Source organism: Calypte anna, chromosome 3 (assembly GCF_003957555.1).
Source record: "Calypte anna isolate BGI_N300 chromosome 3, bCalAnn1_v1.p, whole genome shotgun sequence".
Classification (NCBI taxonomy): domain Eukaryota; kingdom Metazoa; phylum Chordata; class Aves; order Apodiformes; family Trochilidae; genus Calypte; species Calypte anna.
The window spans coordinates 65,551,416-65,839,773 of NC_044246.1; the positions used below are offsets into that span (position 1 = coordinate 65,551,416).

Below are 288,358 nucleotides of genomic sequence, written 5' to 3' on the forward strand. Positions count from 1 at the left end.
CTTTTATGCTGAAATATGATGTTCTATGATTAAAAGATTTCCCAACAGCCCAAGTTTCCTTTTTTTTTTCTTTTGGCAAGAGAAGAATGAATGCCAAACAGTAATAGCAGTATGGCACTATAGCACTTTATAAACAGTTTTTAAAAAATAAAATCAACTGATTTTATTCACAATTTATGCAACTTAGAGAGGGATTTTGAAACAAAAAAGACAACAGTTTAGAAGAGCATGGGAATCCACACAAGGAATCAAAAGATATTGGCATAACTCTTTGGTAAAAAATAGTTCTGATGAGAAGGTGGGAGGAATTATAGAGCAACTTAAAGGAGATGAATAACAGTTTATCACATTTGCACTCATTTTCTAAGCTAGCTTTAAGCTCTCAAAGACTAAAACTCCTAGGGGATGTCTCAAGAGGCTCCTTCATTAGGGGTAATCTATACCCTCAAGGGATGCAGTTTTATACACAGTCTTTTACAGCACTTTGACTAAAAGATCTAGATGGTGTCCCCAAAATGTTATTGCTGGGTGAGAAAATAGACTTGCAAGTCTTCATTTTCTCAGGTTTGAGTGGCATGTGAATTAATTTTCCACACTTTCATAGTTTAAAAATGCAAAAGGAATCTGCTGTCCCATTTAACAAAGGCTGCATTACTTAGAAATACCTTCACTACTTGCTTATTCCTTCTTTACCACAGAAGGCAATATCACTGAGATAGCAAAAAACTTTTACTTGTTACAATTACAGCTGAATTAGATCAGGATCCAGTGTTAAGTTTTCCAGTCACTTACTACATAGTCTTTGGTTTTGGTAGAGAATGCCTGCATTTTTCCTTATATTTTCATCTAAAAAGAACCAAAATCCACGTAACTATTAAAAAAGCTGTTTCAAAACCAGTATTTGTAAATCCATAACACTCAGATATGCATGCAGTAAATAATATGTATTCCTTACACAAGAAAGAACAAAATCAATCTTCACAACAGTTTTCCTCTTAAATAAAATAGAGTTCATATAAAAAAAATATACATAGACACACCACAATAAATTACTAGTGTAACCAGACTACTGTTTCCACTATTGATCTGAGTGTTTCCAGGAGGAAAAAATTAAACGACAAAAAAATTAGACTAATTATGTATCAGTATGTCTGTGAATTATGAGATTTGCTAGAATCCATAACTCTGCTCTGAAATATTATTTTATGAACAAAAATGGGATAAGAAATACTGCACTTAAAAGAAACATTATCTTAAAAGTATTTGTTCAAGGGCTCTAGGCAAACATGATACTAAACCATCTTGAAACACAACAGCATAAACTAATTCTCAAATACTTAAAGTAGCTACAGTAATTTTATTTCTAGACTAAAGAAAACAACAAAACAAAACAAAAAACACAAGGAGGAGAAATCATATGTTACAGAGAAACAAAGAATATTTATATCTATGGAAGCAGTACCAAGACCACTAGCACTATGTTTAAATGGCACTGCAGGAGAACAGCACTTCTTTTCCCCAGTGTATCTCTGAAAAGTGTCACTTCACATATTTGATTAGATAAATTGACTGCAATTGTACTCTTTTGGATGATCTTTTACATCTAATTGCAGTCCTAACAGGCCTATGTCACCATAGCCTTTGCTGCTATAAATCTTACTAATGACAACATCTCTACAGCTTTTTTGTTTCGTACCCCAAGCACAGCAAAATTGTCAGATCAGTTCATGAGGAAGTGACAGGCTATTGTTCTTCCTTGCATTCATGAACACCTCATTAGCACAAATTTAATGCCCATAACATTTTCGCAGCTTCAATTAGGTACAGAAACCTCAGTACACTGCATAAGGGACAAAAGTGTGCCATCACTTCAGTGAATGCAACTAAACGTTCACAAAAATTCAATTATTTTTTTAAATAGAAACTAGAGGGAAGCCAGGAGCTTCATTAAAAGTAATCCTTTCCAGTCTGTCTTTAAGGATAAATATTATTGTTTTGAAGCAGAATAAGTAAATTATTTATGTCAGTCAAAACAGAGTGGTACATTAATCCAGGTTCTGTAGCTTCTGCCCAGATTCAACTGACTGCAGGCTATAAAAATACCCAAGGGAAGTTAGTTTCATTTGGATTAGCACACATATTTAGAGTATAATAACTCACAATATGGAAGGTTCTCACACTGGGACTGAAAGAATGCCTTTTAATAAAAGAGATCTGGATTGCAATGAAGCTATGAGAATTTCTAGTCAATGGTGTATGAAATACAATTTAAAAATTGGTTATTCCATAACCTATGTTTCAATATCAGCTTAGGAAAAAAATAGACTTAATTTTCTCTCAGTGCACATTCCCTGTGAGCAACAAGAAAAGGGTTACTGGAACAGCAGGACTCCTCTATTGGGCCAGAAGCAGGGAAACAGTGCATTTGTAGTTGAAAGCATGTTTTTTAAATGGGGCTTAAGCAGAAATTTACAGTTAAATTTTTGCTGAAGTGTTTCCTCAGGTCTCTAATCAGTCAGCAGCACTAATAACTTTCTGGTAACCACTTCATCTTTGAGGCACACTGCTATTTATCCTTCTCAAAAATGCTGAGGTAGGACCCATGACCAAGGTTCTTTCGTATGAAGATGCTTCAGGGATTATAAGACTGCCAAGTTCTACAACAAGTGTGAGGACTATAGTGTTGCTAATGGCACAGAAGAAAAAAAAAAAAAAAAAAAAGAAAAAAAAAAAGTGAGAAGAGAGGATAAAGAACTTTGCCAGAGTTTTGGTATTTGGAATTTATTCTCACCTTCCAACCTATTCATCCTTAACCTTTGCCTGTTTGCTCCATCTCCTTCCCTACCCACCCTCCTGGCATACCATCAACTGAGAAAGTGCAGTTTTCAGAATGAGGATGTCACTTCAGTGCTCAAAGTGAGTTACAGATTACTAAATATATAGCTATTCAGTACGGTCAGCTCATAACACACCACCCATGTATGCCTTCAACCTGTACTTGTTCCATGTTTCAGTTTATAAAACATTTTTCTCACAAGCTTCTCGAGCTGAGAAGGCATTCATCAGTGTTCTGCAGACAGACTCTGTGGCTGTAAGGTTGAATATATTTTTAGGTCCTGAATTGCTGTTCCAATACATGTAGGTAGTACTCCATGCCCACACTGATTTCCTGTGCCTCCAACAGGGCTGCTACAAGTGGCTGTAGGAATATGTCTTCACTTATCAAAATGCCAAGGCAGCCTCTCAGTATTTCCTCCTAAATCAAATCCAGAAGGAGAGCCTGCAGGGTTTCCAAGGCACAACTGAAGCCTCTTCTCTAAAAGGCTCTGGAGGAGGCAACATTTACAGCATCTTGTTTGCATGAATAATGAAAACCATGAGGGTGATGTTTGTGCTCAGCAAAAAGTAACTGCATCATGCTATTGTGTATTCCAAGTGTCCAGAGGGCTTTCAGATAAGACTTTTTACAGTTTACAAGCACAAATTTATTTTTTTTTTCTAGCTGCTGGCTCTGAAAACTCTAGCTGAAAGGTGATCTGAAAGTCAGGCAAGGCTCCCACTTCTTCCACATGGCAAAGATTTTGTGAGCCAAACTGCACTCCAAATTACAGGTATGAAACTGTGTTTGTCTTCCAGGTCTTCATTTTTGCCTTGGCAACTTGTCTTTATAACTGAAGTTCTGTTAACAATTGTTGATAATATATGAGCCAGGTGGAATCCATTTTGCTTTCCTATAACTACAGGTTTTGTGATTTGAGCAGAAGTAAAGCTGTAATAAAACCCTTTTATCTGTGAGAGTGATATCCATCACTGCTGAGTCAGAAAATGTCATATCTATTCTTATTTCTCAGTACAGCTGCAGCTCCAGGTACCACCATGAATTAATTGCATAATGAAGGCCTTCCCAAGTGATTTCAAATAAACTATTTTTGGAAATACAGTAAAATGATCAAGTTAGAAAAATACTGCCATTCACCTTTGGCCTCCGGTACTAATTTCTCACTAAAAATAAGCAGAAAAGCCCTGGTGTTAACTTCATCATGATCATTTGAGGGGACACCCCACACGTGGCAGCTGTGAGACAAGACATTTCAGGTGGGCAGAGAAGCACGGGGCAGCCGATGGGAGCAAAGCCACATCTGTGACAATCCACTGGAAGTCACTGCTAAGGGGACTGAAGTGCTTCTTACAGAACATTCCTGGAGGCTGCTGTAAATCTATACACCTCATGAAAATCTGTTGTCATTTTGAGTAAATCTCTAGCACTCTTTAGCCTACGAGACCCTTCTAATACAAAGACGTGTAAAGCTATAGGTAGGTTATTTTTATTTCCTTTCCATCGGTGATTACAATATTCCTTTGGTGTTACACTCTATTAGGCAACACAAGCAGAGATCAATATTTGGATCTTTATCTGTTTCAGCTTTATTTGCTCTTTCCCCATTGTGCTTTCTGTGGGGGAATGACATCTGGTACTTTCTGGTTTATGGGATTTTGAACAGCACCAAGATAATATGGTTCAGAAGAAGTGTTCACTTTAATAATAAACTCATGCATGTAAGGCTGAAATTAAGATAAAAATTTGTTTTATTGGTAGAGAAATAAAGGAAACTCTGAGCCTTTCCTTTTCCTCAGCTTTATCTTATTTATGTACCATTTTCTGCTTGGTTTCTATGAGGTAAGAGATCTCATCCCTTGCTGTAAAGACTCTTTTAGAGCTTCTGTGGTAAGCATTTTACAACAGCCTTTGAGCTTTCAGGCAAGGGATGAGGGAGGTGGGAAGCAGCCTGTGGTGACTGCCCAAATTGCTGTGCCTGCTGTGGACACAGCCCCTTGCCCTGCCCTCCTCTCCTCCCGAGCCTCTAAGCTCCTGTCCCTCCCCTGGAGGATATTGTTCTTAGTGATATCCAGGAGGAGGGGTAGCACAGTAGCTTCAGGCACAGTCAGTAAGTTTCAGCTGCAGATAGTGCCTTGTCTCCTCTGTGAGCAGACTCATGAAAGCAGGGCCACAACTCCAATGGCTGCTGATGAGAAGCATGAGGCAGCAGCATTTCCCCTAAGCTCCATTCTGCACCACCTGAGCACATGAGAGAGGAATAGCATTTAGGTATTTCTTCAGACTTTCAAGTCTCCACAGACATGTGAGGAGAGCCCTGAACTCTGTTGTCTATGACCAAAACCAGGAGTCTCTGCTAGTACCTGCCTGAGCTCATGGGCTGCAGAAGGACACTAGAGCCCAGGCTAATGAAGCACTGAGCATGGCCCCCTCTGCACACATCCGTGTAATTACGACCTCAATGCTTTCAGATTCTGTTTGGATTTTTCAGAAGAACAGAAATTTGTATTTACGGCAAAAGCACCATAAGGAAAATAACAAGTGCTGATGTTCTCAGTACTTCTACTCCTTCCTGTGTGTTCTAGGACCTTATAATAAGGTTCTTTGCCTTGTTCTTCTGTCTTCCTGTGAGCAAGAAGTGCTCTATTCTCCTCAGACTTGTAACAAGCCTTAGTTGATTTGAAGGGCAAATATTCAGAGAATCTCCACTGGAGTACCTACACTAGGATTCACTCCTCCAACACGCCTACCTCGTCTTGCAGAACTGCGTAACACACCCCCACACTTCAGAAGGGTATTCATGCTTTAGAAACAATCACACATTCCAAAGCTTTTCTGTACCAGGATCAAAGTATTCACCACCAGATGGCACCCACAGGTGGCCAGTTTTATTCACTTTTTAAAATACTTTGATTTTTCTTGTGCAGTAGTGACTAGGCACAAGAGTATTAGCACTGTCCTGGCGGCTGTGATCATTTCTCTTTTGCCAGTAAAGGCAAGCTAACATTTTAAAGCCAAATTATTTGCCATTTTCATCTGAATAGTCATGTGAAAGCAGGCCATCAGCAGCACCACACACATCAGAACGTATGCTCCAACACCACATTCCCCGTGTTCAGTCTCACTAGTCTCCTGCCTGTTCTTGTGCTTGAAGATCCACCAGAGCTCTGCAGATTTTGTTCCACCTGCATGCAGCTCCCAAACCACAGCATCACAGACTGCAAATAGAAGACCACACAGTATCAGAAGCACCAAGGCGAGATGCCATAACTGTTGCAAGACAAACCTCTCTTAGGGCACGGTGCTCCGAGGTCCAACAGGTGTTCCAGCAGAAGGGCACAAACAGTGCTCTGAGTCTGTTGCCCTCAGGACTGGTTAGCCTGGCTCGGTGCTGCTGCTCCAGATTCAACTGACCTCTCTGCAGGCTTGCTCAGGACTGAGTTGAGCCTGTGCTTCAAGCCTCACCTTTTATTGGCCCCCTAATCCTGCTCATGCGCAGTGGGGCCCTGCCCTAATCAGGCACAGGTGGGCTTAACACAAGCTCATGCCCACTGCCTGGTAATTAGTGGCACCTGGTTGCCTCATTTCACTACACATAACTCCTTACTCTGTATCCTGTCAACGGGAGACACAGGTCAACAAGCAGGTCTGAGCACAATATCTGCAGCAGCTCCTTCTGAGGACTCACCAACAAGTCATGTCAGTCTATATATTGCCAGGCTCCTACCGTGTCAGTAATACAAACTCCATTTGATTGTGCACATTTCCAAGAATAAAAGCCACTCTGCTGTGATCAGAGATTTTCTAAGGTGTAGAGAAAAGCTGAGCCACATAGACACAGTTTTTAACATCTTAACATTTATAGGAGTCCAATGAAGTAGGAGGCCACTGATCCCTCTGGTGTGTATGCTTCTAGAGAGTTTGCTTGGCTTAACCAGCAGAACCTGGAAAGGTGTCTGCACTGCATCCAGGTGTGCTAGTCACAAAACCTCAACACTCCATTGCCAATGCTCTCTATCTCCAGGTAATAAGCCACCCTCACATTTACATTGAGTCATAGAATGAAGGAGTATGAACAGGCAGGATTTAATAAGAGGAAAAAAACCACTACACCACAAAACCAGTGCTATGCTTTCTTCTAAAAGGTAGAAGGCATCCAGAAAACTGCATGGTCACATACTCTGTACTCATATGGTATGTTCATATTCCTAGCATCCTGTGGTGGCTTTTGTACCTATATCCTTTTTCTCCAGAGTTTCTCCCATCTTAATTCCTCATGTAGGCCACTGTTATAATTATGCAACTCAGAAAAATTAATCTAAATATGCTCCTTTTTTCAGGTAGATTATTCAGTCTGATATTAAGTAGGTTCCACCATGAAAGATGGGTTCTGATATGGAAAGGTGCACACACATGCAGGTTTAATGGTTAACAGCTGTTCATCTTGTTCTAACACACCTTCTAGTAAACACTGACTATGGAATTCAATATAGATAAATGTAGAGTGATGCAATTAGGGAAAACCAATCTAAGATTTCCATCTGCAGTTGAGGGCTCAGAGCTGACTCCCAACCAGATTGAGATCTTCAGCACATAAAACATAATTTAAAGAAAACATCAGCATGACACAGCAGGAAACAAACAAATCAATTGGTCAGAATCATGTAAAAAGTAATAGACAAATGTACTAGTTTTGTCTGGAGTATAGTAAGTTTTCTTCAGATTAGCTTGTATCATCCTATGTTTTGTATTTCTGATGAAAATGCTGTTGATAACACTGTGGTTTTAGCTACTGCTGTACAATTCTTACATAGCTTCAAGGCCTTTTCTGCTTCTCACCAGCAAGTAGGCAGTGGGTGGGCAAGAGGTTGGAAGAGAATGCAAATGGGACAGCTGACCCCAACTGACCAGAGGGATATCCCGTAGCCATAGGACATATGACAATAAAAGCCTGAGGAGAAAGTGGGGCCGTTCAGAGTGACAGCATTTGTCTCCCCAAGTACATGTTACATGTGATGGAGCCCTGCTCTCCTGGAGATGCCTGAACACCTGCCTGCCCATGGGAAGCAGAGGATTAATTCCTTGTTTTGCTTTGCTTGCACATGCAGCTTTTGATTTACCTATTAGATTGTCTTCATCTCAACCGCAGAGTTTTCTCGCTTTTACTCTTCCAATTCTCTTCTCCATCCCACTGGGGGAAATGTGAATGTGTAGGTGTGTGGGGCTGAGGTGTGTACCAGGGTTAACCCTGTTGTTCTTGTCCCCTTCCCCATATTCAAAAGAAGGTGAGAAAAGCTGGCAGAGAAGCAAAACAAGAAGGAAATCAATTACACAATAATTTGCCTGAAGCTAGTTTCAGAACAGTTCCCATTACATGGAACAGCTGAAATTACTAGTCCTATATTCAGAGTCCAGCTGAAGGTATAGAGCTACGAAGCTGTGAAGAAGTGAAAAAGGAGCAAATGCCCAGAGTTCACCAGCTCTAACAGGCTAAAAAGTAAGAAAATAAGGTGGCTGGTTAAAAGCATGGCAGAAACACTTTGGAAGAGGAGAAGAGTTAGGGGATTCCTTGCTGCAGAATTCACAAAGCTAGTAAATTCATGTGGTTTTAGAGAAGGATTGGACAAAGAAGAAAATACCAAAGACTGATTTGGTTCAGGAAGTCTGTGAACTGGAATATGTTGGATCAGAAGCTAGGGAACTATCACATTGTGCTTACTTTTCCCTTACACATTTCCCTTCACCTTGCTGCTCAAATTAAGGCAGTTCTTGCATCCATTTCCACTTTCAAGGCTTACAGAAAGAAGTTTCTTGGTTTGTCACCCATGTAGTAACATCAGAGTTATTTCCAATGAAACAGGCGTTTGCAGGATGCTCAGAATACCATACTACCATTCTACTTTATGCAAGAATCTCAAGAAATCAAATGTATTAGTTAGGTTGCTACTGCTCATGAGGAAACATTGGTGAGCACTTTGCACACTTTGAATCATGCAGATCTTCAAAACAGAATGTAGTCAAGGAAGACAGTTCATTTGAAGCAGAATAACCTTGTTACTTCCCAGAACACTTTTGTTGTATATCTGTAAACTATGAATATAAACAGAGTGAACACCATGGAGGAATTTATAACAAAAATGGGAAAAGTGTTAAAAGGTTAAGCAAGAAGAATATGCAAGGCATCCCAAGAAAGTTAACAAAAAGTTCCAGGGAAGAATTAGAAGGAGGAATTGTTAGCAACAGGGCTGAGTCAAGGAAACCTAACTGTTAATGGAAACACAGCTTTCATTTGGGGAGATGAGAGAAGACTGAAATGGAACTTTAGCTCCTAGTTCTTAAAAAAATACCTGAAAAAAAAGCACAGCTAAACAGGTGCAAATAAAACATGTGTCTGGAGGCCTCTCAGTTCAATAGCTCTTGAGCAACTGAACTGGTCTATCTAATTTATTAGGTTATTAACCCCAAGATACTTTTATGGAGCCCTAGTAACCAGCAACCACTGAGAAGGTCTCTGCTCACATACTGCTTTTGTGCCCAGGGCCTTCAAGATTCTTAAGGCAGGTTTACATCAGATGCACTTCCAGCAATAAACTACCTTCCTCTTGCCAAACCATAGCTACAAAAAGCACAGAGAAGAGCACCCCTATGCAACAGAGAGGCTCTTAGCTGAAGGAGGACTCCTGGAGACAAATGAGAGAAGCAAACTGTGACTGTTGCTTGATGAACAGGCACCACCCTAAGTCCCATTAATTAGTTTAATTTAGAGTCTCACAGAATGCTACACAGCCCCAGGAATGCAGTACTGCAGTGCACAGTAAATGGGAAACTGCAGCTAGTTGCTAGTGGGCATTTTTTCATTCCTGTTTGTCATAGATCTAAGTGGATGGAAAGTGTTGGTATTTCCCTGACAATAATGGACTACCAAGGTTAATACCTAAAAAAAAAAAAAAAAAAAAAAAAAAAAAAAAAAAAAAAATTAGAAGCCACAGCACAGGAGAGAGTATGAATGGAGAAAATGTAAAATAGTATTGAGGAAAATGCTCGATTGGCTTAAACAAAAAGGACTAGGACCCTGTTGCTTCCAACAAGCCTGGAGACTGACAATAAGTTAGAGCAAACTAGAACTTCAGATGGCTATAGAAGTTTGGGGACTTATTTATTTATTCATTGTTCTGATATTGATTCGAACTGTATTTCATACAGACCTTCTAAAGACATAACAATATAAACACTTGAACAGTGGATTTTATTTGTCCTGTCTTTCATCTGATTAACCTGAAAGACTGTCCAGGATGGAAGCTAGAGTGAAATAAGTTTGTATTTGAATTACAGGCACAACAGCATCTCTAGGCTACTTCTACACTTTTCCTGCATCAAGAGTGTTGGGGGAGTTACAGCTTAGACTTCTCTAAAACCCCACAAATGGCCTCTCAGTGTGGGATGAAGCATCCCTTTGGAGAGCTAATTGAAAGAAGTGCTTCCACCATAGCTGTTCAAGGCCAGATCTCTACTGGAGACTGTTTGGCTGAAACCACTCTTGACAAAGCAGCCAATATCCCAATCAGCTTCTTCAGACAGCCTCTGGCATACTCTGTTCTCTGCCTTGCTCTGGCAGGAAGAGAGAAATCCCAGGATCCTATTTGGTGCAGTGAATCCCTGTGCTGCATCCCTATGCTCCTGGCACACAAACCAGCTGATTCTGGAAATATAACTGGCTGAGTGTATTGGAAAGTCCTACAGTTCAAACCTGTAATTCTTACATATAAGTTGACACTGGAATTTTTTTGAGAGATAATATCTACCATTAGATCAAGCTGCATAGCTGGAAATTGTTTAAAAAAGGTGTAAATCTACACATTTAGAGATTTAGTTGAGCAGTGGGGGTGCTTACAAAGCTTGCAAATTGTATATTGTTTGTACTGATTTAAACTTCTTTTATCACGTTAGAACCAGCTCTCTGTGGGAGAATTAATGTCCTCTTCCTTTCAAGGTGGCCAACACAGTTAGCTTAGTCAAAGCAAAATGATCAGGCCATTTTGTCTGCAAAATTAAAGGGTATTGATGAATAGGTAAAAATAATACTGTGGGAAAGGAAGAATATTCTTTTTTTTCCAGGCTCAGAATTCAGGTCCTTCAATTTATAGTGATGTGTAATGCCATGTTCATATAAAAATAAATTATATAAATTTACGCCAGATTAAGTGGACTTTAAATTTTCTATGTACATTGGATAGGATTTCATCTAGAATTTACTGACACAAGCAGTGAACTCTAAAATGCTCTTTTCATATAGTCATAATTCAAAGAAGAACTGCACTCAAATTATTTTTACTATTTGGGCCAACATAAATGTCAAAAGAGGGAAGATGCAAAAGAACACAGGTCATACAATTTTTTTCATTCTGATAATTTAAGATGCTAATGACCTGGGTAGCAGCTATTTTAAGAATGGAATATACATGGAATATTTCTATCTATGCCTTTCCAAAACTTTTTTTTTTTTTTTTTTCTTTTCTTTTCTGCACCTGGCAGTCTTTGCAGTGCTTTCCACAAACTATAAACTTAATTAATTGATTGTGGACAGTATTAAACTACTCCAGGAGGGGACATCAAATGTGCAGCTCTCAGCTGAAAAACTCAGTTCTGTCCCTCAGAGTTTTGTCTTCCACATTTACATTATGCTGCACCTGAAAGACATTTTTCACCATTACCAGACGCATACAAACAGTAGCTTGAAAGCAGAAATAAACATACAGAGGAGCTACTCATTAAGACTCAAGCATCAATTACAGACAGTCCTCAGCATCAGACAGCAGCAGACGTAGAGCAAAAGACAACATTCTCTGACATCGAATTAAGCCTCCTTCAGTTTGCAAGTTTCCTGCCTGAGATCAGTTAAGTCTCACATTTTTGCTTCTAGAATTCATTCAGTTACAACCAAATGATGACTGGACCTATTCCTCATAAGAAAGTGATGATCATTTAGTGTATCATGCACAGGTACATTGCTTTGCATTGTGGAGTACACAAGCACCATTTCCATATGGAAGTTAGCACAGCAGAGTGTCAAAGTTTTCCCATTTATGCAGCAGCTGAAATCCTACTGCAGCCACTAAGTCAGATTCTGCCTGCTGCCAGCAACAGATGACAGTGAATGAATGGGTGGCAATGGATGACATGATTTTCTTTTTCTTGCATCTTGTGATGATCATCAAAATTAAAATGATAAGTTTTAGTTATTTTGGAACTTAAAAAATTCTGCAGAAACCTGTTTTAAGTGAGTGCTTAAGAGAGAAGGAGTAACCAGCTGTCTATGGACTCCTGCCTAATAACAGGAAGCTAAAACTGGGGATAAATAAGCAAGAGAAAAAATGTTTTAAACAAATAATAATTTTTAAAAATCTAAGAAAAGTGGAAGATTCTAGATTTAAGCTTTATGCTATCCTGTTTAGCTAGTGCATTTTGGCACTTATTTATAACCCCATCTCCCCAGTCAGCACTAATATTTAAACTAATAGAATTCATTAAACTACAGGTAAAAGCTGAGGATTGCTCATTGTTTAGACAAGAAGACTGGTTCAAATATTTTTCATACAGAGATTGTTTTGTCCCCTGACATAACCTAACTTGAACCTTGTCTTCATTTAGTCAGCTGTTCTATCACCCACTGACTCCTCCCCACCCAAGAAGGGACACTGGGGGAGAAGAACAAAAGGCCTGTACGTTGAAATGGAAACAGAGTTAACAAAATAATACTAAAAACTCATTCTAATACAAAATACAAAAAGTTATAATCAGCACATTCAGTGACCACAAGCAGTGGATGCCAGATATCAAACACGCAACCAGCAGAGCTCCAGCAAGAGCCTGACAGTCACAGCAAAGGGAGGGGAGGCCTCAGGAGCAGAAGGATGAGTGAGACTCTCCAGGGATGGTGACCATGGAGGAAAGAGCACTGTCTCCAGCAACCTTCCCAATTGACAGTGAGAGTGACATTGATGGTGTGAAATACCATAAAACCATGGTTGGCCAGCGTGGCTCAGCTGCCCTGGCTTTATCTCCTCCCACCCATAGCACCTGGATAACACAAAACTGTAAAGACCTTGATCTCTACAGAAACCTGCATTCCATGGCTGGCCACAAACTAGAGCAGTGTCTTATCAGCTTCATTCCCACCAAATCAGGTGTTTTAGTCTTATAAAAAACACACCTTTCCAGAATAGAAAATCAATTCTATGTGAAGCGGGAAGAGCCCTTCTTGCTCCTAGGGCTGATCCTGAGGCCTCGGGGCTTAGCCCATTCCTGGACGATGTCCTAGGGCTGTTCCTGGGGCTCCAGGATCTACCCCTTCTTGCCTGCTCCTGGGGCTCCTTGAGCTGTGGGCTTCTCAATCCTCACTGAAGAGTGAGAGCTCTCTCTGTGGGTGTCAGCTGGGTTTTCTGCAGGCTGCCCGCATTCTCCACCAGATGTAGCGGGAGGAGAGCGAGGTTAGCCTGCTGCTAAGAACACAACCAGCCAGACCCAAGCTCACTCTAGAGCTAGCTTGGAGAGTGGCTGGTTGTGTTCTTAGCAGCAGGCTAACCTCGCTCTCCTCCCGCTACATCTATGAGCCTATCCCAGCAAAACCACAACAAATCTGAAAACTGGTTTTTCATCGGTTTTGTTCCAAATTTGCAGTGGCTTCCTCTCTTTAACTGTAGCTACTTTTAATCTGGAAATGTGTTACTTCTTATTTAATTTTCTTTTAAAATAGTTTTTATTTTAAAAACAGAGATATTATTTAAAGGTGGTTATATATCAAGTTTTCATATCTTAATCCAATCTACTGGCTTCAAAAATTGTCATGTTCAGCACAACACCTATCTCAAATTTTTCAAAGTGCTTCAAACACTATGAGAAATTTTAAGTATGCCATGCTTACTAAAATAGGCACATTTTTTTACATAATTCCTAACCTTTTAATTTATCCTATGCCATCTTGCCATCCAGAAGTCATGCTTGAACTTAAACATACATATATACACCCCTGCATTCAGTATAGTAAGAAGCCTTTTTGCAGTTAATCTCAACTCAATTTTTAAAACAACTCAGCACTGTTATTCCCCTTTTATAGGCAGAGAAACGTGGTCAGAGGATGCAGTGTCATAACCAGTTAAGCCACAGTAATTTCATGCCATCTATGAATGGAGGGCTCTTTCACTTCTTTTTTTCACTCCAGTTTGTGTATTCCTGGGCTCAGAGGGTCAGAGTAGGATAGAATTGCTAACTTATCTGACTGGAAAGGTAACCAAGAAAAGAATTCTGAGTAAACAAAAACTGAGTCAGGATGGGTCTGTTTAGTATATATTAGTGCTGTACACAATGAAACCTCTAGCAGATACAGATCCCCCTAGGGCTGACAGCAGACAAACCAGATCCCATGATACACACCCCATCCACACTGCTGCTGCTCCTGGGCTTGAATATCGTCTGTACTATGCAAACATTACCACAGTATAAATGTTTAATAATGGAGTGAGACAATGTGATTGATATAACTAGAAAGCAAATCCAGTCATGTATTGACTGTGTATTCCACTTCCCCTGCAACCTAACTCTGGGACTTAATGAAAAAAAAAAAATGTACATTAAATTCATGCTGACAACAAAAAAACAAAGTGGATATCTTCTAGCAATTCTAGGAACCATCTGTAAAGGTTAGTTGGCTTTGAGCAGCAGTAAGCCAAAATCTTTATGGGGAAAATATGTGATGATGTAATGTGGTCATCCCAAATGCATGGTTATAAAAACTTTATAGCACACCACACTTTGCAAGGCACTATAAAGGTTTTATGGCCATGTATTTGAGCTAAGTGCTTTGTTCACGAGTGATGGAGCCACCAGTGAACTATGCAAGCCGTTGCCAGAGGAGTGGCATGGAACATAATCATTTTTATAGCACTCCACACCATCTCATATAGTAATTTGGGGATGGACTCTAGGTTTCCATTTTACTTTTTTTTTTTAATCCCTGTTGGAAAAGCAGTGAGTAGAAGCAGTGTTATATAAGGAGTGGCAGAACTTATTTCCATCAACAATACCCTTCAGTGGCCTTTTAGAGAATTAAGTTCTGCCAGTTTAGTTTGAACAGTTGAAATGTGACTTACAAATGTCTGGCTATTGGCGTCATCACAAATGTGATGAGCATGTGCCAAGGAGCAGCAAGGAAAACACCAGTGGCCACTGTCCTGGAAGACTTAACATCCTCTTTTCCTGTGTCCTTAGGTACAGACGGTTTGGCAAGGAACTAGGCAGCACACATTAGTCCAGCTGGCCATCCCAAATGGGTATAGTCAGAAGACAGAAAGAGGTCTACTGTACCCTGTTTTAAAAAACAAGAGCGGAGGGGGAGAATCACCTCCCTGGACCTGCTGGCCACGCTTCTCTTGATGCATCCCAGGATCTGGTTGGCTTTCTGGGCTGCAAGTGTACACTGATGGCTCATGTTGAACTTCTCATCCACCAGCACCCCCAAGTCCTTTTCCTCAGGGCTGCTCTCAAGCCAGTCACTGCCCAGCCCATATCAGCGTTTGGGATTGCCTTGACCCAGATGCAGGACCTTGCACTTGGTCTTGTTGAGCTCCAGGAGCTTGGCATGGGTCCACATCTCCAGCCTGTCAAGGTCCCTCTGGATGGCATCCCTTCCCTTCAGGGTGCCAGCCACACCACACAGCTTGGGGTCACCAGTGCTGAGGGTTCACTCAGTGCCACTGTCCATGTCTCCAGCAAAGATGTTAAACAGGATTGGTCCCAGCACTGACCCTTGAGGGACTCCATTTGTCACTGGCCTCTACCTGGACACAGACCCATTGACAGCCACTCTTTGGGTGCAGCCATCAAGCCAGTTCTTAATCCACCAAGTGGTCCATCCATCAAACCCATGTTTTACCAGCTTTTTTTACCAAGTTGTTGTGCAGGATAATGTATGCATAGCTGTCTGTATATATGTATAAAACTTATTTTAATACTTCAAGCAAGGAAATAAAGCGCAGAACAGTTTGAACAGCAAATGTTCTTCAACCTACAGAGAGATAAGAGGGTGTATTCATCAAATGGCATGTATATTCTGTGGCAAGATTAGAGGGAACTACAAAAGAGTACAGGAAGAGTGCAAAAGAATAACAGGAAAAACAAGACAAAGTAGTTCATACTGAAAAAGAATGACATGCAAAATATGAAAAAAAAAAAAAAAAAGCAAAGAAAGTTAGTTAAGGCTGTGCAATGTGGGAAGTATTCTCTTATTCTGCAGAGTATAATTTTGATCTGAAAAATGCTACACAAAAGTTTATGGCATTTTCCACCACAGACGTGGACCCTATGCATTCTGCTTTAGAGAAGAGAAGGAAAATATCTCTGCTTTCCACTACTGTTCACTTACCAAATTCAGAAAAGACACAGGAAGATGATCTGTATTTGATCATGTATCAATTAAACAACTGTTTAATAAGTTCTGGCCATCTGAGCAAAACTGCAGAAAACATGGGGCTTTACAAATGGCAGTGAGGTTCAGTTCAAAGACTTGTTGTGCTATAACTAAAGACTTAACTTGGCCCACTGAGTGCTCCATTACTGGCAATTACATGTGAGGATGAAAGAATCCAGTGTGGAATCCAGTGGAAGAATCCAGAACTTTAAGTCCAGGTTATGGTAACAGCGGCTGACAGGCAGGAACAAAATTAAGTGTCTTTTTCACTGCTAGCAAAAGACATTTGATGTGGAAATAATTTAAAGATGATAAGCATGGAACCCCGCAGTGCCATTTTTAGACTAATTTTTCATCATAGAGCTGCATTTTAAACTGCTGCCAGATATTCAAAGGATTTGGGAGTATCAGATGATACTACTGTACCTGATGCTATTACCTTTCTGCCAAAGACTATCAGTTTATGTCACTGAAGAGGCAAAAAACCAAACAAACAGAAAAACAGATGAAAAGATTAACAGATTGCTCTCTCTTTTCTCCCTCTACCATGATCTAAGGAACTTTCAGAATCTAGCTTCACAAAATAAGGTCAGTGGAGCCCAGAGCTGCCTGCACTGGCAATGTACAGCTCACCCAACACTTTGGGAGCTGTTTCTGAAAATTGTATGTATGTCTCATGCAACACTGAAACCAGTGCTTCATACCTTACCTTGGACAATTTCCTAAATATCTAAGCTCCCTCCATAACAACCTGAAAGTTTCAGCACTGAGAAACAACTCATTCATAGAAGAAAAAATAAAGCCCATTCAAAGTTGCCTATGAGCTGTGCATGGGTCCCCCATAACAGAGCCTGGAATAAAAAGGGGGGATCCTCTTTCACACAGTTCTTATGGCCTTAGCAGCACCTAAGTCAATTCAACAAGGGAAGACAGCACACGGGTAAACTGAGCAAGACAAAAATTAGAAACATAGTTGGAAGATAAAGGGTGGAAGGACAGAATTTTCTAAGAGAATCTGGAAAGTCAGTCAAGCTCTCATACCATACATACACACATTCTCAGCAGCTGGCACCAGTTTCTGCTCTGCTGCTTTGAGGGAAGCTTATCTGGCTTTGCTCTCAGTCAGGCATGAGATTAGATGAGACAAAATATTCACATGGTTCTCTCAAAACCTTTTCGCTTCTGCTTTTCTCTATTGCTAAATGACAATGGCTCCGTATGAAGAAGGACGATGGTCAAAGATCACAGTGTTTCAGAACTGAGGAGTTGCCTGAAACCTAGTTGGGAATATAGGCTGTGAGGAACTCACCGTGGAACAGCAGTAACCTTACATGCTTATCTTGGGGATTAAAGCAAGGGGCCTGGTTTGAGTTGGATTTTTATTTTAGGATGGCCTGAGTGAATTAGTTCCTTTACAGTTAAAAAAAAAAAACAAACCACAAACAGACATCTTTTCAGCTCTGCAGACAAGCCTTCTGCCACAGACCAATTTCCACAAACTTTCCACAGCAATGAGGAAAGTATATCAGTCACCTCCAGGTACCCAAGCATATTGTGAGAGGTGAGAGCATCACGTATGCCAACATCCAGAGACGTGGTGCCCACTGACAATTTTTTTTTTAAATGGACAAGTAACATTTAACACAAACTACTTTTCAAGACCTCCAGGGTATTAAAAAAACAAACCAGATACCCACAGCTCATTACCACACTTTCATCAGTACAAGGCTTAACATGGAGAACTCCAAATACTGTAAAATAGATCAAGCAAATTAAGCACGACACTTGAAGAGATTGAATATTTGTCAAAAAAGAAATGTTAAGTGCTTTGTTTTTTCAGTCTCTATCTTCTGCTATCATAATGCTGGTAAAAATTAAAACTCTGAGCTCTACAATGGGACTGGCAGTGGTCAGTGAAAACCTTCCTAGATGATCAAGGTGAAGACTTGCTCTCCCTTTCCGTTATCCTTGCATGTGAGTTTAAACTGATCATTACTCTGATAACATCCTTATTACCTTGCCAACTGAGGAGAGGTTTGTCTATCATTATCTTTGCCATTCAAAAATATGCACTTAAAGGAAGAAAGAAGACTGTCAGAATGAAAGGGAGAATTTTCGGAATCCAAGTTTGAAAACTTCTGTAAATATTCCCATTCATCTCATGATGGAAACAAATGTTTTTTCTCCCACCATAAACAAAGTCAAATTAAAATACTGCTCAACTTGCTTGAGCAGGTCTAACACCCTCTGTATTCTATCTTCTTGTTGTACATGATAGGAAACTGAAAAAGATAAGGATGATGGCATAGAATTAACTGTCACCAAGCTGAGTGATGACACAGTTAGGACACAACTGCTTCTCAGCACCTCAAACTAGCCTGAGAAAACCAGATCTTATACTGAGCCCAGATTTAATATATGGCTGGTTTGGGATCCATTGTCTCCTTTGTGAATGGCATGAGGTAGGAAGGGGGTAAATAGGAAAAGAAAGATAATTTTTTTTTTAATAAAATGAAAGTTACTATGAAGTTTTTCTGAGAATGGAAAAATCTCCCAAAGGGAAGAGGTAAAAGCCCTTTTATTTGAGCCAGTTAATCTGCTCAAGGCTGATGTTCAAGAGATATAACCTTGTATTGACAGAGTCATGGGATACATATGCTTTTCTGTTTGCCAGTGGGCCAGTATTTCCCTCTGCTGGCTAGTATAAATGTTCTGAAATTTCAGATTGACATTATTGTAACCAAGGAGAAATGAACTCTGTAATCTCTCCAGATGAGATTCTCCTGGATAGGAGCAGTACATTGGGCTCACATCAGTTTGTAAAGCTTTCCCTTCACTGTGGAATGAGCCAAAGCATCACGTCCCTCATCAGTGCCTCCAGGCAGATGGTCCTGAGTGCCCTGCAAGTCTCCAGGATTCATATAACTTTCAAAATATCCACATGATATCACATAAAATAACCCAAATTTGCAGTAGTATAGCAAAAGGTGAATTTCAATTTGCCTGCCCCACTTCCTCATCATAAATACTGAAAGTTTCTGCTCTGCCCTGTGATCCTTCAAAGGTACAAATACAGATATCTCTGCCATTGTTTCAATAGTACCTCTTTATGAGAGAAAAACTGTCTTTACCTTTTCCTTAACATCAGTAGCTATTGAGCATTACAGTTCTTTCACAAGGCCATTCAAAAAAATAGTTATGTTCACTTTGGAGTTAAATATTCTATGAAAATAGCAAATAGTGGGCACAGAACTGAACAAAAGAGAATCACATATAGCTTTTAATTGGCCTACCTTGCTTCTAATATGACAAGTCCCCCCTGAAATATAGAGAACCAAACAGTAACAGCATTATGATTAAAGAAAAGTAGTTTGAATTTCAAATACTACCAACTGAGACAGAAAATATAACCTAGGACATGTGGGCTCTTCCTGGTTTTCTACTGAAAAGTATCATGAGAGCTTTAACTTTTACCCAGTTTCAAGCCACAGATGAGCAGATAAAGTGCTGATCTTTCTGTCTTATCCAATGGAAAACATTTCCTAACAAATCACACACCCAAAAATGAAAACCCTGAGGCTACTTATGTATCTAGACTAGTGGAGGAAATGTGCCAGGGCCTGTTTTCTGGCTCTGAGATCAGCTGGAACAACACAGCCATGTCTCTTCTACTAAGTTCTCTTAGCCTCCAAAACACAATCATCCAAACTGCCACAGCAAGTATTGTCCCCAGCGTGTGCTAAGCCCTACACTGTAGCTGGAAACCATTTGAGAAAGTGCTATTATTCTGGGTGAAAAGAGTGACAGGGACTATTCCAGCAAGTGCCTGGGAAAATTGTGACGTTGTTTAATTCAGCATAGGTGTAGCCTACATCTCAGTTATTAGAGCTGGATTTACATCTGCAGAAGTAATACAAAGGCAGGGAGTTAGATCCGGGAATTTTATATACAGGAGTAGCTTTAAAATGAGTGTCTGACTCATTGTGAGAAGGAGACTCACTGTGAAAGCCACAGTAGGATTAAAAATCATGACGTTTGAGAAATGTTCATATCCAGGTTATCTGGGTCTGGGATTATGGTTAAAGTACATCTCAAACTGAAACACTCTGCTGACATCAGTCTTGAGTAATAAGTATAAAGTATTTTGCCCTGTAACCACAACTGTAAATATTAATGCTAAGGAACTATTTTTACAGTGTTGCTTCACTACAATGAACCAATGCAGAATTAATTGTACCTGGAGAACTGCCCCTGAAAATTTTGAAAGAAGCTTGAAGCTGACCTTAAATAGCCTCTTGATTATGAATGATAACACCACCAAGTCCTTGTATGCTGGTCTGCAAGTTTACAGTGGTAGATGAAAACACACAGCACCAATACAGAAATATTGTACACTGCCTCTGATTAGGTAGTCTGGTGTACATCCAACTGCTGAGAAAAAGATCAAAGGCAATAAGAGATTATTAGCTCCAAAAGGAAGACCCAGATTCCTTTCCTTCTTGCCTCCTGTGATCCCTAACATTTTTTAAACCTGTAGGAGTTCCAGAAGACTCTTGCCAGCAACAAGGGACAGTTACATCTGTGCTCCTGAGCTTCAAAAAGAAGCTGCTCTCCAAGTTCAAAATCTACACAGTCCCTAGAAATCCCAAAAATTCACCGTGTTCCTAAAGTCAAACTTACTCAATGAGCAAAGTACTTCACTCTGCTGCTCAAGAGAAAAGCAACTCACAGAGGTTAAGTAACCAGGACCAAAGTGAACAGTGGAGGATGGCAACTGCTAAGAACAGTCCTGGTCAGGATGCAAGATTGGTTTTGTCCCTCCCAAGCCCTGTGGCTTTCCTGAATTCCAGGGACACAGCTACAGCTCATATTGCTCCCACAGCTGTTGCTCTGCATCATCCCTGCAACTCCTGCTTCTGCTGCAAAAGACTATGCATGAGCAAAGGGCTGCAAGGCCATCTGTTTGTCCCTTGGGAAGAATGCAATTTCACCTCTCCTTAATGCAACAGCATTCACATTATCTTTTAGAGAGGATAAGGATATAAACAAGTGCTCTGGCCAAGCCAATATTATTTGATAAAAGTAGTGTCCACATGATAAAAAAACCAGAGGCAGGCCACCAGTTCATGGACAGATCAAAGTCTGAAGAGCACAGTAGCTGGAAAGCATAGAAGTTTCCTAAAGGTTCTTCTTTAATAATTAAGGACACATTGCTTGCCTTGTTTTTTTCCTCTCTGCCTGTTTGTACTATAAATTCAAGCTCTGAAATTTAAATGGCTATTTGACATGTCTATTTTAAGCAATTTCACCTCAATAGACTTCCTTTGGCTTTGGTTGTTTACCAAAGCTATGACCCTTGAACTTTATTTCCTTACTAATCTTATCTTTTATAGAATTCTAGGAGGCTGACATATGGATCAGTGTCACCAGAGTGACTGAACAAGGTAAACTTAATAATCCAGTCTGTGTTTTTACATATTTACATAGAGGGATGAAGCAAATGCAGGAGACTAATCTATGTTTGATCTTAAAGGACAGGAGAACACGCTGTCCTGATTTTGCCAGATGGAGTCCTTCTACTTTTTCTAACAGAGCTTTTATTGCAAAATCCTAGAAGTGATGTAATAAACATTATTTGAAATATAAATGAATAGTTCATTTCAAGACAATAGCTGTATCCTGTACTAAATACAAATTTAATAACAAAAGGTAACAAAAGAAATTATTTACTCAAATAAATTTTACTGACATATTACAGTAAATATCCTTAAGCTTCTTTTTCTTTATTCTGAAATATTTCTGCCTCTAAATATGTCTTCTGCTTCATTAACACTGAAATGATCTTGTTTCTGCTCCCAATCACAGCTGATATAAGCAGCAGAAAGAGAAAATATTAGAACTGGTAGTACAGAGGAATAAGGCAACATTATGTCCCCTCCCTGTCCCTGTTCCCACTGGCCAAACTTCTTTTCTCATTTACTGAAGGTTAAAATGAGAAAAATCAACATCCATCACCAAAAATAAAGTGTCAAGATAACAGTGGAAGCTCCTTCTGTATTTGTAAGAAATCCAGATTACGAAGTCAAGGCAGAAGAGCAAGGGCAGGTTTTCCTCCAAGGCAAAACTTAAATGTCAGTATAGATCATCAGTTAAAACTGTGTTATTTTGTGTTCATTTCTACGCCAAAAAAATCCAAGCACAAGCTTAATTATAGTAAGAAAAACACGATTAGACGATAGGTTGCCAGTGTTATTTTCTTCAGAGAATTGGTATAAGCAGCATAAGCAACCTCCCTTTGCTGATAATTCTGCACCTACCTTAGCCCATTTCATTGATATAGTTGCAACAACAAACTTTTCCCAGTGTTGGGTAAGACCTTGTTTGGAAATCAGTGGACGGAAAAATCCTTACTTCTTTGCCAAAGAAAGGGGAGAGAAAATTTTTATGTTGATTCCTCAAATATTTAGCCCTTATGCCATGTATATGAGCTAGATCTGCAGTCATTATTTACATATATTAACACACAGCTTCTGCCTTTTTTCCTGCAGCCATATTATCTAAATTCAAGAACAGTCTTGTAATCAGGCCAGCAGGAAGGGCCAGGTTGTGCAGCTCAGAGCTTTATTTGCTCTACTGTAGGCCTATACTGGAGAAGAATGCAGTAATTTTGTGAGTGCCCCTAAACTGCAATGGGCAAAAGCAAGGCTAAAACTTACTAATGGTCAGACAACGCCAAGGAAACTGAAATTGCCCTGTTGGTGTCCATCTACTGTGGCCATGATGGTACAGGTACAGGGGACTTCTGTGAAATACTGTCTATGCCACGAAATTACAGGGAGGAAAGTCCTTGTGCTTCATGTCCACCAAGTCCTCTAGTGACTGACATTCCCTGAAATGAGCAGCAGGGAAGGACTCGATATCATGTCTAAATCACAAATGGGCCTTTATTGTTCTGAATAACATCTTTCCCTTCTCTGTCACTGAGGAGGATTATCAAAACAGAAATAAAGGACTTGCATAATCACTACCCGCTTAATCACTTCCCAATAAGCATATAATGATTATGCAAATCATTACCATATGTTGGTTTTTATAATTTCTTCCCTAAAGAATTTCCCCACATGCACTAATATCTCTAGTTGCTACTCATAACAGTGCTTCCACTGTCCACCTCCTCAGTTCTCCATTCTTCTAACCATGTGAGAAAGTGTCTCTCAGCCCCAAGTTCCAGACTACTTCCTTGTCCTGGTTTGGGCCAGGATAGAGCTAATTTTCTGTCTTGTGATTTTGCTTTCAGCTAAGCCTCTCACAAGTCGCTGCACTTGCTGAAAATATCAGCAAGTTTCTCAATCAGTGTCTGCTTCTAGGACTGGTAATGCTCAATGTTCATAGTTACAGCAAGAGAAAGGGAGTACAGGGGTCACACCTGCAACGCTCCTTAGGGAAGAGCAGACAAGACAAATGACCAAAATTGACCAGAGTATTCCATCCCATACACATCATACTTTATATTAATTTGAGGGATCATGGGGTCAAATCCCTTTGCCTTCACTCTTCACCTTTCCCTTCAGCTCTTGTTCACCTGTCCCTGTTTGCTTCTGCATCCTGGGAGGATTCTATCCGTTCATCTGCCTGTGGTCCTAATCCGTGCCAGCCTGAATCTGTGTGTTCGTGCCTCCAGCTCCCGACTGCTGCTGGCTCCAGGAGTCCAGCCTGGACTTTCCCAGGGCTGCCCTGCAGCCTCAGTGGTGACGTGAGCGTTACTGGAGGAAAGGAGGAAGGAACGTGGTATTGTTTTGTTTTGGGGGTTTTTTTTATATATATATTTTTTTTTATCATTACTGTTTCATTGAGGATGTGTAGTTTAGGTTCCAACCCATAAGTCTCCCTTATTCTCTCTCCTTTCTTTATCAGGGACAGGAGAGGGATTAATAGAGAGCATCTGTCATTAGGCTAATTGTCATCCCAGCTTTAAACCATGACAGATTTATGGTGCTCAACGTAGCCTAAGCTAATTAGCTCAAGCTCAGGTTCTAATTTTGACTTATTTGTCTGAATAGTTTGAATTCCAACTTCAGTGGGAGGATATTGAGATGGCTCTGCTGAGCAGGAATCAAATTTTTCCTCTAGAAATTTCACCAGGCTGGAAATAAAACTGACCATGCCATACCTGTGGCATTTAGGTTATGTGACATGCTGCTTTACAGCTGGGATTAGTGTTAATATGTGGTTTATCTTTGATAAGCACTGCTTAAGAAGAGTAGTTGTGATATGTTCTTCAGTGCTAATACACAGTGAGGTACGTGGTGCAGTGGTGTTTCATACAGGGATAAAAAACTTTGTTGATTATTATATTTTCAGTTTAAATCTGAGGAATTATACCACTCCATTTTGTCTCGGGCTGAGTGGCAGGACAAAATGGCATCATGCTTGTTATAGTTTTGATCTTCCTTAATTTCACAGCAAGACCAATACAGTGTGACAGCATAGGAAAGGGACCTTGAAACTGAAGGCATGCAAAATGACAAGTCTAAGTCTTCATCTAAAATTTAAAGAGTTTTTGATTTGGGTTCTATTTTTCAAAAAGTTCCCACCTTCAGTTTTTAGTTTCTGTTTGATTTCCAGTATTATCTGAGGCAAGAAGAATACCCAAGATCAGAGCCAAAATAAAGCAAGGGTTGGTCTTAATGGTACGCTCAGCACTTTAGGAAACAGAAATTTGGGTTTGCAAGTGGTTTAGGTGATTTTCCCAAACTGGACTCCCAATGCTTTTAATCTGTAGGCTTTACCACAATAGCTATCTTCATGTTTAACTGCAACCCTAATCAACTCATATGCAGCTTTTTTCATCATTACACAGTATTGTGGTATTCACACTACTTTTGCCTTTGGAAACACACAGCCCCCCTAACTCTTCCATAGCAAATTAATGTAAGTGTAAATGCTTAGGCCTACCAATTTGACACACATTCTACACAATAAACTGTTTGGCTTCAATTCCACAAGCTTTTACACACCTAAGAAATACATTTCCCTTTAATTACATGGAGAAATGAGGTACTTAAAAACTTCCTCCTTCATGTTTATAGTATCAGGTTGCTAGCCACACACTAGCAGGTGCTCATTATAGACTGTATAGGTAAGGAGGTGGCCATTTATCACTGAATTTTGCAGTGACAGGATGTCATTTGTACTATTTCCTTTGCAGGAATATCTTCTGCCATAATCTGCACTCCTCAGGAGGGTTTGTTTTGAATCTCTCATTAGTTTGAAACTAAAGCTCACATTTTAAGCAAAAGAACATCAAGTACTGTGCTTCATGCCCTTCCTTGGCATGTCCCTGACCATCTTGGGGCATGAAAGAGACCAACACCTTTCCTCCTGGCTGCAGATGTGCCTGATGTGCCAGTAGAAACTTGTCCCTCCTGGGATGATGAAAAAAAACGGCCTGGTGCCATCAGGTATCCATTGCCTGGTCACTGCTGAGGTCAGGACGTGGAGACAGCCAGAACATTAACTGGATACCATGCAAGCACTTTTAGCTGTGTTTAATGCCCCTAGACCTCAGAGAGGCAAGAACAGCTCACAGAGTAGTGGAGGGTTTGGTAACAGTGATGTCCTAAAGAATTGCAACTACCTCTGCCCCAGGCTATCTGTCACAGCACTGAGCTCCTTGTTGGACAGAGTATCACTGTTACGGAGAATAAAATAAAAGAAAGCTACACAAATGAAGAAATCAGAGGTAAACTTTTCAAGTCTTTGTGAATCTCAAAGCAGTATCTATCAAGGTTTATTAGTGACAGAGTAAAGAGCTACAGATCTTACTGCCTGGATTTCTCTGTCACTATTGTCCTACTTCCTTCTGTTCATTGCCCTGTCCTAATACTTTAGTTTTGTAATTATAAAGCCTTGCCTCATTAACCACATAACCTATCAAATCATTTTACTTTCCTAGTATAGTATTTCATAATCTTAATTCTATTGTCCTGTTATTCAGCTTGCCATCTCTTACCAGATTTGATGTTTTTTATCCTAGTTGCCTGTCTTTCATTTCTATTATGTCACACTATTTATGCACTGTGCATGTGTTTGCATTGTCCTCTATAGACCATCTTGCAAACACAGAATATTTAAATGAGAAAAAAATTCAAGGGCAAGTAAGGTTTACACAAAGTTACTCTACAGATTCTGTCATTTTTGCTGAGCTAACTGAACAGCTTTTAATAGTTTACAGCATCAATACAATTCCCATACAAAATAGAAAGGATGACTTGTCTCTTGCCCTGGAAGATTTTCTTTTAAATTATTCATCAACAATGTAGGTAGGATAGACTAAGGATATATTATAATTACAAAAAATTTTTAAAATTTCACTTCAATCAGGTGGTTGCTTCAGAGCCTCTTACCCAGTTGCACCACTCACCTTTCATTCTTGTTTTTCTTTTATATATAATTTTTTATGATCAGTAAGAGAATGATACTTCCTGGAAACACCTAAAATGTTTCCATACCACAACAAAATCACCTGGTTTTAAATTACCTAAACTAGGTTGCTGATGTTGTGATGCAGCCCACCTGATCACAAAGAAGTAGTAGATAAGCTCTCCTTCAGTCTGCTGGAAGAAGTCTCTCACTCCAAGGCCCTTGTGCTCACAGGGAACTTGAACCAACCCGATGTCTGCCAGAGGTACAGTACAGTACCTCAATACCATACAAGCAATCCAATAACTTCTGGACACAAAAGAGGGGCTTTGCTGGACCCTGTGCATCACTACATGCTGGGCACCAATTGGCTGGAAAGCAGCTTTGCAGGGAAGAACCTTAGGGTCCTGGTGGACAGCAAGCTGAGCATAAGATTAAAAAATGCCCTTACAGCAAAGAAGGTGAACATCCTCCTGGGCTGCATGAGGAAGAGCATCCTTGCATTGCAAGGAAGGAGATCCTTGCTCTCTATTCAGCACTGGTGAGACACACCATATGTGCTTGGTCCAGTTCTGGACTCTCCGGTACAAGAAAGACATGAACACACGAGCGCAAGTACAGTGAAGGACAACAAAGATGACATGACTATCTGTCATACCAGGAGAAGCTGAGAGAGCTGGGACTGTTTAGACTGAAGAAGAGAAGGCTCTATCAGGGTTACCTTGTGAATGAAGTGTATAAATACCTTATGAGAAGGAGTTAAAAAAAATGAGCCAGACTCTTCTCAGTAATGTCCAGTAAAAGGACATGAGGCAATGGGCACACACTGAATACAAGAAAGCCTATTTTAAAAATAAGAAAAATCTTAATTGTAAGAGTGATTGAATACTGGTGCAGGTTACCCGAGAGGTTGTAGAGTCATCATCCTTGGAGATACTGAAAACCTGACTGAACACAGCCCTGGGTTCTAAGTGACTCTACCCTGAGCAATTAAGCAATCTCCAGAGGAGAATTCCATCCTGAGCCTTTTTCTGTTTCTGTGAGCTACCTTTATTTGAGTGGTCAGTAGGTACAACCCAGGCACCCAATTTGCACTTCCTTCAGTGGTACAAAGGTAAAGGTCAAAGTTCCTTTTCTAATCAATGAAAAGGGGCTAATTTCTGCAGTGGCAAATTTTATCTAAGCATAAGGGCCATCTGAGGTAAAGCACAAGGTTGATAGATTATGTAGACTGGAATTCATCCATTGATTTTTCTGCTGACTGAAGGCTACAACTCCAAATAACCTACTGAACAAGGAAATCTGATCAAAGTTCATGTGTTGTGTTTATCCAAGAGTTATTATTCAAATAACTGGAGCTAGTACAAAGGTCTCATCCACAAACTGAGTTTATTGTATCTTACTGTCATTCAGCTGATGCACCCTTAAGCAAATTGTGTGTCCAAGTCAGTTCTGATGATGAGATTACACAATGCAGATGGGCCCATATAATATTTACTGTCATCAAAAACAAAGTCTACTCCCCTGTAAACACATATTCCTGCCTATATTATCTTTCTTACCCCCACCATGCTATCTCTAGAGCACATCTGAACAAGCAATAACCAATTCACTAATGCACACCAAAAAAACAAAACAAAAACAAAAAAAAAAAGGTTTCCCCTGCTAGATTGATTTTCTACTAGTTGTGCAAGTTTGCATTGGGTTGGAGCAAGAGGAGTCAGGATTGCAGCATAAACACATGACAAAAATAAGATTTTGAATCTCAGATGAAGGAGAATATGGCACTGGAAAAATGAAAGCACAATGTACAGATAGATATTCACACCCAGGGGGACGGAAGAGAGCAGGTGAGTAAGGATGATCTCTAATAGATCAAGGCAGGGGCCCATGTCATGTTGACAGGAGAAAAAGGTTGAGAAGCACCAAACAGGAGAACTTTTTTGGTGTAAACAAATGATATATATGACTTAATATATTACAGGAGAAAGAACCAAAGCAGGGAAAGAAGTTGTTCGAACAGCTGGAGCTTCATTTCAGGCTTGCACCCATTTCTACCAATATTGTTAAGCTGTATACTAAGTCCCACATAATAAAGAAATTGCTGAGAGCAAAATTCTGCACCAGGCAATACATAGTTTTGATATGTATATGTATTTCCCAGGTGCTTCTGCAACAAAAATTTGTCTTTCTCAGTGGTATCATGGCAATAGTAAAGATTTGTTCAAGCTAAAAATATGAAATGTAAAATTTTTTTTTAAAAAAAGGACCCAGAAAAACACAAAATCTGTTCATACAATTCTACACATAAACTCTTATAATCCAAATCTGATAGTCAAATTGCTCAGGTTAAAGATATAGATATCTAGTAAGCAATTTTTATTTCACTGCCCTGCATAAACAGAACAGTTTTTAGTTTTTAAAACATGGTCTATGAAGAAGCTGACAGCTCTCTCCATTTTTCTGCTGATCTTCAGATACTTATTTGTCCACTGTGATGAAATACACAGTTGTTGCGACTGAATTTTACTTTTTAAATAGCAACCTGTCATTGAATTTTTCACTCTTGTAGGAAAATCATTGTCTTCTGATTACCTGCTAAGTAAAACTTTTGGAAAAAACAGCTGTAAAAATTGTTAAAAATTAAGTTTCCTTTGTAACAATGAAAGCAGCTTTCCCATTCACCAAGAATGCCACTGAACAACTAACAGCATCTTAATGAGATACAATTTCTGGGATTTTTACATGCAGAAAAGCAGCAGGGACAGAAAAACTTTCCTAGTCCATGTACCTGTTTTGTTCAATCATTTGAGTGCTCCTGGCATGACTGTGTCACTTGCCAGCCAGAGTTTTCTTAGGTAATGCACTGACATGGTCTGGAGGATGGTACATGCTTGGGACTAGTCCACAGAGGTGCTTTGAAAGCAACCAACCCATCCTGGGGTAGAATTGAGGTTAGACATGGTGAGAGGACCCACCCTATGAAGCACAGAGAATAGTCCTTGGCCTGTTTCATTAAATACCTTAGAAGTGGCCATCATGTCCCTGGAAAGCATTTTTAAAAACGACCAGCCTGCCTAGTGATATCTGTTTGAAATCTAAATAAAAGAAGTAAATTCACTGCAGGGCCTCTTGCAGATCAGTCAGCGCAGACATGAACTGAAAGATGATCTCCAGCTAAAAATGCTGGGGTTTTTTGTCCTGATCTTCCTGTTATGATTTAGATGTTTTAAGGAATTAGACTAGCATCTGTTGGGGACAAGGGGATCCAGCCAAAGTTCATTTTGCTGAATTTATAATTAGCAAACAAGAAAACAATGAAGGTAAAGACAGATAAGACAACTGCAAGTAAGAGAACACCAGATAACAGTAATTATATTCGTTTGCTTGATTAGATTGCAAATAGGTGTTTTTCTCTCAGCCAGTAATTCTGTGGAGTGAATCAATAAAAAAAAATAAATGATGATATGGTAGAAAGGCATTATCTGCAGCAGGAGCACAAGAGGGCTGAAATGAACTTATTTAGATAGATCATATCAAACAAGTGTTAATATTAACCTTACTAAGAAAACTTCTAATACCTCTCCTGCCTCTTTAACTATTAGTAACTATGTGCTGGTAGACAACAGAATCTCAGGATTTTAAAGGGATGCTCCAAATTTTTAGGATTTTTTGGCAACCTATGTTTTATTTTTATATATTTGTAAACCTAAATACTTTCATATTAGCCTCAGAGTGCCACCGAGATCCATGAGTTCAATGCAGTTCTTACTAGGGTAGTAGTTTCATTAAAGCCTTGGTCACATTACTTCACGGAAATCTCACCTTTCATTAAGGTAATGCAAATTTTAGAAGGCAAATTTTAAAAAATCCTTAGAACTGATAGCCAATAAATATAAAGTTCCTTAAAGAAAAGGAAAAGATCTCAGTGCAGAAACCAGGGGGAAATTAGGTAGGTAAACGATCAGTCCTTCAGTGATCTTAAAATCAAATCCCATGGAAACTGCATATGAGGTAGAACGAATACAGATAAGTTAGTAAGAAGAGCAGACACAGATAAAAGGAAAATAGTGTAAAGACTAAAGTCTAAAATGGGATATCACTAGCAAGGGAAACCAAGTATATTGAAATGAAAGCCCAGGAAAGCCCTGCTCTACGTTAAGTAGACAGCTACAGTCTCTTCTTGATAAGAAAGGAAAAAATGACATTCTCATGTCAGGCAGTTCCTACAGCTGGCACCAGTGAGAAAGGAGTAAGAACTCAGATGTAGCACAGTACAAACAGAAAGGAAAATACTGTGATAAATTAACTCTTTTCACACCAGTTGGGCCTAATGAATTTCACACTCATGTGAAAGCGAAGTATTTGAACAACTTCAGAAGCTTCAGCAGTTGTCACTGAGAGCTCATAAGAGTCTGGAGAGAAATTGCAGGAAATAAGGCAAATGCAGTGGTGACATCCTTCTTTCTTAGTAAAAAAAAACTTGAAGGGAATAATCAGTGTGTAGGCCCCTAGAATATAACAAGAAGATAAACAGGAGTCAAGAGCAAATAAGTTCAAGATAATCTGCTCCCTTCATTTGGCAAAGTAAAGGTTCTCACAGACAGGGGAGAAGTGCTACCTTTGAAATACTTTGATCTCAGCACAGCTTTTGCCACTGCCTCATATGACTCTTGTAAGTAAGTATGGATTAGAAAGGTAAGCTACCACACTGAAACAGTGCATCTAATGGACTCCCCAGGGGTCTGCCCTGGATCTTATGCTCACACAGTTTAGTGCTGGCACCAGTGGTTTGGATGAGGGAATACATACTAGATGTGCCATAGGGAGGGTTGCAAACATGCCAGTGGATGGCATGTGGATCCCAGCCTCTTATCAAATATGAAAAATGGCTGGGAAGAAAAAAGATGCGCTGCAGTCAGGACAAACAAATAAAGGTCTGTGCTTAAGTGGGAATAATCCACTACATAAATACAGAATGTACAATAACCACTTCAGCAGTCACCATGGAGAAAAGGATTGGGTTTTATGAATTACTACCTGAACTTGAGTCAACAACACCACAAATTTGCAAAAACCAGCAAATAGCATGTATAAAGTTAGGCAAAAAATATCTATAAGCATGAGTACCAACTATCAGCATAGAGAGATGCTTCTGTTAAGCCACAGTAATATAGTAAACCACAAGTACAGCACAGGGAGGACCTTGTCATATCTTCCTTGTCACTGGAGGCCTTAAGCACCTGTTGGGAACTGTATATCTATGGCTGATCCTGCCTTTGGGTAGATGATGGCACTCCATGGCCTTTCAAGACCTCTCAGTCTTGCCACTTACCAGTTCTGTCCTCAGTGAAACTCTCAAAAACAGCTTAAAATTGCAGTGGCAACACTGCCTTCACCAGTTTTTTCCTGGCATTAGGAGGGCAGCAGTGAGCTCTGAGAGTTGTTTTCCCAATGGCACAGACAGTAAAATTACTTGTAGGCTGTCTGGACAAACATAACTTCCATCCCCAAAAGAAATGAGAAAATAAATTTAAGATTCAATTCAACAATAATGGAAGAATGAGGTGGGTGGGTAAGAGACGTTAGAGAATCTGGACAAAAGAGGTCATGGGGGTTGTAGAAAGCCCCAGGGTCTTGCAGGTGAGCAGTTCTCTTTCTCTGCCTACCCAGCTTCCCACCCCAGCAGTCCCCCCTCTTCCTTCCTTCCCCAGGAGAGACTGAACTCAGCATTTCACCCACCCTCCAAAATCCAGTCCTGCCCAAATAACTCATCATCTTCCTTCTACCCCAGAAACTTCCACCCTGCTATCACTGTGCAACTCTACTACCTCTACCCCCAGCTTGTTTGGATGGGTCCCCCCTTCACCTCCTCTGCACCATCCCAGCAGCAGCAGCACCACCAAAGAGATCAGCAACAGAGGTCTTTTCAGGTGAGGAAAAAAATGAAGAAATAAGCTGCTACTCTCACCACTCTGCTTCTGCAAGCAGCAACCTATGTTGAAATATGTAGAAAGCCCATTCTGGCTTGTACATGGGGTGATGTACAGCAGTGCCTGCTGCCTAAATAATCAGCTTTGCACCTTTCCCTTTTTTATCCGGGAACCAGCTCAACCCTTTCATCCCCAAACCTCTTCTTTGGGGTTTTTCAGGTTTTGGGGGTTTTTTTTGTCAGTAGCAAAGCCTCTATAAGAGACCACCTGATGCTGCATACATCCCCATTGTACAATGCAAAACAAAAAGAAAGCATTTGAGTGAAATCACCAAGAAGAATATGGTGCTTCTTTGAAATTGTTGCAGAAGAAAATCTCAAGGAAAACAAGTGTAAACTTCCCAAACTCCTATTTGGTGAAATTATATCAATAATACCTGAAGCAACAGGTACTGGAACAGAGCTGTTGCAGCTAAAATAAACAGCTTACATGTGCTTTATATATATATATATATAAAAATAGAAATTCTTTTCATCATCTTGCGTCTTACACACTAATTTTGCTACAATGCAGCAGAGCTCAAGCTGCAGTAATAGAATATTGATTGTACAATGCTCAGAGCCAAAGAACTCATGTTACTGAACTTTATACACATGCATGTTGTTGCAGCAAGAAATTCACATCAATATTCCTTGCCAAATATATCCAACCAGCACTATGCCTGCTGGTGATTTAATTACAAAATATAGAATTTATGGTGGGACACAGTCAATTTTGCATTAAACTAAAAAGTCAGTAATGGAAATGACCTTGGACAAAAAAGCCCAGGAAAGTATGATTTTCATTTAGTTCTGTTTCTTCAGTAGTTTATTAATATATTTCAGAGCTGCCAGAAACTTCTGTATAGATAAGTAATATCCCTGTAGTGTAGATTTCACATCCTAATTTAAGATAGCTTGCATTTTTTTATGTCTTCATTGGTTTGAAGCCCACTGTTAAATGAGGGATAATGAACCAGTGGTCACTATGCATGCATTACTCCTCAGGACAGCTTCCCGATACAGTTCTTCAAAACAAATCAGTCTTAATGTAGAAGTATTTTGAGAGTAATGCAGGCTGCTTGCCTCACACTCCTCGCTCCTACCTCTCCTAAAGGCCACACATTCTACTCCAAAGCTGGGGGTGGCATCTCCAGAATCCTGCACTGCTCATCCCCTTGCTTCTGTTTCACCACTGAGTTGAACCATCCTCCAAAAGATCCTCTCTTAACTCATACATGGGATTCCCTGGCAGTGCCATGAATATAATGCCAATATTATACGTATTTTAAGGCAATCTCTATGTGAAAATAATTATACAAAAATGTATGCATAGTCGAGTTTTTCTCTGAGGTTTTGTTTCATTGTTGTTGATGGAGAGAGGATTAGGCATTCAGTCAGCTAGCACTGACTACTCCTAGACAAAATACTGACAGTCTGATCCCCTAAGGCAATTTCCATATTTCTCTTTCCTCATTTGGAGGAGAATAACATTATTCTATTTTGCCCACTGAGCAACATCCTACCAATGATGTATTATGAACATACATATCCACTGAGCATACTCAGGGGTTGTAAGCTCCGTTAAAAAGTCTTTATGCTTTTAAAATCACCAGAGATAACTTCAAGAATAACTCAGAATACTTATAGTAATTTTTCACCTGTGCAATGCACAGAACTTTATAAGCATACAACTCGCTTAATCCTGCATTTTTTCACTCCATATGTATTTCAGGATGCCACGGAATAGTGTCTACTGGTAACATAATAGCATAGAAATAGAGCAAGATCCTGCCCTTATCCATTTGCTTCTCCTCTCCTGTGATGCTTGTAATGCCCTTTCATCCTGCAGAGACAAATGTTGACCCCTAGGTCATGTGTATTGCTCCCCACCAATTACCATTTCCCACTACAATGTACAGCAGGGGAGCAGAAAATATTACATCCTACATGTCTGTAGTCCCTGTGTTCCCATTTACTGTTAACTACGTAATTGACTTCAGATTATTTTTAATCCTTTAGAGAAGAACAGCTCAGTACCATTAGCTGTTCAACCTTCCAGCAATAAAAAATATTTCCTTTAATATGCTTATAGTTATTTAGAACCTGAATGTGTCTTAATCTCACCTAAGAGGAAAAACATAGTATCTGTCTTTTTGATTGCTATTCATTATGGACCACTATGTAATTACCTTAAAAATGTTCACAGAAGATACTGCTTGCAAACAATCCGTTTGTATTTTCCCTTCAAGGCATTAGTTTCATATACTATAAAGCACAAGAAAGATGTCTTTATTACCACAATTCATTAGAAAGTGCTAAAGAATGCCAAAAGAAGCAGCATTTTTTCACAGACAATTATTGTTATTACCTAGTGCAATTTACATTTTGCTGAATAGAAAAAAAGGAAAGTTATCTTTTAAAACTAAGCTATTGTGAAAAATAAGTTTGATTCTAAACCATAGTGCAGAAAAAGCCTGAAGGCTCTTTAGATTTACTACCTTGTGTTTGAAATCCATTAACCTGCACCAGGACCAGCTTAACTAATCTTCAACATTTTTCAAGAAAAGCCTGCCAGTCTTATTTCATTTAAGACACCTGCATACAAAAAAATAAAAGGACTTCTGTGGAGGAGCTGATTTCCAAAAAAGCAATCTTCCCACAATTTGAATATATTTTTAATGGAAGGACAAAGTATGCTAACAGAGTTTTCCTTTTTGCACCCCACATTTTTAATACCTGTCCAGACTCAAAAGATAAATGGAAGGACTCCCTCCTAAATTGCTTTTAAGCTGCTTCTGTGGGAAGAAAAAGCTGCAGAAGGGCCTGTGCAGAGTGGTCCCTTCAGGATTTTGGCTGGCAGAAGAGGAACTCCTGCTGCATAGAGAGCCAAAGAGGCTTTCACACTGGACAGTGTTGAACACACTGGACTGGATTCCCCACCTTTTAGTTGTGTGAGGGGATACCTCCTTTCACCAGTCTCAGTGCTTATGCCTGAGGAAAATCACTTCTGATAAGCAGCAGGCTATCTCCTTTCATATCTCTCCTTTCATATGTATCTGCAGGGAGCACAGAAGGAAGAAGTTGTAGGACAAGAGATTTACTTGCAGCTACCCAACATGGCCAACTTTTTGAGCCATTTCACCCACGTGCACACCATCTGCTGAGCCCAGCATTTGCTGCCAGGCCTCTTCTCCAGCACAGAGAAGAGGTCCGTCTGAAAGACTCTGTGTTTGCACTGGCAGAGTTTAGGGTTGAGAGATGAGCATCATAAAACTTCAGTAAAAGGAAGAGAGTAATTCACCAGCCTTGCATATTGCATGTAAAATCAATAAACTTTGTCACAGTGAGAATGACAAAAGCTGGAGAAGGGTCTGAGGAGGCTCCAAGTAAAGAAGTTCAGTAAAAATAGAAAATAAATTATGCAAATAGCTTTCTGTGTCTCTAAAGCAATGGTTACAATACCAGTGATGGAAGCACCAGAGAGATCAAATTTCAATACTCCTTAGGTTCAGTGAATGACAGCAATTCAGAAATAAAAATAGCACATATCCAAGGAGCTGAGATGCTGTGATATGATGCTTCTTGATGACTTCCAAAACAGAGAGCTGTTATTTACCTTGGGAAACAATCACTAGCTTTTAGCTACATCTCGAACTAAACAAACAAAAATTATATGAATCTGCAGTGTTAAATATCAACAGGCAGGCATGATGGCATCATCAGAACTGAAAGTCCAGTGAACTGTACCACTGACAATGTTCTTCAGCATATGCTCAGCTGTAAGGGATTTTTATGGGAAGTCTGAAACCAAAACTATTGGGGCATGGAAATTATTGTGCTTAGAGAGTGCTGGCTCATCCATGGAAATGCTCTTCCTGCACTATGGTATCTGAGAAGCTGCTTACATTTTCCAGTGTGGTTTCCCCCAGAGTCCCATTGATTCCTTTATGTATTGGATGGACATCTGTGTCATCTCCTGAAGGTCAGAGAAATTATGGTATTGGAGGAGACCAAAATTTACATGTGAATACAGAAAAAGAAGACCAAAGAAACATTGTTTAAGAGATGCCTGAGTCTAGTGAGGTATTACTCTCTTTTAGTGACAAACAAAGCCTCCTGCAGTTAGTTCAAAAACAGAGCAAAGGAAGAAATTGAGGCAAACCTTAGAGAAGAGTAGGCTAGGTTTAGACCCAAAAGATCATGTGACAGTCTCATTTTTGCTCCAAAAAGAAATACAGCAGGGAATGTCCAATAACAAAAACCACATGCCACAGATAACAAAGATTTTTTAAAAAAATTTTTGGTAGCCTGTGCTGTGATTGACCCTGGACCATCTTAAAGTAAAATAGCATGACAATAAAAACAACTGCCATCATCAGGAGTTTATGTGCAGGTGCAGTTTGTGCAGTCAAAAATAATGCAGACTTGACAATTTTTTTAAAGGGTGTCAAATGAGGATGTGTTCCAGTGTGGCACTGATGCCACCTGTGCTGTTAGAACAAGTACATACACAAGGTAGGCAGGTACAAGACTGGCACTGCCTAACTTAAGCGTACATGAGAGGAATTAGGTTTTAAATAAAAACATTGCTGTTCCCAGAGGGGCTGATTTGCAAGATCTATTTAAGAAAAAATAAAAAAATAAAAAAAGGGTTAAAGTTTCAACAGAATTTAATTCAAAGGTCCACAAAAAAATCAGAACACATTTTGCCCTCTCTTAGTGAGGGGACATTTTGCCAGGCCCCAAATAGTTTAACTCTCTGGCTCTCCAAAGTCCCCTCACATGGAAGGGGGGCCCTAGTCCTTGGTTTCCAGCACCGACATCCTCTTCCAACATAAAGTGCTCCATTCAAACAAACCCACAGAACAGAAGAAATCTGATTACACACCTGGAGAGTGGCAGGATTTTTTTTCCCAGAAGGCAAACCTATTACTAATTGGTAAGGCCAAACTGCAGGCCCTCAATCCTACTTCCAATTTAATATACTGATGGGAAGCCTGGAAATCTACCCATGCAGCAGAAGGCATCAAAATGCCTTCAAAAGCACATAAATCAGGAAAATACCAGGCAAGTAGGAAATTAATTTTTAATGAATGTTGTAGCTGGCCACAGAGTTCAACAGCAGTCTATTTCTAAAGGTATCCAGAAGGAGAACACCTGTGACATGTTAAAAATGAATGCAGAGTCTGTCAATGTCAGTGTATCACTGGGCTGGTAAAGGGATGCTGAGGAGGCTGATGGACAGCTGTCTGTTAAAGAGTGCGTTAAGAGGAAACACAGCTACTCAAATATCAGGTAACAGCAAAAGGAACCAAAGGAGTAAACCAGCCTATACAATGCAGGCAGGGCTCCAGATGTGCTTAAAGCAATGTTTGACCATGCAGGAAAGATTGAAAGCTGCCTGTTGCATTTAGGATAAATGAAGATTTAATTCATCATATTGCAGTAAATGATGCAATATGCTGACTTGTAGTAAATTCTAGGAAGCTTCTGGGTGTAGTTTGTGATGAAACCACAGAAAAATGGAATTCAGAAGTGGTCAAAGGGAGAATACTTGAGCAGAGATTGGAGCAGGCAAATTCCAGCCTCATGAGAGGTAATATAAATTCCATTAATTTTTAAAACATCCAATTGTCTTACAGTTGCAAGGAGGTCCCTTGGTAACAGAAACAGTAGTAGGACACTGAAAACCATCCCAAGATCATTTTTCTTTATTTTCAGTCACCAACTCCCTAAGTCATGCAGAAATACCACTTGCAACTTAGCACATTTCCTTACGAAGGAAAGAAGTTCTTCCTCTCCAACTATTTTTAAAACATAGCATTCTAAAATAATTAATTCTCATGCAAATCTGTGAAATATTTGATATATTCAAACATTAAGTTAATGATATTGCAGTTCTAATTTATTTGGAAGAGTTTTAGAAAAAATATTTGTTGTGATGCTATACATCTTACATTCGTGTGTTGGTTTTTTTCTCTAGGTCTGAATAAACAAAAACTGTAGATAGAATACTGAGCTGGCATCTTTACTAAACAATTCTTTCCATAATTTCTTGAGAATGCTGTAGATGTATATTTTTCTTACAGATTTCAGTAACCTTTTATCTCTTTTTATTAGCAACTTATCTTAATGGCACATTCATTTAAAAAGTGGGGTTTTCTTGGTTTTGCAAATTTTGTAAATTTAAAGGTAATGTGCTCAGCTTCCCAATAAGATAAAACATATAATGACATTATACAGTAATTTGGGTATTTTACTGACTTTATATTCTGGCTGTATGTTTCATGCCTCATTTGGTAGAAAACTCATTAGACTAGTGCAAACCATATTTTAATGCAGTAGGTTGAGACTTCTTTCCAACTAACTTGAACTCCTTCCTATTTTCTGCACTTTCATGCTTGAGTTAATAAATAGCAAACTTTTAACTCTTTGATTTACTCTGCTCTCCTTTACATCCATTTATTGGTAGATCTGTATTTTGAGAAAGAAGGAAGATATGAAAAGCAAACTGTCCCCTCGGGCTCATGAAATTTTGCCTTCATATACTCTGTATTCTTATGGGGCATTACATTTTATTGAGCTCTCAATTTGTGATAAGAGCATCCACTGAAACACTGAAATATCTACAGGGAAGAACACCGAGGAGCATGCAGCTGAGATGTTTCAAATCCAAAGAGGATTTTATCCACTATTTCAGATTTTATAGCTGAAATCAATTGGAAGATCTGCTGTTAGGATATAGAGTATTCTAACATCAGATATAAGTAGACCGTTGAAGTACCTGAAAGTGTAAAATAACATTACCACTGATTAATTTTAAGTGGTGTGTATGCATGCGTATGGGTATTGATGTGCAGTGATTTGTGCCCTTCGTTAGGTTTCTTGGTTAATCAAGTGACTATTCAGCTGGGGGGAACTCAGGAGTGGGTCCTCCACCAATGCTCTGTTTGCAAGCTCCAAGACAGCTAACTGTGCCATTGCCCTAGCTCCAATGCTCAGAGAACTTACTGAATCTAGACATGAAAGTACATACATTAACTAGCAGAATGGTGCTGAAATCTTATTTAGGCCATCCAACAAGAGTGTGGTCAGCAGAAGATTATTTATGATCACAAAGCAAGAGCTGACAGCACTTTAGTTGCATCATGCCCATAATAAGAAGTAGAAAATGTTAGTTCTAATCTTGCAATGTCACTACTTAGGAGCAAATTTGGAATTTTTGGAAGAGGGTAAGTTTAAAGTCTCAAGGATCTGGCTATCTTAGAAGCTCTAGAACACACAGAATGAAAGCCTTTCTAAAATTACATTTTTACCTAAAATTACTTCACTAAATAGGATCATAGGATCAGAGATTCACAGGACAGTTGAGATTGGAAGGGATTTATGGAGGTCATCTAGTCCAAACTGCTGTTGAAGCAGGGTTACCTGGAGCAGGCTGCCCAGACAGCTTTTGAATGGAGGAAGTTGGAGAATGGAGGCTCCACAATTTCTCTGGACAACCTGTGCCAGCGTTTATCATGGGACAGCTCAGGCTGGATGGGAGAGCTGCCCTGTAAGCTCAATGGGGAAAAACCTTTTCCTCATATTCCTTCTGAATCTCACTTGCTTGTTTCAGCCAATGTCCCTTGCTTGTGTAACTCCTTCTTCTCAATAGCCTTCCCCTAAGTACCAGGGAGCTGCTGTTAGTCCTCCCAGAACTGCCTCTCCTGAGGCCAAGCCAGGCCCAGTCTTTCAGGCTCTCCTCTCAGGACAACCCATTTCCAAGGCTTATTGTCTACTCAGTCATCCTCAGCGAGTTTCATAAACCTTCTATTTATGAAGGTTTCATAAACCTGCCTGTTCCTCCAGCCTCTCTCTGTGAATGGCAGCCCTGCTCTCAAGCTCATCAACTCATATTTACTGTCACCTACATACTTGATAAGAGTGCAGTCCATCATCTCCATCATAATATGAAGATACTACATAGGACAAGTCCCTGTCCTGCAGTACCCATTTGTTGCCAACCTTCAGGCAAAGTACAGTCCATTTGAACCACCTCCCTCCAGTTTTGCAAATTGTACCACCATATCTCAGTTGTTGCAACAACATTATAGGTTTGTGACAGCACAAGATGCTCAAGATTCTCCTATTTTTTATCCTTACTGTGTGCATTTGCATTAATATAATTAATGAGGTGTCATAAATTCTACATAAATTCTGGAGCAGGTACTGGATCCCCACATCCATCAGAATCTTTCTTATGGCAAGTCTTTTGTCAAGGGTGAAGCAAGCAATCCACATTTCAGTCTATCACAGAGAAGTACTGAGACCACTTTATGAGGAAAAATATGAGTAATTATCTCCTGATTTCAGCAGGATTAGATATGTCAGCACTTCTGATGCAAGGCATACTGTGGCCTCGGGTTCACATGTATACAGTACACATTACTGTCAGCTTATTAGTAAGATTATTGTAATCAAAAGGTGCTATCACAACAACAAACCTGGAGAAACAAAAATACAGGAGTAATTTATAGGTCAATAAATATCACACTTGAAGGAAAAGGAAAATGAGCTGGTAGTTACTCAGAATTGTCTACAAAAATTAAGAGTTTGAACAATAATGCAAGCATCCATAGAAGTGATAGCCAGGAGATAATTTCATTTTGTGCCTGTGATACCACCTGCACTGTTTCTGTTTCAGAACAAAAGCACACAGCTATATTAAAAAATAATTTTTAAATTATCTGGCAATTATCTGACAATTAAATACTTCCTTCATCTTCCCTCAAAGAATAAAATGTGTCCCAGGACAGAATCATTCAGTTCTGGATCAGTTGCAAATTTCTGAGATATACACGTATCTAATGATCAAGAAATCTAGTGAGTCCAATAGGCACTGTCTTTCCACCTCACTACCAGTGAATATGTCTGGCTCCTTTGGCTTTGAATTCCAATATTCTGTTTCTACCACATCATGGAATATGGTTTGTTTGGATATACATAATGGCTTATGTGGATCAAAAAATAATTGCAGATCGCACCTAGAGATAAGCCTTAATGTATATAAAATATCAGCTTTTATGTACCAGTAGAAAGAAATTCTCAGTGGTGAATATAAACAAAAATTTGGTATCACAAAACAAAGAACAGTCTCTGCATAAGGTTTGTTTGGTATTTGTCAGGATGACCAACATAACTTAGCTTTAGTTTTTGCTTCTCTTGAGTAATGCAGGCATCTCATACTCATGCTGATAAATTCTTTATACTACACCACCATGCCTTCCCGTTACATAATTCATCATGTGTGGTTTGGGTTTTTTTGTCATTCTGTCTTATACACAGTCCCACGCACTTCTGGTTTCCTGAGGGAGAGAGGCTGAAGAAACTACTCAAACAGAAAAGAGAAAGGTTTGGCACAGCATAACACTTACTTATGCAGGCACACACACAGCACATGTTCTCTTTAACTTAAGTTGTGCAACAGTTGAATAATTCTCACCCAGCACATCTGGTTTAAAACTCTGGGACCACTTTACAAGTTACACATGAAGAAGGAGTTGGAGAAACGAAAATAATATTTACTCCAGGGTCTGTGGAAACAGCACCTTATTTTTTTTTTTCCAAAATATCTGTTCAGCCAACCTGATTCTCCTTAACTTTCTTATTCAAATGCAAAAATTAGAGGTGAAGGTCACATCCTTTCAGGCTTCTAAGTTGCTCCCCCAGAATACAACAGTGTGAAGAGCCAAGTTTATTTGCTCTCCTCAGTGTCCCTCCTGTATACACACTCACGACCCCACTGAATTGTTTTTCAAGAGCCTTTGAGCTACTGAGACCAAGCTGCAGTATTCTGAAACTAATTAATCTGTGATGCATTTGTAAGAAGCCACTGCAACTCATTATAGATATATATTGCTATAGAGAAAGAGCAGCTTAATCTTTCTAGTATCTTATCTTACAGGGTTTATTACACAGCTTCTGGCATGCTAATTTTCCTTTTTTTTTTACTATTTCTCTAATGACTGATAAACATTTTTACGAAGATGCTCAGGTGAGATCATTACTCAGTTTTAAGCTATTTAAACTGTAATTATTAATACCCATGAAGTATAACTAAAACTGACATGCAGTTGGGAGGCCTGGGTCAGAATCAGAGGATGTGGCACTACCTGGTGTCCTGACATGGTGCTCCACTGCTTACAAAGTGCTCACCAGCTACACTGATACATTGCAGGTAGTAAGCACACCAAAACACAATAAAAAAGGGAGCGATAGGGCTGTGGTAATAAACATTACGTGACTGCAATAAATATTGAAACGGCATCACAAATAACTCTGATTTAAGGTAAGACAACCAGCCATTTGTGACTGTTGCACAGGTCAGGTGTTAAAATCTGGGGTTACAGAACAATAAAACAGTACTGAGTTGTACTCCATTAATCTCACTGAAGATAATTTCTTCTTCTTTCCATATCCTCTCTTCCATTCACTAGTATTTTTCCAGTGGTACACATTAGTAGCTACAGATTAGAGTTCTTTGCAGATGAAGTGGAAATCTTAACTTAAAAAATAGGAGTCTACTGTTGGGTTCTGAAATATCTCTTCTTTTTTCCTTTTTTTTTTTTTTTTTTTTTTCCTAAGTGTTAACCTTTCAGTATTGGTGTGAAGACCCAAAGATTTAATTCTTCAATGTAAGCACCACCTGAATAATTTAGATTTTATATTTGTGTTTATTGCTTCATGTTTTAAACAGTTCTTGTCAGTGACTCATGCTACCTATGGTAACATTTCCACAAAAAAAGACTCTGAAGATAATTCTCACTAGATCTGAATGTTTGGAAAGTGGCTGGTTTACACACAAATACCTACAGCTATCTGAACTCGTGACTATCAGTGTGTGAACAGTATTTGGTTTGCATTTATAATCTTGTCTGGGTTTTGTTGGGGTTTTAACCCTCTTGCTTTGTTTCAGTTACGCTATTAAGGACTGGAACCATGGTAGAAAATTTTGCACATCATAAATATTCACTGAGAAACTGCAAACAACTGTTGTACCTATTCAACCAATTTGGCAAACACTTGTAATTAAAAAATGGTTTCACAGAAATGAATGCACAGACCGTAAACAGAAAAGATCAATTTTAGCCACAACATATTTCAAGGAGTACAATACCAAGCTCCAATGCCTACATAAATATTGCCCCAAATATAGTTCCCCCAAAAGCTTATTATTGTTATTTTTGGGTTTCTATCAGAAATAGCAGTATTCACAGTGCATAGCAGAAAACAGCTAATTTAGGAGAACAAATCACTGAACTGTTTCACAGCCTGTCAATATAACATCAATGCTTATAATTGCTATTGTTTATGTCATTAGCAACCCATTCAGATAAAGCTGCTTAGCAAAGATAAGTTATCTGGAGTGGTTGTTGCCATGACTCATTCTGGATTCCAGGAGAGATACAGACTTCAGAAGGAAGTCTCTCCTTACTCACTCATCAACTGAGCTGTTGAAACCTTGACACTTCCAATTTGCAGAGATCTATGCAAACCTTTCCGTGCCTTTCCTTTGGCACAGCTACAAGTCTCCTGAATTTCACTGGGAGCTTTAGGTTGGAATTAGTCTAAACCCCACAGTAACACTCAGCCAAAATTGTTAATTTCTGCCAAATTCACAGTGCTTTGAATTGTTTCCATTTCTTGTTAAATCAGTGCTGTACAGGTGGCTTAAAAAGCGCTCAAGCTTGGCCTTAAACCCACAAATTAAATCTGTCACAGTTCTGTACCCACACTAAATCTTGCCATGTACATGCAGACATCCATGGGGAGTGATCCCACTGCAGGGAAGCTCTGGGAGGGGCAGCCCAGGCGCAGATGTGAAGAGCACACAGTTCTTTGGGCTGCAACAAGCATCCCCTTGCAAGCTGCTCTCTACTGATGACTTACTAAATGCTACTAAAAGGCACTCATCAGGGCATGCATACCCTGATTTCTGCCATGGAGCTTCCTTCTCCCCAGGCACTGTCACAGTTTCCTTCCTTACATTTCATGTAGCTGTTCTGTCCTCATTATAGTATCTCTATCATCTATCAATGACTAAATTTTGAGGACAAAACCCTCCAGACTCTATTTTTCTGCCTGAGGCAGATCCATAGCTGTGCCAACAAAAGGAGATTCTGAATTCAGGTGGATAAGTGAGGACTGTTACCATGGGGTGGCAAAAGTGGTTTCCACTTCCAGTTCTCTGCTCCCCCTCCTCTTCCTCCACTATTCAGGTGACAGGAATGTTCACATTGAGGCGATGTACCACGTACCAAGGTACTCATTTCACATTGCCCCAGTACAAAAGACCACACAGGTTATGGTAGGCAATTAAGCAGTGGAGCCACCCAACAGGAGGGATGAGAAGCTCAGAAGAAGAGTGGGAGGTGTAGACTGAGTCAAGGGTGACTTTGACTTTCCCCCGGTGTAAATCTGCATCATTTCTGAAGGCAGTAAGTCAAGCACCAAGGGGTTCTTCCACAAAACCTAAGATGGGATTTGCTAAAAAGTCAGATGCTATTTTGAAAAATGAAGATTCTAATCTGCCAATAGATTTTCAAATTATTTTCTCCAGTATAAAATAAACTACAGACAACTAACAAATTTAGTTTTCTGGTCACAAATAAAGCCTTTGTCTTTTTCTCAATGAGCTGAAATTGATACATGTTTCAACACCATGAAGAAAATGTATACAATCACTGCTTATAAAGATGAGACTGGAGTCCTGACAATTTCAAAAGCAGCCTAGATCAAATTTCTTCAGTGTTTTGTTGTTTTTTTGGTTTTTTTACAAAACATTGCAGAAAATATCTCTCCTATTTGAACAAACTTAATTTGTAAAACAATTCATTAACAATTAAAAAAAGCTTATTTATCTGTATCATAAAGTTGACTTTCAGAAAATTCCATCTGAGGCTTAGATCAAAGCTAGTGTCATTGGAAACCAACTTGAACACTGTTTGCAGCTGAATTTAGGCTGCAAAATCATTTGACTGAAGACAACAGCAAAGTAATACAAAAGAAAAATAAACATTAGAAAAACTCATCTTTGTGTTTCCTTTGCAGGATTGCCTGGGCAAAGCACACAGCCCCCTGGTCCCAAAGCTGGACACCTGCTCTTTGTGTCAGAGTGGTGCAACACAGATGAACATCAGCAACTGGTCTGAAAACTGAGGTTCTTCATTTATTTTGTATCATCTTTGATAAAAAGAAATCCATTTTTTTTCTTCACAAACCAGTGAGGCAACAGCCCTAGAAGGGCTCTCAGGGCAGGCTTTGCCTCTGAGAGCAGATGCCCAAAGCAGAGCACCTGAGGGACTCTTCTTCTGTGGCCTCCACATGGTGGTAGTTTCTGAGCTGCTCAAGCACCTGCCTCCCTCACAGCATAAAACTCAGAAATGATCACACTTGGAGAACAGAATTAGCTTGGCAAAACATAAGGCACCTGGTGTATTTATCTCCTCTGACCACATTAGTTGTCTTTCTGCTTTCCTCACCCTCTTCCTACCACTCCCACCCCTCCTCCACACCTCCTCAGTGGCCTTTCTGCCTCAGGCAGGGGTCTGAGGACAGCTTTTATTGCAGGAGGCCCCAGGCTGTGTATGGCTGCTAAGTGTAACCTTAGTCAAAAAGTGTGTTGCTGATAATGCTAATAGTGGCGAGGACAATAAGTTTACAAGTAAAAAAATAGACTATGTTTAGGAAATGGGCAGGGAGGGAAGAAAAGCCACCTCTGTGGCAGGGAGCTGATGGAAGATGAGGGATCCCTTTTCACAGAGGGGATCATCCCCACTCTTTTGGCATGAAAATCCAGAGCAGCCAAGCTCCTCAATTCCCATGTTTCTTTGCTTTATGTTTATTCTCCCCCCTTTGCCATTTATGTCTTAACAGTCCTCTCCCCTTCCTTCCCCTCACATCTGCTCTGCTATTTCACACTCAGTCCTTATTCTCGTATCTTATAGTTTCCTTTTTTCCTTCCCACATTCCACGTGCTGCAAACTTAACATTCCTCAGAGTGGAAAAGCCTGTCTTCCTCTCCGGTCTGAGGATGGATGCAATTTCCTTACTTGAGCTGCCCCATTTCTCCCCCAAACTCACCTCCACAACTCCTGAAGGACCAAACTCCCGGCAAGCAGAGGAGCGTCATGCCCTGGCAGAAAGGCTCCATTAGAGACTCCACTGCAGGCTCTGGCAGCAGCTGCCTCTTGCACAAAGTTTTAGTCAAAAGGTGGGCAAGACCCCACATAGATTCCCAGACTTGCAGTTCTGTGTCACTGTCATGGAAGCTGATGGAGACACAGTGATGGGCCCTGAAAACAGAGCTCATTTCCAGTCACAAGGGGTACGTACGTGTTCTCCTCTGCAGTGTCACCGTGCACAACCCCTTGGGATGGTACCAGAGGAAATCTACAGAGAAAGCCCAGCAAGGCAGCATGGATCACATGAGAAAAAGCACCGATGTAGTGAAATGAGGCAACCAGGTGCCACTAATTACCAGGTAGCAGGCATGAGCTTGTGTTAAGCCCACCTGTGCCTGATTAGGGCGGGCCCTCAACTGTGCATGAGCTTTTTATTGGCCCCCTAATTCTGCTCATGCCCCCTACCTGGTAATTAGTGGCACCTGGTTGCCTCATTTCACTACACACCGAGGATGAAAAGTGTGATGGTTTTCAAAGGGACACTCTGTACTTTATCCTGCTGCTTACAAGTTAATACTCCTTAATCAATGTTTGTATCAAACAGATCCAAATTATTCTAATGGAAGAGGAGGGTGTTTAACATGTTGTTGGCATGCTAGGATGGTTTCCATTAATCCTTCACATAGTGTAAAGATTTCAGCCAACAGTCATCCATTCTATTAACACATCTTGAATTTTCCAGTCATTATTTCCTACTGTTTAACTTGCCACCAAGCATTTTCCAGTTCTGTCTTAGGATCTGTTCCCTGCTTCATGCTAAACTTAAACCTTTTTCACATTCATTTTATAAATTATTATTTCTTTTATAGAATCATTATGCTAATTCCAAGTCAATTTAAGATAATTTAAGAATGCAGTTGTGATAGTATAATAAAATGTTATTGTTTTCACTGAGTTGTAGCATTTACCAGACAACTATTTTTATGAGAGATTAAGCACCTCCAAATGTATGAAGGCTATTATGCCTTTAACAACAAAATTAAATTATAGTGAGAAGAGATAGAAATCAATATATACACACTACAAGCAGAAAAAATCTGAAATAATTGGAAAGAACATTTTGACAGAGAGAAACAGGGAACTCATGTTCTACAGTGTTGCACAGGCTTTACATCACCATAAGCAATGGACATGATCAGACAGAGACACTTCTGGATTTATCTGTCATTAAACTGGAAACAACACACAGAGGCAGGGCCAAGCAGTGAGATGCACCCCGGGGCCTTCTGCCACAAGCCCTGAGGCTTCACCCATTAAAGAGAGAAGAGCACAGAGGATACACTACACCCTGAGAGAGCTCATGGGGGCAGCTGTAGGAGTGTTTCCTTTCTTCCAAGTGGGGAAGTGAGACCATCTTACAGAAACCAGAGGAATAATTATTTTTTCATATCTCAACAAGAGATAGTGTGTTTTGCTTTTCCTCTGGCATTAGGTGCATGAGCTACCCTGATAGAAATGCCCTTGCATCTCTTCCCTTTTTTTCCAGCTATTTTTCTTAATCTGGTCACACACAGGTAAATTTGTATGCATTGTAGAAGGCAGAGGAGAATGAGGCAGTCATAGCAGATTTGTAAGAGAAGACTTTGGCATCTAGGAGAACTTGATGCAAACAAGAAGCCTGAAGCACAGGAAGAAACTAGTAATGCACCCTGCCCAAGAAGAGATACAAGTCAAAGGGGAAAATTATTTTCCTCACCACCAACCAAAGGCAGAGATAAGGAAAAAAAGTCTTATATTTTCTTGCAGATGGTACTATGAGTGTACAGTTGAGAATCATCAGCATTAAACCATAAGATATGAAGGTCACTTATCTAAACTTCCATCCAGTCCTAAGCAATGTAGATGTTAATATACACTCATTACTTTGGAAGCTCAGATGACTCATAAAATGGGAGCTAAAATCTTCCACTTCCCAGCATTATTGTAGTGTTTTATTAGTTAAGACTATAATATGGAGCAAATTCTCCCCATCATCTATAAACTTTTTTCACGCCATTTAAGAAACGAGGAGGTAGCAACAAAAGATCCATTTCATTATTGTTAATTTTTTTTATTAGCTGCCATGTTTTTAAGATGCCCCATCATCCTCCCTCTCAATTTCCATAAATTTATTCATAAAGAGCCATGCAACTACAGCTACTTTCTAAAATACCACAGCTGTTATGTGGAACTTCTCAGTAACACTGAGGATTAAGTTTTCATCGTTTTTTCTCAGAGCTGAAAGGACAGGACTTCTCTCCAGGCTAAGACACCTAATTGTAGTTATTATATACACCAAGTTCACATGTTGACATCTTCAGTATGGTATTTTACTCTGAAGATTAATCCAACTCAAAACACTCAGTAGTGGGATTACATATGGCTCTGCTAATATTTAAACAGTATGCGCAGCAATTTTAGCACTTCTTATTTTTTCTAGCAAAAGACAATTGTACACAAGTGCATATGACAGTCCACATGTTAATTGTGCAAGAGTACATATAGAGTACCCTAGAGGGTAGCCATTCTTTTCCCTGTAATGGTAAAAGTAATTGAGCTTCTACAAGTGTTTTTCTTATTTCCAACCATAAGAGCAAATGCTATTTGCTATGGCATTATAGCTTCTTCTCTTTGATTGTCACATTCTATCTGTACTCTTTTATCCTTGTTATGGATGACTGTTGCCACCTCTCTTTCAGAAAGCCACTGGCACCGCTAGGAGCAAGGTTGCAACAAGTCGATTTATGACTGTCAGAGGCCCTCTATTTTATTCGTTCTATCTAAAATTACTATTATTATTATTATAGCACTTTTCTGATTACAAACTATTTACATGTTTATTATTTGACACTACGGAAATAATTTCTGGTTTTGCAAGAGAAAATTACCAAGGCCACATCTTATTTTGTATTGCTGGGTAACCGCAGCCTGTAAAAGGGAACATTTGCTGCTCCCACTGTAAAGGCCATGGTTTTCGTATTGATTTATCATTTTCTATGGGTAAATTACCTCAGTGATTATTAACGCATGATCCTTTTAATATGAGCCAACAAAGCAGGCAACCTTCCTCCTCAAGGTGGCTCAACAATGCATCCACGTCTCCTGACACTGAACACTTTGTACTCACACAGGAGATATCAGTCGAATCACTCTGGATTGCACTGGCAGATTAATCACAAGCTTTTGTACCCTCAGGATCTTCCTACAGTTCCACCTACATAGAACAACCCCTTACGTGCACACAACATCTTAATGGAACTCCTTTAATGTCTCACTTCATAATCAAATAAATGAAGTAGAGACATGTGAAGTATACTCCAGTTCTCCACAGAGACTGTTTTAAAGACATAATCAAATGAAATAATTCAGCACCACTGTGAGAACACATCTTACCTGAACATCCAATGCAATTCATGTCCAAATGATGTTTGTCTGGCTTTCAATACAAAGTCCTTTGCCCGGAGAGGGTCTTTGTGAGTAAGTCGGACTATGCCTTGGCAGCAAAGGGAGAAAGACATTTCTAACTATCAATCAAAACAGAAGAAACCAAAGACCCAGCCCTGCTAGCAAGCAAACTAATTAGCAGTCCTTATTCCCTAGGGCTTTCCACCAAACAAACTTACTCTTGATGTGGTAGGTTCCCTCAACACACTCTCTTCTTAGACCCCCCTGTGCAAGGTGAAAGTGATAGGGGCACAAACACTATCACAGCAAAAAATGAAATAATCAAAGCTCACAACCTCCTCCACTCCCCTCCATGCCCAGGCAGATGATCACCAAAGTCCATGAATTTATTCTGGTCCTGACAGGTTTTTTGGATCTGTACCACAGTGCTTAGTACCCCACTGGGTTCAGATGCAAGCCTGGCTGATCTCTATAGCTTGGCTCTCACCCTGAGCAGGGATGCCTCCGGGAAGTTTCAGCTCTAGTTCACACTCATCCTAAGGAAATAGGCTGAATGTCCAAACTGGATTATTTTTGTCTCCAACAACTACCTTCTGACTACAGTGTTGCTTTGGTAATGCTTTGCTTTTTTCTGATTTGGCCCTTCATTTCTAAAGTAGCCTTCTGCTCTCATATAATCTTGTGCCTGCTGATAACACAGCAACAACTAAAGCTGGCTAGGTATTGTCATTAAACTACCATCTAAGCACAGCCAAATTTGAGGATACACTTTGTATCTAAAATACATAAGTTTATCTTTACCTACCAGAGGTTCCTCATAACACTTCAACCTCTATGTCAAGCCTCAGGTGATAATCCCCCTGCCCCCACCTTCCAGTGTGGGAGCTCACTGCAAAACCCATGTGACATCGTGTATTATAACAGGGGTTCTGAATTTCCTGGTGATTTTTACATTTTTTTGTTAATCAAAGCTTAACCAGGCCTATCACAAATAACTCACAGCCTAATAAAAAATAAGCAATATTAGAATTCTGATGGAGGAGACCTGCAAGTCAAAGTATTTCTTTGAGCCATATCTGTCTACTCTGCAGGTGATGGGAACATTGTACTTACTTGGCACAGGTATGAATAGCAACTGAGTCAGACTTGCGGTGCAGAGGAGGTCTGTCAAGCCCAGAAACTGTGGAACACTATTTACACCAGCAAAAATAAATAGCATTGAGGTGATGAGTAAAGGCAACAAAAAGGAAAGCATTGTGCTCTCTATTCCTTGATGTCTTCTGGCTGTTATGCCTTAATCAGAGATCTGAGCCTGGCTAAAGAACAGGAAGAAACTCATAACTTGAGTTTCATAAGAGGTAAAACTAAACAAATTACTGGTTTTCTTCTGGTTTTGAGATTGAAGGCTATCTGTCCTAAGCCACGTGTAAGACTGAATTAATATTGAAAGCTTTTTGTATATGAAGATGCAAAAAAGAAGGAAAGTCCTTAACCTGACCTTGTGGTCTCAAAGAGCAGCAGAGACCAGTTTGATGCCTCCCAGTAACTCATTGGCTCAGTCTGCAAATAAAAGTGAAAGCACAGAGCAGACAGGTTGCCTGCCTGCTAGCCCAGCACAATTTTGTCCTTTCCATCACACACAGCAGTAGCAATGCAAAGGTTAGCAGGCCAAAGCGTGCACATGCAGGAAAAAACAGGATCAGGTCCTTTTGCCAGGTGTCTTGTCACAGCAGGGGAAACAGATGGGCAAATCAGAAAAATTTGGATGCACAAAGAAACTGCTCCATCAGGCAGCATGCTACCTATTTGAAAATATGACCTTCCAGAAGAGACCTTCCCACTAAAATTACTAGTTTAACATTGTTTTTCACCAAAAGTCAATGTCACTAAAAATTTTTTATATATTTAACAAGTCTGATACTTCTCAGTTTGTTCTTGAAAAGACAAATTTACAACTGAAATCATTAGAAAGTCAATTTGCAGCTGCGACAAATAAGCTAAGAGCTATTCAAGTCACAGGTGTCACCAATAATATCAGTGAACTTGGTAATGAAAAGCTGATGACTTTTAACAAGTGTTATCTGACACACAAAATAAATATTAAATATGAAAAGTCTCTTATTACATATGGAGTTTAGAGACTTGTAAAAACCCAAGTAAGCTGTGATGCTGTTGTCTCCTTTACCTGTCCCTGAGCAAAGTCATGCTGCCACTCAACCATTGCCAGAACCGATTCCGGAGCCTTGGCTTCCCAAGACACATGGAGGCACAGACTTCTGTTCGTGGTCCTCCCATCAGCAAAACATAGGTTCAAGGCAATTGCAAAACCAGTGCTGAGTAGTTCTGTTAGTAGAGGTGAGAGAGGTTTCCAGATAACAAAGATATCAGCACATTTAAATGGTTTTAACTGTGTATTTGTTTTTCCTGAGCAAGAACCCTGCAGAGATGCCTATGGAGTTTTTTCCCTGGGAACCTGACAGTCATGAAGGCATATTCCATCTCTTGAAGGAGAGTTAAAAAGGCACAGTCAGTCAATTCCTGACCAGGTTTGTAGTTTAGAATTTAGCAGGCTTTCATTTCACTGTCCATGATAAACACTCTGCTTTAATGCTTTCAAATTCTAGTCCTGCTTTCACTAAGACGGCAAAAGCCTGCTTAAGAAAAAAACATCCTTTCCAACTTTCACCCTTCCTTACACCTGCATTTTTGTACCAGAATTTAAAATAGCAAATAAAAGATGAGTCTCTTTTGGTTTAACAGGTAATATGATTTCTTAATATTTCCAGTGATCTTATTAAGTTCTTTTGGTGAATAAAGATTAACCTGCCCTTGTGAATAACAAAGCCACTCCTAAGACTTCTACTCTATAGCAGAAGTACAGGAGAGAAATGTAATTTTATAAAATTGCACCTCAGACTACAAGTTTAACTCTGTCCCATCAACAGACCCATGTACAGGGTCTCATCTTTGGCTTAAAAAAATCTATCATGTTCACACCAGTTTGGAGGGTGGGCCTCCACAGGGAATGGGAAGAATCCTTTAGATACAAAAAGACTACAATTTCAAATGACTGATTTCCTGGGCAGTGTTTTCTTAAATAAATCAGATTTCATTTTTTATTAAATTGGACTCTTAATCCATTTATGTCTAAAAGGCATGTAAAACAATGGAATTTGTAAAAAATATTACATATATAAATTAAATTTCAATAGTATATACACAGTTATAATTGATATATTAAGAAAGTAACAGTTTCACTTAGCAGAGAACTAAAGTAAAAATACTCCTAAGGTGAGGTATCCTGACATGCTAGCTAACCTTTTTCTGTTTTTTATGGAAAAAGAAATTAGTTCCTAGAACATATGTATGTAAGATGCATAAACAAAAATTTGGGGTGAGTCTGTATGTGTATCCTCCCAGACTTCCTGGATTCCTCAAATAGGAAATAATATTTTCTATTTGATTTTAATTTTTTTTTTACAATTAAAAGATTAGTTCATACTTGATTGAAAGCAAATTATGCGATGAATTTGTGAAGTATCTTCATTCACCAGTTTTTTGAAAGCAGAAGTAAGACCCACTTCTCCTCCCTGGTTTCCTGAATAGCCCTTTAGATGTATTTCCTGTCCTGCTCATTTCCACTTCCCTAGCACTAGCATTGGAATGATTTTGTAGGGATCATTTGGCAGTGCTCTCAGTAGCAATTTGGGTGTCCTACCCATTAAGCATCTGACAAGCATGAACTGCAAACTCCAGTAGGAAGTGAGACTCTGTTGTATCTCACAGGATTGATGTTTTACATTTGGTGCTGCCGCTTGCTGTGGACTTACATCTGGTCACTTTTAATAGCATTATGCAGTACCACACAACAAACTCCACTCCTAATTGGCAAAAGTTGAAAGAGTTGGCCCTGCAAAATGCAGCATTTTTCCTTTGAGATGTTCCTCTCTATTGCTGTTGGGAGCTGAGGACCCTCAGTCCTTCCAGGAGTTGTTCAGTTCCCTGCAGAATCCAGTCTGTTTGAGCCCATTGCCATTCCCTGTCTATTAATTATCATCACCATAGAAACAGACATAAAGTTCATTTGATTTAAGGAGGAAACATTAATATTTTGTAGTTCCAATTAAAAAAGTTATTAACCTCTCATAATCAGAACCAGAAACTCTCAAATTTTGAAATAATACAGTATTTTATTAAGTTTTGATACATTAAATTCACTGGAGGTGTTAAAGACATGCCTTTGACTTTCAATGGGAAGGAGGTAAACTCCTAAGTACCTGAAGTAACCACAGAGACTTTTTTATGAATTATGTGGTAAGTTGCTCTCATGAGAATATGGAAAGGGTTCCACATCTTTACAATACCAGCAAGCCTTGCCATATGTATTACTTTCTCCTGCCCTAAGCATCTGAGAAGACAAAAGGGCATGCTGAAAGGAGGTGGGTCAGTAAAGAAAAAGCACAGTATGAAAACGGTGCGGAGACAGAAAGTTTAACATATTTAATTATGGATTTTTTATGGCATTTGTAATCCAAACCACTGACCACCTTTATTTTGCCAAACAGAGCTGAATGCTGCAATACACTATACCTCTGGGACCAATCACACTGCAGCAACTTGTTAAAAACATAGCACGTAACAATGCACCCAAACTGGCCAGCTGTATGCTCAAACCTGCCTGCCAATACCCACCTGGCTAAACAAGACCAGAGGAAGCAGTTCACTGCATTACCAGAATGGTCTTTGCACAATGCTGCTGCATGGATTAAACTTTTCCTAATCAGTGGGCAGTTTATGGGCAGCTCAGAAGCACTGTGGGAAGGAGATAAGCCACCAAACGCCATTATGGGCAGCTACAGCTACGGTACCTTTAGCATCTCCTTCTGAACTATCTTCCTTGGGGAAAATCCCAGCCTGGAGGCAGTATGCTCTGTGGTTCATTCCTGTGTACCAAATCTTTGGGTGCCTTCAGCTGCCTGCCAGCTTAATTCACCAACATGAATCTATGTACATATGGGGTACACAACATGTTCTGAGACCTCCACAGTAGCTCAGCTGACACACACGATGAAGTTGAGCCAGAGAAAACATGTAAAGCTATGCCCCAAGGATTTAGGAGGCTCTTTGCCCAGAAGGCACATTCAGAGGAGCAGTGGAGCATATAGTGTCTGCTTACTGCAGCCTCCTTGGCTACATTTCTTCAGAGGAAAAAATTCCAACAGTGCCATACCAGAGGAAAGGAGTCTGAGAGGTGACCTCATTGCAGTATATGGCTCTCTCACAAGAGGAAGAGATGGACTGGCACTAATTTCTTCACTCTTGTGACCAAAAGACAGGACTCAGGGAAATGGTAGGGAGCTGAATCAGGTTTAGGCTAGGTATCAGGAAAAGGTTTTTCACCCCGAGGGCAGTTGAGCAATCGAACAAGGTCCCCAGGGAAGTGGCCACAGCACCAAGCCTGCCTGAGTTCAAATAGCATTTGGATAATGCTCTCAGGCACATGGTATGATTCTGGGTGTGCCCTACACAGGGACTGGAGTCAGACTTGATGATCCTGATGGGCTCCCTTCCAACCCAGCATATTCTGTTCTATTCTATGATTCAATATCATCTGGCCATCCTTGTTAGGTGTAACAGCACAGATAATGCCTAGGCTCCTGAAATAAAAACATTTTCTCTCTCAGGAAATGGAACTGTAAAAATAAACTATTAATGGTTCATCTGATAAAAGCTTCAGTGCGTTTGATCACTCAACAGTCAGAAACTCCCTTAACTTTCTCTTTGCTTTTACTGCACAGTACAACATAAAGCCTCCAAATGCAACAAAACCCCACAAATGCCTTTCTCTGTGCCTGCATACTTTTATACAGATGGATTGTAATTTGCAGACTTGGTTATGTTTTGCTTTTTTGCAATCTCAGAAATCTTCTGTCTCACTGAAAATGAGGTGCTCCTGACAGTTTCACATTTTAGAACTGTTTAGCCTAAGGGTCTACACAGAATAGGAGTCAATAATGCCAAGGGAAGCAAAGCAAATTATGAAGTCAATGGAAAAACTCTCACTGAGTCTCGTTCCCTATGAACCACAGATAAGGCTATGGGAATGCATTCCTTCCACAAAAGGAATCGTGAGAGAAAAATCTATTTAAGAAAAAATGTTTGTACATTTCTCAATGTGATGAGCTATGCAAGGAACTCAGCCATTTGGAATTACAATGTCCCTCATGATGATGCAACAACCAACCTCACCAAGGGTCCAGACACTGCTGAGGCTAGCAGGAACATGCTTGTGTAAGAAAGCAATTTGTTACTAGGGAAAGAAGCTATATTCCCTGATTGTTGTATATATTGACAGAAAACTCATATTTTATGTCAATTAAGATTTTAAAATTTATTTTTCAAGGTAAAAGGAAAATAAAACACATTCCACATAAGAAATACAGTAGAGGAGCAAATAGTTCTGTAAATACGAAGAGGTCAGACCTTTCATTCAACTTGCCGATTTCTTCTCAAAGGTATCATTAGAACAATGTCTAAAAGAGATAAGCAATTTGTGAAATCTGTTTAAAAAGCAAATTGGAAGAATTTGAGAAAAATTGGATTATATGTGACCACAGAAAAAGGAAAGAAATGTGCTAGGAATGTAGAAGTATTTTGGCCTGTCATTTTAAAAATGCATCTGATTGATTACCTCCTTATTTATCATCTGACTTTTCCTGTTTTCCAGCTTAGCAGAATTAAAGGAGCTTAGTTGTTCCCTTCAGCTCCATCACTATCTGTTTGGCCACAGTGTTTAGAAGATCCAGAATTGCCAGGTGTTTTTCTAGACATGACCTACAAGGTGGGGACTGCTTACCAGCAAGGTTTCTTAGACAAAGAAGTAAAGCACAGAGTGATTAAATTACCTGCACAAGGCAATACAAGAAATCTGAAGCAAAACTGAGTAGGAAACCCAGCCAAGCTTCAACACTGTCATACCTAGACCGTACTTTTGACACTACCTCAGTGTTATCACAAAAGCAGTACAAGAATTAAATTCTGACAAATAATCAATGATGTAAGGAAGGCAATGTGTCCAGGAGAAGGCATGTTTTAATCACCAGTTTCACTCTGTCTTCAGCTAAAGGCTATGGTATTAAAAATCAAGAGCTCGTATCTGGTAGGATAATTCAGGAAGAGCTGCTTTAGTGTTCTGATTTACCTGCACTTCATGGAGGGTAAAAAATAATTTTCCTCTGTGTGACTGTGTGACTGAAAGACTAAGGGTCATTGGAAATTCAAGGGATGATTTCTAACTGCTTGTTGTTTCCATTTCCTGGAATCCTGTTAAAGACAGAAGACATACTGCTGGCTGGTCACTCTTTTGAAATTATAATGAAAAAGTTAATTCTCTTGGAACTAATCAGATGCTACATGCTGTTCTACAATTATTCTATTGAACAAAGGTCTGTCTAAAGCAAAATTAGTCTAACACTTCCAAATGATGCAGTCACATGCATTTTGAGTTGCTACAAATAAGACCTAGTCACTCTCCTAGCATCAATTTTGCTGTATGGTTTAGTGGAAATAGTTATCTTCAAAACTCATAAGATCTCTGTGTTCATTTAATTTCACCCTTTCTGAAGAAAGATATTAATACTCTGGCAAAGATACGGAGCTCACAGTTTGTTATAATGATTGCCCAATAGCTGGATAATTCAAAGGACCTCTGCCTTTTTAAATTCAAGACTGAATAGCATTATATCTTCTTTTGAATGCTGGGCTATAAAACCATCTGTCCATGCAGTTGTTCTAGATTTCTCATTATTTTCAGACTTCATACTATGTGTTTGTTATTTTAAATTACAGTGCTGTAACTCACACCCACAGGCAGAAGGGATGGAAACTGGAAAATTATAATGCCTGCTAAAGGCCGATGTGCTCAGGGGAGGGAAGGAAGGATAAACAAGTTGGCATTTATGCCCTTGTCAGTGATTTTTCACAGCAGGTAGATTGGAACTTGTGTTTGCTGATGATAGATGTATTAAATCATGGCATCTAGAAACCTTGACTCAATACATCCCAGTTGTAAGGCTCTGCTGGCCCATCCTGTGGCTCTGGCAGGGTGTGCAGAGTACTTGTGCTATGTTGCAATGCACCCAAAGATGAAGGAGCTGCTACTAGGCAATCTCTGGTGATGAACGCAGGGGCTTTGTGAATCAAGCCCCCCAAATCTTCCAGAGTGACAATAGTGGAACAACTGATGTATATACAAAAAAAGCTGTCATCCTGTGATGTTCCTGTCCGTATCTCTTTAAGAAACTCCTGCCACATTCATGAACTAGTGTGAAACAGCCCAGGAAGGAAAGGAAACATATTAGAAGACAAGCCAACTCCTTATGTGAAAGGTCCAGATATGGTATAGCAATTTCCTCTCAGATTTTCAGCACAGGTGAAGGGCCACTGATTTTCCTTTCTCATGTGCATACCACAAAAATGTCTACCTACAAACATGCCACATGTCGCTATGAATTTTCCAGAAATCTAATGAATTAAGACATCTGATGGCCTGCTCCAACTGTATATTTTCCCTTACTACAAATTATGTTAAATGTCCACACGGGAAATCTAGCTAAAAATGTATTAGCTCTTTTTAGTGGTGTAGCCTAAATTGTTCTTCATGTATTACCTTGTGTGGGCAAGCCTCTAATTCAAGAACATTTATACAGACTCCCTAAATAATTGTCTCCCTGAATAACTTAAAAATTACACTCTTGACAAATGGCTTATAAGCCACTAGGGTTAGTATAAACTTTTTCCTAACAAAAATAAACTAAGTGTGACAGAGATATGGAAATTGGTTTAATTAAATCATAGAATACCAGCTTTATTTAAACAAAGTTAATGCTGTCTGTAAAAAGTGTACTTTGTTTAAAAGCTGACAAAATTGGTGAGGAGTTCAGTAAACTACATACAGCATCTGTTACTGGACTCTCAAGGGAGAAACCTAAGAAAAAACCACCACATCTATGCAACATACCCCTACTCAATCAGCAGTATGTTTTGTTTTAAAGATGATATGGAAGGACTAAGCTGGAAATTGAGTGCCAGTGTTCTCCTGCATTGACCACAAAATCATATTTGTCTTAGTGCTCTGACACTTGAACAAGCAGACATGCATGAATGATGCTTAAGGATGGCTCGTGTGTATGTAATGCTTCCCAAAACCTGTTCAAGGACATGCCATCCTTGAAACACACAATTCCTAATTCTGTCAGGTTTGGTGCCTCCGCAGTTTATCTGCCAAATAATTGTCAGTTCTTTGACCTAAAAATGTTTGGAGACAACTTCAGAGATCAATGGGAACACAGGTATTTTGCCTTTCTCCTCTATATGCTCCCACCTCCCTGCAGCTGCAGGTTTTGCCCACGTCACACCCTGCTTTCACACATCTGTATCCTCATCAAATGGTGATCCAGCTGTAACTTGGAGCAACATAGGGCAGCCCTCAGCTATCTTACACTGAGCACTGCACAGACAAGGTGACCATGGTGCAAGGCCTGTTACAAGCAAATGCTTGTGATTGCTCCCAGCCATCACCCTAGTCACCTCTGCACTCCTGCCTCCACAACATCACACTTCTGCTACTGCTCTCACCTCTAGCTGCAAATCATCCCCCTGCACACATCCCTGCCCAGCCTTCTCCACCCCACTTTGCTTGGAGGGTTCCTGGTTTCACTCTTACATTGTGTGCAAAGCCAAGCTGCAGCTCCCAGCAGCCCATCCTATGGCCATCTCAGCAAGGAGACTTCTCACTCCAACTTTGGAAGAGGCATGCAAAAAGCACCAATTACATCCTCAGAGTACATCAGTTTACCTCCCTGACTTCTGCCTCATCACAGGACCAGACAGACTAGAAAAATACCTACCATGCGCATTGAGGACATGGGAGACCAAAGGCAAAAAATGGGGACCCAAAACTGTCCTGACATCCATAAACTGACCCAGCTTCTGAGCAATGCCCTGAGCATGCATGCATCAATTCATCAGTGGGGTCAGGAGCACATGTGCAGACACCTGGGGTGAGAAGATGTGCTCCATCCCCTGTTTAGTTCAGAGAGGGTTGACACTTCTCCTAGAAGGACACATGGTCCTGCATCACCACCATTCCTCCTTGGACTGACTCAGGGTATAGCAGGCTGAGAGTGATGTGCATGGGGAAAAAAGAGAAATCTAAGTGTATCATCAGCAGGGCAAGGTGAATCTTATGAAGGATTTGGTGAGGTTTTACCTTCTAATTTCAGCCATGACTTCCCAAGTGCTCAAATGGCTCACTTCTAGTTTGCTTCGCTCACCTGACCCCTGCTTTGAAGGTACAAATGAACAGAGGTAAAAATGCCATGCCACAATTGTAGTCTTACAGTGTTCAAACAGAATGTCATTTTTCTTAGAGAAGCAAAAATAACAAGCTTTATGATTGCTGAAAAAATAATATACCATAAAATGTTATTAAATGCACCTGCACCCGAATACCATTTCATCCAAGTTTCCTTCTCCCAAAAAGAAACTGAGATTAGTTCGATCCATTACTGGAAAGTGACAAAATAGCATGTGTTTTGCTCAGTGAAAATTATAGGTGATCTCTGCAATTTCTTGTTACGACTAGTCTCCCTATACTATCCTTATAATTTGTCATTTTACCCTGTCACTAACCCATGTATCTGTTAAAGAAGCAGAAAAAAATCCCTTTACACAGACAGAAAAGAGTTTCTCTTCACAGCCCTGGTCCTGCTTCACTTCCAGAGTGAGGGAGAAGGGGAATAACATCCTGGCAGTGGAAATCAAGTGCTCTGTAGCCAACATCTACACCTGCCCTTCAACAAGGCTGCAGGAGCAAATGGCCAAGGGCTGTGTCTGGTCCTCACTTTGGAGAAGGGGACTTGCTCCTGTTATGTTTTCCTGTTTTATCCCACTGCCTGCAAGCACAGAGACCGAGCCACAGCACTGACTGCAGGCACTCAGATACTGTAGGGTGAACCATGGGATACTCCATAATATTTATCCCACAATCAGATATGGGATAAAGTGAGGATAGAGAGAGGAAGCAGCCTGCCAACATGGAGGGGTAGCTATGCCATAATGCACTATAAAATATGTTCACTAGTACACCACTGGTGTCCTGTGAGTAGACAGTTATAAATAACTGTCTTCTGATATTTTTTCTGATCTGTAGCTGTAAGAATAAACATTTCTAACTTCACTTAGGAAAGGGGATTCTGTTCTTCCTGCTGGTGCTGCTGGAAATAAAGCATTTATTTAATGGAAAGTAGAGTTATGTTATATCACTAAAGGCATATCAGGGTCTTTTTGCAGCAAAATGCATGTTGTCCTTTCTATCAGCAAAAATTCCTTAGTAGTCTCAATTATTAGGACCTTTTTCCATCCAACCATTGACTCAGGAGTAAGGAACATAACTGCTTCGTAGTGATCGTGCTCATATTGGATATGAGTGTAGCACCTAAAAAGCCCTCCAGATTGTGTCCCTCCATGCACTAGAGACAACTTAACATGAAAGGAAGATGCTCTGAATGAAAACTTCTCTTAGGTTGCTCCAAAGTTTAGGTTAGAATGCAGATAAAAATTTATCATTTCACTCGAGTTTGTTAACAAATGCTATATATTCCAATTTCTGTCTCCTTCCAAAAAAAGTTATAAAGTCATTCTGTCATCTCCTACTATTGTCTAGAATTTTTACCTTTAAATTTATAGCAGATTGGAAAGGTTGAAAAATTAAACTGGACATAGATTTTGTGCCTAAAAAAATTAAAAAGCATTCAAAACAAGTTAGTAAAAGCAGAACTGTGGGTTTTTTACATAAATCGATATATTCTGACTTAAGAAAGGTTGTGTTAGTACTGGAGGGTTTTGTACAATGGCAATGCAGTAAAAAAATCCATGGAATACAGGTGAAAAAATCTGCAGTTGGGACTGGAGCTATGATCTCAGATAAAAGATATTAACTAATAAGTGATAAACTCTCACGAGACATTCAGAGAAACACTTTTGCTTTACTCCTTTTCTAGAAATATATAACACGGAGCTGTTTCCCCTGTGTGAAAGGTAGAAAAAAAATCCACTCTGTGGCTTCTAGATCAGCAAGTGCCTTCTCATTTCAATTCTGATGCCATCTTCTTTCCCTTGTGCTCTGCTTCTTTGAAGTATCTCTTTTTTAGCCATCTGGCCAAACATCTTTTTTATGGTTAAGGAACCCATGTGAAAAAAATGAATGCCCACTGATTTTAAGCTGTGCAAATGAGGCAACCATCACTTTATTTTCTAGTTATTCTAGTTATGCTGACACAAAGTAATCTCTTGTAGGATTAAGACAGTCTCATTTGCCCTAAATAGTGCTGTGCTTTTAGTGACGTTGTCACAAAACAGATGAACAACTCTCAGGAGTCAACTCCAAAAGTCTAAAAAAATATTTTTTGGCTCAGAGAGGACTTTTGCTTACTAAAAGGTTGTATTTAAACTTTCTGTGTCTATATACAGATAGATATGTTGATGAAGATACAGATAATAGCTCTGGTAGTGGTGCCACTGGTATTGCATCAAAGATGCAGTAGTCCCTGTGTACTCCTTCCAGGAAAGCAGAAACATAAGAACATGATGCAGCTGAAAAGAAAATTACCAAAACTTAGACTTTGCTCTATCCCATGTGCTTCAACCCCAAATCCTATTCATTGGGCCATACAAGCTCCTCTGCTATAAGAGATGTACACATCCTCTGCCTCCGTTTGTCAGTTTATTTTCTCCCAGATGTTTATTTGGATATATAAATGATGTATCTTAGTGACACAATGACCCACCCTGATTCTATTTATATATCACAGCAGAAGTCTTTGCTCTGTGCTCCACAGTCCTGTTCCCCTAATACTGCAGATATATTAGAGCAGTGATTTCCTTGGAAACTAAAGCACAGAAAAGAGAGGTGAAGTGAGGCCACAAGTATTGTGCCCCTGCAGCTCATACCTGAATCAGTCAACTAGGAACAGCTCCTGAGTGGTACATGGGCTTGCTCTTTCCACATGTCTCACAGTTATTTAGGACAGCAAGAAAAAATAAATAATTTATTAGGTAAAGGGTTTTCTAGCCTCTGTGAGACTATGGTATAGTTGGGGCTATGTTATGCCTGACAGTAAAAAACCTGTTACTAGTAATTGCAGATCCATAAACTTTAAAAGATCTGACGTAAATTATCTTTCTTAACTGCAAGCTGTGATCTAAGTCTTACTAGAATATTTCAATACCAAGAAGCTTCCTTATAATTCATTCAGAATGGCAGTGTAACAAATGGTAAATTAAAACAAACAGAAGACAGAGCTGTTGGAGTCTGAATGCAAAACACTCATTTAAAGCCTTTCTTTAAAAGGCTGTTTTCTTGCTACAAGCCTGTAATACAAGAGAAAAAACATATTGACCAACTAGTTATAAATTTAAAAACTGACACTGAAACTGCCTTCAGGTTTTGTTCCTCGTGCATCACTACAGTCTTTTGCTTAGAACCTGCCAGGATGAAATGATATTACTTTCCATTTAATATTCTACGTAGAAACTTTACACAAGGCTCAATATTTATTTGTAATGAATTTCTGAGTTTTAAAACTCTTACTTAATGTTTTAAACATACATTACTTCACAAGCATTGCATGCATTACAGTATAAAAAAAATTACACTATAGAATAAAGATTTTGTTTAGCAGTGCATTTGTGTTGAACTTTGTTAATGAAATGTTTATATGGGATTACAATTAATTTCTCACAGATTTATCTGTCTGGTTCTTTTACTCATTGCTGATATAGAGAAGGAATTGTGTAGTTCCAGTAAACTACTTTTAACCTCCAAATAATACTTTCTAGTTACTTAGACCACTGACATTCAGATGCCTGATATTCCTTATTATAATATTGATGGTGTTACTTACTCTTAAATCTAATTTTCAGCCCAATCCCCTTTAGCTGCTCACTGGTTTTCAATGAAAATGTCAGATTTTCTCACAGGTAGCAGTTTCCTGTGGTTTAAGTAACTCATGTGTTAAAAAAACAATTTCTTCCACTGAAAAACCATCCTTTGTGTTTCCTATAAAGCTGCTATAATTACAAATAGGCAAAGATGTGTTTCACTAATACCTATTCTGCTTTTTTACACATAATGAAAGTGCATATAGCACTTGCCCAAGGAAAGACTTGGCAGGCAGAGCTTAGCCTGATAAATTCCTGCACAGCCTTTAGGAACATAATATGTATTTAAAAAGACAAAAGTGACTAAAGGTTTGCAGGAATTAGGGCGAGGAAGACTAGTGCCCATCCCTGCAAAGTGATGAATAACCATACTAAATTTGCTCTGCTATAAACTGTAGCTTTCAAATCTCAAAAGACATGGAAATCACCTTTGTGAAATGAAAGAAGAAAATATCTAAGTCAGAGTACTAAATAATATATCCTTCAGGGAGTCAAATGACTCCGTTAATTAGTAACAGAGTTTAAAATTTTAATCCCTAGGTCACCCATTCAAATCCAGCTAAATTTGGTAATAAAGGGTTATTGCTGCTAAATGACAGCTTCCTGAACAAGCAAAAAGGGTGTGTTTAAAGGTAGCCTTAAAGGAAGCCCAAGGACAGAGAGAGTCCTTTGATTGCCAATCCAGTGGTGTGGAAGAAAAGACACTTGCATTAACGCTTGCCACAACACATCCACTCTTTTTTTCCTCATACTAAGGGGAAAAGGACAACAATATTATATTTGAACAAGATGGGAAGCTTTAACCTTTGATGGCATTAAATTATGTCCGTCCTTCATGCTAATCCAGAAAGGAAGGAGCTTCCCCACATACACTTCTGTTTGCCCAAATTACTGCACAGGAGAATCTTTACATGGAGATGGCTTGTATAAGAGAGAAATAATTTGTGAGGGTAACATAACAAGCAGTGGCTCGAGGGGAAAAGAAAACATCCAGGGCATCTGGAGGGTAGACTCTAATTTTTCTAAAATAAGTTTTATAAAGGCTTAGCTGCACAAGTGTGAACATTTCACTGTATGGGCACTGCCAGACCAGACTATGGATACTCTTCACAGGGTAATAGATCCTTGCAAAGGTTGGAGGCAAAGGATGGTCAGGACTCTATGATTTATCTGCAATAAGGTGTAGATATATAGCCTTTGGGGGGAAGAAAAAGATCACATGACAGTCAAGAGTGTGGATACTGAACAGCAGCTCGGTGCATCTCACCCCACTTTTGAGCCAGCTCTGTGACAGGAACACAGCAGAGTAAAATTCAGTCACTTTTCACTGAAGTGGTGACTGGAAACCCCATACAAACCCTAATGTTTTAGTCAGTGCTTGTGGGAAGGCTGTAAGAGAGGAAAGCCTGTTTTCACTAATAGTTCATGCTTTATGATCAAGGACAGGGAGCTACTAGCACATATTGCTGTCAGGCAAGACTGGTCTGTCTCTTGATATTACTTATCAGCTCATTCAATTGCCAGCTTGCCCATCTGATTCAGAAAAAATCTCCAAAGCTTTCCTACACCTCTGGAAGAAACCAATGATGCTTGTCTGCTGCTCCTGGGCAATTATCGCAGCCATTACTCCGTAAGCTCCAGGAGTTTTCTGTGTTGCTGATGGAGAGAGATCATCTCTTCCAGAAGAGATTCAGAACAAAAGCCCAAACCAGTTCCATTTAATCACATCTGAAAGGGCTTATCTTTCTCCACTGACTGCAGGGGATTCCCTGGAAATGGCCCTTAACAGACTAAGAGTAGCCTTGCACAATCCTCCCCTACTTCCTCCAGATTATATCCTTTCCCATTACTTGGTCTTTGTTTACAAGCAGCCACAAAACAAAAGAGAAAACTTAAATACCTACAATTTGCCTTACTTTGCTATCTTTATGTTTTGTTTTGTTTTGTTTTGTTTTGTTTTGTTTTGTTTTGTTTTTAAGGGAGCTGGGATGGGTGACAGTGTTTCTTAATAAAAAATTATGTTCACAAAGTATTTTAAACGTTTATTTACTAAAATACTTAGTGTCTTCACCTCCTAAATTATAGGCAAGAAGAACAACAAAAAAACAATAGAAGAAAACAAACATCAAATTATTTTAATGTCCATATTAGAGACAAGAGGGCACGGTCTTAAGTTGTGCTGGGGGAGGTTTAGGTTGGACATTAGAAAGAATTTCTTTACGGAGAGGGTGATCAGGCATTGGAATGGGCTGCCCAGGGAAGTAGTGGATTCTCCGTCCCTGGAGATATTTAAAAAGAAACTGGATGTGGCACTCAGTGCCATGGGCTGGTAACTGCAGCAGTAGTGGATCAAGGGTTGGACTTGATGATCTCTGAGGTCCCTTCCAACCCAGCCGATTCTATGATTCTATGATTCTATGATTACATAATAGTAATCTCACCTCTAGAAAGAGATTTATCTAAGATACCAAGACCCAGCCATTATGGAATCATGGGGTCCATAGCAATAGCTTATATTTAAGCTATAAAAATAGCCAGAGCTATTTTAGATCATGAAGTTCAGTTTCTCAGTAACCTTATTGTGCATTTTAGTCTAACAAGGACATTAACAAAGGTGAGGCAAAAGAGAGGTAGAAGAGTTCTTAACTACCTATACCTGGGCACAAAGGAAGAAACTGAAGATTTAGTGAATCAAAGGTCAGGACTTGGTTAAGAACTACTCAAAAGATGGGTCAAGCATAAATTTTCCTCTTCTTGATGTGTTTCTTCACATATCTACATTATTCCATTCCTGCATTAAACCACATCCTGAAAATTAATCTTCACCAAGGCCCAAACAGGTCTTGACCCCTCTGACTAAGTACTTGAGATGGAATGAAACTGAGACACATTTTAACAGTCAACAGAGCACTACAACCTGACCTAATGATCCCTTCTGATGACTGCAATCAACCTTAGTATAATGGATTGCAGGATTAGCTTTATATCTGTAAATATCTGATTTCTGCACTTAAAAAAACCCAACAAGCATAGTTGCTTATCCATCAATCCAGTTTTATGCTTCTGAATAATGCCAACAGCAGAGTTTTAGTCACAAGCTATAACTATTAGATTTCTACATTGTATATGATACTCTATTTTTTTTTCATTAAAAGGAAACATTCATTAAAAGGAAACAAAACCAAATTAAAATAAATTTTTGCAGTTTACTGCTGGACATGTGGAAGGAAAAAAATTAGTAAAAAGGATGCCTTATGAGGGGCCAGTAGCCTATCTAGTGTACTTTACTTATGGTTATGTAAGATTTGCTCATTTAATCCTACAAAGCTGTTTTAAGAAAAAGCCTCAACTGAAGCAAAACTCACTCAAGCCTCTTTAGCGATACCCTGGCAAGCAAATTGTTCAGTCAGGGAACTATGTTCTTTCCTACTACTTCTATTTTGTTCCTGTGGGAAACACTTAGGCAGGGCATATTGTCTCCATCAGGTTTGTACAGATAGTATGAGAGAGACATTTTAGTACTGGCCACTTGCCACCTCATGAGTCTTTCATTAGCATCAGTCTAACCTGCAGTAAAGGAAAAAACACTGGCAATGGAGTGGCAAACACTGAAAAATAATGACTGAGTTAGTAATATAGCCGCCTGAGTGAAATTTATCCTTGCAATTTTTAAAATACTCATATATTATGTTGTTACTATTATGAAAATAGCTGGCTGGTATTTTTTAATTTTAAAGCTAGTTATTCCCTATATTCCCAAATGCTTTGACTCACTTTGATACCCTGTCTAGTTTTCCATCTAAATAATAGGCAGCTCAGACTAAATCTCCACAGCTAAAAATTGAAGGAAAGTAAAGGATAAGGAGCACTAGACAGGCCTGATATAGGATGCTACTCAGCAACTTCTATTTATGGATCCACGTTCCACATCCACCCATCCTGTTTTGGGAAGGACAGTAGAGCAACTCATTTTAGGTCAATGTATTAACCTAAAGCAACCCACCCAGATTTCCTAGTGCTGAATATTATGGTTTTTTTACTTATGTATTTAGGCATTCATCTTAGTATTTAGTTCACTATATTAACCATTCACGAGCCACATCACAGGCCTGAGTGGTAGCAACCCTGCAGCCCTGGTGGCTTAACCTCCAAGAAATGCTTTCAAAAAGTTTCAGCTGCCAGGAACTCCATAGGAGCATTGTTCCTATGCAGAGTTTGTTGGTCAAGGCTTCAGAGCACATGGCTGACTCTCCATTACACAGATTATTTCCACATAACAGCGAGTGATCCAATTGACTAGAATAGGAGGGAATTCTACAGGGTAATTCTTGTGGCACAAAACACATCAGTGATGGAGTGAAGAGCCAGAAGTGCAAAAAGACCTTGATGGTAAAGGTGTGGCCCCTGAGATGCCTAGTGCAGGCCTCCTTACAGCCTGGGTAGGACCATTTATAGGACAGGACTGGTGAGAGGACAATTCAGCATAAACTTTCCCCAGTGCAACAACCCTTTTGAGAGACTGAACAAACAGCACAGTGTTGGACAGACAGCAGTTTCTCAAGGTTCTTTCCATTGTATTCAGAGATTTAATTTTTTTTTTTCAATTCTGATACAACTTTGGCAAATAAGGTGCTATCTTTTAGTAGTGTTGTGCAAAGAGTTTTCCACTAACATTCTCAGGCAAACACTTTATTAATTTTTCCAGCCACCTGAGTTCTGCAATATCAAATTGTCACTATAAAAGGAAGCAGAGCAGTAAACATGAGGCAACACGAGACAGAAAATCATTCTTTGAAGAGAGATAGCAAGGTTGAGTAAAAGACAGTATGACAACAAACCACTTCTGATAAAGATCTCTTAAGACAACCTCATCTGTTTTTTCAAAAGCAGGACCTTCCAGCTCTTGCAGAAGCCATAGGATAGGTTATGCCAACCCAAACTGTTAGAGAAACACAATTTTCCCCTGCCTGCTAGGTAGGATGGATTTAGTTATTCTCCTACTCCAACTAGAGAGAAGAATAAACTGCTTCCAGATGCTAAAATGCCATATGATGAACTTTGTTGTCTATCAGAAAACAATCCTTACTGAAAAAGGAAAAAAAATATCCTAATTTTAAAGATCTTTTACAGAGCAGTTGTCACATCAATGTCTTCCTAATTTAGATCAAACAATAAGGAGTATGCCCATGAAAATAAATTGCCTCTGCCCTAACCTTTGGGAAAAAAGGTGGAACAACAAGGTAAACCTATATATAATGGGTGATTCTAAGAGCATGACAACCTTACCCAGGTGCCTCATTCTGCTTTGTTTGGAATTTGTCCTCTGTGTTCATTTACTTATGTTAACAATTAACTTATTTTGCCATTTCTCATCTGTTCAAATACATAAGGGGAAAGACACATCAAATTGTTTTCATTTGAGCAAAAGAGCTGATGCCAATGATGAATGTTTTTCAAATGCTGTCAGTTACTGGTAAACTTGAGAAAATACTGGATATTATTACCTCTTACAGTAGATATGCTATCTAAATTGACTCTAGATAGATTATTCAGACTGATGTTCAAACACTGTTATGAAAAGTAGCTGTTCACCTTCCAACTTTGCAACCTTCAACCTTTGCAACTGCCCTGTATGTTGACTCAAGACAAAGGCAGGTTCCCATCCTGCTGGCGGGGACATGAGATGAACAGACCTGTATAAAAGAGTATTAGAGAAACATACAAAGAATGTGAAGCTATCAAAAGCTTAGAGGACCTTTTGCTTGTATCCCATTTTGTAGATTTGATTTAAACATAAATACTTACCCTTTTCTCAAGAAAATGCATGACGAGCTTCATGCCACAGATGCCAGCATGAAAGTAAAACACATTTTTCAATCTTCAGCATCATCTTTGAGTCAGGAGGGTTCCACTAAGAAACACTTACTTCTGACTCAGTAGTTATTTCCCCTTATCAGCCTTGGATATTTTCCTTAGTGTCATTTTGAATAGGAATCTGCCTGTCTGAAAGTTGCTTCCTGCTAATTCACTCTTGTCATTCTTGAGTCTGGGATCCTATATTGCCTGGTGCAGTACAAAGCACTCAGAGATGCCTTGAATTCAGAGGCACTCAGAGACAGCCATTACACACTGAAAGCTGAGGCTGCAGTAATGGACCAGGGCATCAGATGACATTGAAGCAATACAGCTGTCAGTAACACAGAAGGCTCAGGGACAATTGGACATATGTGGAGGAGAAAGAAGACTTGTGTTTTGGGAAGGCAGCCAAAGAAGTGAAATGAACCAGAACCAGTCTAGTATAGATTGTCAGTGTTGTACTACAAGTACTTGGATTAGTAGCTGAGCACTGAGAACTAGGATGAATTTCATTTCCAAGGATAACAAAGCAAAACTTTGCACCCCAAAACAGCTTTTAATCTTAGGCTATTAAAGCAAACTGCATACATTAGGTGTCACTATGAAATGGACTAGCTCTTCTTTTACAGCTGGAGAAATTAAGGCTCACTATCATACAGAGGGGAAAAATGGCAAAGATATTTTTCTTATCTAGGTTTTCAATAAGACCCTGGTTTAGCCAAACAGCAAGAGCAAAGGTCAGTTTAACTCTGACTTTTTCTGCATCGTTAGCCTACAGAGTAAGTTAAACAAGGGAGTTTCAGTAGGATAAAAGATCAGATTTGAACGGAGGCAGAAACTCTCGGATTTCATTTAGAGAAGACAAATAATTCACAACCCTGTAAGATCTGAACAGACACGTGTGCCGTGTACATACACACCAGCTGGCAATGTGCAGTGCAGAGCCCCAACTCTGGGAGTGATTTTCCTGACAAAAATATCACACAGCATGTCAGGTGGTAGCTGGACACATCTGATGCATTATTACTGTGTGGCAAGGTGAGTCAGAATGCACATGGAAGACAGGAAAATTCAACAGATTAGCTCTCCATCACCAAAAGGCTTCTGTGGCTGTCCTGGTTTGGGCCAGGATAAAGGTGATTTTCTGTTTTGTACTTTTACTTTTAGCTAAGTCTCTTGTAAGTAGTTGCACTTGCTGAAATTAACAGCAAGTTTCTCAGACAGTGTGTGCTTCTAGGATTGATAACACTTGTGGCTTAAGGTAAGAGAATGCATCAAGGACTGGTGGAACCAGCTACAACAATCTTGAAGAAAAGTCTGTGAAGAGGAAACATGTAGTGGTCCTAGTTAGAGCTACTGACAGAGCCATGGAACATTTTCAATAGGAAAGATGAACAAAGAAAATAACTGAATATCTAACCTCTACTTCTGATAGACCCAAAGCTGTGTAAGACCTACGGAAAGATAAAGCAGCTTTAAAATAGACTCAGAAAAAAGTTGGTGTAATGCCTCTATCACTCAGGATACAGGATTAAAATGTGCTGTTGAGATGAATTAACTCATCCAGTTAGGGAAATAAGCCATTGGGAAGACAGAGACAAAAGGACAACACTTTAACTATTACATGAGGCCAATTTACATGATCAGTGTGGCATCACACGTGGTTGGGGTGATGAAAGGTTGGGAACATTTTCAGCCTGTTTTTTTTTTCATGAAATAGTCAAGGAGCCATTAAATATGGAATTTAAATCTAGTACAAATAAAGCGCTCCTTATTACAAGGAAATAAATGAATAATTCTCAGTGTTCTTTTTTTAAAGATCTCTGGGTACTTTAAATCATCTATTATAATATCTTTTTCTTCCTTAGCAGGTTAGTAATCTCCACTCTCAACACTTTTCCTTGGGGCTATATACTAGAAGAGGCAGATCTGGTTTGCAACCAAGATGTTCAACTATTCCCATCATCCAGCTGCTAAATACAGCTGTTCAATGGCTGCAAACCCAAACTCCAATGGCTATGCCTTCTCTGCCATCACTTTTCCCCTCTAGTTCAGGAAAATGATGCCACCTTGAAAAGAAAAGTCTGTTTTCTAGGGATACTCTTGCAAAGTTTTTCCCTCCTCATATTTAATTTTATACCTGTAAATATGATATACAAACTTGGAGACAACCAAGTGCTGCTGGGAGAAAACAGTTGCTACAGTCATAGTGCTGGCATAAGATATTTTAGTGCTATTGGAGCTCATTAAGACTAAAGGAAAGCACAGTAATAAATTGTTTTCAGTCATCCACAATCTACTAAGCTTTGTCCCTAAATATAGGCCCTATCTGGTGGCTGGGGACTGTGGGTACAGAAATGAGGGAGTGGAAGTAAAAGAACACATCAACCTCAATGTAATGGCAGTCTCTTCAATTCCAAGGGAAAAGGGAAGGGAACAGGAGTCTGTCAAGACTTTTAATAATATCTTAAAGATCTAAGGTCCAGATGGAATAAAAACCAACTTCATTCTTACTTGCTATAAGAATATTAATGTGCCAATCTGAATCTTAAATGTTAAAATACCATAAAACCCTAGCTCAGTAGCTAAATTATCTTCAAGAGTGTGAGCGCTGATAAACTGTTCTGTAAAGAGGGATAAAAGTTTAAAGGTCTTTTTCTTTCTCTTATTTTTCTGCCTCTCCCTTGCACACATAACACCGTGGCATTGTTTGCTTGCTCTGAGGGACTGCAAAGAGTCTATCACAGAAGCAATAATTTAAAAAAAAAAAAAAAAAAAAAAAAAAAAGATGAAAAGCAAAGAGTAACTTAAGTGAGATATTCACAAAGATGCCATCTGAGGTTGAGTACAATAGCTTCCTGCTAGTACTGAACAAGATCCTGCAAACAGTCAGAGTTCAAATTCCAGACTTGGGCTTCTTGCTATGTTGAAGAAAATGCTTTTAATCTTTCCATGTTTTTATAGAACAAGGGTCAAATATGTTCTTTAGGCAGAATTTCTTGCAGTTCATCTTCTGTGCCTTCTAAAATCTTGGAGAGAAAGGGCAGTGCTTTTCTGCCCTTAACTGGATGCTTAGCTGGACACTTTCAGTGAACCCTCCCAATAAGCACTGAAAGCTGTATGGATTACAGAGCCTTCATTTTGAGAAATGAATGATTCCTTCCCTAATGTAGGGATGGAAGGAGTTATGAGAGATAATTCTGAAGATAATGGTAAGAAAGAGACCTTTCATAATATTAATGGTATTTGCTTAAAAAACAAAATGGGTTGAAGGAGAAAAGTAAGTTTGGCAAGTTTATGGTGTCATACTCAAGGTCCATTTCTACAGTATTTATAAAGTTTGGATATTAGCCATATTTATATTATGAGTTTGATTAGAGGAAATGCTTGAGAAAGGCTGCCAAAGAATTTAATTTTCTTTCTTCTGTTTCTTGTCCTCCAGTAGCAGACCAGTCTTCAACACCTGTCTCATTGGGAAGGGAATAAACTGGTGCCTCCCATCTCTCAGCTTAGCGTGCTAGGTTATAGGCTGAAGACTTCTCTGGGAATGCAGTGATCTCACTTCAGGGCTGTTGAGCAACACTCTGTATGGAAACTTTTCTCCCCTGCTCTCAGTACTGAGTGTTGTAGCTCTACTTCTAAAGGAATGGTGGGGAATGCACATTCTCCAAAGCATTCTTGCAAAGCGAAAGAGGATAATTTGAATCCCCTGAGACTAAAAAATGTGTTGAACACAGATCTCCAACTTCCCGAGCAAAAGCTCTAACCACAGGACTCCTAAATATGTGGTTAACACTTCTCTCTTCTGAGCTCTTAAAGAAAACCGTGAGGCAATCTCTTATTCTCAAAGCACTGAAGATCAAGCACAGCTTTTGCAGATGTGAATCACACTTTCCCCATATACTGAATTCAGAACTGCAGCCAGGCATCAAAATCAGAAAGACAGACAGTATTTCATTCACATCTGGTCTTCAAATGCCTGCAGTCTCCTTCCAAACAGGAGGCTGGGTGTTATGAATTCAGCTTGTGAGCCCTGGGAAGCAAAAGTCTATGTCACGGTACTTACTCTATGAAGAGCTGGATTTCTAACTTGGGTTTGTGAATCCCAGCCCGAGAGGCAAGCCTGTAAAAATTACCTCTGAAGGGATGGGCAAAAATATTGCATTTCCAGAGACAGTTATCAATTTTCTTACAGTACTCTTAACCAGAATTTAACACTGAGAACCCCGGTAAAGGAGTGGTGGTGTTACAAACTTGCTAATCCAAAAAGATTTATCAGTCAATACCTCTTGCTCCAGCTCCATGTGCCTAAAACTGGCCAACTGTTAATACCCTCCTTATCTGTTATATTTATCTTTTAGACCATGTAGGTTAGAACCATGACAAATTAGATATATTTGATTTTTTTTAAAAAAGGGGGTGGGGTATAAACAGCTATTTTTCTCCAGGCTTTTCAGTCAATATACAGCAAATCTGCCCATTCAGGATATTTATTATAGAAAAGATCCTTGTCCTTGATTAAGCAAATGTACTTGTTAGCACTGGTAACGTATCAGTTCTATCTTTCTAGAAATGCCAGACCTGGGTATGGTTACTGGAAAATGATTCCTGGTTCTGTAGCTGAACCCACATAAGAGACATTTCCCTCCACAGGAGAGATGAAGGCCAGTGTTTTGTTGGTATAACCAAACTGGATCAGACCCAGCCTTTCCCAGCATAGCAAAGCAACTGCCTGAAACCTTTTTTATTTTTTTTTCCCGCTTAGCTGATGTCATTCAGGAAGTAAAGCAGCTCAATTAGGAAAAAAATAAGAGGTGGATATGCTGATAAAGGTGGAAAGAGGCTTAGTGCAAGCCCTGGTGCAGGCACTGCCATCAGTAGGTTATTGCTAACACCAGGCTTTATTTATTCATGTTTTTATTTGGATTTTTTGGATGCTATTTAAGTACTTGGCAACATGGTTTAACTTTACAGCTGCATCGTCTGTTGGACACAGCATTGAAACTGAGTATGTACAAGCCTTGCTTCTACCACTGGCACTTGAGGTATTCTTCTCTGAGATATTCACTGTATCTTCATGTTCTTTGGAATATCCTGTGCAGTTCTGCATTGTGCCTGAAGTAAATTATTGATGAAAAAACAAGGGACTTGTAGAGTGATGTTGTGTTGAGGCCAGTGGTTGTTTGGTTTTGTTTTTTTTTTCCTTTGAGTCTCCATTGCTTGAGAACAGCTCTGCAAGCCAGAAACTTGACATGCATCAATAGTCCCACTGAATTGTTCCCACCTGGCTTTGCTGGTAAGTGCTTGTAATCTCAGGTGCTAAAACCAGGAACACAAACAAGGAACACTGCCTACAAAATTTAGGGTTCTACTCAGAGAAGGGCAGCTGCTTTAGAGTGTAGATTACCATTGTCCTTGGAATGGTCATCCCATCAGGGAGGCTAGAGAATTTAGCAGCTTCTGTCTTTGCATGGGAAAATGGTTTGTTGCTGCTCCTGGTCTCAGGAACTGAGCAAGGTCTCACAAAGATAGTGACCAGGGTGAGAGTGAAATCCCTGGCAAGCATTCACATTTAACCTCCACCTCAAAAGAAGGCCGGGGATGGTCAGGTTAGAGGGCTTCAGTTCAGGAAGATGAGACACAGGAGCAGAACCCCATGTGATGGTATCTTCACCCCTTGCATGCACTCTTGAACTGCTATGGAAATATGGCAACAAAAGGAAATTACTTCAGCATACCAAAGACAGGCACTTCTTCAGCAATAAATTCTGCCCCCAAATATTCTAAGTACGGATGAGTTTTGAGGGCAATTTGTGGAAAATATCATACGCCCACGCACAGAGCAATGGCAACAGAGTATGATCACTGGAGCTGAGAGTGGGTTTTCACCATTTAGGAAGCTTTAACATTAACATTAGTCAACTGAGTTTCAATAGCTAAACTTTGATTTTACTACCTTAAATGTTGCTAAAAAAAAAAAAAAGGCATATATTCTTACGCCTTTTCCAAGCAGGCTGTTTTATCTTGGCACAGCTATCAGACTACATTACACACTTCGGGAAAATGTGTGTCAAAATCAGAATGCCTATTGTTCAGTTTAAGGAATAGTTCCACATCTAATGTGGGGAAATGAAACTCAGAAAAAAAAAATTATTAAAAAAACCCAAACAGAATAAAAACTAGAAGGAAATTACTGATTTCACTGAATGCAGAGTTGGGCCCCTGATCCTTCAACTTCACATATAATCCCGAAATTTTACAGAAGCATTTGCTCGTATACTTCTGGGAGCTTTGCAGGACTCAATCCAGCATTTCAATGTAACATTCTTCTCTAAACCTGTTTTTAATTAATCTATTACATCTCCTAACTTCTAAAGAATGGGATTTAGAAAAGCACTGGGCAGCAGCCATACTTTTTTTCCTATTAAGTCAATGGTAAAGCTCTCCTTAACTCCTCTGGGAGCAGAACCAGCCCCATGCCAAGCCAATTTTCAAAACCGGGTCTTTGCAGCTTACGCAACGCCTTCTCCCTGCCCTTCTCTAAAGCTCAGGCTTCCCTCTACCGTTGTTTTTTTTCCCTTGCAAAATAAATCCATGCAAATACACGAGCAAACCGGCCTCGGCATCCTAACTTCTGGGAACGCTGTACCTCACTGCTCGCTTTCTGACTCTGAGCCTCATACTTGGGAAGAAATGTTTAAAGTTTTACGTCGCTGAACCGCTGTCAAAGTCTAGGCAGGCTCCAAGTAGGTCCCAAAAAAGTCGGAGATAAACCTCTGGATGCTGGCTGGATTCCTTTTTCCAGTGACCCAGCATTTTATTGCGTTTCCCTGCTTCTCACATCCCAACTATCTAACGCGTTGCTCTGTAACATGAAAGAAATAATAAATAAAATATTTGGGGTTTGTTGGTTGTTTTTTTTTCGTTTGGTTTGGTTTTCTGGAAACTTTTCCTCTCACGGAAGGCTTGAGGGAGCTGGACGCAGGAATTCCACCAGCTACCAAATACGGGCATTTCTGTGCCCCCCACGCGTGTTGTTATGTGATTTCCACTCGGGCAGTCAGGACTGTCGCGCTCTCGGGGATGTCATTCCCCCTGCTCCCAGGCGCAGCTTCCACCTGCAAAGAAACACCAATGAACCCGACCCCCTCGCTTCCCTCACAAAGCGCAGGGGGTAGGGACTGACGCCCCTGATCAGCTGGGGGAGGTTGCGGTGCCTCCTCTCCCTTCCCTTCCCTTCTTTCCCTCTCCGCCTCCCTCCGCGGCCCCCGCTGCGCGCAACGGGGCACGAGCGCATAAGACGCGCGTAACGGGGCGCGCGCCTCGCTGGGGGCCGGGTGTGTGCACGCTGCGCGCGCGTGTGTTCGCCGCCGCCCGCCCGCCTTCACGTGCCGCCGCCGCTGCCGCGAGCCCGACACCGCCACCCCTTCCCCCACCCTCCCCCTTCACCTCTCCGCCGGCGCTAGCGAGGACGAAGCGGCCGCACCCCGCGGACCCTCCCAGCGCCGCGCCGCGCCCCTTCCGCCATACCGGAGGCACCGCCGCGGCAGGCGACGACCGATAAGCCCCCCTCCCCGCCATCCCTTCCCCTTAGGCTGACCCCCGGGACAGCCGGGATGTAGCAGCCGTGGAGGGCGGTGCAGCCCTCGGCCCGCCCCGCCCAGCCCGCGGCCCGCCCCCCTCACCATTGGGCAGGCGGCGGCCCCGGCCCGCCCCGCCCCCGGCTGCCCGGCAGTTCCGCGCGGGCGGAGCGGGGAGAGGCACCCGCGGCGGTGGCGGCTCGGCAGCATGGGCTGGAGCTGACAGCGCCCGCCCCGCAGACGCCCGAGCGCTGTCGGTGGCGAAGGGAAAAGTTGCCGCGTCTGCCCGAGAAAACTTTCTGCAGCCGAGGCGGGGAGGGGGCGGCGGAGCCCAGCCCAGCCCACCCGTCCGGTCCGGTGCGGTGCGGTCCCTGCGCGGCGGGGTGCGCTGCGCTGCTGCTGAGGCGGCGCGAGGGACATGCCCGCCGCCAGCCTGCTGCCGCTCTTCGGTAGCCCGGCGGGGCCGGGGGCTCTGGGCGGCTCCGCGGGCGGCGGCGCGGGCGGCGGGGGCAGGAAGGCGGCGGGGCCCGGAGCGTTCCGGCTGACGGAGAAGTTCGTGCTGCTGCTGGTGTTCAGCGCCTTCATCACTCTCTGCTTCGGGGCCATCTTCTTCCTGCCCGACTCCTCTAAGCTCCTCAGCGGTGTCTTCTTTCACTCGGCCGCCCTGCAGCCGCCGCCGCCGCCGCCCGGCGGGCAGCCCCGCGCCCCGCCGCAGCCCGGGGGCGGCCCGGCGGCCGCGGACGGAGCGGGAAGCCTGGAGCGGATCCGTGCCGACCACGAGCGGGCTCTGCGTGAAGCCAAGGAGACTCTGCAGAAGCTGCCCGAGGAGATCCGCAGAGACATCCGCCAGGACAAGGAGAAACTTCTGCAGGATGCCCGCGGCAGGAAGGAGGCGGGCGCCCCGGGACTGCCCCAGCGCCTCTTCCGCCAGCCCGTCGGTGCTGTGGGGCAAGAGCCCGCCGACCCCGTCATCCGGGAGAAGAGGGACAAAATCAAAGAGGTGGGTGGCTACGGCCGGTCCCGGGGACGCTCCCCGGCACTCCAGCGCGAGGCAACAGGTCGCTGCCGGGGCGGTGGCGGGGCGATGAAGGAGCCCTACTCCCTCCCTCCTCCTTTTTCCCTGCGGGAAGGGGTCTTTCTGGCCGGCCCTCACTCGGCAGCCGCCGCTCAGGTCGGCTTCGCCGCCCGTGGTTGCACCCTGGCAGCCCGCGGTACCTCGCGCGCCTTTGCGCGGCCGCGGAGCGAGTGCTGCCTGCGGACCCAGCACCGCCGGTCGCTCTCCGTGTCGGTTTTGCCTCCCGTCTCACCTTACCGGGTCTTCCCTCGGCCGTGGCACCGAAACCCGGAAAGGATGCAAATCCCGCCGGCTCTCGGCGGCATGCGGGGCGCCTCTGAGGGGGCTGGGCGAGGGCTGGGAGCAGCGACGCCCGGGAGTAAAAGCAACACCCGGGTGCCTCATCGGGACGCGGGTCCGCCTGCGCGCCCTGTGGAGCATCCCGGGCTTAGCTGCCGGCAGGTTCGCGACGAGTGTGTCCCCGGGGTGCGGAGGACGGCGCCCTTCCCGTGCCGCACTTGGTGGCGGAGGGGGGGTAACCTCGAGCGGTCCTGCGCTGGTCTCAGCCGGTGCGTTTCCAAGTGCGGGTTTTGTACAGAGCTTCGGAGATGTCGCGATCTGTCTGGGAATCGTGCGGTTCACAGTTCTGTGATACCGGTTGTCTAAAGAGTTGAGAGTATTTTGGCAAAACGCAGTCACTTTGGGGGGATAGCGGAAAGCTGTATGTGCTTTGACAAATTCCCCGGGGTGTCTCGTTCCCTCGTGCTGCGTGGTTGGTTCAGGTACGGCTGTGAAGTCCTTCCTTGGAGAAATTGTCTCCAAACTGGGTATAGGCAAGACTGTTGTGAGCAGAGCTTGACAGGGTCCTCTGACAGAAGAGCGATTTCCTTGGTAATGTAGTTCAACTTCCCATCATTACTGGCTGGTTTATTTATCGAACTGACAATTTCGGCTGCCTGCAGGGATTAGGGTTTATGAATTAATTAGTAGTATACGTTTCCTGTTCTGTGTTGATGAAAGCGAGATAGGAGAGAGACTGTAACGACCGAGTAATTCTGTGTTTGTGAAATATCCCTAGCCTTACTGGGAACGATTTGTTCTTATTGAGTCTACAGACCTGCCTGAAAAGTGAGCCCTGATACGAGACAGCGGACGAGATAATAAGCTCTCACAAATCTCAAGGTGTGTTCTCTGCTCTGTAGTCCTTGCATCAGTGTATCACTGTGCAGCAGTCACAAGTAGCAAACACCAATGCAAAAGTATTTGGAAGCGATAAACACATAGGAGTGCACGGTATAGACTGAATCTTGAAGTGTGCACATATTATGTTGTCCTCAATTTTAGTTACACAACCTCCACGAGGCATGTGGAACAATTAGAAATACCACCAAACTCTCTATCCAGTTATCTTGAACTGCCATGTAAAAGTATTTAGAAGTAATGAGGCTGATGGATGTGATGGACGTGATTCTGTAACATAGAAGAGCTGCAACAAGTTAAATAAGAAGGAGGAAGAAGGTAAAGCTTAAAATACTTGCTGGTCCCAGTCCATGCCAACTAACCCTAGTTAACTTTTGTTATATATTAATACACTTGAGCATGTATGCATATGTTTGTATGTTTGTGTGTATGTGTACCTACATTAATATCCCAGTATCTCTACAGTTTTTTTTTTTTCTCCTTTTCCATTCCATCGCTCCTCTTTCTCTTTCACTTCTACCCAGGAATCACAAACAACATAGTAATCCCCCCAAAACCAGGTTTTCTTGCTGTGTAAGCATGGGAAATTACTGAGGGACTGTACTTTGGAGTATACAGACTTTTATTTTTCCTTCATATCTCGGCCTAATTTCTCAATGTTATGTATTGTTTCTGGGTGGTTCCTTTCCTCTTGATTAACTACGTGACCTTAACGCGTTGTTTACTTAATTACTCTTGCTTTTTTGCAGTACCTTGACTGGTTTTGTTTTTCTTTTTAAAGAATACTTTTTTTCCCCCATTGACTGTTAAACAGTGTTTCCTGTTCTGTGTTCACTTACTTGTTCCATTTGTTGGCCTTTATGTTGCTTCTCTCATTGCAAGCTCTTGTGTACTTTCTTCATGTTGATGCCTTACTGCCAAGCTGGAATTCTAATATGTAGTCTTTTTAGTTTTAAATTGTAACATAAGGCATGAACTTTAGTACTACTAGACTGTATTACACTACAGAAATCAGAATTATCCCATTAAGTTCTCCTTGTGCTTGGTGGTTGCATACTGGAGATACAAACAAGAATCTTTCCGCTTTCATACCCTTTTGAGCCTGGAATTTGTGTATATAATGTATGTTGTACACCTATAACCCATAATTTGAAACTATTTGTGTGGATATTTTTGACAAAAGGAAGCAGGATGCTTTAAAGGAAAAGAATGCTGAAAAACAACATTGTTTTTCCCTGCCTTTCTGTCTTAAAAGAGCTCTCATTTCAACATGCTGGCATAAAGCTGAGAGGGGAGGCAGCTTAGAGATGTTAATTTACTGGTTTAAATTTTAAGTAGAAATAGGTGTCTAGAGGTCTAGATAGTACAATATGATTTGCGATTACAAAACAATAAAATACTGTGACTTTAAAGCATTCCCTAACAAAGTTTTTAAATGGAAATTTTAACCACTCTATTGCATGCTCTTTCATGGTTTTTTTTTGTTTTTTTTTTTAAAAAGATGTTAAATTTAACGAAGGTGGGACTATAAAAATTCTTGAACCTTTTCTTGTATTGAAACCATTATAACATGGAAAAATAAGTTTCTAGAAGCTTATTGAGCAAGTAAAAGACTTGGGGTAACATGGAAAAGTGGAGATCATGTTGCTGTCTGCTGCCCTGTACTCACTCCATCAGAACTATGTGGTTGCTCTTGAGGTTACACCCATGGGGCCTGCCTGTGTGCAGGTGTGCCCAAACAGATCAGAAATGTGGGCCAAAGAACAGAGATACTGTTCTGCTACCAGGTATCTTCTGATAATGAGTTACAGGCAAACTCAAAAGAAAGAGGGTATGACAGGCCTGTCCTCTGTATTTCTTGTTGTAAAACCACTGTCAGTTGCTTGTGACTGATGAATTTTTTAAAAATTACTTTTCTTCAGGAAGTTGTTTTCTTTTAGTGAGCTGATGCAATTTATGAAGGGTAACATTGGAATTAACACAAAGCAGACAAGTGGGAGAAGGCAGTGAAAAGTGGTCAGAAGAGATGGAAAGTCTCCTCTTTTGACAGCAACAAAGATGAGGGAATTCACTTTGTTTCCAGAAACTCACCAAAAGGAAGTTAATCCTCAGTCTGACACTGGAGCTCCCTGAACAGCTGCACTGGGATAGCAGGCAGTAGGAAAGGAAGCAGTGGAAACATTCTTCTTCATCTTCAGGATGATTCAGGAAGGCTTGAACAAAGAGACACAGCTGCTTTTGAACCTACCAGTACACTTGTATTTTGTCAGACCTTGAGGTCTTCTGGTAGTTCCACTGAAGATCTGGTTATCTCCATGACTTGGGGCAGGGTCTTGGTACCTGGTATACCTCGAAGTGGTCTCTGTTGTGGTGTCCTTATATGTGCCCAAGAAGGTGAATGAGGAGGTTGGAAAAGGTGTCAGCTTGATATGAGCAAAAGAGTGATTAGAAGAGGATAGTAATAGTGAGAACAGGTTATGGAGGCAAGAGATGCACAGTTTCAGTTCAGAAAGTATGACTTCTAATCTTTCCCAAGTCTTAACTCCTTTCTTCCTCCCCCTTCCCAGGGGAAAAAAAAAAAAAAAAAGTGATTAAACTATTTAGGAGTTAAAAAAATTGCAAAACCTGAGCTTTTTTTATTTCAGAGAAAAGGAATAGAAAACGACGAATGAGCTAGCGTAGGTGCTAGAAGCAATATAATCAAATTAATTAGTGCCGTGCTCTGCCCAGGCTAATTAATCCTGCTGAACAGCAAGCTATTGGTGTTGGTGGAACACCATACTAATGCAGCTGTGCTGCTGTTGTATAAAGTAGCTTGCTTGGAAAGTGTACACATTATTGTTCAAAGCCATTTGGACATGTTTTCAGGATAAAAACCTCCGTGGTAAACTGGAATCAATGTCCAAAGAGCATGATCATGCAGTGCTCCATATGCTTGCTTGCAGCTCTTGCAATCATCTGTTAAAGGTCCAGGAGCAGAGTATTTATTTCCTAATTCTATGGTCATTTCTAGGCACTAGTCCTTTGAGCTCAACAGGGCAATGGTGTCAAGTCAGCAAAACAGGCTCTGCAGTGGAAGATTATGCCATGGGGCCTTTCTATAAAGAACTGAATTAAGGTTGCTTTGGCAGTGTGACTTCTAGTGCTTCTTCAGTCTTTCATTTTGCTTGTGTAATTGTTTTCTATGGTGGCTTTTCTGCAGTTTAGTCAGCAAAAAGTCTCAGTAATGTGTGTTGTGGGGAAGTTCAGAAGTGTCAGGAGGAAAGCTTGTGAGCATGGAAATAAAGCAGTAATCAGAAATCTAGTATGTACTTGACATAGCAGTGTTTGGGCTTAATCAGAACTATTAATGAGGAGGAGTGATGGCAAAATTATAGGAGGTGAAGTGTTGCTGAAGAAGGGAGGTCAGCCCTTTGTGCCTTCGTGCATGTTTCCACCGCTTCCTTTCCTACTGCCAGCTATCCTGGTGCAGCTGTTCAGGGAGGTCCAGTGTCAGGCTGGGGTTTTACTCCCTTTTGGTGAGTTTCTTGAGACCAGGTGAGTTCCCCCATCCTTGTTGCTGTCAAAAGAGGAGACTTTCCATCTCTTCTGACCACTTTTCACTGCCTTCTCCCACTTGTCTGCTTTGTGTTAATTCCACTGTTACCCTTCATAAATTGCATCAGCTCACTAAACAAGCAGAAAACTACCAGAGCAAAGAAGTTGGATAGTTTTCTGCCAAGTTTTCTACCACAGTGGTGGTGACTTGAAGGCCTTAATGTAAGAGTCGACGGTACTAGTTTTGGCTTTGGTGAGGCAACAGTGCTATATGGATGGAAGTGTTAAAAACACTTGTCCCAGCTTCTTGTTTTAGGTGCTAGAGCCTGATCTTCTGGCATAGTTTCTCTATTAAAATTGAATCTCTATGGTGTGATATTTGCAGAGCAAAGGATCAGTCTCCTGTAATAACCTTCTATAGCAGGCTGAAGTGCTGTGCACCAGGAGACTGTTACCTCCTAACCCATTTTCTCACAACAGAGAAGGGGAAAAGAAACACGCTTGGATTTACTGAAGTGCAACTCCTGTGAACCAAAATTCAGAGGGAGTAAGGTTGTGGAGTCCTTCACAGAAGGGGAAGGAAAAGTGTTAAAATGCAGCCGTGGAAGCATTAAGTGGTTTGGGCTTGAGAGAGAAAAAGACAGGTTCCCTGATGGTACGTTTCTTTAAGAAAAGGATATGGTGGAAGGGAGTCAATATGTAATGAGTAAGTCATGTGGTGATTCCTGGAAACGTCCTGATGATGCAATGCATTTCGAAATAAGTTGTTGGGTTTTTTTAACTACTTTGTGACCTTAATGCTGGCATCTTGCATCTGTCCTTCAGCTTGTTAAAGGAGTTTAAAATTAATCTTGACACTTTTTTTTCTCTCAAAGCTTTATTTACCCACATGTAATCTTCAGGATATTTTTTCCATTAGTTATTTTTTAGTGTTTTGCAGTACTTTTCTTCCTAATAGCGTTTATTTTACTTCTGTTTGTTTTGGGTTTCTCTTTGTGTGCTTTCATGGTTTTATAAAAGGCACTGAGGTGGTGAACTAAGTGCCCCCATGGTGGGTGGTACCTTATACCCCTAAGTTAAGCACATAGACTTTCCCTGGACTACTTGGGAGGTTTGTGCTTTTGTGAATTGGCAGCTGGAGGTGGCAGGGGTTATCTTGTGGTGTCTAAAATGTCACAAAACAGTAAGTTTTGCTTAATGACAATAGCACTACAAGATGCAGAGGAGCGTCGTCTGAGTTACTGCGAGTATGATTCAGTGACTATTAAGCAGCCTCTTAGTTCTGTTGCTTGACAGACCCTATGCAAAGCCAACCAGACAGGGTACTACTCCCACTTTTGTTGTGTTCATCACCTGATGGGGTAGCAAGCCAAAATAGCTTAGTGAAGGTCTGAGCACAGTGGAAGCAGTGGATCCCCTCAAAGAGAATGCATTTGAAAGGGGAGCAGAGTGGAGGAGAATGGGACTGAGGCCTCTTTTTTTTCTCATGAAATAGGGTATTCCTTTGTCAAATTATTACTCTTTCTGCTGGGAGCCCTTGGGGGCGGGGGGATATAGTTCATTGTTACAGGTGAGTCATGCTTCAGCTACCTTTTTTTTTTTTTTTTGAGAATCCAGCAGCCTCTTCTGTCAAATGACTTGAAGATTCTGTCATGCAGGCAAGTGCCTGTATGATTACAGCATTGAGCTTGAAATAGAGACGGGATGTCTCAATGGATAGCTGTGTGTGTATTTGACTGGAATGGGTTGTGTCCCCATTGCTAGTTCATGTTTCTTCAGCCTTACACCTGTTTTTTGTGAGCTAAGAAGAATATTTGGTTTTCCTATGTTCAGACTTGGTCTATATTCTCAACAGGTAATTTTACCAAAACTTTAATGAATGTCCTATGTAACTGAATCCTCAGAATTGTAGGGAAAAATAAAAGGCTTTGAATGTTCAGTGGAAAACATCTTGCTTTCACAGAAAAATCGAGCACATTATTAGTTCTTTAACTGAAAATCCACATGCATATTTTATGTTAAGGCAAAATGTAAATTCCAGACACACTCAGGACTCTTTTTGTGAAAGCTAAATAAGGTGATGTAAAGATATAAGGTAAAGTCTAAAATGGAACGTCTCCTGCATTTTGGCAAGTTTTAATCTCATGGTGATGATTTCTTATTTAATGTTAGTATAGCAGCCTATGGCAGCCATTTAATATAAAGAAATAGAGTAAATCGTAGTATTGGTGAGTACAGTTGCTTAAGGCTATAGTTCTGTGCTGTAGGCAAAATGAAGCAGAAAAATTCCACCTGTTTATTAAAAATCTACTGTTAAGGCCAAAAAAAAGTCTTGTATCATTTTTTTGGGGGGGAGGGGTGGAGGAGGGGAAAGGAGGGGGAAATGAGTTGTAGACAGCCAGGCTTTGATAGCTTCTTCGACTGTTAATGAAACCACAGGACTCAGACAAGGAACTAAGAGGAGATAGCACTTGTGGACGATAATTTACATAGTTTCAGAAGCTTGTATGATTGTTAGATATACATACTTATATACTTTTTCTTAAAGCTATCCGTAAGATAAATGCTATAATATCTCTTGAGTGTGTTAACTTTCCTTTTGGTTTGGGTTGATTTTTGTTTTGTTTTGTGTTTTTCCCTAGCTTGGGAATCTACACCAGCATAGATGTAAATTTCTGTGGTTTCCATCTGAAAGGGACTCTCTTAACAAGTAGTTCCCTTATCTACAAATAATAAGTTTGCCTTCCTAGCTTGTGTTGCAGCATAGGAGTAATACTTCAGGAAAGTGGCTTTGATTCAGTGTTTGCCATTGTCTACTGTTGCAGTACTTCTGGCCATAAATGCGACCTGAGATGGTACAGATAGGATGAACCACTCCAGTTGTATGCTTTTTTTACTGACAAGCACAGCTATTCAAATGTGTCTCTGTGTAACTTTTTTTACACATTCAATTTTGAAACATTTTTGTAGTCTATTCCTAAGTTACTTCTAGAGGTATCATTTTACAAATTAAGAAAATAATTGTTTAGGGGCTTGTGTATTAAGCAGTATGAGTAATATGACAGATACTCAATCTACTTGTTCCCGCTTTTGTATGAAAAATCTCTTAAATCTCCTTTATCCACAGAATTTGTTTTGTGGGGGGTGCATGTGATGTAAAGATTGTGTGTGCACTTCTGAGAAGCATCACTGTTTTTCTGTTTCCCATGACTTTTTATAATCGTGTCTGCAAGTCTGTCATGTAAACATAATTGATGAGTAATAAAGCTCATGCTTGCCTGAACCAGATTAAATGAAACCTTTTGCAGAATTGCAGTTAAGCCTCGTGTATCACAGTGCAGATGTCCAGAAGGCTTTGCTGTTGTAAGAAAGCAGTTCGTTCTTCCAGGGGTGAGAAGGGTCTAGTGACTGCCCCAAGATTGCACAATGTGTCAGGTTTAAGAGCAGAACTTAATTACCTGGATCATTTTTTACTGGTCCCCACTAAACCAGGAGCTGCTGCTGTGTGCTGGGCAAAGGCTGACTTTGCTCCTACCCATGCTGCAGGTCTCTATCTAGCATGGACATGTCAGCTCACCAGGGTCAGTTGAAAGCTGGGTTTTGCATGTGGGCAGCTATGCTGTGGTTTGCCACTGCTAGTCACACTATTTATTACAGTGGGAGGCTAAACCTGAGACTCCTTGGTTCTATGTTTAGGTCACTTGCTGTGAGGGTTTCAGGCAATACTTGAAATATTTATTTGGTTGCCCAAATAAGTTGTGGCTGCCCCCTCCCTGTCAGTGTTCAAGGTTGGATGGATCCTTGAGCAACCTGGTCTAGTGGAAGGTGTCCCTGCCCATGCAGGGGTCTTGAAACTAGATAATCTCTAAGGTCCCTTCTAACCCTAGCCATTCTATTATTCTATGATCAAATTGTCTGGTCCAGTGCTGTTCTGAAGGAAGGCAAGTAGGGTAGTAAAATTCCCAGTCTGCGTTTCATATATCTTGATATCTCCACTTTGAACTCTCTTGTAACCAATAAATACTTGCACAATATAATATGACAACTCCCTATAACTCTCTGCAGTAGGCTGATTGGATTTTATTGCTGGTATTTATGAAGATACAGGTATTGCTCATTCTGATACCTCTAATTTTAAAAGCTTTTCAAACAGATTGCATGAGCATAACCTGATGTTACATTCTTATAACTGTTACAGTTAAATATTCACAGCCCTTGTGGGAACACTGAGATATACAGTCTCCTATGCAAAGGTAACTGCAAGTGTAAAAATCTACTTTCATTTGTCCTCCCACTCCCTTTTGGAAACTATGTACCTTGGCTTTTAAATTGTCTTAGGAATAAAGCAAATGAATGAAAGTCTGGCTTCTAAGAAATTTGGCCCTTTTTTAAAAATGCAAATCTCTAATAAGGTAAGAAAACAGGTGAGAACTGGAAGAGGTGGTAAGCAATATTGAGCAAAGGACCAAAATGATTCTGTGCAAAGAATGAACTGATGACTATGGAACATCTGGTTGTTACAATACTGCCCATGCACATGCTAGAAATTATTTCAGAAGAATCAATTTTTTTTTTGCTGATGGAGGACAGAAATGCAAGTTGGAATTTTAATGTAAAAGCATACAGCTTTGTACTTCTCACGTGCAAATATATTTTGCTGACATCTTAGGTTAGAGGCAGTACTATGTGCTGCTTATATGAAAAAAGTAGAAAGGAAGAAATGTCTGCTGTTTTTCCTCAATTTTACATAGTCTGACTTGTGTAGTGGTGATCTTATTGTGACATAAACCCTCTTTCCCAATTATTTATTCAAAGTCAGGATTTGCTTTTAAAACACTGAAATAAAATTGCACTAGATCAGTTTGGCTTGCTTCTTTAATTAGTATTCAGACCACTGTGAAGCTATTTTTAAAGTATCTGCATATTTTTTCTTTCGCTTAGTCCACTGCATAATAAACACCTCTGTGCCTTTTGAAATTTCTTTTGTTCAGGCTCTGCTTTCTTCCAAGGAACTAGGAAGTGGCTTATGTAAAAGCATACCAAGCTAAAAACCATCTTGTTTTCAAAGTGTAGTGCTTAAGGAGATAGTAGTTTTCCTGTTCACTGATACGGGCATGCAGACTGCAGACCCAATCTTCTACCTCCACCGTCAGTTTTCTCGCTGCCTTTCAGCACTGACATCTGTTGGTGCACTGAATGGTGATAATGTTACTGCTGTCTGTAGGGAAATCTGCTTGTTACTGTGGTTGTAGTTCTCCACCCATCTGTGATTTTGTGAACTGCACTTCAAATTTTGTGTTGGACTTAGACAGTTATACTAGAGTCTTTAAAGCTTAAAGAAGAGAAAGAGAAGTTCATAATTTGCAGTCAGATTTCTGCCTTTCCTCCCCCTTTCCCCTCCTCCCCCCACTCCCCCCCCCCCCGCCGTCATGCAGTGGAAAGCCTAATTACCATTTAGAGAGTAGAAGAGTTAAACACATTACATATTGAAAAAATCATAATACTTCAAAGCTGCATGCTGCTTTCTTTGTTCTGGGGAGATCATCTGAAGAATCACCATGGGAAAAACTGTACTGTGTAAAGACAAACTGCAAGTCAAATGATATTTTTATGTCTTATTCTGTAAAGCTCTAGAGTAAGAATGTCACTGAACCCGAACTGACTCTTCATAGAAATGTTTCTGATCTTGTCAAGGTCTGAAGTGATATCAGAGATCAAGAAGGCATTTCAAGAAATGACCTTTCTAAAGAAAAGCCAACAAGTCTCTTCATGCAGTTTCTTCAAAAATAGTCATTATATTAACATGTTGAAACAGACGTATTCACACTTAGCTCTTACAGTAAACATAAAACAAGTTGGTAAATTATAAATTGTCTGTAACTGTAGATTGTTTGAGGGAAAGCTGTGATCTGAATAAATGCTTGAAAAAAGTAAAAGACCCGGGTTTAACTTTATCTGCTCCAAATAGTCATCTAAATTGAAAAGATAATTACGGATATGCTTCAGGCAAAACTATGAACATCAGGTGGAGCAAAGAAATCCTTATATTTCAATCATCCAACACAGCCAGTTCCCTCAGCACCATTAGAAACATCTTAGCTGGTCCTGTGCACTTGTTTGTGTCCATTTTGCCTAATGCTCTGCTCCTAACTTGGTCTTCATTTACCTGACAACTTTCCTCAGGCTCTTCCCACTCAGGTGAGTGTGTGTGCCTTGCTGGTAAGGAGCATAGCAATGACACTGAGTGGTTGAGCCTTTTCAAGTCCTTTGTCACTGATTTTCTGAACCTGGCTGGCAGCAGGCCCCTGTTTGTTTGGTCACTGTTCTTTGCTAATCTACCTGTAGAGGTCCCTCCTGTCTTGTGGCATCATCCAGATGAACTTTGACCCCACTGCTTGCTGGGGCAGTGTTTCTGTAATGCCCCTTCACTAATGCTCACTTCCCTGAGGATTTGGGCTCCACCAGGCAGTCCTCACGCCACCACCCTGTTCTCCTGCCATGGTTCACTTGAGCGTCAGGGAGGTCTCCTGTGCACCTTCCCCGTGCTCTTCCCATGGGATCCAGCAGATCACGTCCCTGAACAAACTTGAGATTGTTCCCCTGAAGCCCAGGGTCTTAATTACTTGTCCTCATCAGTTCCTTCAGGATCTTGAACTCTCCTAGCATTTAAAATAGGCTTGGTGTTTAGATGTTTCTCATTTGGGCGTTAGTTGTTTTGAAGTGAGCTGTTACTATGGGAGGTGGGGTGGAGGAGGAAAAGGGCACGTAGCCTTCCTAGCTACAGGGTGTCTGCTGCCTCTCTGTCTGGTTAGGAAAGCTCAGCAGGAAAGTATGTTAGCTCAGCAAGTATTTTTAAATTTTTAAAAATGAGGAAATGTTTATTGGACAGACAGAGTTGCTTAATATAGGGAACTGTATTTTGTAATTTTGAAAAACAAGCTATTGGTGTGAAACAAAACTTAGTTACTGCTTTTGTCACTTCTATGGATGTAAATCGTTTACTAGCATACTGACGCCATCTGGGAGACATACCATTGAAGAATCACATGCTTCTTTGAAGTGTCTTTCCTCTACATTCCTCTAATCAGAATATAAATTACCTGATGTTTCTACATTTTAAATATGAAACTAAGAACATGAAAGCAAATATAGTGAGTTCAAAGTTCAGTGCTAAGTTCAGAGTTTGTATCGTAACTGAATCGGATACCACTGAATTAGATGTAAAACACAGCTCTGTTTAACTTTTAAAGTGTCTCACTGGCTTACAGTCTCATGTTTTTTTTGTTAAATTTCCCTCTGTTTTGTATGATCTATATGTTTTGCAGCAGCCATTGTAAATATTTTTACAGTATGGTTGTACTATTGTACTACACTACCAATCCATGAGAGTCTAACTTTTCATTTGATTTTTTGACACTTGACATCACAAAGAGGTCTGGCTTTACAGAAGCTTGGTTTTGAAAATAAAATCTATCTTTATACTGCCTCATGCTCAGTGTCCAAATTCACTAGTCACTTCTAAAAGGGTAGGTTTCCAGAATTACAGCAATACCCAAGCATCCCTTCAATGTGACATGCCTATTCTGAGTGTGTGATGTGAGAAGCAGAGCTCTCTCCAGCTATATCAGGGACTATGTAACCTTACTTTGTTGCCCCAACTTTATGATCCTGTGTTATAGAAATAGTGATCACCTGTAGTTTTTATTTGGTCCTTAAAAAAAAAGTGTGAAAAGGTAGCTGAAAAACCTACATGAGTATTTTTCATGGGAACTGAATGTTTGAGGAAAGGGCCTCCAGGATCTGGAAATAGGTTAAGCTTGGTTTTACTTTCATTAGTTTTTTTTTTTTTGTTCTTAAAATTTCTACTGTTCCTATGTATAGAGATTTCATTTCATCAAGAAAATAAGTTGTTTTGAATTCAGTTTAGTAGTCCAAAACTTGACCAGTGGCTACACCTCCACTTTTACACTTTTGATCTGTGGCTTGAAGTATAAATTCAGCACTTTATTTTCCAGTATAAAGTAGATCCTGTAGTTAAGGCTATTGAAGTCCCACCACTTGGATCTCTTGCAGGCAAAAAGAAACTTCAGGTGAGCTGTTTGATTCATGTGTGCTGGGCATTGAAAAACTATTTGTTTTGTTTTTTAGCTGTATTCTTGATCATAAGAACCTCAAAGGACATAGCTATTATGAAGTTATTTCAGACTCATAATAGTGCACTGCAAGGTGTTGCACATGTTCATTTCAGAGTGACTTTCTAATAGCTTCCTGGTGTGCTCATTCCCTGTTACTGTATTCTGTGAGGGGAGATGTTGTGGAGTTTTTTTCTTCCCTTTTGTTTGAAAACAGTATTTTTGTGATGCCTATTTTATTCTGGAAAATACATGGTTTATTTTCTGGGGAAGGAACAAGGCCAGCTGTTGATGCTAAAGTCTCAAAGAGCTTTAAAAGTCCTCTGTGTTTGTCTGAACATTAAAGTGCAAATAAAAGGGGATGATCTACTACCTCAGTGTCAAACATGCCAAGTGTCTGTTTTACCATCTTTACACTTATGCCCACATGGAAAAATATTTCCTGAAGAACTTTGTGGCTGGTTTTATTGCAGCTTCGCCAATAATGACTCTGTTGTAAGCTGGTAATTTCCAAGTTGCCCTTAGCCCAGTGTTAAGTGGGGAACTCGTTGAGGTCATAAAATGAGCTGTGAATGTGCTATAATCAGGAACAAAATAACTTGCTCACACTTCCCTTGGATAGTCCTGCTGTGCTTTAATATCCAAATTCAATTATGCTATTTATAGGAAACATCCTGGGCAACATTGTACCTGCTGTAATCAAAACAACCAGGGTTTTGGTACATATTACCTTTTCTTCCACTGCCATAACTCCCCCCCAAAAAAACCCTGCTCAAATTTCAATGTCTTTTTTTTCCTTAAAATAGTAAAAGACTTGACTAAATTCCCCAAAGGAGTCAAATAGAAGGATGGAAACTTCATGGGTTTTCTGACAGCATAAGGAGCAATGAAAGTATGGGAAGGAAAACTTATTCGTCTTTCATTTGAAAACTAATAGCTGGGAACATCATGAATGTGCTATATTTTACCAAAGAAATTAATATAGAAGAGTGTTTGGAGTGAAGTGGAGGGAGATTTCTATGTGTTTATGTACATATAAATATGTATGTGTGTTTAAAAAAGACTAAAGAAAAAGCTCATATGTTAATATATGAAATTATTGCCAAAGAAGGAGAGCCAAACTATAATTTTTACCATCTTTTTTAACATGGTAAAGGTATTTGCTCTGTATTTGCTCTTACTGTAATTAGTATGAACATTTCAGACATTTCAGCTGGTATATGAGACTTAAACCTGGAAAGGCCCTCATTTTGGGTGGTGAGTAGGGAGTTTGGCAGCTCAGCTGGTGAAGGGTAGTTCTGGAAACTTAGTGTAGCTGTACATGAAGGTGTACTAAGAACTACTGTGTGAAATCTATTTAAATATTTTATTATTCATATATTTCATCTTTTGCCCTTTGGACTGCTGGGGATAAATAACATTTTTGATCTTCAGAAGTGCTATTGCTAATTAAATACAGATCTCTTTGGATAAGAACAGTGTTTGCTTGCAAGTCACAGTGTGTTTAAAAATAGATTTTATTCACTATTTTATAGCTTACTGAAAATCCTAATCAGCTGTTCTTGACCAGCTTTTTATACAAGGCATTAGATAACAATTCATTTGTACAGTTAATCTACATAATTAATCCCTCTCACTTTGAGACAGCACTAGATTTCATTCATGCTCCCCAGACTTCGTGATACAGTTAAGGTTGCTGAAGCAGCTATGACCTCAGTAATGCTTAGAAGTATTTTGGGTTTTTCTAGCGGAATTTTCATTTCTTTTTGCATCTGACCCTGAACCTACTTGATTATGTCTCCACAGACAAATACTCAAAATAGGTATTGTGAGGAAAAAGAAATTATTTTTACATCTTTGAGATCTATATAGTCAATCCCTTTCCCCAGATAGGTTCTAGCCCATGTTCCTTTTGTTCTTCCTTGAGCTTTGGCAGTACAACTTAAAAATCTAAGCAGCCATGGCTCTGCTACATCAGAGCTGGAGGCAAAGCCCAGGGTTTCTTTGTCATATGCCTTGATACTGAAAAATCCTCTGGAGGTAGAGCATGTGTGTTGGTGTTGCTCATAGAAAAGATGTATGAGCCCTTGGTGCCAAGCCTTTTGGTCTGCAGGGGCTAAATGCTTATGGAAATGAATATGTGGAATATTTGTACTTAAAGCTTTGGTCATATGATGAACATATATTCCTTCATTTTCTTTATAATGTAGATGAAAGCCAAGGTAAATAAAGCTATAGTTCAGTTTGGTCTGTCAAAATCATACCTTGCATGAAAGAAGTGATTACAGTAGTTTGCTCTCCAGAAGAATATTGGTGCATACATATGGGATCAGTAGCAGATCCCTTCAGCTGGGGTCAGGGATTAAACTCTGCCACTCTTTACCTTTTAAGGATACCTGTGACATGATGGCATGAAACTGGGTTTTCCTAATGCTTTCTTAAAGCATTGTAATATCCCTTCCTCAGTATTGAGAATGGAAACAGATAAGAATTTTGGCACTGCAGTGGATGGGTGTTTCCTTTCTTTGTGGTTGTATCTGTCAGTTTCAAAACAAAGCAAAAGCTGCTCCACGTGAACTGCCCTTCTTGAGAAAGAAAGCAGTAAGCAATTTTCTTAAAATCAATGAAAAAACCCACCAGACTGAATGTTAAAGAAATTTTTCGGGTTATGTGTTTTGGAGGACTGTAATTTTTGAATTTGAGTTTAATACTGCCAGGAAACTTCAAATGCAGATGTATTTCTAATGTGTTCCCTCTCTTGCAAACCCTTCTTTTTCCATCCCATTTCCATTTTGCCTGACATCCCCTTGGATTTAGTTTGCAATCTGATTACTGCAGTAGCTTGCATCAGCAGGTATTACTGACTTTCAGCAGCTATGAACTGCCTCAAAAAATGTAAAATAGTTGCTCAGTATTTAACTTTGGTATTTTCTTGCTGTGGCCTCTGGTTTTACCTGTTAGCAAGTTGCAGTAATATAGTATAAGGTAGACATGGAGTCAGAAACTGAAAGTCTGAGCTAATGCATATTTAAATTACAACATTGTGACGGTGGGACCAACAACAAACAGGCCTATTCTCCAGCTTTCACTTGTTGGCCAGAGGTCCTGGTACAAGACTAGCTGCAGCAGTACCATGCAGTATGGCAAAGCCTTCACGCTTGTGTTGCAGAGCCCAAAGGCTTCCCTGCCACATCTTGCTGTTCTTGGATGGGACATGAAAAGCTCCAGGCTTCAGCTCATCTGGCACTCTGACTGATGTGACTCTTATGGGAGGGGTCAGCTCTGATATAGCTGGAGCAATGGTTAGTGACCTAACCATTAGAGTCCACATCAGGTCACTACACTGCCCTCATAGCTTTCAGCAAAGGTCCTACACTAGTACATATAAAAGGCCTAGACTGGAAGCTGACTTCTCCTCAAGGAAGCAACAGGCTTAAAAATAGAATATAGGCTGTTAAAGGGTGCAGGTAGAATACAAGGAAATGAGTCTCTTCTGTTCAGCAGAGTAAGGCAGTGGTAGAGTTGGCTTGTAGGTTTTTGGCTGACAGATGAGACAATAAGGTTTCCTCTTCAATAGCCACAACAGCACTTCATTGCCTTCCTTATCTAGTGGATGTACTTTTTAGCTCTCAGATAACCATGCCAGATAAAAGTTTTTAAACAGTCTTAAATATAGCCTGGTTGGGACTACATGTGAATTTTTGGGGGACTAGCCATTACTGTCAAGAGCTGTGATGGCAGCAAAATCAGTGGTAGTACACTGGCATGGGGCACACTGTTTAGTGCCCAGTATGGAGTTCTGTTGTAGATACAAAGCACATCTTCTTAGGTATGCTGCTTGCTGATAACATCATGAAAAGTTTCAAGCTAATTCTGTCAAGTCTGAGTCTACTGATCATGCAGCATCCTGTGTTTTGACTGCTATTTTAGAAAGTAGAAAGTATTTTACTTGCTAGAACAAGTTTTACTTCTCTATTAGAGAGTAGCACCTTAATTGTATAAATGAGTCAAATTTTGATTTTGACCCCCATTTATTTGTGCTAGCCCTGTACTCATATTTCAGATACATACAGATTTGCTATTTCATGAAACAGTTATTGGATAGGTATGTGAAAAAAGGTAGAAGTGAAAGTCAGTGGATTCATGAATGAAGTCTCCTATTGTCTGTCCTTAGTGGGCTGTAGGTTGCTCAGGTTCTAAATTAATACCTTACTTTTTAAAGAAAAATATTTCCTTTTACTTCTCCAAGATGGTGTATATATATATATGTTCTGGCAATACTTCATGGCTAAAAATCAAGAGCAATGAGGTGGTTGAGGTATTTTACGGTATTCTGAAATAGCTCCTAAAGACATGTTCCAAATCAAGCAAGAATTTTTAAAATTAGCTTGGATGTGCCAGAACAGAGGTCTCCAGGCTGCCTTTGTAAGCCTCAACAGTCAAACAGAGAGTCCTGAAATATTATATGTGCTTGGTAGGCGTAAATTGGTGGATACAGGGTGATGGGTGCTTGCTTTTTATGATTAACAGGAAACAACTAAGATACGTTGTGTTCTACAGCAAACAAGTGATGCCAGGACTTCCAAAGTGTCTTGGTTTTAAAACAAAGAAACACAGAAAAACTGCTACTATGGATCCAAGTAATGATGTGCAGATGAGCTCTCTATGTGTGGTCAGTCATCTGTGCATGTGGAAAATATAATTCAGCATTTTGTGAGAGCAAGCAGACAAGGCAGACTTAGGGATCTGTCAGTAGTGCTTGGGTTTGTGTTTGGGTTTGTTGGGTTCTTTTTGGTGGGGTTTTTTTGGGTCGGTTGTTGGTTTTTTTATGGTTTTGTTTACAAGTGGTCATTACAGGATAGAAACCTCAGGATGAGAAATGAATGTAGCTTTTCTGTTAGTCTCAAGAACAGCAGCAGGGGAGCAGTTGGAAGAAATAGCACGTTTCTCAAATTCTTTATTGTCAGAATGAAGTATTTCACATTTTTGTGAAAATATATTACTGGAATAACAACTTTTTCTTCCCCTTTAATTTTTGAAGGGAGATATTTAGGAGTGACACACTGCATTTTTTGAGCAGACTGTCAGAAACTATCTAAATAGCTTGTATATTTGACTTCTGTTCTTAGGAGGGGAGCTTTGTATAGTTCTGGGGAAATGTAATACCTTCAGGAGAGCTGAAATCTCTACTGTCCTTAACTGTCATCTCTAAGGTGTGTTAGCTTTAAGTGCTAAATGTTATATTTGAATCCTTAAAAGGTAAAAGCTCTGAATTTCTGTAAATTGATTGTAGGGAGGTAACCTGCATGCCAGTATGAGTAAAAGGTTTCTACTCATGAATATGGGGTGGAATCTGGATGCCATAAAACCACATGGCTATGCTCTGTAAGGTTTTTATGGATTGATCTTATTAAGTGTTACAGAGAACATCAGAACTGCTTCACCATTTTAGAATGCAGGAATGAAGCTATGGAGATTTGAAGCACTTCAGCTCCTAATACACAAGCAGTTAATTTGAAGGAAGCTAAATTACACATCTCTAGCAGTCAGTCTATTCTCCATTACAATGATCTTAATCGAAATATATAATAAATTGTTTCAGAATTTTAAGCTTAAGTAGATTTGATGTGTTCCAAGAAAATGTAATTGTTAGAAAGAGATAAGAAGACATTGATTTTTATGGTGTGTTTAGTAGTGTTATTTAAGCATTTTCAGAGAAATACTCATGTTTGTTGAATATAGGGCACATGAAATGAAAGTACTACGTGACAAAATGAGAACACACCTATTTCTTACACATTAAGTTGTTGAACTGTGGAGCTTTTTACGGGATGTTTGGAATATACGAAATCTACACACGTTCACAAAACAGTTGAGTAGTTTCATGAAAGAAAAACTATGCTGGGAATTATTAATTATACAAGCATCACACCTGTCTCTGAAAGTCTCCAACTCTCAAGCTCTGAACACTCTTACTAGTTATAGGAAACATTTCTCTTTGCCTGTACTGTTCTTAAGCTTTTGTTAGGGTCAGGAAGCTGCAGTAGATAAGCCCTTTACACTCTCATCTACCAGTCATTTCTTTGCATTAGGGATCATCTAAGAACTGCAATGGCTGGTGCCTGGTATGTTGTAAGAGAAATCTGTTTTTAAGAGAGGAGCAATAACCAAGAAAAGGTCTTGAAGATATGTACTGGAATTATTGTAGAATACCACACAGACTAGAAGTACATTAGTACTACCCAAATTCTCATGGGGTACATTGTTAGGATTTAAGGAGGTCCCCTCTAGCTATTTCCTTACTGGCAAGAGAGAGAGCACCTACATTTCCCCTCACTGTATAAACTGAATGCAGATATAACTGAAGCATCACCAGATTTGTTGCCCTGTTCCAAGATGGATTGATAATGTGTCTTCAGACACTTGATCTGTTTCCTCTTGTATTCCCTTCTCCCATTTTTAGCTTGCCAAGTTATTTCCATTTCATGGATTCATAGAATGATTTGGGTTGGAAAGGACCTTAAAGATCACCTAGTTCCAATCCCCCTGCATGGGCAGGGACATCGTCACTTCCCAGCTAAAGATCTCAGCCCCATTTCCCATTTCCTTACCTCAGTTCTGTTGACTAGTAAATTCTGCTAAACTAACACTCCCTTTCTGCTATCTCTAATGCCTGCCTGCCCTTTCTCCTGTTGCTGTCCTGTTACTTGTGCCTCAGCACAGGGTGAGCCATCTGCTTAAACACTACTCCACCCCTCTTATCTGTAGCATCTCACACTTGTTGGTGTCCTTATCTTGTTAAAGGCACCACAGGCCTGGGTGTGCCATTGGCACGCTACCCTTATGTACAGAAACTTTTGTAGTCTGTAATCCTTTGTGTCTGTGCCCCAGGGAAAGGTTGCAGAATAATAAAGTTTGCATACACCCCAGCATTTACATAACTTCAGATGTAGCTGGGGTTTTCCTAAAGTCTTTATATGGAGATAACCACAGCTGTTTGAATTGGCCACTAGGGGAGTTGGTAACTGGAAAACAGTAGATTTGGGAAAGGGATAAAGCCCAGAGCTGAACAGAGAACATACCTTGTGAAAAACTTTGAAATTCAGGGAACTGACAAAAAATAATAGTTTATCTATTTTGCAAAAGTGTTTCACCCAAAAATAGAATCTTCAGAATTTACAGATTTTGCTCATGGGCAGCCAGTAAAGCAGAAATGAAAATTGACAGGACCTGTCAAGCAGGCTGGTTGGGAAGGTCAGTCTCTGCTTGCTCTGCTCCTCAGCAATCAGCCTGCCTGGAAGGGACTTGTCAAATTCAGCTTTCTCTCTGGAGTTGATGTGGTTTTGGGTTTTTTTATTTGTTTGTTTTGGGTGAGGGAACAAGAGCATGGAGAGTTAGAGCTTCACCAGAAGCTCTACTCTACCAGACACTTTGTAGCTCAGTGAGTTGACATAGATATAATTTTTTAGAAATTATGATGATGATTTGGATGTTTTTTCAGAAATATTTCAAGGTTCACTTTTTTCACATCTTTGAAGTATTTCTTAGCAACAGCTGTAGCAAACTCTCTAGATTGTTTTGGACAGTTTAGGCTGAGCTATTCAAAATAGTTTGAGGGAGAGCTATGATTTTTTCTCTTCTGTATTGTAGTTTTAAATACAATAATACTTTCACTGATCTCCTTTGGGGAACTTAAAGTGTGAAATCAAATGAGCTGATCTGGGAATCTTGTGTGTTTTATATACTTGCCTGTAAAAAAGTAAGAGATTTAAAAGAAGGAAGTAGTGTGTGCTTGAAAACACATCTCATCCACAGCCTTTCCTTTCTCAAAGCTGTAAACTCTATAGCTGGCTTTCCCATGCTTGCCTAGGAAGGAACAGAAATTTCAGACAGTTGTTTGACTACACTATATTATAGAGAAGCAGCCTATCTTTATTTTTTTATGATACCTTAAGTATTTGTTTGAGGCAGCATGTATGCTGAGAAGCTGGTAAGTTTAGATGGCAGCACAAAACTAAATTTTTTTTGCCAATTGTGGGAATTAGTGCAGGGTATGTGGGATGGAAGGTAGCTCCTTCTAATAACACTACACTGAATGAAAGTCATCATGCCATTAGCTACATTACAGACAGTGTACACTGGAATTATATTCCATTTATGCTGTGAAAGCTATAAGGCATATGAAGCACTTGTTAACAGCTTAGGAAGTGCAATATGAAATTTGAGCTGCTATGACCATCTGCTCTCTCAAATCCTTCAGTATCCCATTAAGTTGTCACTGCCTGTATCTTCTGGCATTGGTTCCTGAATGACTTCAGTAACAAACTGCATGTTTGAGTGTTTTGTTTTCTCCTTTCTATATTTACCAAGATGTTCTTATTTATAAATTGACACAAAGAGAACAAAATAAGTAATTTTTCATCTTTTCCATTGAGCAAAATACCTCCATCATGCCTCTTACTTGAATTCTTCTATTTGTTCTGTATCCTCTACTGCCAGGAGGTGATGGGAACAGATTACTAATACTCATCTGATGTCCAATGATAGGACAACAGTGCAAGATGGAGGTTCTGTGTAAATATAAGGAAAAGCTTTTTCATAGCTTTTTCTGTGAGGATGACAGAGCACTGGAACAGACCATCCAGTGAGGTTGCAGAGTCTCCTCTGGAAACTTTCAAAACCCACCTGGATGTGATCCTGTATGTCCTACATTAGGTGACCCTGCTGTGGCAGGGGAGTTGGACTCGATGATCTTTTGAAGTCCCTTCCAACCCCTAACATTTTTTAATTTTGTGATTATGGCTCTTCTAATTGCAAATCAGTTTTAGGGTTTTCCATTGGTTTCTTTGTACAACTGAGCATATGATTTCTTCTACCTTTCTTGAAAGCATGGGCACTGGTATTGTCCAGAAGCTTGTGACAGCTCTTCTCAAATCCATGTAGAGCTGATGAAATACTAACAGTACTTTAATTTGCTATCTCATTTATGAAGGCTTATTGCTGAGAAAAATTTGTATCTATAAGAAAAATACTGGGTAAAGTTTTAATATGCTCTGTATAGCACTGGAATAGATGTTACCTAAGGATTGAATTACTTTAAGTACATAAAAGTAGGTCTGGATGGGCTGTTAAGGTTGTTTTTAAATTGTTTCCTTCCACAAAAGGATTCACTGCATATATATGTTTCACTATAAAAGTATCATTTCCAAGCTGTCATTCTTAACTCCAGCTTGAATTAAGGAAATTAAAGATGCCAGTAGGTATATGTCTTCTGTAGGGCATAAGGGCACGTGTCTTACTACTTTCTGCAGGTGTATTTATGTGAACTGGAAAAAACTAACTAACAAATCTGTTCACTGTTTTGTAATATGCAAATACTATGGTAATAGAATTAATCAAAAGATGTAAAATTTGAGTGTCATATATTTTGGGGACTTCACCAGCACTGGTTATGTCAGTAGCCACAGATCTGGTAATTACAGAAGTGTTTCAAAATGGAAACAAATGTCACACAAAGAATTAGTTATGTTTAGGTTTACAGCATCACTTTTGAATGCTATGATAAAATTCCTAAAGAAAATAACTGCATTTTCTGTTGTGTTTTTTTCACTGTTTGTACAGGGAGTTGTGACAACTAATTTATAACAATGAATGTTCACCTCAGAAAATTCAGATTATTTTTTTTCCTGGAGGTACTTTGAGAGCTCCAGAAATAAATCTTTCTTAAACTAATTTTTTTCTAATGCAGCCCTGGATAAGTTATTTGGTCAGTCCTGATCAAGACAAGTAAGTGTAACTGTGAAATAGGCAGAAACAAGGAATTTGTATGTGACACCAGATAATCAGACTTACACCAGGGTCTGATTATCTTAATTGTTCTTGAATCTTTCTATCCTAAGGCAGTATGTAGATAGCTTTAAACTTCCTGTCAGAAATAAGCTGGCAGTGTTTTGCATAGCTGAAGTTGTTTGTTCAATGTAGAAAAACACCTTGAAATATTTCTGAAAGCTGGGAAAAGACTTCTAACAACTCATAATTCTCATCTGTAATATTTTAAACAGCCACAATCTTGGGCTGGAGTTTGAGTTGTGTTCTTGTTGCCAGTGAGGGGCAGCTATGTTGCTGCTGGGGGAGGGTTGCATGTGGTGTTCTTGGAGGTCTTTTCCAATCATGGCAATTCTGATTCTGAGAACAAGCAGGTGATTTATTTGGTCTGTAAAATTTAGGCAAGTGTGTGCAATCCATACTGAATTTAATGGGGCTGCAGGATAGCTCAGTCTGGAGGCCCGAAAGCAGGCTCAGAGCTGAGGTGATACTGGACTGCCCAGGGCTGGAAACCCCTCAGAGAGAGCCTGCACAGCCCTCCTGGGCAGTCTGCACCTCTGACCCCCTGGTCTCTGGGAAGAGCCTTTTCCTCAGGTTCCCTTTGAACCTTCTTTCCTTGGTCCAGTTGATGCCCGTTGTCTCTCTGGCTCCCTCTTGTTGACCACCTCCCCACAGGTGTGGGGGGCTGCTGCCAGTCCCCCTCATCGAAGATGTCTCTCTCTGGTGTGAGCCAGGCCCATCCCTCAGCCCTTCCTCACAGGGCAGCTGTTCCCTCCATGACCAGATTGGGGATTTCCCTGCTGGACTTACATCAGTTTCTTGATATCCTTCCTGTACTGAGAGGCCCCAAACTGGATGCAGTATCTAGATGTGGTCTCCTGGGGGGATGATTTTGTCCCTTGCTTGGTGGGCCTATGTACCACCAACACGTTCGCAGAGCCACAGCATGTTCCCCACAGAACTGCTACCCAACACAGCCCTCCCCAGCCTGTACAATCACCAGGGGGTGTGGACTTTGAATTTATCCTCACTGAATTTCATGAATTTCCCACTTGCCTATTCCCTCAGAGCCTCTGTAAATAGGAGCCCTGAATCCCAGATGGTAACACCCTTCCTCACCCCAGCTTGGTGTCACCTGCAAACTGGGTACAAGTACTCTGCATCACATCCTCTAGGTCACTGATAAAGATGTTTGCAGGAAGAAAAAAAAAAAAAGAAAGTCATAAATAGGTATAATCTGCTTTTGACCTATGTAGCTGGTTTTCAGTTGTTGGGAAAGAGCTCAATCCTTTTGCTCTATTTTCAGGTATTAGGCTGAAGATACTTCTCTGAGGGTAGTAGTACTTATGCAGACTTAGCCCTTGATCCATGCTGCAACTTTGTGTCAGATTAAGCTATGTAAATACTTTTCAGGAAATGGAATCTCTGACTTCCGAAAGTCTGGTTTCACTTGGGGAACAATAATGAGCTTCAGCAGTGGAGTATTTCAGCTTTTTAAACTGGATGCTGGCTAGACAAGAGGGGAGTGAAGAGGAAGAACTTATTTGGGACAGGGGAAGAGAACTAAAGTACAGCTGAGAATTAGTGGCACATAGATTATTGTTTCATATGGTCAGCTCTGGTCTGGCCTCTCTTCAAAAGCTGATGTCCAGGGTGGGGAACGTATTGCCAGTACACAGTATTTTGGAAAGCTCAAAATGCTCTTACCTTTGTGAATTCAGTGACGATGTCAAGCTTAGTAAGTTTCTCATTAAGTGATATCTAATAATTTTTATAGCTGATTGGTATTTTTACTTGAAAGAACCACTACTATAAAAAAAAACGTTTAAAAAAAGGTTGCTTCAAAAGAATGCAATTAGATAAAAGAAAACACAAAGAAATGTTTCATTTAGAAAACACATCTGAAATTGTGGGAAGCAGGTGAACTCATTCTGCCAAGAGGAGAAACTTCTGGTGGGCTGTTCATTTTTGCTGGTTTGGTTTTTTTTCTGTTTTTGTTTTTTTTATAGGCCTAGATATACCAATGCTTCCATATAATTGTGTGGACAACTGTTTTTGACAACTTACTGACTTTAGCAGCAGAGTAAAACTTAAAAGTGTGGGAGGGGATATTGTAAGTTCAAAACGTGGGAATGAAAAATAAACAGGTTCTTTAAATCCACCTTGCTTCCTTTTTGCAGATCTTAATCGTGGTCTGAAACAGGAGCTTGAATCACCTTGATCTGGATGTGTTGATTTTTATATTTGCATTACCCCTGTTGAGATTGGGAACTTCAGTAGCAGCATGGCTGTGTGAGTGCCAGGTACCCAGCCAACAAGTAGGAGCTAAAGTCTGTGCCATGAATAATTTACCATCTAATTAGAATCAAACCTTATCAAATAACCGTTTAAAGTACAATAGGAAGAAATAGTGAACAAAAGCCTGATTATATCATGCTGTTGTGGGAGCCCAGCTGTTCACACCATTCCGCCTGGGAGTTATTGGAAACTGAAACAAGCCATAAGCAGACCAGGAGAATAAAAAAGACAGTGAGTGGGATGAGTCTAGGTATACCACTATTCTTCATAAGAGTAGTATTTCCACGAATTGCTATCTTTTGTCTTTCCCTTTTATGACATTATTCAAATTATGCAGGATCTTCAGAGACTGTCTGCTACTAGTTTTGCATAAGATCAAAGAAATACTTTAGGGTTTCTGTACAACTCTGCAGTGCTTTTCTGCTTTAAACGAAAATACTCCAACTTTCCTTCTGGTTACTCTCTGTAATAAACAGTGACTTAAGTTCTTCCAGATTACCTTATGACATAATATGTTTCTCTTTTACTGGTTGATTCCCTAACACTAAACAACTGTGTGATGTCATTCTTTAAAAATTAGCCATTGGTGACTCTCCTTAGAAAAAATACATCAGAGCATCAGGGCTTTTCCTATCACAGAGGTTAAGAATGAAAGAAAAAATCCAAACTGCTGAAATGATCGTCTGAAGAAACATCATCTGTCTCTTATGCCAGTAATACTTAAAGAATTTTTTAGCTTATCTTTTAAGGAGTCCATATGAATTTTGGGTGTTTGAAGAGGACTTAGGTTTGGGGAAATACAGTGGTCTTGAGTGAAAAACTATGTGCTTCATTTTTCTTTCCAAAATGCAGATCTTGGTAACAGTTGTTAAGTTGTAAGATAAAGGCTCAATGGCTTATTCTTCGAATTGCTTTTGTTTGTAACTGGATGACTTGAACAGTTCATTTAAGATTTCCATCTTGTTTTTGTACACAGACTTAACTGGCAGCTGAAACAAGTTGAAAATTTAGCACAATGTAAGATAAGCTAATTCCATAGTGCCACACTTTAATGCTAGATTTCTGTTTATTTTTTTTTACTGGTGTAATTTGTGAGAATGTTTCATTGGTTCCCTCACTAGTAACTGGGATTTGGAGGGTAAAGCAGTTCAAGAGCATCTTAATTGATGCTTTCAAGGCAGATGTTTTCAGGAAAAACTTAAAAGTCCTAGCCTGCCTGGAGGGGGAAACCAAACAAATGTATCATCCAGACTCCATAGTTTCAAAACAAAACAGTGATTTCTTTCATCTGTCTTTTCTTTCTAAACATTGGGTGAAGGGAAGCTGAAGTTGAGCAAAGAGATTCAAAATTGAGCTAAAACTTGGATGGTGCAGGATACGATGATTGCTGTTATAACTGCTAAGGCTAACTATATGGGCAATATTTTTGAACATGCTACTTTTCTTTCCCTGAAATTGATAATTTCATTTGGTTGAAATTAGCTAGACCTCGAGCTTCAGAAAGTGAAAAAACAGCATGCTTTGGGGATGGTCATGCATGGCTCTTCCCTTCTTAGCTTTTTGATTAGCCAAGACATAAGAGGGTCTCAACTAGGATGCTTCTGTGCTGCAGATTTTCTTTCATCTGTAGTGATGGGATGGTCAGGTAAGAAGCAGGCTGTAGATACCAACTTATATTGAATTCCTTTACAGTATGGAGGTGAACTCTGGTCTTCCTTCAGGTTTCTTTGCCTTAACACCCTTTAACTTCTACTAAAATGAACTGTGCAATAGTTAAAGCACTGTGACACAGCTCTCACTTAAAAACTAACTTAACTAAGCATTCTGTTATCTTCAGTTTTTCAGTAAATTTGTGCTTTTAGAAGTTTTTTACTTTTCGGCAAAGATATGCATGAAAAATTAGTAAGACATAGCTTGTTATCTATCATGGGGTAGTTTGGTATATTGTACAATAATTTTCAAATAGCTCCTTTTTTTAATGCAGACATATCAAAACATCAGGGTTGCTGGGTTGTTTTTTTGTTGTTGTATGAAATAGTCCTATTTTTCCTGAGTGCTTGTGCATCAAATAAAATATACAGTAATAGAATAAGTGTAGAGAATACATTACCTGCAAATTTCCTTCTCTCTTCAGCTTTCTTTTAATGAGAAATCTTTTTACAGAATTAATAGGATAATTTATTCCTTTTAGTATGTGTAACAGAATGAAGCACTGTGCAACATCTGTCCCTGGTTAACAAATGATGCCCAGAACAGCATATGATGAATATTAGTTGGATAGTTTAATACACTACTAAAGAGGCTTACAAGCTACTGTGAGGAGTAGAAAATATAAGAATAGAAGCTTATCAGTAACTTAACATAACACACATGGGAATAATACTTAGCAATTCTGTCAGGCTCTTCATTTGAGGATTTTGAAGTGCTTTGCAATACAAATGATAAATTAATCCTCAGCATGGTGCTTAATGTTTCTCTCTTCCCTCCTAGTTCTTTTATTTTATATGCAGATTTTAGATTTTTGGTTTTAATTTGTTTTTGCAGGCAAGAAATTAATTATACATGGGATTGTGAGGAGTTGCAGGAGTTTGCTCACATGGTCTCTTTTCCTACAGAGCATTGAGTACAGAACCATATAAATTATTTCATTATATGATGTGTATGTTTAATCCTAGTGGAGAATCCTCTAGACCTGCTGGCTACCTTAGCTCTATTGTCATTTTAAGAGTTGTAGGAATTTCCTTCACTTGGTGTGCTTTTTATGCTGAGATCAGTGCTCTTGAATGAAATTCTGAGTCCTTTGTTCCAGTCACAGTGCACTTGAAGGAAGCCCTGAGCTAAATTACAAGCTTCTAAATGTTCCCAAATATCTAGCTGCTTCTTACTGGAATACAGCAACTGGAGACAATTGTTAGTAACACATTAACTAACACAAGGCTCCTCTGGGGGTTTCTTTGGCTAAGTTTGCAGGAACCCCTCCAGCCTGCATGGCCTTCAGAGTGTGGTCATCACCCACCTGATAAATGAGAAACGCTTTGGCAGTGACTGTTAAGCAAATGTTGTCATTGTGTTGCTTGCTTTTAACTCCAGATTATATCATTAGGAAATCAGGTTGTAAACACCAAAAATCTGTCAAGCTTCTGATTTGCAATGATCTTCCTGCTGATAGATACAAAGTGGTTATTTATATATATATGAAATTTTGTAGTGACAGGTCTTGTTTTACATGTCTTGAGGGAGAAAAACAAATGTCATTTGCCAGTAGAGAAAGGGAGCATGTTGTCGTTTATATCTTCTTCAGTCAGATTCAAGGAATAAAAGTAAACAGTATCCAGCAAGATAAACCTTCTTTGGATATGTGAGAGTTATTTTCTTTTTTTTTTTTTTTGTTTGGCTTTGTTTCTGGATTAAGGAATAGAAACTGAAAATTAATTGCTTATAATAAAATCCTGTTGACTGTAAATGCTGATTTGTAATATGAAATTGAGCTCTAGACAAAATTCTATCTACAGGATAGAAATAAACCTGAAGTAAACCATTTTTCCTAATTTTCTAGTGAACCTGGATCTTCACTCAAGAAGCTAACTTTGAGTTTTTGTTTTATGAAAAGTGGCTTAAGAGTAATGTTGGCAACAGTTTGGCATAATGGTAAACAGTATAACTTATGTAAAACCTAACAACCAGAGAAGTATTATTCTCTGTCACATCTGTGTGTCTGCTTTGATAAGGTTATGACCTATTTAGCAAAGAAGTAACTGCAATAGAACTATGTTAACCCTACATCTTTACCAAGAATTTCCATTATAGAGCAAGTCTGAGCAGGGTAAAAAGCTACAAATGCCAATAGAAATTCCTTTAAAAATTCGATTTAATTTTTAAGGTAGTTATTAGGTATCGAAGCGTTTTGAGATGGAAAAGACATTGGAATGTGTTACAGTGATGTGCAGAACTGCAAGCAAATATTGAGGTGAAGGATTTGAAGTTCTGCTAAAGCAGTAATAGTGAATAATGACAGAAGTAATAAGATCATGCTCCAAAACAAGGGAAATTGTCAAATGATTTCACAATGTAGTTGCACTTTCTAATCCTAGAAAAAGTGTTACATATTGAGATCTAGAGAAAAATTCATCTTTTGCTTCATGTTTCCAAGATGCAAATTATTAAAGACAAGATCAATAAACTCAGTTAATAAGTTTTATTCCTTTAGAAGTGCACGAAATACCATTCTGAAGGTGATGAAAAACAAATTTAATGCTTTTGGTAACTAAAATAAAAAAGGCCATGTATTGCAAAAAATTACTGTGATAATCAGTAGGTTCTGTAAGAGCCTATCAAACAGTTCTTATATATACAGCACAATTTTATGAAAACTGATAGTGATTCAGATGAAGGAGAGAATACAGTTTTTCACAGAGATATCCTGGAGGATGATAATACTGTTAAAGATGCTGTTATGTTTACAAATTACAGATTTGTGGAATGTTTATGACATTTTTGGAATATCATGTCCAGTTCTGGGCCTCCTGATTAATGAAGGACAGGGAACTTCTTGAAAGAGTCCAGCACAGAGCCTCCAAACACCTCCCTTACGAGGAAAGGCTGAGAGAGCTGGGCTTCAGCATCTTCTCTTCAGTTTGGAGAAGAGGACAATAAAGGGTGACCCCATTAGTGCTTATAAATATGTAAAGGGAGAGAGCCAGGAGGATGGTGCCAGGGTCTTCTTCATTATGCTTGATGATAGAACAAGAGGCAATGGATATAAACTTGAGCATAGGAGGTTCCATATAAACAAGAGGAAATTTTTTTCCTGTGAGAGTGACAGAGCACTGGAACAGGCTGTCCAGGCATTCTCTGGATTCTCCTTCTCTGGAGACAGTCAAAATCTGCCTGGATGTGTTTCTTTGTGGCTTCCTGTATGTGACCCTGCTCTGGCAGAGGGGTTGGACTCTCTGATCTTTTGAGGTCCCTTCCAACCCTAACTTTCTGTAATCCTGTGATTTTTCAGCTGTATGGTGGCAATTTGACTGGCACTTGGGAGCTGTGAAATCTGTTAAGAATAGAATTTTCAATGGGGTTGGGCAAAAATATTTCCTTGGGTCCCTTTCAACCTCAACCCTCCAGTGATTCTGGTTCACCAAGTCTCGTGTTGGTTCAGTTGTTGGTTCACAGTAATGCGAATGGAAAATAATACAGTATGGCTATCTAAAACTTTAGTCTTTGCTAATGATTAATGTAGTATCATCATCAGAGCAAAGAAGCCAGCTGGAGACTCTGTTGTTGTCACAAACTTCCCACACTGGAGATCACAATGAGACATTGTGGTGGGTTCACTATCGCAGCTGTGGGCCCACCTGGTGTGCTGTGGGAGAAAACAGGAAGAACAGAAGTGAGAAAAATGGTGGGTCAGGATAAAGACCCTTTATTAGGTAAAGGAAGAAGAGGAAAAGGACAAACAGTGCAAAGGCAATCACTCACCACCTGGTGATGGTGATGGACTGATGCCCAGACCCCTTGCAACAGCCACCTTGGAAAACCCCTCCTGCTTCCTCTGGCCAAATTTTTATCTTGGTCAGATATGATGTTACATGGTAGAAAATACCCCTTTGGCCAATAGGACTCAGCTGTTCCAGATCTGTGCCCTCCCAGCTTTTTAACCATTCCTCCTCCACCTCCCCCCCCTAATACCTACTTGTTGGAGGGACTGGGAAAAGGGGCAGAAATTGGAAAAAGTGAGAGCCTTGATGTTGTACAAGCATTCTCCAGCAACAGCCAAAACGTCATTGTGTTACCAACATTATTTCAGCCACAGATTCAAAACACCAAATTGCCTGGTGTGATGGATGCTGATTCCATTGCAGACAGTCCCAGTACAGTTATCAACCATACAAACTGATTTTTTACATGAGGAAAGTTTAAGTGGGAAATGTATAATTTTCTTACTAATTCTAGGAATTTCTTACTAATTCTAGGAACTCTTACTAATTCTAATTTCCCTTGCTGATACTGTGAAAGAATGAAGTTTTAGTACATCAACAGGAAGGAGAGAAGACTAGACTGAATGAACATGTAGTAAGTAAGGAGAAGTTTAAGAGTAACTAAAAGGTATTTAAAATTTTTAAGTAAAAACCAAGAAAGAGAAAATTATTTAACCTAGCAATGAGATTTTAGTAGAGATTAGACAAGCAAATATATTTTTTCTTTAGAGTTTTGTTCTTGTTTTATTTTGTTATTTTTTTTCTTCATTTTTTGGTCTTCCAGTACCTTAGTCTTCTGCCTTCCTCTCTTGTCGTGTCATAGTATAAATGGTTCGGTTGAATTTCAAGATGGTACTATTTCTAGCAATGAATTATTTTTCCTTTAATACCCCTGTTCTAAAAGATGCTTGAATTATTTTCCTTGGGTCCTCTTTGATGTCTCCTCAACTTGTACTTCTAAAAATTAACCTTACTAAGTTCTATTTTCATTGAACTTGGTACTGCAGTAGTTTGCGTCTAAATACCACTATTACTGAGCTGATTCAGCATCACTCTTGTTTTCTGGAAATGTGTTGTGCCTGAACTCATGTTTGAATAGAACTGTATTTTACTCATTAAGTAGATTATGTGTCCTCTGTAGACATTGTGTAGACAGAGAAAAGATCTTTGCTTCTGGAGAAAAAAAATCTGACTCTTTAATGTTCAGTGGCTTGGGGAGGATTTTAAAATTGTATTTCAAAATGGTTCATTTAGAGCTAAAGAAATACAATGATCTTTTTGTGCATAATGTCAGACCTCCTCCTTTTTCATCCAAATGATATCCATTTGCTGATATTGATTACAATAGCTAACTCTTTATTTTTTTGACAGAGATGGGGTATTATTTTGGCATTTTCTGACTTCAGATTTTTTTCTGAACATGTAAAAGCAGCCATCTTACCAGTGAAACAGTGCTAGCTAGTCAGGCCTTTGGCTGGCACTTCTGGTTATGAGGGACCTGAGGCAGAGCTCCACTGGAAACAAACTTTGTCAGTGTAGACATAGAGCTTCCCAGTGAGCTGTCAGCTTCTTCCAGAGTTTGACGTTCAATGAACATATCTTAGTGAAACAGGAAAGACTGAGGGATATGCCTATGCAAATGTAACTCTGCCTGTTGACATCTTGGAGGACTAATATGGAATTATTTGAAAGCACTCATGAAATAATTTTATTAGTTATTGTGTAGAGGAGTTTAGAGTACCTGGAAGTATCTGGTCAAAAGCTGTTAGATACTTCATCATTAAAATTTCTCCTTTTAGCAGGAACCAGAGTGTGCTGAAATACAGAAGTTCTCAGTAACTATGGTCTTTATTTAGACAGTCAAAGTGATCAGAAGGACCTTTGTGAATGAAAATAACTGGAGATACTGATTTTGGGATGTGTCATGCAAGCAGAAAGGATAAGACAGCAAGATAGATGGATTTCTTCAAAAAGCTGTTAAAATTATTCCCAGACTACCAGTCCTAGGAGGTTTACCTAAGCAAAGGCTGGATCTATTCATATTGCTACTGAATATTTTAGAACTCTTTTATCCTTATGTAGCTAATAAAGCTATTAACAAATAGGAAATCCATTCAGCGTGGAACTTCATACAGTTTTATAATTTCCACTGGAGGAAAAGCATGTAGATGGAATTCAATAGAATTCTAGAAATTGAAACTTCCTGTTACTTGTCCAGCAGACAGTGTGGATTCAGATGGGTTGTTTGGTTGGTTTGTGTTTGGGTTTTTTTTTTGTCTATTGTATCTATAGGCTACCTGCCCAATAAGTACAGTAACACCAAGTCCTAGTAACTTTTTGCTAAATAGCCATTTACACTTGTGTTTAGTTGGAGTAACTCCTGTGCTTTTGAAACACTAGAGGGCTCACTGAGTGCTTTTGGAGTTCGATTTTGGTTTTGATGTTATGACTATAAACCTCCAAATGTCTAAAGAATAGATGTTCTAAAAGTGCATTTTTTTAGGAGGAAAGTTACTTGTAAGCTTAATGATTTTCTAGACTTTCTAGAAGAGTTCTATATTAACATTATTATTAGTTAAAAGAGATGAATTAGGTTCCTTGCTTAGTAGATTCTGGTATTTTGTTTTCCTAAAGTTTTGTATTTTTTTCAAAATACTGGTTTTGTCTCTCTGCTTGGCTTTTTGTGTTCACACATTCTCATTTCCTAAGAAGCAATTAGACAAATGTACCTGAGTAGTTAGACTCGGGAAAATGGGCGGACATTTTGGAAAAAAACCCAAACATTAACATGCAATAATAATAGTAATTATTATTATTAAAAGGTTGTGTGTGGGTTAGCTTCCTGTCTCACTGACTAGGAGTTGACTCACAACAGGGTAATAGGAGTGGTTTCCATTAAGAGCTCACACAGGCATTTACAATGCAATATGATCAAAATGTCAATCTGCCAAAAAAACTATAGGCAAGTGAGTACATATGGGATATCCTGTAGCTTCATGTACTTTGTGACTGTTAGGGCTGAACTGAACTGAATTTGTAGCTGTTATGCCTCTCCCCATTGGCAACTCTGATGCTCATGGCAGTCTGATTTGGGGAATGAGACAGGAGAAAAATTTCACTTGCCAAAGCTTTTGTTTCCTGAATTGACTTAATATGGGAATAGATGAGCACTACATCTCTTATGCAAGAGAAAGAGCAAGGACATGCTAGGAGAAATAGGAGGGGAAAAGGAAAGGATTCTGGCAGAACTGGACTGAGCATTTTTAATTTTGTTACAATACTGCAGATTTAAGCACTTTGTTTCAGAGTGTTGAATTAAAAGTTTGGTTAAAAAAAAAAAAAGAAAAAAGAAAAAAAAATAAAAAGAAAATAAGAAGGACTCTTCTTCTGTGTGGTGTTCCCAGATTCATATTAAGCAAATTAAGATTTAGATGTGAATTTATGAGAAAATAAGGTTAGACAAAGCTTAGAAAATGTCAGGTTCAGTGTCATGCAGGGTTTAGCCTGCTGAAATCTTGAAAAATTTGTACACTAATATCTAAAGCTGAGCTTGCAGGTCTGGCACATGATGGTAGGGCAGAATAAATCTTTGTTGTATAATATGCAAAATACTGGAAAATGTCAGTTGGTAAATTAGAAAATATGCTGTGGTTAAATGATCTGTTTCACATGATCTTGACTTCTGTAGCCAGGGACTGGGAATGCTCCATAGACATAAAGTCTACCACTTGGCTGCCTATTCTCAGTTCTGCTCTGGGTCAAAATGCCCCATCCTTGAAGAGCTCACAAGCCATTTTTCAGTGAAGTCAAGCAAGGGACACTGTTCCCACCATCTGGCATATTTGTGCTATCCATGTCCCGCGACAATTTCCACAGAGCCTCTTACTTGCTGCCTTTGAGCTAAGATCTGACACTAGGCTAACCTTCTGCTTGAAAATGCTCATGTAATAAGTGCAGGTGCCAATTTTATATAGTTGTGAAGCTGGACATGTAAGTGCTCTAGAGTAAATTGACTTCCCTGAATTTTCATGCAGCATGGGTGTGCGTTTAGGCTTCTGTAAGTAGCAAAGAAATGTTTATTGTTACTAGCACAGCAGTACCCTAGAAAAATTGTTGTCGTTTATTGTAGTCTGGGTTAATGAAGATTCTGAATTAATATAATTTCTCTATGTGATTGGAGCAAAGGAAAGAGGTGGGAAGAAAGTGCAGGATTACTATTATCAGTGTGTTCCAAGGCTGTTGCTTTTAAATTTAGGATTATAACTGTTATTTAACAGAATTATCCTTGACACACGTGGCCTCAAAGAAGAGGTCTGAAAGCAAGGGCAGAGCAATGTTGTCTGCTGGCAGCCTGAAGCAGTATCTTTGAAAAGGTCTGAAATTGTCACTTTTTGTCTAGAAGATGACCTTGGGCATTCCCAGCCTTGTGCAGGGCAGGAGGAGGGACAACAAGGAGCCAAAATATTTCCCTCTGTTACGTAAAGTCAGGTTGTTTGTGGTGACCCCTAAAGAAGCTCTCTTCCTGAGCAGGTGCTAAAGGGGGCTGCTGGTAAAGGAAAGTGTTGGACCTGCTGAAGTGGCAGTGGTCCTTCACCAAGCCTGAGAGCTGTGCATGTTGTCCTCACTGTATGCTTGGGGAGGGAGGGACAGGTGGGCTTCTGGCTGTGACTCTGGACCACCTCCATAAAGGGCAGTTTGGGTTAGGTCTGGCTGATTGTGGTGGGAGAGAGTGTGAGGGGTCCTTGAGTCAATCTGCGGCCCCGGTATCTGACGTGGTTGTCCTCTGCTTTTAGTGCTGAGATGTTGTGATGAGTTCTTTGGGGCAGTTTCCCAAAGGGGAATTAATTTTTATGCAAAACATGTTTTTGTAATGATATGTGTATTTATTTGTGCAAAAATGACATGTAGAAAGTAGCTACAGATGCTTACAGTAGCGTTTCATAGAAGAAATTTCATCATCATAGAAGATTATATCATAATAACCTCAAATCTTCTCTTATGATTGTTCTACCTGCCCACTTAAGCTTTGTTCTGTTATTATCCATTCTGAGTTTGAACCAACTAGTTTTATACAAAAAAAGTTTCTTTTAGAATCTGAAAACTATTGTGAGCTTAGTTTTCACCTTAAAATTCCTGCTGTAGGGGAAAAGCTTGTTTAAAAAAAAAAAAAAAAAAAAAAGTTCAGTCTGTTTCAGCGGTGTATGTACAAGGCAAAAAAAATATCTTATAATCTTACTTGGATTACTTTGTATAGTAAGTTTCCTTCCTAAAATTTAATGATTTTTATTATGTCTTGATCATAAGCATACAGGTATCAGTAGAGATGTCAAGAAGTGACATGAAATGTTGTTATATACAAATTAAATACATTCATTAGAAATGTAAAATACATTAACCATACCACTACCATCACAATTACGGACACTTATTTCTGTACTGAGTGTATGCATAAGCTTAATTAAGCATTGAATTAAACATGTTTAATATTGAGAATGTTCTCAAGTCAGTATTTGCTGTGGCTTCTTGCTAAATCAACACTATAATCCTGCTTTCGTTTCCCTACAGATGATGAAACATGCCTGGGATAATTATAAGCGTTACGCATGGGGATTAAATGAACTGAAACCCATATCTAAGCAAGGACATTCAAGCAATTTATTTGGTAAGTAGAGTGTATTTTTGTGCCTGGTGACGTTAGTATAAAACAGTAAATCAGCTGAAGAGCTTATAGGTGATAAACACGTGTTCTTCTTACCCTCTTCTTACCTCATGCAGTATGGTATTTCTTGCTCATGTATAGAAAATGACAGTATATCAAGAGGATGCTTTCTGTCACTTTTATAGATTGCCTTCTGAATGAGAATAAATGAAGCATGTCATTGCTGCATGATAAAGATGTAGTTTTGTTCCATTAAATACTGCCCTGCCTTAAACTTTTCCTATGAAGTGGAACTCATTGATGTCACATTCCATAAGCAGGAAACAAAAACTGTAATGGGGAAAAAAAATCCTCTGTGAGGAGCAAGAGGTACTCTCTGCTGTCATGAAGGTAGCTGAAGCTGTCTTCAGGAATTCCCAGGAATTTATTTCCATTCCTTAAAAAAAAATTGAAAACTGTTAATCTGTATCAGTCATGCTTACTTGTCAGGCTTTGTCTTTTATGAAAATAACCATTGTTTTTACCTCTAAATGTTGCACAGGTGATGTTTAAATTATGCTCAAGTTGTTATTGGTGTAGAACAAATGTGAAGCTGAAAAGTTCTAGTAGGAAAGGCACATTGCAGAAATTCATTGTAATGAGGCAAAATTAGGGCTGGATAAATAGCAGCTGAAGAGCAGCAGCATTCTGAGGAAGCATAAGAAAACAGTACTATGAACTCTTCAGATTCACAGAAAAGTGATAATTAAACTGTTTGACAACAATCTTTGTATTCAAATAGCTTCTGTTTTCCAAACAGAAAGCTGAAAAATGAACTAATTTCTATAGCTGAGACAAAATCAATACATTACTTTGATTTTAACAGGAACTTATTATGTTGAATGTTTGGAAAAGATAGTTTAAAGTGAAAACAGTTCCTAAAACAGCTTAAATAGAGCACTTATCAAATTTTCAGCTATATTTGGAAGTTGCTAAGAGACAGCAGTTTGACTGCAAAAATACTTTTGAAAATAAAACATCTACATTGATCTTGCCTGCACTGCTTGTCTACATAAGGTAACATTAAAAATATTGCTCGGTAATTGTTATAGAGTTAGTTATTGGATATTAAACATTAATTGGGTGCTTGAAACCAAAATAGTTTGAGTGGATTTCAGGGTTAACTTAGTCTTCTCTTCTGTTTTCTTGAAAGCAAAATTTTTAAAAATTGCCTTCATTCAGATGACTGATAGTTTTTCAGTTTGATATCATATTTGAATAACTGTTTAATGCAGCCCTATTTTCTTAGAGGACAACAACGGAACATGATGTTGTGAAAATGAAAATGCTAAATCTAGTTTCAGTGGTACCAGAAATGGTTTTAAAATTTCCAAGATTTGAGTTCCTAATGATAATGCATGGATTCACAGAAAAAGCAGTATTATGTATTAACTTGTAAAATACTTAGAAGAAATTCTGTGAATGTTGTGTAATAATAATTGACTGCAGGCTCTGCTCAGTGTGATGCAGGACAAGTGTTGAATTTGAAACTGCCAGAGTCAGTCTAAATGCAGATCACTTTCTCATCATGGTCATGAAGTATAAGATCTTATTGCTGAAGAGATTTCCTTATTGATCTTGGTGGAAAATCTCTTTCTGCTGAATTGCTTTACAGAATACTAAAGAGCAGCATATATGGAAACTGTCATAAGCTATCCTTTTCCTCACTCTGTAACCTCCTTTTTTTCACAGTAGCATCCTCAAATCACTAATTAATCACTAATCACTAAATCTGTACCGTAATATGCCTTCTTTTTAATACAGTAATGACAGGATGAGCTGGTTTGGGGGTTTTGTTGTTGGTTGTTTTTATTTTGGCAGGGGTGATGGTGCTAAACCCAGGCCATGAATGAAACCAACTTTTGAAGACAAGCACCTTCCTTGATCTTGCTGGTTTTCTGTGAACAGCTTGTGTGGACAGTTTACTTTATATGTTGTAAGTAATCTTTAAACTGGTAGGCTGCAGACACATGTTACGAGCAGAAGTTTCTTCCTCTCACATGTGCACACTAAATAGAATGACTGTCTGGGAGAGGCTGAAGCATAAATAAACCAAAATACTTCTGAAACATAAATAATTTTGAAGTATTTCAACTTCTGTCCATTTCAAAGTCTTCTTAGCACATCCATGCAAGGTATTTATTTCCTCCTATTTTCCATTTTAGCTCTTACCATGTTATCTTAGGAAGTAACGTTATTGTGGGATTTTTATAGTTTATTCCAACTGCAAAGAATTCAGTTGCAGTAACAACTATTTGAAAAGACGGAAGTGGAAAGTCAAAAGCTGTTGTCTCCATAGCATTCTTATTAGGTTAATTTCAGGAAGAGTACAGGTGTTTCTAGACTAATTAAGTAGTTGGAATAGCTAAACATCTGTTGCGCCATGCCTGTGCAGCAGCTAAACAAGGCATGTCTCCTGTGACTCTTGCTACAAGAACTAATCATTCTCCACCCAGCACCTGGTAGAATGTAAGCTCTGAGTAAGTGCTGTTAACTTTTAATATTTTACCCTTTGAAGTTTCAGATTATTGTTAATGTTTGTTTAAACAGAGCTTTTTCCATCTACCCTCCTAGTGTGGAAGTGGCAAAATCACAGGTTTGCCCCCCCCCCCTCCTTTTTTTTTTTTTTCACAGCACCCCACCACTGGCACCACTGACCCCTAACCCAGAAGCTATTCCTCTCCAGGCTTTCTGTACTAATTTGAAAACTAATGAGCATTGCTGCACTGGTGTTTTCTGAACGTAAAATAAACATTACTAAAGGGCTTTTTTAATTATCAGTAACTGTATTTCATGTGCAGTACTGGAAGTTTAATAATATTGTAACTTGTGGGCATTGTATAATTTGAAAGTGAAAAAGGACCTTTTCTGGAGAGCAAAAGTAAGGCATTTAATAAATACACACAATCTACAAAGCTGAAGTACTATAATTTAGCAAGAGCCTGTTCCTTCCCACTTAGAACTGATTTTTGTAGTTTGTTGTACAGAGTATTGAAGTGTATGAAGATTTTTAAAACCTGCCAAAAATCATACTAGACTCTCTTGCTTTGTGCAGCAATGTGGTTTTTTAAACTGTAAGTTTATTTCTGTAGCTCAAGAAAATTAGCTGTACATGTATTGAAACAACATGTTAATTTAAATGGAAAAGCTTCAACATCTTCTCCCACACACATATCTTGTTTCATTTCACTGATGCTGCTGGATTCTGTGGAATTCTGGATTTCAGTATGTAGTCTTAATCTTGGAAGTGAGCCTAACATCTTTCCCAACTAAATTAATAGAAACTTGTCTTAAGAACAGCATTAGTAGATATGTGGATGAATGAATGGTTCAGCGCAGCATTTGTGAGAGGAGGTCACGCTGCACAGCCGCTGTTTTGGGGGGTTTTTTTGTTTGTTTTTCAAAGAAGGTCAGTATGAAGACAAGCTGATTGCCCATTCAGATTTCCAAAAGTCATTTTTAGGGATTATTACTGGCCTTCTGCAGAGATCCAGTACAGCTGAGGCCACACACTCAAATTATTTAGCACAGCACTGGAAAATCAAGCGGCCAGAGCGACATTTTGGCAGTGGTGACAAGTTACTGGAGGTTGCTCCAGCAATGACAAACTGCATGCAGAGCTGCATACCCAGAGGGGTTCCCCAGCAGATGATAATTGCTCTTAAAAATAGTAAATGGGGTCTAACATAACTATCCATTTAAACTGACGTATGGTAACATGGGAGATGCAATTCAAAGGTAAAATACAGATCTGATGGACTTGGAGACAAAATAAGTAGTAAAGGTTGAAAACTTCTCAGTATGATGTATGAAGGCCCATAAACAGTGGCATAGATAGTGTGAATAAGGATATATTTTTTCTTCTGGGGAGCAATACCCTTTGTGAGGGGTGGAAATATCACATCAGAAGGTGGCATGTTCAAACAAGCAAAAGAAGGTGGTTCATGATGAATTGTGTAGCTGAGCTGCATGAGTGCCAGAAGTGTGGTGGATGCCAAAGCCTTCCATGGAGAGCAGGGAGATAAGCAATGGAAGAGAATTTCTTCGAGCTCCATTAAATAAAAAGGTGCCAGAGCTGGCTCTGAACTTCACAGGTACACAAAATACTAGAGATTGGAAGAGTATTCTAGAAATATCACAGCATTGTTTCATGTTACCCATATGAAAAGTTAGATCTGTAAAAAATTGAAAATAATGCTTCTTTTCCCAGCAGCTGGTAATAGTGACTGAAATTTATAAAGGTTGTTGGGCTTCTGCCAATACTTGAGGAGGATTTTTTCCATGTTTTGGCGTAGCACACTTTAATAATTAATCATTCTTGACACTTTAAATTGCTAATGATACTGGATAGGAACCTTTTCAGTGAACTTTTAAAAAAAGCTAAGCAGTGTTTTAAAGTGTGAGTCAGCTTTTGAAGCAGTGCTCTTAACCTACAGCTCTAATCAAAACATGAACTTTGTCAAACCTATATGTATTGAATATGTTGAAAATGATGCATTTCAGAGTCATTACTGTACAATTTACATTCATGTAGAGCTGAAAAAATAGGTGCTTGGCTGATTTTTTTTAATTTGCATGGTTAATATTAGAAAATAGCTCATCATTCCCTGTGTTGGGAAAAACTCAGCTGTTCTTAATGTCCAGATTAAGAAAAAATGTGACATATTACATTTCCTTATTTTTGGCTGGAATTTTGAGTCTGAAATGACAAACGGGAGATAGATTGCAGAGAATAAATTGCTTTGACTGAGATTCTTTAATTTACCATATCTGGAAGATGACAAGTTTGCCTCACTGGCTGAAAACAATAAAGAGTCTAAGAAGATCAGCATGGGGGCTGAGTGCAATTCAAATGCAGCTATGAATAAAATTACCTTTTTCTTTTCTACAGTAGTACATAGTAGGCCTAAAAAGTAATTCTTATGACAGTAATAAATATATTTTTGAACTGTTGCACTCTTTTGAAGGGATATCTATGATTATTTTTATGTGCTAAATGTCCATCACATTAAAAAAAAGCAAATATGATAATGTCCTGTATTAATTTTCATACTTCACAAGAGAAATAAAAAATGTAACTGTTTTTCTTCATGAGAAAAACAACCAACATTCTGTTCATCTTTTACATTCGTGAAACACCATGAAATCATAGTTTACAACACTTGTCGGATGGTGAACTGTTAATGTTCAAGCGAGCTTGTTTGTAGCATGACCTGAAGCCACTTCATAGTTCATCTTTCCTTACCCTCCATTTCTGTCATATGCTTTGCCACAGTTTCCTTCCAGTCAGAATATGAGACATAGTGAAAAAAGAAAAGCATCTGAATTCAAAAGAGTAAGGGGCCTGGCTTCCATTGTGTTAAGGCAGTGCATTAGGATACATGTCTGAAACTTTATTCCATGTAATGTTGTGTATGATATGCTTACAGTTCCCAAATGTTCAAACATATATTTGTGTATTTTTGTATAGACATCTGTCTCCAAATGTATTTGATGTTCATCATCTAGATGTTCTGGAGAACCAAACCCTAAACTTGTTACACAAGGGATGGGAGGAAAATTATAAACAACTATTAAGTGCACCGACATGCACTGATTCTCATGTCTTGCCTGTATTCTATTTCAGACTCTTTTGGCAAAAATATAAATTGTGTCTAGAAGCCTGGACTAGTCAAAGAAAAGCTTCTTTTGGCCCACCCTCCAAACAGTTTGGCCATAAGCCAGTTGTGGTTCTTAAACCATATGGCCACATATGCTCTGTCACAGAGCTGTGCTAATAAGCTTGTCATCTGTAGCAGTTCTTGCAGTGACACCCTGGAAACTCATAAAAAGTTAATCATCCTTTGATCACTTTTTTTTATTCAGCACTGCCTCCTTGCCTCTGAGGTGCTATTCTGTTCTCTAATGTAATTTTCTTTTCTTTCTTGTCTGCATATACCTTTGTGTTGTTAAATATTAAAAAGCATGCTGCTTAAATGGACCCACTGTGTACTACCCAGGGGTGATCTAGACTGCTTTGTGCTTTATATCACACTATTCTGAAGTGTTGGATAATCAGCCACCTTTTTAAACATCCACAAATCTTGCTAGCAGTATTTTCTTTTTATCTTCTTATTTTCTTCCATATCCCTGCTAAAGATTTCAAGTGTTAAATGGGAAAGCATGCTCTGTAGATGTTGTTTGGTAGTACACTTGCAGTTTTATGTTGATAGATTTATTTTCTTTCTTTTCAGTTAACTGGCTTGTAGGCTATTCATCACTTACATGGAATAAACGATGCTGTTAGTAAAGAGGAGAGAGATAAACAAGCAGGTTTAACAAAGCAAGTAAAATGGAGCATATATTAGTATTTGTCCTGGAGGTTTTGGTAGAGACTTATGTTTCACTTTCGTGGGCTTGTACATCTGCTTCTCTCTTTTATCATCAAAATTACTAACTTCAACCTTATGGTTAATGAACTTCAAGGCCATTTTCTCTATCCTGCGGTATACTATTCTTTGTATTATCTGCAAAGTATATCTGTAAATACCTGATGTGTATGAATTTGCTGCAAGTATTTCTTGTAGTATCTTCCTTCTGCCTAGGGCAAATATGAAACTCAACCACAGTGACTGACACTTTGCTGCCACTTTTTATAGCACAGTGCTCACCGTTAATCAAATCTAAAACAGTACCTTAGGATTATAACAAAACAGTCTTCCTGTCCAAACACTGTGTCGTGTGAGTGTGTATTGTAATTTCTTAGCAATAATCTCTGCCCCTTGCAGACTATGACTGCTGTGTAATTAATTCCTTGGGAATGTTGTATAGGAACTAACATGAATGATAACTGTTTTAAGGACCTATGTGGTGTGCTTTTAGAAGAATAGCATATATAGGAATTGTGAAATATGTGATCTTGAAAAATATTCTTTCTTTTTATCTTTTTTTCTCTTCTCCCTTCCCTCCTCTTGTTTGTCTGACTGGTTATAAATGAGTTGTTCAGCTCTATAGTTTCTCTTAGACTCTTAAAGTTGGATTATTCAGCTGGCAAATTTAATATAAACTATAGTCATTCAGAAATCATCATTCTGACCTCTAAACTGACACTTTGCATTCTGAGTTCTTTTATCAAGAAATTTGAATTGTAACTGTTTGAAACAAACTTGACTATATAATTGTCTCACTAATTGCTTTATTCTGTTTTCTAGACCCTTCAGAATAATAGCAAAAGTTGTTTCAAATCAAGAAAGAGCTACGTGAGATTCTCCCCCTTTTTTTTTCTGTCTGCTTGAAGGGCAAAGTTTATGCTCTAAGCAGGGCATGTAGGCCAGATTCAGGGAAAAAAAAATAAAATCGTGGGAAGTGGGTGACTCCAGAGGCAATTTCTCAATAAGGCTGAGTTCTCCTCTTTTTCTTCCCATTCAGTAGTGAGTAGTAAGGTACTCAAGTACTAATCCTTGAAATTGAAAGCTCAACTGTTTGGAGATGTTGCTAGCTGTATTACAAGAGGATTATCACAAAGAATGTCATTGCACAGTGAGCCTGTCACAATTCACTCGTGGAAATCAGGTTATAGATGATTTTTTTCCTTAAGTAGAGCTCAGTTTTAAAAGTTCACTAGGAGCTGTTTTTGATATGTATAATTACTAAGCATATTCAGAGTAGTGTTGAAGTTGTGTTCCTGAGCAAATGTCCTCCAGCAGTTTTCTGCAGTCATTCTGACTTTCTCATGAGCTCAGGAAAAATACAGGTTAATTAGGAAAGTTTAAATGAATGCTTTTCTTTAATATGAGAAAAAGCTGGTCAAGTTCCAAATAAAGTCTGAGAAGATATGATGGATGCTTCAGTGGAATGCCTGAAGGAAAAAGTATAGATTAATTCCTTCATAGTAGGAAAGGGATGTCCCAAGAAGGATGGTATAAGCAAATAGCAGCTGCTAAAGAGAGGGTGTCTGGTTCTGCTAAATGTACCAAGTAACTGCTAAAATAATCTCAAATGTTACTTTGCTTAAGAGGAGAAAGAAAAATGGAAAATTTATTTTCTGCCTGGAAGCTTAGCTTAGGAAGGTGATGTCAATTCTGCTATATGGAAGTCTCCAACCCAGTCACTTCCTCATTTCATGAGGAAGCAGAAAACTTTAATGCTAGTAAACACTGGAGTTGACTTAAATAGTGGATTTCCTGGTTAAATATGAATAAATTAGTTCTGATGCTTGATGAGTCTACAAAAGTTATTTTAATGAGGTATTTCAGAGGCAAGATGATAACCATGTTCTGTAAAGTTAGTTGTAGCTATTGTCTTGCTATTTGCCCAGTGCAATCCATTGTTGAACAGCCAGCTATTTACCTGAGTCACTAGCCCTGTTGGGGAAGAGAGGGATTGAATCCAATTACTTCCTTCGTTTCTTGCAACCTAAATTATTTTGCAGTTCTAAATGTTTAACTTGTATCTAGGTTCTTCTCTAAAGTATATCTTAATGGTAGTTACCATTTGTAACAAGGACTGCTGAAGCCAAGGTTGCAAGTATAAAATTGAGTAAGGCAGCCAAAATTGAATTTTTTACACTATGCAGAAAATAAGAATTGAAACTCTTCTTAGATGAAAATGATGAAAAGCATGGGAAAATCACTTAAATGGCTTTATTTTCTTTCCTACTCTACATAAGCTTTTCAGTAGAGAATCATGAATATTTAATCCATTCTAAGTGAACATACTTACGATATTTCAACTTCCAGCATTAGGTGGAGGCTAACATCATGTTCCATAACAAGAGTTTTAAGGATGCTCTGAAAACTGGTGTCTGGCAGGCTCTCCTGAGCTGAGAAATTCACATTTGTACAAGTCTCCCTTTGCTGTGTTGTGCAAGTTACATGGTGATGCAAAGTATCAGAATATTTTTTTCAGAGAGGGTATTTCTTAAATGGCTTTCTTAACTGAAATGTGTTGGGTACTTCCCAGTTTCTTAAAACTTCATGCATATCTTTGAGTATAAAGATACAAAAGCAACTGATTTTTTTTTCACTCCAATCTGGAAGATATAGTAATTTCTCAGTTTATTGAGATTTATTGTATTTTATGAATTACTTTTTACAGTGAACTGTTCTATCAGTGTTTAAAAATGCAAAAAATGCATGAAATTAAAAATGCTGATAATAATAATGCTGATAATGCATCAGAACTCCTCTTCAAAACTTAATTGGTAGAAGAAATAATTAAATATTAAATATTAAAATGTTGTGTTTTATCATGAGAATCAATGGGCTGTGAATTGCTAGTTGCCCACTGGATTTTGAAAAATAGAATTAACTTAGATTAATCATATGCAATTAGGAAGCCTTCTATTGGAAAGTAAGTCATTGACTCTTCGTGTATTTCAGGTAACATTCAAGGAGCAACAATAGTGGATGCCCTTGATACACTCTACGTCATGGAAATGAAAGAGGAATTCAAGGAAGCCACGGAATGGGTTGAAAAAAACTTGGATTTCAATGTGGTAGGTGGCATTGCTGATTAACATTTAACACTCTGTTTAGTCTCGAGAGGCCAATGAGAACTCATTTCTAATATTGCAAGCATGATACAAGGCTACAGAATTTAGATCACTGGTAGACAGAAAAGTCAGAAACATAAATTTACTGCTCTGCTTATATACTGTTTTCAGTCTGAAAGATTTAGGTAGATAGGAGGAAGATTTAGGATAGCTGGCAAGAAGGAAGGAAATAGAAATAGTCACCATTGTAAAGTAAGCAACAGACTTTATATCTGTTTGGATAGAAGCAAAGTTTCTTACAAAAGTTTTTATTTTAGAAGGTTCTTCAACAGGCAAGAACCTCTGTAAAACTTCGGTTAAGTTGGGAAGTCTGGTTTGGTGTTGGTTTTGGGGTTTTGGTTTTTGGTTCTTGGGGTTTTTTTTTGTGGGCCAGAGTATTTATTGTAATTGCTAGGCACAGAGAGGTACTGGAGTACCTCTTCTGACTGCTGTAATAAGTAGGGAGGCACTGCAGGCACGGTGCACTGAGCACTTAAAAGTTCATGTAGGGGACATGCGAATAGTAGAAATGCTTTGTGAAAACAAAATACTCTTTCTAATGTATTATGCAAAAGTCAGGATTAATTAGCTTCTCTTACATGCCTAAGAATTAATTATCACTTAAGGGAGGAGGAGTTAATAACAGTGGGTATTATATAGTTTATGTAAGCAGCAATTTAGTGTTCATTTATGTTTACATTAATAATGTAAATACAGGATATAAAACTGTGCTTCCAAGTGGTGTCAGATATATGAATTACATTCTAACTTTATCTAGTGCATGGGATGTTTTTTTTCTAAAAGAATTTTTTGAATATTAAATTCCTGTCTTATTAGCATAGCATTATTAAGAATTTAAAAAACATAATAACAAGAATATAACAGAAGATATCATGCTCCACTTTAAAGGAAGAGCTGAGCTCTGCTTGAAGGAACATCATGAAGTGCTGCAGAGTGATTTACATTAATAACAGTAGAAATTTTGGTTTTACATAAATCTTGCTATATTTTGTGTTGACAACTTCTAGATTATATTGCCTGTGTTTTCAGCTTCTCCTGTTAATTTATGTACTTAAAAATTAGGTAGTACTTACTTTCCTTTTTTTCTTAAAAGCTATGAAGTCTTTCAAAATCTCTTGACTTTCTGAATTGCTCTAGTTGGCCAGTGCAGCAATCCAGAAGATTTTCCAAAACTACTTTACCAATAATATTGGTATGTTATCAGGAACAATACCTTGTTCCTGACATTCCTGTAAACAGCTACCCTGAGTTCAACACCTCAAAAAATTATCTTCATAATACTTCATAGTCATGCAGAATTGAATTTTACATTGGAAACTGTAATAAGTAGATGAATTTTCTCCAAGTGGAACAAGGAAATGTAAATAAATAACTGTAACACCAACTTTAATAAATGATGTCAGTTTGTTTAATGCCTGAAGTCTTTGAAGCTACTCAGCTTGTATTCATTTACTTTTCCCCTTTAAATATAAGTTCTAGTTTCAAATGCTGCTTTGTGTTTGTATTTTACAGCTTAAACTTGGAAATGACTTAACACAAAGAACAGCAGGGCCCTCTCTTTTGTGTTTAAGCATTTATCATGTACCAGGCATTACTTGCATTTTCTCCATCGTTTTATGCCCTCTTACTGCTCCTGTTTTAGAAACCATGAAAGCAATTGAGTTTTTAATAACTGACACACTGACATATTGTTAAGTGTTATTTCTTGTAAGTAGTATAAAACATGTTTCTGTAGCATGTTTCTGGTCATTTCCTGGGCTGTGACTGCTTTATCAGCCTTTGGGGAAGCACATTTGGCCTTGATTTGTAGAAATAGGAATTTTTTTCCTCTCAATTTAATCTCTATGCTTTTTAAATCTTAAATTTTCTTTGAAATGTTCTTTAGAGAAACAGCTGTGACTATATTCAGTGGCAGAATCTATTCTCTTTATATTCTGCATCAATGAAATTGGGTAAAACAAGTTTTCCTGTCTAGAAGTTTGTAATATGTCAGACACTCACTGTGCATGTTTAAAGATTTGGCTAACAATGGATCATTTTCATCACCTAATCAAAAGTTGCCAAATGTCACTGTAAAGTAGATGCTAGTTTGTCCACCATAAAAGGATTTATGTAATGAAGAGGGCTTAATGGGAAATGGGCATAATTTCATCACACTATAGATTTCAATCCCTTAATTCAGCGCATTAGATGTCAGGGTTATTTTTGTTCACCTTTGTGAAAAAGGCAAACTCTTGAAAGAAATTTCTGGATAAGTTAATGCCAAAACTTGTGGATTTTTGTAAGCTTGTGAGTGGATGTGTTTGGAAGCTTCCCATTTTGGAGTATAACATGCTTAGGCTATTTTTATTATAGCTGGAGCTAGTAATCCTGTGATTTTATAAGTGAGATATCCACATTGCAATGCTTGGAGTTTTTTCTGTTGTAACAGCTGAAATCCCTTGTATTTTATATCTTGCTACAGTTTCAGCCAAACTGAATAGTCCTTCAGGAATTAAGTTGTATTTTCTGGTTCTGTCAATATTTTAAGAGATTTAGATACCCTTGGAAAGAACTGACATTTAGCAGTGGGTAAATCCATCGTCTTTGCATCCTGGATGTGTTCTCTGTTTTCCATTAAATCAGTTCATCTCCTTGGGGGGTATCTTTGCTTTTCAGTTAATATAGCTGAGAATTTGGTCTGACCTCCTCACTCATGCTGCTGCCCAAACACCCTTTTCACAGTGCTTGTTCACAGGCTGCCCTGGGCTGGGTTGTATTAACTACATGTTGTAAGGGAGCAAAATGGAACCAGTCTTTCACGGGGTCACAAGGGAGCTTGCCTGTTTCCTAGCTACAGTTACACACTGCAGCATGCTTCTCTATTTTTATTTTTTCAATATGAACTTTGGGATCTACACACACACAGAGCATTCATAGCTTTCTGAAAGAGTTTCTGTACCACTACCCAACTTCTGCTTCACACTGGGGAGGAAAGAGCTATTGGTCTCTTCAGTGTAGGGGGTGAACCACAATGAAACTGTATTTGGGAGGAGAGATTGGAAGAAAGATCTTAATGAGAAAGATGGAAGGGTCAGGAGTGATGGAGCAGTAGTGTAGGAGCTGATTCAATTGGTGCAGCAGTGAAGGTCCAGGAGTTAAGTGCTTGAAGTGATGCTTTGCTTCTACACCCAGACATACCTCAGCTTATTTAGGAAGAGATACTTAAGCTGGGATACTTAGGATCAGATACTTAACTGATGTGTCCCTCTCTTCTTCAGCCCTACAAACCTTCTTCCCCACAAAAGGACATTCTTGCCCATCAGGTCAGATTGGATTGGGCTCTGAACAAACCTGGCCTAGTTGAAAAATGTTCCCCCCCCAAGGAGGGGTTGGACCTTTAAAGATCCCTTCCAACCCAAACCATTCTGTGATTCTACATTCTGAGAAAAGTCCTTGGTCTACATGGTGTCCTCAAGTATTCCTGGACATTGTCTGGAACAACAGAGCCCCAACCATGTTGTGCAATAGCCAAATCAGACCAGAAGGAGCTAGCAATTAAATGGTATATGGGACAGTGGTTGAATTTGTGCCCTGACCATCCATCTAATTTGCCTTCAAAGTTAGGTGAATGAGTAAGTTGGCAAGGATGCCTTCACTCTTGTGTCCTGCCAGCACTCTAAAAATGAAGCTGTTCAGAGGTCAGTCAGTCACCATGTCTGATTTTATATGCCACCCTGAAACTCAAAGGTTTACTTTACCCATTCTGATTTTCATCTTTGTACTTAGCTTTGCAAATTTTAATATCTTTTAAAGAACCTTTAAAGTGTGTAGCTTCATCCTATGTAAAAATTTTGCATGCAATCTGCCTATTATTTTGGAAACTAGAAAAGAGTGGAAAAAGTATAGAAACTTGAAAATATGTTTATCTGTACTGCTATGTATAGATTAACATACCCCATTTCCAAGATCCCAGCATAGCAAATATTAGTTGGATTTAATTTTTAATGCTTCCAGCATTTATCTTGATCTCAAATCTGTGTTGTGGCAGACAGACTTCTAGAATCCAGACTATTTATTTCAAACTTTAGCATTTACAAATGTAAATTCTACTACTCTTGAACTGGAGGTATTATGTTTAACAGTCTAATGTTCTGTCTTGGAAGCAGATGAGATGGCTTTTTGGAGCTTTATTCTTGGTTGTGGGTTGGTTTTTTTTCTCTTTAAGAAAAATTTCCTAATAGAACATTTTTCAACAAACACCTTTCCTATTTAAAAAAAAAAAAAAAAAAAAAAAGGTGGTGGTGGAAAGTGTGAGTAAATAGACTTTAAGTAAATGTATAGTGGGTCTGTGAAGCAGCATAAGAAAGCTAACAGTAGCATAAGAAAGCTTTGTTTACTGGTTTCCTACATAACTTGTAAGTACACTGTATATGCCAGACTTCAAAGTGACTTGGTTTTGTTTTGATTATGATTATTTTTATGGGATGAAAGAAGATCATGCAAATTTATTATTAAATGCAGCTCTTTGCTGCTAAAGTTCATTAGTGTTTTCAGTAACACTTTATTTTTGTGCCCATTTGAGATCTTACAGTTTGATTCTTGCAATAAAAAGCTTGCTAAAATTGCTTCCCTTTTAATGTGAACTGAGTATTTTAGCAAGCTGCTACTAAATTTCATTTATGGAATACGAATGAAACTTTTTCCCCCACAACTGCAGGTAATTAAAATGTTATTTAATTAAAGTAGCTTAACATGAGCTATTGTAGCATTCATTGTTCCTTTATCATACTATCTGGGCTGCTTGAAAATGCTAAGATTTGTTGTTTCCAACCTTTGTGCTTCACTGGGGGGATATTATTATTTAATTGTAACAATAATTACAAAGCTTTCTGATTTCACTTGAAATGTGAGCCCTTTGTGTTCATTTTTTTAGCTTAGAATTACACACATTATTTAGCATTGTTCAGTGTTAAGGTCTCTTGGGTTGTTTTGCACTGCTTGCTAACCTGTGGGATATGCATTGTTTGCAGTGGTACAGTGTGGTGTGTGGGCATGGAGGGAGTCACCATTATTCCTTGTAGACAGGACCAATAGGTGAAATGCAGAGGAGGTGACTGAAGTTTTATTACACTCTTGATGAGAGGAGAACAGGAGAACTGAAGGAAAGTAAGTTTTCGGAAAGAATCTGTGCAAAGAAAATGACTGAAGCAAATTATTTTGTAGGATTTATGGCCTTACTTGGATCTTCATAAAAATTAAAGAGGGTAGGCACTTTATCAAGTGTTAATTGAAGTGACCTGATTATTGTGAATACATTCATCCATCCACGTAAAGAGCACCCAGTATATTCTCCAATTGAATTTTGAATGGCAGAGCAAGTACCAGTGCTGATGAGTGCCAGGTGGAAGCTGATAATAAATTAAATCAACTCATATTGCAAATGTTGGGCTTATAAGTGAGGGTGACATCCCATGAGAAAACATGGATGGAAATTGTTTCAGCCTTGGTCTATCAATCTGTGGAGATAAAGACTTTCAGGAAAGAGAAGTGTTAATAAAATTATCTAGAAGGATGTGAACTGATTTTGAAGACACTGGATGAGTCCAAGAAGGGCTTCAGGAGAGGCCAGCTGACAGTAGTTTGTTGTCTGAGCAGTGCTTTGAACATTAAATTGAACACAGCTGGCTGAAGTTTCAGGAAGTTACCATTTGTAGACAATCCTCCAGTTTATGAAAAGATGAGGGAAGTCAAGTGGTGAGGTGCAGCTGAGATCAAATTTACTCTGTCATGGGTTTGCAAATAAAATAAAAATGCAGCATAACACTTTTTTCCCCCTCTTTAGTAATATTTGATGCTTTTTGGAGCAACATGGAACTTCCTACAGTGTAGTAAGCTTCCCTTTCTTTAAAATAAATTGGTTTAATAGGTTTACTTGTTCATTCTGTCATATTCCACAGTTTCCTGAGAGCTTCTGAGCTGTGGTTCTTCTCCTTCTTAAAACCCCCTAATTTTAGCATTTCTCCTTGTCTCCTGATAACACATTTTGGTTTGGTCCTTTGATTGCAGAATTGCTTATTTTTATGTAGCTTGAGTTTGAGAAAGGGCTGTCTCCACCATATGTAAATAGGTTCACTTTGGTACTATGTGTCTAGCCAGCAATGTGAAGTATGTTACATCTCTTTGTCAAAATAATTTTGTCTTTAGAAGCTAACTGAGGAAACTAGATGAAATTCCATAAGGCTGTAACAGTTTTGCTTTTGCAAACTACATAATGTGTACATCTTTTGCTTTTGGTTTACTATTTGTAAGCACAGTGAGCTTCTGTACAGTTTCTCTGAATTTCATATACTACTTGGACTATGCCATTTATGATTTACTTATCAGAAGATCAAATAGTGAATGATAAGTTATTGATCAAATTTAAGATGAAAGATCGTTACTCAAATACTTCAATTAACATAAAAGCCTTGGAAGTGAAACAATAGTACATTGTTCCCAACATACACATTTCCTTCCCAAACTTCTGTATACTTTCAGAATCCTTTATAAAAGGGAGGCCTACAAAATCAGCAGTCAGAGCAAGACAATATTGCATAGGAACATTAAGAGCTTAGCACAGACGTGTACTAACAAAGGTGTTTCAGATATTGTCATTTACAGCACATGGCCATGCATTCTAATTTCAGTACTATTAAAAAGATTGAAAAATTAGAGATTATATCTATCCAGTTGGTCATACCCATTTTATATGCTAGGGATTTTACAAAAGGAGACATAGTAGTAATTTTGAAATAAGCACGTCCAGCCACTTCTTGTCACATAAAATTAATTCAACCACTTCTCAGAACTGCTGTGTATATGATCATGGTTTGAAAGAGAAGGCTAAACATGGAATAAAAAACAAAGTTAAATAATTCTTGTCTCTTCAACTGACATAGTAACTGTGGGAGGTGCGGATAAAGATTTTTCCTATATAGCTTGGCACTGTAAATGGAACACAAGGTATACATCTGGATCTGAGTGGAAAATCAAGAATAACATTGCTTAGGATTTGAATGCTGAGGAGAAACATACAGACCTATTTGTGCAAACTGTATGTGGGTGATGATTAAAAATATGAAGAGAGGGTAGTTATCTCAGGGTGTGACATCTTTAATGTGTAATACAAAAAATTTTGAAAAATCAAACCAGAAAGAAGAGTAAAATTCTTGTAGCAGAAATCTGCTACTTTTAGAACAAATTAGTTTTCTTAACAGACTGCTTTTTTACATGAACTTTCCATGTATTTAGGTGAACATTTCTTTGACATACAAATATAAACCTCCTTTAACTCTTTGGAAATTGCTGTAATTCCTGTGCTTTCTGAGAATAATTCTAGTGTGGTATAATGAGTGTAAAAATATATATTTATTAAGCATACAGATGTCAAATCTACCACTAGTGAAATGTCTGTCCATTTCATTAATTGCATCTGCTTCAGTGACTTGTATAAAGAGACAAGGACTTTGAGCAAAGGTTCAGAGATGTGTGCAAGTGAAGTTCTGGAAATCTGATAATTTTAAAACAATGGTTAGTTTCAATAATTGTCTTGAGATATCACCACTTCATCAAACAATCTGGATTAGAGTGCAACTAATCATTATGGTTCAACAGTAAAATTCAGTAAAATTCAACAGCAATAATCACACCACTTCAAAGCCTTCTTTTTCACTATAACTGAATTCCAGAAGCAGATATCAGTGCACTCATGCTGAGCTTTTCTTAGAGAGCCTTTGCATTCCTTGAAAGATACCAATGGTTTGTGAATTAAGTGGACAAGGAAAAATAGAAGGCTCTGGAGACAAAATATTCAGCTCATATATTACATTTGAGCAATTCAAAATATAATTTCATTCAATCCTTACAGGGAACAGCATCTGAGATATCTGATTAACTCATTTTCTAGTCTGTTACATAACCTCTTTACACAGAGCTTCAACTCTTTGCATACCCAAGAAGAGTTTTTGGCATGTTCCAAAGCTCAGGATTGAAATGGAAAGAACCTGAACTTCTGAAGAAGGTTCTCAAATAAAATAGTATATATGGGAGTTTCAGCTAGCAAGCTTTCAGGGAAGAGGAAATGTTCCTGCCACTCTTTTAATCATCTTCAGTTAAATTAGATCAGATTATCAGATCAGATCAGATCGTAAGTCAAATCAATTATCTACAAGCTGTTTTGTGCATTGGATGTAGTTAAGTTAGGCTTCTATATTTAATGCAGAGTTCTTACATAGGTAGCCTGCTTAGCAGGTGAATAGCTGTATTGTCTAGTTAGTTCACATTTCTAGAGGACTTAAATGTTTTTATAGCCATTTCCCCAGATTTACCATATATCACAATGTAATAAAAAGAAATGAAGAAATGGACCCAAACAGCACTAGTTAAAGTTGAAAATAATACATTTCCAATTACTTCATTTCCCTTCTTGATGAATGAAGTGAGACAATGACTGAGCACACCCCCACCCACAAAAAAAAACTTTTTTATTTTATTTTTTATTTGCAGTTTCAGAAAAGATTAAGGGTAGACCAGTACTGGGAGAGCAGCAAGTGAGAAGAAACTGCAGAGTTTTAGTACACTTAAAATAAACTTGGAAAAATGTTATGCTTTGATAACTTTTTCAGTTTACAGTCTTTACCTGTAATGACAGGTCTGGATTTTCAATAGATAGATATGTGTAATGGCTTTGCCCCCCTGGATTGTACTCATGTATATTAAAAATACACAGGCTAACACATACATATGAGCTATATATTAATCAGAACAATTCTGTGGATGAAATTATATCCTCCTTTTTTAGAGGAGGAGGTACACAACAGATTTAGAGGAGAAAAATGTAATGCCTGAGGGTAATCAGACAAGCATTTTAGCAAGTCAGTGAGTGTTTTTTTTTATTTCAGTACCTTTACAAGTAATGAAGCACTGAACAACTCTGCAGCTTGTCTAGGTACCTTTTCTTAATCAGACTGCCTTACAAACTGAAAAGCATGAAATAATATTTCTAGTAAGGAATGTGCTATTTTTTTCTGCAAAGGCAGTTAAGTAGAATTTAAAATTCATGGAAAATAGGGAACAACATCTTTCCTCCTACATAAACTAAACGTTTAAACTACAAAAACTAGCCGAGTGAGAAAAGCATGCAAGCCCTCTGGAAGAAAATCCTGCAGCTCCACTATAATTAATTTATGATGAATATAACTAGAGTGTGTGTCAGCGAATAATTTTTCTACAGAAACACATAACTATAGAAAGTAGTATTAAGTGAAAAGAGGAAAAATTAAGACACTTCAGTAGATCCGCTTTGCAACTGAATACCTCTTGAATGAACTGTGTTGTGGGTGAAATTGGAAATGACTTGGTAAAGAATAAGAGAAGCTGATGACCATGAGACTTGGATTGTTCATTTAGATTTGAATTTTAAAGAGCAAAGAAGAATGTGCTTGGAGTTCTGAAATAGGTAGTGGCTGTATCTGTAGGCTCACCACAACAAACCTGTCCTCTGTCATTGGTAGACACCAGGCCAGCTTAGGAAGGGCTGTCACAGGTAATAGTGAAAGATCATCTGCTTCCTAGTGAATGCATACCATGATTACACATACCATGATTACAACATTCAATTGAGTTGTGCTTATGTTACTTCCAATTTTACAATAATCTCCATTTAGACTTGAGGCAGGAACATTCTTCTTACAACATTCTGATCAAGAGCTTCTTAAAGGATATCTGAGGAACCATGGTGTGGGACAGAGAATTTAAAAGCATTTTTTGTGTTTGAGTGCAGAATCATCTGGCAGGTGCTTAGATATATGGATTAGGAGACTTTCCATGTGGCAGAGGTAAACTGGATGGGGATGATGAAGATGAATTTTTTTTTCTTTTTACATGAGGAAGAGAAAGAAATACCTTTAAATACCTGAAGTTTTCTCATTATCACTATGCTTGCATTTTCTGTGTTTTGCCATTTACAGCTACTACAGCTTAATACTTGCATGTATTAGGAAACAAATCTGTCTTTGTTTATTTCAACAGAATGCTGAAATTTCCGTATTTGAAGTGAACATTCGTTTTGTTGGTGGATTACTTTCAGCTTACTATCTTTCAGGAGAAGAGGTAAGAGATTTCCACATCTTATTTGAAATATTATCATCTAGATATACAGAACTGAAAATCTCTGGTACAGCAGAGACCTATCCAATGGATGTTCTTGCTTATACTACTGTTGCTTAATGTAAGTCTTAGAGTTTTAAAAGTTTGGGGTTTTTTTCATGAATGTGTAATTAGGGAATTTTGCACCATGGTAGTCATACCTTTGCTGCATCAGGTACTGCTTCATAAAATTATTGGGAAACTGTTCTTTAACTTGTCTAAACTGTACTTCCATTGGCCTTTATGAAGTTGAAGCTTTCACTCACATGCAAAAGACATGTTAAGAATAAAAGGATAACTGGTAAACCCATATATGTGGATATCTTTGAAGTATATCCCATTAATCTCTGCTGCCTGTCATGGTTTCTAAAGAGGATGAAGAAACAATTATAACCAAGAGCTTTGATTAATTTAAATGTTTTTGTAATATATTTAGAGAAGACTATACTATGTCAGAGGTACTAGGATATTTTACATTTTTAGCCTGGCACTTAAAAAGTCTTAATTCTTACTAGTTTAAATTATTGTTCATTCCTCTCAATTATAGCAGTATTTTGTTGTAGGATTAACCCAAGTTAATACTCTTTAACTGTAAGCTGCATTTATCTTTTGATTTCTTTAAATCCAAAGCAGATACTGGTGAAAACTCTACATAACCCTAAAGATACATAATTTTCTTTCATAAGAAAATTTCTAAAGTACTGGACAAAGCTCTGGTTTGAACCTGTCCCTTTAAATTAAGCTGATTTCTGTGGTGTACACGTTGATTTTTATTTATTTATTTATTTATTTATTTATTTATTTTTCATCATTATGGTCAAGCAGTTTTAGCAGGTATGATAGGGTCATGGATCTGACAAAGCAGTTATAAGACAACAATGTTTCTCTGAAACTTTGTCTTAAATAGATTTACCTAATTATTTCCCATGGGTCTGTCCTAAGTGTAGGTGGCATTGAAAAGACATTAATGCTTTAAAAGATGCAGGTTTTTTAACTATCTTCTAATTTTCTGGAAAAAAATTGACTTAGACCCATTTCAAATTAACACTTAGCAGTAATGGAAGAAGACTGAGGTGCTTGAAAGCTGCCTTCTTCATCTTTACTGGAAGTTGTTTTACTTAGTGTTCCATCTCTGACTCTTGAAGGAAATAACTTGTCCTACAGTAACTCATATTTGAAGGTCAATAGAATCAAAAGTATTTCCTTCTGCCATTAAATAGTTGCATCTTTCACTGCAGATCTACTTCTCACAAAGAGGAATGAACTTTCACAGTATAAGCTATTTCTACATTTTAATTAACTGGTTCTGACTGAAGAAGAGGAAGCTTCTTGGCAGTTAAGGAGCTGGTAGAGGACTGCATGTGAGCTTTTACAACAAGCAGCAGTTGTCTGCCAAGAACTGTCTGAACCATTTGTCATCAGCGTTGTTGATTTCACATACATGATGATGGTTTATATCTTCTGTCACTCACTTTCAATCATTGCATATAGTTTCTCCTAAATAACACCTAGTCGTTGCTATTCAACCATTCCTTCACCTTTAAAGAGGCAGTTTTACCACCACCTCTTGGACTAGTGAGCAACACTGTTGCTCAACTAAAACTCTGTTGTTCAAATGAAATGAAATATTTGAAACAATAGGTGTTCCACACAATGCATAATTAACTAAACTTTTTTCAGAAGAATATTTGGGTGGTAATGTCTGTTCTAAGAATGAATTAATTCATTAATGAAAGTAAAATGGGCCCCTAAACACTAAAATTATGTATTTGATTAAAGACAGTCCTGACTTCTTCCAAGATGGGAAAAACACTGTTCAGGCTTGCCACTGGTTATCGTACTCATTAATAATCGTCTGTTGTCCAACACAGAATGATGTTCCTAAACTAACAGTTGTCCCAGTGGTTTCAAAAGTGCAGCCTAGCATTCTCTGCCTTTATGAGATTCGGGGGACATTTCCCAATCTATACCCTAAATCCAAGCCACTGAAGCAATATCCAGCTGCTGCCTGTGGGAGGAGAGGGATGCAGCCCTTCAGAAGGCAGGGGAGCCCTGCAGCAAGGGTGAGGTTTCCCATCTCGCATGGGTCTGTCCTTCACTGCTGCTGCTGGCAGGTGCTGGCAGGTCCTCAGAGTCTGCCACCATAGGAACTACATATTTAATCATCCTTTAGTCCATTATATTAGTGAGTGTTCCTAAGGAGGCAGAACAACCTGTGTGCAGGCTGTTTGGAGGATTAATCCATCTCAGTTAAAAGCTCATTTTATTCTTTATCAGATTAACTGTTTAAAAATCTTATATTTGCTCTACACACTTATCAATATCCTAATTAAAGAAAGCTTTGTTTCAGTAAAAGCAGTGACAGAAATAATTATTGTTTGTACTTCTGAATTACATTTCCATGGGTAATGACCCAAAGCTGCAACATACTGTACATTCCATAATCATTTGTAAGTCTAACTAATCATGATTAAAGAATATGCTATCACATTGAGTAGCTCCTAAAACATCCTTCTCACATAACAGTTCCTTTAGATAAAGGCACCAATGTGAATAATTTTAAAATTAACAATTGAATACTTTGCCTCTTGCTAACTGTGTGGTTCTTACTTGCAAATAGAGATGAGATGCATTCTATTAAAATTTCTAGAACATCTGTCTTACTAGAATTACTATGAAATGTCTAAAAGTGCTACAACAGTGTCACACACTTTCAGCCACATTTCTTTCCATTTTATGATTTCTATTTAAGCGTGAGCTAGAAAGAATTTCAGCCAAATATCAAATTTCATTTGTAAAACAGCTACAAATACAAAATAACTTGGTTTCAAGACAGGTAATATTTAAAGGAGGGCTCTTTTTTAAATTGACTCATTTATGCATGAGTCAATAGCTCTAAGGGGTTATTACGAATCAACCTGGCTCCTTTAAAGCAGTGTTAGAATTGATTTTTTGTTTGGTTGTTTATTTGTATGAAAGTATCTGGAGAAGCCTGTAATAGGGTAAGTGTAAACCATAGAATAGGAATATACAAGCTTAAAGACTGATCTGGATGGTTCTGGTTTACTGATAGCTGGTTCTTATAGGTACAGCTAAAGCTGTGTGTTAATGGGACTCTTCCACAGCCTGGGAATGCATTGCCTGGGCAGAAATAGAAGGAGCTTTTGCAATTGGTGTTTGTATGAGTAGCAAAATATTAAATCCGCAGTGCTCTGAGGTGAATAAGGAGCATGTGAGTTTCAGATCCAGCTGATAAGTTCATGGATTCCTTGGAAGCTTTTCCAGTTTTTGAATGGGGTAAGGTTGTTCAGGTGTTAAAATAGTTTGGATTCAGCAGCTGTTCTTCACGTATAAAGTGAGTGCCTCCATTCTAGGACTAAAGATAAGCAATGTCACTGGAAAAGACAGAATAGAGTTAATACTGGTGTTCAAATTGCCTTTTCTCTTCCTGACTTTAAGCAACAATGTGACAGAGGTTTTTTTTGGTCTCTATTTTTTTTTACTTGTTCAGTATATCCTATTTTTAGGAACACAAATTTATCTTGATCAGGATGACAGAATAAAAAACCACAGCAAAATGTTTGCCATGGTGGTAAATATTGGATTTCCTGTGTTTCATCTATTAGTCTCTACCAACTCTTAGAAATAAGAAGGAAAAAATGGGAAGAAAAAAAAAGTGATTAGTTTATATCTGCATTTAGCATATGAGTTACAGTGCTGCTATTCAACCTCAGTTGATGATCTTGGCATCCTGTCTGACTTCAGACTTAGTCACTGCCCAATTAAAATTTCCATCTCTCATTGATGGTAGTGCTGTCTTATTAATGAGGAGCAGACAAAATAATGATGCAGATGCTGTTGATCTAGAGCTGACTTTCCCAGGATGACCACAAAACATTGCTGACTTCATAATATGCTTGGACATACTTCAGAATTTAACCAGCTATTTTAGCTGGCTCTCCCTCTCGTGTAGAGCTCTCCTTTCAAAGTGAATATTTAAATTCCATAAATACAAAAAATATAATTCATCATTTAGCAATCTGAATAGTAGGAGCATGAAGTTTGCCATTTGTACAAAGGTATCAGCTTATTTATGCAAATTATGAATTTAAGTTCCGGTATAGATGCCTTCAGGATCATATCCCACCAGTGTGAGAATTGACTGAATGTTTTATCTCCTGCTTCCTTTCACTTAACTTGGCACTAATTAACAAGAGGACTTTGCTTTTATGTCTTGGAAGCTTGATTTCTAATGCTGTTTGAAACTCCAGGCATACTGTATCACCTTGATCACTTCTTTGCAAATGCCACTTAACTCCTCCTTAAACACCTTCACAGACTGCCTGCCAGTAGAATTCCCTGTTTGGTAGAAACTAGAAGGCTGCAATTGCTTGTAGATTTGTGCAGCCCTGTTTTCAGATTTGGGTCCTGCTTGCCACCTACTATCCATCTGCTGCCACTTTAAGTGATACATCAGTACTTCAGTGGTATGTTTTAGTTCCTTCAGAGCTCTGAATTGATCTTGATTATTTGTTTCATTTTTATGAATTTATGATTCTTTTTAACTCCTGTATTTCATAGACTCCTGGAGTCACTCAGCATGGAAGGGACCTCAAGAAGTCACCTATTCCAGCCTCACTAGTGAATATTAAATATTAGAATTGTTGTTTTGAGAATCTCCTTGCATGGCAACGTGCCTAGGGCTCTTCAGGATTGAACACTGGAGCAAATCTAGCTTTTCTGCAATGACTTTGTTTCATGCACTGTCTCTTTTACAGAGACATCTCTTATTTGCTCCTCCTGGCTTTCTGGCTGGCCTCATGTTTTTCTTTTCATTGTTTAACTTAAAACTTTACTTCTAGCCTTAGTAATTTTTTTTTTTCATTTAACTTGTCAGACATTACCAGTTTCTGTACACGTAAACTGTACTTCTGTTTTTAATTACCTTCTATACAGTCACACCAAAAGAAGACAGAGGTCATCTGCGCTTTTTGATTTGAGAATCTTGTGACTCTGAACCTTATCTTTTATCCCCCAAGTCATCTCCAAATATTTTACCCATTTGGCTGTTTCTTTCCAAGTTCATTTCAGCTGGTACTCTCGATTCTTTGTCAAAGCTGAAATACTACCAAAGTGAGCCTTTTATGACAACATGTTGAATTGAAGAATGTGGCCTCTGTTAGACAGTAATATCTCAAACTGAGTCAAGTGCTACTTTTTCCTCTTACAGACTCTTGAGTGTCTGCAAGAAGCTGTCATTATAGTGTATAAAAGCATATAGTGCTTAACAGCCAATTCAGGGACAGAGGATTTAAAATCTCTTGTTTCCCATAATCTCAGTCTACAATCTCCATTAGTATTTAATTCTCTTCAGCACCTTTAATAGATCTCTTTCTGTCCTGGCAGCACCAAAATGTACTACAGAATCCCTGTGTATTCACATTCTGGAGATAACCTTGACTCTTAAGTTTTTCCTTGATGTAGACTTTTCTTCTGCTGTTCCAAGCAGACTGCCCTTCAGTCTTCTATTTCTGTCTCTTAAATTCCTGCAGTGCAATTATGTTGTCACTGTTGATGAAACCCATCTCTGTTAAATAGGTTCCCTATGCTCCAGAAGCTTCCTTATTCCTAATACTCCCATTCTCTTTCTGCCAATGTTACTTGCTCAGCTTCTCTGTGCAACTCTGCCTCAATCTGGCCCCACGCATATTGCTGAGGAAACTTCAAAGAATAGTAAAAAATATGCTCATTTTTAGTCTTGGACTTACTCATATTTTGCTTCTTGGTCTTCTCTTGCCTCTCTGCTTTGGAATTACTGATACCATGTATTCGTACCCTGACTGGTAACTCTTGCTCAGCTCTGAGAATCTGAAGACTTGTGAAGCCTCTGACACCTCTACACCAGGCACACAGCTGCCATCACAAACAATTTTTGTGCCTCATAATAAAGGCCTTTGGGGCTGGTCTACTAACTTAAAGGTAAAATAGTGGCAATTTACATTAATTCAGTGAACTGCTGTCTGCTGGAGTTCAGCAGTGGCTATGTTTCTCTTTTAGATGCCTGCAATCAGCATGAATACCCGCAGCAGGGTAACAGCAGTTATGGAGATAGCCTGCTGCAGCTGTGGTACCTAAGCCTACTAATCTCTGATGAAGCCAGCTGCCAGAGCCCTGGGTTTGATCTGAGAAACATGAGTTTAGAACTCTGGCCTATACACAACCACATTCGGTGGTTTCTCTTATGTGGTTTGTTTGGGGAGCTTCAAAAAAATAAAAATAATTGTTTTTTTCTGATGGCAAACTTATGTGATTTTTTTTTTGCATTCATGCCTTGACTTGAGAAATAACTGAACAGAAATACTTTATTGCTCCTTACATTAAGCAAAAATCCTTGCTTATGTCCAGATTGCTATAGTCTGATGCTATAAAGCTCACGAACTGTTAAAAGGGACAACTATTATTTGTTTGCAATTGTAACAGCTGGTGTGTTTGACATGAGCTTGTGAGCTGTATTATTAAGTAGAATTCAAGCAGCTGAGAGAGAGATGGTTTGTTTGCTCTGAAGATTTGGATCTCAACCAAGTCCTCCAGTTTAACTTGATTGTGGTTCTACAGAACAGTTGGAGAGGGCATGTCTACCAGAAGTACCAGTGTGGGTGCTTTCCTTTTGGGTAGCAGCACTAGATAGACTTGAAAGAAGAATTGTTTGCTTGTGAGTTAATATACTATGCAGAAGAAATGGTATGTTATGCTGTTAACAGTCTGTCCAGAGTCTCCATGCTTCTTCAAAGGAGTTCAGTCTCCAGAATGTTTGTTTATTTATCTCAGTATTCAGTTCTGTCATTTTGCAGCAGCAAATGCAATTGCAATAATAAAGCAGAATAAAGGGAGAGAGTAAAAACATATTGCCTGAAGAGTTAGTAGGATTGTCCTGTAGTGCAAATTTAATAGAAAATATACAACACAGGGTTAAATACACGGTTCTGTGGAGTCATTTGCAAGTGGTGCTCAGAATATTGCAAATATTCTGTCTAGAGAAAAAAACATATATAATTTTACAGCCAAGAATCTGCCTTATTTCTGCAAATGAAAGCAACATAAAAATATCAGTTGATGCTGACAGTGGGACTAGATCAGCATTTGATTTATACTCTTTAGTTCTAGGCTATATAAAATACTTAGGAAAATATGTTCTCTCTGTAGATGTATTATAAAAGTTCAATTATATGATAAGTAATAAATGTTTCTGAATTATTGTACTGTATTGGGGTTTTTTTAGCCCAAAAAGTACAGGTAAGATTAATACATGCCTGAAGTAACTTCATGTCTTCATCTGAGTTATTCACAATGTTTTGCTAGTTTATTTAAGATTCCATCCTGTGCTCTGTCTCCACCAACTAAGTCAGATCCAGAGCTTATTTTTCATTAAGCTGAGAGTTAAGTAGATGATACTTTCCTTTCCTTACTAGCTTAGAGAAGATAAAAGCATAAACCATCCAGTGGAAGATTGCTGTGTTTTTCATTCTGTTGGCAACCACTGAGACATTCCATCAGATTCTCAAATCTGCCTTTAGCAAAGAATCCTTTTACTTCTGTATCTTTTTTGCAAAAATTTAAATTACTTGTATTAAGGAATATTTAAGTGTTAAGTAATTTTACGTATTTTAAATACAAACAAGTGAATAGAACTCTATGATAAAATTGGGAAAGCTCCTCATCCAATTTGCTGTTTTAAGGATCAGATTAGAGATTCATTACAAAACCCCACTTTGTGCTTTGTACAATTCCTGCTGCTTCTAGCTAACTGAAAATCATTGAGGAAATGGAATGTTTGAATTCAGAAGCAGACATCATTGCTGTTCTTGCATGCCCTTCATGCCTCCAGCAATAGGTACAGATAATGGCAGCTTTGCTGCAGAATTCAGATATTCTTTTAGTCGTTTTTGGATTTAGCCATACATCTTGCTCAGGAGATCAAACCTGAAACAGATACAAACAAAGTTAACTGGCTTTAGGTTAGCATGAGCTCTTCAGATTAAATTACAGAGTGCTAATTGCCCAGTGGTTTTGTTTGTTTGTTTTGCAGGATCTATTGTTTGTGCTTTTTAAAACAACAGAAATCTGAAAGATTTGAGAGGAAAGATAGGAAAGCAGCCTTTCACCAGCTCATTCAGAAATTGCAGGGGTCCATGTGCTATTTGTTTGTCAATTTTTTGTAGAAATGCAACACTTTAGTAATGTTGATAAATGTTGTGGTTGATAAATGAGTGCAGTTCCTGTCTCTCCTGTGCCAAAAGCTTGCCTCTGACATATGCAGGCTGTATTTGCACCCTGTGTGCAAATGATTGAGAGGGAATTTGGAAGAGATGTTCATATGAAAAATCCTGTTCCACTTCCAGCACAACAGATGCCAAGGGTAATTTGGGGTTGTGGCAGGTGTTTTCCCCTAAATAGAGCTGTCCTGAAGCATTTGGAAGAGAAATCTTTGTTGTCCTCAAATAAATTAATATGAGATCATCTTGCATGTGGCTAAGTGCACAGAAATGGGCAAACTGCAAACTTTTTTTAGTCAAAAAATGGCAAGAGGATGAACCAGAACTCATTAAGATTTGAAAGGTAAAAAAAGGAGCAGTATGTACTGCCAGTGTTTAATATGTCTCATATGCTTCCTTGAAAGAAATATAGTTCAAGGTGTATTTAAATAGCAGATTCAGTTTATTAACCTACTGTTTATATTGCAAGTCCTTTGTCAACAACTATTGCACTTATTCCCACAGGTGTTAGCTGGTCAGCTATTTTACTGTTCAATTTTCTAGTAAGGCGTAAGAGAGGCCAGGTGGTGGTAAGATGTTCTGAAGAACTTGGATTATGTGTGATGTGTTCAGTTCTGATATTCTTCACTCAACACCTTTGATTGCTTACAGTAACCCACCTGACCTTGATAACACCTTCATATAGTAGCTAAGTCAGTGCAGTATGAAGGGGCTCTTGTAATTCAGCTACATGAGGGCTCAAAAGCTTATTTTAACTACACAAAACCCCAGCCTTATGTAAACTGGGAAAATTCTAAAGCAAATAAGGGAAGATCATTCCAGCAGCAGTGTTCCTGGAGTAGAGCCAATCTTCAATTAACAGAAAGCAATCTTCCTTCTGACATCAAGGGCCAGTTCCATTGTTTCTTATGATTCAGATATATTGAACTACTGAAAAGGCCACATAAGTATTTAATCTGAAGAACTAGATGTGTCTGGTTTCTTTCTTTTTCAGCCTTTAGGCAGTCGTCTGCTTTTGCAGGCTAAGCAAAATAGCCACACTAGTTGTTTTTGGGAGCTGGTTCAGTCCAGTTAGTGCTTTAAAGTTGTGTTGTCCCTTGAGGGGCAAGTTGTCCTTAATTTTTGCAAGCATGACTACATAATTTTACAGTCCGGCAGATCCCCAGGATCATCATGTGTAAAGGATATGCTGTAAATTTAATTCTCTTCCATGCTTCTTTGAAAACTCTTTTGTTTTCTTCAAACCAACAGCTGCAGAACAAAATCTGCCTCTCACAATGCCGTTTCTTAAAGGATGCTATTTTCCCCAACTTGTTCTTAAAAAAACCCTGTTCAAAATATACAGGCAATTTCTATCTTTTTCCTTTTATCATGCAAAAACAGTGAATAACTCAAACCTTCTCATCATCTGCTTGCAGGGTATGTCTTACAAACATCGTTCAGTCTGTGCTCAGTCTTTTCTCTCCAGAGTTGCTTTTTCCCCTTTTATGTTCTAGAGGGAAGAGCAAACAATCTTCTTGCTTCCAGGGAAGATCAATAACTGCTGAGATGCTCTGGGCAAATGTTGCCATGCTGCTGCAGGACACTATGGGCTGGGGCTCGATATGTCTGGGCAGACCTTCTGATTTGCATGAAGGTTGTGTGTTAAGTTAATAGGGTCATTAACTGACCCAGGGCCAAAAGTAAAAATTGATCGAGATAGCAAGATAAGCTCCTTGCTCAGGCATTTTTTCGTAGACAGACAGACTATAACAGTTGGTTATAGAAGTGCTACAAGAGTGTTGCTGGTGCTAAGATGCCCCTCTTCCAAATCACGCTTTTAAGAATCTTTCTATGTATAGTTCCAACTGGAAATTACAGTTAAGAGACTATAAGGTTTTAATTTGAATACCCTCAAATATAAAAATGATTTAGTGAAACCTGCAAAGTATTCTCATAAACAATGGCTCTGTGAAGTGTTCAGTCAAACAGAAAAATAAAACACTAAAGCTATGAGTTTTGGTAAAAATGGGGAGTATTTGAATCCTATGTCTTTTTTTCTTTCCCCTTGGTAAGTAGTATGGGTCTGGAAAGCAATGTAATGGTACCTTTATATGCTAGCATGCATACTTGAAATCTTCATTAATACTTCTGACCATTATTAACTCCAAATATACACTGCATTAAAAAATAATGTTACTCTTTGGAGATAATATCTTCTTGTTTAGTTTAGGAAGGATTTTGAGGTTTAATGTTTAAAAAAGTTTTAACTGCAGGGAATTCAGAGAAGCCATTGAATTGCTCATGAATTTATGACTAGCTGGCAGCACTGCTCTTCAGTTAAAGCAGTTGGTTTTGATGCTTAGGAATTGGAAACATCTACTTGCCTCCTGATATTTTAGTCACTTTAGTTTTATAGCCTGTCCAGTAAGAGAAATAGTCTTACAGTAAACAGAAAGCACTGAATTAGTCTGTCTGATGATTTAACTTACAACATAAAAGCAGCTTCTTAAATCATAGTTCTCTCTTGAAGCCTCCTGTTTAGCTTACATAAAAAGAGCTACAAGGGAGCTGACATTTCTTTTATTTAATTTAAGGAAAATACAGAAGCACTTTATTTAGGTTCATTTGGGTATGCCTGTTATTCTTCCGACAATTCAGCGACTGCTGTCTTTCAGGGAAATCTCAACAATAAGAAAGCATCACTGAATTAAGAAACCATCATCATCTTTTCCTGCTATACAAAAGAAGTTTTTTCTTGTTACGATACATAAATTGAATGCTAGATAGGTGGTGTGTCAGAAGTCTTGTGGAGGAAGGAACCTGCAGAGCATACTAAATTTTAACATGTTCCTCCCCCCTGAAGAATAACTTAGGAATGCACCATCAGCGCAACTCCCAGTGTTTAAGAATTCACCTATTGAAATCAAGCAAAGCTGCTTGGGCACTTTCAAATCCACGGTGAATTTACCCATGTGGCACCTTCTCAGTCATACCTTTTTAATGGAATTTACCAAAATAAATGAAAGAATCAGTTTCTATGATGTTAGTGGTTGTCACAGTCATCAATATTTACTTGTAGTCTGAAAAACTGCTTAGACAGTAAGGGACAGAACAGATTAACCTTTTGTTTCCTTTTCCATATATCTAAAAGGGAAACAGAAATAATCTGTAGCTGCTGGTATCAGAGAAAGATCATTGAGAAATTTTTATGATCAAATGGCTTGCTCTGAAGTGATCCATGCTGTAAATCTAACGTTTATGATGTTTCCAGTATCTGAGATGACAAAGTCTGGAAATTCCTGTGCAGACTTCAGTACTAGTATAAGGATTAAAATAAGTGCTTTACTGTTACTGTTTTAACAGGGGACAGCCTTAATATACAACTTTAATTTTCATCTTATATTAATTATATTTGATATGTGTTTAAAGAGTAGAAGAAACACTCTGAAAAACTCTAAAATATATTTTTAATTTACTTTTCTTGTGCCCATGAACTCACCAAATTAATGTTCAATAGAATTGCCCATGTATGAAGAGGAGCAGAGGATCTCTGGTAAATGACATGAGAGTAAACTTCAGTGCAAATGAGGGTCCTTAAGCTTTTTGTGTTTAATGAAGACTATGTAAAGGCTGGATCTCTGTTATTCTCTGCCCATCATCATAATTGTTTTTTAAAACTTTGGTGTTCAAACTTGTCACTTTAGATTCTCATCCTTCTTTGTTCCTTGTCCAAATCCTTTTGTCAACTGTGTTCTAAGTAGCTCCCTAGTTACTAGTAGTTCTTATTATTGTTATTAATAATTAACTTCTTACTTCCTAAAACAAGCCACCTACTACCTTATAAGAGGAGACTATTGATGATGAATAGTTTGTTCCACTGTTTACTGAAGCTATAGTTTGGGCAAAAGTCATGTAGGACTAGACATGCCCTAATGCTGTGCCACAGTGTATGTGTAACATGCCAACTTTCATTGGCAACTAAAACATGAGAGATTGCCTCTGAACATCATGAAACATGTTTTTACTGTGAGGGTGACCAAGTGCACTCTGTTACCCAGAGAGATTGTGGAGTCTCCATTCTTGGAGATATTCAAAAGCCTCTGGACACATTCCTGGGCAACTGGTACTAGATAGTCTGGCTTGAGTAAGGGGGTTGGACCAGATGAGTAACTGAGGTCCCTGCCAACTTCAGTCATTCTGTGATTCTATGAACTTTCACTTGTATTTTCATGAAAACACAACCCACTTTATCAGAAAACATTAGGGAAAAGGAAACCCTTCCTTTCTCAGGACCACAGCTCTACTGCTGTAGACCCACAACAATTGTACAGCAACAGGAGTAACTCTTTCCAGGTAGAGCATACTCTGAGCTGGCTGAGGAAAATGTACTCTGTGCTACCTGGTCTGAGGACACTATTAATATAAATTTAAAACATTTGAATACTGGTTTCTGAGGAATATAAATACCTGATTTAAAATACCTGTGATGGTGTCAGATTGAGACTATGTGATGATTGGGGAAAATTTTTTGAGCAGGACAAGAGCAAAAAGGCAGAGTAGGTTGGGGTTTTTTTCTGTTTCCTTAGTGAGCAGACCAGGTTTGCTCTGTAGGTGCTATTTGTCATACTTGTATATTTGATAAGCATCATTTAAAACTCTTTCCATTTAGAAAAAGCAAGTATCTTGTAACGCTGACTGAAACAAACAGCTCTCCATATGCTGTTCATTTAACATTATAAACCAAATAGAATATCCTTTACCTAGGCAGAGTGATTTTAGCCTCCTCCATGTCTGCTACTGTGGTCTAGGAACATACTTTAGAGTGAAGGCACTAAATCACTTAATGGTATCGGAATTAAAAGATACAGTAGAATTTACAAGGCCAGGAATGAATCTTCTGTTAGCACTTTATGCTACATTAAGTATGTAATTACTGATTCACTGTGCAAAGTTTATTAGGCTCCTCCATCCTACTCCCTGCTTTCACACAGATGGTGTTGCAAATCACCTCTCAATGGTCACCTGCTTGAAAGCAGAGTTTCATATGCAAAGTGCCATTCTTTGTTTAGATATGATAGCTTGCAAGATGGAAAATGAGACAGCTATTTAAATTTGTTGTTGCAGCACTTGGGATGGGTACACAGGATTAAATAAAAAGAAAATTAGGAAGCAGATGCTTGTGGCTTAACAGAGGAATTGTGCTAAAAGATACTCTTCACTACCAGTGGATGTGAGTAATTTTACTAAGGCAGCAGTTTCCTTAATCAGGAAAAACTTCTAAGATGACATCCAGATGTTTTCTTTATCGCTTCAAAATGTATAATGAGTTCTCATTGTATATGTCATATTTTTAATTCCATTCATATTTGCTTAGGTACATTTTCAAATACATATATCATCTTAAGTGTAAGAAGACCTGAGAACATGTTTTGTCCCTTTGACATTCTTGCCTAGTGTATGAGTTCACTCTAGGGCTTAGAGTGTCTCATCAGCATCCAAGCAGTTGAATATTAGACTTCTGCAGGCTTGAGAGGATTTGTTTTGTTGAGGATGGAGGGGTTCTAGGATGGAGATTTCTAGTGCTAACATCTCTTCCTATTATAGTTGTGCTGTTGTATGGTGCTTCTTGGAGTGCTGCCTCTTGTCAGAGCAGGACATGTGTTGATCCATGTGTTAATATCCACTATGGTGGGTTAATATCCTGTTTCAGTTATGTGGATATCATGTAAAAAAATAAATTTAAAACTTCAGCTAGCTCTTAGGTGTGGGCTCAGTCCTCCATCTTGGGTTGTTGATGGTTTTAATGCCTGTGAGCTTGCCATCTGCCCTTACTGGAAACCAAGCTTTATTTGACTGGAGACCTGGGGCTCCAGGCTTGCCATTGCTGACAGGGCACAAGACATGTCAGATCTTTGATGCTGATTCACAGACAGTGAGCTGTTTCATAATTTATTTGTGGTGGTGTGGGATTTGAGAATCTTGATTTGAGCACAGCTTCTGTAGGCACGAGCCTTGTTACCCAGGGTTTGGGCCTTGGGGGCCAGCTGCCAGCACATATGCAACAAATCCAACTCACACTGTGTATTGCTCCTCTTGAAAAATGAAGGCTGCCCTGAGTTTGGGGTGAGGAATTCTCAAAGGCTTTAATAAATAACAAGTTCCTTTTATTACAGGCATTTGTTAACATTTGTTTACTACATTCAGCACCACCTTTTCTTGAATTATCACAACAAAGTTACTATTAGATAGTTCATGAGCTTTCCAGGTACTAGTGGGTTGTAGCTAAGTTTTAATTGGGTAAGGATACATGATCTTTAAAAAAAACTAATGCTTTCTTTGACATTAGTAGATAAATTAGCAGTTACTTTTTCTCCTGTAGTCTAAAAGTTCTTACAGTTAAACTGTTCTTGGAATTTGTCTGTGTTAGCAGTCATAAATACTCATGAATAGCAAAAAAAGTAATAACTAAATATAACTGGAACAAAATCTTCCTGTATAATTTTTTAATTATACAGTTATTTAGCAATTCATTCCTTTATTCCAATTTTAAAGTGCAGGTCAGATATTTATAAATTACTGTACATTAAAATTTCTTAGGTTTATGCCTTGCCTTATTTCTGCTAGTTTGTACCAGTTATTACTGGCCTTCCTAAAATAAGATTTTCAAATACAATGTATTTACTTAGTTTAAAAAAACCTGAAATAATTACATGTGCTAACTACTGCTGATAACTTGAGGGGTTTTGTGCTTGTTGCTGTGCACATTTGTATTCCATCTGGAAATAACTCACAAATCCAGTTACTTTCATTTGATTAAGTTCTCTATAGTCTTTTTAATGGGAGAGGACTCTTCACAGCGGTATATGGCTTTTTAATACAAAAATCATCTAGAAAAGAAAATAAATTTTCTTGCCATCAGTGAAACCATAACAAAAAATCTAATCGTATAAAAGAAAGGATTTAAAATTTTCTTTCCTTCAGAAAAGTAATATAATTTCTTCAATAAGCATCTTTTAACATGAACTTGCTTCTATAAGCTGGTGGCCAGCATACTAGAATCATCTGGAAAGGGCAGTACAAATCTAAAAGTTTTCCAGTGTTTGTTACTTCCTCATGTTGTAAAAAAGACTGCTATTGCTCTGGCAGTTTGCAGGTGAAATGGAATTGTTGCTTACAGATGCCACATGCTGCCTGAATCACTCCAGTAAAGTTATTTGCATAGCTCTACAATAATTTTCAAAAGCTGGAAACTTAAATGCATCTTCCTGAAACACCACATCCTCTTGAGCACCAGGAACTTTTGCAAGGTTTGAGCACTCAAGTACAAGTTTGTGTCTTTTTCAGTCTTAGACTGGGAAAGTCCCCTTTTACTGTAGAAGACCCCTTTAACTTCCAGGATCTATAATTTCCAGGCTTTATAAACTGAAAACCATTTGTCTTCTAATACATTCCCGCCCAGCACTGTATGATGGCAGATGCTGAGCAGGACTCTGGGAATAGCTGCAGATAGTAAATTTTAAGTGAAATGTTCCTCAGGCTTTATATTGCTATGATACTGTTGTGCATTGTATGAAAACTTGGTGCTTTTGAGAATTTTAATGACATGTAAGAATCTGATATTATTTACCAATCTCAGTTAAAAAAAAAAAAAAATAATTAAGTCCTTTTCCTGGGATTTCTGACATCTCCTAACTCCAGGATGACCCTGCTCTGTGCTGGATAACAGCTTACCTTGTACTCCCTCTGCCGGTATCCCAACGGGATAGAGACCAGACCAGTTGCATTTGGGTAATCTCAAGGGAGGAGGAGATTTGCTTAAATTCTCAATAAAATAAAACGCTGCTCTACCCGGTCAAAGTTCTTGAGTGAAGGTGTGGCAAGCCATGCTTTGTAAAGGAGTTAAAGCACACTTTGTTTCCTTCACCATTCTTTTATGGAAATAGTGATGATTTAAATTTCCATCTCTTCACTGTCTGGGCTGACTGTAGTGGGTTTGGCTTGGGCAGCACAGGCAGTGTGGGATTCTTGAGGGTGTTTAGTGCAGAAGCATCCCCTTGTCTCTCCAACATAGAGCCAAGCCTTTGAGCTCCAGGTTGATGCAGCCCCAGGAGAGGCAGCCCTGCTCTATTTGGCCATCAGTGACCTTCTGCTCTTAAAGCTGAGAGAAGGCTGATCAGCTCTGAGCAGTGTAGTACAGATGGGCAAAGGTGTTTTGAGTCACTCACAAACCAGAAAGCATTCCCAAAACTCTTGCTGAGGAGCATGAAGCTGGCTCTGGTGTCAGCATGTGCTGATAAGCTCAGGCTGGTCTTTAAACACTGTAGATGTACCCTGGAGCAGAGCTCCTTTTTTAGTTAACTATCTTTCTCTCTGTCCTGGTAGGAAGACATGAGGTGGACTCATGCATTGGTGTGGCATTTCACATGTGTTTTGCTCAGGTCCATCAGGACCAGGGCTGGCCCAGAGCTAGCAAGTTGGTCTCCGATCTGGTCTTCTTCAGGAGAAAATGCTCAAAATATGTTCTCAGCACTTCTGTCTCTGAGTATACAATAAATAATACTACATCAGTCCTAAATGAAGCCCACTGAGCTCCTTATGTTTACCACACTGATGTTACTCATTACAATGCTTATTTCCACAAATGTTATTAACTGTCTCCTCACCTTGTATTGCAGATAATTCATAACTGACTTGCCTCAGCCAGAAGAGAGTGAGGACTGCATGAAATTAGATTCAAACCACCTGCTAGTGTCAAGGTGACAGTAATTGTAAAAGCAGTAATTGCTGCTGAATTAATGCCAGCAGCTGTGTAACTTTTCCAGGTGTCATAAGCATGGAAAATACTGTATAGGAAATAGTTTCAGATAATATGACACTACTTAAGTGTGGTATTAATTGGTACTGAAGATGGTGGAAGAATTCATCTTACAGTACTGCAAATATTCTGGTACATCAGGTGGAGTGCCACAATTTTGGTAGCATTTCTAATCTTCCATTGTAAAAATAAATCAAACACAAACTTCACAAAAAACAGTATTGTCTTTCAGCAAAGGAGGTACTGGAACAAATTCTTATAAGAGAGTTCTCCATTGTTAGCAGATAGCTTTAAACATAAATCAACATGTGTTATGCTGAAAGGATTTCTATTCAGTGTTCTGAAGAGCAGCAAAGTGGCCTGTCCCTGTTCATTTTTCTGCTCTTGTTTCCTGCTTTTGCACTGAAATAATCATGCCTTACCCTACTGGGAAAGGCAGTCAGGTACAGGAAAGAAAGCAATAAATCTTACTTAGTGGCTTGTCTGTTTCTATCTGTAAATATAAAACAAAAATGAAAAATGCTTAATTTGACACAATTAGAAAAGTGGAGAAAATGTTTTTGTCAATTGAAAAAAAAATAGGATTGTTTCCTTTGATGTCAAAATTTAACTTCTGGTTTCCCTCATTTAGAGGACTTTGTAAGGCAGAATTTTTGCTGATTTTAATTATGATATTGTGCCGTGTTATGCTCTTTTTCAATTATACGTACCTCATATGCAATTCTGAGTTACTTCTTTGTTTCCTGTGTTTTCTTTTCTTCCTGATTAGCAGCAGCAATTAAATCTATGATGAGGTAATCTAACATTTTCAATAAGTCATTTCAGTAAGAGGAAATGTTTTTGTTTATCTAGTGGAGATAACATTCTTGCACTCTAATGAAAGCCAGTGCTCACCAAATGACACATCTGGTCTGAGACCTGCAGTTGCATCATTGCAGGCAGATTCTTATTTCTCTGAGAGAACACTGTTTTTCCTAATAAGATTTGATAATGGATACAAGAGCCTGCAAAATGTGATTGATTGTCTGATTGTGTCTTGTGAGATGAGAAACACAGTCCTGAATATATGATCTCTTTTAAAAGAAAAATACCTTTTCTCCAAATCCATTGGAGAGATCACAAAACACACTTGGACTTCCATATGCCACAAGATTGTGTAGAGAATGTGACTAGCTGCTTTAAAGTGTGTATAAGTGAGTATTTGGAAAATTTAGTTCATTCAGTTCACATTCCCTTTTCATCTCAAATTTGTCTCTCTAATTCACAGTCCAAACCTCTATGTTTGTATCAGTGACACAAAGTAAGCAGAAACAAAAAACCTCCATGCCCCAAACTGCTTTTCTAAAAGCACCTCACTGAGTTAAGGTCACATTTGATGGAAAGTAATGGTCACAGGGTTTGGTGAGACTGTTGTGTTTTTAAGGCACTTGAGATTGGTAACCCAAAGGACATTGAAGGTGCTGCTATGAGCATTGAGCTTATTTTAACTCATAATGCATAGCCTACTGATATAACAGAAGTCTGAGTAAAAAATGTAGTAACTCTTATCTTCTGTATAACCTATTATGTGACTATAGTATCTAATTTGCTTTAGTGCTAATTTTAGCTTTGAGTAGGACTGCAGAGTGTGAAGAAGTCTGTGTATTTATTCCATGGAGGAGACTTTCTTAAGCAAGGCCGTCGCACAGTGAGAATCAGTATCATACAAGTTTATTAGGGATCTTACATAAACCTGTTATAAAATGTTAATAATACTTTGAGTTTAAAAGGAAGTATTATCTTGCATCCAAAATCTGTCTTCTGGGAAAATCAAGTTGGAGACAAATGCTTGAGAAAGAATTTAATATCCTACCTAACCTTACAGTGTTACATACTGATTGTATATTTCCGACAAGCTTCAGTTATCATTTGCTTTCCTGGATCACAGTCCTTTCTTTGTTGCAGTATAGTTTCTACATCTGAGTTAAATGCCAGTGCAATTTTTAATGGCCTGATTTTATTACTTTTTAAGGGTAGCCACAGTGCTTTCCTCTGAGTCCTCAATCTAAAAGAAGATTGATGACAGTGTGGCTTATTCATGGCATCACCTCATGAAGGGACAGCTGATATGTCAGGGAAATAACTCCACTGTTCCCCTTCCTTAAGAATATGCAATGTAGAAAGGAAAAATTAATGAAGCAAGTCGTGGAAGTCTTGGGGATGGTTGATAGACTTTTAGACTTGTAAGTAAATATTTAAACCATGAGAATTAAGTGTAGGCTGAGGGGTGGGTGCAGGTGTGGGACCATGACAGCTTCTACCATGTCTGATCCAGTTGGAGTAATCTGTGCAAGTAAGCTTTCATTCCTGCTGGCTGATCATCCATGAGGATAGGCCAGGAAAAGTTATGGAGCCTTTCAAGATAGCCACTGGGATGGGAATTTTTGCTGTAGATCTTTTCCTTTATTGTATGTAATATCTCATTTTTGAGTTCTGTCATGTCTTCCTTTACTCTATGCATCCCAGTTAAGACTGTTATACTTTTTTCTTACCGAAAAATTGTTACTGAGTGATACTGGGGAGAGATGAGGGCTTGGCAAAATATTGAAGTTTATGTCAGCAACAGATATATCTGGTAGATGATTCTATCCTTTACTTTTATTATCTGAAAAAACCTAATAAACTTACCCTCTACAATATTTATTTCTTGTCCAATACTAGAATTTTCTGCAAAAGGAAAATATTCTGAACATTGTGGACCATGTGCAGTAATTACAACATCTGGTTTTCCTTTTATTATATTTTAACTGTTAGAGCTGAAAATTGAAAAATAAAATGGTTCCTTTATTAATCTTCACCTCCTTACCCTTGCTGAGAGAGCTTAATTTTGCTGCATGAAATTGATATTTATTGCATTCAGTCATTCAGAGAGATGTTGTATTCTTGTCATCCTTGTCTGTATGTCTCTACTTTATAGGTAGTGATTTAACAGTCAGTTGCAGGGCCATGTTAAAAAAGTGCTAGAGGTCAAATTGGACAATGTCCATAGCTGACTTTTTTTCTTTAACTTTGGAAGCAGAAAAAAAAATCATAAGCATGCATTAGTAATACCTGTTTTAAATCTGCAAACAAGAAGTACATCTTCACCCCAAGACTTGTTCTGAAATTGTATGACGGTTTACAAATAATTTTTATATTCTCTTTTCCTAGTTGTCATCTAGGAAAACTGTTTACTACATTAGAAGAGTTGTATTTTGTACAGGAAAGAAGTTAGAATGCCCAGCTTCACCGAGTGTTCTAATGCTGGTATTTGTAACTTATCTAAGGCTATATTACATTTTCCTTGCATATCCATATGTAGGACAATGTTTCCAATGTTTCCCTACTCTTTTGTATTGGATGTGTTTATTTTTGATAACCATTATTTTTTCCATTTCCATGTAGTAGGTGTCTTATTTTTAAAGAATTAGGGTTGTTAATTTATAAAACAAATGCAATAGAATTAAAGAAATACGTGACATTTGGTAGAAGTATTTGAAAGCAAAGCATTATTGTTGTACATCAAATCTTAATTAAGTTATTCAAACATTACATTTCTGTCCAGCAGCAGTTATTGTAACAGTTTCTTTCCAAGTTTGCATGTAATCTTTTTAGCAGTGAAGGATTTGTACAGCCTGTAAGGTACAGCAGTTATTGCGCCTTGCTGCCCTGCTATGGCTGAATACAGATGGCTGTTTGAAAGGGGGATGTCCTCTTGTCCTTATGTACATATGTGAAAAAGAGTACATGTGGCACCTTTAGCCACATTCTGTAAAGTATATATCTTTTTACGTATGGAAGAACTATCTATTCCCTTTACATATGGTTTTCTGCTGTGAAATAGACATTTTTATAGAAATTTGGGGTCCCTGTTTGCTTGGGAGGGTCATTGTAACCTGTTTCCTGTTAATACTTTCAGGGCTGATGCCAAGGTTAGCTGGAATCACATGAGATGTTGTGAAAGTCTGAGGAGGCCTCTCTTGTGCTAAAAGAGTAAAGCAGAGGTTTGGGTTCAACAGAGCAAGGTGAAAAAAATGTGACTGCCCAGCATAACAAAGGGAAAGACTGTATGCTCCTGGTGGGGTTACTGGTGTTGACTTTTCTCAAAGAAATCTACCAGGAGATAATTGTGTTCTGCACCAACTGTTTCTGAGTATCCTACAAGGTTTTAACTCTTAGAGAGACTGACTGAACTATGTGCTTGATGAAGATAACAAATCCATAATTAATTCTCAGTAGAATCCACACAACTGGTAAACCATGAAGTCAGAATTAACATGGGTTATGAAGGGATTTCCAAGCAAATATCTTTACCAGCTGCCTCGTGCCAAGTTTCTTGCGGCACTCAGATGCAATCAATCAAAAAAGTTTTATGACTCCAGCCATATATAATTTGGCTTCAAATTGCTTAACCTCCCTCAAAATAGCTTGCACTCTAATTCTAAATCTTGAACTGTTGTCACAGAACTCTTGAGATCTGTGTCATATGAAAAAACTGAGGGGCAGTGTGGTGCTTCTTTATAGTAATGTGGTTATTCCAGAGTTTTATATTCTCTCCTGCTCATACATAGAATAAAACCTTTATTCTAGCTAGTTTGTAGAAAGTGAAATTTTTATAAGTTGTATGTTATTTATGTGGCAAGAAATTTCTTTATTACCTTGTTTTCACCAGCATAAGTATTTATATTAAAATATAAATCTATTTGCATTATTTTTCTTCTCTGAAAATGTGCTGTACCATACTTCTCTATGCAGGGTAGTGCATCAGATAAACAGGTTGATTACTAATACATAAAATTTGTTATAAATATGTCTGAAGGGGCAAAAAAGTATTTAAGGGATCCATTATTAAAAAAAAAAGAGAACGATGAAGGTGACTTTACTATTTTGGCTACTACAACTGGGATAATCCCTTTCAATGTTGCACAGGATCCCAGTGTAATTCCAAGCAAATAGGCCTTGAACATCCACATATTGAAATCTCTAAATAGGTTTCTATATTTAAGGTGGTACAAGATTGCTTCTAATTAAAAACTCTCTTATTGGAGCACTCAGTGCTTGGAAAGTCAGATTAATGTAAACTGAGTTGAGCTGGCAGTTGAAGGAGAGCAAAACCCTCTTTATTCTAGCCTTGTAACTATTCCTCTGAACATAAAAGTCCCTGATCTTAAATTGTTTGTCATTCTTGTGGGCACAAGTTAAGCAATTGGGATTTTTCTGCTTGTTTTTAAGGTGAAATCTGAAACTCATTATATGCTGGTGACCAGTTAAGTCTTGGTTGTCTATAGGGGTATATGAAAGTTTTTTGATTAATTGTAGCACTGACACTCATCTGGGTGTAAAGCAGCTGAGTCTATTATAGACTGGTGCTGCAAAAATATAATTTATATTTTGTTTCTGGTTTTTTTTGGTTGGGTTTTTGGTTTTTTGGGGGGGGGGGGTTTGTTTTTTGTTTGGCTGTTTGTGGGTTTGTTTTTTTTTTTGGTGGGTGTGCGAGGGGGTTCTTTTTGCCACAGATTGCCCATGCATTACATTTCCAGCATGGCAGGTACGTGGCAATCCAGCCCAGGTTCCTGTGGCATGCTGAGCCACTGCAATTTAACCTCATGCAACAAAAGCAGTTTCAGTGGCAGCATCCCCACTGCTGGGGGAGGGGGTGTCCCTGGGGACAGGCAGCTGTCCAGCTGGTGGCCTCTCCACCTAACCCCAGAGTGCCTGTCAGGCATGGTGGGGAGCATGCCAGCAGCTCTGCCCAAACCAGAGGGGCTCCGACTGCTCTGGTGTCTCTGGTTTGATGCTGATCATGCCAGATGCAGGTCAGCTGGGTATCATCACTGTGTGAGATGGGCTGTTGCTGTCTATAATGAAAAATGGGTTGTGCTGCTTTGTTCCTTTGATTTTACAGTAAAGAACCAATGATGCTTTATTGCACTTACAGTTTTTTACGGAGAGGGTGATCAAGCATTGGAATGGGCTGCCCAGGGAAGTAGTGGATTCTCCGTCCCTGGAGATATTTAAAAAGAGACTGGATGTGGCACTCGGTGCCATGGTCTGGTAACTGCAGCAGTAGTGGATCAAGGGTTGGACTTGATGATCTCTGAGGTCCCTTCCAACCCAGCCAATTCTATGATTCTATGGTTCTATCTAAATTAATTCAATGGGAACAACAATGCATTTTCCAACGCTGTTTTTCTTCTTGAATTCCAGGTTTTCCGAAAAAAGGCAGTGGAGCTTGGAGAGAAACTGCTACCCGCTTTCAACACCCCCACTGGGATACCTTGGGCATTGCTTAATATTAAGAGGTAAAACAATTGCTTTTGGGTGAAAAGTTACATTGAAGCTGTCTTCGACACAGAGCTATTAAAATTGCTGCACAGTTTTTGTCTTTCCAGATAGGCAAAAGTTGACATAAGATTCTTAGTTCCACAGTTTAAATTAGGAAATTTAAGGAAATATATATATAGATATATGCACAAGAGTGCATACAGAAGTACTTTATGCGCCTCGGTTTTTTATCAGTTTTTATGTTGCCCATTACTTTTCCTGAAGTTCTCCATTGGTTTAGATTTATACATAGGCTAAAGGTCAAAGGACATGTGCTACTATGAAAGAGTCAAGTTTCCAGCCACTTCATATGTACTTAAAGTTTACCTGTTCTCAAACATAGTATCAGCATATCTTTCAGTAGCTTATCAGGAAACCAGAGTGATATCTGCTACAAGTGACTCACTGTTTTGCACCTTCTCCCAAGGAGTGGTTTTGCTTCTGGGGCCTTGAGCAACCTGATCTAGTGGGAGGTGTCCCTGCCTATCCAGGGGGTTTGGAACTAGATGATCTTTAAGGTCCCTTCCAACCCAAACCATTCTATGATTTTGCCAGTTCTCCTTTGCAGAGAGATGTGTGTTTGCTGTAAGAGATGCCTGCTCTCCTCAAGTCCCCCTGGCCTCCAGTATCAGACTCCAGGCAGATGTCAGCAATTCCTTGGCCTGCCTCAGGCTTGTGGTACTGTGCTGGTAAAGAAAATGTTTTCTTTCCACACTGCCTGGGGAAGAATATTGAAAGTTACACCTGTGGGGTATGTTGATGTATTCATAAGGGCACATCAGCGTTCTCCAAACTGCAGGTAAACCACAGCACCACCTGCACAGGAAGTGAGTCATGGAGATTTTCACATGTGCATGTGTTGGTGTCACATTTGTGGCTTTTTGTGTGATTCCCTCCTTGACAGTAAGATTCTTCCACTGTTCTCTGATCTGTATTTATGGGCCCACCTTTCCCCCAGCATGGGGTGTATATTGTCATGCTTGCTTGGCTCTCTGTGCCTCCTGAACTCTCTTGTTGTTGAAGGGGCTGATCAGCTGCTGCTTGGTGATTATCCATGGACTTTGGTTACTTGCATGCATGCTAATGATTCCTTCTCAACAGACTTCAGTGAATTCTGCAGAAGTTCAGTAGCACAATGGCTTGAGGTTTGTTGGTTATTAGTTTTTAAGCTGTTAGAAAAACTTCTGAGTTCAAAACCCTAGCAAATATTTTTAATTACAACACAGCAACACTTCATTCTGCATAGTATAGGTAAACGTATTTTAGATATTTAGGCTAAACATTTGTCTTATATGTAGCCCTTACTTAAATATCTGCTTATCTGCACAATCTATCAAAGTTTTTTTACAAATAGTTCACATTCTGTGGTCTTTATGATATTCCTAGCTTCTCCTAACAACTGCTGTGGTGCACTGTAAATGTTAGCCACAAACCCTGCCAAGCAATGACACAGAGAGGGATTATTTTTTTATCTTGCAACAAAGTGGAAGAGGATCTCTGTCAAGATAACTTCCCTTCCTGTGGCAGGAAGAATTATATTAAATGCTCAGTTCTTGATTATTCATTCTGAATCCTTGTGCATCTGTCTAGATTTGACCTTCAATAGATGACTCTTCCATAATACTGTCTGTAAACAAATATGCTGTCATCCAAGCTTAGGAAGTGCTAAGCCACTGAAGCTTTCATATCTTACAGATCTAATGCATCTCATTTCTGATTAGTATTTTATTTGATTTTATTTTTATTTATGCTTTAAAGTGGAGAACTCACAATAGATTGTGGGCATCAGAGGTTATTTGTAAATTACTATTTCTGGATTAACAGATCATCTGGGTATTTGTTTCACTATGCAAATGTTCTTCACAAAATAGTTTGTTTTCTCTGTTCATTTCATATTATCATAGCCAGACCTGATTTCTTCTTGGGTGCCTCTGTGTATTAACACTTGTGTGCTTGTGTTTGATTGTATCCTTACATACCAAGGACATCCACCTGAAGTCTTGTACTCTTTCTGTTCTCCATTGTTTTCCTTCATCCTCCTCCTTTCCTCACTACTTTGTGACTATGGGACACTTTCTGTCCATTTGTGGACCCTAAATATCAAATATATACAAAAATTCACTGTGCTCTTCTTCACCTAAGATACCTGAGTGAGTTTGTAAAATTTCTTTTTGTCTTTGAAGTGCATTTTAAGCAGTTACTTTGGCAGTTTGTACTGGGATTTCCTTTTCTTTCTTTCTAAATGTTTCAGCTGCACTTCAGTATTTCTTGATGTTACTCTGTATCTTCAGTTCGTCTTCAACATCTGTCTTTCATTTCTGCTTATACTGCCAAATTTGAAGTTCTTTTTCAGCTCACTTGCTTATTTGAGTAACTACTGATGTGCACTTGTTGCCTGTTGTGGCTGAAAGTTGCCTATTCTGGCTCAAAACACTGGCACTGCAGAGACAGAATGCATGTAAGCAGTATTGGCTTAGATAGGTCTGAGTCTTCTCTTGAGGATAAGGAGCAAAACATGGCAAAGCCTCTTATATATATGTATTCACTTGATTTGTTTTCCTCCATTACCTAAATTCTTTGTATAGGTATATCATCTTCCTATACTTCTAAAACAGCAACTATATCAGCTTCCTAAAATACCACTAGTTCATGATCCTTTATTTTTCTTCTCAGTAAGCTGTGACAATCTGGCCTCTTCATGCTGCAATTTTTGTTTCCCTTCCCCTAATTTTCATTTCAACTTCCAAGTAATTTATGACTGAGAAATATGATTGCGTGTGTACGCCTCTCAGATTCATAGAAATAAAAAAAAAAAACAAACAAACTGAAATTATAACTCTTAGTGAGTTAAATAATCCTAACAAATATTTGGCTTGCATGATGTTCATAGGTTCACTTAACTTTTTAAATGTATCTGTTTATTTTTACCAATAAGACAACATTACTACTTTCTAGTAAGAAACTTAGAAGCCTTCTTTTATGGAGTATTATATTTTCCATGAAATGTTTACTCTATATAAATTGGTTATTTGAAGGTTACTTACCCCTTGTGTGCTGCTGTATTGCAATACTGCCAGGCACTATTAAGGTGCCTGTCTTTTTATGAAGAATCAATGTAACATATGATCTTTTAAGTGCATCTGAAGTTTTGAAAAATAGTTATGCCTGACTGTAATGAAGGAGTTGTCAACTGGTCTAAATAATGATTTTATTTCTGGAAACATAACATATTGTAAATGGGTTTTCTGGACATCCTGCCTGTTTGCAAATATTTTTGTGGCAAAGGAGGATACTGTACTTGTTCCCCTGGCTCAGTGACAAAAGTAAATGATGTAAGCATTTAGGAATATACAGACAGGAAGTTCTGTATAGAAGGAAAAGATGTGAGGTATGGGTGGAGTGGGTCAGAAAGGCTTAACAGAAGTCAGAAAGGAGGCGTTGGAAATAAATCTGATTAATTTGTACTAAAACCAAACCACAGGGAGCTGTAAGATTTACTCTACATAAATCTAAAACGTTTACTCTGACTAATCATAGAATCATAGAAGTGGCTGGGTTGGAAGGGACCTCAGAGATCATCAAGTCCAACCCTTGATCCACTACTGCTGCAGTTACCAGACCATGGCACTGAGTGCCACATCCAGTCTCTTTTTAAATATCTCCAGGGACGGAGAATCCACTACTTCCCTGGGCAGCCCATTCCAATGCCTGATCACTCTCTCCGTAAAGAAATTCTTTCTAATATCTAACCTAAACTTCCCCTGGCACAACTTGAGACCATGCCCTCTTGTCTTGTTGAAAGTCATCTGGGAAAAGAGACCAACTCCCAGTGTCAACCTAGGATTTTTTGTCTTTAACACTTTAGCATTGATTATATGTATATTATGGACCTGAGTTGAATTCAATGTTACATGACATATTTAATGCAATGAGATAGCAGAGGTCTTGCTAAGTTGATTGAACAAAGTAGTTAGTCATTTGTAGGTAACTGAGGAAGTGACAAACCCACAATATTTATTTATGCTATTGTGATGTTGTCAGAATGATTTTAAGGCAAGATCCTCTTTCGATATTTTAAAACAAATATAATTGGTTTTAAAAATATTTTTAAATTGGCTTTAAATTATCACATTTTGCACAGAATATTTGAGTTATGTCACAGTCTATTTTTTTAAATGTTGTTTGGGAGAAAAAAACAAAACAAAACAAAAAAACAAACAAAACAAAACAAACCAACAAAAAAACCCAAAAAAAAAACAACCTCAAAGGAAAAAATGCACTTCTAGTTTTTTTTATTTTTCGGTGCTTCAAATTTTTCTACCAGGTAGGATTCCTCTTCAGTGACCTTAGTGCAAAGCAGGATGGCTCTCTCCCACCTGTTTTGGAGAGGGCTTTTGTGCTAAAATGTCACAGTGTGGCAGGGTGACATAGGCAGAGGTGTTGCTCTTTCCTGGGGCATTACTGGCAGCATTTTAGGTTGTGGGCATTTAAAGGAGCTTGTCTCTCACCACCTTCCACCTAGGAGGAAATGTGTCTTGTAAACCAACCATCAAGGTATGAAGTATTGGTCTTTTGACAACAGAATTTGCTTGAAAATATGTTCGAGTTTCAAAATAATTCCCAGGTTAAAAACATGTTTATGGCCCATTGTGCCTAAATCACTTGAGGAATAAGTAGCCTTCAAAATGTATTCAATGTGCTACCTCATTAGAAAAGCTCTAGTAGCCCTAATAACGAATTTTAGTGTATAATAAAATGGTTCTCTTTGAGTTCTGGGACTTCTTCCAAATCATCATGCTCAACATACTTGAGATTATATTCCTTTATCATTTGTAAAGGAATCTGAATGCACTGAGGAGGTTCGAAATATAAAGGATCCAAGCATGTACATTCAGTAAACGTTTTTGGATGGCTTAATTACCCTACCTACACTATTAGAAAAACCTGAAATGTTATTTTTTTGCATAATTTTGCAAAATTTTCCTAAGCATGAAGTTGATTGTATGATATTATTGTCTTTAGCAGAGTTAATGGTTCATGCTTTTGTCTTACTGACTGAACACGAACTCACTTGGCAAAGATTCAGTCATCATAGCTAATTTAAATTTTCTGGTTTGCTCTGTTAACTCTAATGTCTACATACATTTCAAAACAAAGTTAAAAAAAAAAAAAAAACAGAATTACCTACAGAATTAAATAAAGCCTGTTCTTCAAATTTTCCTAACTTTGGCTAAATTAAATCTGTTTTTTAAAGTGGTTCTAAAGAGGAAAAACTTACTGAAGTTTTGTTTAGTTGGAATCTTTAATTTTATCACTTTTGTCTTACATGGGCATAATTTTAGATGAAGGAGTCAAAACTACCAAAGGAAAAAAAGCTAGAAGCAATCTGGTTTGCATACCTAGTGAAGGCTTTGTGTGTGTAGTTTTGGCAAATGCTCCACTGAAGTGATAACTTAAGGTGGCAACAGTAACAAAAAGGATTTGGATATTGAGCACTGAGATTTCCCCTGTAGCAAAACAGAGCCCTTGAAACCAGAATTTTTACTTTGAGTTTTTGGATCACAGTGTGGATCTATATTAGCCATGGATAGAAAGAGAGAAATCTTAGCTGAACTTTACCTGTCTAAAAATTATTTGTCTGGTACTAAATGTATGTTTTGGCATAGGATGATTTACCTTCTAGAGATACTGATCTCTTTCCATTAGCTAAAGAAGACCTTAGGCAAATAATTGAAAGAACTAAGTTTTTGAGGAAGTTAATTCCATCTGAATTAACAAGTAAATAGTAACAAGGATGATTTCAGCAAAGGTCACAGTTTTAAGCACTGCCATTTCAGGTGATGGTTAATCCTCTGATTCATTGCATGATTCATAAACAAGTTTACATTTCTTGCATCAATACTGGATGCAAAAGAAACTTGAAAAATTGTTTTTGTGTTTGGGGCACTTTGAGATTACCATGCTATATATTGTCTGATTAGTAATTTCATAGTTTTAGAACACATCAGAACATCACAGTCAGCAAATTGTTTGCTGTGTCTTTGCTTCAACCAGTTCTGCACTGCTTTGGTGCTTCACAGTCAGTAAGAATCAAGTGAACTGTTGAAAGTAAATTTCATTTAGAAAAACAACAAACAGTTTTCCTTTTTTCCCTTTGTGTTTCCATAAAGAATTCTTTTGTGTTCAAACATTTTTTTTAATTGTCTGAAAGTGTTACTGAAATTCATGTTTTCTGTTTGTAGGTATGAGTTACACCTCAGTGCAATTTTCAAGATAGATACGTTTGACCTATGGTGGTGTCTGATTTGCCTTTGAGCAATGCAAAAAATTTCATTATAAAATATCAGAAAAATTCTGTGAGGTATAGTTCCAGCAACATATCTGTTTGGCAGGAAAAAAAAAACCCCAAAAACTAAGAATAATGGGGCTTTTTTTGTGATAAACCATAATGTCAAGCTGTATTTTTCAAACAGCAGCTTCAGTTCAAGTTGTGGATGACCTCTCTGTGGAGATGTTCAAGGCCAAGCTGGATCAGGCTTTGAGGAGCCTGGTCGAGTTGAGAGGCATCCCTGCCCATGGCAAGGAGGTTGGAGTAGATGATCTCTAAGGTCCCTTCAACATAAACCATGATTTTTTGATTGTAAAGCTGAATTTACGTTTACATAAAGTCACAAATTTACATTTACCTCTGGCAATAACACAGGAAGGATTTGGAACCTTACTATTGCTACTGCAAAATCTTTGTCAGTTCAAGTGCTTTCTTTATAGCTACAGAAAAGAGATGCTAGTCCCAAATTCATTAGTGCACTGTAAAATGAGTATAAATACTTACAAATGCATAATTATCGTACTACTTATCTGTGTAAAACCCTATGGGAGTGTTATTGCTGTGATTCCTCAGCATAAAATGTATGATTGCAAACAATTTCTAGATCTCCATGGTGCTAACAACAGGTAGTGTTCTTTTATAAAACAAAACAAAACTTTGGAAAAACAGTCTCATAGAATCCAGCTGATAACAGGAAGGTCTTGCTCTTCACTTCATGGATTTTTCTGTCTTCTACAACACATGTTCCTTTTAGAGTCCAAAATCTTCCCCAGCTACCATAAATTTTTTGGCTTCATGGAGGGGGGAGAGAGATGAGTCAAGATAAGCAGGTTGCATTATTTTGTGCTTTGGTCTAGAAGGAATTGGGAGTAGGAAGCTCACCTAATCACCAGTAGGTACCTCAAATTTTCTACCAGTCTGGTGGTAAATTAACCACTGGTTGAAACACAGTGACATAAGATGTACAGTGAGGAGTATGGAAAAATTGTATCAGCTCAGTCTGCTTTCTGATAGTTAAAACTTACTTTTGCTCCAGTGGTTGTTGGGGCTTTTCTCTTCTCTAGTTGTGGATATGATGTGGTAAATAGAAGGATTGAGCATCTACCAAGCATTGTAGTCTGACTGTGTTAGTAAATTGTTGGTGGTAATATGCATAAGGATATGGTACTTGTCCAGCATTGCTAAACTGGAGAAACAAGATTTTAACCTGATTTTGCATCAAAAGTGAAGACTATTTCAGATTCTAAAATAAGCAGTAGTTTAGGTAGGTGATTACTGTTTGTAGATGCTCTGTATTCAGATTGTCCTAAAATAATGTGTCTGAAGATGGGTTACTTCTGTTTTCAGATACCATCACTGCGAAGAAATTCTACTGTTCTTTTCACAGATTGCTTGCTTTCTTTTTCTCACTAAAAAGACACTTCTCTAAGTATATTAACTTTTTAATCTGTTTTTCATTATAGATGTGCACAAACAGATGTATGCAGTGTAAGGCAAATTGGGCTGCTTTCAGGAACTTTGGGAGAAAGGAGAAATTTAAAAAAAGGTTGCACTTGGCTTTGCTGCTAAAGGCTATATAAGATTTAAAAATCTCTTATCCTAGCTGTGGTTTCTCTCAAGTACACAATTATGTGGGTTTTAGCATCTCATGGAAGATTTCAGGAACGTTAAAAAACCAAACAAAACACAAAAACAAACAAACCCACAAAACTACAAACAAAATCAAAATATGATCAGCTTTCATTTGCCACCAGATATTCAGTTTTCCCTTTTTTGATACCTAGCCTGGCCTCGAGAAGAATTCTTTTAATTTGGAATAAAATAGGTTACTGCTCTTTGGAAGTAATGATTTCATAATACTAGGCGAAAAAAAGAAATAATTCTTAAGCAGTAGTGAGGCTGGAGAAATAAAACATCTTTTGGGCATAAATGGAAAATGAGAAACCGTGAATTCATTTTTTTTCTGTTCTCATTTCGTCATGAGAGAACCCTTAAATAATCCTTTCCTTTTATAAAAATGTCTTTTGGTGCTAATACAGGTTTGGATAGGGGAAAATGTATGCTGTTGGAATGCTGTATTAATTATCTTTGCGTTGTTTATTACTGAATGCTCATAAGTAGAATCAGAACTCTTGATGAGTTTCAGCCTCTATCTCTCTAAAGGCTTTTTCCTTTACTAGTTCTCAAAGTTCCTTGCAATTTGTGCTCTGCTAAGGCCACCAGGTATGTAGCACTTTTGATGGTTCCTAATGACAAAGTTAGCTGATGAAGTAGTTTAGGAAGTCTCAGCAGTGAAGTCCTTCAACAATCCATCTACAAGACTTCCATTCTAGTTAAAAAGATGTTGAAATACTATGCACCTCTGCATTTTGTAATTTAAAAGATTTTTTAAATAATTCATTTTTAAGGTTATGTGTCTTTCTACTAGCTATATTAAGTCACATTATAATTTATAATTTATTTGCCCTATTACAACACTTCATTAAAATGTCAGAAGAGAAAGCTTGTAGGCAGGGTATTACACCAAGAACTATGCATGCAGTGCTTTTCACATATGGAAATAGCTACAGCCATTCTGTTCTGCACCATGAGTTAATAAAGATTGATTGCAATCTGTTTTTATTAACTCAGGGAAGAGAAGCAGTGTAGTGATATTAAGAAAATTAATTATAATTTCTAATCTGGTAATTAATGTGCAGCTGGCCATGAGTGCAGTTAGTGCAATTCAGTGATTTCACAGTCCTGACAAATTAACTTCATCTCTTTCAAGGTAGATGACTGGGTTTTAATCTTTGCTCAGATTTTCACGATCTTTTCCATTTCATAATGGTTCTAGCAATTTAGATGTTAACTGTGGACTTTTACTACAATAATGTGCACTGAAGTTCAATTGTATCTTTTAGGACTGGAATTCAGTTGTGTTTTTTAGAACCTTTTTATCATTTACCAGTGTCATACTGTAGTTTCTCATCAAGCAGTTGAATGAAACGGTGATTACTGGTAATTGACCTGCATGTGTTAAATAATGTTAAAATGCTACTGAGAATTTAATCTACACTGTAAATTGAGATGCTTCTAATTAAATAGAGTTCTTAGGATAATCTCTTTCAAAAACTAATCAACTAATATGACAATGTTACTAAAACTCTTATTGACTTAATTGTGACAAATTATTAAAGCTAACCGATGCAATTACTGTAATGGTCATATTAGTTTCCATTTTTCATAACCTATCCATAATTGTTGTTCAGAAACACAGAGGGAAAATAGAAACTTCCTAGGTTTATTGAATGAGCAAGACAAGGTGATTTGAATGGGGGAGTGCTTGTGTCCTTGCCTTCTTTATGAGGTGTGAAGGTACTTGTGGATCACCTCATACTCAGTGCCTCTCATCTCTTAGAAAATCAAATCCTACAGAACAAAAATCAGAATTAGAATCCTAGCACTTGATAAGAGAAAATGCTTCTAAGCAGTCTGACTGGTCGTGCTACTATAAAATTCGAGCTCCATAAATACACCAGTGAACAAAGCATTGTAATCTCATCAATAAAGCTTATCTTTAGTGTTATTTTAATAGTGGAATGGGGAAAAGCACAAAGTATCTGTGTAAATCACATTCTGAAAACTGTCTCAAACAATTCAGTCCTCTTACACTGTCAGTAAATAGCTGGGTTAAAAAATCTGCTTTGTTACAAAAGGCTTTTTGGTGCCTTGCTTGTCTTCTTTTAACAGGCTTTTGTTGTTTTAAATGTTCATTAGGAATGCATTAGAGAAGGTGTTCTGAGAGACCCCAGGCCAGGAGGTTTCAGCCCAGGGAATCTGCGCTTTTGGTTGCTTTGTGATACAGTCTCAGCAGGAGAAAAAGATTGAAAGCTTTTCCCAGAGCAGCTTCTTGTCTAGTAAAGACATTCTCCAGGAATGAGAGAATTCCTTTAGCAGGCATGAGTTTGAACTTTCTCAGCTGAAGTAGAGTTGAACTGAGGTCTTCCACTTCTTGGACATGGTGTTTATGGTTATAAATACAAAGAGCCTGAAAGTAGACGCTTGCTTGGCACTTTTGACATGCTTGTTCTTCAGGGTGTGTGGGGGTCACAGTCGTCTCAGATGCCTGAAGTGTAGTCAAGCCTTCTACATCTTTTGTTTTGTTCCAGTTCAAGCTGAACAGAGAGACAGACAAGATTTTAAGCACAATTTAAAAGATTTGGTTATTCCATAGCAATAATGAATACATAAGGGATTGGGTTTAGGGTATGCGTGTGTGAGGCTCTAATCAAATAAAAGCCTTAGAATTTTGTAAAGGATCTACGAGGAAATTTGGTTGTTTTAGTGGTAGAGAGTAACATTCAGACAGATCTCATTTTAGGATTTTTTTAATTAATAACTCCAAGAGACAGGATCGTTTTTTAAAAAAATTAAAACAACCACAAAAACCAAACCACCTAAAAAAACCCTCAGTCACAAAGAACAGAACAGGGAAGTTGGATTGTTGGCTGACATTAATGACTGTGAATACTGCATGGTGATGTTCACCATCTTATGCCATCTTTTAATTTCTGTATCACAGCCACTGTTATATCAGTGGGTTTAGGATCCTGAAATATTCTATATTGTTCACTGTATCAAAAATTTTTCATTTATTAAATCAGATTATATTTCAAAATAAATAGGCAGCAATGCAATTTATTGAATTAGTAATACAAACAATTCCTTTTGTATTATTTTTCTTTGTTTAGACACATGGTTGTGAACAATTCATATTTTCATTATTTTTGTTTGCTTCAAGCCATGTTGTTGGTATCTTAGGCTTTTCTAGTGTTTTTTCTCAAATTTCCAAAGTGTTATCTTTGCACTCATAATCAATGAAACACAGCTTCCATGAGCATCCATTAACATTTATGCACGTGGTAAAATAAGAAATAGTTACATGTCATGCAGCTGTCTGGAGAATGAGAATTAGATATTACAGTACTGTAAATCAGTTTGATCAAAAGCTACACTTCTGTTGTGTGTTTTCATGTACTACCAGATACTACTAATGACACAGAGCACACATTATAGAATTAGTTTGCAGATGCATAGGACAAAATATAACTAAAAGATATCCCGTGTTATAAAGCACTGAGCTGTGCTGACAAAATAGATGATTTCAGAACCATATCCTTGTGTTGTGGAAAAGATGCAACCTGGCTTCTTGGTCCTATTGGCTGATATGGACTGTCTTCTACGTGCTGGGTTAGGTGGATGCACTTGCTCTAATGTCACATCAAAAAATGAATAACCTTCACATTAAAAAAAAATAGTAACCTTGTGTTTGCTGCTTTTTGATGAGAAGACCTTGCTTGCTGTAGTACTCCATAACCAAACTTAATGGACCTGGCCTAGAAGCTTTGGTATAATTGAATATAATTTTTCAAGACAGAATGGTCACTTTGCTCTGTATTAAACTATCTGCTGCCCACCAAGAAGCAGTAATAAAATCCCAGTGGCAAATGCCACAGACACACAAATGTCACAGGTAGGAATCCAGATAGCAGAGGGTAGAGACAAAAAGAATCTGGCACAATGGCAGGGTAGTTTGAAAGCTCATGAGAAGGAAACAAAAAGAGGCTGGTGAGCCAGCTAAGCAGTTTGTTCCAAAAATTTGCCTTCATTGGTTCAAGTTTCACGTTAAAAAATTGCATTTTTATTGTTATAACACTGACACATGTTTACAAGGGAGTTAATAGGAGGGAACAATCTTTCAGCAAATTAAATGAAATGCTACTATTTCCAGCTGACATCTGCGAAACTGCTGCTACATTCCTTGCAGTAGTGCTTAAAGAAATAAATGAGCAAGTATTCATTATAATCGAGATTTAATGGTATCCATATGCTATATATCTTGTAATGATGTTCATGTTGTGTGGTTTCTGTGTAGCATAAGAAAAATTGAGTATTAGTCTGTCAAAGGCCCATTATTGTAAATGTCTTGATTCAATACTTAGCCGTGGTGAGGCTCACATGTTTTAAATATATCCCAGCAAATTGTGGTTGGTACAGCAAATATGTCCATCTTTCTGGCTGACCTTTCAGGTTCACCATTTTATGTCATCCAACATACTTTCCAGATAATTAAATCTATTGAAGCAAAGAAGATTTTAGGAGTGTTTCATTTTGATTTTAATTCTTTCAAAATTAATGTTTTCTAATGGACATTACAGTGTGCAGTCTTTCAGAAATGTTGTTTCACTTCTTGTCATGGCATTCTGCTGAGGCCATAAATTATTTTCTTTGTCTTCTATCCAAATTTCATTCGTAAATGAACTGAGTTTTGCTTAGCTGTATTTTAGTCAGCAATGGTTTAACAGCTAATAGGTTTCTGACCTGTCTTTGAAGGTTTAAATCTCTTATTTTAGTATTCACTAAGGTTTACTAGAGTCCAAGGTTTTCATGAGCACTACAAATTCACAGGCTTGCTTCTGAGTAGCTAAACTTTGGAAAGTGGTTTAAACTTGCTTCTTTTTCTCCACTTAATGAAGTCTAAGCTGCCCAATTTTTGTATGATACACAGACACTTAGATAAGGGATACCATAACATTTTGAAAAGGGCTCTTTATGGGTTTTACTTGGTTCTCTTCTCCTCCCTAAAATAAACAGGAATGGGATGCTCTAAATCTTTTATTGCCATTTTTAAACAAGCTTAAATCATCACGAATGTATGATAAGCTTTCTATTGCTTTATCAGATGTTTTGGGGGAGGTTTCAGAATTTGAATCACAGAAAATAAGGCAGAAGTCATGTCATAGACCCATATATTCCAATTCTGAACACCTAATCTTCACTTCAGTAATCTCAGACAGATGTTTGTCTAGCCAGCTGTTCAAGAGCTACAACATGGAGACTCCATTGTTTTCTAAGGAATCTGATTCTGGTGTTACTGTGTCTTGACTATTCAGAGTTTTTTGGGGTGGTTCTTATTTTCTCTTATGCCTATCCTGGAAATTAAATACTATAGTTCTGGTGGAAGTTTTACCCCTTTTTTTATGTGTGGAAGAAGACTATTGATACTATTGGGTGCAGGTCAAAGAGGGCCTTTCCATGAGCTGGTAATGTATTCCTCTCAGCATCTTCATTTATCTGTTCACATGGAAGCTATGCCATATACCCCAAGATCCCTTGTTTTCATTTCCACTTACCAGCTTGCTCATTGCTTAAACTTCCTTCCCAGCACCTGCTTCTACAAGCTTTTTGGAATTCTTCTTTAGCAAATTATGATCCTAGGTAGTAGCTTTGTTAGTTTTCCAGACCTTTTTTCCTTTTTTTTTAGAGTGTTTTTAAGAGATATTTTTTAGACAAAAATACCTGTCTTCTCAGAGCAGCTCTGGTACACACTCACCATCACTTACACTTATTTCCCTGACTGAAATAGAACAAGAGAAAACATTGGACAAAGCTGTGGCATCACCATCACATTCATGGGGTTTTTTGTGTTATTCTATAACATATCAGTACTTTGTTCTTTGATGTGGGAGTCTTTGTGTTTCAGTATCTCTTGAGCCTCACTGAAGTAAACAACTGGTTTATTTTTACCATTTTCATTTAATGAAATTGGGTAATATATAATTGTATAGCTTTCTGTGAGTGAGCTGGATTGCTTTGCTGTTAATCACTCGTGTACTGACAAAACATGTCCTAGGTACTTCACAGGATTAGAAAATGACCTCTTGCTGTCCATAGATTTAGCAACTGGAAAAGAGATTCATTCGTTCTTCATTCAAATTCTTTATTCTTCATGCTCATCTGTTAGGGGAGGAGACAGGAGCCTCTATATGTCTATCTAGATATTCCATCTCTACTTTTACCCACGTATCAAAGACAATTCAGACTCTGGTTGCTGGCCCTTAAGGACACCTGATGGAAATCTACCCTTAGGCAAGAGATGGGAGTGAAAACAGGGAGCCATCTCCACTTCTTTGTCTACTCTGATAATTTTGACTTACGCCACGGTGTTGCTCTCATATTCCTATATTTGTAATATAATCAAAGTCAAGAAGTAAATAATTTTAAACTCTCTTTAAAGTCATTCTTTAGCATGGAGAAAAGAAGGCTGAGGGGAGACCTTATCAGTATCTACAAGTATCTAAAGGGTGGGTGCAAGGAAGATGAAGCCAGACTCTTCTCAGTAGTTCCCAGTGACAGGACGAGGGGCAATGGGCACAAGCTGGAACACAGCAAGTTCCATTTAAAAATTTCTTTACTGTGAAGTTGACAAGGCTCTGGAACAGGCTGCCCAGGAAGGCTGTAGAGTGCTCTTCTCTGGAGATAGTCAAACCCCACCTGGATGCAGTCCTGTGTTATGTGCTCTAGGGGCTCCTGCTTTAGTGGGAGTTGTACTACATGATCTCTAGAGGTCCCTTCCAACTCTGATAGTAATGATAATTCTTTGACTTGTAAGAGACTTATAAATAGTTTATTTTTATAACTTTTGAGTTCATTCTTCTTGGTACCCAAAAGACAATTGTACACCTGGTAAAAAATACTTACTTAGACCAATATGCCATATCTATCCAGAATATACTTCAGTCCTGACAAGGTCTTCATTTTAGATGAAGAACAAGTATGTCACTTCATACATGGTGATCCCTGCAAGATACTTGATGTCATACTATTCATGTTTACAGCTAAAAATAAAAATTAGAAAAAAGCTCAATAAAATACAGGTTCTTGCACTAAAGCCATTTAAACAGTGAGAGGTTACATTGTAGCGGGAGGAGCCATTCTTGCTCCTGAAGCTCGACGAGCTGCTGGTCTCTTCCAGGACTCCAGCCACCACACAGCGCTTCCAGGGTAGAAGCGTAGCGGGAGGAGCCTTTCTTGCTCCAGAGGCTCGATGAGCTGCTGGCCTCTCCATGCCTCACACCAGAGTGAGCTGAGCTTTTCTCTGTGGGTGTATGTTCCACCTTTATTGGCCCCCTGGCCTTGCTCATGCCCAATAGGGGCCTGTCCTAATCAGGCACAGGTGGACTCACACCCACTCACTGGCAATTCGAGGCACCTGATTTATCTTATTTCTCTACATTTCCCCCTATTTTTTTTTTTTTTTTTTTTCTTAAAGCTTTCCCAGTTTGCCCTAGCTTACAGACATTTTAACAAACATACAGGATTTTTGCACAGGATTTTTAAACATACACATTTTTTTTTCTACTGACACACAGGATTTTTTACACAAAAATACCTACTGACACACAGGATTTTTTACACAAAAATACACATTTTTTCTTCGGGCCCCGCGGGACACTCAGCTAAGAGCATCGAGGGGGTGCACAGAATACAGACATACAGGATTTTTCTTCGGGCCCCGCAGGACACTCAGCTAAGAGCATCGAGGGGGCCCCGAGTACAGGACTTTTACACATACATACAGGATTTTTTACAAAAATACACTTATAACTTACAGGATTTTAACCCTAGCTTAGACAACCAAATGTCAGCCCAGGCACTTTTTCACAAAGTCTCTACCTTTTGTTCTTCTCCCTCCTGTTTCTGCTCTTCTCTTGGTTTCCCTCTGCTCAGGGGCTTCCAAAGAGAGAATCCTTCTCTTGGCTTTCCTTTGCTCAGGGGTTTCCAAAGAGATTTCTGGTTCCTCATGGGTTTCTGGTTCCTTCGTGGGATTCCATACTTTTACTTTTATTTACTTTTACTTTTTTATATTTTTTTTTTCTTTTTCCTCCGTGGGATTCCATACCATGAGATTCCATCCTCCTAGCTTCCCTCCGCTCAGGGGTTTCCAAAGAGAGAATCCTTATCTTGGCTTCCCTCTGTTCAGGGGTTTCCAAACCAAAGAGCTTGCTGGTCATACCTTTCAGGGAGAGTGTTAGCCCAGGCATTTTTTCAAATCGGGGATAATGTTCCTGTTGCCAGCTTCTCACACTGCCGCTTCTTTATGTTGCCCGCATTCTCCACCAAATGTAACCGGAATGGAGTCTCTAGTCCGAGATCGAGGTGTCAATATGGTAGTATAGACTCGGAGGATGTGGTTTGAGTCTATTGCCCACAGCGAGGAACTAGCAAGATGGTCTGCTGCTATGGAAGCAACCAGCCACTCTCTCAACTAGCTCCAGAATGAGCTGCCTCAGTGGGTGTGAGCCTCACTATTTATTGGCCCCATGGTCTTGCACATGCTCCATAGGGGCCTTGCCCTGACTGGGCACAGGTGGAGTTGATAGCGGCTCACACCCACTTCCTGATGATCAGAGGCACCTGGTCGCTCTGTTCCACTACATTACATATTAAATATTTTGACCAGGTGTTTGGCTTGATTTGGAATAGAAAACTGAATTTCTTAAATGCTTTATAAAACAATAGCATCATTGTTTTAATTGATAATTTAAAATGAAAATTAAAAATTGTCACCTTGTGTAAATTGTTTAATATGCAGAAGCTTTTTCAACGTGGTTAATGAAATAGTATGAGCAGATGCAGAAGAAAGAATACACATTTCCAGCAATATTCCAGGGTTTTTTTTTCTTCCAAGCCTTTGTTTGTTCTGTTGTTTTAAATAGTAATTCTTTTCATGCTGATTTCACTTCATCCTTTATTATCTTGTTCTCATTGTATTGATTAAAACCCTGTTAATGTTGTGAAAAGCTTATATGCCTGCTTGATGTCAGCTTCTTTATTATCTGATAATCTGGTTTACAAAATCCTCCAAGGAATATCTTAAGTGTGATCATGAGTATTAGTACATGGATTATGATAATTTTTTCAAGAAGTACTTTTGGAAGAAATGTTTGGTACTTCTCTTTTGTCTGTTCTGCTGAGGTAGAGGTATTTCAGCCTTTTAAAACTTTATTTAATAATTTCATAATTGAATGGAAAACTAATTCCCTTCTTCAGGACATTCACTAATTTAAAGTATCATTGTATTAGAATTTAAAATATCGATTACTGAAAAAAAAAAAAAGAAGGAAAAAAAAATCTCCTTTTTCTTTAAAAACAGAAGTCTTACCTAATTGGACTTTACTCATTTTTCATGGTAATATTTCTCTTTTCCCTACTGTTGTTTCATCTCTTTGTGGTATAATCAGATTGCCTCGGATCATAATTCTTAATGCTTATCTGAGAATTAAGCTGCATTGGGCTGTGCCTTGCTGTCTGAGTTAGTCAGCATCATTGGTTTCTGGTAAATATAGCTCATCTGTGAGGTGGGAAGCAACTGTGTAAAAGTATTTGTTGTCTGAAGTAACTGTAAGTAGATGAGAGATGAAGTTCTGGGATTGTCAGAACACAATAGAATAATTGAGAAAAAAAAAATTGTGACTCTACCACAGGAAAAGTCTAATGGGAACATTTCCCTCAAGTGAAAATTGAGTGTGTATGAGATTCCGAGCTTGGTTTGGGGTTTGTTTGGGTTTTTTTCTCTCTGTCTGCCTGATAGACAGTAGGAATCATTGCTATTTAATCATATCTTAGTTAATGAATTAGATCATACTTTAGCTATTAGCTGATTTTCCCTGACACATGAACAATGGCATATCTGATAAATTTATAAAGATGTGATCCAGTAAAAGTAATATTTCATGTTTATTAAACCCTATCACATTATATTTGAGCTATAAGTATAATATTCAGAATCAGAAACTGATAAATAATATAGTTATCTTCTACATGCCAGGTGTGACCTGAAAGTAATGTCATTTGAGAAAAATAGGAATAACTCTGTATTATTTAACTTACTGGGCTATACTGAATAATACACATCTTCTGTAAGTGTAGAAAGCAAGGGGAAAAGAGTCTATAAACTGCATGTAGGTGAGTACTTCTTTAAAGTGACTTTATTGACTAATATGACTATATTGACTATATATTACTAATTGACTTTAATTTTGACTTTCAAATGGTTATGGGACATTGAAGGATAAAGCTGTGCATAAGCAAACGTGTCAAGTGCTGCAAAAACAAACTGGAACAACCTGTCATTACGGTGCTGATTCCCAGAAAGAACCAGTTCCCAAATCCAAATAGTGTTAATAGAAGGGATTTATACAGTGATACTGGTGTTTCTGTCAGCCTGCAGTGATCCCCTGTATTCATACTGCCTTCAATAATTTTAATGACAGTTGCAGGATTTTCATGCTTGATCAGTGTCTGTTGAAGCCATCAGGGGTTTTCCTGCTGGCTGAGTAAGGATCAAGCCCTTAGTGACTGGTACTGAGAAAAACAAATGTTATCTGATCCCAGAACAAATAGATTTGTATGGCACATCGATGTGTGGTTAAAGAAGACTGAAGCAGAGTGGAAAAAGGGGACATTTATACTTTTCATAAAGCATTTGTCAAAACAGATTATGTCTTTAGCAGCACTAGTCTGAAAAAGACTACTTCAGGATATTTTATCTGGAAAAGCTATGCTTTTCAGTGAACCAGAATGCCATTTCAGTAGTGTGTCTTACAGCTGTCACAGCATCTGTGAAAGCAGATACTGAAGGGAGAGGTTTCCCCTCGACAGCAGTGGTGTCTGTGTGGTACATGTTTAAATTTACAGTCATATTTGTAAATGCATATGCAAGTACAATTTATGGCATTTATAAGTTGATGTTGTATCAGACAAGTATCACAGCTGCAAGTCTTGTGACAAGCTGTCCAATGTCTGAAAACAATATTGATCCAACAGCTCTATTAAAAGGAGAAATAATTGACTGTCAGTCAGGAAGCCTTTGGCATAGGCTCTTTGCAATGAGAGCTATCTATAAAACTGCTTAAAACAGGCCTTTGCAACTTCTCATCCAATCATTTTTAATAACAGAGCCATGCAGTTAATGTAATGATTTTGATACTTCCAACATTTAATGGTACCACATGCAAGAACAAAGACAATAAATGTGTCTAAATGCTTTGAGAGACTTAAATAACTGTGAATCCACTTAAAGTATTTTCTTGACACCAGAAGCTAAAAAAAACTAATTGAGTGCAGAAAAGTAAGAGAGGGGAAACAGTTTTTAAAGTTACCATGTGGTGATAAGGAATGAGTATGATCTGGGTAAACCAGTGATACAAGTAAATTGAAAATGACTGAGATTGAGATTAGGACAATCTAATGTATCATAAAATTAGTGTTGGGAAGTGGTAAAGTGGAAACTAGTGGGTGGGTAGTTTCATATAGCCTGTCACTTGCCATCTGTTTCTTTGATGCTTTCAATCTTTACTTTCTCTAAAAAGCCCTCGTCAGGCTCAAAAGACCAAAGATTCGGATTTTGTCCTGTCCAGAAGATCAGTAGCAGCTTTCCTTCAAAATGTGACTCCTGCTGTTTTGATAGAGAAGCCACTGTATTCACAACATTTCAGTACACTAATATACTTGATTGGGTTGTTTGTGTCTTTAACTCATACAGGAGATGGCCACTGTTGCAGGATTTCCATCATAGAAATGTATTTTTTTACATTCCACTTGAGGCTGTGTTGACACAACTGAAAGACCTCGAGTGACTGGCAGTGGAGGGAAGGATTTCTGGTAAAATGGAAGTTGATTAGGAGAGCAACAGGAGAGTTGTGGGGACAGAAACGAAGAGCAGCATTTAAAAAATAGCAAAAACCACATCAAAAAGAAAAAAGTTTGGGTTCTACCCCAATTCTTCACACTGTTTCTATATTACCTAGTCACCCCCCAAAAACGTCTCCATACTCATCAAAGTAATTTGGATGTTGAAACTCACAGAAGTTAGAAGTTAATGAAATAATCAGAGTGGAGGGGGTATTTATAGCAAATCCTCAGCAGAAAAACAAATGACCCTAAGAGCTGAATGTTGGAAAAGTGACATAAACCAGAAAGATTGTACTGTGCAAAGTACATCAAGAGTGCTGATTGCCATGGCAGTGGTGGTTTAAGGCAACAAGCCTTATTTAATGTGAAATGTAAAGATCTGAAGTAAACCTTATACTTCAACAAAGTTAGTTTGTCTTTTAATATTAAAAGGCATGGCAGAGAGGAAGAAAACATACACAAATGGTGTTTTTCATGGACTCTTCCAAAAGTTATTATTTTTCTTCCTAATGAATCTTCTAAGAAGGTGTTTTCCATAGGCTTCTCAGAACCAGAAGGTTTTGGAGTTTTTCTTGCCTTGTTTGTTTGCTGGTTTTTTGTTTGGTTGGGTTTTAGTGGGGTTTGTTTGGTTGGTTTTTTGTTTATTTTTTGAAGTAGAGGGGCTTTTTCTTTGGTCTTTGCTTGGGTTTAGGAGGTTTTTTTTAGAGTGCCATTAACACTAAGTTATTTCAGATGCTACAGTGGGGAATTTCATTCTAATACCTTCATCTTATACACCATCTAACTTGTTATCACATGAATGGCAGAACTGTAGACTTCTATTCAAGAATTTTCATTTCCTGTTATTTTCACTTTTCTTCAGAGACCTGATTAAAAGTAGTCTGTGCTGGTCCTTGTTATCTCTTGCATTGCTTTGTTGTGTTGTATTCCCTCTTGCTTTTTTAGCCCTTGGAAATTGATTAATTAAACCTTTAGTGCATAAAGTAATAGGAAACATGAACTGTTTAGTTTCTTCATTAGTGTCTTGTGGGAGACATGTAGCTATGTCTGTGCTGTGCTTAGATAACTTTTATCAGGAATGATTACAGTCACAAGTACAGTTGTACATGGTGACACTGAAAATTACCTTTAAGCACTTGACATGTCTTACAGTGACATTTCAGATCGTGTACTGCTTGGCTACTGATTGTCTCTCCCTGTCTCACACCCCTCCGTGTGGGTTGGGATGCCTGAGTTTGCTGCTCTGCCTGTTTGCTGCAGGGTGACAGCTCTGTGAGCTTTGATGGCCCTTTAGAGTGCCAGTCATGCGAGAAGTGTCTCAGGGCAGACTGCCATAAGGAAAGGTTTGTATGAGCCCTGCTAGTAAATTCCTAAAGAAATTCAGTATATTTTCCACTGAGAAATGCTGCAGGAATTTGACAGAGACTAAGCAGCCCCAGCAGTCTGAGTGGACTGGTGAGAATAAAATACTCTGATTATTTTAAGCATCAATAGACACAGTATCACTGGATCCAGATGTTCAAAACTGATGTCTCAGATCATGAAAGAGGTATCCCCGGGTGTCTGGTGGTGATGAGAGCCTGTGGAGGAGGCATTTTATTTTTATTCTAAGCAGCTGGCAAACTGCATTGTGTAGAGTAAAGCGTGAGCTTCCCACAGGCAATTTCACTGGCCCTTGCTTATTCTCTGCTGCTCTCCAGAGGCAGATGAGATTGCCACCTCTTTGGTGTGGTTGTCTCTGGTATTTTGTTCTCCACCTGCAGCTGTTTGCATTGTCCACTCATTTCAGTATTTCTCCAGGACTGGTTATTACTCCGACTTAATCATGACCAAGTAGTTTTCACCACAGAGGTGAGTTCGAGTGAGTTTTCACACTGCTATGGCAGTGGGTTTGATGGTAGTTTTGGAACAATGTCTCTTTTACTGAATGAAGAGTTCTTGGTAGGGTTTCATGGCCTGTAACTTGGACATGGAACAGACAGAAGTCTCTAGCTCAGTGTGTTTATACGCACACTTCTCCAGCACATCTTCCACAACTGGAAGAGGCAGTGGGGACCTGTCCTGTCAGAGGCCACAGCGCGGGCTTTTCATACTGATCATTTCATACCTCATGCACCTTCTGCCTCCTGCCCACTTTTACATTAATAGTGCTCTTCAGTCTGTTGCTGCTCTGGGCAGTTTCAAGGGATATTGCCTGTTGGATAGTCACCTGGAGGAAGATCAGCCCACGTGATAGCATTCCATGATATTTGAGCATTTTAACCCCTTCCACCTGCAAGAACAGTAAGAAAATAGTGACCATTCTAGGTCATATTTAAAGGTTACTGGGTAGGTTACCTTACAAAATTGACAGGCAAAAACACTGAGAGGAACATAACTTTTGTTCTTGATAAATGTAACCACAGACAGTGCAACTGATGTTCTTAGGTACTGCAGGGTCTCTAAAATAACTGGTAATCTTCAAGAACCACAGAACTATTCTGTGTCTTCATAAAATTGACAGTGGAAGCCAGGAGTCTGTTTCCTCTTCTCCTGCCCTTTTACAGACATCTCTTTAATGTTTGGTTTGGAACATTTGCCACATAACATGGCCTTTGAAGGATCTCCTGGAGAAAAACAGGGATTCTGGTTTAAGATCTGTTCTATATTAACATCTTTTCAGGGCTGTGCTCAAAGTTTCTCACACGATGACCAGTCAGCCGCAGTAATCTTACTTCTCCTACTCTAATTTCCAGCCAGATGATGATTTCCAGCCTGGGCCTCTAATACAAATGGATGCATCTCCTGTACTGGCAGAGCTGAAGTGGCCAGAGATCAGCATATATTAATGCTGCATATGACTAGGCAAACAGACAAAATTAATGCCCTCAAACTAAAAGCTCTTGAGGCTATATGTCTTTATTATCTCACTTGTTACAGTTAAAAAAAAAATTGTATTCTGTCTGATGTTACAGCGTAGAATTTTTTTTATTCCCCATCGTACTGTAAATCCGAGTAAACACTTGTGTTGTTAGTCTTTATGCTGCTGGTTTCTGGTACTAATTCCCTGTCTGCCTCTTCCTGCTAAGTCAGCATCCCCTGGAAATCACCTCACCAGGTAATTGGTGGTGTCAGTCAGCCTTGGGAGAGGGCGGCTCAGCTGAGCAGGAAGCTGCCAGCTGGGCAGTGATTAGGCAAGGGCAATAGCTGCACATTCATTGTGACAGCTGAAAAACTACCCAGCTGTTAGCATTTGCCTTTTTAGATTCTCCTTTTTTTATTCCTATAGAAGAATAAAAGACATCAAAAACTGCCACATAGACTAGCTAGCTATTAAAGTTTCTTTTTCTGCCATCTCCAGCTGTCGAGACGTTGTGTGAGAGGTGCATAACCAGATTATAATAATTTTCCCTTTCACTGAAAAGAGAAACTGGAAAATTCAGAACTCCAGCAGGAGTCTTTCTGCCTTGGTTGATGCTGTCTGGATGGGGAGATAAGGACCACATAGGAGTACAAAAAGTTAATTATCATTTAATGGGAGTTGGACAGCAAGGTGTTTGCAATTGCTACTGGGGCTAAAAATTCACAGTTACTGTGCCAGCCCTGCCAGGGGCCCTTTCTAACTTCTCCCACACGGTGCTGTCCTGGCAGCTCCCACCACTAGACTTGGGTGCAAGAGTGGAGCACCAGTGGTGTAGGCAAACCTGGGGTTTCTGTGTTCCTGTCTTCTGTCAGATAAAGGCTATGGATGCTGTGCCAGGTATGGGGGAAACAAAAGCACATTAAAGATCTTTGATGTATTAACAAATAAATGATTTATTTCAGTGCTTGTGCAGACAGGCTTTTACACCAAGATCCATATGTTGTGTCCTTGGGAAGGGAACCTCTTGTGAACTGTATCAACAGAACACCACCCTTAGCTTCCCCAGTTCAGTCTGTGGTACTGGATTTGCCTTCTGTCTTAGCAAGTTACTAGCAGAAGATGTGTGTCTAACGATCAGCATTGGTTTCTGGATAAGTCACTCTTCATTTATGTTTGTGACACACTGACATGTTCAATTCAAGGCAAAATAAAAAATTCTTCTGGAAGCATTTTCAAATGTGACAATCCTAAATAGAGCATGAACTGACCTTTGAAGTTCTCCTTTAGACTGCTAGAGTGACTCCCTTGGCTAGGGGATCACTATATGCAACTAGAGTATCCATGAAATATTTTTCCCATTATTTACTTATTTTTATATTGGAGTGTGTGTCACAAAGTATATTTAGAACATACTGATTGTTTGGGTTTGGGTTCATTCATTTGCCTAGGAAATGCTGAAAGCAATTAAGTTTTAATCAGCATTTTGACATATTTTGTGCCATCCATGGCTCTGTAGCAACTTAATCTTTTAAAAATATATTTAGAAATGCACTGACTAAACCATTATGTAGCTCTACTGACTCTTTATAAAAGGAAGACGTTTAAGAAAATGTCATCCATAGAAATAGTGACCAATTCTGCCAAAAGAGAATGCTGGAGATTTTTCTCACTGCACTTAAATATGGCAGAGAAAAAAATAAAAACTTGATATGTACTACATTCATGACAGAAATTCTGAAAATAATGCATTTTTTAAACTTGTTTATTTTACAAATTCACAATATGCCTAATTCACTGCCTATATGGTTTTCTTTGGCCAGGTCTGGAAGATTCATAGACTTTGAAGCTTCCTTTTCATGTCACAGTACTGCAGAAATCTGTTCTGGATTTATTTTTGTATTGTAATCCACCAAAATCATCTTGCAATATATTGCATTTCAGATTCTGTGCAACTTGCTACTCGTTTATAAGATAAATGGGAAATATCATGAACCAGTGATGGTCCTGCTTTAATGTGCTTTTCAGATTGAGGTCTTCTCTTGGAATTTCACTAGATTACATAATACTAGTTACAACAGTGGTTATAATATAGAAATAATTTTTTAAATTCTATTAATTCTTTACAGATTTTTTAATTGGTTTTAAGTAGAAAACCAACATTATTTTAGATACAACTATTTGAGATACATTAGTAGTGACTAGTATCTTCATAAAAGTAGTTATTATTTCCCTGTAAACTGAAATTATTTTGGTACTGGTCTGGAATATCAAACAAGTTTAAGTACTGTGGCTTTTCCCTTCCTTTCTGAAGCATACAAAAGGAGTTTTGTTTCTGACTCAGATTTCTGACTGAAAATTAATGCAACTTGTAGTGAGTATCAGCCTAGGAAAATTTTAAAATACAATGACAAATAAATTACAAAAAGAAAGCAAGATAAAGGAATGCAGCTAGTAGGAAGGCTTAGTGTCATACCTGGCCTCCTTTTGCTCTCCTCTCCTAGTGGTAGCATCTATCTGTCTCTTCTGAAGAGTGCATTTGTCATCTTACCAGGCATTTGGGACAATGAAGCTTCTGAAAAAATAACTGAGTGAAAATAAGTTGCAAAACATTTTCAGTGCTTTACTGACTTTGCTTTGGTTGAGACAAGTGATCCACATGTAAGTTTGCACAGCTCACAGAGCCTGAAACCACCTGTTAAAAATCCCCCAAATGCCCTGACAATTTTTTGGGTTGAGATCTCTGCTGTAATTTCTTGAGCTGGATTTTGGGTGCCCTTGGAAGAAAAACTGTAGAAACTTGCAATGTGATTGATACATTTGCTAAATCTTTCACCTGAGCCTTAGGTTTCCATTTCAAGACTTCAGAAAGAAAACTCCCTGAAAGGAGGTTGGAGCCAAGTGGGGGTTGGTCTCTTTTCCCAGGCAACTCTCAGCAAGACAAGAGGGCACGGTCTCAAGTTGTGCTGGGGGAGGTTTAGGTTGGACATTAGAAAGAATTTCTTTACCAAGAGAGTGATCAGACATTGGAATGGGCTGCCCAGGGAAGTAGTGGATTCTCCGTCCCTGGAGATATTTAAAAAGAGACTGGATGTGGCACTCAGTGCCATGGTCTGGTAACTGCAGCGGTAGTGGATCAAGGGTTGGACTTGATGATCTCTGAGGTCCCTTCCAACCCAAGCCAAGTCTATGATTCTATGAAAACCCTAAACTTTATAACTGAAAAGCAAATAGATGCTCAGCACTGACTTAATGGCTGAAGAGCAAATAGGTACCTAGCAGTGATTTTTTAAATATTGGATTTTTTGATGACCCCAGTAATAGAACTGGTGAAGAGCCTGAAAAATGAGTTGGGAGCACTGCATGTGTTGTCTCCTGCATGGGCAGAGATCAGTGTTTTACTGTGTCTGGTTATTAAGTTTTACTGAGCTATTACACTTATTTATTGCATATTATTTTCTAGGGCACCTTATGTCATTTATAAATGCATTCATTGTTTATAATCCTTGACACAGAAGTCTTTTTCCATTTCACCATATGCCTTCATCTGTTCAGGTTTCTTATTTACAATATGTTTTGTTAGACAGTCTACAATACTTAGGAAAAAACCCAAAACAAAACACTTTTTTCTTTTTTTTTTTTTTTTTTCTAAGAGCAAGAAACTGCATTAAAAAACCAAAGTCTACTTTTCCTGGTCAAAATGAAACACCATGAAACCTCTCATTCTGTATGTTGAGAGCTATGCTCAGTTTCTTCCAGGCTCTTGAAATGTCTCTTCAGGAGGCAACTGCAGAGCTGTGGGTGCTGGACTCTGATCTTAAAGATAGTGTTAAGCCAGGAGCAATTCCATGGCTGCTCCAGTTACCATGAGGGAATATACAAAACTCACCTGTTTCCTTGTTCCCGAAGATGAAATACATGAGAGAATATTAAAATGGCTGAAAGTTGTGTGAAAAAATAGTGGAAAAAAAAGCACTGTGAACAAAAAGCACTTGTGAAAAAAAGCACTGGAACTGCAATTCTTGGGTTCTACCTCTTATTGTAATGAGCTTGTCAGTTCTGACATAAAGCATCCAACTGAGACAAACCCACAAATCTGCCCTCATTATTTACCACATTTGCCAGAAATATGTTGATGCCTTTTTTTTAACTAGCTGTCCCAACTTGATAAAAGCTGTTTTAAGTAGTTACATAGATGCAACATGGATGTTTCTCTATACTTTTCTTGCATTAAAAGTTAAGAATGGAAGTTTACAGTTTTCAAACCATCTTAAGCAGGAAGAATCATCCATCCATTCTAGAAAACATTGTTGTGTGCAGAAAACCTCTCAATGGCAGTGCTTGGAAATTTTTTGGTTAAGAAATGCAGTACATCTGAATGTTCTGACACATTGTGTTGAAACCAGCAGATGTTGTGGTGGAGTGCAAGTCGGGGATTTATTAGGTTTTCTGCCAAGTTTGGCTGATGCCTTGCTGCAGAAAAAGAGATGGTTTGTTGAGAAATTTAATAGAATTTTTAGATTTCTTATTTTTTCTGGTGAGCTTCATTTGCCAGTAGTGTCTTATGTCATCTCTTTTAATCTGGGTGATGTGGAAAAAAGCTGGTGATTTTAATCTTGAAGTCAGCAGTGTGCCCCAAAGACAATGCCTCTTTCCTGGGTGAGTAACCAGTCTGTAGGTGTAAGCTCTTCAGTCTCTAGGGAACAGCTTTCCAGACATGATGTCTGCAGTGCTCACCTTGGTCTTATTTTCTGTAATACCTGACCCGTTTATTTTCGCTATTTGGAAAAATTCTAACCCATGGTAGATGGAAGTGCAGACAGGTTGTAAGCCAGGTGTGGTTTTCTCTTCATCTTTGTTGTCATCAACTGTAAAAAGCACTTTAAGTTTGCTCTTAAAATGAGATGCACAGCTCCCATAAAACTTGCGTTCTGTTTCTGTTGTACAAATACTGTAGCAAAGTGGGATTGTGTGCATCTTTGCAGCACCCTGATTTCATTATGTCATTGATTTTGTCTGCAGATTAGAAACATTTCTCCATTGCAGTTTTGGGCAATCATTTTCATCAGAGTAGTCCTGTGAAGCCTCATCTCATCTCCTTCCTTTTGCTCTACCAAGTTCTCCTTCCACTCACAGCACTCAGATAAGCTGAGTCACTTTAGTGCTTTATGGACTGGGAAAAAGGAAATCCATAGCATACCAGTGGGGAGCATTTGGCAGATGCTAGGTCCTTCAGAAATGAGACAATATAAGTCTGCCACTAGGTAAAATACTGGGTATATTTTTTGGTGGTTTAGAATTCCACAGTGCGTTCAGCTCAAGGCCAGGCAGCCAAAGGTGGTGTGTGGTTACAAGCTGTGACATTTAGGAAGAACACAAATGTGCTCTTTATTTGTAGCTTTTACTCTGCTTTTAAAGTTTTGTGACTTGTTTTCATTTTCTGTGCGTGGCAAAAATCTGAAAAAAATGTGTTAATATAGCTAATGGGGAAATGATTGTGATGGTTTCTTAATTTCATTATATTGGTTAAACTTCAGTTATAGATACTTGACCTTTTGAAGAAATGTTAATAACTGATGACTTATCACTATGAAATACAGATGGGTTTCCTTGGTTTTTTGTTTTGCTTTGTTTTTAATACTATGAGTCACATTTTAACTCAGGAAGAATACCTAATTTTCATGGCTGTGAAAGTGCTACCTGATTACTGCAGTAAGTGACACTGTTTGTGTCAAAGGAAAAATTAAATTTTTATTTATACCTGTGTGTGTGTTTAATGCCATTTACAACTGGAAATAACAAAGACATTCCAGTACCTAGTAAGTGTATTTATATCTAACATTCATGATAATAATATGCTGGTCTCTTATTCACCTAGAATGCTCCTGAGAGTTGGCTAACGTTTCTTTAATTTCATAGAAGTTTTCTGAATAATGCTGCTGGAAATTTCAAGGGGAAAAAACCTCACCTTTTTGTTTTGAAACTTTGTTAGACTTTTCAGCCTAAATCTCAACCAGCATTAGTTTCTAGTGGGGATTTAGCAATAAATGTGCTTTTCTCTATTCTCAGCACAAAACCTGAGATTAGCTTTCCTGTGAAGGATCTCTAGGTCTTAATTAAAACTGAAGTTCCTTGTCTTGGTAAGTGTGCCTGGACAAGCAATGCCTAAGTATCCTACTCTAATAAAATCTCAGATATTAAGGAGGTTATACTGTTTCTAGTACTTTGAACTCAAAGCCTATGCTGCATATATGCAATATTTTAAGTTAATAAACAATAGCACTGGAGAAGGAACAGTTAGATTCGGAGAATGTTGTCTTAAATATAGGGAATATTTTCTCATCCTCATTGGTTTTTGTAATGTCTTTAAACATGATGCACAGTGAAACACTGGTACAGTGATATGTGTAATGGAGCTATTAATGAGCTAATGGACCAGCTTCTTGCAAGAAACAGCTTTACAAACTTAAGCAGAACTGGACCAAAGGATTTTTAAGGTTTTGTAGTGAGGTCACCAAAGGCTTCTGAATGATTTCTTACACAGATACTCTGTACATACTTCTCTTCTCTTCTCTTCTCTTCTCTTCTCTTCTCTTCTCTTCTCTTCTCTTCTCTTCTCTTCTCTTCTCTTCTCTTGATAAAATTATATCTGCTACCTGTTATATTATATTAGCATTGACTTACAGATGCTCATGGTTATTTTTTGTATTTCTCTCCCCTCACCTTAGTGGAATCGGTCGAAATTGGCCCTGGGCCTCTGGCGGCAGCAGCATTTTGGCAGAATTTGGAACTTTGCATCTGGAGTTCATACATTTGAGCCATCTGTCTGGAAACCCTGTCTTTGCTGAAAAGGTTAGACTGCTCAGTCAAAATCATGTTGTAAAAGATATATCACCTGTTGGGAAACTAATATCTCTGCAGGGAGATTTGGATTTTCCTCAGTTGTAAGCATTTGTCACAGGAGAGATGTTTCTCTAGTCACCTTGCCATGTTTTTCTATTATGAAGTCAAAAATCTGTTCCAAAATAATTTATCTTCTTCATCTTCTTGTGTATAGCATTTACCCAACCCCATAAAATGCATTATTTCTCTTAACAGTCTAAATTAGTGTTGCAGTAAACAATCTAACCATAGATCTTTCTTCAGTACCTTACCTGAATGGGGTGAAAAAAAATATTGATGTTTTATATTGGCAATAATAGAGGATACCTATAGAAAGCAAAGTACCATGGATACCCTCTGTGACTTCAGCAAGTTTAGCTTTTAAAATGTTGTATAACCTCATTGCTATCAGTGAGATCAGAAAACCCTTCCATTGCATTTATATATATAATGTATATATATATAATTTTATATAATGTGCTCTTAACTTCCTCTGGAAGAAGGCAAAACCAAAAAACATCCTTTCACAAAATAGTTGTGCTTATTCTTCCAAACTTCAGTAAAGTTTTCTTCTGGATATTTTTTTTTCATGTGAGGCCTGGTAAATTAACTCTCCTCTTTTCTCCCAAGAATTTTGCTTTGATTTTTAGTACATAAATAATCCATGGAATCTGTTATTTATAATACATTATCAGATTTGGTTTGTTTGGTTTTTTTTTTCCTACCTATTAAAACTTTGGCTTTTTTGGTTTTGTATTACTTTGTATTACACAATACATCCAACTGGCTCATATTAGGTAAGACTGGTATTATCTATCAAAAATCAAGTTAATAGTAATACTTCAAATGTTTGGCAGTAGCTTTAAAAGCAATTATTAAATCTAAAATTAATTATAGCTACACCACACTGAAAAGACTGGATGGCTTTGCTGCAATATCACTGGCAGCACCAGAACTCCTAGCAATTTGAATGTATATAGGGATTAATTTAAAGGCAGTTTCTCTTAAGCAAATCTGAACTGGTGAGCAGGCAGACAGCACCATGGAACAGCCATAAACAGACTTACTATGTAAAGCAATTATCTTTTGCTATTTAGTGTATAGTATCTGTTCTGTTAAGAAACAATTAAAGCGTGATGAAAGTGCATATGTTAAAAATCCTAGCCTATGGTTCTTCTCCAAAGTGCATCAAGCTATAGTTGTAAGGGCGTGGAAATCTCTTTATGTAAACTACTCTTAAAAACCCCTAGAGGTTGCAATTCCACAACCCCCCAAGGCAAACCATTCCTGGGCTGGTACACTTGGTAAAGAAGAAATACAAGAATAATCTTTGCATGGAAGTATTCATGGAATAATTCAATAAATGAGATCTAAGACTCATAGTCTGCACTTGAACAGCGAGTGTTAGCAATGTAGTGTCAAGATGGAAAATGCAGTTTATCTATCAAATCCTTCTGTGACTTGGTCTAAGCTAATTTATCTTCTTCCTCAGCAGCTGGTTCACTTGAGCTCCAGCCATTCAGGGTGTTATAATGAAGCTGTCAGTACCTTTTTGTTACGCTTTCTGGTCTGTGGTGCTTAGGAGCTTTATTCCCCAAGTTGCTACATTTACTTTCTCAGCAAATGCTAAAATTCGGTATAAATTATTCCATGTGCTCTGCAATGGATTGTGCTGCTGGATGGCTCCAGCTGCTGAACATCGGGACTGTGTTTCCCTGAGCCTCTCATTTGTAGCCAGCTCCTTAGCAATGCCAGTGGAGCACTCGGGGCTCCTGGGCTCCTGCTGGGCAAGCTGCTTGTTTGAGGCTTAGTTCCAGCAGAGCTCTCCTTTCCAGACAGAACTACTTCACAGATCAGTTCTGCTAGTCAACTAGGTTATGGGCTTAATATGTAACACCATTTCTGATGTGGGTATATGAGGGATATAATGCTGGAGTACCTGAGCTTTAGTTAAGGCAAGTTAGGCTCCATGAATTTCAGTATCCTGGGGAGGGCTGAGATACTCTGTATGGCAAGTCCTGAACTTCAGAGCTTGCTTTTGTTTTGTGGATCTATTACCAACACTTGATGCAGCAGCTTCAGAGGTTTTGAGGAGCTCATTTACATGATGATCCCAGCTTAGACTGTCCTTTTAAATGGTAGTGTGATTGTACAGGGATATTCTGGTATGTACATTGCATAAGACTTTTTTTCTCTTTAGGGATATTGGCACTTGTCCTGGTTTGGGCCAGGATAAAGGTGATTTTCTGTCTTGTACTTTTGCTTTCAGCTAAGTCTCTTGTAAGTAGTTGCACTTGCTGAAATTAACAGCAAGTTTCTCAGACAGTGTCTGCTTCTAGGACTGATAACACTTGATGTTTATAGTTACTGCTAGAGACTGGTGTGCAGAGCCAAGGACACTGCTCAGCTCTGAGGAACATTTTACCCTCCAGAAGGAATAAAGAGGTCCCACCTGAGCCCTCCACTGGGGAGGAATGGACAAGATAGATGCCAGAACTGACCAGAGTATTCCATCCCATATACATCATACTCAGTATAAATCTGAGGCATCATGAGGGCCAAGCCATGCTTCCAGCTACTGGCTGCCTGCCCTTCCTTCACAACTTTTGTACTGACACTGTTTTATTTTGGGGGGGGGGGGGAATGGATCATTGCTCAGTGTTTTGTACCTTTCCAACAGGTAATGAATATTCGAAAAGTTCTGAACCGACTGGATAAACCAGAGGGTCTTTACCCCAACTATCTGAACCCCAGCAGTGGCCAATGGGGCCAGCGTAAGTAGACCACTTCTTCAGTACTATGACCTGGCTATCTGTGTGCTGCTTGCAGTTGTTCACTTCTTTCAGTCACTGTGGTTTTGTGTACAAACACACACACACACACACACACACACATATATATATATATATATACACGCACAACTTCTGTAAAGTATGAAAACTCACACTATATCTGAGATGCTACACAATGTAAAAAATACTACAAATATAAAAGTAATAATCCTACCTGCTGGAATCTCCCGTACTTTTCTTTGATATTTCGGTATGGCTTGTGCAAATGTGTTTTTTTGGAAAGGAAGTTGTAGGCTACAAAAGTATTTTATTCAAAAATCTAAAATGGTCCCTAAAGTCTCTGTTTAAGGAAATATTCTCAGTGTGTCTGAATCAACTTCCATGTTTTAGAGTGGTGTGGCTCCACTGAAGAAAAAATAATTATTAAACCAAGTCTTTTCATTTAATACTAGCTGTGATTTCTGTTGAAGTTTAGTGCCAACAACTGAGGAAGGAAAGTAAACAGAACTGTGTCATGGCATTAATCCCCTTGGAGTCGTTAATGGAGACACCAAAAACAGAAGGGAAAGAATATAATAAAGTGCTTGAAGCATTTGAACTTTCCCTCCCTTTAATATAGCTGTGTCTTCTGTACTCCTTGTTCACATTAAATACCAGTTTTTGTTGATGCACATGGGGAAATATACAGTTTATACCAGCTCTGCTTTCCAGTAGCATGTAGTATTGACATAGATATTAGCTTCCTGCACATGCACACGATGGACACAGATGTTGATGCAGCTCAGCAATTGGCAGGCTGAAGCAGCAAAAGCAAATTTGGTCTTGTTGTATCTCTTCCAATTCAGTTGTCTCCATTGGCATTTATTTTTTTTCTTCCCATAGTAGAAGATCAGAATGTAAAACTTGAGAGATCTTTTGAGATTGCTTTTCCAGAGAGTTTTCTGTTGATTACAACAGGAAAACAACCTCTAGACCCTTAACTGGTACCAGACAGAAGTATTATCTCTCAAACATCAAGTGGGGAGAGGGGGAAGTTTCTGAACATTTCTCTAGCAATGCTGTAACTGTGGAGGACACTGCTGGATCACTGCCATTGTTCCTGTAAATTCATTTAGCCCTTGTTATTTTGACAGTAAACTGAGAGTGATTTGCTGCTGCGTGCGTCAATTGGATTTGTCTACTGCAATAATGTATATAATAGCAGGGCTTATTATTGATGAAACTCTGCTTGTGCTATTTAGTTTGCAAATGTCAGAGGTTTCTATGGTAATTTATTTAGGAAACTGTAAAGGTCATCTAAATGCTGCTGTTCAAAAATCAGCCTTTGATTATAGAGAATGTCCCCCTTATTTTTAAGAAGCATCTTTTCCTTTTGTATCATGAACATTTAATTAAGTAAATTGTGCATTCCTTTCAGAAATTTAATATGTATCATTCAAAAGAGGTGGGAAGAAGCCACTTACAACACAGGTTGTACAATTATAACATTATACAATGTATTTGTTAGGCAAAGGGACAGGATACATTAGGAAAACATAATTTATTTTTTTTTACATTTTGGAAAACTTATTTTTGTACGGAGAGGAGGAAAAAGATGCTGTTAAGTTTGAAAAGAAGAAAAGTATATCTTCTACATTTGCATGGCTTTGCATCCTGTTCACTGCACAAGAAGATGCATTGTGTGTAGAGAAGATATGAAGGAGGTTAAAAAGAAATTATCAGTGTTCTTTTGAATTCCACCAACAGAGGTGTAACTTGAGATCAGAGTCAGGTGTTGGGAAGTTATGAGTTCTTTACCCTCTAAACCTTCTGCAACTTTAGCAGCCTGGATTACCCCTTGCATGTTCTGCTTTTCTCATACCCAGAATTTTGTGGTGTGACTCACAGACATGCTGAGTGATCTGTGTACCCACATCTCCAGCCTGGATGTCTTCCTTACTGTAAAATTGATAATTATGAACGAGTAGTCCTGGTAAAGCAATTTGAAATCCCTGAACAAGTGCCAAATTCCCCAATGTTACCAGGCAGCACCAACTTATAAAAGAAAGCCTCTAACTAGTGTTCCTAGTTTAACAGAGTTTAGAGACTCTGTGTGTGTGTGTGTGTGTGTAGTTGGAGTGTTTTATGTGTTTAGGGGATCTATGCTGAAATCTTATAGCCCATTAAAATTTTGCCTAGAATCTTTTAGGCTCTTGGGCAGCAAGTGAGTGCAATTTTGTGCAAGCAGCTGACAGCACCATTAAACTTTCACATCACTGGTGCAAATGACATCAAGCAATGTGACTCGGTGTTACTGTTTGCAGGGTCACATCCTGAACATCTGCAATGGAATAATCACAGCATCTGTAGTACCAGATCATTTCACACAGTAAGCCTAGGGCACAAAAAAGCAGCATGATAGTAGTAATCCTCTGTAGATGTGGTAAAAGTATTTTTTTCCCCTCTTCTAGAACCACTGCTGTGTTCTGAAAGCAGACAGATGTTCAGGACTGTAATAATATTTTTAAACATGTGAGTCAGCATTTTTGAAACACTGTAAAATGCTCTACAATTCAGCTCTGTAGTAAGAAGCTAAAATGTTTTGGCCTTTTTTATGAAGTCTCTTAAATGGAGCATTAGTGAATAAAAAAGCAAATAAAAACAATGCCTGCATGATAAGAGGGAAAAACCCTTATCAAATTAGACAGCTTTTTCTCCTTTCTGTTTTATACTAAAAACTTACTGGTTTTAAAATAATTGAAAAACTTAGATTAACACATTTTTGTACTGGGTAGACTACATGAATTAGAAGTTAAACATATGAATTATTGTTTCTTTGCCATTAACGCCTGTGGCGTATTGTGGATATTAAACAGCAATGATGCTTTAGCTTCATCAAAAAGTTAGCAATTAAAGAATAATTCTCTGTATTATTCCAGGTAAGTTTTTCCTGAGGTTCCAGGCTTACATTTCTGAAAGATGTTTCAATGCATTAAATGCAGTTTCAAACTGTAATCTTACTGCCCAGGCTGAAGATGAAATTGCTGTTAAATCTTTCTTCCCTTTTTAGATCATGTCTCCATTGGAGGGCTTGGGGACAGCTTTTATGAGTATTTGCTCAAGGCATGGCTGATGTCAGACAAGACTGATGAAGAAGGCAAGAAAATGTATTATGATGCTGTTCAGGTAAATAAGATATTTAAATCTTTCTGTCTTTAATATTCTTATCTAGAACAATCCTTAAGAGGCAGGCTGTGGGGACAATGTGAGGGATTTATGTCTTTGCCACCAGTGTGGCTTTTAGGTTTTAAGAATTAGTTTTTCTTTTAAAAAGACATCAGCAAATAATAATGCTGGAGGGATAAAGATACTGTGGGAAAGGAGAGAGTCCTGAAGTATAGCTGTTTGTTTTCCAGCTGGAAGACAATCAAGTCTTCTAACACTTGAGGAGAAAGGTATAAAATATTTGTTGCATCTACAAGTAGTTCTGAGATAAAAGTTCAATTCTTTTTTCCTCAGTTTTTCCTAAATATATTTCTTCTATCCTTTTCCTTATATCCAGGAAGGAGTTCCTTTCTTGTGTTTTGACCTCATATTTCAACCATTAGAGTATTCTGATTGTGCTCAACACAGGGATCAATATGTTATGGTAGACAGTTATGAAAATAGATATTTTTGTTGACTTTTTGTTAGAAGAGACCTATACTTGTCAGCTTCTGGGAAACAACTAGTTATTCACATTTTACACAAGAAAAAGTTTTGAAATATCAGAATTGTTCATACTTAGATAGCATTTTATTTACGATCCTTGTAGTCTGCAATTTATTTTCTTATTGATGGTGTTCCCTTAATACCCTGTTCTGGGAGAAATAATGGTTTTGTGACACTGAATTGAGACTCACAAAGTATTAAGTTTAAATCCATATTTACAGGCTTTCCTTGCAGTCTTGGGCAAATGACCTATTTTCTCAGTTCTTTGCTTTCAAATATATCTATAAAAAGAGGATAATATACTTCTTTTTTTCCCCACCCTTTCATCACTTTTGACTGGAAGCTTTCTAAGGGCCAGGACTTTTATCTTGTATTAACTCTATGTCCATGCAGTGCCTCTGTAGACAAGGCTTCGAGATGCTAAGCAATATCTGCTTATTCTTTCCTACATCTGGAAACGTGCCATCCCTAGGGAGGAGGCATAAATCTTGGTTTACTTCCCACTCCAGAAAAATGGTGACATTAAAAAAATACAGCCTTGGCTCGTTGCAACTTTTTTTTTCTTTCTTTCTTTCATTAGAGAGAAACATTATACATGGTGTTCTGAGGGAGGGTGTGATCTCTGGTGGTAGTAAATTTGATGACCAAGTATCCTCTGCTGAGAAAATCCTGCCTTTAATTTTGTAAGTGCAGATTTGGATGCAGTCATCCTCATTTTCACTGCTAACATGATTTCAGCTTCAGAGCAAAAGGTGCTTTTTAAATTAGGCTTGAGTGCATTTGAGGTTATAACATAAGAACAGGGCTACTGTAATAGCTCAGCCATTAGGTTGACAGCCAAAAAGAGAGAACAAAGCGTCTGATAATATGGTATCAATTCATCTTACCAGGGAAAGCATTTCTGAAGCACCTCTAAGCTTCTTCACTCTTCTACTTCCACTGGTTTAATAACTTCAGATTTTTCTTTTAAATACTTTCTTACACAGGGTAAGCACTGGTGCATAAATACGTGCTGTAAGAATTGTGCTTTTGCTAGCACAGATGTTCTGGAAAGCACTGCACATCCCAAACATGATGTGCCAGTCACCTTTGGCAGTGTGGCTTTGGCAGTCCCTCCTGCTTGGGAGCAGCTGATTGATCCCAGCCAACAAAAGAGAATCAGAGAGCCCTGTGCCTGCCTGGCCAGTGCTGTGCTGAAGGTTCACCTTCCCCTGATCTGAGCACATCTGGAGCAAGGTACATCAGGAAGTCTCTCTTGCCTTCACCACATGCTGTCCCATGTCACCTGCAGGGCAGCAGCATCCCGAGGTCACTGCTGAGCTGCCCAGCAGCATGGCTGGAGTGGCTCCTGTTGGTTTGCCATTGGGGAAGACACCCAGGAGCACTCCCAGGTGTGTCCATGTGGGGTTCAGCATGGATTTGTTTAAATGGGCACCTCCTCAGGTACGAAAGCTGTGGTGGGCATCCCGAGGTCCTGGCAGGGAGCAGAAGTGGTGATGGCCACACCACTGCCTGGCCAGTTCTTTTCTGGGTTCCCTCAAGGGACAACTGTGTCAAAGCTGAAAGTGTAGATGCAGCATGTGGAGGTACAGCTTGATGCTGGAAAACAGCAGGAAAGTTGCAGTCCCACTGAAACTTGCAGAGTGGTTGAGCTCCACTGAGATGCTAAGTTCTTCACCAGAATAGTCTTTTGAAATCCATCCTGATACTGCCTTTATTGCTATCAATCCCTTCCTTATCTAAATTAAAGGTAAGTGTCTGAACAAGCTGCAGTCTGTCCTTATGACTAAGCCTGCAGGATTTGGGCATTCTGAGTCTGCTTTATATTTTCTTAGATAAATTTCCCCCAACACTTCCAAAATCTTTTTAAGACTGCGCCAAAGGGAACGGCATGATTATTCCTGGCTGCTCAGTCCAACACATACATACATTCTGAGAGAGCCCTGCGAAGGTTTGATGCCTAATTCAATATATTCCTCTATCCAGAAACCACAAATGAAAATACATGGTGAGTTATAGTTCACTGTGAAAAGCTGAAATTTATTTAGATAATGCTTTGGGGTTATTTCTTACATTGTTCTGTAAATCACATTAGAAACAAAAGAGTTCTTTCTATTAGAATTTTTGTAGCACCTATAGATTGTTTTATGGCTTAAGTTAAAAGTTAAAAGCAATAAAGAAAGATGTCAGACTAGATTTTAAAACTTTTTCTGTGTGCCATGAATAAGATGCCTATTTGGCTGATGCCATTTTAAAAAGAGTTGATTTCAAATAGGAAAAGGGACAGAGATAGTCTTGTTTTGAGTACCAGAACACAAATGTACTCACAAGTCTGTCAGAGGGATTCACACACTCTAGACTTTGCACACAAAGACAAGTGATTCTATTTTTAATGTAGATTATGTTTCGCTCTTGAAAAGCAAAGCGTGGAGTGTCCTGTGTCACTTAGTACAGGAAGTAAGAGATCTTCTTAAAATGGTTTCAGTGGGTAGCATGCAACATTTAGTTACAGAAGAAATGTGTATTCAGATTTTAGTCACACCTTGAGGATGTAACTGGCCACAGAATCTTTGCAGAATTACAGGGCAGGAACCACCCCCATCTTTGCAGTTAACACCATTTGTCTCTGAGACACAACTGAGTAGGTTTAGTAAAAGAACATGGTCATTTAGAGCAAATATGGGCCTTCTGGGTTCACTTATGTCTAGTCTAGCACCAGCAGTGTTACAAGCAACTGCATCAAGCCCTCCCTCCTTGAATGTATCTGCCCTCATTTTATAAGTCAAAGGGCAATTTTCCCACTACTCCTGTTAAGATGTTGTCTCACACTTGGTATCCAGCAGTCAGGCACCTTTTCTTGATTTTCCCATCGCATTTATTTATGGCCATTGCTGCAACCTTTCTGCATCTTAAATATTTTCTCTCTCTCTGGTGCTACCTTCATCCTCTTCTCAGTGTATTTCTAGAGAAGTGACATATCTACAGGGTATAAAGAAAGCAGTAACTCAGCCCAGAAGAACTTTGGAAAAGAGAATCCCTAGCCAGCACTTCCCAAGCAGCTCAGTTCAGTGCAGCCCACAGTGTCTATCAGAGGTATCAGGACCCACAGGAGCAGAGAGGTGCAGCTGCTGCAATCCAGAGTTTTACCTTTAGACAGAATAGCTTACTTTTAGACACTTAGATTGTTTAATTTTTCTTACTGGGTAATAACTGTTCAGAATATTGTAACAAGAAAACTTAAGTGGTCTCTGGAGATCCCAGCATGTGGAAGTAGGAACAATGGAAATAGAAAAAGAAGGAAGTGGGGTGAGGCAGGGCCACAGCTGTTCTCTGTAAGATTTCAACAACAGTCCTGAAAATCAGCCTGCTGCTAGGTTGGGTTGAGGGATAAAGGATTACCTACCTTTGTGTAGGTATTGAAAGGGGGAAAAGTCATTTTTGGCCTAAAGATTTTGAGTATTCAAATAAAAAAATATAGGATCACTTTTTACTATTTTTTGTATTTTTTCACTTGACACATTGCTAACTTTTGAGACTAGCCTTGATGTACTCACTTTGTACTCTGCTAAAGGAAGCGATATGGTTTGGATTTTGTTTTAGGGTTTTCTGATTTAATTGTCAGAAAGTGACATTAAGTAGGAAATATTAAGTATTAAGTAGTGAATATTTTTCAGAGCTGTCTGGATTTCAGCCTTTCAGATAAACAACACAAATCTCTGTAGAGTCCTTATTCATTGAAATGAGTGAGAGAACAAAGTGTTGCTGGCAAAATGAAAACCTGAGTAGGCCCTTTTCATCTCCAGAGTTTCCTTAGGGTCTGTTTAACTGTGGTGACTGTCAGGAGGCTGCTCTGTGCTGACTGTGGTTTTCCATTAAGTTGCTTGAAGTGGTTTGCTTTGTGATCTTAAAAAATAAGTGGAAGTGGACAGTGACAGAAGTGCAACATCTCAGCTAGAATAGTTTGTCATACTGGGTAAAGCTGGAAGTCTATTAATGAATTGAGAAGTTAGTCCTTGAGCACTTCTTAGCATTGAAGGAAATATATAAATAGAGTAGGCAGGGTTGTGCAACAGGATCCCCTCTTCAGAATGAAACAGCTGATGCTGAAGGCCAGCAGTCCTACTGCATACCATGTTGTTTTGTTTTGTTTGGGATGGGGGTATTGTCTGTAGCTTAAATGTGTGAAAATGAAGAAATATACGGTTTATTTACATATTTTGTCAGCTGTCATGTTTAAAGTATTATTTACCCAGCTGCACTGGCATTCTGCACATAGAGACAGTGTAGCTCTGTTAGGTAGGAGCACAAGATGCATTTCACTTAACAGACAAGAACATCCAGAAGCCTCAGTGCTTTTTTTATACCCTTTGCTCTATTTCCCCTCTTGACACAGGTTTTGAAGGCTCTACAAGTGCTTAGAGAAAACATCAAGGCTTCTGCAGATTTTTAAATTGTTAATGATTTGCTTATAGTTGCAGAGTGTCAGTATCTTGGACTGTAGAAAGTACTTATTAAAGTGATTGCTTGTTTATGGAGTGTCAGGAGAAGCAGCAAGCTGTAATTTTGTTAGAACGCTTTAAGGAGGATTTTAACTAGAAAGTCCTGTGAGAGAAAGTTTCCCCTTTTTTGTCTGTGTCAGAGCAGCTGTGTCCTTATTACTTCTGCTATTTTCCCTTCCCTTTTCAACGGCAAAAAAAGCTTGTCAGGAGCAATAAAAACTTATTCTAGCATATTCAGTAAGTACATAATATAATATTTTCAGAGTAACTTGCTTTGATTTGTGCCATTCCAGTAATACTGTGTAAGAACATGAATAAATCTAGTGTTCTGGGAGCAGACAGCATTAAGTACATTTAGTGTGAGAGCACTGGTGTTTTTAGAGATACTGATAGATCTATACAGGGGAAAAAACAACAACTAAGTAGGTTTTCAGACAAAAGTAAATTATCAGTTTTCTGCTAGTACTTAATCATCTTTTTAGTGATCAAATGGCTAGGTATCACATTAGTTAAATGCTTGCCAACATTTCAATTTTAAAACTTAGGTATCTCCATTATAAGCATTCATAATTCATTTCACATGAAAGCTTGTCTGTATAACATATCTTAAGTCCAAAAGCAGTAAGTGCTCTATTGCTTTCAAAATGCTTCTAATAGATTGTGTTTAAACAAATAGAAGTTCTGTGTTCAGATTTCACTTTTGATTTTCAAGCTCAGTTTAGTAAGCAGTGAGGACCTCAGGCTAAGATGATGCTTGTCTTTAGCAAAAATATTTTTTTAAATTTTAAAAAGAGCTTGAACTCCTTTTTTAACAATTTTTCTGACTGTGCTTTCATATGACTTGTGCTTCTTGTAAGACATATCTAAAACCTGTGTGAACAACATTTAAGAGAACAGAATCAAATAACAAGGCTTTTAAAAAAAGCAATCTTTTTCTGCCATCTCCAAAACAGCTGCAATAATGGAACAACGCAACTACTTTCCTAATAAACTCACTGGAATTGTGGATAAAGGATAAATTTGATGAATTTTGAAAGTTGCTGAAAAAAATATCATGTTAGATCCATTCAGCAGAGACAACATGAGGGAAGTAACTTAAAGTCACAAAAATAGGCAGTTGACTCGTAAATTCACAGCATACAAAGGCACAGTAATCCTGGCCTGCCTGCTGTGTGCTGTGTCAAAGTAATAGAATGTGTTGGTGAAAGCTGTAAATATTAAATAATTAAGCAATTGACATTATACATCTTTTGATTATTGGAAATATGTGGTAGAATTTTCTTTCATACTCTCTCACTATTGCATCAAATCTTCAAAATGCTGTTTATGAAGAAGGTTCCTAGGAGAAAAAAGTAGATTACAAGTTTGGACTGAGATAATTTATAGTGCTTTGTTTTAAAGAAGCCTGCAGAGCTGTAATTATCCTCAAAAGAAACATAAAGCCTGGAAATTCAGAACTAGGATCGTATTTTTGAAGCTCAGATTCATTAGCATATGGAAATGCATTACTATGACTTGCAAGACAGTTTTATATCCAGCTACAGTGATGTCTTGAGGTGGAAAGTAAAACACCTGGTTTTTGTTGTTAAAACAACAGAGTCACTGAAATTCATTAATCTTAATGAAACCAGCAATGTAAAAGGAGATGTAAGATGCCTAAGTGCTAGAGGAAGTAGAACTGCAGTTTTACATTGTGTTTTGAGGTTTCTCCCTGTCCCTTCAGCAGAATTAACATTTCTGTGGCACGTGTTTATTTTGAATTAAACAACTTCAAGGTGCAGAATGTGTCTCCTGAAAAGCCTCCATCTGGCTCTGTAGGCATCTCTGCTAATATTTTGATTACCTGTCAGTGAAATCAACAAAGATAACAGTCTCTATTAAAAATAAACTTGTTAACTGGATTTTTTTTTTTACTCATTAGAACAGTGAGACCACTTCTATGTCCTGTTTGTTTCTCTGTAAGCAATGCAGTTCATCATCCTGAACAACTCAAAGGGTAAATTATGGGACTTAATCACAAAACCAAGTCAGGGATTGAGGAAGGGGAGTGGTGAAGACAGCATTTAAGCTCTGTGAAAAGCCTAAAGGAGTGAAGAGCTGAACGAAAGAAAACGGGTCCTTATTAGGAGGGTTTGGTACTGCTTAATTTTGCAAGTGTAAGGACTGGCAGTATAATCTAAAGGCAAATTAACAGGATGATGAGCTGAGAAGACAAAACGTCTTGCTTTAAAAAAACAGGACAAGGGGGAGGAAATCAGGTTGGGAAAAATTGTTCCTGCTATCAGTAACAGAGATCACATCCATGCAGTGTAGAATCCTGTAACCTAAGCAATCCATAATGTCTCAGTCACTGCAGTTCTTACAGTGTGACAGAGGCAGGGAATAATTCAACACGCCAACTCAGGAGGAAGATACCGGGAGTAATGCAAGGGGCACTCGAGTCACACTGAACCTGCAGAAGGCTCTGGTAGTGCTTCTAGTTGGGTTCTCAAGCATTTTCACAGTTCTTGTGTAGAAGGAATAATCTCCCAGAAGATGAAAAAAAATTAATTTAGCTGAAGGCTTTGTTGCAGTATGGACTGTAAGCAGAGCCTTAGATAAAAGCACTCATAAAAAAATTTGCTGGGAACTATAACAGCCATAAAAGCCTGTCTGGCTGTCAGAGCTTGCAGGTATGCTACAAACTGCACAATAAATCAGCTTTACAGAAAGTACATGTATTTCTTTAAATATCTGGCAAATATTATTTTCTATGAGTTTCCTTTCTCTTTTTTTTTATTACTCCCAGGTAATATCTGCTACTGTTCCTATTGCAAACATACTTTTTCAGCCATTTCTTCTTTGCAGCCTTTTATGTTGCACAGTCTCCGTTTTACAGTGATGGAAAGAAAGAAATTAGTATTTCAATTGCAGGAATACATTCTGGAAAGCAGTAACATGAAAATTCCATTTCCTTAAAAGAAAAAATTGTACAACTCCAAACAATTATTCATCAATAATGTATTTTCAGCTAATCAAAGACCACATTCTTCTAGCTTTTTTGATTCTTTGCAGATGATGAATACTAGTTTGTATTGAGAATATTAACCACAGCAAAATGAAATAATAATATCTATAGTGATAAATATAACACTACCTGATCTGCAACCAATGCAGGAAGGAGTTATTCATAGGTGGGGTCCATATTGTAATAAAAGTGCAATTCAAATAAACATGTCTCTTTTTTTTAGTGTGTAGATAATTATATAAGTAAATTGATTCTAAGTAGAAAATTCAAAATCATTCTACCAAGCAGAGATTTTCTCTTGGGGTGGATCTTTGTCACCATGCTACCTATTCTCCTTTTATAATAATTCGTTTTAGTAACTTGATTTCCCTGCCAGAGCTGTGCCCTGTGGGCAAACAGCTTCATAAAAGCTGTTCGGTTGAGGTCAGTTTGCTGAAATCATGTAACTTTGGGATAACTTGAGGGGTTTGGAGCATAACCCTTATGAGGAGAGGCTGAGGGAACTGAGGTTGTTGAGTGTGAAAAAGAGGAGACTGAGGGGAGCCTTTATCTTTCTCTACAACTACTGGAAAGGAGGTTGTAGCAAGGGGAGCATCCATCTCTTCTTCCTGCTAACTAGACATGGGACAAGGGGAAATGGCTTCAGGTGTCACCAGTGGAGGTTTAGGTCGGGTGTTAGGAAAAACTTCTTCACAGAAAGCATTATCAAGCTCTGGAATGGGCAGCCCAGAGAAGTGGTGGAGTCACCATCCCTGGATGTGTTTAAAAATTGTATAGATACCGTGCTTAGGGACATGGTTTGCATTGGGCTGGCAGAGCTAGGCTAGCAGAGTTAGGTTAAAGGTTGGAGTGGATGATCTTACAGGTCTTTTCCATCCTCAACAATTATAGGACTCTACAAACTAATATTTCATAAGGTTATAACCTCAAATTAAGTTTAGGCTTCACCAGCTAAGAGTGTTTGCTTTCCTGTCTTCCAGAATAAAAGTTGGTGGGTGCTGATGGACTTGCAGGCTTGGCACACTTAGGCTCATGGCTTCTGAAGTTTATTTGTACATATCAAAGGTTATTTGGATTTCGTGTCAAGGTAGAACTAATTAGTTACCTAGCACATCATTAAAAAGGTTTATACATAGGCATGGGTATTATCTAGCATTCAGAGACCCATGATTGGACAAAGTATGACAAGGCAGTGTGAGAGTCTGTAATATATCAAGTAACTACCTAATAAAAATAGCATTGGATAAGATGATTACATAATAAATATAACTTTTAATAGGCATATGTACTAGTTCCTAATAGGACCCATTTATAAAACCGAGAGTATTTGCTTTACTAAAAATGAATAATTAACTTGGAAATATATTTATATTTTGTGACATTCTTGGAATCAATTAAAATAGTTTTTTTAGTTTCTTGACAGCACTTTGGTAGAATAATTTTTAAATTTCACATTTAAAATTCATCTTGTTTCAACCTGAACCTAAACCTCTGAAATACTAATTGGTATGGCAAAATCTATTTTTGTACTACAAGAATCACCTCTGGTTTAGTTACTGTAGTTCTGAAGGTGCATGATTACTGTTATTTCTGTCTGGTACAGTAACACTTCATTCCTTCTTTCATTCATTCCTTACTTTAAAAATGGCAATATAGGTAAATTTAATCATAAATTTTTTATATTTGCTTACTTTAAAAATACATTCAGACTCAACTGCTAAGTGAGCAGTAGAGTTATCAGCTATTGCCAGAGTTGTTGATTTGGTGAGATGGGGATATCATGCTGAACAGTTTAATATCATTAAATTAAAAGTTTTTCATTTCTGAACTTGCTTTCATCTGGCTTAATTTTTAGAGTGCCTAAGTAATCTCAAACCTATTTTCCACAAACCTGTTGTGTGTGTTTTTAACAATAAGATACCCTATTACAAAATATAAAATGCAAACATAACTCTGAAAGATTCTAGAAGTTTTCTAATTATTTCTATCTTGTTATAAGTTTTGCCTGTTTATGCATTAATACATTTTGTAGCTGGCTCCTTGAAACCTGTTCTATTAATTCCAAAATTATAAATTCAAATATTTTATACTCAAGTGAGCACAAAAGACATATCTTAAAGAACATTATTTTTTTTAAAAGTATCTAGATATTCCTTTACTACATTCCATGGTCTGGCAGAAAGGTTTTTTTTGTATGCACTTGGAATACTCAACCAGAAATTAGCTTGACACCAACTTAGCCTCTGTAATTCTTTCATCTTCCATAGTGGGGTGTGTGGTTTGGATGCTTAAGGAGAACATTCTACCACCTTTTGTCTTCCATATTTGATTCCTCTTTTCATAGGTTAAATTATGCAGGATTTGCTTAAAGTGCAGGAATCTTCATTATTTACTGCTGCTTTAAAATGTAGGTATGCTTTTCTGTAGGTACTAGTGCAAAAAACATAAAATCAGTGAGGGAGGGAAGGGATGGAGGAGTTTTCTGAGCCAATAATGGGTCTGAAGGTGGGCAGAAAACTTCCTTACTAAGTGCTTTCTACTAATATTAGTGGAGAACAATGACACATTCTTGGCACAAAAAACCTACTTGGTAAGTAAAACTTGTACAATTATTCTGCTGATGCCTCTAGTTTAGAGATTTTTTTTCATGCTTATAAAAACAACTTTACAGGTGTTTAAATGGGAAAAATAACACTCAATACTTTCTCTTCATGGCACTTTATTTTTTTAACCCTGGCTTTTTTGTTGAGCTGTCTGCACTGGTATTTGATTCATGTTATTTCTCTTGTACAATGCAAGTTGAGTACTGTTGCTGGAGCTTATGATTTCAATAGAATAAGCCAGAATACTGCTGGATAATTGAAGGTATGATAGCATTGTCTCCTCTTCTTTACCCTTTAAAGAGTAATAGCTTAATTTATGTTCAGGCTTCTAACAAATGTGCTCCCCTGCATCTTCTCACTTGTTTTAATTCTGTTTCTCTCATAAAGGAAAGTTGTTTTCCTAGATTTCAAAATCAGTGATTGTACATTGCCAACAAAACCAACTTAAAATTCTCTCTATAGGCAACTTGTGTGTTTTCAGTCTGCTTAGGTCTTTTTCCAGACCCTATTCTTGATAAGTAACCAAAGAGGAATTCAATGTGGGAGGGGGATCCCACTGGACTTTGGGAATACCAGATAGATTCAGAGGACTTAACATCATTCAGTGCAGCTTTGAATATGAGTTATGGCTGCGTATAACTGACACGAAATTATATCAGTAACCACATCCTTTAAGTCAGCATTTTGACTCATGGAAGCTGAAGTGATGGCTAAACACCATTAGGAGTAAAACTACTTGAAATTGCTCAAAGTATGAAAAGACAGAAAGACAGGAAGAAAGAAAGAGAGAAAGACAGACAGAAAGAGAGAAAGAGAGAGAGAAAGAAAGAAAGAGAAAGAAAGAAAGAAAGAAAGAAAGAAAGAAAGAAAGAAAGAAAGAAAGAAAGAAAGAAAGAAAGAAAGAAAGAAAGAAAGAAAGAAAGAAAGAAAGAAAGAAAGAAAGAAAGAAAGAAAGAAAAGAAAGAAAGAAGAAAGAAAGAAAGAAAGAAAGAAAGAAAGAAAGAAAGAAAGAAAGAAAGAAAGAAAGAAAGAAAAAGAAAGAAAGAGAGAAAGACAGACAGAAAGAGAGAAAGAAAGAAAGAGAAAGAAAGAAAGAAAGAAAGAAAGAAAGAAAGAAAGAAAGAAAGAAAGAAAGAAAGAAAGAAAGAAAGAAAGAAAGAAAAGAAAGAAAGAAAGAGAAGAAAGAAAGAAAGAGAAGAAAGAAAAGAAATTTTTAAAATGGAATTGTATTTTTTAAGTCTTTCCAATATTTTTATAAGTTGCACTGTAAAGATTGCTCCAAGTTTTAGCAAAATTAATCATTGTTACTAGTGAATGGCAATCTGTGTTGCTTTGGCTGCACTTTGAGGTTATGCTAGCTCACATTACCCATTTTACTTTGGAAGCAAAGGCAATATGGAGAAAATCCAACCAACATACAACTTTCTCTTTGTCCTTCATATTTTACCCAATGGTACCAGAGGGTCTGAAATACATCCTTTTGCAGGCCATAGAGACCCACCTGATTCGCAAGTCAAGCAGTGGGCTGACGTACATCGCTGAGTGGAAGGGGGGGCTGCTTGAACACAAGATGGGACACCTGACCTGTTTTGCTGGAGGCATGTTTGCCCTTGGAGCTGATGGAGCACCTCCTGACAAGACAGGCCACCACATCGAGCTTGGTGCTGAAATTGCCAGGACTTGCCATGAATCCTACGATCGTACAAGTAAGTCCTGGCTTGTCAAGTTGGGCTTCACACTTGGACTTGGTGAAGGCTGCCTTTGGGATTTTTGTGTAATGCTGAATGAAAGTTGTTTAACAGTGAGAACTCGTCATCCTTTCTGAGCTAATACTGCTTTGGTCTGAGAGTACCTTTGAGAATAGCTGCTGTTTTATAAGTAATTTCTGTGCACCCAAATCATATCTACTCATTCTAGCAATTAATAGAGCAGGGCAGTGGTTTTCTCCCCCACTTTTATAGTTTCTGTATAGCCAATTACAAATATGCCTGTTCACTTATGCATCAATATAGCTATTAATCATCTTTTATGCCCTAAAAAACCCAAAACTATTCTCAGCTATGTTGTGCAATGCTACAAACAATATAATTACACAAAGTGTATTTTGTGCAGGAAATTTCTTCAGATTCTTCCATCTTCTTGTAAAAATAACCCTGGCAGAATCTCAGGTCCCAGATTGTAACATTCAGTTTGATATCAAAAAGTAAATATCCTCATTTTTACAACAAAATTTCACACGTTGCGAGTTATATGAAATCTTCCAGAATGCAAAAGTTAGCATCACTGTTCAGACTGGAACTACTGTTTAAGGTCTTGATGAGGAAGACCTCTCTTATAATCTGAATTAGTTACAGAATACTTTAAAAAGGAGGTACTGCATAGTCTTTCAGAAATTTTATACCTCTTGAGTAACCTGGCTTATGCCACATGAACAGGTTGCTGATTTGATAGATTACAGAATTTGAAATGTTTTTCAGTTAAATGTTTTTTTATATTGGGCAGGCATGAAGCTGGGTCCAGAAGCCTTCAGATTTGATGGTGGTGTGGAGGCCATTGCTACAAGACAAAATGAAAAATACTACATCCTGCGACCAGAAGTCATAGAGACCTACATGTACATGTGGAGGCTCACTCATGACCCTAAGTACAGGCAGTGGGGATGGGAAGCTGTAGAGGTAATGCTCTATTGGACTTTGTTGGTTTGTAAGATGTTGAATGAAATCTGGATGTTGTTTAGCAGTTGGAGAGTAAATGTTTATTTTAAATCAGTAATATCAACTCAGATTTCCAGAAGTTCATTTACTAAATGGTTGAACTAAGATAATTTTGATAAAACTAAAGAGTGCTGGTATTATGTATTACAAAAATACCTTATGATTTTTCCTTCTTAAATACTTCTGAGATCAGGGTCTTACTTGGAGGTACTGCTCAGCATGTGAAGTTGTGAGGTACTGCTTGTTGGATGTGAATGGAAAGTACAGATGTGTCAGATATAAGACTTGGACAGGGAAATAAGTTTTATGAAGTGTATTTTCGATAACAATTGTACAATTTTAATTAGATGGTGAAGGCCAAGATGAAGAATTAGGTACTGGATGTGGCACTCAGTGCCATGGTCTAGCAACCGCAACAGTGGTTCAAGAGTTGGACTTGATGATCTCTGAGGTCCCTTCCAACCCAGCCAATTCTGTGATTTATAAAATGGGTGACTTTCAAAAGTCATGGGTCATCTGGACTGAGCTCCACTAATGCTAAGCTCTTCCAGGTTTAAATTTCTGTGTGTCACTTGCCTTTAAGCAACCATGCTGAGCCTAGCTCAAGCCTTCCAAGAGGGAGCTATTTTATACTGCAAAAACTGGTTAAGTCCATTGTTTCCCTTATTTCAGTGATTAAACACTTCTACTTTTAGAGAGCCTTTACATTTACAATGTTTCATCCTCCAGGTATGGGTCCTTATTACACTTTTAGAGTTCATTTATTTTCTCCTCACATTGATGCTGCCCTTGCTAAATTATCTGCCTTACACACTTCCTTTGGAATTTTTAAGCAGACTGAGATCTTTCAGGACATACAGGAAAATTAAGAACACTGTTTTTGCAGCTCTGTAGAATTAAGAAAAGTGGGGGGAAAAAAGAACCAAAACAACAAAAAGCGACACACACACACACACACACACACACACAAAAAAAAACCAAACCCAAGAAAAAAAAAATCACAAATAAACCAAAACAAACAAACCACCAATCCTCCCAAAAAATACAACTGTGTACAAACTGTGTGCAGTGTTTGTTTACAGTGATCTCTCCTTTGCAGAGTTATTGATTACCGGGACTTAAAAAACATCCTGTTTGTCAGTTTGCCCAAAACCTCTTGTTTCTATGAGTTTGTGATTATACCTTTCTCAGATGTGCCTGCACTGCTGGTTGTAGAAGTTTGTTTTGTAGTAAGGAAAGAACATGTAGAATTGTGGCCTGGAATTTCTCATCCCTGAGAGACCCTAGTAGAGAGCTGTATCTGCATTATAATTCTATATACCTGACATGACATCTGCCAGTTACTTGACCAACATCTATAATGTATTCAGTATTCACTTAGATACTGGACATGTCTCAAATGTGCAAATGTTGTTAAGTGGTGCTGAAAAAAAAAAACATTTCAAGATCAGTAATTAGATGGCCTGAAGAATGACATTTACAGCAAAATCTGCTTTCCATAAAAGAATAGCTGCTACCATTAGCTACTACCTACTCTCTAGCCCCTCCTTGTTTGAATAGTCAAAGCAATTCCCTATCTGCAGTCAGCACTGTTTTCAGTTAGGTAGATGGTAGTTATTTAGGATTTTTTATTTGCCTCCTTGAAGTGTTGGCTCTCTCTGCCCTGAAAAAATATGCTTCTGAGTTAATGATTCCAAAGCAATTTAAAAAAAAAAACCAAAAAACCCCAAAACAAAACACAAAAAAAACCCAACTCCAATTTAGCATGCTGCTCTCTTGCTTTCTTCTTAGCTAACAGCCCCCTCAGGCAGAGGTTTTACTACTTCCCAGGCAGATTATAATTGGAATATTTACAATGGCTGTTTGTGGAAGTCATCCCACCAGGTTTCATCAATACCAAGCGTTCCTTCTCCGGGAGATGTTTTTCCTGACTCATTGTTGCTGCCCACACTGCTAACATTGTTATAAACAATTAAAATACTTTCCTGATTATTATTCTTCACTCTTTTGGTTGTTTGTTTGTGTTTATTTCAAGTTTGTATACTTGTTTACCTTCTTAGCATTCCTTATGTGTTCCTTGTTTAACATTCTTGTGGTGATTCTCTTCTGGCTCTCATGCAGTGGATTGGAGCCCATGTGTGGGAGATGCAGCTGTTCCCCCTTCTGTAGAGACCCATCTCCCACTATCCTAAAGTGCATCCAAGAGTTTCAGAAAAACAAATCTTAAAGCTTCACAGAAGCTATACAGGCAGTTGTAGGTTTCAAGTACTTTTTTTTTATTATTCTCTTTTTTCTTGATGTTTATAGCCCATACAACTCAACCTGATACTGGATTTTTTTGAATGTATAATGATAAATGAACTACAACTGTTTGAAAAATTCTGCTCCTCCTTGCACCAGAGAGTGTATCAATCCACCTTTTTGTTCTTGGGGAAGTCCCTGACCACTGGGTATGGTTAATTACCAATACCTGCTGCACAAAAGGAAACTGAGACTGAAACAAGAAAAAAAAAAATCTGTGTTGCCAAAAAAAGTTCTTCAGGTGTTTCATGTCCATTTTCAAATCATGACACTGACAGTAAGAACTCACTAGATTTTTTTTTTTTCTGTGCCCTTAGTAGAAAATGAGGCTTCTCTATAGGGCACAATTTCTAAACTCTCCAAGTCCATTAATTCTTTCTCTAGCTTATGTAAGCTAAAACTGTGTTTTAGCCTCTTCGTTTTTCTTTGGAAACTTGCTTTGCTGCTTTGAGTCCAAGATCATTCTGTAGGTACTTCAGCAGTTGGAGAAAATACAGTTAATGACCAACAGCAATATCCACTGAGTCAGAAAGGTTTTATCAGCTTAGCTCTTGAAAGTCTCCCTTTCTGCATTATAAATGCAGCACATATTTTGAATTCACAGCACTTCTTTTGCTTTTTTCCCCTTTACGATACTACAGGACTGTCAGCCAGTTTTCACTCCACTTGATGTTTTCCATACTGCAGTTCTTAGCCACACTCATTTTCTGAGAACTACTAATTTAAAATGTGTGTGATTTTTTTTTTTCTTCCTACCCACCACTACCCCTCTGTCAGTATGAACATCACTGTACTCTGAAACAGCAGCTATGGGCACAAAAGACCATTACCCTCAGTTAAAGAGCAGTGACAACCAAGAGCCTTTTTATCATGCTAGTGCCACATGTGAATGCCCTGTTCTGTTAGTTAAGTAGAAGGTAGCTTTGAGGTGTAAGATGCTTCATGTTTGCATGAAGTAGATACCACCAGATGACTAACATGGTGCAGGTTACCCTCTTTAGTTTTCCTCTTAGCCTTACATTCATGCACCTATAGAGAATCTCCCTATAATGAACTCGTAAAGGCTCTCACTACATGGTAGAGCATGTAAACTCCAAATGTGATTCACTTTTCTTTTACCTCAGCCTGTTTAGAATGCAGATGTTTCCCTGAGTAATAACCTTATCCTTCAAGCTCTCCTTCTGCTGTGCGTTGGAAAACATAAGCTTGTGTTTGACATTGAAAATCCAGACACAGATTCAGCATTTTGAATTCACTGCAGGTTGAAGTAGACAAGAGGGAAAGACTACCAGCCAGGGGAAATTACTTGTTTAAACTTAAGTATATTTGTCACTTAGTAAAAGTGTCCAGGAAAATTAAAGAACCTAAAGACACATTAAAAAAAAGACAAATAGGCCTGTTATATTTTAAAGCTGCTCTCCTGGACAAAAATACCTTTTAAATATACAATAGGCAGCTTACTCTCCAGTGAAAACTATGGAGAGCCTGACATGCAAGCTAAATATATGCAGATAGCTACAGGGACTCCAGCAAAAACAAGGACATTTAGGGTAGCAGAAAACACAGGTCTTGAACAGCCTGTAGAGCAAGTGGAAATGATGGATACCTCAGTAATTATTAGGGACTTTTATTACCATCTTTCATAAGAAAATGCTTATTCTGCCCATTCGCTTGGCTTAGATGTATCTTCTCCATTTTCAAAGCTTTTTGCTGTGTGTGGTTTGAAATGCTGCATCTTTATATAAATAAAATGTATCTATGCTGTAATCACTTCAGAATACAGTTGTAATAACTTCAGAAAATAGTTGTTTTCCAACTCGCCATAGGGGAGATTGCTAAAGTTGCAGGTATTTCTGCCTGAAAGTTATTTCTCCAGTACCTGTCTTGGCAGCAAGGGCCATGTTTCAGAGTACTCTGGCCCTGAGTAAATGTAGTAATCCATCATGCTTACTGTCATTTTCATCCTAAGAAGTTATTTAGGCCTAAAAAGCACTTTCTGGATTTGTTTTGAATAATGAGTTGGTATAAATATAGTAATCTTCGATTCCTTTCACTCCTTTGTTATACCAGAGAGTTATTATAAAACAGAATGAGAAAAACTAAGAAGCTAAGGATACCTTAAACCTTGTTAAATAGGCCACGGAAAAAAAGATGAATGTTTTTAAGCAAAGCTGTGATAAGAGAACTAACAAGGTATTGGATAGCAGTCTGTCTAGAGAAGTTACAGCTCATCTGTAAGCACAAAGGTACCACTCTTCTAATGTAAACACCAGGGTTTTTTTGTTTGGTGGGTTTTTTTTTTGCTAATTTTATTGTCAGACAAATTAAAAATCAAAGGTGATTAATTTTTTAATCCCACTGTGGTGTTTTTCTCCCCCTTTTTTTCAGGCACTGGAGAAACATTGCAGAGTGGATGGTGGCTATTCTGGCATTAGAGATGTTTATAACAATCATGAAAGCCACGATGATGTGCAGCAAAGTTTCTTCCTTTCAGAGACACTCAAGTAAGTAAAGTTGACTGTCACTGATATTAAGTAGTTTCTCTTTTTTTTTTTTTTTTTTAACCACTTTTACAGATGGGAAGACAAATTGCCTTTTTTTCCCCTCTATATCAATAAATTAAATTCTGTGGCTTCTGGAAATTATTTTCTGATAGAAAATTATTTTCTGATAGTCTTTGTTGAGAAATGACATCTAGATTTGATAGAATCTAATTATATATGCCAACACTAGTGAAACAAATTGAGTAGACAGAGAACTTACCAGGCCTGTATGGCATACTTTTCATTTTAAAACTGCACAAAAAGAAAAAAGAAGTCAACTTGCATAGTAAGTTTGTGACTTGTTAGGAAGAAAACCAAAAGCTTTCGGTATCTATCACCATCTCCCACATTTTTAATGAAACAAAGAGGTTTTGTCCTGGTCTGGGAAGGCAAATGTTGCAAAGACCAGAAAGAAGCAATCATGCTTTTCAACAGAAAGTGTAATACTCAAGTAAATGAAACATCATAAATACATTTCTAAGAAGGCTTCACTTATCATGCCCGGTATCAGGACAATAAATAAAATGTTGGATTTGGTTCTTGTTTAAAGTTGGTTGTAATGGACCCTATCTCAGTAAATGGCTGTCCAAGCTTCTGCTCTAGTGCTCGTTTCTTCTTTAAAAATCCTAAGCCACAGATTGTTCTTAGAAGACAGAACTGGACTACAGTATTTTCCTTCCTACACCTTAATACATGTGGACATTCACAATCAAAAAAATTACTATGGCTGTATATTATTAAGCCAACATTTAGGAAAATTACCAAGGATTAAATGGAAGTGAACTGATACTTAATCTTGATAGTCTAACCTTTTTCCTGTCAGGACAGAGGTGTTCTTTTGTTGGTCTCCAGTTGCTATTGCCCTTGAGTCCAATCTGAGCTGTGTAGCCCCAGAGCTTTGTGATGCTGGGACTTACCTGTGTTTCATCTTTGGTCAGCTGTTGCCACTGGTGGCATTCATCATGGGAAGTGCCATGAAATCAGGCTTTTATGTTTCACTTCTCTAATGTGATCACATTTGCTGCTTTTATTTCTTGCCAGGTACTTGTATTTGCTGTTCTCTGAAGATGATCTTCTTCCATTTGAACACTGGGTCTTCAACACAGAGGCTCATCCTCTCCCTGTTCTTCACAAAGACGATGAGAATAAAGAAGAAAACAAGAAATAGATGAAGATTAAGTTCTACTTTCATTCCTTATGTTTCTTTCCGGGACTTGGGCACATAATTTGGTTTTAAATTCTTGAGTTAAATTTTTAAATAGAGTGTTTTGCAGTCTGTTTTATTTAATAGTAAATATTCATGAATGGACCCCAACTGATTATGATAAAACTTCATTCCTCTTACCCAGTTGAACCACTTCTTAGAAAAGAAAAAGGACATCTCTCCGGATTTTGGTAGGCTGCAGTGTCATCTTGGCCAAAAGGAGCAGAGGTTTCTGCATGTTACTTGTTTCCTGTTATGCTTCTAATTTGACTGCAAAATTCTTTTCTCCTCTGTGAGGAGATGTCTGCTTTAAGCTGTAATATTTTGCCATGTTGCAAAAAGCCATATTGAATTGAGTATAAAAAGCTTTTTTCTCTCTCTCTTTTTTTTTTTTTCTTGTTTTTTTGTTGTTCTTGTTGTTCTGTGTTAATTTTTGTGTGTCATCCAAGACAAATCTTGTGACTGTGACAGCCTCTTCTTATGCGGGTCTCTCATTACTTGGTAAAGTATCTGATGTATTTTGTTGTCAATGAAAACTAAATAGGAATATTTTCATCTCGTGCAGGCACAACTCTGAAACTGCAGTATATGTTGAAGTTGCTAGGTTTTATGAATTTAGCACATTAGTTAGCAGACCTTAATTCTTCAAGTTTTGATCAGAATATTGTAATAGAATAAACTGCTTCCTCTCTTTTCTAAGTGGTGTTATTCTCATGTCTTTATAGTCAGGCTACTATGGAAGAAAATAAGATAGTACTTTTGTATTACTAAAGGGATTCTTAAATTCTTTAGTTAGTCCAGTAGCTTTCATTTGGTTGGACAGTAAAAAGAAAAAAAAAAAAAAAACAAAAACTTGATGCCGTTCTTCTGGAAGCTGAGTTGAAAATTATACCAGAGACAATTTGTTTGGTTTTCTGTGACCTTCTCAAACATTCGGTTCAGACTCCACACCAGACAACAGTGTATTGTCACAAAGCAATTTAATGTAGCTACATGAATAAAGCTAGATGTTCAAATGCCTTGAAGAAAACAAGTCTCCTTAAAAGAAGATAATCATTCAGAGAGGTAATAATCCAGTGTACAATGAAAACTTTCAGAAAGAACCAAGGCTGTCTTCTCAAAAGACAGAAAAGTGACAGAAAACCAGTGAGCTTAAAAATATTTTCTAGATCAGAGCCCTGGATTACTAAGAAAGGTAGCAGCTTTACCAAAAATATTTTACTTTGTGGCATCAACAAAGGGAAAGAAAAATAAGGCACGATTAATTCCTTTTTGCATTTAAGTGTACTTTGGAGTGGTTTACATTATTATTAAGTCTGCCTATGTTTTCATTTAGTGACAGAATGATTTTCATACATTTTGAGTAGGTTACAATACCTAGCTTCCCGTTCTGAGAAAGCACATTGTTCAGTGGTTGGACTGCAGCAAATCAAATACATTTCTGAACAGCAATCTTCTTTAAAGGTATCGAAGAAGATAGCTTCACATGTCCAGCATAGCAAGTCACAGCTGAGGAAGCACATTGTTTAGGCATTAGGGTACATCTTTTCTATACTGCTAGAGGTCTGCAATGTAGGTTTTCTTAGGTAGAAGCCAAGAGGAAAGATAACTGATTCCATTTTTATATATACCTCTATGTATATCAGATGGAGGCTGACCCATAAACTTGATCCTCTGGAGTTCGTAAAAGCAGCACTGCCTCTTCCCTTACAGCCAGGGAAGGTGGAAGGTGCTGCATGAGCTTCCAAAAACATTTATGTGTAGGGCAAGACAAGAGGATCTTCAGTGATGTTGATCCTTCCATTGCAGACCTAGCAGAGCTCTACATTCTTACATGTAAGTTAGCAGGGGTCCCTGGCTGAGCCTGGGCAGCCCAGCACTGGGGGAATGGATGCAAATGTGTGTGCATCTACCTCAGATGAAGCCTGCTCACATGGAACCCACACATTGGCTCAAGACTTTTTGCTTTACTGCTTTTTATTATTATTACATTTTTTTCAAGGATTAATTCCTTCATGTTATAGTAACAGTTTTCTAAAACTGAATGAGCAAGGATGAAGCACTGGCTCTGCTCTGTTGAAAAGCAGAGCTGCTGCCTATTTTCAAATTCCAGAATTGGTACTGTTGGAGGAATATAGCATTTCACTGTGTTTCTTCAGAAGCTGTAGTGAAATGAGGCAACCAGGTGCCACGAATTGTCAGGGAGTGGCATGAGCTTGTGTTAAGCCCACCTGTGCCTAATTAGGGCAGGCCCCCACTGCGCATGAGCAGGATTAGGGGGCCAATAAAGCTTAATCAGACACAGGTGGGCTTAACACAAGCTCATGCCCACTACCTGGCAATTAGTGGCACCTGGTTGCCTCATTTCACTACAAGAAGCAGTATTTATGAAGCCCCAGCCAAGAACCACTGAGAAATTACAGCCACTGAAAATACAGTGGAATAGAAACAGACATTCTCTTCCCTCTTTGACCAAAAACGTAATAATTATTACTTTTGACTTAGTTATCTTTAACAGGTCATCTGCTGCTGCCTACGACATGGTTGTTGTGCATGTGCTGTTCTAGGCTTCATATCAATTAAATAACTACAATAGCTCAGACAGAAAAAGTCTTTGAGAAATGTGTTTTGCAAGCCTTATTTTACTTGGTTTTCTTAACCACAAGACACTTCTCCCAGCTGTATCTGGTGATCTTGCCTGTACTTTGGAAGCAGAAGAGAAACAGTGGAGAACCAGGCAAACCTTTCAACTCCACCTTTCAAAAACCAGGCTACAAAAATACAGCTCAGTGTATGCATCAGGTCCTGTGTACTTTAAGCATCCTGACTGTTTCCTGGTAATACAGGTATTTAATATGAATATTTTTTGTTTTGTTTTGGAGTTACAATGAGCACAATTTTGTTGTGACTGGTATTGGTATTCAGGTTGTATGTACAAACTGCACTATACTGTACTTTTTGTAAACTAATGTAAGTAGTCAAGAAGATTGTACAACGTGTAGATCTGCCAACTGTAAGAAAAAAACCTTTTCATAAACTGAGAATATATTGATTTTTTTTTTTTTTTTTAATAACCCCAAAACACCAAAGTTAGAGCAATCATTTTAAAACAGTCAGTAATTACCACTGCTCATTAGATTGCTAACATTTGTTTCATGTCCCATTCACTGAGCTAGCTGCATGGAAGTGGCTAGTGATGGTCACTTTGTGTTCCCAGTCATTCATAAGAGCAAACCAAATTGCTTTATTGGAAGGGGATGGGGGGGAAAGGCAAGCATTAGCTTTGCATAAACACACTGCCTATACTTGTTCCATTTCTTTCTAGCATAATGATGCATTTAAATCTGCATGTTATGTCCTCAGAGGTACAATACTTTAAATGGCACCCACAGATTTTTCACAGGGGAACAAATTGCTTTGATTGTTTGTGATTTGCATATGTGTTGGTTGTACACAGATTCCTGCGATGCCCAATGGCTCACTGTTTCTACAGTGACTTCATGATACATTTTATCCATTTCTATCATGCATTTAAATTGCTTTTGATTTGTACATAGTACATTTAGTCTTTTCACCTTTATATAAAGTGAAATTATGGATTACATAATAGATCGAGATGCTTAATTTTTAAGAACTTATATTTGTAAAAATTTCTCTATTGTGAATAAAGTCTTTTAATATATATGTTCACCTTGTTAAATTTTTTCCTGAGTGTGTTATTGCAGAAGTAAACACCAGAATCTGCTGCATAGCCTGGTTTGGCTGCTCTGCTCATGGATTCTTGTCAGCAGATTTGTCTGATACAGATTAGTACTCTGTGTACTTGTTAAGAGCCTATTGTTATTTAACTTTAGGCAGCGTATGGAATTGCTACCACAGAAACACCTTTCTAGAAATTTTTGTCAGTGCAATTCACCTTACCAAATGTATTTTGGGAGAAAGTGAACTTATGAATGAAAAGCAGTGAGATGGCAAGTCAGAGGTGGCAGGCAGTAAGCACAGTTAAGGTCAGCCACTGTAATCCATGTCCTGCACACTACAAGTGGGCCGCAGCTAAAGGCCATTGGGAGCAAATACTGGAGCAGAGATGACAAGGCTGTCACAGTGTTACATGATCATGTAATGAAACACTGTCCTTAGTCCATGCTCCAGAGGAGAGGAACAGTTGTCATAGGAACTGTAACTACATTTTGTGTTGGAAGGACGTGACTGTAAGATCTCCCATCTAAATACTGGAATAACTGCTCCATCTCATAGGTAACCTTGTTTTCTCTGCTTAATAAAGAGCCTCATCCAAAGGTGGTAGCAAAATAAACTACGATTCTACAGTACAGTCTCAGTAGTATCAATTTTTGTCAAAGGACTTACTCATTAGACTTGCTTAAGTCATTTTTGGGCACCAGCTCTTCACTTTTCTCATTTTTCCAGCAGAGTTGAGAGTGTACAGCTCTGCAGGTCACTTCTTGGGGCAGTCAGCAGGGAGTCCCTCCTGCAGCTGGCTCCAGGACCACACAAACTGCTACTCAACAAGTTAAACATGAACTAATGCAACCCTCACAGCAGTTATTCTCAAGAGATCTAAATACAAGCCTGGGTTAGAAATTCAACCTGTCTTCTTAGTTGGATGCTTATTGTGTTGGGGTTTTTTCTGCGGGGGAAAAAGAAACTAGAATGGAATTGACAATTAGTCAAGACAAACAGGATTTTCCCCACCACTTGTACTGCCCTATGACCTTGCCCTGTCACAAGAGGAACTCAGCACTCATATGACAGCATCTGCTGTACAAACAGCCCTTCATCTGAGCCGCCTTAATCTTGGGATTAGTCTGTCCTGGTTGACCTCAAATGCAGGAGGAAAGATTATGCATGGAAAAGCAGGCTGCCAAACCTACAAAATGGCACAAGCACTCAGAGAGCCTGTCTGAATACTGCAAGAGGAGATAAAATCCAGGGTTTTGCTCAGACCCCATTTCATGCATCTATACATACACAAAGTTCTGGCTGGACTGAGTCACAGTGCAGCAGAGTCCAGTGACTGTTCTCATTCTACAGTACCTCAGCAGCCAGCAGTTTGATCCTTATTTTCCAGCTCTCACTCACCCTGGAATTAAAAGTCACTTTCCTTTTGAAAGCAAAGAACTTTGACACAGTTTGTGGCTGATTTGTGGAAGGTTGTTTGCCTTTCACCATTCCCATGCTGACATTTTACAGGACATTAATGACTCCTCTTCATTATCGACATTTTGTCCCTTAACTCCATTTGTCTGTTGCTTTGGTACCATAATCAGAGGAGCACAGAGCTACTATTAGTTTAGAGCACTTCCAGTTAAAAACCATAAAACTGTCAGTGTGAATTTAGTACACTGCCACATCCTGGCCATTGATTCATCTGCCAAGGAGCATCCCCTTATGACAAGGAGACTTGCTGGTACTCCAGAAGCTCAGAGAAGTGTTATGGTTGCCAATGGACATAACAGAAGAGCCCAAAGTAATTTATTTCATCTATGGAGAATAGGTGACCCTACAGTAAGGATGGGTTGTGTCATTTTGAAGAGTTGATCAGCACATATCCAAAAATGGCATACTGAAGCACCAAGCTCCCTTCCTCATGTCTCGGAGCATAGAAAAGCACAAGAGCAAAATTCCTAAAAGACCTACTGCCAGTATCTCACAGCACAGGCACTTCTTGGACAGCCCAGGATACTGGTTTTAGTGACTCAGCTCAAGTACAAGCCGTGCCAGCAAAAGCACAAAGAGCAGAGGAGAAGGAAACTTAGCAGGCTGAGAGAATCTCTAAATTAAAAAAAAAAACAAAAAAACAAACCAAACTCATTTACTCCTTTTCTCATGAAGCACCCTTCTACTGTGTCGTTGCAAGAATACAGATGGCCAGAAAACTCATTAAAACAAAAAATAAGACTCCCTGGGGTCTCCCAGTAAGATGGGAGCAGCACAATGCAAAAATGCCTCTCACAAGCCCTGCAAGAGCCCTCAGCTGCTCCCCCATCCCTCTCCACCCTGAGAGCTCCAGGTACAGCAACTTTATGAGTGAAACCAGTTGGTACTGCACCCACATCTGAAGCCCTGAAAAACTACATTAAATTACAGGAAATTGAGGCTACAAACAATACTGTTTTTCAGTTTGCCTTTTTTATCACATGCTTACCTCTGACTGAATAACCAATGAAGCATTCTTTGATTATTTTTTCCTTGGATTCAAAATCGAATACATTTGTCCAGTAAAATACTATTGTCCACATCTTAACATTAATCCAAAGCCTGAGCATTTCTCAATAAAAAAAGAAAAAGTGAGAAGACGTGTAGACTCTATTAGTGCTTTATACCAAGACGTATTTATAGATGTAAGCAAACCTTACGACTGTCCACTTCTGCAGTAGGATTTGATAGACTGTAACATAGATCTCAGTATCTAATTCTCATTTCTTTCTGTTCCAATGTGAAAAGGAGGAGCAAACAGCCTCACACCGAAGTCTATGAATTCACTAGAGAGTTAAATGGTTGCTCAGAGTCATCACTTGTTTGAGGCACTAAATCTTCAATCTTTATACCGAGGCTATTGCCAAGGTGGGCTAACTGGGGAAAATTGTTTGCACCAGTGAGCATTTTTTTAAAAATAACTTACAGAGCATGGAAACTGGCTCCATTAAATTTGATGGCAAAACTCTCATTTATTTTAGTGAAGTCAAATTTTCACCTGGAGAAAACAATTTCATAGAATTTTACATGGTGATTTATGAAGCAGATACAGCCTAAGGAACTCTCAAGAAAAAGAAAGCATAGGCTCTCGGTCTCTCTTTTTTTTTTTTTTAATATTCTATAGATTATGTTTATTGTCTGAAATAACCACATTTGAAAAACACTATGCCTGGATTTATTCTCCCTGAGCAAACTATCCATTGTCTTAAATTTCAGAGCTGTATCGTACTTAGTGAAAACAAATCACTGATTTTGATTCAGCTGGTATTTGTCTTCTTTAATTAAAGTGTGCATGTCTTAACATGAATAGCTTCAAAAAATTTGAATCTCTCTTTTCTCTATCACTCTCATATTTTAAAATATCACATCTCTGGCTCTTTTTCTCTCTCTTTCCCAGTGCTGGCTGCCAACATACATAAAGCCAATTCTCCACCTTCATAGTTTGCATACAAAATCCTGCAGCCTCTCTCTATTTCTCAGCAAAAGTTTAACAGCTAGATGACAACAGTGAGTTTCCATTTTGTGGGACTCCATTAATTTTATAATACATGCTGCAGTACACTTACAAGCATGCTATAAATATTAATATATTAAAATAAAAGTACACGTGTCAACTAAGAGACCCTTTTGCTATATATTATTAATAGCAACCATTTATACTCCATAATGCCATAAAAGTAGAACATGTTATACAGACACATTCTCTTCCTAAAAATTTTTACAATAGAAGATAAATCTAAGTCACTAACCAATTATTCGAACTAGAAAAGGGCATAGTGAGATCAGCAGTGAAAACAATAAGGCAAAACGAGTTGCTGGAAACATGAGGATGAAAGGATGGTGGTCAAGAGACAAGAAAACACTTAAAAGCTGAAGGCACTGAACCAGACACGGTGAGCTTGGAGAAGAGGAGGCTGAGGGGTGGCCTCATTAATGTTTACAAATATGTAAAGGGTGAGTGCCAGGAGGATGGAGACAATGAGGAGCAGCTACATCATGAGTAGGTACTAGGAGTGTGAAAGGACCCAGCTGCCAGGAAAAATTGCAAATATCAGTTGCAAAGCTTTCCTTCCCTGGTTTACTGAAATGCAGTATCGTAGAATCATAGAATTGGCTGGGTTGGAAGGGACCTCAGAGATCATCAAGTCCAACCCTTGATCCACTACCACTGCGGTTACCAGACCATGGCACTGAGTGCCACATCCAGTCTCTTTTTAAATATCTCCAGGGATGGAGAATCCACTACTTCCCTGGGCAGCCCATTCCAATGCCTGATCACCCTCTCAGTAAAGAAATTCTTTCTAATATCCAATCTAGAGTTGGATATAAAGTACACACTACATCCACTTTTAGTCCATGTTAAAACAACAAAAGCAGCCTCCTTAAGATGTGATCATTTTCCAGCCTTTTCACAGGGATGCTCATCAACACAAACATTCTCTAGCACTTTTACTGATCACTAAGCTCTCTGTGTAGCCTTAGACACCCCACAACCCGCTTGAACCCATCACATTTGTCCTTATGGCAGAAGGTAGGTATCAACAGATTTCCTCCAAATAAATCTCTCAGGGAGATGCACACACAGAGAGAGGTTTCTCCAAGCTTGTATGGCTTTTTCCTGCCTGCCCAGACTTTAAGCAATTTTACAGCTTCCTAAATTTGAATAAACTTTTAAAATCCCAGTGGTGTATCACAAGCCAGGCTGCAAAGCACTAGGATCAGTACTTGCTCTAAAGCAGTCACTGTAGACTTCAGCAAGTCCCAGGCCAAACCTGTTTGTAGTTGAAAGCCCCAAACTGTTGTAAACAATATTCACAGAATTGCAGCATGATGAGTTTATTAAAAGCACAGAAGTGTTGTGTATGGTAGTACAGCCACAACCCCATTTCAGAATAATTTAGGGGAATGTTTGAAAGAGGCACAAGTCATATTTCTGTCTCCAGTTACCAGAAATAATGTGCAAATGATCCACTAAGAAAGGGCAGCCTGCACAACATCACCACTTGGAGGAACCAGAAAACACTCAAAAATGAAAACAGAAGCTCATTATATTAATTACTGATAATGCAAGGTTTCACAACTTCATTTTAGTCTAATGTCTCAGCTTCAAAAGGAATGATAGTGAAGACTTCATAATGTACAAAAATGCCAGTAGAAACAAGTCACTCACTGGTTAGCATTCTTAAGAGTCTAAAAATGCTGAAAGCAACCTGGACAGTCAGAAAATACATATTTTGGGGTTTTAATTCACTCGTATCACGAAGCAAACATTATTTTGCACTGTGGAACCAATGAATTTGTGGAAGTTCTCATAGATTTTGATAAAGCATTTTCAAACTTTTGAAAACCAGAGGCCATGTCAGAGCCAAACTAGCTTAACCTCAAGCCTCCTCTTCCTGACTCATCTCCAAAAGCACTACTACAAAACCTGTTGTCTTCTTTACCTTTGGGAAACAAATTGCTCTAAAGCCAATTTTTACAAAATCTTCAGCTAATTTCACGCCTTTTCTTTTTTAAAGCATCCACCTCATCCTTGCACAGTTTCTCTCCCATTTCAGGCCATTTCTAGACTTTGGGAAGTTCAGCTCACAGCACAGACCAACCCTTTAACCTGAGGACTTTTGCTTTGTGTTTCTAATAGAGAACTCCTGGGAAAGAACTTCCCAGGCACACTTAATTTTTGTCTTCAGCCCAGATTATTTGTCCAAGGAGACAGGTGCCTCAGAAGATCTTTGTCTAAGTCTCATAATGCCTAGTTCCACAGGCCCTGATCTTTTTATCTTACCATCATATATCTTTAAAACCAAAGGATATTTGCTTTTCTTTCAGGCTTACATTCCACACACTGTCCCCAAGAAAGATGTGAAGGCTGAAATACACTTAAGGAGCAACTGTATCAACCACAGGAACAGGAAGAGGAAAAACTCTAACTCAAGCGTGGCAAAAGACCAGCACCACACTTGAGTCCTATTTTTTGGAGCTTCTTGTGTGAAGAACAAAACTGTCTACAAGCCAAGAATTAGATCTGCATTTAAAGAAGGGAGTATGTACACCAGGCACACAAAATGCCTCACCAAAGGCTGCAGAGCCAGGCAGCCCAAGCCCCCTCAGCACAGCTGCCAATTCTCAACTCCACTCCCCCTTCCAGCTGCTAAAACATATTCTTTCTCCCACCCCCATGTAAAACATGAGCCAATTTTACTTTTATGAGACTAAATTACCTCTATTCATCTCCTGTCACAGTAAACGAGTTACTCTCTCATTTTTCAAAATTTTATTCACAAAGTCTTGTCCTTATAATTCCATGGAGGTGAAGAAATATGTGCTGTTTATACAAGCATGAATAGATCAGGTATGATTTCCTTCACATTAAGCTACTGTATCTTTTACTGCACAGTGTAAAGCAAACAGTGTAAAAATAAAAATAAATAGAAGTACAGAGATTATGGCTAATATGCCTTAAATGGAAAAAAGTATTCCTAGTTTCAGGATTCAGACTCAGACATCACCATCACCACAGCACAAGTCAACATGCAAGAGCTGACTGAGGTTGCCTCCTGCATCACCCTTTGCATCCCTATGAGGGAAGGAGGAAAAGCTCTACACCAGACAGAATGCTCTACAAGTAGCTGTGTGCAATCAGGAGTCCACAACATCAGTGTAAGAATAACATTAAATAACTTGAAAGGTGCAAAAAAATACCCAAAGGGATGCTGGGAGATACTTGTCTTCATCTTATCTTGTCTTCAAATGATATCATGTCTTCACATACCTGTGAGACATGGCAGCATATAATGATCACAGCCTGGCAATGTTTCTGGAGAAAACATAAAATTTCTTGCTCTAATCAATTTCTAAACAGTCATTTAGTCTGCCTGTGTTGGTTTGTCCCTCTCCAAGTGCCTTCTAACCTGTCAGGCCCATTTCAAACTTTTTTTTTCTCCGGAGAATAAGCACTCAAGTCCCACTAACAATTGCATGCCCGTAGGTTCTTGAAAAATATATAGTTAAGGGAAGGAGATGTATTCACAAGAGCTACAGACTTTTGATCCTATCAAAGGGGGTGGGGATGGGAAATCAGTTGGGAATATGGAGCTACTCATTTTAGGAAAAATAGGGACGGAGTAGTCAGGCACCAGTAACGCAGCACCCTGCACTGCTGGCTGCTCTCTGCACGTGGAACACAAGGAGGGGACTTGGCTGCACTGAGTGAGGTTGGATCTGGGAAGGAAGCATCTTCAAGCAAAAACTCTACACCAAAAAGAGGACTGAGAATTTCCTAACACCTGGCTTACAATCCACTTATTTTCACCTTGTGGGAGTATTCAAAATGTGTTTGGTCCTTCTCCTAGCCCAAGGGAAGGGTGTTTCCTTCCACTAAGAGTTTACAGTTTAGGAAAGTAAAAACAAAATCTTCATTACTAAACAAGCACTGTATATGGTTGCAAAGGTTGGTGGTTTTTTTTCTTGTCCTGTGACCTTCTTCTGATGTGACTTTTTTTCCTGGTGACTTGAAAACTAAAGCCACACCAGCATTTTTGTAGCAAATATATAAAACTAAAAAAAATTTTAAAATTTTAAAAAATGCATATTTTTAAGAACCATGTAAAGGAGATTAATATTTAAAAACTGTTTCTCCTTCACTAAACAGAAATAAGCAAGGCCTTGGGAGATGTTTGAGTATTATTTTAGGACAGGGAAGAGAGGAAGAGAAGAGTCTTTTAATATAAAGTAAGTCTACTACAGTTCAATGGACTTTGAATTCCCAAGTTTTAAATTAAAACATGGATCAAAGTAGCAAGGAACACCAGTTGGAAAGCCTGCATTCGTCTGAAAACAGAAACCAACCAGTCCAGAGCTTTCCAACCCCATCACATTCAGCAGCCCCCCAAGGGATGGAGGGGAACAGCAGAGGCCTGCTCAGCCAGCTGGGCTGTCAAGTGGCTTTTATTTCCCCATCTGAGAGAGCAGCAAAGGTGTTGAGCAGACAGATGATGGAAAGATGAGGGGAGAGGGCAGAACATCAGAGGAAACAGATTCACAAGGATAATTTAATTTTTAACATAAAATTAATCCAACAGAAGAGGGGAACAGATGCGAAGGGATTTGAAACTCCATCTTGGATCATATCCCTTTAACTTTACTATACTCCCAATCTGTATGTGATCTTATTTATTCATAATATTGAAACTATATTAATTAAGCAATAAAATACTCCAGACAGCTTATTGTTAGGATTATTTACATAATGTGTGTGTTAAAGGGAGAGGAGGAGAAATTACTGACTCTATTCTGAGAGGTGACTAAACACTGGAGGAAACAGCTCCTGGCTTTTTATAGCATGAAGAATTCCTCTTGCTGCTGGAGCACTTGCCTCAGACAGTTTTTCAAAGAACTTTGCTAATTAAGATATGTACTTAAACGAGCAAATATTTGGCTCTCTCAGTATTTGTTATCTCCCTTGTGAAGATGAGAAAACCGAGGCAAACAGAGAGGAATAAGGAGATCTGAAATATTTCCCATCTCTGAGCTCACCAAGTTAGCCAATTCAGTCACCTGCTTGAACCATGAGATGATGAGCACAGCAACAACAAACAGCTCCAAACCTGTCTGAGCCCTCCACGGAGCATGCCAAGGAATACACTGCCTTTCCCAGCAGGAGATGGGCCACTCCTTGCTCTGCCATGGAACTGGCGTGCAGCCTTGGGCAGCAAACTACAGATCCTGAGGACATTAATTTTGCCTTCAAGGGATCAGAATAGAGGTCACATTGCTCATCTCCTCTGCTAGCTCCTGCAAGCCAGGCCTGCTTATCACTACAGAGGACCTAGTGGGAATTTGCTTGTATACACAGACTTGACAAATAGAAACTAAGAGCAGGAAAGAGAGGCAGCAAATACTTACCTGAATACTTAGGCCAACAGGCAACACAAAAGTCACTTTCTCTGTTCATGCAAAGAGCTCTCTCACTTTATAAGCCTCACACTACATTCAAGTTTCACAGAGGTAGATCCACAACTTCTTCCTGCAGGGATTACTGTGAACCCTGCTCATCTTAAAGGTGGAGTCAGCTTTGAAGGACACCCCTCATCTTGTAAGTACTTAACAAATACAACTCTGGCCATTTGTGTAATTTACTAATGAGACAGCTGCATCTGTTTCAGGTGCATTCACTATTTCTTATTTCTTTTCCTTTGGAGAGGGATGAACCACTACTACCAGAGTTTTGCTTTGTAGTTTTAGTTTTTCTCATCCTCTGTGCTAACCATTCCTTAGTTGGTTAGTTCTTGGAACAAGATCTAACTGGTGCCCAAACAAGTTCACCTGAAGGAGGGAGCTGGAACATACTGTGTCTCATGGACTCACTGTCTAGGACAAACATCAGCAGAGCAATGCTTGAGAGAGCTCAGGTTTTTAGTAAGTTCACTGACTAACTCCACAGAACTTCAAGGCTGAGTGAAATTACAAGAATATATTTGCAAAAAAAAACCCAACAAACCCCAACATTTCTTGATTTAAAAATTTCCTTCTTCCAAATATAAAAAAATTCCCTTACCTTGGATTGGAACTTGTAAAATATTTCTTCCCAACATCACTGCTTTTACCAGTCTTTTTTAGTTTGTTTGCAAGTGACTTAAGAGAAAAGCTTGGAGTTTTGTGTAGGTAAAAGCTCCTTGTATGAGGAAGCCATGGTCACATCTATATAATGGTAGTTAAGAATGGAGACTTCACCAGTGCTGTGGACAATCTGTTACTTTCTCCATTGTAAAATCTAGACACACTTTTAGTCTTGGAGGAAAAAACTATTTTATTGATCCACCTTCAGAGGCTAATTGAAGGAAAAAGATTTCAAAGTGTTGGTAAGAAAAAAACCTATCTCACCACCAAGCCATTACTGGCAATATGCTAGGATGCTGCAATTAGTCTGTCTAGCCTTTGATACAACTGCTCAAAAAACATCTTCCTCTCCTACATCACTTCCAAAGATTTTGTTTTTCTCCCTCAGCCAAAACATTTATATTGAAAATTGTGTTCTTCCTTGCCCTCAAATACATATCTTGTCTACACATAGAGCAACAAAGTGTTGTAGTCAGCTTGCTTTACTGAAACCCAGAAAGCCTGTGTTTGCTCAGTCACAAAAAGCCATGGCTCTGAGTAATGAATAGAAGGGTTTCTGTCAGAGCAGGGGGTTACTGATCTAACCCAGTTACGTGGGAGGCCCGAGACTGAAATGCTATTTTAAATTGTGTCACTAGACAATGAGGAATTAGAATTATTCATTGTGTCTAACCTAACCTCATTACAGCCTCCACTGGGAATAATTATTTCAAAATGTTTCTTGTTCTTCGGCACCTAAAGGCACAATTTTTGAGTGTTTCTGAGGTTGGCTCAAATCACTTGTCTAAATGCTGGGGAGCTGCTCTGGCTCCCAGCACAAACTGAACCCATGTAGGAACTAATCTTATCTGCAGCAAAGAAATGCAGGTGGCTGCTGCTGCATTCATCTATCTGCCTGACCCTGCCCAATACCATCAGATTGCAGCCCCGTGGCCATGTTCCTTACATCTCTTTCCAGCACAGAGATTCACTTCCACAGGTGGGAGAATCCCACCTTCCGAGTCAAGGTGTTGTTACTGCTGACAAAGTGACACAAACCAAACCTGCCAAAAAAACAGGTGCTCTCCTACTTTGTGTAATACTTTCCTGCAGGAACTGAGGTGTATGTAACTATATGGAATTTGCAACTTTCTGTATGCTTGGAGAAATACCTCACATCCCCTGCATCCAACCTCTGTCAGACAAAGCTTTCCAAAAACAATGACTCACAGGGGGCACAATACTTCATTTGTAGAAAATGGGCCATTGCAAATATCTCCTTCAACATTTCACCTGATTTGTGAAGATCAGAGTGTACTTAATAATAAATATGACATCAGTGAAATAAACCATATAAAGTTCTGACAATGTTGCTAGCACAGCTGCAGGAGATTATGAAATTGCTTTTTAAAGGAGTAACTAAAAGATTTAGTAATATTTCAGATTCTTTTCACAAATATAAAGTACAGTTCCAATGAATATGTGTGCTCTGACTTCCATCAGTCAGGTCTTGACTTGTCTAAGACCACTTTTCTTTTTAATACTGTAAATTAGCCTGTTCAGAGCTAATTGTCCCTTCAAAGATTTGTAATGGCTTCATAAGAAGATCGAGTGCTGCCATCAAAATAGAGTTGAGGTGGGAGATGTTCTCTGATTTTTTTATATTCAGACTGCTGAAAACAGGCACTAAATTGAAAAGAAAAATAGTAATGAAGCTAGAAACAATTTCTAAAGTGGCTGAAATAAGGAACAGAAGTGAGAATACACTAGAAGAGGCAATTTTTTTCTCTCCATTCTTCTGAATAATTCTGAACATCAGTGGAGTTAGTCTACCAAGATCATCTACCCTTTAAACATCAGAATAATTATTACACAACTAAAAAGCTTTTAAAATTTTCCAGAACATTACATCTTCATCTCAGGAATATACTTTTGCATTGTTCTAATCTAAAATCATGACCGGTATCAAATAGGTATAAACATTGGCCCTGTTTCCCAGTAAGCTACTTAGTCTTCTGGAGACAGTTCAGGACTGAAATAATCTCTCCTGGGATTATAAAACATAAAATAATTTCATCTGCACAGATAAACAGATTGTGATGCATTTCCTGATTAGCCAAAAGAGCACAGCAAGATGAGATTATGTAAACCTGCCAATATAAAAGCAAGATATGACATCTCATCTAAGTCAACAGTTCCAGTGCTAAACAAAATGAATGAGGAAAAAAGCATTTGTAAAAGTCACACAGTATTTCCGTGTACGCTTTTTCTTTTTCAAATAAGCTCTTATTATAACACAAGGCAGAAATAAATTCTATTTTACTTCTGTAGAGTTCCAGAAAACACTATTTAGAAGTTAGCATTGTTATCTCAGACATAAGGGTATTTTCAAAACTACAGCATTGATGTATAACACAAGTCCAAATCACATCACCAGTTTACAATACAAATAATCACAATATCATCAATATAATTGTCACCAATTTTTAATAGTGCAAAACTCTTCTCTTTGAGCTTTAACAAATATATGCCAGAACCTTTTCTCTGCCACTTGAAAGCTGACCTCTCATTCAAAACACAGGAGACAAAGATTATTTCTGTTAATGAAGGAAATGGGCAAGGCTTCCTTTCAATGCTCAGCTACCTTATTTTCAAAAAGTTACTTTCTGAGACTCATTCAGGAAACCTTTTATTAGTGCTAAGAACTCTGGACAATCCTTCTGTAATTCTACTTGTTTTCCTCAAAGAACAAAGAAGATTCATAAATAATGCTTAAGACCTATGTATATCCTTATGGTATGTTATTAACAACACAGCACCTTTATTTCAGTTTGTTGGGAAAGTGAGAGAGGGACGAGGATTGCACCAGTTTTTCAGTAGAGGATACAGATCTAGTTTTGGTTTAGGGTCCTTTGGGGGCTGGTGGTTTTTGGGATATTTTTGCAAGTTTAGTCCTGCACTCAGCCCCATGGAATTTCATTCTTTTCTAGCAAGCATATTAATTTTTTTTTTATTTCCACTGCTCCCAGAGAAGAAAATGTAAAATGAAGCATTTTATGGCTCCTGGAAGCATAACTCCTTCCACAGTCGTGGTCTATTCTTCCCTAGTATGTTTCCAAAGATTCTTCCATCTCCTCCTAAGCTGGAGCTGGTTATAGGCTCAGTAGCAAAGTAACTTGTTTGGTTTTCCTTAATCTAGATGTCCTGTTTGTTGTTGTCAGAACAAGCAGCAATTTCATGGTATTTAATAAGAAAATGATTAATGGAGGCAAGTTTTTTCTCTGCCTACATACACTATACACATGACGCACAGTTTTAAACTTCACTTCCTGAGATGACATCAAACAATAAGATACAGTTTAAAACACATCAGCCAAACAGAAGTTATTTTGGCACTGTCGAGAAGCAGAACAAAAAAATACGTATATTTAATTAGAAGCAATTGTGTATGAAATGTTATACACCCACTCCATGCTGACATTGCCTCTAGAAGTTGTGTGGCTCACTGTGACAGCACTGTGCTGCCACCCTCTGTCCTCAACCCTCCTAAGCATCAGCAATTAATATTGAGGCACTATTAACTCCTCTTCAACCTGGGAATCCATGAAGGATAAAATCTACATCATACAAGCAGCACATGAGCTGTCAGAGAGAAAGAGAGAGCTTGTTTTCTTTCCCAAGCATACCAAACCTTCCTGAGCAACCTGTGTTATACATAACTTTACGGTTAAGGGACCATTTGGGAAGCCCAAGGCAACAGATCCTGGCTTGGGGGAAGAATCTCAGTGAAGCTTATGTGTACCTGCAGGTGCAACCAGTATATCAAAAAAGCAACAAAACCCAAAGCTGACCCCCCCATGCATAAGGACCTGACCACTTCTGCAATGGTGAATTTGTTTAGGTATTTTTAAGATCACCAGGTCTCTCTTGCTTGTCCATAATTTCCTCTATGGTAGTCTTTATATACAAATAAAATTAGGTATTGTTACATATACTGCTGGTATTTCAGAGTATGCTTATTCAGTATTACTTGTGTTTGAAACACCTGGAGAAATGTGCTCCTCCTTGCATGTCCCTAAATCATAGAATCATAGAATTAGCCGGGTTGGAAGGGACCTCAGAGATCATCTAGTCCAACCCTTGACCCACCGGAGCAGTTGCTAGACCATGGCACTGAGTGCCACATCCAGTCTTTTTTTAAATGTCTCCAGGGACGGAGAATCTACCACCTCTCCGGGCAGTCCATTCCATAGCCTAATCACCCTCTCCGTGAAGAAATTCTTTCTAATATCTAACCTAAACCTCCCCTGGCACAACTTAAGACTGTGTCCTCTTGTCTTGTTGAAGGTCATCTGTGAAAAGAGTCCAGTTCCCACCTCGCTACAGCCTCCTTTCAGGTAGTTGTAGACAGCAATGAGGTCTCCCCTGAGCCTCCTCTTCTTCAGGCTGAACAGCCCCAGCTCTCTCAGCCTCTCCTCATAGGGCCCAAGGACAACTGTTTTGGAGGGCTTGTCAGTGTAAAAAGAGACATCTTAATCATTGCACTGACAGGCACCGACTGGCCCAGGGTTTTGTCTGGAAGTTGAGAACCGGGATTATTTTGTCCACAGAATCCTCTTCCAGATTGGACTTCTTGCAGCATCTCAATTGAACGTTTGCCACTTTGTGAAAGAGAAAGGAGCACTTAATGTACCTGGGACTACTGAAAACCAACAGACCCTCAACCATAAAAGCAGAGGAGCCTTAATAATCAAACAGAACAGCAGAACAATTTCCACTTTTCTGGCTGGAGTATGTCTGGTTCTAATCCTTCAACTTAATTTCAGGTAATTCTTCCAGTCCCATGTCCAATGAAGAAATCAAGAATTTGGACCTGAGAGACTAGATTAATACACTGAGCAGTAATTCAGTCAAATACAATAATTTCTAACCTAGCTATATAACAGCAAGGAAAAGAGCCCTGTGCCTGGTGACACGGGAGGCCTGTACAGAACATCAAAAGTGTCCCCCATCTGCTAATCTCAGCTTTCTGTAAGAAGATCCAGTGTTGCTTGTGAGGGCTTTTGTATGCTCTGAAAGGAAGGCATAAAGCAGAGCATGAAGCTGAAAGAAAGGGTAAATGACAAGAAGACCTTCTCCTCTGTGTGCCTGTTCCATGGAAAAGAAAAATACAAACTGTAATCTCCTAAAATGAACTGGAGCCCTGAGAAAGCCAATTATTTCTCAAGAGGTTGCCAAGCATTAACAATATCCCAACGGGCTGCAGCAAGCTTAAGGGGAAAGGATTTTGCATGGTGCTAGCAATGCTCTACGGTGCTGTGAAGCCTAGCTTTAGGCACACTTGAAATACTTAGGCAGAGCTTTACAAACCGCAGTGGGGAAAAATAATATACAGCTAGGTCCTCAGAGTGAGGAAAAGTCATTCCAGGTCATGTAGGTTTGCACCATCCTCCCGTTTGCATGGGTTTGCACCATCCTCCTCACCCTCCAGTGTTCTGCTGTTTCTGTTCATTTTTCTATTGCCTCCCCCTCGGCACTATTATGCCTCATGATGTTTGGAAGTCTTAAGTGCCCTTTTGCTCTCATTAAGCTCTCAGCAGAAAGTTGTTGTAAGTTTAAAATAAGTCAGGGTGTCAAAGGGTCTGACAGGAAAGCAGAAAGGATGGAAGGAGTGTAAGGAAAACACAAGGGCATGTGTCAGCCCCCACCCCTTCCCAGGGCATGGGACACTTCATAAATTAGCCAGGGGTCACTACACAGTTGCTAATGCCAACCCCTGTTAGTGGGCTGCTGAGCTCTGTTTGGGCAGGGAGTGGAAGATAAGGACAGGGAAGCAGACATTCCTCTCTTGCAGTTACAGCTCCCAGACATGCCAAGCAGAGGGATAAAGCCAATGTCATCTTACATTTAGAAAGGTGACTTTTGCTGCTGCTTGTGGCCTTATCACAAGCTGAAACAGGCTCAGCGAGCAGTAGGCAGCTGTGTGCACCCATGCACGCACCCACCTGCACAGAGAAAGGTGAGACCTAAAAAAAGGCATTCTGGCTATTCATGGACTTCTGAGGCTAAGAGGACTCTGGAAACTGTAGTAAGTTTCTCTCTATTTGGAGACCTTGAAGTCACAGTCCTTTGAAATCCTCAAGAGATGTGAGTAACCCATGTATTCACATGCATCCCCACTGTAGAAAAAATTGCTGTAGAAGAGCATCAACAATCACTTACATCAATGACAAAAACAAATAAAAAAACCCCACAGTGTGGGTTTTTTTGTACTATTAGTTTCTACATCTGTAGTAGTGAGGCCTCCATCTTCACCAAAAAAACCTCAAAAACCAACCAACTGAAAAACCACACTCTGGGGTTTTTTGTAGCATTAGTTTCTACATCTGTAGCAGTTAGGTCTCCATCTTCACCATGCACTGTGTGAAAGAATACTACCTCCTCTGCTCTAAAGTTACTGCCTGAGTTTATGCCATGCCCTTACTACTGATGAAGGTGACAAAGCCATATGAGTAACTCTACAGGAGATAGACATGCAACCCACAGTGCCAAAATAAAAATGACATTGATCTTTCTAATAAATTTTGGTGTGAGAGCTCTTTAATCACTATTACGTATTAGACAAATTAAGGCCCCAAATTGCTTGATTATAGTAAGGTGAGTGTTTCCCTCCCTCCTGATCTGCTGTCCCATACACTTTGCCATTGTTTGGAAGGAACCTACCAGTGACTGTAACTTCTAAGCCTGGACTTTAATTTTCTCCTGGCCATCAGAGTTAACCGGCAGAGAAGGCAACAGCCTGACAGCCCCTGTTAGTACTAAAGCACTGTCTAATGCACCTGCTATCAGAAGTAATTTTACAGTGAAGCCTAGAGATAATTTTTCAATTTTCTGTCTAGTGAATCAATTGCAGTTCAGTAATCAACACAATGGCTGTAAAAAGCAATGCATGGAGTGAGTAAGTGGAGTAAGTGGAGTAATGGTTTCACGCTGCAAATCTGAACCAGAGTGGAGTGAAAGTATTTTCCCTTACACCTATGGAAGCCTCAGAAGGACCTCTGAATTTAAATAGGTAAAAGTGAAATACAGCTGCTGATACTCTTATAGATTCTTCTTACTTCTGATAAAACTAGAGGGGAAATTGCTCTAGGCAGACTCCAGTAAAAAGAACGTGCTGTGGATAGTTGAGATCATACCCTTCTTTTAGAAAGGTTGAAGGGAAAATTAGGACTGTTGTAAATTAGCCAACATCTCCAATTCCTATACATCACTGTTGCTCTTCACTAACAAGATCTTTAAATGAAACATAGTATCCTAAAGGCAGTTATGTCATTGTCATGTCAGTAAGTTTCATGTGAATAGTTTGGAACAAGATTCTGGCTGGATTTTTGTTCTGATTTTTAGGAGAAATGTAATAGAAAAATAAATAAATGCTAGGTACCTGATACTATGATACTAAAATATAACAAAGAAAAATTTTGTGCAAATTCCTATAAGGCAAAAAGGGATTTCAGTTATAAACAATGCAAGACCTTCCTGTTCCCTTTGGTTGTCAAAAAATAGGGTTAAAATGATCTTCTGAATTATCTTCTAAAAGATCATTTGTGGGCACCCAAAGTTTTAACTACGTGTAAAATTAGAAGAAAAGTTCCATACATTGCTGTTCTAGAGATGAAGAGTCCTCTGTTTTTAATTCATTAATCATTTATGGTTTTAAATTTATATTCAAAAAACCAAAAAGGTTGAAGATATCATAGCAATCTTTTGTTTCCTTTATTCTGAATTACACAGGTAGGACAGGAAATTGCATGTCATTCTAAAGAGAAAAGATTAAAAAAGTAATAGATAACCAATTTCAGTACTAATCTCAGAGCATAGGTAGCTGAAAACAGTTCTGGTAATGAGAATAATCCTCCCAGAGGCAAAGACCATGTCACTACAACAAAAAAATAGTATTGCAATGTTTACACAGGTATGTTCTCCTGGTCTGGGCAAAGCAACTCCCCACTGAAAAGAGAGTAAGATTCTAACAGAATGAACATACATTCAAAAGGTTTTACCTAAAAAAAAAAACACCTAAAATGTTGAGCCATTATGAATATACAATAAAAGGACCACCAACAGCAATTACCTGCCTAGAAGCTGGCATCAATATCTGATGTATGGATGCTGTAAGAGGTGGCTGCTGCCTCAAGCAAGTTATAGCCTTCGTGGGGAAGAGAGAAAAGAAGAATTACTCAAGTGCCAACTGAAAAATGTTCAGCCTGGTTAATTTGTCCATAATAACACAGGAATGCTACAGCCAAATGAACAATTCTCTTGACTAGTGCTTTACCCACAGCCCATCCTTCTTCTTGGTCCTCAAAGGAGATTAAATATCTAAAGGGTGCTTAAATATTTTATTTTATGCTGCTGAAATGAAGCTGAAGAAGAATCTGCAGTTTCTTATGGAGCAGTGCAAAAATTAGCAAGCCAGGATAAATGTAGCTAATACTACATTTTTACATGACTTATTTTGCCCCTGAAAACTTGCAAAAAAAGAAACCAGTTATTTCACTACTTTGGACAGATGCACCGCTTTTAAAGGCAATAATTTAAACTCACAGTCAGAGTAAGCATACTTGCACTTTAGCCTGGTAATTCATCTGTCTGGGATAACAGCTTTTGCATAGAGAGCACTACCTACTTTGTTACCTAATGCTTAATAGAATTGACACTGCAGGCTGTTAAACCCAGCTCATGAGCACACAAGGTTGAGAAAGATAGTTCTGAGACTCTTCCGGTTTTATTACTACATTGATTTATAGTACAGCTTTTAAAATCAGATGTCTGTTCTAAAAGCAAATTAAAAATATTTGATCTAAAATCACCTATTGGATTGCTGGAGCTATCTCAGTACTGAATATTCACTTCAGGTATATAAATCTGGAAAAAAAAAATCTGTACATCCAATTAAAACATTTTGTTGGCTTTGTTAACCCTTTTAATAACCATGTATATGGTTCAGGTATCCATTCATTTTTGTAAGTCCCATGCCTAAATATATACCTGTGGCAAGTCCTTAATGGCAAAAGGGATTTTTTGCAAATTAAGAGAAGTATTTCTAGGCCCACAAAGGTTGTTCCATCTCCCAAGACTTCCATTTTCTCTCAGTCATCATCTGTTCCATGAGAAGTGCTAATGCAGGGACTTGTGTGAGAAAATCAGCATGGCAGACTCAAGCTGGGAATAAGAAGCACCTTAGCAATTTAGGCAAGTGGATAAGACATCATGAGTCAGTTTTCATTTTCTGTTTTTCCAACATTTTCTCTGTAATCCAGCCTAACCTGTGCTTTCTCACAATACTAAAAACCTGAGATCAGAGCCTGTCTCTGCAGCAGGAATACAAACCTTTGCCTCTCACATCACAAGGGATTTCTCCCTGTTTCTCCAGTATAATTGTATAATTTTCTCCCATTATATGGACTGAGTATGAACTGGGCCAAATAGTTAGCTTCCATTGTCCAGCATGTAGGATATGACAAAAAAAATCCTCATACAACAACAAAACAAAATTTTAAAAATGGAGAATCACTTTGTACAAATCCATATATCCAGAAGACAGAGCAGTCTACCTGGTGTGAGAATACACGGTATCTAGGAAATTCCTCTGGCAGGTTTCCTATGCTGCTTGGGAGAACTTTGACCATTGGCAATTTTGCTCCAAAGGATCTGAGTTTGCTCTTGCCACGCTCTGAAAGAGACAAGGCCAGCCTTCTTTACAAGAAAGAGTTTGCCAGTCTGAGTCATGTGTAGAACCCATTTATCTTTGGCATTTCCTGATGTCTTGTTCTCTGTCTCCACTGCTGCTCAACAGTCCCTTTCTCAAGCATCTCATGCACTACTGGGAAAGGGAGGGATCAAGCCCCAGGTTGGATATTCCTTTTTGGAGGGTCAAAATGTCAGTGATGCAATGGAAGCTCCTAAACCTGCTGGCCAAAGCCCACAGGTTCTATTAGCATGCCAACAATAATCTGAAAGTTTACCAAGAGTTTGTTTTCATTCCTGGAGAGTAATTAAAACCAAGCTAGTTTAAAAAATGAAGCTGGAACACCACATACAGAAGATGCAGTTAAAGATGTATCTAATTTGAAGTACAGGGGACTGACCTGTGCAATACCCATGCAGTACTTCTAGTCTTTTAGGTTGTTTACATTTTACTCTAGAGGAGTTATTTTTTATTGGACCATGTGTTTCACTGTGTCAAGTTGCACCAGTAAAATAAAAATAAAATGTTTTCCTTTCTAGCAGGCCAGGAATACCACTGCTTATTCACTCTGTATTTCAAACTGAAATGCAAGCTGTGCTGCACTTGAAACAGCAGTTCAGGTTATTTGCTATTTTGTGTGATCAAGGTAAGTACCTCTGTAACAAGAATTTTTGAGTACTTAAGCAACTTTTGCACAGTAGGTTAATGGTCTTCACACTGAAGAGCAAGTGCTCTTCTTTGTCAAGATCCTTTTCAGGCAATAATTTGGACTTTAAGGGCTCCAATAGCCTGTTTTCCAAAGAACAAGTTCCATATATCATTGAAGAGAAAACTATCTCCTTTACTGAAAGAACAGCAGGAGCAAGCTTAACTTCTTTGCAAAGATTCAGTTTTAATGCAAAAGAGACAATAACAAACAGTGTCTTGGGACAAGATAGATCCTAGCCAAAGAGCTCTCCAAGTAGAAAGACAAAAAGCTGATACAAAAGGCTCAAATTCTAAGACTTTTTTCATCATTTATTAAAAAAGAGGATAGGAATTAAAGATTAGTCATTCAGAGCTGCCCTCATCAATCCTACAAAGCGGGCTAAAGCACAGCACAGAGCACAACAGGGAATTAGCTGGACACGATGCTAGACAGCAGCTCCCACCAAACCCCCCTCAGCTGGTTTCAAAGTCACAGCTATTATTTAGAAAGTAAAGCAGGAGATAAGATAGATGGAGAATCATACCAACACACCATTGCAGCTTCATACATGACATGCTCAAGGGAAACCTTTTCTCTTGGCACCCATATTATTTTGAGTATAAGCACTGTTTACCTTGGAGTATTTGATAACTGAAAAGGCAGTAGCCATTAACCATAATTTCTCAATAGAAAAGACTGAGGTGTTCTGGCCATGTCATACCAGAAGTGTGATTTGTCATAACAAATGCCATTCACAGTGTATTCACACTAATAACCCATGAGTATATTTTTAGGCTTTCTGTATCCAGCTTTCTGTCCTAAATCAAATCAGAGAATTCTGAACTTTTAAACTGTTCAGTATAATCATGGCCTAAACATCCAGTAATGTCAGCCTCATCCTCTACCTTAACCCTCAAGGAAACTTATCAGAGTTGGATGCACAAATATTGATAAACTATAAATGGTAGTTTCTCACCTTCCCCACCAGTGCCCTAATCACCATTGTAGGGGGATGGGTGTAAAGGCACAGTCCATTGTTCCTGGTCAAGCCATTCAATGTATAATAAAGGGTAATCAAGATTAATTGAGCAGGAATAAGAGAAAAAAAGATTAAGCTACGATTATGGTCTGTTGAGGTGGGGAGAATCCCCTCTTTTATATCTTCTCTTCTAATAGTGTAAGTTCAATACAGAAAGGTCCCCAAAGCAAGGACCAAAGCCTAGAACACTACCTTGCAAACAAGTGACCTTATCACTATAGGTGATGTAGTACTGTGATGATAACACATTAGGAAATAGCTGAGTTTGTTATTGCCTTCAGATTGTCTCCTATTTTCTAGAAGAGTGCCCTGAGCAGAGATGATGGCTACTTCTACACAGAAAGCTAAACAGTGCTCAGACACCAGCTGTTACAGACCAGCTGCATCCATGGCAGTAAACTGTTTTCCAAAGAACAATTTCCAAGAACAGTTGTGCCTACATTGGGAACAGTCCTCAGCCTGTGTTGGGCAAGCACTTTTTGAGCTGCCCAAGGAGCCAGACACTGCACTGACAAAATAACACCTAGACACCATTTCATTTGCTGGTATGGGCACAATTTATGAGTCTTTCTCACTGATTTCTCTGCCATTCACATACATGCCAACACAGAGCAGATCAGAAGAAATATGGTTCTGAGCTCCTGGAAGACCTAATTTTAAAAAGGTGGTAACTACAAGGTATTTCTACTGTGAAGCAACAACAGAGATTGCAAAGGTTCCTTATGCACTCATTTGTGGTATTCATGTCTCTGTTTGGAATGTTTAGAAGAAAATACACCTTGTAGCACCTTGTATAGCTGCTGTCTATGTATGTTATAGACCTATGCATTATGTCATAGACATATAGACATATGTTATATATTATATGTAATGTAATTATATGTTATATTATATGTACTATAATTACTTAGCTTTGCCATGCAGCTCTTGATGCTTTTTTCTTCTCAGTTAGCTAGCCCTTCCGAGCCCACTGATAAAAGCAAAAGACTAAAACAAAACATCTATATACAAATGTGCTTGTGGGGAAGTGAGTAAAGAAGGCAGAACAGTCTCTGAAAATAGGATACCCCTTCCCCTATAACCAAATACTTAAGAACACTCATGACATGAAAGCTTTTCAGAGGGGATTCAGGAGCACTGTCTCACATGGCACTCTCTCAACCCACACATTACTTGCTATTCTGCATTACTCCTCACAACTGGGCTTCAACACTAAAAGACAAACGTTGCCTAACAGGACTCAAAGAGATTTATTTGGTGGAATTCACCCTCAGACCAAGAAGCTAGTACACACTCTTTCAGCCACAACAATTCCCCCCCTCTGTGCTCCTTCACATTCCTCTGCCTGCAAGGAAATGGCTGACTGAGGATCACAGGAGCAAACCTCCTAATCAATATCCCCCAGAGAGCACAAGCCTTACAGCAGTGTATGACCTACACTGACTGCATGTGTTCGTGGTCATCACCAATTCTCACCAACACCCCTGAGGGCACATTTGGAGTTTCTAAGTTGATGCTATTTAGCTTTGATTTTGAGCCCAAAAGAGCCTAGGAAAACTACAGAAAATCCAGTTTCCCCTTAAAACCTCTGCCTCAGAGAGCCACTTTCATTTGCTTCAGGTTGTTCAGCCCTGAGGTTAGCTATCATAAAAGATTGAACCAAAAAGACAAGAGCCTCTTCATTAAACAAAGCAGTCAACCTCCACATATTTATAACCTGTTTTGGCACTCCTGGCACCCTCTCTGTAAAGTGCCAGCTTCTTGCAGTCACTTCCCTATTGATCCATCTGCTGCATCTCTGGAAAGGTCAAGTAGGATGAGGGCCCTTCCCAGTGCTCTTTCAAAGTACTTCATTCTCTTTCAGAAAGGGCGAAAGCTCTCAGGTGACAGGCTAATTAATTCAGTCTTTTCGGCTGTGTAGTACTGTGACATTTATAATTTATTCTTGAAGGAAAAAAAATATAATTTAATCCTGTTGACGACATCACCACATCCCTTACCAATATTTTGTGTTGCTCTCTTCTATTCAGACAGCACTTCAAAAGTGTCAGATGAACACTTTGTATATATCTATATTCCTTGTTAGCATCTTTCCACAATGGCTCCAATGCTACTAAACACAAATAACATGTATTCATATAAAAAGCAGAGCTATTGCAAATTACTATTTTAGGACTACTACTGAAGTATTTGCCATACAGCAAGGTTTTTTTCTACCTGTGAGACTGCTGCTTCAAAAACAATACACTGATTTCAGTCAGCCATGGTATAGGTTGTTTTATATCAAAACAAGGATGATTTGTGTTTTCAGAAAGAGAATTGAGATTTTCCTTTGGGAAATGTGGAGGGTATCCTTGAAATCAACTGGGGCAAATAAGATCTCAAGTACTGCAGAGAATTTTTTTTAAGTTTAGGGAAACTTTCAATGCAGTAAATTATTTAGAGTAATTTTTTATAGATGTCCAGACCTTAGAATAAAAGAAAGAAAGCTAAATGTAGACAAGAAAAGTCTTGTTCAAAAGTGCCTGTTCTTTCCTTAGTTGCTGAATCACAAAACAGGACCCACTGGCTCCTTAGCAGGATGGGAGCTTTGTAATGACTTTAAATTGACAAGGCTGAGTCAACTCTTAAAACAAGTCTAGTTCAGACACAGTCTGTCCTTCAGATAAAGGGATTCTTGTATACAGTCTGTCTGCTGTCAAAACCAGCAACCAGAGCAATTTTTCAGCTGAAGGTACCTTTCCTTTAGGCCAAGGCAGAACATAGCCAGATACTATACAGCTCCTTGCAGTGGAAGGCCATGACAGCTGTATGGATGTTGGCATAGACAGTTCTTGGGTCTAAACCTTCCTACTTTTTCTTTGGCACAAGAAGTCCTAAATCCTTTGGAGAAATAGCAAGCCTTTAATATTAATAGCATTTAATAAAAAGAGTGATTTACTATAATTTTTCATCAAACTGATTTGCTTATGTTTCTAGAAAGACTTATCATCTCCTTTCCTGTCCAAACAACTGTATCAAATTATTTAGTTTAACAGCATATAAAGCACTAGCCAAGGTAAAGCACAAGCATAGGTAATTTTAAGTCCTATTACTCTTGCTGTAAAGGTATTTCATAACCTCATTACAGTGGTGGTTTGTAACTTTGTAACTAGTAAACTTAGTGTTTACTAACCTTTTACTCAGCTGTTCTGGGCCTAACATCATATCTTTTACCTTCAACAGGTTTTCTTCTGTCATGATGTTTACTGCACGATGTTTAAAATTCTTGGATGTTTTTCTTTTCAGTCTAATCTTCCTAATCTAAGCAGGCCAAGTCCTGTGAAGAAAATAACCTCTCCATTTCCCCAGTTCCTGAGGAACTAATTTGGGTTTGAACTCATTATTCCTGATGACTACTGGAGGTCTCTGTCAGTCATTGGAACTGTATCTGCTTTTCCTATGGTAGCCTAGTTGGGTGGCAAACAGCAAATACATGCTCATTTGTTCAGTTTATTCCCTTCAAAGTGCTTATTGTGCCCAGGTTTTTACATGACAATGCACAAAATTGTTTCACTACTGTAACTCCAGTCTTGTTTTTTTCAGGTCTATAATCTTCATACAAACAGGCACTTTTTCCCAAATTTTCTGAACTGCCTCCAATGGGAATAAGTGAAAATATTTTAAGAATCCCAGAAATCCATGCTTGAAAAAATACATGTCCTATCATCCATAAATTTTGCCATGAAAAAGAACTTCAAAAAACCCTGAAGAATGGTTTAATTTGAAAGGCATCTCTGGACATCATTTGATCCCACTCTCTGAGAGGAGTGATCTCCTCTCACTCCAAGCAAGGTAAACATGGAAATTTTATCAGATGGCTTAGGCTCACCCCCAGCAAAGCTCTGAATCTCTTCAAGGGTGGAATTTTCACATCATCTCCAGACAGTTTGATCCAGTGTTGGACCCTGCTTACTCTGAGAAAACTTCTTCATAGCATCTAATTAGAATTTTTCTCATTGCAACATGTGTCCTTTGCCTTCCATCTTATCACCATGAACCTCTGTGAATGGTCTGGCTCCACCTTAACCTCACCAACCACCAGCTCCACATTTCACCTCATTTTTCATTTATATGCAAGTCTCCACACATTCTTCTTTCAAAGTTGCTTACAAAGGCTTCTACGTTTTGACAGTCAAACAGGTCTGTAGCAATCTGGATCGTATTTCTTTTTTTTAGTAGCATAGGTACATTTTTACTATTATTTTAGCATATCATTTAAGCTTTTTAAAACATATAAATCCCCAATCCCAAACATTCTCATAGAGAATTTTTATTTTAGACTCATTTAACTGTGTTCTAACTGCATTACTTCACTTAGTTGAATTACTTTACTAAACACTAAGGCAAACTGCTTCTTTTATCCTGGTGCCATACTAATACCATCCCTAATTGCTATCCTGTTTCTACTGCACAGCATCACTATATCATGCCTCATTTTCTTTATCTACTCTTCCTTCAAAGGAAGTCAGCTACAGTGACTTTTGCACAACTGTCAGTCCACTTAATTAGCTGCATTAGTTATTTACAGTTTAGGTTTAATCCCGTCTACCTGGTTCAGCTCTGCCTCTTCATTTTACCCATCAGGTCCCACGACTCTTGTCAAAGATAAAGTACCTTCAGTTACCCTCAGCTGCAAAGGCTCCATCTTCACATCAATGCACAGCTCTGAAATAGTGCGTGAAACACCACCAAACCCAGCAAAAAACCCACATAGATAAAGCACTGGACCTTAAAGAAAACATAATTACCTCTTCAGCAAGAACAAGTTACATCTAAACGTGTTATTTACTGCTTTCTGTTCCTCAGTAACTTCAATAAATGCAGCTGTTTGGCTTCTAAAGCTTTGCCCTCAGCTGGCTCCAGGCCATTTACCCTCAGCAGCTAGCTTTGAGCCATCATCAAAAGCAGGGAGTCTCATCATATCATCTGCAATGTCATTAGTTTATTCACAACACAGAGCTCCCAAAATGGAACTAAATTGCAATCAAACCCACCGTCATACAAAAAAACCCAAGCACATTCTCTTCACCCAGAGAAACTAGGATGGTTTCTTCCTAGGACAAACCTCGGGCAGACTCCCAGGCTCACCACAGCTCCTAAACCCCACCTTGGGAGGAGGCAATGATGCACGGAGCTGGCAGGGCTGCCAGTGCCAAGACCTTGGTTGCCTGAGGAGATGGTGGGGAGCTGCTGGTGAAAGAGGGGTGTAATTGGCTACAAGGGTGTGAGACATCACCTGACATGATGGACAGTGTCACCATGGATGGCAGGACACTGCAGGGGACTGTGGGGGGGTTGGGTGAGGAACAGATGGATTTCAAAGAGAACTGAGGAACTGGAGGGGACTAATAAGAATATTTTTGAGACCGTGATCTTGCAAACCAAATACCATGTAGGTAGTTATTGTAATTAATATTTCCAGAAAAGGCCAGGATTGCCTAAGTAATGGTGTCAGAAATGCTACCTAGCAAAACAATGACAAATGTGGGAAAAGTAATTAGGGGCAGGTTTCTTTTTAGAGAAAACTCTGGGGTGGACAGTCTCAGAACATTTTCATCAACTACATATTGTCTTTCAGAAATTACTAACTTTCTAATGTGAAAAAAAAGCCACTTAAAATGAAACACTACAAGAAATTTAAGTGACATGTTCAAGAGACCAGAGTAGATAATAGCCAAAACCAGAGCTCCATGATTGCCTGATGCTGAGCACTTCCATATATCTGAGGAGTGTGAAGTCTTCTGATCAAAAGGAAGGGGGGAAAATAAACAGAAACACAATCATTTCCATCCCCCTCATCCTTCACAGCAACACTCCCAGAGTCCCTGAAATGCCTGATGAGCATAAGACCACATAGACAATTCATTGAAACTGGATTGATAGTGGCTACAAAATCTGACCTTGATCTTAGCACAGAAATATTTTTTTTTTATTATGTGAACTTCAGGACTGCTGTGCTAAGCACTCTTTGGAAAAAGACAAGCTGGCAAAATTTAACCACTCGTGTTTCATCCATGCACCATCTGCATAAGTAACAATCTCCATTTGTCAGAAGAAATTAAGACATTGCTTTTGTGTGACTGCAAAAACAAGCTGGCAGTTCCCTCAGTGATTAAACTATGGTAATTTGATGCACTTCATGCTGATCACTGCTACATTGTACTTTTATTATATTTGTTGATACTTTAAGTAGTCTAAATTGGGCAAGAGAGCATAAACTATAATATGAAGAAAGCAAACTATTATTTGAATCATCATGTATGTTTCTCAGTTTGAGTGAAGTGCTTATGAAGCACTTAAAATCTAGGGCTAGATCTTCTGTTTCTACAAATCAGTGCTGTTCTATTGGCTTCAGTGAAAAACACAGTGATTTACAGTCCTTGAGGATCAGACTTATGATACTTGTTCATTTTGCTATGTTTTGTGGAGTTGGGAAAATCAAAGGAGATTGTCATATTAAATCCTGAGAAGCTGAGAGATTTTTAGCCTGTAAAACTGCTGTACTGGAGGAGTAGAACCAATACCTCTGAATTGGGATGTATCTCCTTTACCCAAATGCAAGAGGGACTTTTAAATATTATGGAAAATAATACTTTGATTTCTTCTGCAGACAGTAAAAAATAATTTCTTACCTTAACAAGTTGCCTGACTAGATAATAAAAAAAAATATTAAAAACTATCCAGCCATACTTAGAAAATATTCATGTCAAAACAATTTAACTATCTGTTCTCACTTTCCTTGTGCCACTCTCATTCATTCATGTAACTATTTACTTATTTCTGTATTTATTTTCAGGATTTATGAAGAACTATATGAATTTATGTCCTGCTGGTTTACATGCATTATTTATAAAAAAAAATACCAACTATTTTTTAAAATTATCCAATTCATCCTTTGATGTATCTATTTTTTAAAAAATATATTTTGGTACCTATAATTATTGCATTACTATAGAGGTAAATCTTAAAATTAAAATTAATGTTCTTATTCTGTTCTACACCAGCCTGCTATATGCAGACTTTAATGCCCTTCTGCTCTGCACTAAGATCCACCTTATATCTCAATGAGAAATCCCACTCTAGTGCTATGGAAAGAGCTATCTTATATCACCAGCTGTTCTCCTACTGTGTTTTAGAGATAAAACAGAGACAGTCCAGTTCAGAAAATGTAGGTGTTCAACTCCTGCTCCCAAATCACTCAAGTTCTGTGTTAAGGCTGAAAAGTTTCTGAAAAGTTCCTGCTCAAAGGAACAAATTGACCAAAAAGAGATCTGAAGAGCTGACTGCAAGGATTTACTACCTATCTCTATTAGAATGAACTTTGCAGACTGAAAAAAATAAATAATTTAACATAAACACTTCTCCTCCCTTCTTCTAGAGCAGGAACTTGGTAGTCAGAATGGAATGATAGTCATTAATGCATTTCTTGTCACTTGTCTGAGATTTGAAGGTCTTTGAAAACACCAGGAAGAATCACTCATGTCAACGGGGACTAATATTAGATTTCGACTGCAGATGGCAGCAAACCCCTAAGAATATCAGCAGTCTCACCTACGTAATCTTTGATCACTATACAAAGACAAAAAAACAAGGCTTTAGCATATTAGAAATAAACAAAATGGTATTTAAAAATTAGAACATACATGATAAGTTAGCAGGTGACATAGCTCACAGAAACATGCAGGATTTTTTAGAAACAAATGCCACATGAGAGGTAACAGCTCCCTCACTGGGGGTGTCAATCACTTGCATAAGGTCTCAGAAAAAAAATGACACTGGCCATGGGCTGTAGTTTCACCCTGCCTTCTCTCAGACCCTCTGTCTGTCCCTGCAGCTCTGCAGTTAACAGCAGGAGGAAAAGGGTCTGGTGAAACAAGACACTTACATGTCCTTGCCTCAAAATTTAATTCAAAATAATCAGGAGCCATCTGCGGAGGACACTGCTATTGAGACAGAAAACATTCAAAATGGAGCCAGCACAATTTCCATCCAGAAAACTGACCTCGACATCTACACACTGGGAGCAGACCAAGGGAAGGTGGGGAAATTAGAAGAGCAAAAACTATGAAAGGTAACCCACATCTGCCTCCACAGAGGAAACAGATGGTGTGACAGTGCATGCACCCCAGCAAGAGATGGGCTTGTAATGAAAGCCCTGAGTTGGGTTTTTGCTAGAAGTGGCACTGTCAGGACCCTGAAAACAGAGGAGAAGGATCTGAATGTGTTTGAACTCATCAGCTTAGTGGGCATGTTAGTGAAAAAGAGATCTTAAAAACAAAGATTCACCTCAGGATACAGTAGATTCCACTAAATGTTGCTTTTCTAGCTGCATTTCCTGGAAGCCTGGAACTGTTTAATGGCCTTGTGCTTTGGGGACAAGCTTGTCTCATCAGTCAACCATCTGGCTCTTAGTTTATGTACTTTCCTGAGACTATCTGCAGCAGCAAAGACATGACATTCAATCCCTCAATGAAGCAAGGAGCAGTGAGACAATGCAGATGTAGACAGTTTCTTATTTTAAGATCAGGTTTCTTATTTTAACCTGCATGAGGGGAATTTAAGGCTCATTTTTAATCTTCTCTTACCACAGGGAGCCTTGGCTTATGCATCACTGAAAGGCAGGCAAGCAACTTCTATTCATCCATGCTGTTACTAAACTTTTTCATTTCAGACAGGCCTATAAGGATTAAAGAGGTACATCCACTCTCTTCTAAACAATTAGGTGAGTATTAGTTACAGGTAATTATTAATAAGGCTAATTGCTGTAGATTATTTAATAATGTGTCTCTTTATTGCCTTTTCCATTTCCTTTTGTCTCCATTCCTACCTTTGCCCCAATGTATACAATTATTCCTTTCCCTAAAACAATGGGTATTGCTACTTAAATTTCCTTTAGCTTTTATTTCCTTAATGGCTGGGAGATCACAGGAGCTGTGTTTGAAAGCACCTGACCCATGGATTTGCTAAAAAGCAAATCTTGCACTGGAAATCCAGTTTGATGCCAGAAATCATATATTTAAGGGCTTTAAATCCATCAGCCAAAAGAACAGGCCTATGGGCTGATTCTTAGCATTTATGTACAGTTTCTTTGTAGGTTCCTCAGCTTCAAATGCTTCCTGTTACACATAAGAAGATGAGAGTTGAAAAAACATTGAAGTCAATACCAAAATTGCTACTGAAGATATTGGAGTGAGGATTTCATCTGTGGCCCTCTGATCATCAGTGGGTTTAATAGCTTTTTTTCCCTTTCTTCCCCAACAAAAAGGAAAGCAAACCGAAAGAAACTCAGCAGGACTTTGGAATTGCTGTTCTCAAGTCAGATTTCTGCTTTTAATTTGCTTCTTGTACCTCACCTCATTGTAACTGCTGAGGATTGACTCCAGCAGGAATTGAGGCATAAGAGTTCTGTTTCCTGTCCAAAGGCTCCTCCTGCAGCCAACCCAACATTTCAGTGCTGCTTCTGTAACAGGAGAGTCAGAGTAGCCATATCTTTGGGAAATGGTTATTGGGGTTTCGTGCTTTTACCTGGAAGTGATAGAATAATTTAACAATTTTTTAAATTATTAAAAAATAATTTTTAGAGGTTTATTTCTGAAATATCAGGGCTCTGAGAGCATCCACAGGCCTTAATGGCTCTGACCAGCCACACCTGGGACCTTCCCCTACTGCCCATGGGCCCAGGAGCCCCATTTCAGCTCAGCATGTGGCTCATGCATGGCCCAGGCCCTGCCTGGGCTGTGCTGGAACAGTGCCAATCTTCCATCTCTGTCTCTGTCCCCTCCTCCTAAATGCTCATGGATCTCTGCTCTGGACAGACTGTCTCCTGGGTGGATCCTGTGGTCATATGCTGCACCTTGTTTCCAGTCCTGCCTCTCGCCCTGGCCCTTGGATGAACATTGGATCCACATTGTAGCTTTGTCTCTGGTCCTTTTTCCAGGCTTCTTTGCTTTAATTCCTGGTGGGAATAGCCCCTGGTTCTGGTTCTTCACTTTTCACATCTAGGGCTGTCCATAAACCCTGTTGTGTGTTCTGGTTCTGCCCACCATGACCGGATGCATGCACCAATGAGGGCATGGCCTGCACTGAGGCTGCCCTTGGGTCCCAGCTCATCCTTCTCTTCAGTCATCACTGTTTGATATGGCACATTCCAGTCATGACCCAATCTGCATCTTGAATAACACCTTTAAGGATCATTTAGGAAAAAAATACATTTAATTTCCATCTGCATGTGTATTGCTGAACAAATCAGTTGAACAACTGTTTGTACTCACTGGATGGTGAGACAACAGCCTCTCGAGGATCATCAACACTGTTGTTGAATTTGCTGAATTTGCACTGTCTTGTTTTACAGCCTTTATCATTCTTCACATTACAGACTTGAGCTTATTCAGTAAATACTCAAGGCTCTCTTGGGAAGGAAAAGCACATACCATAACCTTTGTCAAATCTTCCCACTGAATCCTGGAAGTCTTCATCTCCCTCAGTTTATCACCTTTTTTTATATCTTGCCTTCCCTTCTCTGGTACATATTTTAGCAGCAATGACCTTTTCCATGTTTCTAAATACTGCCTCCAGACTGCTAGGGGCCAGAGCATGAAACAGTGTGGCTTTTTGGGTGGAAGGACTCTTCCAGAAGGTATTCATTCTGCTGATGTGCTTTGCATTTTGAAAAATAACTCTACATGTATTCTGCTTAGAACACCTTTCCCTACCCTGGATTAGGTGAGCCAATAATAACACAAAGAATAATGCAAGCCCCCCACACATCACAGTATTCCCTGGGAAAACTAAACAAAACTAGAACCAAATCTGTATTAAAACTAAGAGCTGATGCAAGGTTTTTTACCACCCTAGGCAGATAAAAATTGCTGTCCTCTTTCCTTATCAGCACTTGCTCTCTTTCAAAATTTTCCACCCTGCCCTGTGAAGCTGTTGCCTCTTTGGGCTCTATCAGATGTCCTCTCCTAAATCATAGAGCTCTAAATCCACAGATATCTGCACTGTCCCAGTGCAGAGGATGCTGCAGCAGTGGGAGAAGCACTCTGCTTCTAAACAGTGTTCATAACCACTAAACAGTGTTTATGTTCCTACTGCCTGGGTCAGTGGGCTTAGATATTAGTGCAAACCCAACCAAGGGGCACCCTAACTAACGATTTAACAGCAAAGGAAAAAAATTATGCCTGAAATATAACAACATATATGAAAGAGTGTGAAAACTAAAGTCTTGCTCCTATTGTCTCCTTGTCCCTTTGGTTTTTGGCTCAGTCACCTCATTGGCACATCCATCTCTGACATGACCAGTTGAGTAGTGCCATCTTTAGGACTGCTGAAAGAAAAGGTTTAATACACCTACATAGGATGCATACAGGCATCAGATTTATGTCACATTTGTCACATATAGCAGATTCCAGATATAAAAAACAGATTCCCACTTGCAGATTTGCAGATTCAAAATGCAATTACTTTTTCTGAGTTGCCACAGACTTCTGAGAGAAATTAATTGAAAACAAAGCAGTTGGTTCCTTCTGAAGCCAGCAGGGTCTTCCTCAGAACCTCATTACAACACAAATTAATGTGTTTAAGCATAGGTATTACTAGCAGTGAAGAGAAACAAAAGGGCAGCATAGGCCTTCCCCAGGCAACGTATTTTGAAAAAAAAAAATCTGATATTCTCATGTTTGTAATCTCACTATTATTGTATAGAATCATAGAATTGTCAGGGTTGGAAGGGATCTTTAGGATCATCCAACCCCCTGACACGAGCAGGGAAACCTCCCACTAGATCAGGTTGCTAAGAGCCTCTTCAAGCCTGGCATTAAAAACTTCCAGGGATGGGGCTTCCACCACCTCTCTGGGCAACCTGTTGCAATGTCTCACCACTCTCATGGTGAAGAACTTCTTCCTAACTTCCAACCTGAAACTACCCTTCTCTAGTTTGAATCCATTCCCCCTTGTCCTATCACTACCCAAGATCCTAAAAAGTCCCTCATCAGCTTTCCTGTAGGCCTCTTCAGATACTGGAAGGCTACAATAAGGTCTCCTCAGAGCCTTCTCCTCTCCAGACTGAACAACCCCAACTCTCTCAGTCTGTCTTCATAGGAGAGGTGCTCCAGCCCTCTGATCATCCTTGTGGCCCTTCTCTGGACACACTCCAGCACATCCATATTTTTATTGCAATAGGAGCTCCAGAACTGGATGTAGTACTCCAGGTGGGGCAGTACTCCATGAGAGCAGAGTAGAGGAGGAGAATCACTTCACTTAGAAAGGGCAGATCTTCATTTACAATGGGCAGATCTTTCTTCCAGCCCCTGCCTTTAGCTCCTGTGACTCTGGGAGTGTGACTGGAGCCCTTGCTAGTGAAGGCAGAATTAGAACCTTGGCCTTCTCCATATCACTTGTCAGCAGTTCTCCCATTTCCCTTCTAGGGGGTCACACTTTCTCTAGTATTCTTTTTACCATTAATATACCTATAGAAATTTTTGCGATCTTGCACTCCAAATACTGGGTTGCTTAAAAGGCAATTGCAGGTTTTATTTTAAAGTATTTCCTGTGAAGACAGAATTTTGGGGTTTTTTTTTAAGTTATACTTACCACTTCTTGCAATTTTTTCAGGGTAACTTTATGGAAATTATTTATAAGTATGAATTTATAAATAAAAGAGCCCTAGGGAAAGCTGTGCTTTAATATGAGGGAGACAGTAATTACAAAGAAAATATTTGCTCTTAAAATTCAGTATATCTTATATGCTTTTCAAGCAAAATGCACAAGACCTAGAGACACATAATCAGATTAACTTTTCAGAATATTTTTACACAAGAAATACACATAATGAGGCAGAATTTTCCCTTTCCTTTGTGTTTTGTGAGTGATTATTTACAGTTAACTTCCTGTATATGCAATTTATTTATGTATGTTTAGCATAAGCATGTTTATGCATATCTGCTGGCACTCTTTAATGAAAGGCCTTATACTACCAGGAAGCTGCACTGCTCACAAGATAGATTCTCAGAAAAATCTGGCTTATTTAAACCCGTCAGCATTTTAATGTTCAAGGCTGAATCTAGTTTTTGCCTATGGACAGTGAGTCAGAAAAACAGCCAGGCCTGCAGTCTAAGAAGGTACACAGGGCAATTTCCCCTCCAGCCAGGACAACAAAAGCTCTTCTTTTCCTGTCACCTTGCTCACAGGCTGACAGCATTAATGTTTCACAGGCTGGGGTGATGGAGATCAGAAAAGCAGGAACATGCTGGGAGGTTTTGGTGTGAACATTAATTTGTGAACAGACTCCAGTCCTCTTCCACTATGCATTTCAGTAGGCAACTGAGGAACTCCCAAGTTATCTTTCAAGCTCAGTGGACAAGTAGCACAGGCCCACAAGCACTGCCTCTGGGAAGAGAAAGCACCTAGCAGGAGGAACAGAGCAATTCCCACATTGCTGAGCTCTTGTCTTTGGCTGCTTTCACTTCCATACTTTCCCATCCAATAGGGAAAATTCTACGTGACCCTGAAATGCAATTCCCAGCAGCTTAAACCAACCTGAACTCAGTAGTTATGTGACCAGAAAGGTCACATGATTCAGGAGCTGGACCATTTGAAAATAAATCTTACTTAATTAAAAAAAAAAAAAAAAATAGCAATAATTAGATTCTGGGTGATTTCTGTGCCAATTTCCTATGCAATTTCCATGGATGTAAATGCCAACAGGAAGAAGGCCCAGGAACATGCAGCCAGGAAAGAGAAGACAGGACTGCAGCAGCTTAGAGCTTTGACTGTAATAAAAGAGTTTCACTCCCAAGACAATTTAGCCAATACAAGATAGATATATACCATTCTAGCCATAGCTTTGCATTGCTCTCTCACTGCTGGCCATAGCGTTCATAGTTCATACCGACCTGACAAGTCACTTAACAGAAAATTAAAGAGAAATAAAAATATTCAGTTCTCTACTCCTTTCATTACCCAGACTATCTCACAATGGGCTAAGTAAAAATCCTGTGCCAAAGAAAAAAAGGTGAGATTGTGCAGCTGAGGGAAGGCGCAAAATGCCATGAGGCCATAAAAGCAGCAGCCTAGCCTGACTTAGAATCACAGAATCATAGAATTGTCTGGGTTGGAAGGGACCTCAGAGATCATCAAGTCCAACCCTTCATCCACTACTGCTGCAGTTACCAGACCATGGCACTGAGTGCCATATCCAGTCTCTTTTTAAATATCTCCAGGGACAGAGAATCCACTACTTCCCTGGGCAGCTCGTTCCAATGCCTGAAATGCCTGACTTCCAATGCCTGACTTCAATCACTGCTGTGTTGCTTACCCAAAATGTTGTTAAATGAACACCTTAGGACAGCAGAAACTGGCACTGTTACCAAAACCAGCAGCTCTGTTCACCATCCAGTCCCTGCCCCGCTGCTGGCACAGCCAGTTGTGCTGCTAAGATTTCTCTCCAAGTTCAGCACTTTCTCCAGGATGAATTTTCAGTTGGATTTGTTCTTGATCAGGTGTGCAAATTCTGGGAATAATTTTGTACTCAAGATTAAAAGCACTAATTCTGAAGATAGTTATTCTTATATTCTTATTTTCATAATAAAGTACAAATTCAGTGCCCAGCTGTGGAATCTTTGCTACCTCTGTAATTTTGCAGCACATCTATGAAACGAGTATATTTAAATGGCCTCCATAGCAAGAACTCTGTGACTAGAGTGGACAACAAAAGCTAGATACAGAAGTAGCACCTTACTGACACATGCAAGGAACACCTTTGAAGATTGTTATCAGCTATTTCCTAAAATTTAACAGCAAAAAATTGGGTCGCTACATTAGAATGCAATATTAAAAGCTATGACCACATGATATTTATGAAATAATGCAGCCATGTATTTTCTGTAATTGTAAGCATACTAGAGGCATTTTATACAGATTTCTTAATCTTGTATACTTACAGTAATTTCACTGTATTAATGGTCCAGTACATTTCTTATTACTTAGCTGAATTACTCTCAATTTAATTCCTCAAGAGTGCATTTAAATAACATAAGACAGTCTATGTACCATATTTTTATCTTGCATAGCTACATGAGTCTCCTTAGGTAAAGAAGCAGGAGGTTAGGCAGTGAACTGTGAAAATAACTTGCACAAATAGGTGACCTATATTTGCCAGAAAATGTTCACTGCTTCCTCTTTCTCTACAGATAATTTTAACATGTTCTGTACTTTCCACCTATGTGATTTCCACAGGGACTGTGTAGGAAACAGCCACATACAGTATCAAAGACATTGTACTTTCTGCCTCACATATGAAAAAAAGATGTGTATGATATTACTTAATGGAATGTGCATAGATCAAAGGGTGAAGGATTACACTTACTGATAGCTGGATGTGCTTTTCTTGATATCTTCATACGTAAACATATATCCTTCCTTATACTGATGCAAAGGATTTTCCAATGAAACTTTTTTCCCCTGTTGCCAAAGGCAACTCTGAGAAGGAGTAAACTCCAAACTTCTGAGCATGAACTCAGCATGGCTGGAGCCACCTGCTGCCTGAAGGAATTGAAGTCACCTCAGCACAGCTGACAAGTCAGCAGAATGTCAGGAACACCTGATGGGTCTGCCCAGGAGCAGCCCCCAAGCAAGCCACAAACTGGTGGTCAGGTGGTTGTGTGTTGGGATGGGAGGCACAGCAGACTTTGTCTTCAGACTTGTCAGAGACCAGAGATTCTGTAGAATAGAGAACACGGAAGAACTTCACATTGATATTGGCAGACAAAAATATATAATTCCGTAATTATAGAGCTTGACCTTGCAGTTTTGTGTCTCAGACACAGATTTTTCAATACACTTCATAAAAGTCACTGGGTACTTGCCAAAGCTCTCAGAAAGTTCTTTGTTTGCCCATTGTTTCTCTAAACGTCTGAAATCCAAATATCTGAGCAGCAACTGCTTTAACTGTGTCCTTTATTATTTTGAATAAAGAGTTAAACTGTATAAGTAGCATGTAATTTTTGAAGTCTCACATTATGATTAAATAGAAATCAGTATGTCATTTAACAAGACCATATATTCACTATTTCTTGCCACATTTTAATTTGCAATATGGAAGTCTTACATTTTACTTTGCAAAAGTAAGTAATCTATACAGTCTGTCATGCTTTTTAACTTTTAATTTTAAAAAGTTGCAAGTTAGTTACAGTCAAAATTATTACACCTATGATTGTATTTCTATGTCTACTTCTTGGCATTTCAGCCATTCATAAATTAAAAAAATTACTGACATGTTACTGAATACTGCAACTGAAGTTTTTCCAGACAAAATATATACACACACTAACTTAAGCCATTGCCTCTTTTTTCCCAGTAGTATGACAGAAATCAAGTTGAAGTCCATATCCATAGCCTTTTTTTTCTGTATATCAGATATACAATCATCAGAAGACTCAAAATTGCGTGCATCAGTGGAAAAGGATATTATTTACTTTAAAATAGCTGTAAGTGGGTGGATGGCTTTAGCCATGACTAAACAAACTAATTTGTAGTATGGTACAGCAATGAGCAATTGAAGTTTGGGAAGCCTCCAATTGTTTGTACTAAACTGTGTGGGCTGCCTCAGACTTAGGAGAGATACAGTCTTGAATTCATAAAAATCTGTTTTATCTTCTTTTTTTCTGTATGTATTAGGCCTCTTCTTTCAGACAGACCTGGTGGTTACCAAGTTGACATTAAAACCATTTTAGAAATTACATGGTGGTAGGGACTGGAGGTAATCACAGCAGGAGCAAATAAGACATGGCCAGACTGGGGTTTCATTTCAGCCCTTCCAGCCATCACCTTTGAAAACTGTTATCCATACCACAGCAGGCATTTGCAAGATGCTCACACTTCATTGTGGTGCCAGGCTAAAGCATCTGAATTCCAAATGTGAAAAACTGGGAAAAAAATCCCCTTGAAAATCAATTACTGGTAAGTGCGGGTATATCCAAGTAGTCTGAGAATCTCTGAATGCTCCCGAGGGCCCACAAGAGCCGTGGGTGTACAGGAACATGAAGCAAGCAGTGCTTCAGGCCCAGCTGAAGCAACCATCATCCTGAGAGGCAAAGGATTTACAGGAGGCTCTCCAACTGCATTAAGAAACACCTCAGATTTTAGCTGCACTTGGCAAAGCAGGAGCGTGGGGAGCACCAAGGATCAGGTCAAACCAAGCCGGGCCCACTCTCCACCACCCGACAGTGGTTCCAGAGAATCACAGAATCAGGCGGGTTGGAAAGGACCTCTGAGATCATCAAGTCCAACCCTTGATCCGCTACCACTGTGGTAACCAGACCACATCAGTCTCTTCTTAAAAACCTCCAGGGAGGGAGAATCCACCACCTCCCTGGGCAGCCCGTTCCAATGCCTTATCACCCTCTCTGTAAAGAACTTCTTCCTAATATCTGACCTAAACCTCTCCTGGCAAAGCTTAGGTCCATGACCTCTTGTCTTACTGGTAACTACTTAGGAGAAGAGACCAAACCCCCCCTGGCTACACCCTCCTTTCAGGTAGTTGTAGAGAGTGATGAGGTCTCCTCTGAGCCTCCTCTTCTCCAGGCTGAACACCCCCATCTCCCTCAGCCTCACCTCATAGGACTTGTGCTGGATCCCTTCACAGCCTCCCTGCTCTTCTCTGGACCTGCTCCAGCACCTCAATCTCCTCCCTGAACTGAGGGGCCCAGAACTGGACACAGGACTCAGGGTGTGGCCTCACCAGCGCTGAGTACACACCGAGCATGGCACCCGCTCTGTGTGTGTGTGTGTGTGCGGGTTTATGGGGCAGCACCGGAGGGGCAAAAGGAGCCTGGATCCTGAGGGGAGGAAGATGGAGACCCCAGGGAACGCTGAGGTGCTGGGCCTCCCGTGACTCATCCCGGTGGGATGGCTGGGTGTCTACCTTGCTGTTGTGAAGGAAAAATCCAGGAGCCTGGCAGCGGGACGAATGGGAGTGCAGAGCCTGCATGATGAGGTGTCATGGGGGGAGCCACCCTGCTGCCCATGCCCCTGGCTGGGGGCTCAAAGACACTCCTGTGGGAATGCTTCACAGGAGGGGACTGTGTTAGGGAAGGATGCACAGGAAGCGAAGGCCACTGAGAACATTTTACCATTTAAAATGGTACTGGGGTTGTGTTTTGTGTAGTGATACTGCTAATGTGGGTGGAGTTTTATCCTGCAGTGCTTCCCCTGTGGAATCAAATGTTACGAAGCTGAGTCCCCAGAGAGGTAATTTTTCATGTTACTGCAAGGGATGTGACAATGCAGTGGTATGTCCCTAGCGTGTAGGCTGCCAATGTTTGTTAGGAATGTAACTCCTGTGAAGAAGCTTTCCCATCATCCTAGAATATATGCAGGAGAGAGAACTAAGGTTTTGTCATGCTGCTAGAAAATTTGAAATTTTATTTGAAGTCTGACCGAAAACTTTCGTACTCACAAGCATCTCATGAGTATAAGCACCTTGAAAATAAGGACTGAAACTCCAGTGTGTGGCTTTGTAAAGGAAGCCAGCATCAGGAATACAGAAAGGTTACTTTTGCTCACAGTAGCCACTGCCATGGATATGTTTCAGATTAGGCTGTTTACTACATTGCTGGCTTTAGGTATGCAATGCTGCAGTCCTGTAGGGACATTATGAAATTATTTTCTCAATTAAGGCAGTTCTGCAACCCAGGATGATGTAGTTTCTTCTGCACAGAATGTAAAATGTTATTCATGGGTGTCTTATGTTATTCTGGTTAAAAACTTATTTCATTTGCTTTCTTTTGCCCTCTTGACAGCAGTCATATAGCTGTTGGTCAGTAGGGTAGACAGGCCCAAGGGCTACCTCCATAGGTGTCTATTTGTTCACATAAAAATTATACAGAAGTAGACACTGCACAGAACTAGAGCAAAGATTGATCTTTCTGGGACTCTCCAAGGTAGCCTTTACTGTGAAATGCCAACTGTATTCTGCTACTGCCTCCAAAAATCTTAATGGACTACAGATTGGTACATAACCAGTCTAAAGTGGGCATAAAATTTCCTAAAATAATTCTTTCTATTGTCAGTCAAGGAAAGAAATAATTCATTCACCATTGCCCAACAATATTCACTGAGACAGAGCAGAGACAGCCCCAGGTTACTGAAGTGACCTAGTTTCATCCTATATATTCACCACAGAGCAGCATTAAAAATTCTCTGACAAGTCAAAGACAGACTGCAATTTGAAACTGGTAAAAACAAAGTTTTACAGCAGGAAGAGGCAGTCAGATACGATAGTTACTTTTTTAAAATGTTGTAATATAACCCTGAAAAAAACCTGATTAATTTTTATCACTGCAAGTGTATGAGGTGGACGGTTCATTAATAAATAACAGTTGCTTCACATCCTTAATGAATTAATTCTTGCTTGTATGGGACATGGTACCTCAGCCAACATTATTAGAGAGATCCCAGCTACTTTTTATTAGTATTTCCACTATGAATTTCCTCTGCCAAAACTTTACAAAAAGAATGGAGAAAGATTAGGTCAAGCTGTAACCATTTTTGTAGTGTATGGCAGTATTTTCTTTATGAGAGAGGTTGTATGTTGGAAATCTTAAGTTAAAGACCTGGTTTTATCTTTTAGGGTCTGGTCTATCTAGCAAGTGTTGTAAGGGCCATGAAGCAAGATCTCTACAGAAAGAGGTATCTTTGATTTTATGTGATGATTTTATATGAAAGCCTTTCTGCTGTGCTGTCCTTCACTTTAGTATTATCCTGCATATCTGGATGGGAAGCCCATCTCCTTACTATGCAAAATTATTGTGTGTTATACATACAGAAAGAAATCTGCCTGAGAAAGAACTCTTCCCATCATCTTTCCACATCCTACACCGATTGAATTAAAGAAAAAAAGCTTTCCATAAAACTTGGTTTAATCAAAAGAAATCCATCTTTTCCTCTTTGTTCTCTTCCATCTCTTGTTCCTCAAAGCCTGGCAATTGCATGATCTCAATTCTTAAGACAAGGAACAGAAAAGTATCAATATCCTTAAACATCTGCTTTTTGTTAAGTTACTAAGAATATCACCTGTTGTTTTGGATATTGTCCTTTGATAGGAAATGGGAATTTTTATCACTAAAGAGGATGAGTCAGATAGTATAAGATGCGTTACAGGCTGCAGGATAAATACCATCCATACTGCTGGTTCACCTAAAAGCTACTCTCCAAAAGTAGGGTTTAACTGGTTCTAACAAAAGCAAGACAGAGGGGAAAAGACAGACAGAGGGGTATATCAGGTAATATTCCAATAAAACAAAAGTAAAAACAATGCGAGACGGTGCCTGTTGCTAATGCTTGCTTTTGAAGTTAGTAAAAATGGATTTGGAAATGTATTGTTGGAGCACATTTAGCCTAGAGGAGGCCTGGAGGGGATATAACAGCAACATGCTAATGCCTACAAGGAGGTTATCAAGAAGATGGAGCACTGTAGTGGTGCATGGCAGAAGGATTTATGACAATGACCTAAACTGAAACGAGAGAGGTTCAAACTGGATGTAAAGAAAAATATTCTCTGTGAAGGCAGTCAGGGAAGTATGGCAGCAGACTGCCTGGGGAAGTTGTACTGCCTCCATCATTGCAGTATTTTCAGGAAATGCCTGGCCTCACAGCTGAACTTTTTTTGGGGCAGAAGGCTGGACTAAAGACCCACTGATGCCCCTCCTAACTTGAATCACTTTAGGAATGCTCAGAATTACAAACATATCTGGGTATGATTGCTTTGCATTGTAACTACTTATCAGAAACATACTTGAAGTAAATTTTCTTTTGTTTAATAAAGGGAATTTTAGCTGACATGGTCTATTCAGCTCATGTCTAATATTAAGATTCCACAAGATGTGGAATTAAGGTTCCACAAGATTCCACAAGATGTTTTAAGAGCTATTAGAGAGTAGAATTTTCATCAACCAAAAAAGGGGTTTGCTCTGACAGCTGGCCTTCCATGGGAAACTCTGGCTGCTCCTTGCAAGTGGCATGGGGAAGTAAAATCCATTAAATTAATTTTTTTATATAATAGTGCATGAAATTGCTTTCATTCTTAGACACATTTATTGCCTTAAAAAAGAACTGGGAAGAGTATGTTATGCTAAAATGGATTAACATAGACATATATAAATTATTTCTATGATTGATTTGTAATCCTGCTTTTTAGCAGTCATTTTACCAGAAAACATTACAAGTACAATTTCTCAAGTGATTTGGGCTGTTACTTCAGATGCATTTCTTTAAAGCTCATTTATGACTTTTAAGTTTAAATTTGTAGTACTGATGCGAAATATGTTAAGTTTCAAGTAGAGACAGTAGCAGTACAGTAGAAATGTTGCAGAGGAGAAAAATAGCTTAGAAAGAAAAAACCAAAAGAAATAGTTTACAAGAAAATTATGGGAGGCTGGTTCATTACCACTCTGATATTTTTTTTTTAATATATGTGTGCAAGCATGGAAAGTTACACACTGCTGTACAATATTACAGAGGCATTGTTCATACCTGAAATGTTTAGGAAGTATAGAAAGTATCTCAGAGAGAATGAAAGGATCCAAGAAAAGAGAAATGTCTTTGCTTTGTTACACAATAGTGAGGTAGTAATACTTGGTGAACAACTAATTTAAAATTATTATAGGGATATATCACTTTTGAAGATGTCAAATCTTGATTCAATTAGTATTATGTAATTAGTATCCTAGCTCTATTCGTCTATACACTTGTCTTGGGACCATAACATGAATCTGATATCAGAAAGAACATCTAATGACATTGTAAAAATAATTTTCTCTAATTGATACAGATAGAACTGAAGATGTGAAAATATCTGTAAGAGAGGACATTCAGTCTCACTAGCTACTCTGGTGTCCTGTCAGACAAAAAATAACTGTGTTGCCCATACTTCAAATTAGCTCTACGCTATTTAAATTACTGATTTTTTAAAGAGCCAGGTGTCAGATAAGGGGGTTTGTCACTGCTATTCGGTATCAGCTTTGTATCAGAAAAAATGCTGATAGTTTATTTGTTCCTTCTCTAAGAAGAAATGATGTCTTGGCTAAGTTGGATTCTCTGGTTCAGGAGATGTATCTGATGAAGCCAGCTTCACCACTGCGCTCACTGATAAGGAATAAAATGTAGAAGCTGCAGAAACTCAAACAGAGGTTAATATTCTTCTCTTTAGACATGTCAGACCCATTCCATTTTTCATACATTGTTTCTCAAATATTGAAATAATTGGAGCTGCAGAAATAATCATCTCTCTGGAGTAAACATATCTTTTTTGCATATGGTTTTCTCCTCTCTTATTTTTATCAAAAGAGCATGTCAGAAGAACATGTTTTCAACAGCACTCTACATAAAATATCGAATGCAATTTTTAATAAATGGATTTTAAAATTACTTGGTGTTTGTCATAACATTTGATTCTTTAGCATAGGTCTCCTACCTGATACTGTGAAAGACAGAACTGTGCTATACAGCACACTGTAGGAATTCAAAGACGTGCATAAAAGTCAATGTGGATTTATACACAGTTACACCTGCATAATGAGCTGCAAACCTTATTATTAAAAAGGAAATAAATTAAATTCAATTGAAGGTATTTGCAGCTCATTGATTGCATCATACATTATTAAAAAAAAAAACCAACCAAAAAAAAATCTCTTTTGCAGCCGTCATACTTGTATAAGAAAGTAGCTGAAAATAAGCACCTTAATATCCATTCTAGTACATGTTCATTGATTTTTCCCCTAAATGCTTGATCTGACTGGGCTAAGCAAGTTGTCTCAGCTGCAGTTTGGAATTAGATTTTTCTTTCTCCAAGAAGAGGAAGTATAGAAGGGAAATAAATACCATGATGTAGTCCCATTGAAATGGAGTTTTCTTTTCTCTAGTACTGAAGGGATCCACCAGCACACTAATTTCAACTCTCTTAGCTATCGTGTAGCTCTTTGAAAGACATCTTAATATTTACAACCAACTAGAAGTATCCAATTTAACTAAATGTTTATGGACTAACAAGTAATTGAGGACTAGGATCACAAAATAGGCAGTAGTATAGTTTGCTTCATTCTTCATCGTTAGAAAGGAAAATAAATGGAAGGTAATTTACAAATGAATGATAATCACAGAATCACATCCTGTAAGGCTGACTGATAATTCTGAAAAAGCTGGTTTGTGATGAAAAGTCAATTTGCATGGTGGGGACTAGTTTTGAATCAGGCCCCTCTATCCCTCAGTGATGTTAGATGAGAGTTGAGCAGCTGAATTATGTATTATTATAAAATAAATATTAATTTATTGCATGCAAAATTAAAATATTATTTTATTTAAAAACTAGCAGTGTATAGATCTTGCAGTAGTTTTCAGACTTTGCATATCTACCAGGTGACAACAATCTCTCTATATTTTTTCCCCAAATATGAAGGGTATATTTTACTAGATTTAAGATGTCCCAGATTTCTCAAAAATAGAATAAGGATTATGCCACAGTCTTTTCACTACAAGGATTTTATTTTAGAGTATGAGTATCAGATTCCTGTGCATGTCAAGTAGATTATAATGTAAACTGGATATCCACTTTTAGCTGTGTATCTACATAGTCTAGTGCAATACAAAAAGCAATAATACAAATTAGTGTTTTATTAAAGTGGCCTTCTACCCACACAAGCACAGCTAGTATTTTCCCCATACATATATGGGTTATATGTGGTCCTGGGATGTCTTCTGCAATGCTAAGATACTGTAGAGATTTCACTTTTAGAATCAAGGGGTTTTTTCCACTATTTCTGAAGGAGTTGATCTGAGCCTATTTTTATTACAATTCCTGCTCTGGCAAATTTGACATCTCTCCAGAGTACACACTGTATGACAGCTACACAGAGTAGAATCAGTCCCTTACTTCTCAATATCTCTTTGGCCTTGCTCTCTGTTTTGGGTGGATGCCAAATGGAGAGCTCCTTGCTTCTATGATGGTCTCATTTTTGCTGCAGCAGAAGCTCTGGCTCAGAAAAAAAGCTTCTGAAAGGCAAACGGCTTTGCCCTGAGTGAACCCAAGTGTTAGAGTTTTAAAATATCTTTATGAGGACTGATTAATTTATAATATAAACATGTGAGGCTACCGTGCATCTCTTTTTCCTCAGATAATTTCCCAAGATCATCTCTAGGTAGTTACTAAGTAAGAAAGTGTAATCTGGCATCAAAAAGCTGCAGTGGACAGTAGCACAGAAGCCAGAAGCATATTGGAAGGCAGAGCATCCCACAGACATGGAGTTTGTTCAGTATAGATCTTTAAGATAAGGATCAGGTTTTAGTCAGTGAAACGTTGTCCTCAGTTAATATTTCACATACACTATACATACAGATTTAAAATCTTAAAAGATTAAAAGCAGAAAGCTGGCACTTGAAATTACACATATATACTCTCTAAAGTACTTCATAAGAAGTGAAGGAGTTTTAAAGGCAAACTGTGCTGTCATAAACACTAGAATTACTGGATTTTCTTAAAAGTTATTTTACAATATTAAGTTCCAAAAGACCCCAGATTTTAGATTCCAGAAGATTAACATGTATTCCTAGTAGCTTTATTGTGCTTTTTGTATTTTCAGTCTCAAATAATTGAACTGAAACACAACGCTTTTAAACTACAATTCAGCACTATAGATGTCACACCTGAATGATGTTAGAAAAAGCCATAGATAACTTAGTTGTGGAGGAGTAATACCCTAATTAAAACAAAATAAAAAACCTTTTAGACTTCTAGAAAAGGTTGATAAATGGCTTATCTTCTGTTTAATTGGAGACCAGCTGAGAAGAGGGCTCCTTAATACTAAAAGAATTATTTTTTATTTCTCTGACTGATTTCCATTCTAAAATTATCTGTTATAGTAGGCTTATGAAAACAGAAATAATACATAGTAGAAGTACATTTCTGCAGTTAACTGTTAGAGTATGTAGCAAGACTTCCATCAGGTGAAAGTTGATCTCAAAAAGATTACTTGAATACTGAAAGCTAAGTACGTATGTGCTGGGCTGAGGCTCTAATCACTCAGCTTACTTTAATTGGATGAAGACTTGGAGTGGATTTTTTTTTCTTGTCCTGAAGACAAGGATATGCTACATCACTTCATCACGATCTTTGACTTTAAGAAATCATTTGTGTGGTAACTCTTAATATTAAAATACTAGGGTTTATTACACTTCTTGCTAAGTATTGTATGCATTTTATTTAGTCTCATTTAGTTTTATCTACTTTTGCAGATCAAGAAACTTTTTATGTTCAAAATATTGATTTATGTGAAAGTTGATATACTCTGTTGTGAGTAATTAGCTCAGCTTACAAAGAGCAGAAATAATGATATCAAAATTATTCTCTTAACACCTAAGGATAGTCAATTATGCTTAGCAGCTAGTAAATTGGATTTTATTGTACTAATTAGGTAACTCAGAAATTAAAATTAACACTGATGTAAAAAATTACAAGTGATTTATAATCTTTGCAATTTTGACCTAGTGTTAATAAATCTTTAAAAATGCTCAAGATTGTTTTATATGTTATGTTTGGAAAATCACAGCCCTTATTTTCTTTGTCTAAATAAGTGCCTGTTCTTAAATTTCATAAGCAATAATTTATAAATTTAAGGACAATTCTGATCATTTTTTCTCTCAGTCTTAAGAATATTTTTCAATAACATATTTACAGATTTACAGATTTTTTTCCAGAGCAATTAAAAATACTGACATTTTTGTGTGCATACTCTAGCTTGATGATGCACTGAACAGGACATCATGCCAATAAGCATAATATATTAAAGCATAAATTTATGCTGATATGGGTAAGAACATATTTTAACCTTCAAAGGGAGCCCATTCTCAAAGCAAATCCCTTATCTTTGTCCAGAATGATACCTGTGCAACACTAATCCTGATCCCTTCCAGTTTTATATTGTTGAGGGAGTTGGGCTCCTGTCAAGAACTGGCAACCCAACATTCTGCTGAATGCAAACTGTGCTGCAAACTATGAATGCAAACTGTGTTGCCATTCATTTGAGTTTGAGCATAATGGGACATTTTCAGGCCTGATGTACCTTAATCCCTATAAGTAATGATCCTGTAGTTTACACTGTTCAAATGAAATATGGATGTCCCAAATAGGTCTCAAAACATCAACGTCTGTGGATAATAACAGTACAATCACCACATAATAAGCACGGGCATCAGGGTTTACAGTCATAGCAGACTATCTTATTCAGGGAGGATAAAATTTGCTTTTTTTCTTGCTTCTAATTTTAGTTTTAGTTACTGTATCAGAAGACTACACTATGCTAAGTACAAGCATAGTGTGTAGGATCAAGATGCCTCTCGATTTTTGCACATTAATTGAAGATCAACAATAAACTTGAAGTGCTCTCCATAGCACCCCTTAACCACAAGTTTTATGCCACTCTAATCAAAGTTCAGTAAAACTGAACTTTCAGTCAGCAATCTGGATATTCAAATTAATCTTGAAATACTGCAATTTTCAATACTTCTGACTTCAAAAGAGATCTTGCACTATTTGAAGGTAATAAAAACTTTATAAACACCATTTTTATTTCCATATTTGCGTATTTTGCATTTGTGCAAAACTTCTGGGGCCGAGACACAATTTTAGCAAAACCCTAAATCCACCACTGTTAATTTTCTGAAAAGATGCCAGTCTATCTTTCTTCCTTTTTCAAGCACAACCAAAATCCTCTCTAGTCTCCAAATCTGCATTCTCAAATCCCCCAAAACACGTTGGCAAGATGCAGCAATTTGAATCCGTATGCATCGGGGAGTAGACCGGTGATAACCATGTGAAACAGAAAATCCCCAACCAATGTTGGGGATTAATTAGCCAGATTCATATTAAAACCCTTCAAGCCACCAATCTCTCCCTTTCCAATATTGTCACAGTGAGAAAAACAGATCACAAATGTTGTCTGTGTTGCTCTACTGGATGACCCTGCAGGCAGGATCAGAGCTACACCAGCCATCTGTTTGAACATACTTACTGGAGTATTTCTGTGGCTGCTTCCAAGTGATCCCACTGGTACTGAGGGAGAAGGAAAACCTGAGCAGTCCTGGTGCTTTGGGTACCTGTACCTGCACTGTAGGTAAGATGTGCCACTCAGTGCAGCTTTCAGATGTCTCATCCAATCTTCCACTGATGACCTCAAGAAGAGAAAAAAAATAAATCTGCGTTTCACTATGCCTGTTGCCAGGCAGCATTTATTTTATAGGCATCCTGAACGCTGAATCAGTTCATATATGGGATGATATGAACATCAGCATAGAAAGCAGGAACTAAAACCTCACCCAGCTTACTGCTATACCATAACTGCTATAATGAACAGGTTTATGATGTTAGATCCAGCTGCTAAGAGGAGGAACACGTAGACAAGGAGCTGTCACTATAAATGCTTTTTCCTACTGATGATTTTTCCCTGTAGATGAGTAACATTTTTATCTGTCAGATTTTTTTTATACTTTATCTTATAGAGCTGCTTTTCCTCCAAAAAGAAAGCAAACGCATTACATTGCTCTACAACAAGTCCAGTGTAACTAATGTCAGGATTGAGATAAGCCAGTCATACTATATACCAAAATAATCTTTACTGGTTGCTGCTAAAATGCCATGGCAGATCTCCTTAAGTTTATCTCCTTTTTGAGTTCATTGTAACATTTGCATTAAAACAACCCAGCCCCACATACAGCACTCCTTTGCATTTAATTTAGTCCTTAGAGGAACATAACAGATGTTAGCAAGGTTACTTTATGCTTCCCTGAAAGAAGCTCCAACAATAATACCAAAGGTCATTGCTTCTTTCAATATGAGTGCTTTCATCTTAATGAAGATAAATATGAATGTATTAATTGAATTAACTGAAATGCATTTATTTTTTCACTCTGTACAGTTTCCTTAATGAGTTTTTGTCAGAGGAGTATAAGAATGTAAAAGATAAGTCTCTGATAAAGACCTTCAAATTCGGCTGTTATTTAATACATCAATTTTTATCCTATCTGCCATTTTGTCCATAAGCAGAACCAAAAATACTAACATCCTTGATGTCCTAGGCAGCTGATTAAATTTATATTCCAGTGTAGAAAGCAAGACTGGATCCCTTCTGTGAGACAGAGAAGTCAGCACAGTAAGAATTATGCTGAATTTAGCATATATTGATAAAAAATGTGTTTTCATCTGCAGAATGTGCCTACAGCTTGATTTTGAACAGAGAAATTAAATGAAGCTCTCTTTGCATCACTAAATTTAATTGCAGCATAAATCTAGAAAGATTCATTTGAAACACGGTGATCAGGATTTCGTCTGCTGTGTTCCAGGGAGTGGAAAACAAGGCTGATTTAACAGCCTTTTTTTTGGAAAACAAGGTTGTGCAAGAAGGGATGGCAGTTCCTCTAATGCCTGCCACATTCCCTGTGACTGTCCTGCTCCTCTCCATTAAGGCCAGCCCTGCCAAAGAGGGCCCAAGCTTACACAACAAGACCTCTCTGGTGCCTTCCTTCAGTTTATTCACCAATCCTCTCAGTACTCACTCCCAGAGGAACTGCCAGCTTCCCTGTTCTAGGTTTAATTTTTTCTACCTGAAAAAACTTGCAAATTTTTTTTTAAAAAGGAGAAAAACATAAAATGAGAAGAGTTGTTAAGAATAAACTTGAAGCAGCTGCTAACATATTACATTTTTGTAGCTGACGTGTAGGCTATAAGGTCTATTATATCCTATTTTAGGGTTTTACTGGTAATTTAGAGCATGTGCATACTCTCTAGCAACAACAACAACACAAAAAAGTTCTTGGGAAAAGGCAAAATGAAACATTACTAGAAATAAGAAAGCTTACTTCAGAAAATACATTTTATCACAGAAATGCTGTCTCTAAGACAGAAATGAAGTGACTAAAAGCCTGTATTTGTTCCATAGGGTTTCATGCTGCATCTTCATGCAGATGCCTGGCACAAAATATTCTGTAAGGCTACTGCTAATAGTTACATGAACTACATGGGCAAGTAGACATAATAAAGGACATAACAACTTCATATTTATCAGACGTATGCTCATCATTCTCTACTTACTTATTTGGAATAGTTTGTTTATGCCAGGTTTCACACACGCATCAGCTGAAGGGATTGAGTCCTTCAAGCTTTGAAGGCCATAAAATTAGAGCCATTAAATTATAAAACCTAGAAGATGCAAGGACAAAAGATCTACCAAGTAGTCCTAAGCCTGTATTTGTTACCCTGTACACCCGACTGATTATTGACTGAAAGCTTGTTTGCATATGTGGCAGCAAGAGGGTAATTGACCAAATTGTTCAGGTGGGTATGCTGAAATGCTGACCTGACTGTGTACCTTATATAAACCACAGTCTTGCTAATTCACAAATTAAAAGGTCATGAGATTATTTCAAAGTTATTAGGACATTTAGTTTCTGTTTAATTCTTCACCTCCCTCCTGCATATCTTTCATTGTTATATATGCAACCAAAGCCAGGCAATTTTGGCTACTCTTTTGTCCTTAAAAGATCTGAAAATATACTCCTCTTTACATAATTGTCAACAGCCAACAGAAGAAGCCCTTTACACTTTCAAAACTAAATTATTTTGTATTATTTCTTACACAGAAATCTCAGCATCAAAGATTAACCTCAGCCTTAACAATGAGGTCTTTATGTTAAAGTAGGACATAGTGGGCTTATTCAGTTTTTCCATCAGGTTTGTTTCAACCAGAAAATTAAAGCAGGAATGAGGGATATGCTTAAGCTATATTGTTATTTTGATTATTTTCTATTATCCTTTTCAAATGGTGAATTATTACATAATGAAAATAGTTAAAACTGTATAAAAACTTAAGGTACATATATAAGAAATATATACATATATTTATTTAAAGTAGAATAAATATATCATTTAAATATATATTATTTATACATATATATTTAAGTTTCTGCTAGAAATAGATTTTTTCTTAAGAGTTTCCATATTTTAAATATTTAGTTACTAAATATTTTTATAATTTAACCATTCAATCATATAAACAGCTTTACTCATACACATTCACAAAAAATGTGAAAACTCACTGTTCAGAGCTGTAGCTGCAAGCTTACAAATTCAACAGCAGAAACCTGCAAATACCAGTAGGTCAGATCTCTTGCTAACTGTCTGTTCAGTAAGATCTCCCAACTTTCTGACATCTTTGGAGTTGTCAAAAGACATTATCACAAAGCAAGCTCAGCCCTTGTAACACTTGCTATCTATAAAGACTCACAGAGGGAGTTTTGTGCCTATGGTTTGAAAATAAGGCATGCAGTGATCACAGACATTTATCTTAGTCAAAGCTGTAATGAGAAAAAGGGTTTTTTTGTATACTTGGAAATCTGTAATCCATATTCCCAGCAGACTGAATGTAAATGAAATTCTTTCCTGTTTTTGCAGGCCTCAGCAATGGTATTTCATAGTTTTGGAAAACACATACACATACCAGAACATACGAACATCAGACATGGAGATAAAGGGATAGGCAGTAGAATGCAAAAAGAATCACAAGTAGATTTCCCCATAGGCAGTACTGCTGAATTTTTACATCAGAAAAAGCAAAACTATAAAGTCATCGTTTGTCTTGTACCTGTGCTGCTATGTATGCATAACAGATACATAAAATGCAACCTTAAAACATACATTCACTAACAGCATTTTCAAATCTATTAAAAAGCCTTACATATATGTATACCAAGAGCACTCCTATATAGTGTCTATATTCACATGGACACTCTGGATAGATACAAGTTGTATGCCACTCAGGTAAGCCCACAGTAACACAGAGACTGCAGGTTTGGCTGTGCATCTTGTCCAGCAATGATAACACCTCAGGAGCCCTGCCTCATCCCATCACTTTTGGTACCCTTCAGCAAACCCTGTGTGCTGCCTCATAAATTGCAAGACAGAAAATCACCTTTATCCTGGCCATAACCAGACCAGGCCCAGGGTGAGGCCTTTGAATCTAGAGATCCTACTAGGCTGACAACACAGGAAATCCCACCAAGGAAAAAACAAGCACTAGGGTCTTGACTGTTCTGGTCTATAAATGCTCTTTTCAGTAGCAACCTTAAAGAAAACAGGCTCTATCCTATACATGCAGACCTGAATGGAAAAGAGTTTTTCAGCAGTCACCATTTGAGCTGTAAAGGCATAAAATGTGTAAAGAGAAGCTGGGGAGAAAAAAAAAATTAAAAAAGTGAAAACTGCTACAAAAAGAGACGTGAAATACTGACAAAGAATATTTAATAATTTTTTTTTTATTTTAAAAATAAAATAGACAACGTAGATAACATAGACAAAACTTAGTGTTTAACAATTCAGTACAAGGAGACAAATATTAAACATATTTGACTATTCTGTCCTAGCAGATATAGGTCACTTCAAAATGCTTCAAAACAATTATTTGGGGCCAATATGAACTACAGCAAGTATGCATATTTCTTCAGAAGAAACTGAACAAAATAAAACAGTGGTATCTCTTAGAGGAAAAGTTGATAAATTCATCCCAGTTAGAATTTATTTGAAAAATAAGACTATCCAAAATACTTAAAATGTGTGGATTATAATGAAAATAACACTTTCTGTAACTTTTGGGATTTCTAGGAGCAATACTAAGTTGAGCCAGCTATTTCTTAATATCAGAAACGTTATTAGGTACAATAATAAAGTGCCCTTTTGCACAAGAATAAAGGAGCTTGTTTAAGGTCACACAATCAGCCAGGCACAACCATTATCTGTAACCAAGTGTTTCCAATCAGGCTACTGCTCTAATTAGAAGCTTGACCTTCCTAGGTACGAAAAATCACATTCTCCTCTGCCACAGAATTATTTTTTAATTTGATACTACTGAATTAACAATATGTGCAATTCATGGATGTCATCTATGGACACAGATTTGATACATATGCTCCTAATATTTTTTTCTTCCCCTTGTATTTCATCTGTATGAATGAAATGCCTGAGTAGGCACCATCTGTCTTTTGTTCTATGCTGCCAGAACTGGCCACTTCAGAAGGAAAAAAAAAAAATCAGTCAAAATTTCCTTAACAATGCAAATCTGAGATTAAGGCAACACAGCTACTTAAAGACTGGGATTAAGTAACTCCTTATACTCCTCACTATGCAAAACAGTTTGGGTTCATTACATCTTTCAATATATGAGACTTTTTCAAGAACATCTGTAGTAGTCCTTGTCCACTTTTTCAACACCTTTCCAGTGTGTTGACACATGGAAAGTACAGACCCCAGACTCCAATGGCACCTTTTATTTTGTACTCTCACAAACAATCTGTACAAAAGTAGCAACACCAAATTATATCTTCTGGTTAGTGTCCCATCTATACATCAAAGAACCTCAATTGCCTCATGACCTTAGGCTTGCACTGGCAGTTCATGTTGAGCTGGTTATTTATCATACTATATTAGCATGGATCTCTATGAGCAAGTGAGACACACTGGTCTGCAATATGGATCTCTTGTAATTTCCTATTCTATACATACCTATAATTTGAAAATTCTCAATAATACTTTTCTCCATATCCTTGTGATGAACAACAGAATTAGCCACGTATTTTTGTAGCTTTCCTCTCTGAGATTTGTCCTGCCTGCAAGAAGAGCAAGCAAAGAAGAGATTTTTAGAGCAGAAAAAAGCAGTAAAAAGTGCTCAACAGAGAATTTAAAAAAAAAAATCTTTAAAAAATGACTGTACAGGCTGTTAATCATAAAATTGAATGTGTCCAGTGGCATATACATATTCTTACAAGGCCAGTGCCTAATGAAAAGACATTGAATTGTTAAAGAGGGTGGTTGTCCTCAGGAGCTGCAGAGGCTGGAAAGAGAAGAGAGCTGCCAAAACCATGCTAAAGGCCGTACTACATTCAGCAGTGAATTCCTTCTGGCAGGGACCTTTGCCCTGTACTCATCAGATCATGGATCCTTAAGTGTGGCTGTGTCTGCACCGATGGAAGAGAGCGGCCATTCTGGTGCCTCACCTGCCCCTTCACCTGGCCAGCCCACCCCAACATCTGTCAGCACGGTGTTGTGTCTTCTGTCAAAACCTGAAGTAATTCTACAGTCGGCTGCTTATCTAATTTACTGCCTACTTCACCTTTGAGATGCTACTTGCCCCTGCCACCTACTGTAGTGAGAAAACGGCACTTACTCAGTCACAAACCAACATTTACGCAGGGGGAAGCAGTACCTGCCCACCCAGGAAGACACACCAAGTTAGAATCACAGAATCATAGAATTTTCAGGGTTGGAAGGGACCTTTAAGATCATCTTGTTCCAACCTCAATGCCATGGGCAGGGACACCTCCCACTAGATCAGGTTGCTCAGAGCCTCATCAAGCCTAGCATTAAAAACTTCCAGGGATGAGGCTTCCACCACCCCTCTGGGCACCCTGTCCTTCATGGTGAAGAACTTTTTCCCAACATCTAAGCCGAATGTATCCTCCTCTATTTTGAATCCATTCCCCCTTGTCCTATCACTACCTGACATCCTCAAAAGTCCCTCACCAGCTTTCCTGTCGGTCCCTTCAGATACTGGAAGGCTACAATAAGGTCTCCTCAGAGCCTTTTCCTCTCCAGACTAAACAACCCCAACTCTCTCAGTCTGTCTTCACAGGAGAGGTGCTCCAGCCCTCTGATCATCCTCGTGGCCCTTCTCTGGACACATTCCAACACATCCATGTCTTTCTGGTAATAGGGGCTCCAGAACTGGATGCAGTACTCCAGTTGGGGTCTCACGAGAGCAGAGCAGAGCGAGAGAATCACCTCCCTGGACCTGCTGGCCACGCTTCTCTTGATGCAGCCCAGGATCTGGTTGGCTTTCTGGGCTGCAAGTGTACACTGATGGCTCATGTTGAACTTCTCATTCACCAGCAACCCCAAGTCCTTTTCCTCAGGGCTGCTCTCAAGCCAGTCACTGCCCAGCCCATATCAGTGCTTGGGATTGCCTCGACCCAGATGCAGAACCTTGCACTTGGTGTTTTTGAACTTCATGAGGCTGGCATGAGCCCACCTCTCCAGCCTGTCAAGGTCCCTCTGGATGGCATTGCTGTAGCACCTCCAGCGCTCTCCCGATGCGGAGCAGCTTTGCCTCGGCGCCCACCGCTTTTTCAGCCATGAGGAGACAATAACAAGGGTTTAGGCGATAAGCACAGATTCCCCAAGCCCTGCCCTGGAGGGACACCCCCGCCTCATCCCTGCACCCCACTCCTTGAGGCGGAGGGGCAGCGATGCCGCCCACAGCGGCTCCCGGCGCCGCCTCCAGCAGCCGCCGCCGGGGATCGGAGGCCGCGGGCTCACCTGCCGCGGGGAGCAGGGATGGCGGGGGCGGGGCCGGGGCGCGCGGCCCCCGCTGCCGCGGAGGCGGGGAGGAGGGGGACCGCGGGCGGGCGGGGCCGCCGAGTGACGCGGGGCTGCGCGGCGTAAACAGCCCGGCGGCAGCCCGGCAACGGCAGCGTCGTCGTTCTTGCCCGGCTTCGGGCTGCATGAGGGCCGGACCGCACTGGACCGCACCGGACCCAACTCGACCGGCCTCGCTGCCCGGTGCTGTGCGGAACGGATGGGGAGACGGGAGGCTGGCACCGCTTCGCGCAGCGGCCCTGTGAGGGGCTGACGCCGCAGCCCGGCGCGGCTGGCGGGGACGGGCGGCTGTAGGAGGCGCCCGGGGCGGGAGGAGCTGCCTCAGGCAGGGGTTCGCCGCCCGAGCGCCCTCGGTAGGGCCGGTGTCGGCGCGGCCCGAGCGGCGGCGGCGGCGGGGGCCGAGCGGTGAAGATGGCGACCCCGGGGATGGGCTGGCAGCAGCCGCAGCACAGCTACAGCGGCGGATCCGCGCCCGGCGTGGGAAAACTCGGCTCCGGCTCAGCCCAGGCAGGGTTGGGCGCCGAGCACAGCCCGGACCTGCACTTCAAAATGAGCAAGAAGATCGCCCAGCTCACGAAGGTGAGGGAGCGCCTGCCCCGCCGGGCAGCGTTAGGAGCTGGGTTCTACCGCCTCGTAATTCTTTCTTCCCGGTTTGCTTCCCTTCTCCTCTTGCCGTCACCTCGGCAGAGATGGGGCTGAAGAGGGGTTGGCCCTCGGGGATTGATGTTTTAACCGGGTGGGATGCGGCCGGGTTAGCAGCCCGGAGACCGGGCCTGGCCCGGGAGCAGCCCCGGGGGAGCGGGGCGCGCCCCGGCGGGGTCCTGCGGGGAAGGCTCCGGCGTACCGCAAAGGTGGAGAGCGGGAACAGCGGGGGATGGAGACGGAACCGCTCACGGAAACTGCCGCAGTACCGGTTCCCTGTTAGCTGTGTCCACATTCCGTCTAGCAGGGCCAGGTATCCGGGTGTGTGGGAGGCGATCCTTGATTGCTGGACGGATACTTGCTATTCGTTCTGTGAAAATCTTAGCTTCTCTTCAAGCTCTTTAGTCAACCGCTATCTGAGGTTTTTGTGTGTGGTTTTTTGTTTTGTTTTTTTAATAGATAAAATTCCAGTGATGCTTTCCTTTTGCTGAAGAGAAATACTGCTTTTTTTTTAAGGTGTCTGGTAATATCATCAATGTCTTAGTGTGTGAGAAGTGTGAGAGAATATCTGTGGTCTTGTATTGCTGATTCAACAGTTTTTGTAATATCTTCCCCAGTATAGAAAACATGTTGTATCTCTGTTAAAGGCTAGGGTCACCAGGTTTTAGATGTTGTTTACTTAGAATAACTAAAAAAAATGCTTTTGGTGCTGTGTTCTTGCTTGTATGATGATCATAGAATTAGCCGGGTTGGAAGGGACCTCAGAGATCATCTAGTCCAATCCTTGAATCATAGGTGAATAGCACTGCTTAGCAAATCAAAGGCAGGTTATCTTTTTTTGAAAGAGGAAGAAGGAATAAAAGCACTGAGAGAACTGATAGTATTGTTCAAGTGTGTGCTAAAATGACCGAAGGTGACATTTAATTGGAACTAAGAATGAAGAAAATGAAAACTGGCAGTCTTGCAGGGGATATGGTTCATATTTATGCACAGTTGAGGTACCATCGACCAGTTAAAAGTGGTATTTATCATGGCACACTGTGCACCTTAATGTATTGGAGGACTGATGACTAATGGGTATTTTGTCTTGTCTTTGAATTAAGAGTTAAATTACTTCTTATGTTAACATCAGTAGAACTAAAATTGTAAAGTAGTGAAGGGAACAGTATAGTTTAAATAAGCTGAAGAACCTCTTTTGTTTTCCTCCATATCCATCTAAATTATGAATTAAAACACTACTGCTGTTACTGCAGACTCCTGTTCCTTGAAAGGTGCACAAAGCACCTGGAGATGTAAGTTAGCCTTACCTTAAGGTCTGGGGTGTCTGTGAAGTAATAATTTTTACTTGTGTGTGTCCTTTGATATATTTCCCTTCCTTTTCATTATGAGTTTAACCAACAGGTTATCATTGCTTTCAGAAACAGTGTTCCACTTCTCTTGTGAAGTCATTTGCGTACACTCATGAGTTTCACATAACTTGGCCTGTGCTCTCGTGAGTTATTGTAAGATATCTTGAGGCAGATGCGATTTAAATGTAGTTTTAAATACATGATGCTGCAATATTTTAAGTTAAAATATTGAAAAGCATGAAGAGAGGGAAAGTAAATACTCTACTTTATTACTTTTTTTTTTTAATTATCCATAGTAGAAATCTTTTAAAATTCTAGAAGTTGTGTGTCTGTCCTGCCAAAGACTTCAGAGTAGTGCAAATAAAAGCAATGTTGTTTTCTGCTTGTGTTTTAAATAACTGTAAACTATGTGCCTGTTGAAAGAGTTTGCAAGTAGATTACACTTTTGCAGCACTGGAATCTTGTATTTGTTCTCCAGTGACTCGGAGATTATGATGTTGTACTTTGTGTGTTTGTGTTCTCAAGTTTTAGGGAGAAAAGTTGGATTTAAGGTCTAAAGAACCGTATTTTTAGATATAAAAGAGGATGTATAATAAAAATACTTCTATTGCACCTCTTGCAACAATAAATTTAAATATTTTAAAGATTAAGATTAAGTATTATATAGCATTAATTTCATTGAGGTAGAGGTGCAGATTTTGACAGTTCTGTAGGTAGAGAGCTCAGGTTCTGCATTTCTGTTTGCTATTTGACCTTTTGGAAAGAGAGGCTTAAAAGAAATACAAAAACTTCTGGCTAAAGTATAATCTGAACTTTATAATTTGCTCTAATTTGAGCCCCGTTTGGTAGATGGCTGTGGAAATTAATCCTTGAGAAAGAACTGAGGAGTTCTTTCTCAGGGGAAAGATATTTTTCCCTAAAAGGGAAAAATGTGAACATAATGCTTAATTCCTGTGAGAGTTTGCTGTGGGAGATAGAAGTAACTTCACTTTGCAGAAGATTTCTAGAAATAAGCTAGTATCTATTTTGCATCATCTTATTTCTGTGAAGGTCTTTTGAAGAAATTCTGTACTTCTGCCTTTGTCAAATGCTTGCTAAATTATGTGTGTTGAATTCCTTTTCAGTAATCTAGGAACTTTTATTAATAATACCACTTCTTAATTTTGCTTCTCAGATTGTTAAGTGTCTTGTAGATAGAACACTTACCACAGACCTTCCAACTGTTTTCCCTGTTTGTTTATTTATTGCTTTCCAACTCTTCTCAAAGAAGGTATATCAAGTTTCTCAGTAGTTTTAGAGTTTAAGTCGGCTGCTTTACTAGGTCAAAAAACCCTACATATTTTTCCTGTGGTAAAAGGAAATATAAATATGCATGGGGCACTGCCCGAGGGATACACATAGTTAAGTTATTCAGACAGCTTCTGTATTGTAACAAAAGAAACGTGACTCAGGAGTTTATTTTTGCCTGTCCTTGTACAATTTGTGTTATGGGCCTTGAGTAGTAGCAGAAGAATATGCTTTCCCCACAGCAGATGCAGGTCACTTGTGAAGTAAATATGAGTTCCATAATTAGGATTCCTCTTATGTTTTCACATTACATGAAGAGACTTGGATGTTTGAATCAAAACAATGGTGAGAATGGTAAAAGTTTTTTAATAACCTGATTTAATCAGTAATTCGCTGAGTGAAGCAAAAGAAGCTGCAAATCCATTTCACTAAGCCCAACACTTGGGATGGGCTTAACTATAGACTTTCTTTCAGGGAGGGGTGAAGGCTTTCTTGATTTAAATTCAATGTGTGTAGTTCATAGGGGGAGGAAAACAATTAGTTAGAACTGCAGCTTTAAAACATAAGATGATACTCCATGTTGTGTTTAAAGACTGTGGTAAATCGTAAGTGAAGCAATTTTAGTTCTCCAGTATAAGCTCCTTACCATAGGCATTTTCAAAGATCTGTGTACCAGTTTGGGGATAAAGTAGCATCTGACACAAAGATTAAAGTCAACGAGAAATGAACTGTGGTTTTAAGATTGCATATATGTATGTGCACTGTTGTGTGCTGGAGTGCTAATGCAATGTTGAATTATGCCATCTGCAGATGAAAATACGCACATATATATTTAATTACTTTGCGTAAGACAACTGGAATAGAAAACAAAAAGCAAGTTGCTGCTATGCTTACATCATCAGGGGAGAATGGGATTAGTGTTTACAATTGCTAGAAGAGTACAAGTGTTTTTGTTTTGGCTTGGGTTTTGCTTGGTTTTGGGGGTTTTTTTCATTTTGTTTTTGGTTTGGGGTTTTTTTGTTTGTGGTGTTGGGTTTTTTTGAGTGTTGTTTTTGGGGTTTTTTTGCTTTTTTTTGCAGCATGAGTGTTCGTGATTGAGAAATCTGTACCCTAAATATTACTGCGAAGTCTGTTGTGCTACCTTTGTGACATCATAATAAATCTTTGACTTTTATGGAATATCTGTGATCTGTACTGGGACTGTGCAGTGGAAATCTTCATCACTGATTTGGTTTCATGATATCAGTTGCAGAAATTTTATGTTAATAGGAGGAAGAGTCTGTAAGTGCCAGGCAGATGATGTATACCCTACAATGGTTGTTTCTATCTGTTTTATAAAAAGAAAAAAAGAAAAAAAACAAAACCCAAAACTGTAAACTCCAATGTTTTCCCTTGGTACATGCTTAGAGAAGGATAGGTCAGTTTTGGAGTTCCAAAAGTTAAAAAAAACTCAGCTAGTTCAAAGACTAAGGCAACAAAGTTTTCCAAGATGTACTCAAGTAAACAACAAACTAGAATCTGGACAACTGAGACAAGAGTTCTCTTCTTAACTCTGTCCTCAGCTTGTTGGATTAACTTGGAAAAGTGCCTTTTTTTTTAAAATATGTATATATTTAAATTTCTGTTTTGTATTCATCTCTGTCTTCCTACCTTAGAGAGAAGTACTTAGAGAAGATGTTAACATGATAATAAAGTGATTAGCCCAGCGAGATTCTTAGTGATGTAGAGAGTAGATGAATTTCAAAGACTAAGGAGTAAATTTAGTTCAGTTGGTGCCCTTCAGTTCAGATGCTTATGCTTCTTGTTGTGTGGACTTAGTATGGTGTTAGTATGGTTAAAGGTCTCCTCAGAATGCACTGCTATCACAGAATGCACTGCTATGGGAGCAAGATCTATAGGATTCAATTTAATGATTTGTAACAAAATGTTTCAGTAAAGTTAGTCTGTTTTTTGTTTGGAAATATTTTGTCTCTGGAAGCAAAGCAAGTAAACCATATACAGAAGGCTCATTTTCCACTGGATTGTAAGAAAAATTAGCATTATAAGAAGCCTTAAAATAAGGAAGAAAGGGGAATTTTAAAAATGCTGCAGAACTGTTTTGATGTTAGCTGTCATCATGTGGTAGTTGATGCCATTAACAGTTTTGTAAAAACTTGGGATTTAGCTTTTTAAGCAGCCTTATGCCATCTCTGCAATGTGTGTTAACACTGGCAGTAGGCCAGTGTTTGCTAACAGTTCTAGGATTAGATGAAGGGAACTGAATTTTAAGGTGGGTGTGATTTGACTGCATATTTGAATGTCAATATTTTGCATATGCTTCTGACTGGAAACGTAGGAATAAATGTTATGTTTTGTTATTTCATAAAATAGTTTTCAAAGCCTAGGAGATATGAAAATGTAATATTAGCTATTCAGTTCTTCTACATTTCTTTGGAGATATTTAATTTTGATTTGTGTTAATTATTACAAAGACAGCTAAAGTGAGTTCTCTAAGAAGGGAGAGACTGAAGGTAAGAACTGAGAAAGGAAGAGAGACAGTAGCTCTGAAGTGAGTTTCTTAAGATTTTTTTAATCATGCTAGTATAATCTATCTTCCCTTTCTGACTCTGTCCATGTGGTGTTCTGACTATGTCATTGTTCTGAAACAGTTATGGTCTTTGCCAGGGATATTTGCAGAATGTAGGTTTTCTTGTCTGTGATGGTATAAAGACAAAGATAGGACTGAGTAAAAATGGCATATCTTTATCCCCATCTGTAGTTCAGAATAATTAAGTAGAGCTTTCTGGCTCTCAATTTTCTTCAGATCTTAGATACAATTAGTGTTATTGTTTTTATCTGAATACTTGCTAGTTGAAGCACTTATAGTTGCTTTAAAGCTTTTATTTTAGACCTGAAAATGTCTTGTTTACCTTCCATTTTCTTCTTCCAAAAATTACAGAATTTGATATTCTACTTAATGTGCTGTTTGCCTCTGAAAGAAGAAATCGGAGCTCTTGAGGAAAAAAAAAAAAAAAAAGTTGGTATCTTGAAGACCTCAGAACTATATATCCCTCTAATGTTTCTTTCATTAATTTTCATTGTACACCTGGCAGGCGAGAATACAAGGGTGCTATAGGGACCTGAAATAACTGTGTTTTGGATCTCAGTTTTGGGCTATGTGTGATTTGGGTCAATGATTTTACAGTGTTTTTGTCATAAGATATCAAGAAGAAAGAGAGACATAGGACAAGGATGATTATATTTTTAATATAAAGAAGGTTACTCAAAATAAATGCCTTTCCTCTCCACCTACATAGTTTTAATGATTCACTACTGTCCCAGAGTTGTTCTGAGACCACTGACAGCTTAATGTTGTAAATATATTTTCTGTATGTGTACATAATTGAAAGTGTGATGTTGAGAAACTGTCTAATCACACATTCACATAAGCTGCTAGCCTGCAATGTATCTTGAATATGCTTGTGCATATATTAGCTTCTCTGAGATTGTTTTTGGTGGCTGTGTTTTTGTTTTTTACGTTTTACAAACATCCAAAAGAGTAATCAAAATGGAGACAATTAAATTTAGAGAGGATTAATAATATGATGTGGCACTTAAAGACATGGTTTGGTGGTGGACTTGGCAGTGTTAGGTTTACAGTTGGACTCGATGATCTTAGGAGTCTTTTTCAACTTAAATGATTCTATATGTACTCTTGTTGTTATATTCTTATATCTGTCTTGATTCTGCCCATCCTTTAGGAAGGATATTGAGGTCCTGGAGCAGGTCCAAAGGAGGGCAACCAGGCTGGTGAAGGGACTCGAGCACAGACCCTATGAGGAGAGGCTGAGGGAGCTGGGGCTGTTCAGCCTGGAGAAGAGGAGGCTCAGGGGAGACCTCATCACTCTCTACAACTCCTTGAAAGGAGGGTGTAGCCAGGGGGGGGTTGATCTCTTTTCCCAGATGACTTTCAACAAGACAAGAGGGCATGGTCTTAAGTTGTGCCAGGGGAAGTTTAGGTTAGATAATAGAAAGAATTTCTTTACAGAGAGGGTGATCAGGCATTGGAATGGGCTGCCCAGGGAAGTAGTGGATTCTCCATCCCTGGAGATATTTAAAAAGAGACTGGATGTGGCACTCAGTGCCATGGGCTGGTAACTGCAGCGGTGGTTCAAGGGTTGGACTTGATGATCTCTGAGGTCCCTTCCAACCCAGCCAATTCTATGATTCCATGATTCTATGATCTACTCTGCCCTTGTGAGACCTTATCTGGAATACTGTGTCTAGCTCAGGAGCCCCCAGCACAAGAAGGATGTGGACCTGTCAAGAGTGGTCCATGAAAATGGTTGGGGGGCTGGAGCACCTCTCGTATGAAGATAGGCTGAGAGAGTTGCAGTTCTTCACCATGAAGAAGAGAAGGCTCTAGAGAGACCTAATAGTGGCCTTCCAATACCTGAAGGGGCCTACAGGAAAGCTGGAGAGGGACTTTTTACAAGTGCTTGTAGTGAGAGGACAAGAGGTAATGGTTTTAAACTGGAAGAGGGGAGACTTAAGTTAGAGATTAGGAGGAAATTCATATTGTGAGGGTGGTAATACACTGGAACAGTTTGTTTAGGGAAGTTGGGGAGGCTCCATCTCTAGAAGCATTCAAGGCCAGGCTGGGTAGGACTCTGAGCAACCTGATCTAGTGTGAGGTATCCCTGCTCATGCAGGGGTTTTGGAACTGTGTGATCTTTATAAGGACCCTTCCAACTCTAACCATTCTATGACTTATTGCTGTAGTTAAATAATACAGAATTACCAGGAACTGGAAAAGTTTTAGGTGTACCTCTCATATGTATTTCAACTGTTAAATCAGATAAATCCATACAACAAGGATGTTTAAGTAAAAAGTGGAAAATTAAGATTTTAATATGAAGTTCAATATTACGAAGGTATAAAAATTTAAAAACTAAAAGAGAACATGCAGGCCATAAGTGAACTGGTATGATAACATCCATAAAGTTTAAAAGCTTTCAACCTTGCATTGCTTTTTACATATAATGAAAACATCCAGAAATGTTTTGAACTTTAGTTTAATTTTGTGAGGTTTTTTGTTGTTGTTTTTGTGTTGGTTTTTTTTTCCTGCTGTTACAGTTTTCATATGTGCTGCATTATGAAAGAATGCTTTTGGTATTACTTTGATTTAGATAAAATCAAGGAAGTGCCAGTTCAGAGTTACAAACAATACAGAAATGCTTTTTTCCAGTTGCAGAGTTCTTAAAGAGAGAGTCTTTTTAATATTTAAAAAAGAAAATTAATGGTTGAACTCTATTTAATTGTACAAGGCATTTATAGATTCATTCTTTTATATATTTTTAAACTAGCATGGGCACAGCACTTCAAAGTACTTCTTCAAGGAGCTCGTATTTTTCAAGTCTTAAAATGTCAGCAGAAGACAGTTGGGTTTTTTGCTGTTTGTTTTTTCTTATTCAGAAAACTGTGATAGTGCACATTGTTTCAAAATGATGAGTCTTGCCACTTCATTCGAAAAAGTCAGTTGCAATTTTAATCCTAATTATACTTTCTTCAAACACTGTGAAACTACTTCGTAACAACGTTGTTTATATTTGGATATGTCTGTAACCTATTTGGATATGTATGCAACCTATTGGTCACACATACTTCCAGAAGTTAAAAAATAAAGTACAGTTAGATGTATACATTTAATACATGTGTAGAAATGTCACTTGCCAAAAGTCTTTGTGCTGGCATGTAACTTTGAACCTTAAGTAGCTTCTAACCACTGAAATTCTTTCAACATCTCATTCTCCAAACTCAGGCTTTGGTTTTAATTAAAAAATAGTAATTTTGTCACTGATACTGTTGTTTCTCTTCCCCATTCTCCAAATCTCCATTGATGAATTTACCCTCCTGTTCAGTGGAGAAGGAGGGAGCTAAGATACCTTATGTAGTCACTTTTCTTCCTGTTTGCACTTTGTGTTGTGCCACTGAGTTGTGAAACTTCAATTAAAATTTTGATCTATTATTTTGGTTGGGTTGCTGGCTAGCTTTCCATATTGTAGCTACCATGATAGGATTAACTTGGAGTTAGAAAACGTATAGAAATCAGACAGTTCCACCCCTACCCACCCCCCTTTTCTGTTTTGGTTTTTTTTTTTTTCTTTTTAAAAGCATATGGCCAATTGCTTTTGCTGAGATAAAACTTGCAAAAATGTAAAGAATGTCCTAAAGCAGAGATTGAACTTTGACATGAGGATCAGGTTGTGTTCTGTGAGGTTATCTGGAAATGTTATGTGGCAATTCTCTTTACTTTCGTGATTCTTGGCGTGGCTTTCTTTATTTCTGTGCTCTGCTTCACACTTTTTCGTGAGTACATTTTAAATGTACTGCGTAGTGCAATTACAATTTGGTCCATTGGGTATATTCTGCCTTACCTCCCAATACCTAATTCATGAGACTGTAATGTGTGTAATTTATCTTTGGACAGAAGCTGCTATATTAAGTGTCCTTCCACCTTGTGTAGAAGCAAAAAGCCTGAAGCAAGGTTAACTTCTGTTGATTTTTATTATTTTCCATAGCTGTGAGATGGTACTCCAGAATAAACAGTATTCAAGGTCTCATTTTTGGATGTAGTTGTTTGTGAAATAGACTTTTTTCTCTAATGGCGATTTTTATTTTTATTTTTTTTCTCATGGACCTTTGCTTCCTGGTCCTGAGGGAAACTGAACTTCCTTCTTTCAGAAAACTGCTAGTTTAGCAAAGTTGGAGACACAAGTAACATTTCCTCTCACTATCAAATATATATGCCTCTGTGTGTGCCTATATGAAATTCTGGTAAATGTGGCCCCGTAAAGAAGATCTTGTTGAAGTCCTCACTGACATGACCTTTTTTACTTTGCTACTAATTCTTGAGTCTCTTCTGTTCTCCTTTCTAGGAAAGGGATCCTTAAAGGTTCTTGTAGAAAAGGGAAGAATTGAACGCGTAGGAAAAAAAATGGAGAAATTTCTCATGTGTGGGAAGTATAAAACCCCCCAGTATTTTGCCAAAGAATTTGAAGTAGCCTCAAGTTTCTCTGCAAGAACCGATGTTATCAAGGGACACAGCATATTTTTCAGTGAAGTCTGAGGCCGTACCTGCTTTTCTTGGAAGGCTTGGGAAGCGGCGCGGTGCCTATCAGCCAGGTCGGAACTGCGCTGGGTGTTGCTCCTGCCCCGTGTTTCCCCCCCGCCGCTCTCCGTGGTGCTGAACGCGGGGCGGGAATGGGCAGTCAGTCCCCTGGTGCTGAACGCAGGGCGCGGAGATGGGCAGTCAGTCCCCTGGTGCTGAACACGGGGCGGTGATGGTCAGTCAGTCCCCTGGTGCTGAACGCGGGGTGCGGAGATGGGCGGTCAATCCCCCGGTGCTAACACGGGGCGCGGAGATGGGCAGTCAGTTCCCTGGTGCTGAACGCGGGGCGGTGATGGGCAGTCAGTCCCCTGGTGCTGAGCGTGGGGCGCGGAGATGGGCAGTCAGTCCCCCGGTGCTGAATGTTAGTCAGGTGATGGTCAGTCAGTCCTCTGGTGCTGAACTCGGGGCATGGAGATGGGCAGTCAGTCCCCTGGTGCTGAATGTCAGTCAGGTGATGGTCAGTCAGTCCTCTGGTGCTGAACGCAGGGCATGGAGATGGGCAGTCAGTCCCCTGGTGCTGAGCGCGGGGTGCGGAGATGGGCAGTCAGTCCCCTGGTGCTGAGCGCAGGGACTGCCTCGATGTTTTTGTTTGCACAAAAGAAAATAAGTTTTACTTGCCGACATGCAAAACAGTCCATTTCCCTGCTAGCAGGAGCTTTCTGGAGGCCCAAATTACATAACTGCAATTGGCCAGTCCTGTTATGTAGTCGGTGTGGGGAGCTATAAGATGTATTACACTGAGCTGAAGGTAAGTGGGGTGAATTATTTATCTGAAAAATGCGTGCTATGCCATTTTGTAGCGACTTCTCAAAAGCCTGACAAAACCACAAGTAAAATAAAAACAAGTACCAGTATTTTTTCAGGGAGGTCTGTCAGGAGTTAAGGAGATATTTGAGAATATTTAAATGAGCAGCAGTATTTTATTCATACTGTCAAGACTCTGTAGTGAAGTGAGGCAACCAGGTGCCACTGATTGCCAGGCAGTGGGCATGAGCTTGTGTTAAGCCCACCTGTGCCTGATTAGGGCAGGCCCCAACTGCGCATGAGCAGGATTAGGGGGCCAATAAAAGGTGAGGCTTGAAGCACAGGCTCAGCTCAGTCCTGAGCAAGCCAGCAGAGAGGTCAGTTGAATCTGGAGCAGTAGCACTGAGCCAGGCTGACCAGTCCTGAGGGCAACAGACTCAGAGCACTATTTGTGCACTTCTGCTGGAACACCTGTTGGACCTCAGAGTGCTGTGCCCTAAGAGAGGTTCATCTTGCAACAACTTTTTTTTTTTTTTTTTTTATTTGTTACTACATTTTCATGAGTGCCTTGTGTGTACTGGTAATTAGTGGCAACTGGTTGACTTATTTCACTACAAGACTCTAAAAGAGAGGTTCAGTTTTGATTTTCTACAGCTGACTCAGGGAATATCCAACATAAAACTTCATTATTTCCTTCAGAATTTATACTTGGTTTAATTCTGTTCTGAAAGAATTGCATTCTGACCTTTCAAATATTTTTAAAAGTTAGAAAGGAGGGTGACTTGTCATAAAGTTAAGTAAAAGTATTTATTTTATTTCTGGATGTTGCCCAAAGTATCTTGAATTCCAAAGCCTTTGTAGTTCTCACAAAGAGAAAATTGCATCTTGATAGTATATACTACTAAAACCCATTTATTTTTATGATTAATCATAAACAGGGATACAGGTCTGTAAGATGACTACTTTTTTCACCCTCTCTTCACTTAAGTGTTGCTATTTCTATAGCTTCCTGGGAAGCTTTGAATTTATCATCACTTTGAGAGAAAATTCATTAGCTTGTCTATGCAACAATTCTTGTAGAGGTAAGATTTTACTGTGTTGGTTGGTTGTTTTGCCAAGGGCAAACCATTGTTGTCTCCTTAATTCAAAGTCAGTTGCTGAGCCCTGAGTGCATTTTCTAGTGCTTTGTTTCGCAGAGTCTAAATCCCTACAAACAGATGGAATAAAAACATACTACCTTAAATTCGTCTCTATATCTGAAAGGCTCAAATCAAATATGCAGATATTCAAGATAGAAATTTGCAAGAAATGCAGTTCAGAGAGTAAAACAAAATGTATAATAGCCCTATGGTCTGTTCTGTGTTCCTTGCAGCCATTTAAGATCTAATCATATAGCACTTGTGTCAAGTATATTCTAGAGAGATGGTAAGAGGGTAAATGGGATTCTTTCTCATCAGGAGGTAGATTGGGGAATTTGAACCTTCTTTCTTTGTTTGTTTCTATTTTCCTTCTGTATGTTTCTCAAGATTTAACAGTCTTGGGAAATGGCCTAAATCTAACTGCATTATAGGTTTGTTGTGGTTTTCTGACATAATCTGTCTGGTAGAGGTTTAACATCCCAGAACTGAAAAGGGCTTATGATTGGGTGTTGGTACTACTACACCTCTCCTGGTACAAGGGCATCAGATTGCAGTTGCAACTATATGCTAAACCAGTCTGTGACAGGAGGAAATAGTTGATTCAAGAATTTGATTCTTGAAGTTGATTGTGATTGCAGAATGTATACCTGAGCTATTATTGTTCATTAGAGGGTTGTGAAGGACTATTTTTGCAAGTCTGTCTTTTAGCACAGTGGAATTTTCAGGTATACATCATTTTTTTAATCAACCCTTAGATGTTCTTTTCTGTGAAAATAAGCACACTTAAAATAATTTGGTTAATTTGACTTTCTGATTCAGTCACTGATGTATTGAATGGCAGCTCAGATGATACAATACACTGTTGCATTGCTGGTCTTGTATACTAGTGCTTGCCTTTATAAATGGTGGGTTGCCTGCTATCTGAGAGTCACAGTAGGCTATATCAGATGTTGAATCAGAGGAATTTCCTGATGGTTACACCTTCACCTCAGTTTCTTCCTTCCTTACACTTCTTTTCTAAGAGAAGTCATGTAGTACAGTAGCTTGCATAGCTTATTTTTAGGTAATTATTTTCAGGCAACTGGGATAGGGTAGAAGCTGAAAAACAGTACAGATTTCACTCCACAGCATGCATAGCCTGGGGGGGGGGGGGGGGGGGGGAGAGCTGGGGGTGGATTATAAGGCTTCAGCATTAACAGCTGATTTAATATCTTCCTTTCTGAAGTACAGAAAGTATTACCAGTATTACAAGACATGAATTTTCTGTGCACTGTAGCTTAAGAGACAAGGCAGCTTGGATGACTTTTCTTGCAGAAGTTCACAAAGCGTTGAAAACTTTAGTAGTCTTCTTTTATATGTGGCTTGAGAAAGTCAGATGATTTAGTGTCCTTAGCCTATGTTGGTTTTTTTTTTTTATTATTTGTTTTTGTTTGTATTGTAATGGAGAAGAAAGCAAGTTTAATTCCTGGTAAGTCCATGGTAATTTGTGGTTACTTAGTACTTTGTTAGTCAGACCATTTTCTTCTTTTTTTTTTTTTCTGCCCTTTTCTTCTTTTAAAAATGTGTATGTTCAGGTTTATGTTCCTTCTGTATTATGATACACTAGTATCACTAATGTTCCATTTTAATGGCACTTTATTTAATTTGTTGGAAACTCTGCGAGTTCTAGTGCATTTTATGTTCTAGTACTGTGACTGAAGAGTGTCCAAAAGCAAGGCAGTGTGTTCAGAACCCTTCAGTGAAATAACTAGTGCAAGCATTTATTTAACTTCTTATCTGTAAAAATAGACATTTCTGAAATGTCTGTGGCTCTTCTGGTATGTGTTGATCTTGTTCCTCCTTAAAGTTTTCTTTATCGTAAATAGGCTTTCATGGAAGTGATGTTTTGAAGCTGTTTTGTACATAGTCTTTCTGACCCTTAAATTACAGGTAGAAAACCATGGGCGTTCTGTGAAAGTAGGGATTAGAATTAAGGAGATGATCTGCTAAAAGCAGAACAGAAAGCTGTATCAGGTATAAAAATCTATCCTTTTTTTTTCTTTTTCTTTAAGAACCTTTCCTGAGTGGTATGGGAGGAGTGCATCAATTACTGGCAATTATTGTTTTAAGAGTATAATTTATTAAGAAACAAACAAAAAACAACAACAAAACACCCAAAACCCAAACAGAACAATGACAGACAAAACAAAGCACAAATACTGTTTGCTAGCTAAATTTGAAGGTAAGCATGTAAAAGCCCCAAATCCTAAGTTTCAACAGCTAAAAGTTCTGGTCCTTGCTGGGGCAAGTGAATCTGCTACAGATATCACATATCAGCTATCACAGATTTTCTTCTTAGGTTAGCTCATCACATGTAAAACTTGAGGTACTGATGAAGACCCTTATTTGACTGACCTAGCAAGTATTGGGAATTTTTATTGGAAAGAATTCTGAACAGTCTTGCCTACAGCCTTTTGTGTGATGAATTACTGGAAGAGTAGGAGTTAATGACTCCCATTTAATGTGGAATAAAGTAGTGTAAAAGGCAAATTACTACCTTAAAATAAATTGCTTGTATCCTAGCTGCCAAGCAAGCAATAGTAGAGGCCTTCTTTGTAGTTGTATGGAATTGCTTTTAAAGAAATATTCTCCAGAAGATTTTACTACTGGTGAAATTTAGATCCAACTAGGTAACTATAATAAAAAAATGCAGATGTTGCACTGGTAGCTGAGTGTTCAGGTTGAGAAGCCACAGGATTCCACTTACTGTATTTAATGCGATGAATAGAAAAGAGGTGCTTTAGATATAATTGTATGCTTTTAGTGGGACATCATTTTTCTTGTGGGTCTCTAATGGAGCTATGGTGATTTTCCTATTTAAGTATACATAATCTTTGGGGTTTTTTTTTACTTATCTTTTGATTGAATGGTTCAGAAAACCTGTTGTGGTAGGAACTACACAAAATTTAAGTATCTTGATAGACAGAGACAAGGAGGAAGGCATACACAGTCTTTTTCTCTGGGACTCTTAAAAGAAATTTTAAATTGATTACATCTTCACTGCTGCTTGTCATGTGCCTGTGTGTTTTCTCCAGGTGTGTGCTAGACAAGTAGATAACAAATTGGAGTGAAAAGTGGCAGAACTGCTGGGCTTGAAGTGTTGTGGTCAGCAGCATGATGCCCAAGTTGGAGATGAGTCACTAATGGTGCACCCTGGAGGCTCATATTGGGGACAATATTGTTTAACATCTTTTTTAGTGACCTGGATGATGAGACAATGCTTGCTCAGCAAGTTTTTAGAGCATACAAATCTGGGACAAGTAGCTGATAAAACAGGTGGGTGTGCTGCTATTCGGAGCTGGACAGACTAGAGAAATGCACCAACAGGAACCTCACGCCAAGTCTTGTATCTGGGGCATCATAACAAGTAGGTGGATTGGATTGACTGTCTGGAAAGCAGCTTCTCAGAAAAGGCCCTGGGGTCCCGACAGACAAGAAGTTGAACCTCAGCCAGACATGTGCCTTTGTAGGAAAGAAGGCCATACAGGATTGCAGTAGAGAGAGCATCACCAGCAGCCCAAGGGAGTTGATTTCCCTTTGCTCGGCACTGGTGACACGCCTGGAGTGATGGGTCCAGTTCTGGGCTCCCCAGTAAGAGACAAGGACATACTGGTGCAAGTCCAGCAAAACACTACTAAGATGAATAAAGGAGTGGACCATCTGTCATACTAGGAGGGGCAGAGAGCTGGAGCTGTTTAGCCTGGAGAAGAGAAGGCTCAGGGGGAT

At 38.7% G+C, this 288,358-nt stretch overlaps 1 protein-coding gene across 2 annotated transcripts; it reads left to right on the forward strand.

Annotated features, from left to right (window-relative positions):
- The first annotated feature begins 77,913 nt into the window (after positions 1–77,913).
- On the forward strand, positions 77,914–214,457 carry MAN1A1 (mannosidase alpha class 1A member 1). Of its 2 annotated transcripts, XM_030447127.1 has the most exons (13): positions 77,914–78,396; positions 78,472–78,740; positions 114,826–114,922; positions 124,318–124,433; positions 134,541–134,621; positions 157,953–158,047; positions 187,483–187,606; positions 190,317–190,410; positions 193,478–193,593; positions 205,714–205,933; positions 206,730–206,902; positions 211,631–211,746; positions 212,827–214,457. In XM_030447127.1, exons 1-13 carry the CDS (start codon positions 78,159–78,161, stop codon positions 212,951–212,953), a joined length of 1,866 nt encoding a protein of 621 aa, XP_030302987.1. In that variant the 5' UTR covers positions 77,914–78,158; the 3' UTR covers positions 212,954–214,457. The 2 variants fall into 2 exon arrangements, with proteins under 2 accessions (XP_030302987.1, XP_030302986.1); XM_030447126.1 differs by having other exon boundaries at positions 77,914–78,740.
- The last annotated feature ends 73,901 nt before the right edge of the window (positions 214,458–288,358 follow it).

Excerpts from the sequence above, each read along its gene's own strand:
- MAN1A1 (XM_030447126.1), top strand. The coding sequence starts at position 78,159 with ATGCCCGCCGCCAGCCTGCTGCCGCTCTTCGGTAGCCCGGCGGGGCCG. Across the intron at positions 134,622-157,952 it reads ACTATCTTTCAGGAGAAGAG|GTTTTCCGAAAAAAGGCAGT; the intron begins GTAAGAGATTTC and ends CTTGAATTCCAG. Across the intron at positions 187,607-190,316 it reads ACCCTGTCTTTGCTGAAAAG|GTAATGAATATTCGAAAAGT; the intron begins GTTAGACTGCTC and ends CCTTTCCAACAG.